The 288,358-nt window shown below is 35.7% G+C and overlaps 2 protein-coding genes and 1 non-coding gene across 3 annotated transcripts; 2 read left to right on the forward strand and 1 right to left on the reverse strand.

The window, feature by feature from the left end:
- Positions 1-1,904: 1,904 nt before the first annotated feature.
- Positions 1,905-238,291, reverse strand: LOC149960332 (TWiK family of potassium channels protein 7-like). Its single transcript, XM_090166664.1, has 2 exons — positions 236,782-238,291; positions 1,905-3,873 (listed from the first exon to the last, which is right to left on the reverse strand). Exons 1-2 carry the CDS (start codon positions 237,221-237,223, stop codon positions 3,143-3,145), a joined length of 1,173 nt encoding a protein of 390 aa, XP_090022790.1. The 5' UTR covers positions 237,224-238,291; the 3' UTR covers positions 1,905-3,142.
- TRNAT-GGU (transfer RNA threonine (anticodon GGU)) lies at positions 100,076-100,148 on the forward strand. Its single transcript has one exon. It is a non-coding gene; the product is annotated as a tRNA-Thr (tRNA).
- Positions 238,292-278,088: 39,797 nt separating the features above from the next.
- LOC149960334 (uncharacterized) lies at positions 278,089-278,671 on the forward strand. Its single transcript, XM_090167448.1, has 2 exons — positions 278,089-278,331; positions 278,483-278,671. The coding sequence occupies exons 1-2, from the start codon at positions 278,089-278,091 to the stop codon at positions 278,669-278,671; spliced, it is 432 nt and encodes a 143-aa protein (XP_090023574.1).
- Positions 278,672-288,358: the final 9,687 nt, after the last annotated feature.

A 288,358-nucleotide genomic window follows, 5' to 3' on the forward strand; every position in this document is an offset into this window, starting at 1 on the left:
CCGGAATTTTCTAGCTCGGCCAAAACACGCGGCCAATAATTTCAATCCTTCCACTCCTGGGGCTTTATATTCTTTGGTCAATACATGGGAGCCACCATTGCCGCCATTTCAACTCGCTATGTTCGCCATTCTGGCTCACCTAGTAGTATTTGTAGAAGGTGATTTGGGAAACTTCCTCCCATGTTCCTACAAAAATCCTACAGCTGCTTCTGCTATAGTGCTTTAACCCTTTTGACGATGAAGGGGCCAGAAGGTTGGGATAGATTTCAAATATGTAGAAATAATAAGGAAACCTTACTGCTTTCATAGAATTTTTTCAAAACAAACCATTGTATACAATGCAATAACATTATATCATTGATTTGGTTAATATTTAATTTAAATAATTTCTTTATTTTGGAAAATACACTAGACATGTAGTACACTTTGGCGAGGGGTCTGACACTGGATTTCGAAATTTCGTAGAGATTTTGGCGATTTTATCATTACTTTTTGAAGTGATTTTGGGATTTCAATGTTAATATACCATAGAGAGAAGTGAAAGATTTTGCGTTTTTATACAAAGTGTTCGGGATTTTGGTAAATGTCCGACCCCTCGCACTTTGGCTAGACAGAATCTATTTTCTAACTGGGTTTAAATAACCATTTGGCTAAAAGAAACTGCTTTGGTCTTACTACTAACAAAAATATACTGACTATTATTTAAATATAAATTGAATTAGTGTATTCAAAATGGCGAAGCTTAGTTTTTAACAAACAGTAGTAGTAACAGAAGTTAAACACTCTAAATTATGAAACACAATATACGAGCAGATTCAAGGAAAAATATCTTAACATTAAAAACTGTCCACGTGTTTAATCATAAGGCACCACCTTAAGCCTAAGTCATCGAGCGACTTTCAAAGCTTTTAATTCAGGTGGTCGGGTTAAGCTTCTCCTCACTGGTTTATAGGTTTTTCCCCAAGCTCTTCGGATTCCCCTTCCAAAAAAACTTGTTGAGGTTAACGGTAGTAGTTAGTGGCTCACGTGGCATGAAAGGCTTGCCACCACCCTCCTACGCATTGAACCCGGACACCTGAAATAATGACTTTAAAAGTCGCTAGATGACTTGGGTCTAAGGTGGTGAATTGGGTATTAGCCTAGCTGATTATTCTTCATAAGTTCATTATGAACAGACCTTTTCAATGATGGTTCACGATGTAAATATCCATGGGTTTATCTTATTTTCATGGATATATTTCTCAACAGTATTTTTAGTAGTGTGACAGCTCTATAGTATACCCCCGGGAGATATTTAAAATGCATAATTTTGTTTTAAAAATTGACGGTAATAAATATGGGAAAAAATGTAATTTTAAACCCGCATTTTAATATAAGGCCGTCCAAGTTTTTTTATTTAACTTTTGAAGCCCTAGCCCTAACCGCAATTTTGTTATAAGGCCCTATAATTTAAATTTTTATGTTGAAGCCCCACGAGGCCCATGGAGGAATTATGTTATGAAGCCTTCTAAGTAAACTTTTTAAATATTAATTTTGGGGCCCCACGAGGCCCAAGGAGTTACTTTAATTAAAATTTTTAAATATTTAATTTTATTGCTATTTAATTTTTGAGATACTTCGAAACGACTAAGCCCTAGGCGCGACCCTAGTGCACCTATTGGATAATCTGCCACTGTGTTATGTTCCTATAGGTGTTTATTCCAAGTTTGCTCATAGAGTAGAATCTTCTTCGAACGGTTCATTTCCTATTCAGCTAGAAAAAACGCACGCAAAAGTTTCGTCTGCCAAGTCAAATCAGAACTTACCAAGTAAACTTCAACTAAAATAAGGAGACAGTGCTTATTAAAAAGATTCTTTCCATTTTTATTATTTTGAAAATCATAAAATTGCAATATAACCTCATTATTTAGGACAACGACAATTTTGAACAGACAGAGTAATTATAATTTTACTCAAATTTCGTAATAACATTCTCTTTTTTTTAGTTTTCACCTTTTCTCATTTTAATATAACGTTTAGCCTTTTATTTTAAATAACAGTTGTACACAATTTCATAATTTTTCCTCTCCCGCTCTAAAGTCATTATCAAGGATTCGTTCTGTCGTCGGCACTCGGAAATGAGTATATTTTTATTCGTAAAACAGACTATATATATATATATTTATATATATATATTTATTTATATATATTCGGGTCCAATTTTTACCCTTGATTACATTTTTTTTTCCTATTTTAGTTTATTTAGTTTGTTTTTCTTAAATTTTTAAAAAATGTTTTACATATAATTTGTGGCCCGGACGTTTTCGTTTTTCGTTAGTTGTGGGAAATTCTAAAACGAACAAACATATTTTTATTTCATTATTAAATCTATCTTTAACGTATTTTATATCGAAGAAGCAAACGAATTTATTTTTCATAATAATTATTATCTAGCTCATTAACAACAATCACGTTTCAATAGAAAGGAATCGAAACTAACCATTAGCCAACATTTCGTCTATTATTTTCAATACAATTAAAAAGTTTTATTTTTTTTTGTTTTTAGTTGAGCACCTTGTATATTGAGGGCGATTCTTATACACAACATGGTATCTCTGATAAACCTTTTTTCTTTTAAATTAAAATTTATTTTTCGTATTAACAAAAAGAAATCGATCTTGACTATCTCACGTTCAACTTTATATATGAATAAATAAATTAACTGTTCCGAATGTTTACATGATTTCTTTGCCCGTCGTTCAATTTGTTTGTGTCATCCTCGGATTGAGGATTTTTTAATTTTCCACGGGGGAAAAATCCGTGGTATTTCCGGTTTAGAAAACTTCAAATCTGGCTTTTTATCCGGACATTTTGACTGGTACTATACGTTAACGTAATAAAATTTTCGGGACCTTGTTTATTTGATAGTAATTTTATTTGAGAGCATTTTGGGAAGGAATCCCGGATTTGGCGCCTCCCGACGGTTCGACCCCTGGTCATCGGGGAACATTCGGGTCCTGCTGTGACGGGACACGCGTTATATTTCGCGTATCGTTAGTCGCTTTTTTGTTTAGTTGATATATTTGTATATTATTTTACATATATTTGGTTTCGAGGTGTGTGATTCGACGACGCGGGGCGGTCGCGCTCGGGCCCGCGCCAGTCAACCAAGGTCTTCGTCGTCCTCCGGATCCTTGATAATTCCTATCCTCCTACCGCAATTTCGCACTTTATGAATGACTTCTTCTTGCATCAGATTAAAGCACATCGCGATTAAGGCCATTCCGACTAATAAATATAGTGAGCAAATGACGAGTTTCTCTTGAGATCCGCTATCATTGACCACCGAGTCACCAGGAACCAGGTCACCGAAACCAATCGTGCTGAGTGTCACGAAGCAAAAGTAGGAGCCGTCCAAGTAGCCCCATCCCTCCCACAGCGAGAACAACACGGCGCCGCCCGAAATGTAGCCCACCAGGATAACTAAGCACAAAGTGATAGGCACTGACACCCGGGGCTTTTCGTAGTCCATGTCGTCTCGCATGTCCTCGGGTATCGTCTCGATCTGCACGTCCTCTTCGGGGGGCATGTGCAGTTTGTCCTGGATGCCCGGCTCCATGGCGTTCTGGTGAGGATTGTGATGGTGCGCGTGGTGCCGGTTCGGCGAGTTGTGAGCGACGATGTGGTGGACGCGGTAGTTCTCGGCGTGGCGCCGCCGCCGGTAGGGGTCGCTCGTCTTGCACGTGCACATCCGCCCGTACACGTAGCGAAACGCTTTCGCCAATATGTCGCCGATGTTCGTTAAATACAACAGCATCAGGGGAATACCCACAATTGCGTAGATGATTGTAACCACTTTCCCCCAGTCCGTTCGTGGAGCGATATTTCCGTAACCTGCCACGGAAAGAAAAGAACAAAAATATTCATTTAGTTAGATTTCAACAACAAAACAAACCAAACAAATGGCGTTAAGACAGCTAACGCCAAGAACTAATAAATACACTTTCCAACAATTTGAACGTGGTTAATTGTTAGTTAAGGTTAGGTTATTATTTTAAATATTTTAACAATAAGCGAATTTCAAATATATCTGACACAAGCGCAGTTAGACGAAAAAGCAGACGGGGATGGTACTTTGACGTCATACCTCAGCGTGACCTCGGTGACCTATGACGTCAGCATAGGCTTTCCTTTGTTAATAAAAGTACCATCCTAATGGTTATTTTTAAGTGAAAGTCGCTTATTTAAGGGCCGTCTACTGCAGTTCATCGTTACACAAAGGTTCACTTTGAAGCCTGTTTATGCTTCTAATGGACCTATTTGTACGAAGGAAATCAGAAAGAATTTATGTAAACACATAAGGACAGAGAAAGCCTGTTTATGCTTCTAATGGACCTATTTGTACGAAGGAAATCAGAAAGAATTTATGTAAACACATAAGGACAGAGAAAGCCTGTTATTGTACCGGATTGCCTTGGCCCCTTAACGGGAGGAATAATGAAAGATTGTTATCGTTTTCCTGCCGGGAGTCACGATGGCAACGGGGCGCAGCCTTCAAATACTCTGTTCACTCGAATATTTTATTTATATAAGGAAATATGTAAGAATAGACACTTTTTAATTAATAATATTTCTGTGAAATGTTGTCAGATGTTCGCGTATTCATCAAAAGTTTAAACGTATAAGATTTCCTCGCCCAATAAGGCGGCTAATCCCGCGGGGCACAAGATGGGATGATACCTATCAAGCCAGAACTGACACCGTGTCTAACTGTTTTAGCGAACTATGGAAATTTCGCAGATTATTAAATTACGCCTTGGAGAATGTGCTTGAGTCGCTGGAAAGTTAGGATAATTAATCTATAGCTGATACATAAATTTCCAAAAATGTTCAACTCTTCACCGCGGTACACTTAGGTCCGTAGTAAACCTTAAACGGCAATGAGCCTTCACTGTCCTAGTAAACCTTGGTTTTACAGAGCGATTTATTATGATTGACCCTGATAAAATACGAAAACAACCAAAAGAAAAATTAGGTGATGTCAATATTGCTTTTATTTATAATAAAGGAGGGAATCATTGAGATAGCTGAACGGTTTCGACCTGACCGAGCTTAAGGAAAATGCTTTAAGCTAATGTAGGCTCTATCATTGCCACCTGTATTATAGTCTTTGACTCTTTGTTATTAGAGATGGCAATGCATCTATCGGATTCTTTACTGGAGCGCGTGGTGCTATCTATTAATGGCCAAAGAAGTTAAAATTCAAAATAGCGAAATGATAACTTCGTCAGAGAGCCATTGTTGATAATTATAATTAGACAACTTATACTCTACTTAGTAAACTTAAACCTAAATTGTATATCCCATATAAAATATATTGTTAATAATGACTATTATTTAAGTTATTGTGAAATTTACAAACGAGCCAATCAACGCAACGGGTACTTTAATGTCCGGCCTTTTTGGTCGAAATGAAGCTTAAGCCTCTCTAAGCCAACCACTCTCTACATTTACTATTATCGTTAACCTAAAATGGTTTTTATGGTAAGGGGAAACCGAACAGCTAGGTGGAAAATGGAAATCCCTTCTAGCCTAACCAGTGGGAAGAAAATCTACAAACAAGCAGTGGTTCCTAGTTTTCACCCAGTACCACAAGCTTGGATCGAACCCGTCTCCTCTTGCGGCGAGGTGAGAGTGACTTTTGGCGTAGCTTGCAGTTTCTCATTGTTCTCTTAAAATTACGTCATCCGGCGCCAATTGACCTTCATTTTTCTCACCTCTCGTGCCGGGGAGGCGAGGGGAACTCTACTTTGGTTCCCGCCGATCGTCTTTACACAGTCCACTCCACCAATAAATACATTCTTGATTATTCGCGACCAAAAACTATCGCTACGCCCTCTTAGTTTCGCCATTGAAAGCTAGGTAGCGGCTAAAGCAAACGCTAATAGTTTTTCCTCATCGTTATTCGTAAATAGGTGTTGTTATAAAATAAAGTGGCCTTCTTGTTGGAATGTAGCTTCTACGTCACAACTTTAATTTTGTTAATATTACGAGCGCGCGCTTAGGTAGTGAAACACATCAGATTTTAACGTGCGCGTGCAAACCGCGCGTGTCAAAACTATTTTAATAAAGCTATGACATCGTGACGTAAGAGCAACATAAAAACAAGTTCGGCAAGCGTAGCTGAATTTATAAAAATAACTATTTGACTTTATAAATAATGATACTTCCTAATATTTTGATAATTTTTTTTTACGGGATTGTAACGTGTGGGACAAATTCAGTCCGCTCGTCCACCTGATTAATTAGGGCGAGATATGTGTAACGGCCACGCCAACGGGGCGATACGTGGGGACAGAGGTGGGGACACCCGTGGCGGAAGTATTCCGACAACCCGTTGGGGGATTGGTGGTCGTCCTCAGTCCTCACACGGCCATCCACAAACTCTGCCTCCCAGACGCTTGGGATTACAGGAGTGAGCCACTACTCCCGCCATTTCGTTATGACTTTTTAATTTGTCGATAGCAGACGCTAGATCATAGGAGCATCCTTGGAAAAGCTAGCGCCGTTACGCCACCTAGACTAGTTTCGGTCGCGAATATGTATTGCTGTTAAAACCATAGAGTAACCCACTCAGATAGAGTGGAAGGCTATCAGCGAAACTTAAGACACTTTTCGTACGCAGCGTCTTGTTTTCGAGGCGTAAAAAAACAAGTTGGCCTAAAGGTAATGTACAATAAGTAAGTTTATACTAGGGTTGTTAATTTTCCGGAAAAATAAAATGCGGAAAAATTTCCGCAAATCGGAAAAATAAAAAATTTAAACATAAATTACTTTACAATGGTTTTTAATGTTTTAAAATTTTTTATCGATTTAAAATGACTAATATCAGTAAACATACTACAAAACATTAATAGTGTTACATTTCAACCAGTTTAAACTATAGTCTATAGGTTTAGTTTTACTTTTAGATTAGAAAAAATGAGGTGAAAATGCCGCTTTATTTAAATTTGCAAACAATATATTAGACAAATCATGGAATGAAAACGTTTTTAATATTTTTCGGAAAAATACGGAAAATTATCCGGAAAAAAGGCCTCGGTCATTTTCCGGAAAATTTTCCGACTTACAACACTAGTTTATACTGTAAAAAATGTAAAAACAACACCTCTTTGGACTATATTTATTCACGCCTCGAAAACAAGCTCGCCCGTTAGGATTAAAGTTTCATGCGCTTCCAAACGGCATTCCACTCTATGCGAATGGGCTACTCTATGGCAGCGGTTCCCAAAAGGTGTTCCGTGGAACCCTGGGGTTCCGAGAATTCGCAGCGCGGCCATCTTTGTTTGTGTCAAGAGTTCTTTAAAATAATTTAAAAAAAATGAGTTGGGGTTCCGCCAGAATTAGGTGCATAATTTAGGGTTCCATAGCAAAAAAATTGGGAACCGCTGCTCGAGGGGCTAGCCAGTAAGAATTTGCCTGTACATCGATTACGTAATCATTAATGAGTACAGATGAGTACACATGATTACGCAATGCGTACCAAATGATTACGATGAGTACACATGATTACGCAATGCGCACCAAATTATTACGATGAGTACACATGATTACGATGAGTACACATGATTACGATGAGTACACATGATTACGATGAGTACACATAATTACGATGAGTACATAATGTTTACGATGATTACAGAATGATAACGATGATTATACAATGATTACGATGAGTACAGAATGATTACGATGAGAACAGAATGATTACGATGAGTACAGAATGATTACGATGAGTACAGAATGATTACGATGAGTATAGAATGATTACGATGAGTACAGAATGATTACGATGAGTACAGAATGATTACGATGAGTACAGAATGATTACGATGAGTACAGAATGATTACGATGAGTACAGAATGATTACGATGAGTACAGAATGATTACGATGAGTACAGAATGATTACGATGAGTACAGAATGATTACGATGAGTACAGAATGATTACGATGAGTACAGAATGATTACGATGAGTACAGAATGATTACGATGAGTACAGAATGATTACGATGAGTACAGAATGATTACGATGAGTACAGAATGATTACGATGAGTACAGAATGATTACGATGAGTACAGAATGATTACGATGAGTACAGAATGATTACGATGAGTACAGAATGATTACGATGAGTACAGAATGATTACGATGAGTACAGAATGATTACGATGAGTACAGAATGATTACGATGAGTACAGAATGATTACGATGAGTACAGAATGATTACGATGAGTACAGAATGATTACGATGAGTACAGAATGATTACGATGAGTACAGAATGATTACGATGAGTACAGAATGATTACGATGAGTACAGAATGATTACGATGAGTACAGAATGATTACGATGAGTACAGAAGGATTACGATGAGTACAGAAGGATTACGATGAGTACAGAAGGATTACGATGAGTACAGAAGGATTACGATGAGTACAGAAGGATTACGATGAGTACAGAAGGATTACGATGAGTACAGAAGGATTACGATGAGTACAGAAGGATTACGATGAGTACAGAAGGATTACGATGAGTACAGAAGGATTACGATGAGTACAGAAGGATTACGATGAGTACAGAAGGATTACGATGAGTTAAAAATGATTTCGATGAGTACACAGGCAACCTAAAACTTTAAAATTGTTACAGATGAGTAATTGAGTACGGGAGAATTCGAGGGAGAATTCCAATGAATACGTGTGATTACAGATGATTACACGCTATAACAAATGATTACACGTTATTACAGATGAGTACGCGTGATTTCATAATTATTACGGGTGATTACAGATAAGTACAAAGATTACAAATGATTACGGGATTACGAATGAGTACAAAAGATTACAGAAGATTACGTAATCATTACCGATTACGGAAAGTGGTTAGCCCCTCGCCGCTGATCTATGGTTAAAACAGTGGAATAAAATGTAGTAAACGCCTAAAGACGGATGCACACATAAAGCTCGCGAGATAATTTTGAGCGTCGTTGAAAAACCAAGCATCTCGCACGAGTCGCACGAGCAAGCGAATCGTGTGCGAAACTAGGATATTTTTTTCTTATTTCGCGTCGCGTCGTTTGCTTGGCGTCTCCCGTGTGCAGCTGCCTGAACTGGGAGCGTCGATTCTGCCGGAGTCGCGCGGAGTCCTAAGTGGACGCAATTCGTATTTATGCTCTTTTGAAAAATGGGCCAAAATGAAGCGGATAGAGTAATTGAGACGTCCCAATCGATTGAAAGCTGACACTTATGCGCATTTTGTCGAATGGCGTGGCCTCGCACCTCCTTTCTCGATGCGGAAAGATCAATTCCTTCCAATTCCCCGGGCGAATTCCGGCGCGCGTCTTCGCGCATTTTTACCGTTGCTCGGAACAGCATCCTTCAATCCACCTTTTTTATAGTTTCTCTACGTTTCTATTTCTATCGTTCGAATAGCTATAAAATTGAGGAAACCTCCGAGTACGTAACTACCGTAAAAGCCGTTCTAGAAAATATAGTTTAAGAGTCTAAAATACTTGAAATTTAGAGATCACTAAAAGAAAACCATAGAGTGGCCCACTCGAATAGAGTGGAAGGCCTTATGGAAGCGCATTAAACATTTATTCTAACGGGCCAACTTGTTTTCGAGGCGTGAATAAATATAGTCTGAACTAGGAGCAACAAACACAAGGAGAACGCAGCTAGCCTTTAAACACGCTAACGCAGTGTTGCGTACAAATTTCATTGGTCGAACATTTACGCTGAATGTTTTACAGAAAGGGGGAATACAATTTCCGAATTTTCCCCTTCCGACGGCAGCAGGCGCTAAAGCGTCTAACCAATGAAAAATGTATACAAGAAAATGCACGACTTTAGTCGAGTTGCGTTCTCCTTGTGTGGGGTGTTGTGTTCGTTGCTTCTTACTCTATGAAGAAAACCTTAATTTTTAAAACTAAAAGCGAAAACATTTTGCGAATTCCAAATATGATGATTAATGAAATATTTTTGAAGTTAAAAATATTAATAAGCCATTTTTCTTTGAAAACTTATCTTGGAATTTCTATAAACATAAAGATTACTGATTTATTTTTATGTGTTTGTGTTTTCAGGTCTTAATGAAATATAACAATCGTTTGTAAATATTGTCTTAATTTAAAAAATAGCAATAATATTAAGACCTTATACTATATATTCATTTTACTTTAGCCTTTAGTAGCCTTTACAAATTACGTAGAGCAACGTAGCGGTCAAATTATATTTTCGTTTGCTAAGCAGATGATGCAGTCGAAGACGATTTTCTATTATAAAACACAAAATGTCTGCTTAACGTTGGCTGGGTTCTCATTTTAGGTATCGCTCAACTAATAACAAGCTGGCGTACTCTTCCAGGGCTTAATCTCATTTAAAATCAGTAGAAATTAAAAAAATCTTCTGGAAAAATAACCTATTAGCAAGACAATTTGTTCTCAGACAAACCAATGATCCCGGCTATACCGAAAGGTTTACAGACGGACGTAGAAATTATTTCAATTTTCCCAGTTTGCCAGTGCTACCCCTCGTTGTCTTGCCCCAACCAAAGTTTTATTATCTAATTTTTATCTCTAGTATTCCCCAACCAAGGACATAAGTATATGTATTTGTACCCCGCTGCTCCGCCTTAAGCACTACAGCGGCCACCAAAACAACCAGCCCCGGACAAAAGTGCGCTTTGCGAAACAACGTTCGGCCAGTGAGACAGCCATTTTGACCGCCTCACATATAGCAAACAAACGCCCTCATCACGGCCCAACAAAAGGCGACACCATGGGCTGCCCGAGACCCACCCTCGCACAGCTGAGGACTAGAGTGGCTTCCTCTTCCACTGCAAACTACCCTCCTTAGTAGGTCACAGAATGACGAGTGTGGAACACCCATGAGGTTCCAGTGACCCAGCGCCCCGATCACATGACCTTGAGAGCCGGGTATGGAGCCCCCCACAGGCTCCAGTGACCCCATCACACCACTAGATAGGGACAGTGGGAAACTAGATAGGGACAGTGGGAAACTAGATAGGGACAGTGGGAAACTAGATAGGGACAGTGGGAACCAAGGACAGTAGATACAGGGACGAGAAAGCAGGAAAAAAATTCGATTTTAAACGTCCTTATATTAACGGGGAGTTAGATGTAAACAAAACGCGGCCATTGTTAAGACGTGGTTCACCATGGACAGTATTATTGTAGTTAGTTTTTACCATTTTGATGTTAAATTAAAAATAAAACTACGAGCGTAAATAATAAAATGCCCATTTGTTTTGAACACTTAAACCTCGTTAAGAACCGCTAAAATTAGGTGACCGCCATTTTTTTGTTTACAACTAACTCTCCTCGCGTTTAGGTCGTTTTAGTGATATATTCCAACAGAGGCCGCCAAAACACTTTCTCGTCCCTGTATCTACTGTCCTTGGTTGTACTCGCCTTACTACGAACCCCCGAATATTACCAATAAAGAAAGCTAAACACTATTCTTATATGTTTGATGTTCTCATAACGAAACAGCACTAGAACCGGTCTTAAACACTCCACAAAAATGACAAATCAAATCGAAACTGCAATCGTGTTAGGGTCCCCTTTAGCGATATATTCCACTGTAGGTACGCGGCTAATAAATATAAATTGAAGTCGCGCTGTACATTACTGAATAAGGCTATCATCAGTTTTCTTCCGTCGGTCCTCCAGTCCTATTTTAAACGTAAGTGCAAACTCTCGTTTTTTTCTCCGGATCCTTAATGTTGAACGTGGGATTTCGGAGCGTTGTCTGCCGCGGGCATTTTGTTTGTCCCCTCCGCTAACGCTGTAAAACTAACTCGAGTGTGTCTGTGGGGACGAAGCCCAACGAAAAGAAGAAAGAAGCCTGCCAGGGCCTGCCCGAGCCTGCCCCAGCTCGCTTATTATTCCGCGGGCTTCGTCCTCTTTCTCGCTTTCTCGATCCGCTTTTTGACGATCGTCTAAGGAGATCTTCTACATTCGCCCTACGCCAAGAATGAATTTGGGATAGCGGAGAATGGGTTACCACGACTCAAGCCTCGGTTTTAATGATACCCGGAACATATTCTCCGCCTACACGGAGAAAGAGAGTCTGAGATCGTAGCGGAGTGTCTTCCTTTCCGTTCCGAGACAAAAAAGGGACGATAAAGACAGGAATCGTAGAGGGGCGTGGTTTGTCGTACGGGAATCACGGGGCGAACGAGGTGCAAACCCGCACATTCTTTGTTCAACCACATACATTCTTGGTCCAAACGTACACTAAACTGAACCAAGACTGGACCAATGTGCGGAATTACCCGCGAGGGGGCGTAGGGGTGGAAGGACCATTACGAAATACCAACCCAACGCTGTTTGATATTTATTTGTATTCCGGGAGCTATAATGTATAACACATGCAAAAGGGGATTTAGAAAACATTTTCGAGCCTAAATTCTCGTTTTTATTATTATGGTTTTTACGGTTCGCGGTGGTCTTTTGTAAATAAAATACCTACGATTTTTTTGGTCAAATTGCCGAGGTTGTTCAATCCGGTAAAAATAGTTTGTCACGTGACTTCGCAAGATTTCAAAATCTAAGGACCGCAGCAGGAATCCATACCTCCACTTGGAATGCTTATCCCGCCGTATCGCGTATGGAAAGATCACTCTAACGGCTTTGGCTCCACCTACCAGAGAAAAAATCCCCTCTACGCGCGCTCCCCTCTCACGTTGTTGTTTGTTAAGCTAACATAGTGACGTCAAAAAAACCGTCAGCAACACTGAGACGAAAACCTGCCGTGAAAAGCATTCCAAGTAGAGGTATGGATTCCTGACCGCGGAGTTAAATGGACTACGAGTCAATTACGCAATGCAACAATTAGTAAAGTCATCTTCTCGCTGTGGTCATGTTTGACGAGCAGACGCTTCATTTTAAACCACAAATGGGAGGGCTTAGTTTCACATTAGAAGTATAGTTTCGTTTTGTGGAAAAAAGTTAAATCGCATTGTCTGTCGCAATGGATTTGAAAGATACCTAGCTTCAGGTTGAAATAATACACTTGATCTTACAAGGAGACTACCCGAGGTGTAACTCACCGATTTTGTTTAAATTCAGGGATTAAGTAGACCTTCACGTAACTTAAAAAACCCCAAAGAAAAAAATTGCGATGGGCTTTAGTTTTACCAGGGCAACCGAAAACGTTTTTTAAAACTAAAATATTATTTTTCTCTATGTAAATTAACATAGGAAAATCGAATTATTCAAAATTTTTGTAAACCAATTTGGTTAATTTTGGATAAATATCAAATTTGATATTTACCCACAATTTGATATTTAACCACAATTAACCACCTTTGTTTAAAAAAATTTGAATAATTTAGGAATCTTCAATTTTCCTATGCTAATTTACATAGAATATTTCAGTTGTCAAAAACGGTTTCGGTTACCATGGTAAAACTAAAGCCCATCGCATTTTTTCCCTTTGGGGTTTTTTAAAGTTACGTGAAGGTCTACTTAATCCCTGAATTTAAACCAAATCGGAGAGTTACACCTCGGGTAGTCTCCTTGTTAGTCAAAATGCCCATAAGCTAGTAACACATTTTACAACCTCGCTAAAGTGGTTTCGATAGTGAAATTAATGATATTAAAACTAATTTTACAGCTGTAATCGATGAAGGCGCTCGGGCTAGACTACATAATATATGTCCAAATTTATTTCCTCTGAAGTATCTATTGACCTATGTCAGTTCATTCAAAAACAGCGTGTACTACGTCACTCTTCGGAAATGGCGACTCCTTTTTAACCGGTGTCAGCGGTTACGCTCATCGGTGAGAGTACTGCGGGACTTCAAAATGATAAAGTTAAAATCAAATCTTACTATGATTAGAACAAAATGAAATTCCAGTCAAATACCCACGCTCTTACTTACTTGTTAGTTTGATTAGACTATCTTTAATTATCGCGCGTAACAGGCGTACAAGCAGTCCAATTAATATTAACAAGGAAACTATAGCGGTTAACTAACAAGTAAGTATCCAATACCGGTACATTCGTTTGGTTTTCTCTTTTTTTTTAACATTAGAAATTCCCAGGTTCTCATTTGGTTTCCGCAACTCTGATTAACCTACGGAATGTGGTTTGGTTCCTGATGGGAGTCAGTGTTCGAAGGTAATGTGTCAGCGAGGAAAAAGGCCGCTAACAACAGATTCAACGAGGGAATACCATCCTGGGGGAATCTTATAGAATAAGCGCCGCTAATCTTCGAGACAATTAAGTGTTTTAGATCGGAAAGAAGAAGAGTAAGAAACCAGCGATTGCTAAGGGATGTCTCTTATCTCGGTACGTGCGCCAATATCTGCTGGGGACCCTTCCTCGGAGTGCGCTAAAGACTTTTGGGAAAAGAAGACGCTATTTCGCGGGCCGCCGTCACCTTCGTTAGTTGAAACCCCGGAGGACGCGCGGATACTCTGGGGCGGCGTAGATCTTTGCTCTCTCCGCGAGAAACTTTACGAGGAAGCCCAAAAAAATGAAGAAAATAAGGAAAGAAGAGGAGACACAAGGAATCGATTTTTTTTCAGTGTAGAGAGAAAGAAATCTTATTTGATCATTGTCAAATATAATACATAGAATGTCGTGACAGTACCTAGTTGACGGTATAGCTCGCAGCTCCACTTTAATATAATGGCCAGACGTTTGTTTTAGGATAACTATAACAACGTGGAAAAGGTAAATGTGGCCATGATGGCGCTAGAAAGCTTAATATTGGTTCGCGAGATTACTTTCTATTGGAAGACTTTGTTTTAAAGCAACTGTCGGCTCTACCATTGCCACCTGTATTATTAAAAGGCCCCTGTTATTAGAGATGGCCATGAATCTATCCGATTCTTCGAAAATAATGACTTTCGCGGAGAGCGTGGAGCCATCTATTAATGGGAACGGAAGCTAAAATTCAAAATAGCGAAACAATAACGTCGTCAGAGAGCCATTATAGAGTATTATATTTAAACCTCTTTTACTCTACTTACAATTGTTAGTGAACTTTAACCTAAATTATATATCCCATATAAAATATATTGTAAACAATTAATATAATTGAAGTTATTGGCAAATTTACAAACGAGCCAATCAACGCGAAGCTTACTTTTATGTCCCGCCTTTTGGGTCAAAATGTAGCTTCAGCATCTTGTTTTGAATTCGACGCTAGCGACATCTGTTGAAAAAAGAGCTACTTCACCTAGAGCCGACACTTGCTTTAAATTTCTTGCGTCTGATTTTCGAGTTTAGTCAACGAAAACAGAAGTAAGTTTTTTTTTAACTATATAAAATCTTACGGTTGTAGTTCTGAAGGTCTAGATTTTGTCAAATATCAGACTTCGAACCAAAGATTCGCCCACAAATGAATAATAAAATATTTTTTTTCTTTTAAATTGAAATAAATTTTGGTTTTGTCAGACAGTTTAGCTCCCATCTATTTCAAATTTGATCTGAAAATTTTTTCTCATAAATTAAAAAGCAAACACTCAGAAGTTTTGTGTTATTTTGCTTTCTGCGTGTTTAACTAATTCAGTGGTACTAAAAACCGCAGACGCTAGATCTAAACTATATATCTAAATTTGTTCTACGAGCAAGGGTTTGCTCACAAATAAACAAATACCAAATACTTGAAATTTTCGTCCTATTTTTATCTTTTCGTCCTGAATTAGGAGTACTGCGTGAACTCAAATCCGCAGACAGTAATTAAAGAGTTTCAATTCATTGTCATTATTGATCTACGAGCACTGTTTTGCTCATAAACAAAATCATAAACAACAAATGGTCTGGCTACTCTCCGATTTCACAAAATCAGCAGAACTGCATGATTTCAAACCCAAAGACGGTCCAATCTATTGATATTTTTTTCTACGAGCAAGGGTTTGTTTATAAAGAAAAATGCCACCATCAAGTGTGTCAATAATGACATATAGGCAGAAAAACGTTACCGACCTATAAAATAGATCTAATCTACCAACATAAGTGACAAATAAACTTTCAGAAATATGCAGAGTGTTATAATTTTTAATATTCACCATGAGAAGTTAAAACGAGAGCACTTAATAAAAAAAGGACTTCTGAATTTTATCTATATGATAAAAACGTTCATATGACTCTACTCATCAATAAGCAACACTTTTGCAAACCAGTGATCTACTAAGCATCATTCTCTGCCACAATAAAACTCACTATAATCAATAATGTATACTTCTATCATATGGTTATGTTGGGACTAGAGTTTTAAAGTATATATAACCTCGGTTATTTAGTGTGGAACACCAACGTTTGCAGCTCTGGCCACTCTGGCCTTTGGATTTAGAAATGTTTGGCGTCACTGTAGAGGGTAATTTTAGGGGTCTTCCATAAAAATTGCTTTGCATGTTCCTTTTAATTTTCCGGAAAAATGAAATACGGAAAAATTTCCGAATCGCGGAAACTCTTCCCCAAATCGGAAAATTAAAAAAATTAAACATATAATACCTTCTAAGGATTTTTATTCTAGACTAGTCTAGACGAGTAGTAGCATTTGTACGAATTTCCATCGCAAAAATAGTGTTTCGTATATGTATTATGTCCAATCCTATTTCAGAAAATGATGCGTACAGAAGGTTCAACATAAATATCGAAAGGCTCACAAGTCTCTACAGGAGTGGACTAAAAACACCTTTAGAATTTCTGGACGAGGTCAAACATAATTTAAGCTTTCGCATTGGACAATTACCATTATCCAAGGAAACTGACACCGCAATTGGTGAAAAGTTATTAATGTAATTTTCCAATATTAGACATATAATTGTATCATGAAATTGTTTTATTTTAACCCAAAATTGGCTGGGTTTGGGGTTAATTCAGAGTTGGCTTTGATTCCGCGAGGTTAGGTTAGGTTAGGTTAAGTTAGGTTAGGTTAAATAGATAAGGTTAAATAGTTTAGGTTAAATAGATAAGGTTAAATAGTTTAGGTTAGGTTAAATAGATAAAGTTAAATAGTTTAGGTTAGGTTAAATAGATAAGGTTAAATAGGTTAGGTTAGGTTAAATAGATAAGGTTAAATAGGTTAGGTTAGGTTAGGTTAGGTTAAATAGAAAAGGTTAAATAGTTTAGGTTACGTTAAATAAATAAGGTTTAATAGGTTAGGTTAGGTGTCTGTTTTCATTGGAATTTAGGTTAGATTGAAGTTCCACAATTAGTCATGTTAAGATAAAAAAAACCGCACGTTTGGGACTCTATTTTTGACGGATTCGGTTAAATGTGATTCTTTCGAATTTGACTAAAGTCAATGTATCACGTTGGGACAAATGACATTTCGGACATTTGACAAATGGATAGAACGGTTAAATTGCCAACAATTTATACAAAATAATTTTCGGACAAATGAATCCGTAATTCGGTCATCTGAGCCATATTTTTACAGTTCGGACAAATGCGCCTCGATTCGGGTAAATGAAATTCGGGTAAATGAAATTCGGACAAATGCTACCAAATCATTCAAATTCCCTGACTTTTCCAGGTATCGTGGCAACCGTGTATAATTGATCTATAAACACCGTTAATGCTTCAAAAATTCTGCCAGATAAGCGTAACAACACATATAACAAAGAGGAAGTGGAAAATCATGGCGTAATGGTAATCTGGCTTTCGATCAGTGGCGTACCGATGTTATATGGCACCCGGTTAAAAAATTTCAAAATGGCGCCCCCTATATAGAATTATTAAAATTCTATTGAACAAAAAATCAAAATTATCCCTGGTTGTAGGAACATTTGGACATTAAAGATAGGAGTATTGTGGCGCCCCCTACATGATAGCCAGCTTGGCGTCCGGTTAAATATTAACCTCCTTCATCCGGGTCGGTACGCCTCTGCTTTCGATGGTGACGAAACTAGTCTATAGAATAAAACCGCGGTACACTTTTCTATTAATACGATTTTATAATTATCTTCGTTTTGATTTATGTGGTTCGTCCCAGGATATCGCAACGACCTTATCCGTATAAGATAGCGTCGGTAAATAATCATTACATTTCTCCATATTATTAGATTCGTAATATGCCTGAAGAAACGCGATCAGTATCTTTCCGATTTTACGATCCCCTTTTTTGTCTTCTATAAATATTTAAAAAAAAACCCGGGAATCCGCGTTGCACGGGCGACAAGAAAAAGTTCAAGTACGTATATTTTTTATATATCGCGTATTTATACATAGGTAAGTCCAAACCCCGATTTGGCCCTACCCGAATGCGGCGGCAGTGTGTAAGTTCTTATCCTTTTTGACGAGTAAACTATGCAAACTGTTATTCCGTTTGGCCGGGGTCCTATACAACATCCTCTTTAGAAATCCAATTGAATCGCTTTGAAGTCTCTTTTATTCTGATTTTGCATAGCAAAGATTCCCCTTTTTCTTCCAAGTTGAAAACGCGATGACCGTTGAATGTTGTTGTATTTTCCGTGAATGTTTCAAAGATTGAACCGTACCGACCCGAGGTTGGCTGGCTGACGCCGCCGCCGCTGTATTGAATTCATTCGAAGCACCGTCGCATTCCCCCCTTCACTGTTTACCCCCTTCCTTTAAATCTCCCTTTGGCGTCTCTCCAAAAAGGAAGGAGGGGGAAAGCAAACGGGACGGGGGCAAGGAAATCTTCGGAATCGATTCCGCGAATAAGAAGCTCACGCGAGGGGAGGGAAGATAGGAAGGTACTTTTCCAATTCGGCCCCCTCCCCCAGCCGACATTTTTTCCTTTCGGGATATATCTCTCCATTCTCTATCGGCAACGATTTGTAGGTATGAAGTAGAGCGCCTTCCTTCCTGGCCAGTTATAAAATATTACAGCTACCTTTTCTATATAACGGGTGGGAGGGGGGCTATTTCTTTCGTTTCAATTTAGGCCGTTGGTCTCGAAGGAATAGCGGCCTCATATTTTCGAAACACTGAGCCCCTTGTCTGGGCCAGGATTTAAAGCGTGACGAAAAACGGAAAATGGCTAACTAATTTCGATCCGAAAAATATGAAACCCCAATAGAATTTTCATTACCTCTCGCTCGATACATTTTCGCGTTGGGGGAAGAAACGTATACTACTTCTACGTCTCGGCGGGTAATTTCGCGTAATGTATCTCCGCGAATACTACGAATGGGCTGCAACCGTTTGTGAAGGAAATTGAATTGTGTCTTTTCGCTTGCATTGTCGACGGTATATTTCATAGTTTTTACGCTGATTTTAATTATTATTTATCTGTTATATAGATCGATTTTCAATTTTTAAGGGGCAAAGGCGACTTTAAAGGGGTAATATTCATCCGAGGTAACGTGGTGATGGCGTTATTTGTTAGTAGATGGCGCTCTGATAGCAGCATGACGTCATAATTTTGATTTTCAACGATTGGTTGAAAGTTTTCAGTTTTTAGTGGAGAACGGTTTCGTCGAGATTTAAAATACCAAATTATCTTCCCTGATTGGATAGTTTAAAATCGTATTATAGTGCCATCTATGGCGGAGAGTGTTAACTTCTGTTAAAATTAATTGTTAATTTAAATTACAAAAATCATATATTTTTAATAAGAATTTAAAGTACTATAATCGAGGGGTAAGAGAATCTGCGAACTCGGTGTACACTGCCGTACCTTTGACAGTGCAAAATGGAACTCGCGAACTCTTCGAAACATCTACCTTTAACAGTGCTAAATGCACGAAATCGAGATTTGAATGAATTAATCAAAACTTGAAAGATTCAATCCTAATTAAAATGATTAAACCGCGATTGAAATGATTAAAAAAACCCAATGTAACACAATATTTTTTCACAAAATAATATTATTCTGATTCTGATCTTGATTGAAATGATTAAATCGTTATTGAAATAATAAACTCCGCGAAAGGACTCTTCCAGAAAAAAAATCGATGAAAAAGATAAACATTTTTGGATCAAACTAAGCTTACTTTCTGATCGTTTTGGCTCCTTGGCATTTTTTTTGGGTCCAACTATTTTTCTCAACATTTTTGCTATCCAAAATATCTTAAGGATGATCTCAACCTTCAAAAACATTGAAAAGTGAAAATTTTCAAACCTCTGCTTCAAGTCTAAATTGTATATAGTTAATCTGGTTAGTCTTATCAAACCATGAATATTCCAAATACTATCTAGAAATAAACTCGTTGTTCTGTTCAATTTTAGCACTTACAACGTGGATCTCTCGTAAGTGTTTTACAAAACGTTAAACAAAATATACATATATTAGCTTTAACTTTATTGTAAAACCAAATGCATTTGTTTTCTTGACTAATTATAACTCGCAAAGGCATACTCAACTTACATTTTAACACAACGCGTTGAATTGCGTCGCTTTGTTAGCTGTCACAACTTAGGAATTCCGAATCGAGATGGCGTGGGGCACTGCTATGCTAAAACCTTTGGTTTGAATATTTGACAAAAGTGCGCGTTTAAGAGAGATATTTCAAAAACGCACCGTGCATGGCCAGAATTAATGCAAACCCAATAAATTCTTATTACTATTTCCTTGTACAGGGTTCCGCTTTGCCCCTTAGATCAACATACGCTTCTCCTCAACACGCTGGTGTATTGTAAGTTTGAAGGAATAAATGAACGAGAAAGGGGGAGTCAGTGACTCGATTGTCCCCTCTTCATTCGCGAGGGAATTCCACAATCTTCCAAATCTCTACCCCCGCGTGTTACCCGGAAGCGCAATCACCCTGTATTTTACCGTATACGAAAATATGCTTTTTACTCAATAAATCAAAATTGAAATATTTGCAGAAACGCTGGTTTTCGAAATTTTGGAATATACAATAAGTTTACGTAGGTATGCTTCACGTTGTCGAGACCAGTAAACCATATTTTAATACTAAGGAAATTCACTTCTATTCGGCAATTTAAAACTAAAATTTAAAAATGGAAATATCGTGTAGGAAGTCGGTGAATTCCTTTCCGTTCCGACACACTTAATTTATATCTTTGATGTTCATTTACAGCGACCGCTGTTTCCCGTAATGGCACGCTTTCCTTAATGGCAAGTAAAACCTTATCAGCTTCCAAAATTGAGATTATAATTTATCAAGAATGTATTTATTAATACCACGGCTTATTTACACAGGTTAGAATGTGGGGGGCCGTTACGAATTGCCAGCGCGCGGCCCAGGGGAATTATGGCGTTCGAGGCGCCATCTATCGATTTTCATGAATAAGCGATGTTTATTTTGTTTCTGAAGATAATTGAAATAGCAGTGTAGAGGTAAATTATTATGTTATGTTTATTAAATCAAGGAGTAGCAAACACACGGAGAATGCAGCTAGCCTTTAAACTCGCTACCGCAGTGTTGTGTACAAATTTTATTGGACGAACCTTTACGCGGAACATTTTAAGGAAAGGGGGAAGACAATTTCCAAATTTTCCCCTTCCGACGGCAGCAGGCGATAAAGCGTCTAACCAATGAAAACTGTACACAAGAAAATGCGAGTTGCGTTCTCCTTGAGTGGAGTGCTGTGTTTGTTGCTCCTAGATCAAGCCCCATTGGAAGCGCATGAAACATTAATTCTAACGGACTAACTTGTTTTCGAGGCGTGAATAAATATAGTTCGAAAAGCGATGCTGTTGTTTTTACATTTTTTAGAGTATAAACTTACTTTTTTTATCTAGATATTGTACATTAACTTTGGGCCAACTTGTTTCGTTGATAGCCTTCCACTCTATGTGAGTGGTTTACTCTATGCTTTAATCATATCTTTCTTAATTTAGCCTAGGCTTAGTCATTTCTCATGTTTAGTAAACACACGGCTAAGCCGTGGTAAACATTTTCGCGCATTAGCAGTAGAGGCCCGTTAATAGCGCCTTCTGAATTCTGATTTTCATTATTGATAGCAGAAGATAATAAGAGAAGCATCTAACGTCTTGTTTTCGACACGGAGCAAAGAAGAAATTAACGTGACCTAGGACTAGTGAGCGCTATATTTAGTCTTTGTAGCGAAAAAGTAGATTGTTCTCCAAAACGTCGGTTGGAAACCTGAAACTTGCGTATAGATCATCCTTGGTTTAAAACTTTAAACGTGAAATGCGGGCAAGGCTTAAGGTTTTTCAAAGCGTATTGAGAAATTATACAGAGATATCGCCTTCAGAAACACGATTATTGTTCATTAGTATGCATATTTAATATAGCAAATAATATTTTTAACATGTATTACCTTTATAATGTTGAAATTACCAAGTTAAATCAAAACGAGGCGAGTCTCTCAAAATTTAAAAGCCCCAGCAAAATCCTGTGGAAATTCTACGAGCTAAAATGTAAGGTATCGTCCGCATTTTTCAAATGTTTTCTCCGCTACTGCTCGCGTATGAATTGAGGGGCTATATTCAATCATTCCAATGTGGGAAATTTCGTGATTTCAATATTTAATTGATTAAAGTTATTAAAGCTACTAAATTTACGTGATTTCAAGTGATTTCACCGCTTATTTGTTCACCTGAAGTCCCTCGGTATGAATATATCGAGAGGACTATATTTTCTGGCCTCATATTGCCTTAACAAATCTGTATCCCTCCGTATACCTCTAGTTCGAAAACGAGGCGTTTCACGATTTTGGGCGAGTTAGAGGCTTCTGCTGAAAATTAAAATATAATTAAAAAAAACGAAAATGGTATTTTAAAACAGAAATTTTTGCTTTAGTTATAATTAAATTATACTTACATTGAAGATAACAATAATAATTAGTACTTTTCAAAAACAAGGTGGCGCTTGGGAAGCAATAATTCCAATGGGGATGAAGGCCAGCAGTACGTAACGGTCCCCCTTCTTTATTACGTACGAAAGCACACTGAGTTCTAACCTGTGTATCTAAGCAATTTTATCGTTTTTAGATGCAAATCAAATCATCCTTGTATCTCATTGTTTTCCTACAACTTTAGGGTAAACTCGACAATGGTGTCTCAACGTAGTAATTATCCCTAATAAACAAATATATCCTTGTTTTCACGTACACAGTAACTCAAGTTGTCTGAGTCTGACGTGCTGTACATAACTATCCAACCTTGGGGTGATAAAGGAAAACGAATATTCTGTTAAAAATAAATTCAGTCTTCGTTATACAGGGTTGCGACAACATTTTGAGATTAAAATTTCCTGCCTATTCACTGTTTTCCCGGACCATTTTAAGAGATTTTCCCTGACTAAGTCAAAATTTTTTTATTATATATTTTATATTTAAATGGACTTATATTTCAGTAAAAAGGTTATTGCAATGTTGAAGAAATAAGCCAAACTTCCAAGGAAATTAATGATAATCATACAATTTGTTATAAATCTAGAATAAAATTACCTTCAAAAGTGTCAAAAGAAAATTGAATTCCCTGACTTGTTACAAATTCTTAAATTTTCTTAAAATTCCCTGTTTTTTTATGGCAATTTTGAAATTCCCTGATTTCCCCTGTTTTCCCTGACGTGTGGCAACCCTGTTATATTATGGACGGCTAACTTGTGGAAACTTAGCGCGCAATAATGTAAAAATGTCTACTTCGGAATGAAATACACCAGAATTTATTTCCTCATGTAAGACGTACGGTTCATTTTAGAAATTTTCGTCGTTCTTACGAATAGCATCAAAATGTTCTCTAGAATTTAATATTCGTCTGTTCCATTACGTTGGTTTTCCCTCGAATGGCGTAGTTCATAACGTCGAAGAAAACTATTTTTTAGACCTCTACAGTTTTCTGCCAAGAAATGATTGTGTCTAGACTAGACTCCGGCTGAGAGTGTAGCGCTGCAGAGACTGAGGTCTGAATCTGAGGACGTTTAAGTCCTCCCCACACTTCTATCTCTCTCTCTCTCTCGCTCTTCCTCTCGCGAGCGCATTCAAAGATTTGACTTGACCTCTAAAGGACTTTGAGGCTCGAGGCCGGGCGAGATACGATCGATGGGAGAGGCGTCCTTTCATTGCTCTGACCCAGTCGATATAAAGTTTCATATTTTAGCGGGCGTCTCTAGATCGACGGATACTCGGGCCCAAGGCTTAGCGAAGAAGACAAGCCCGTGCTGCGAGTCTGGACGTGCCTGGAAGAAGCCGCTCGGCTATCGACTCGAAAGACGCTCCTAGATGGCTCTGGCGGCGTATATCCTTTTCGCACAGGGGTAAATCAGCAATTGGATACGGAGGGGCTTTTAAGGAGTAATTTAAACTCATTATTCAAACGCGATTATTAATAAAACGGTTAAGATGTCAATTTCCCTCCAAAATGCGGCGTTTTCTTAGAAGATATTTTCGAGCGATTAAGCCGGAAAAATGCGCCTATAACACCGAATCCTGTAAAGGAATTTCGCTCCCTAGATGGTGTTGGATTACCAATATAGCGTACGGCGATGAAACGACGTTGACAACTCGCGAATGATATTGATTTTTGGACGGCTCGACTTAGATCCTATTGTTTTCCGGATTGAGATCAAACGCGTTTCGAAACTTCCTTCAAGTTCCATGTAATTAAGCATTTCATTATTAATAACGTCAACCATTCAGTCGTAAATTATGGCCAATTTAATTAATTTAGTATCTTTTGTTTCGCCGCTTGCATTGGACACGCCTTATTTTCGCGAAGGGCAAATTACAAATATTTTGGTTCCTTAGCTTAAAGTTCAAACGGAACCAGAAGTCTAAAATAAGCTGCCTTATCGGTGAAGTGTGTAAGGTCCTATATCCACCATGATAAAAATAAGCATACACTTAAAAATTAGAACACTGACGTTAAGATTATATTCGCAGCAGTCGTCTTAAAGGGCGGCGTTTTTTACTGTGGCGACATCTACCGGAATGGTGTGGGTTCGAATCCCGGCGTAGGACGATTTATTTATTATAGAAAAAAAACTAGATAATTAAAAATTATAATAAATAAAATAAAATAACAATTTGTAAAATTGAAAAAAATGTAAAGAATTATAACGATCACCATATTCTTTTTATCATAGAAATAAAGTTGAAAAAAAGTAGGAGTGCCAACCCCATTTTTGGAACTCGAATCAAATATCATTTATTTCTTTTCTAGCCACGTCAAATAATAAATTGAATATTTAAAAAGCAGAATAGTTTCGAATATTCAACTATTTGATCATCAGAAACGAATCTTCTCGAGCATTTTGAATGTGTATACCAATTGCCGAATCGAATATTCAAATTGGTATTTGACTGAATTTTTTTTTGTGTAACCAAATATTGTGCACATCCCTATAAAAAAGAAAATAATAAATTTTAAATCTCGTGCAATCAAAGCGTAAGCTACGAGCGGAATCCATACCTTTACTTGGAATGCTTATCGCGGCAGATTTTCGTCTCGATGTGGCTGACGGTTTTCTTCACGTCACAAGAGCCGCGTTCACACTAGACACTTTGGAACCGTTTTTAAATGGTTTCGAAAGATAAAATTGAACATTTTCGGTGTCGATTGTATTAATAGCCATTCGATAAATACATTCGACAGCAAAATTTTTCAGTTTGATCTTTCGAAACCATTTTAAAACGGTTTCAAAGTGTCTAGTGTGAACGCGGCTTATGTTAACTTACCAAACAACTACGTGACAGGGGAGCGCGCGCAGAGGGGATTTTTTTTTGGTAGGTGGCGCTCAAAGTTCTTACCATACGCGATACGCCAGGATAAGCATTCCAAGTAGAGGTATGGATTCCTGTTCCAGATAATACGATTAAACCATCCAAGGCCAACTTTGTGTTTGTTTCGATTCGACAAATCTTTCTATACTTTTTCTCGAAAGGGATTGGCTATAGATATCTGACAGAACTAATTGAAATACTTAATATTTTGTGGGAAAAGCGAGCTGTGACAAGGGTAAAATATTGGTATGCCAAATATGCAAATGTTCGAAAACGAAATTATCGAATATTAATATCGCAGTTAGTTTGGAATATTAAACACTTGGTTTGCTGGACATACGTCAACATTTATCAAGTTTTATTTATAAACAATAAATCTAGTCTAGAAGCGGCGCTTGATCAAAGACTTAAAATTATTATAACGCAAACTTAGACGAAAAAGGTCAAGATGGGTGTTTGGTGTTTTCCATTAGCTGTAAATTAAAATTTTTAACTTGTAGCTCTTGGTATAAACTGCAAACTTTTGAGTTTATCTGAATCGGTTTCAGCAAGATAAAATGTCTAGAGACCGATTCAAAAATTACTTACAGCCATTAGAGATTCGATATGGCAACAATTTAAACGGTTTTTCGTGAAGGTAATAAAAAAACTATTTCTAAAACGTTTAGGGGTGATATTTTTTTATAAAAACTATATGCGAACGATCAACTTTGGGGAAAATTCGAACTTCAAGAAACACAAAAAATATTTAAATTATATTGAAATACTAGCAACTGTCGGCTCTATCATTGCCCCTGTTATTAGAGATAGCCATGAATCTTCGGGAAAAAATGACTTTCGTGGAGAGCGTGGAGCCATCTATTAATGGGAACGGAAGCTAAAATTCAAAATAGCGAAACAATAACGCCGTCAGAGAGCCATTATAGAGTATTATATTTAGACCACTTTTACTCTACTTACAATTGTTAGTGAACTTTAACCTAAATTATATATCCCATATAAAATATATTGTAAACAATTACTATAATTGAAGTTATTGACAAATTTACAAATGAGCCAATCAACGCGAAGCATACTTTTATGTCCCGCCTTTTGGGTCAAAATGAAGCTTCAGCATCTTGTTTTGATTTAGAAGCTAGCGACATCTGTTGAAAAAAGAGCTACTTCACCTAGAGCCGACACTTGCTTTAAATTAATTAATAAAATTGCTAGGTTTTAGAGTGCTGACGCCATCTGGAAATTCTTTATTGCACATAGGCGCACCGGTATTTAAATTCCGACCACATGGTAACACTTTGCGTATTTAAAAGGAATATATACCAAGAAATTCATTCCTAGTAGCGACTGTGTATTCTCGGCTATGGTTATCTAGAGCACATAAACTGCTGAATTTTCTTCTGCTAAGCGAACGCGTTCGTTTTCTAAAATAGCAAATCGACTTCGTAGCAGATAAAAATCCAGCAGTTAATCATATACTCTCGTTGGCCGCTACGTGGCTCTATAGCCGCGTTCACACTTACCCCTTAAATCGCTTCGTTTAGATAACTAGTTTTCGAAACCAGCGTGAAAAATCGTTTCGAGTAGGTTCGGGAAGCAACTCGTCCAAGTCCGCTCGCTTAGAATCGCTTTCAAAACGACCAGGCGGGGTAGTCAAATTGCTCGTATTTTGAAAAATAATGGGAATAAAATTCTAAATAATGTCCTTTAATATTACTGTATGTATAGTTAACATGATTAACTAATTGTTTTGGGATAAATTTTAGTATTTTAAAAATTCTAGTCATAATTTGAAATGGCGTTAAGCCTTGGCTATAAGCGAACCGGGGTGAAGCGATTTCGCACGTGTGAACCAAGAATTATCGTCGGCGGTCAAAACTGGCATACAAACCGACCTAAGCTGGGTTTTAGGCTCTAGTGTGAACGTGGCTTATGTAACACGAAAAGGCTAATTGGGAATAGAAGCCAACAGAACCGCGTTTGATAGCTTCGCTAGTCTGACGTACGTCACAGTCGGTAATCGAATAGTGGTTAACAAAGTTCCCAACTCCACTTAAGAGTTCTATTCTCTTTCAGGGGACTTAACGCTTTCCTCAATATTCCGACAATTATCGATCGACAGCTTGGCTTGAAATGGCTCGATTCACATCTTACTAACATTAACCCTTTGAATTGCATATAACCCATAGAGTAACCCACTCGCATAGAGTGGAAGGCCCTATGGAAGCGCGTGAAACATTAATCCAAACGGGCGAGCTTGTTTTCGAGGCGTGAATAAATATAGTCCGAAGAGCCATGGTGTTTTTGTTTTTAGATTTTTTTGAGTTTAAACTTTGTTTTCTAGATATTGTACATTACCTTTAGGCCAATGACTTCTACAAAATGTTTTCAAAAATGCCACCTTCTGATGCAATGCACAAATATGCACTTCAACAACTGGGGTAATATCAATCCGAGGTTTCGTGATCGTGGTCTCCAAGACATCGACATGGAAAACACCATACTTGCCTACTTCGTCGCCTATCCTCGAGCGAGCGTCAGGACTGCCATCTTTGACTTAGGGTTGGATCGAAACTACGTTTGGAGAACACTCAAAAGACACCATTTTCATCCTTATCGAGCGACACTTCACCAAGGACTGCATGACGGTGATAGACAGCGCCGACTCGACTTCTGCAATTGGTTTTGCCTCATGGCTGACGCACACCAGGATTTTCACGATCAACTACTGATGTCCGACGAATGTTCATTCGGAAGAGATGGGCCTTTCAACCGTCAAAACCAACAAATGTGGGACTACGAGAATCTACACTGGGGATTTCCTCACCGCCACCAAGTGCAGTTTCGCTTAAATGTGTGGCTGGTCTGTTGGGTGACAGAATTATTGGCCCGTTCTTCCTGCCAAATCGTCTGAACGGTCAAAACTACTTGGAGTTCCTTCAAAATGAAATATCCAACGTGTTGGACGACATTCCTCTGGCCGAGTACAGACGCATCTGGTTCCAGCAAGATGGGGCACCACCTCACCAATATCGTGACGTCGTTGCATATCTAAACGACGAGTTTCCTGGAAGATGGATCGGAAGAACTGGTCCTGTTCGTTGGCCCGCCAAGATCCCCTGATCTAACACCACTTGACTTTTTTCTTTGGGGATTCGTAAAGGACTACGTATTATACCAAACACCTGTGACGAGCGTTGAAGATTTACGACAAAGAATCATCGAAGCATGTCGCCGGGTGACTCCAGAAATGGTTCGGGGAGCATTTCGCAATATGCAACATCGTGCATATTTGTGCATTGCATCAGAAGGTGGCATTTTTGAAAACATTTTGTAGAAGTCATTAAAAACATTTGTCACTTGGGCTAATTATTATTTGTTTATTTTTCGAAATCTTATAACTGAAATGCATGTTACCTACAATTCGTTAAAGGCTATTGCCTGCTAGTACGACTTGTTTTTTCCCCGACCTCCAAACTCAGTGAAAAATATTTCTTTTTCAACCGAACCAAAATTAGTTTTACACTTTCGACTATGCCCTACAACTTTTCTGTTGAAACATTTTGCGTGACACCTACCGGTGAAAAAATACATTTTCCAAAACGGCACAAAATCGTTCGATTTTTCTGAAATTTAGTAACCAAAGCCTTCCATACCTAACAAATAAACCCCGAAAATTTCAGAACCCTTGCATAAATACATTTTGAGAAAAATGGCCTGATCGAGCAAATTGAGACACCCTGTACAGTATATAAAAAAATAATATAAATTTCAACCTTGAGAAAGGTAATCTCAACCTTCAAAAAAGCGATCTTTGGTCTCCCCTGCCCCTGAGCTACTGCCTCCAACTTCATCCTCTAGACTGTTCAACAAAGACCTATTTTTTAATCGAAGTTGAATGTAGGCCTACAAGCCATCATCCGAATCATTGCTGGTGAAAAACCGCATTGGACAGTTGTCAGAAAAAAGTAGAGCCTCCTATAGGACGTTGTTTAGCGTCGAAGTCTTCGAAATTCAATGTAGTCCGCCCGATAACAAGACTTTCCTTTCAAAATGTGTTTCGCTTTTCACTAGCTTCCTCTCTTTTTTATTCAACATTTGCCACGTTGGGAGCCTCAAACCAAAATACGTCTTTTAAGTTTATATCGACTATTTCAAGTATTGAAAGAAAAAAAGCTTCGAAGCCTATAGAAATATATTTCCCACCTAGGAGACTTTTCAAAGGTCGGAATTATTTTTTATTACCTACCAAGTTTTCAATTATCTAAATATAGAAAATATCGGTTAATTTTGGCTTATTTAATATTATCGGTTTATTTTATAATGCCAGTTTATTTTATAATATCGGTTAATTTTATAATATCGGATAATTTAAAATATCGGTCAGTTTCGTCATATCGGTTAATTTTATAATTTTGGATTAATATAAAATATCGGTTAGTTTCGTCATATCGGTTAATTTAATAATAACGGTTTACTTCAAAATATCATTTTACTTTGTAACATCGGTTAGCTTCATAACACGGGTTATTTTTAAAACATCGGTTAGCTTTAAAACCTCGGTTAGTTTTAAAACATCGGTTAGTTTTAAAATATAATTTCATAAAAAGAGTAGATTTCTTAGATATATTTAACTCAGCGAAATTTCTGTTTGATTTTTGAAATAAAAAAATGGCTGTCATCATGTATTTATTCCATTGGTAGTCTTAAAAATCTTTATTTATCCCATTGATAATCTTGAAAATATGTAATTATTCCATTGGTAGTCTTGACACAAAGGATATAATCCATTGGTAGTCTTGACAAAAAGGATGTATTAGATTGGTAGTCTTGACAACAAGTGGTTTTTAAAACGAAATCTTTTTTTTGGAAGAATATTTTATTTTATATATTTAGGATTATCTGTAAATTTTTATTTATCCATAATATATCATTTTGATGCATCTAACAATTGACTTAATTTGTTTTTACCTTCACAGCATCGTAGAAACCATTTAAGGTTACCCTGCGTGGTACAATGTTACCATACCGTTCAATGCATCGTAGATATCATGTAATGTTACCGTAAACTTTGAAGCATAATATTGTGCATATCATGTTTCTGTAACGATGCGTGTGTTTCACGTATTGTTACCATAATATTCGAGGATATTGTATTATGCTACTGTGACGTTCAATGCGTAGTAGATATATATCATTTTATGTTCAATTCCTCGTAAATATCATTTTATGTTAAGAGTAAATTTCCTTGTGGATATCATGTGAAGTACCTGACATCGTAGATATTATGTAACGTTTGATGCATCGTGGATATCATGTAACGTTCATTACATAGTGAATATCATGTAACGTTCGTTGCATCGTGGATATCATGTAACGTTCATTACATCGTGGATATATCGTGTAATGTTCAGTGCATCAGTGAGATATCGTGTTCAATGCATAGAGGAGATATCATGTAATGTTCAGTGCCTCAGTGATATATCGTGTTCAAGGCATAGAGGAGATATCGTGTAATGTTCAATACATAGTGGAGATATCGTAAAATGTTCAATGCATAGTGGATATATCATGTAATGTTCATTACAACGTGGATATCCTGTAACGTTCGTTGCATCGTGAATATCATGTAACGTTCATTACATCATGGATATATCGTGGTTATGTTCAGGGCATCAGTGATATATCGTGTTCAATACATAGTGGATATATCGTGTAATTTTCAATGCATAGTGGATATATCGAGTAATGTTCAGTGCATCAGTGATATATCGTGTTCAATGCATAGTGGAGATATCGTGTAATGTTCAATACGTAGTGGATATATCGTGTAATGTTCAATGCATAGTGGATATCATGTAACGTTCATTACATCGTGGATATAATTTAACGTTCATTACATAATGGATATATCGTGTAATGTTCAGTGCATCAGTGATATATCGTGGAATGTTCAATGCATAGTGGATACATCGTGTAATGTTCAATGCATAGTGGATACTTCGTGTAATGTTCAATGCATAGTGGTGGATATATCGTGTAGTGTTAATGTTATATTATGCATCGAGGATATACCGTGTGAGTTTCATTGCATGGTCGATATTACGTAATGTTGAACGCGTCGAAGTCGTCTGAAAATGGCCAGCGCAACGCCGAGAGTGACGAAGGAAAAAAAATGAGAATTCAGTCTCAGAGCGAGATAGCAGTGGCTGGAGCGCCGCATTAGCCTAGTAAGGAAGAAAAACAAGGGGCAAATCCGATAAAACTGCGCCTCGCTCATAAAAGAAAATAGATGGCGCTATATGGGACGGAATACATGTCGAGACGGGCAGCACCGTCGTCGCTTCGCCGCGGCACTGTGTCCGTAATGAAAACGTGTTCCAGTGGTGCGCTCCACCGCTTTTATGTACACACACAATGCTCTTCTTGGTGCGGGCTCAATGCCAGAGATAAAGGCGCGATGCGGGGAAGAGGAACCTACGCGGCGTAAAAATGGAGAGCGGATTAGCTCGGAAAAGATAGCCTCTCGCTGTCCAGCCAGATCTCTTCTATGTATGGGCTCGTATCGACGCCCCCTTTTCGAACTAGCCCTAGCTTCGAGTCGATTTTGTTTTGTCAATATCTTTATTAATCTCGCAGTGGCCGACCAACTCGCTCCAGAGAATACGCTCTCGCTCCAAGGTACACATTTTCGTACGCCCACGACGGACAAATAAGTAGCTTATAGCTACTCTTCCGTTTAATAAAGAAACTTCAAATAATATAAAGCCATTGTTAACACCGAATTTTCAAAAGAACGTAACAGAAATATTTTTATACGTGAGACGGTTTACGAGGAACTGTACGTGGTTGCAAAAATTTTATTTGCTGTTAATTGCGATTTTGAGTCCTCTTGATGGAATAAAATTTATATAAAATATTTGATTTTGTCTCGCGACCCTTATACTGAAACGCTAACAGATACTCAAAGATAATTTTAGAATTAACTACTTAGTCGTAGACTAAACATCAAATCTCAGGTTACATTTTGAATTTTAAAAATTCGTGCTTATCTCGTACTTTTAATTAAAAATTTGAAAGAATATATTGGTCAGTCGAGGGGCAGGTCACTTACATTTTGGGGGCGTCTTAATCTTAGTAAAATGATTAAATCAGGGTTATCATGATTAAATCAGGGTTATCATGATTAAATCAGGGTAATCCAGATAAAAAATTTAATCAAGATTATAAAATCTAATCACTATTTAATCAATCTAATCACGATTTAAACGAGATTTAATCATTCAAATCATGATCTAATCTTCTTAATCAGGATTTAATCATTTTGATCAAATTTAATCATTTTAATCACTATTTAATCAATATAATCGGTCAAATCAAGATTTTATAATTAAAATCAAAACTAAAGTACGATAATTTAATATAAATTATTAATATTGATGGTTCTATCACAATTGTGTTTGCTTCTCATTCTAATTTCTAACCACGATTTAATTATTTCAATCAAGATTTAATCATTTTAATCAGATTTAATCATTTAATCATGATTAAATCAGATTTAAACATTCTAATTGTGATTAAACGTGATTTAATCAACATAATCGTGATTAAGTTGAATTTAATCAATATAATCACGATTAAATCGGATTTAATCTTTAGAGGGGTGCGTCGTTAATCAAGGAAGTGACCTGCCCCTCGGGTTCAGTATATTTTCTACGTGGTGGACGTTAACAAGGAGACATCCCGAGGTGTTGTTCCCCGATTTTGTTCAAACTCGGGGATTGAGTAGACCTACATGTACCTTGAAAGCCATGGCAACCGAAAGGTTTTTAACAACTCAAATTTCAACTTAATCTACGTAAAATAGCAAGAGAAAATCATGGTTTATATTTAATTGACTTCACACAATTTATAAATTTTATCCAATTGTTTTTCCAAACATGTATTATTTTAATAGTTTGAAAATGATAGCCGACATTTTCTATTTTACGTAGATATAAAGTTGAAATTTGAGTTGTAAAAAACATTTTTTGTTGCCATGGCAAAACGAACGGCCATTGAAACTTTTACCTTTTGAAGCTTTCTACTTAACCCCCGAGTTTGAAAAAAATCGGGGAGGAACACCTTGGGATGTCTCCTTGTGAGTTGCTAGAGCATCCGTTCTCTATCCCTCTGCTGTGTGCGAAGTGGCGGGCTGGTCGTCCCATTGTTGCACCTTCTGCTGGGTTGAGCGGCTTGCGTCGAGGGTAGTAGTAGTAGTAGTGGGGTTCTGCTACCCATGCTGGTTTTGTCACCTGTCCGGGCTTGTGGACGCTGGCGTAGGGCATTCTGATGATAGGCCTCCGCTGGTGTGGTTTCTTGATTTTACCGGTACAGCGGGCTATAAATTCTGACAACATGTGAGTTCAGTCAACCAAAGATTATTTTTAGTTGATAGTTTATTTCGAAATATTTCTATTCATTTACATAGAGCCACATTGCAAATCATCTACATAGTGGCCGGGTTGAGGAAAAAAACTGTTTTTTTTAAACCCAAAACACAATTTTTTGGTTGAGGTCTCTTTTAAATCCAAAAACCGGGTTAAATTAATTTCAATTAATTATAGCAGAAGTAAATGAACCGAAGTTATTGAAATAGCGCTCAGAATCGAAGGGCGTTTTCCTAATGAAAATTATGAGAAAATCGAGTCAAATAAAAGCTAATTTCTTTTGACGGGACAAATTGCACTTGGGAATTGTTGGTATCGCTATTTCTATGTGTAAAAAATGCTTTCATAAAAACAAAAACGTTTTTTTATCGACGTATGAGCGTACAAAATTTTAAATTCAAGGTAAAAATGTAACTTCATAATGAAAACGCCTCCAGCATGGGGAGTATAGAAGTCTGATAACTTCGGTTCATTTACTTCTGATTATAGCTGATTAACAGTAAATACCCACTCGTCAAAAATTAAACAATACCAAAATTCTGTTTGTTGATTAAAATGAAAACAAGTTTTTATTTTGAAAACATTCGGTTTTAATCTTCTGTAAAAGGTGAAATTGGATTAAAACAAAAAAATCTTTTTAACAAATATATATAAATAACTAAAGGGGTTTTCCACCGAGAACTTCGGTTTCCCCTTCCCATAAAAACTTGCTGAGGTTAACGGTAATAGTTAGTGTAGGGAGCTGTTGGCTCGCGTGGCATGAAGGGCTTGCCACCACCCTCCTACGCATTGTAACCCGGCCACCTGTTACTTGATCACGCACAAGCAACATTGCTTATGTGGTCGAAGGTGGTGCCTTGGGTATTAGCTCTATTTAAAAAAAAATGATTATAACCACATGTATTAGGTGTGGAACACCAACGGTTGGAGCTCGGGTCGCTATTGCCTTTGGCTTTAAAAATGTTTGGCGCCACTGTACAAGGAAATTTAAAAAATTGAAGAGGTCTTGAATAAAGATGGTTTTGCAGGTTATATTCCCTTTAAACAAACAAAAAATGATATCTCTTATATTTAAATTTTTGACAGTATTGATGTGTAAGAAGCGACTTCTGTTTGGAATATTATCTTCAGTGTTAATGGTCTCGTATTATTCGCATTAAATTTATAATTCAGCTTTTCGCCTCGGTTGCAATTAGTTAGTTCCAACTTAAAGCGAAATATCGTGTTACTAGAGTTTTCTCGGAGGAATTATGGTACATAAATTTTAATTATATTTATACGATGGAAGCGATGTAATTATAAAACATTATATACCAAGCAAGGGGTAATCAGCGAACAAGCTTTGACTCAACTTAATTTTATTACGTTATTGATTACAGTTTTACCATTACCAAAGGTTGTATTCAGTTTAATATTTCTGTAATCTGTGTACAGATTTTTAGGAAGTTGTTAAACCCCTGGATACCAAATAAAGATTATACAATTATGCATTAGAAATAAGTTCATGAACGTGTAATTTAAAATCATTTCCTATCGTTTTTTAACATTTTATGGCTTAATTTATTTCACTTTATCACCAAGAATGCATTTTTTATTGTATACCATTGAACTGAATCCCATTCGTCCGAATTTACAATTGAACCGAAATCCACGTTTTGCGATACACTTTTATATAAATATATAAAAGATACAACTACATTCGGTCAAATGGGAATTCGGTCGTATATGGAAAAACTCATACCAGCGAATTCCCATACTAACGAATTCCCATTCGGCCGAATCATAGGATTTTGATGGATTTTAACCTAACCTAACCTTACCTTACCTAAGCTCAACCAGAACTATAACCTATACTATGTCTTAAGTGTCGGTTTGATTTATAAAACGTGCAATTAATTCTTAGTATTGGCTCGAGCTCTAGGGGCAGTACCCCAACCCCATTTTTTCTATCACGATGGGCTGTCTTTAACGCAACCTAGAGGACAGTAGCTAGTCAAACGCACCTAGTATTGTTCAATCTGATATTAATCCAACTTAACCTAACCAAACCTAACCTAGAAAATCAGATATTACTTAATTCGGTTGTATGAGACCCCGCCAACTTCATGCTATTTTTATAATGATTCGGTCAAATGGGAATTCGGTTGTACGGGATATAACCTGTATTTATTAAGGAAAAAGACTTTGATGATACGGTTTTAGGGTGGCTCCCAATCTCTCATGCTCGAAGAGTAAGCTACTTCTCCCGGAAAAAAATCAAACAAATAGGTTCCGAATATCCTATAACATATCTGTGAAGCAGTTTATCAAATATTTGAGTTATGTTGCTTCTACCGCACGCACGTTGAGTTTCGTCATCGCACGCACGATAGCAGGTGCCTTTTTATCTCAATTTAGGCTTTTCCAAAATTTCAACAGATCGCGCTTCGGTTTCTACTGTCTCTACAATTTTCTTGACGTCCCGGGTTGGCACGTGCTCGTCTACAACCAAAAGGTAATTCAAAATCAGGTTTTATGAAAAGGGTAAAGCTCAACGAAATTGCTTTTAAGTTAACGTTGTGTTCAGTTTCATTGCTCAAAAAACTCATCGGATGCAAGAGCAGGGTTTTTTGTTGCTCAACTTGAAAAATGAAGTCATCACAAGTTAAGAAAGGCGAGGAAGTTAAAATGAATCGGTTGATTTCAAAATTTCAAAACAAATTACGAAAAAACAATAAATTAATTAAAACATTTTTTTAAATATTTTATCTAAATTATTTGAAGGCGTGCACACTTGACGTACTCTCAAGCAGGCGGCATATCATAAATTGGCAAAGGCTAAAACGTTTTGCAAGATTCTGTCACGTTGAGGAAGGTCCTAAACGAAAAAATATTTTTGACAGAAAACGCCGGTAAGGTGACCACTATAACGTCATGAGATAAGTACTTTTAGTTAAGGAAAGTCCAGCTAGAAGCGCGGATTCGTTCCACTACGGTGCATTAGGGTCTCGCTAAGTGCAGTGTGTTCTTTGGCGTGTTGTACACCACCCAACATATATCGCGTCAGAACTTTCGAGTCAGACTAAAAAAGCTCTAGACCACTTAACCAGGGCATAGCCGTCTATTAAGTCCAGGTAATTTAAACCAGAGCTCTAAGCAACAAAATAAAGGCACGTTAACTAAGGGTTTTTTATTTCACGTTTATTTATAGACAATGTTAAATAGTACCTTGGCTTACATTATTTTTTCATATATGTTTCTTTGTCAAATTGTTAGGTTTTTTATAACCATTTTGAACTACCAATGTATTAAATGTCAATTGCTATGTTTACCGAGTTTCTTCGTTATTAATACCTACTTAATTAATAAGTAGATTTGCTTAAAAATCGTCAGGCTGGTTCAGCCTGGTTGGCGTGTAGGCTTCGTTAGGAAACCTGATAATTTTTCGAAGTAGGTGGTTGATTTTCTCTTGTTCCGGGATTTCGGCGATGGGTAAGAAGAGTAAGGCTATGACGTCATTTTACTCCGATTCTTTGGTGACGAATAGTTTGAGTCGGAGTAAAAACATTTTTCTGCTAAAAGCATATTTCCTTTTTAGCAGATAAATTCTGGCTAGCAGACGACAAAATCCGATTTACTCCTTCACACCTCCTTTCCAGAAGGAGTAAAAAGAGTAGCCCTAAAGCTCCGGAACCAGCGTATAGTTTATGGAGCGGAGTAATTTTCATCCCCGGAACAGGCAATTAAAACGTTTTAGGGTAAACAGAGTTTTAGTCCGAAAATTGGGAGAACGCAACCCGCCCAAAGGCATGCATTTTCTTGTGTACAATTTTCATTGGCTAGACGCTTTAGCGCCATCTGCCATCGGAAGGGGAAAATTGTCTTCCTCCTTTCCGTAAAACGTGCAGCGTGACGGCTCGACCAATGAAATTTGTACACATCACTGCGTTAGCTGCGTTCTCTTCGTGTGGGGTGCTATGTTTGTTGCTCCTAGGTTTTGAATTAAAGAAATTGGTTTGACACCCAATGGATTAAATAATTGTTTTGAAGACTACCAATGGAATAAATAATTGTTTTGAAGACTACCAATGGAATAAATAATTGTTTTGAAGACTACCAATGGAATAAATAATTGTTTTGAAGACTACCAATGGAATAAATAATTGTTTTGAAGACTACCAATGGAATAAATAATTGTTTTGAAGACTACCATTGGAAAAATATTTGTTTTGAAGACTACCAATGGAAAAAATAATTGTTTTGAAGACTACCAATGGAAAAAAATAATTGTTTTGAAGACTACCAATGGAAAAAATAATTGTTGTCAAGACTTCTAATATAACAAATAATTGTTGGCAAGACTTCTAATATAATAAATAATTGTTTTTAAGACTAATAAAGGGATAATTACATGTTACCAAGACTACCAATGGAAAAATAATTGTTACCAAGACTACCAATGGAAAAATAATTGTTACCAAGACTACCAATGGAAAAAAAATATTGTGTTCAAAACTTATTTTAAGACTATCAATGGAATAAATACATATTTTCAAGACTAACAATGGAATAAATTCTTGTTGTCATGACAACCAATGGAACAATAGACGTTCTCTAATTAAAGGACCTCAAGCTAGCTCAGTAAGGCCAAACTTTATAATAAAACAATTATCTAAATGGATGTTTGCGAAAATTCGAAACCAAAGTTGAAAACCTGATATGGGGAATACGGTTGACCATCTTCCATAAATAGAAACCTTATAAACAGATGAGAGGGGAACCAGCTAGTTGCCAGGACTCCAAGGCCGAACAAATTAATCAACAATTAGTGTTCATTAAAGGGGAACGGTCAAGCTTTAACCAATTAAATAGCCCAGCACCAAAAAGTATTAAGTGGTTAATTTTTTAATAAAATAAAGAAATTTCGAGAAATCGAAAAGCGTGCGTCCGCCACGACATCTCTTGAGAAACCGGTGAGTTATAAGAGACCTAAGCCTAAATTGAGCGATCTCAAAAGGACCACTAGTTCGCAAATCGCTCATACGGGGTTAGGGGCGTTAGCGGCAGCCCCTAAGATGGCGGCGAAAATTAAAACCCAAACACTTGGCGTTATTTTGCGTTTCAACTTTTTGGGCCAAAAGCTATTTTTTCAAGACAAAAAAAGGTACGTGTTAGTATATTGAACGTCTTGTTGATGTTTTGATACGGAAATAAGGCCATATTTTTGTAAAAGCTTGGCCGTTCCCCTTTAAACATTATTAAAATTATAGAGCATTGCTAAGATGCAGTCAACTAATAGCAAAAATTCGAAGGAAATAAGATATTCTTAACCGATTTTAATATTTACGTAGTTTCCCTAAACTCATTAAAGAAACTATAGTGGAAATAATGACACGAGGTCATTGTTTTAAATAGAGACTTGATAATGATATCTCAATAACTTTGAAAAATTGCCATTTATTCGCTAAAATTAGTTTTATATTTTAAAAGGTGTAAACAATATTTTAATTAAATTTTGATGTATGCGAGGCCAACGCTCTACGGCGACCAACGCAAAATTTGCGAAAAAGAACGCGTTGCGTTGAGGTAAATATATCAACTGCTTATAATTAAACGCCATTCCGCTATCTGCATCATATTTCATCGGCCCAAGCAGGAAAATATCCAGGGCGGCCAGTATTCCTTTTGGAAGTGGCCGCTAGATGGCGCTCGTGATACGACGTAAGGGGAAGAGAGGGCGGGGGGAAGTGAAGAGAGAGTCGGCAACGAACGAGCTTCTCCAATAAACGATCCATAAAACGTCGAAGTATCTGCAATGTAATTCGGCAACGCTAGGAATTTGAGGCAGCGGCGAAAGAGGGCCGAGGCTTAACGACTGTCGCTAATCACCCCTTCCACCGTGCGCCAATTCTTCGCGATATTTTCGATCGTCGCTCCCGGCTCCCTTCGCGAGCACTCGGCCAAATACCTCGCGCTAACCCGCGAAAGAAAGAAGTACCTATTTTAACCACAGTGGCAATAAATAGCCGGATATATTGACTAGACGACGCCTGATTTAAATGCGCCAATGTCGGTCGGGAGAGGGCGCCGTCGAAGTGGTGGCGCGGCGCTGCGAACCGGCCGCTGCTTTCTTCCACTATGATTAGAATTTCCATCCAAAATTATTGTTCCCATAAAAAGGACTGACGGAAAAGGAAAACTATATTAAAACCGTAAAACTCGTGAAGAGGCTTCTCTCCCTGCCGTTTAGACTATACTAACGGTGGCTCGCGGGGGCTAGTCTCGAGCTTTTCTCTCGGTCTAAATTACTGAGTCTCAGTTTAACGTCTCTATTATCTACGTTCTGGAGTAAGTGAATGCCAGTTTATTCCAGTTTATTATAGTCAAGGTGAAATGGTTTTCTTCGACCACCGTTAACTATCGTGTTTAAGTCGTTAATACTTTACACTTTTATTGGTTAAATATTTAAGTTATTTTTGGTTATTAATGATATAGTTTGTAATATTAAAATATTAACTCTAAGAAATTACGTATTCAGTTTATCAATAATGTATTCATTTTTATTTTGGGATAGAGACTATGTTGTTATTAATTTTCCGGAAAAATAAAATGCAGAAACTTTTCCAGAAATTTTCCACAAATCGGTAAAATAAAAAATTGAAACATAAACTACTTTTTAAAGGTTTTTAATGTTTTTAACTTCTTATCGATATAGAATGTCTAATATCATAAACATACTACAAAACACTAATAGTGTTACATTGTTAATCAGTTTAAACTATAGTCTAGAGGTTTAGTTTTACTTTTAGATTCGAAAAAATTAGGCGAAAATGCCGATTTATTAAAATTGGCAAACAATATATTAGACTAATCATGAAAAGAAACCTTTTTTATTTTTTCCGGAAAAATACGGAAAATTTTCCGGAAAAAGGGCCTCGGACATTTTCCGTGGAAAATTTACCGACTTACAACACTAATTTTTAGCAATCATTGTTTTTTTATAAAATCAAACTCATTCAAATCAGCCCGCGGGTAGAAAAAACTCAACATTGCCTATTATAAATATTTCTCAGATAAGTGTGTCAGTAAAATTTTTACTTATATGTTTGTGGAATATTATTATATAATTATGGTATTATTAGAAACAATCTTATTTGTAATATATATTAATTTATCTTGATAATTATATGGTTTTTAATTAATGACCTGATATAACGTAACGAAACATTTAAAAAATGATGCAACATGCTTGACAATTAATGTTCATTTTAAATAATGTTGTTACCAGTCTTTTTGAAATTAAATACCTAAACTAAATAATTTACAATAAATATTACGATGCGATTAAACAAGTTCTCCATGGAAGACCTACAATTTTAAGTTCTTAGGATATTCAAAATTCGGCTTCTGACCAAGGGTAGTTGAAGTCAAAGCTCAGACTGCACTTCAATCGCAACGACGTCAACGCCAGCTAAAATTGTATTTTATTAATGAACTCTTTAATTTGAAAATGTTCTTGTTAGCAGAAAATATATGAATCATCAATCGTTTTGAATAAAATATTCAAAACAAGAAGAAATCATTTACTCTGAGCTGAGATATTTCGTGCGAATCATTTCGTGTCAAATCAATGGAGCACTATTTCGCGTAATAGTATTAAATCGATTTGCTTAGAACTTTAAACATATTGATCGATTGGCGGTTTGCGTTACGGCCTGAAGTTGAAAATGTAATATTTGATCTGAGATGTTCGAGGTCAAAGATTCCTTTTTAGTTTCATGGGAAATTTCATTGACAGCATTGTTATTAACTTTGCAGTCAACATCTTTACATATACCACACTTTTTTTTAAACCTAATGCTGCTTAGTGCTTCTTGTTTTTATAAAGTATATAAGTTTTTGTAATAGGCCCATATTTAAAAAAAGGTTTTTATGAAATGATGTTTAGGTTACAAGACAAGTAGTCCTTTTGAAAATCAAAAAATAATTAGTCTTTTCCAAAATGGCATTCTAATATAACGACTTGGGTATGTTTTATTGAATTTCAGGTTATCGAATACTGTTTCAAATGATCGAATTACTTATAATCGAAATTAATTTAATCGAACATCAAATGATCGAATCAACTTAATCGAACATCAAATGATCGAATCAACTTAATCGAACATCAAATGATCGAATCAACTTAATCGAACATCAAATGATCGAATCAACTTAATCGAACATCAAATGATCGAATCAACTTAATAGAACATCAAATGATCGAATCCACTTAATCTAACATCAAATGATATAATTAACTTAATAGAACATCAAATGATCGAATCAACTTAATAGAACATCAAATGATCGAATCAACTTAATAGAACATCAAATGATCGAATCAACTTAATAGAACATCAAATGATCGAATCAACTTAATAGAACATCAAATGATCGAATCAACTTAATAGAACATCAAATGATCGAATCAACTTAATCGAACATCAAATGATCGAATCAACTTAATCGAACATCAAATGATCGAATCAACTTAATCGAACATCAAATGATCGAATCAACTTAATAGAACATCAAATGATCGAATCAACTTAATAGAACATCAAATGATCGAATCAACTTAATAGAACATCAAATGATCGAATCAACTTAATCGAACATCAAATGATCGAATCCACTTAATCTAACATCAAATGATATAATTAACTTATTATCGATAATAATTTAATTCAAACGTCAAATGATCGAATAAACTTAATCGAACATCAAATGATCGAATTAACTTATTATCGAAATTAATTTGATCGAACGTCGAAAATACATTTAGGGGAAACCACCTATTTTAAGCTAGAAGGTGAAGTAGAATGAAAATGATTTTGAAGTGATTAGACGGTACTACGTGTAAATACACATTTCAAAATTATAATACAATTCGGCCGCAAACAAATATCACGAGAATAAAAACCTAACCTAACCCAACTTCACCTCACCCAACCAAACCCAACCCTCTCGTACAAAGTACCACTGCGTATATAAAAGGTTACAAAAATAAACCTTTAGTATAGTCCAAACCACTATTCCCTTTAGCAGAATCATCATCAGTATAGCTACACTTATTTTATCCTAAAACAGTACTATTCAATCTACTAAAAATTATATGAAATGTAACTTCTGCAGAATGAACCTTCGAACAAACAGCATTCGATCATTCGATCAATACTCTTTTTCCCGCTCAAACGTACCTAACATAATTTAACATTTTCATTTCCGATATTTTTATTTTCTTCATTAAAAGGATGTATTTTCACTTGCAATTTTAATTTTTGCCACTGTCGTTACCGAATTATATAAAATAATATTTTATCGAATAAATCATAAATAGGGTGGATTTCCTTTTGCCGTTTAACTTTTACTACAGTTGAAAATTTTTAATATTTATCAAATTTCTCATAAAAGGCCGGCCATATTGGATAATGGCGTCTTATAAGTGGAGACTTATAATATATTTATTTTGGCGTAACAAACTAAAGTGCCTGTACTTAAACTATAATTGAGAGTTTGCTGTGTTTCCCGAAGTTTTAAATTTAATTTTCGAACTGGGAAATTTGGTGTCAAAGTTCACTATGATAAGTTTACAAGATTAAAGTTAATTAAAACTATCTGCGCTCCGGTATGGGGTCGCAAAAGACAACTTAAATTTTAATAACTAGCAAACTTCTTGTAAAAATTGTATTAAATGTTTTAAGACATTTTTGCAAATCTGAAAAAATAATTAAATATATATTTCACTAGCATTATACAGTTTCCAAGACAAGATAAATAATAGGCGAAGTGAAAATTTTTGGTATTTAAAAAATTATTTATAAGGGTGCATATAATTGTACTCAAGGAGGTAATTGTGGGTTAGAAAAGTGTCTTTTTCAAATGCATTACTTGCGCGTGCACTGACTAATCAGAGAATCCTGGTAAAAAATTATTCCCATGCTGATCGAGAAAAAACTCATAAATCATAAACTGAAAGACCACTTCCAAGAAATGGTGAGACATCTGAAGAAGTTTCAAATGATTAATTTACCAAACCTTTTCTGGAAATTCAGATATATTGAGTCTTGGAGATTTCTTTTAAACTGTGGAAAAGTATTTTGGATTATTACTTACATATACAGGGTCTTTTTTTTTGCTCGGAAAAGTGTTTTTTTTTCAAAAACTATTTATAGTACCGATTTCAAATTTGGAAGGTCAATTCTCTATACCGGGGGGACATCAGTTTGAGAAATTTGAGCGTTTTCGGTAATGTTTTTCACCAATTTTGAAAAATTATTTTTCGACCACTAGGTGCGAGATAAAAAATTTCTATTATAAAGTTGTAGGCCGTCATCGAAAACCCTTAAAAATTGTTCACTCGACGAAAAACAACTTATTTATCAGTGAAAATTCAAGCTTGAAAAATTTACAAGTTGGTGAAGCCAAATTACGATTGTTTGAAATGATAATTGAAAAGGGAACAAGTCTAATACAAACGTAGTAGAGTTTTCACACTTGAAAAAATGTACACGTTTGGTTTTTAAATGCAGATATTTTATTCACATAAATTTTTACAAAACATTTTCAATAATATCACCATTGGCTGCAACACAGGTTTGTGCGCGGACAATTAAGTTCTCAAACGCTTTCTCTACCATTTCTGGTGTGACGTCTCGGCAAGCACTGATTATTCGTCTAATGAGTTCCTCCCTAGTTTCAATGGGCGTGGCGTATACCTTTGCTTTAACGAATCCCCAGATAAAATAATCCAGCGGTGTTAGGTCAGGTGACCTTGCTGGCCAATGCACTGGACCATTTCTCCCTATCCACCTTTCAGGAAACTCGTTGTTGAGGTGCTCAGTTACTTGCCGGGAAAAATGCGGAGGGGCGCCATCTTGCTGAAACCACAACTGACGTCTTTCAGCCAATGGAAGGTCGTCGATTGCGTCACTCAGTTCGTTCTGTAGAAAATGTAAATACCTTTGGCCGTTGAGGTTCGTCGGCAGGAAAAAGGGACCAATCAAACGGTTTCTAACAAGTCCAACCCAAACATTGACCCGTTCAAATTGAACCTGGTGATGATATTCAAAACCCCAATGTGGGTTGATGTCAGACCAAAGATGGCTGTTTTGATGATTAAAGGGCCCATCTCTAGAAAATGACGCTTCGTCGGAGAACAAAACATGGCGCAAAAATTGTCTATCTTCTTGGACAGCATTTAGTAACCAGTTGCTAAATTCATAACGTCTTTGATGGTCTCCGTCAATTAGTCCTTGGTGGAGCGTAGCTCTGTATGGGTGATAGCGATTCTTACGAAGAATTTTCCACACACGATTTGCAGAACAACCCAAATCAGCAGCGGCGTTAGCGCAACTGTGACGAGGATATGCCACAAAGTACGCGAGTACATTGTTCTCGAAGTCTAAATCCGGTTGACCCAATACGCGAAACCTAGGTTGCAAGTTACCAAATTGATTGAAATCGTGAATTGCTCGTCTTACTGTATTTACAGATGGTGCTCCATTTGGATGTCTTTCTGCGAAGATTTCAGTCACTCTTCTAAGGTTTTGCGCTGCTTCTCCATAGTAAATGGCAACTATCTCGGTACGCTCAGCTACTGAATAACGAGGCATTGTTCGAAATATTATCAAACACTGATAATAATCTCCCAAAGTTTTCATTTAAATACCCAATGCATGTTTAGGATTGACCTATAGCCTCGTGTTTTTTAAATCCGGTCGTTTTTTTAACCAAAGTTTCAACTGGAAAGCTAGTAATTCGGTTTCAATTATCGTTTCAAACAATCGTAATTTGGCTTCACCAACTTGTAAATTTTTCAAGCTCGAATTTTCACTGATAAATAAATTGTTTTCCGTCGAGTGAACAATTTTTAAGGGTTTTCGATGACGGCCTACAACTTTATAATAGAAAATTTTTATCTCGCACCTAGTGGTCGAAAAATAATTTTTCATAATTGGTGAAAAACATTACCGAAAACGCTCAAATTTCTCAAACTGATGTCCCCCGGTATAGAGAATTGACCTTCCAAATTTAAAATCGGTACTATAAATAGTTTTTGAAAAAAAACACTTTTCCGAGCAAAAAAAAAGACCCTGTATAAATGCTGATATTCGTTATACCGTGAGAAATTTTAAAAACAATATTTAAAATATAGTATTTATAATTTTTTTATAAAGATTTTAGGTTTAATCATATTTATGATATTTGCATTAAAAGACAAATATATTTATTGTTGTAATATTTTAAAATCTCGTCATACTCGAAATAAAAATAGTTTTGCATATCTCGAATCTAATTTCAAATAACGTTGTAAGATAAATTGCACATATTTGAAATTTGTTAAAACTTGATTAACATAGAGGTCTGACTGTATATCTAGTTACTTCGAGGGGCAGGTCACTTCCATTTTGGGTGCGTCTTAATCATAGTAAAATGATTAAATCAGGGTAATCGTGATTAAATCAAGGTAATCAAGATTAAAAAATCTAATCAAGATTAGAAAATCTAATCACGATTTAAACGAGATTTAATGATTCTAATCATGATCTAATCTTTTTAATCATGATTAAATCAGATTAAACATTCTAATCATGATTAAAAGTGATTTAATCAATTTAATCGTGATTAAATTGAATTTAATCAAAATAATCACGATTAAATCGGATTTAATCTTTTGAGGGGTGCGTCGTTAATCAAGGAACTGACCTGCCCCTCGAGTTACTTAGAGAAAATAGTACTTACATCAAACTTCTAATGGCTTGTGTAAAAAACATTTGTCTTGATGTAATCGATTTAACCCTTGTTAGTCTTTGTATCTCGTAATAATCAAGGTAAATTCAGATTCCTAATACACTCGTGATCTGCCCCAACCATTGGAATTTGAGACGCGAATAACCTCTTCCTACTTTTGAATCGACATTCTCTATGCCAGGTCGTTTACTGTCTAGTTCCTCTTACGCTCCTCTCAGCTCGCTCCAGTAATGCAATCTGAATTAGAGATCTGAGAGCGTAAAAGGAAAACGTCATAAAGCGGAAGCTTTTACCGTTAATTTTATTATAGGCCGAAAGACAAAGAAACAACTGTTACTCGCAATACGAGTATACTTTGCATTTAAAAGGTTCCTCCTAACCTTCCTCTGGTGGGACCATATTTTATACCCTATGAAGGAAGTAAATCCTGACCTCTGATACTCGTTGAGCTCAAGGGTCATTGCGGAAAGGTTAAGCAAAGGTTGATAAGAGATAGCGGCAGACGGGGGAGAGGGAAAACTTCGGTGACATCTTGCGAAAGGGGAAGCTAGAGATAGTAGAGGCCAGATATCCTGGCCAAGTACGCCGCTGGCGGTGTGACCAGGGAACGTATGCGACGGAAATGAATAAGGTCGAAGATGGCCCGGGTAATGCGCCTTTCTGTTGCGGATATACTCCGCTTCCAGGACAAACACGCGCATACAGTCGCTTAAAAGAGCCCCTTTGGGTTTGCAGTACGCCGCTTCTAAAGCTTAATTCGAAGAGTGCTCGCGAAGAACTCACAATTAGAAGATAACTTCTATCAGAAGTGTACAAATACTTTTAGTATTTATCTTGAAACGTGTACCTTTGCTGGCTCACCGTGTTTTTCAAAATAAGTAAAGTATACTTATATTTATTGAAGAAGTAAATATGACATTTATTGAAAGGAAGTACACGTAAAAGGTTTGGTTTGGTTAAAACTTAATTTCCTAAATATCCCTACGAAGTTAAATTTCTACATTTTTAGTCCATTTTCAGAGCTCTAAGCTGGTACATACTTTTCTCGCACGAAATGAATTATTAACTTCGGTTTTCCCTTCCATAAAAACTTGTTGAGGTTAACGGTAATAGTTAGTGCAGGGAGCTGTTGGCTCACGGGGCACGAAGGGCTTGCAACCACCATCCTACGCATTGTAACCCGATCACCTGAATTAATGGCTTTAAAAGTCGCTTGATGACTTAGGCCTGAGGTGGTGCCTTGGGTATTAGCCTAGCTGATTATGATTATTTTATCCACAGCTCCTCCAACAACGTAGTGTATCACACTCGATCGGTTGAGATATCCGAAGTTCACGAACGGGGACTTAATAATTGCGGAATATTGGCCACATTCGGCGTCGCTAAGCAAGTACTATAGTCTCCATAATTTCACGCGTTCACCGTCTTATGACCAAGGCTAAGCGTCAAATTTAAATCACAAATTATAAAAAAGATATTTTTAATAGAGCGTTCTATAAAATCGGTGTGGTGTGCTTTCCCCCTTTTGAGTTCGAAGGAGGTGAATGTTTGGCCGGTTTTTGGGGTGTGAGAGAAAAATATTTATCTGGCAATACCGTAAGAAATTGGGAGCAGTTGATTTTTAGGAGTAGCGTAGTTGCTAGCCTAGGCTTCACTAATTTCCGGCTTTCCGCGCCGTTTTTCTTATTTTAAATGATTTTTGTAATAAATGTATGATGGCAAATAAGCAAAATACTAGTCCCAAATCCACGAGTTTAAAAGGAAACTTAGATCATGAAAATATTCTTAATCCTAAACATACTTCAACACCAGTCCTAGGGTCCCTCCTACAACTCCTAAAAGGTACGTCTCTGAAATATTCATATAAAGACAGGATATAACCCGAATTCTCTTAAACCAAAGAATAACAAAAGTTGTTGGTCCTGCTGAACTAGCTCTATAGTCTGTATGAAAAGTTTGGCCGGTTTTGGGCCGATTTTATAGAACGCTCTATTGAACAAAAATAGGTTATAGTATGAAAAGGTACCCACCTACATTATGTTTATAAAAGAAATTTAGTAGATTAAATATTTTTTAAGAGTTTCGAGTAATTTTCATCACCGGGTAAATAGGCCTTTCTTTAAAATAAGCTCGTTTTTATGTAGCTCATTCGTCACAAAAAACGTAGAAGTTCATTACAGTTTATGCTTAAAACCAAGGTGACTCGTCGAATATACTCTTATGTACGTCACGCGTGATGCAGCAGCAAGATCTAAACAAGAAGACCAATGTTACTTTATGCAAAGGCCTATGGACCAATCGCCGGAGCTTCTAGTCGGGTGGTAAAATTAAAATATTATGCGTTGCAACTCGATAGGGGGCGATACTTAACGGGGTAATACTGAAAAGTATTACGCAAGTATTTGGTGTTTCTTAGGAGTCACTAATTGCTTTAAGCAGTGTTCTTTTTTACAATTTTTTTTCTTTTTTAATTTGATTTAATTTGCGTTCCGTATTTCTGTATATTCTTTAAATAAAATTATTAGAGATTTAGTTATTATTAAATATGTACCACGTAATCTGATTAAAGTTATGTATTTGTGTCTTATACACTATAACAATTTAAAAAAAAAATTTAAATTCAATGTATTTAAGGGAATTTGCTCTGACACCGAACCTATGCGACCCTCTTTTATTAAAATGAACCCTAAAAGGGACGTCCCTGATAATGTTACTTACTCAGACATTAAATATTCTGTGAATAATTTAAACTATTAGAACCGAATATAGTATGGTATAAATTAAGTATAGAATTTTAGAACAATGAGTAAAGTATGGTAGAAAATGAGTATAGTAAGGTAAGGTAGAAAATGAGTATAGTATGGTAGAGAACGAGTATAGTATGGAAGAAAACGAGTAAAGTATGGTAGAAATTGAGTATGATGTGGTAGAAAATGAGTGGTATGGTAAAAAATGATTAAACTATGGTAGAAAATCAGTATACTTTGGTAGAAAATTAGTAACGTATACATGGTTGAAAACGAGTAAAGTATGGTAGAAATTGAGTATAGTACGGTAGAAAATGAGTGTAGTATGGTAAAAATTATTATACTATGGTAGAAAATCAGTATACTTTGGTAGAAAATTAGTAACGTATACATGGTAGAAAATGAGTATAGTGTGGTAGAAATTTGAGTAGAGTATGGTAGAAATTGAGTATAGTACGGTAGGAAATAAGTATAGTACGGTAGAAAATGAGTACAGTATTGTAGAAAATGAGTATATAGTACGGTAGAAAATTAGTGTAATACGGTAGAAAGTGAGTATAGTACGGTAGAAAAATGAGTGTAGTACGGTAGAAAAGGAGTACAGTATAGTTTAAAATGAGTACAATATGGCAAAATTATGCTTCTTACTCAGGCTTAAAACAATCTGTGATTAATTTAAGCTATTAGAACAGTGTATTCGTAGAAAATGAGCTGAAATAAAATACGTACGCAACTCCAAGAGCGTTAAGCCGCGATGCTAATCTAATTAAACGTTTCATAAACTTGAACGTATTCGAGAGCAATGATAAGTGCCCAGTGGACTCGCGAAGCATTTCAGGGACATTCTCAGTGTCGAGATTGGACTGGAGTTTTATGAGCAGCCCCCGCAGTTTTCATCAGAGGCAAATGGCGGGATCGATAAACGCTGGTCTACACTCCCCTCCGAGAACAGTCACTGCCCCGTGTGTGAGTTTTGGTGGCAAAGCCGGCGAGTCTTGTTGGAAAAACTGCGTCGCGCTGAGGGCAATCAGCTGCGCCCTTTCCCGCCCACTCTGGCCGCCGTTACAGAAGGGTCAAAGACTTAAGGGGCCTTAGCGTTCCCTTCCTTTCGCGGATATTCCGACGGATCGAGCCAGGAAATACAAGGGGCCGTAGAGACAAGACCAGCATCGAGAATATTGACTCGGACCCAATCTGCGTATTCTCTCTGCACGAACCGCCATCCAATCAGTTCTGGTTCACTTTCGCGAAGATTTTCCTTTACTCTATACGCGTGGTCCGGCCATATCTAATTTCTTGTTGCATAAATTATTTGTAAACAAACTTTGTTATCAATCAAAAACCGAAAATAGTAATACCATATGCTCAAAATATATTAGATTTATGACCACAATGAATGAACTTATACTTAAAAATTGTTAGAGGGAATGATTTTATTCAGACGATCAACGGGTATTCTATACGAAGGGGTAACAGGCCCTCGCTTCAGACGTCAGTTTTAGGGAACCAATGATACACCGGGCTGATTTGACCTCTAAAGGGGAAAAAGCTTACAGTTCGAGCATGAATAATGAAGCAAATATAAATAAATACCTTCTTGCTTATGGTAAGTCTTTTCACTAGCTAAGTAGCTTATTTAAAATCACGTTGCTTGTTTTTAATCATTTTTTGAGACTAGGTTTTATAAAATTATATACGGTGCTTTTGAAAATAAAATCTGTTATTCTAAACCGAAAAGAATGAAACATTTCGGTTCCGAAAGGGGATAAATTTGCCAACTAAATATTTCATAATGGCAAGAAAGGATCGAAGGAATTGAGAACAAACAAGTATAGTATTGGGGTGTGGTGCGGTGATCTACTACTTATTATTCAAGTGACGCCATCTGAAAGAGAACTGTAAATGTCTTTTTAAATGTTATTTGAATTATAAGTTAAATATTAAGATGTACATTTTAGTAACATGCTAAAGTGGGGTGGATGAGTGGTTAGCACTTTTGTCTCGCAGAGGAACCGGGTTCGATCCCAGCTTGTGGCACTGGGTGAAAACTTGGAACTACTCCTTCTGCGTTGAGTTTGCAAGGTCTCTCCCCACTGGTTTAAGGGGTTTTCCCCTTCCATAAAAAATTTGTCGAGGTTAACGGTAATAGTTAGTATAGGGATTGAGCTGTTAGCGTGAAGGGCTTTCCACCACCCTCCTACGCATTGTAACCCGGCCACCTGGATTTATGGCTTTAAAAGCCGCTTGATGACTTAGGCCAAAGGTGGTGCCTTGGGTATTAGCCTAGCTGACATATTATTATATTAAGAATAATTAATATAAATAATATTGAATTACAATTTTTAATAATAACGCAACGTCACTTATGCTTTTAACCATAAAGGAAAATATTTTAACTTTCCGTTTCTAATTTAGATTAAATTAAATTAAAATTTAGAGAATGCTCTGAGATCCATCTTGGAGTACTTTGAAAGTGGCAAATGGAATTCAGCATAACATTTTGAGTTAGTTTAAAACAACAACTTTTAATTACACGAATACACTTAGCCCCGAGATGCAGTTATCCAAAATGTAATTACTACTGTGTAAAGGTCGACTTATGGTTTCATCAAGAAAATATTTAGGTTACTGAAAACCTACGAGTCTACTTTCGAACTCGGCATGTTTAACTACCGAAAATCCTCTCCAAAACGAAAACCCATCTTCAGCGCCATCTACAGTATAAGCCGCAAGGACGTCTTATGATTATAATTATTTATAATAATAATAATTGGTTACGAAAACCAAATTTAGCTTTTGTTAACATTAATTAACTGAATTCAGGGCTCCCACCAGGTCCCTAAAATGCCTAAAAGCCCCTACTTTTTTTCGAGGTCCCTAAACCACCATAAAATCGGGATTTGGTCACTAAATCACCCTATTTCTAGTACATTTGGTGAAAAGTATCATCGGCTTAAAATATTTCGTAGAAAAGCGAAAAAAAACCCGATTTAATGTGATAGAATTATTACAAAAAATTTATAGTCATTTTTGGGATTGATAAAAGTTTTTTTAGAAATTAAAACTAAGTACTTAATTTTTGTGATAAAACATTTTTTAAAATTAAAACTAAGTCAGTTTTAAAAATTTGCTGCTTTTAAAAGTTTAAATAAAGATCTTATTTTTGTTTATGGTCCCTATTTGGTTCCTACTTTAAAATATTTGGTTCCTATTTCACCCTATTTCTAGCCAGAAAAATCCCCTATTTCCCTATTTTTTTTTTGAGATTTGGGTGGGAGCCCTGTGAATTTAATGATTTTAGTAATCATAAATAGCAACCAAAGGTATAGATTCTTAAAGCAAGTGTCAGCTCTAGGTGAAATAGCTCTGTTCTCAACAGATGTCGCTAGCGTCGAAATCGAAACAAGATGCGGAAGCTACATTTTGACCCAAAAGGCGGGACGTAAAAGTATGCTTCGCGTTGATTGGCTCGTTTGTAAATTTGTCAATAACTTCAATTATATTAATTGTTTACAATATATTTTATATAGGATATATAATTTAGGTTAAAGTTCACTAAGTAGAGTAAAAGTGGTCTAAATATAATACTCTATAATGGTTCTCTGACGACGTTATTGTTTCGCTATTTTGAATTTTAGCTTCCGTTCCCATTAATAGATGGCTCCATGATCTCCGCGAAAGTCATTTTTTTTCGAAGATTAGGAAAGATTCATAGCCATCTCTAATAACAGGGGCCTTTTCATAATACAGGTGGCAATGATAGAGCCGACAGTTGCTTTAATTATTTTTATTTTTATGGCGAATTTAACTAGATAGTAAATTTCGATTTCATTAATGCTTGGCTAATACATTCTCAGATACCAAAATACATTCATAGTTTTGTGACTTTTCAATAAATAGTTTCAATACTCGCCAAACTAGTCTTCCAGCAGATGGAGTTACTGTTTTAATTTGAGTAGCGAATTTAACTCTTGGCTAGCTATAAAATTAGCTTCCATAAACTGCTTAATGGCTAGCACGTTCTCAGATACTTAATTACGTTCGTGCTATTATGTGTTTTATCTGTATTACGAGCACTTTCTCTATTATAAGGAAAAAGCATTGGCAAACCGGTTCCAATGTACCCGTATAATTCGCCATTAAATCCTATGGCGCAGTTCTTTTGCTTACAGCAATCGCTGGTGCTTAAGGAAGTGACTCTAATTATTGCTTCTATGAATATCCCGTAATTTAATAAATTTTATGAATGTAAATTGGCTACTTAAGGGAAAGTGCGTAGCCCAAAAATCAATATTAAAGTCGTATAATATGTAAATCCCGTGTATTGACGTTACAGTCCAATGTACTAGTACTTACTTGTTAGTACGGCTCCTTTAGTTTCCAGCTTTCGTGTCAATTGCCAAAACAAGCGAAATAATCAGATACGGGTTGCGTGAAACTTGAACGAACTTGTAAACTCCGCTTTGCAAGAATCTCTTTTTTTTTACTATGGAAAATTCTTTAGTAGGACGTAGTTTCGATTTGCATAAATTACTAAACAAACGTAAGATCTCTTATACGTTATTACAAGCATCGATAAACAGGAGAATTAAGCCTCACGAACAGTCAAACAACTTCAATCTTCAACAATGAGCATTATAAATATATATATATGCATATATATTTGTTTTATTGCGCAGAAATCAATCCAATTATAGAAGTTTCTTTTTAATCAAGGAATACTTCTGCGCATCTTTCCATACCAGTTAAAAATCACATCACCTCGGGCAAGATTGGACCTACAATTATTGCCCGAGGTGACATGATTTTTCACAGAAACTCTGGTATGGAAACATGCGCAGAAGTATTCCTTGATTAAAAAATAACTTCTATAACTTCAATCTTTGCTTGGGTAATAATTCAACATTTTTGACTGAAATTGAGCGAGATAGGGTTAACACAATGTTACAAAGCAAAATCAAATTTCAAAGCTGTTACAACTTGTCAAGTACTAGACCCTGATACTTTCCAATTTGACAGTGGCCTAATATATCTCATTTCCAATATAACGATGTATTTGAGGATTATTGAAAAAATATGTGGTCGAAGGTGGTGCCTTGGGTATTAGCTCTATTTAAAAAAAAATTAGAAAGTGTTCTTACATACTGATTTGTCCGTTTTTCTTGTTTTGTCAATAAATGATTAAAATTTTAAATTTTTTTCTAAAATATTAAATGTTTTAAGTGTATATTGCTATATTTTTGTTAAAAGCGCAAGTAGATTTCATTTATCTTATTTCAGAATGAAATCTTAATTGTTATGGCTACTAATTTTAAATTTGTTAGCAGTTGCCTTTGTTTGTAAAAATCCACTACGTTAAAGACTACCCTAGGTTGAAATAGCTCGTGTTATGTTGGATAAAATTGGGGTGTATCGTGTTCAGTGGAAAATGGTTGGGTGAGGTAAAGTTGAATTATTCTCGTGTTAGGTTGGATTAGGTTAGGTTAAGTTAAAATCAACTAAGTTTGGAATATGTTAGATTGGGTTAGGTCTTGTCTGATTACAACATAATCAAACTGTTCTATATTTCGGTTATTTGAAACCACATTATGGACATATGGAACTCATTTGTACAGTTTCAACACATGAATATTCGAACATTTGTAACACCATTTGAACGTTTGAAATTTGATCGAACTTGACCAAATCTAAGAAAGCACGGTTTCAATATTTTGTTTACGATTAGAAACCATTTCGTCGGATGATGGAAAACCGTTTGTATATCAAAATTATCCTAACGGTTTATCATATAGTAAGATATTATTAGAATTCTTGCACCATCCCATCACGAATGCATTTAGAAATGACAAATTGGAACTGCGCAGCAGGGTACAGGTTAATGATCTTCGGTGGTAGATAAACAAACAGCGATATTTTTTAAATAAACCCCCTCCCGTCACAACAAAGTAGCAATTTCTCTAAACGAACAAAAAATCTTTAAAAAAAAATTACAAGAAAAACGCTTTTCCTTGTTAATACTCTTTGAACCCGCGACATCAATAAAATTTCGCGTAAATATTTCCAAAAAAAAATTGTCCCGATGAAATATTAAGTATTTCGCGCGCTAAACATGAGCAAACTGGTTCCTTGTGCAGATGTGCTCTCGTTGAAAAATATTCGTGCAATATTTTCTCGACGCGAAGGAGTGCTAACATTATTTTCGAGCGAAAGGGTGGTTGGCTCGGTGGGGAGAAAAGAGTTAATGGTGTCGTTCCATTAGTTTATCCGCGGGTGGGCCGCTCATAATTCGCAACTTTCTAGCGTGGCTTTTAGACCTCACGGTGACGTAATGGCGACTCAACAATACATCATAAAAGAGCGTCTTATTTTGAAGTCTAAGGCCTCGCGTATAAAAGATGAGATATGTAAGCGCCACGCGTAGCTTTCGAGTGTCATCGGGATAATGAGGCTAAATACGCCCCAAAATTTACACCGCGGCGCCGATGCACGCCACCTCCTCCTTCTCGCCAGATCGTTCGTACCGCGAGCGTTGATATAATAGTAAGAGCCGAAGAATGAAATGTCCATAGCTCATAAACGAAGATTGATCGCGTTCTAACTCGCCTCCGTAATTTTGGACGCGGGTGGGTGGTACTTTCCGCGAGGGATATTAAACGGCTGGACACAAAGGGAGCCCACTCTCTCATTCACCGCGAATCTTTCCATCTTAAAAGTCGCGAGGTGTGGCCGCGGAAGCACGACACCCTCCTTCCCTCTCAACGAGAAAAAATGTGGAAGATTATAGGCCTGCCCCGACTGGCTCGTCTGTACCGGTAGTAACGTATAAGAATCCTTTTATTGAAACTGCCCGTTACGAGCTTATTTTGCTCTTTTACCGTTTCATTGTCTCCAGCTAATATTCCTTGGAAATATTGTCAACTTTAATTACGCGTTAATAAATCTCTTATTCAAACAAATCGTGCGCGACGCGTTCCTTCCCGGTTTTCCTAAAAATTCTAAAGTGTCCTCGCTAATTAACTTTAAAGCACCGCGAATGATGGCGATAATTAAAAAGGTCTATTTAAAAAAAATATGGGAAAATGGTACGCTTTGTTTGTATTCGTTAAGGTACACGGTTCTTTTCGAAACGAAGCGGATAACTCAATTTAGCCAATATCGATTGGTTATTTCCAAAGTGAACTTTAATAAAATAAAATTGTACTTCCGTAATATTTCCTAATACTGGTATTTTTATATTAAAGTGTTTTCAAACGTTTAAAACCTAAATTCTCAAATGAAAATTTGATATATTTCTATAGGGAAATATTATCTTCGCCGGGTATTTATAAATTCTGCTAGTAATGATTTATAAGCATAATTGTTGCAATAAAAATGTAAATTCCACTAGGAATGATTTTAAAGCATAATTGTTGCATTAAAAATGTAAATTCCCCTAGGAATGATTCAAAAGTAATTGTTGCAAGGAAATTATAAATTATACTTAGAATCATTTTTTAACATTATTGTTACGGGAATATTAGAAATTGTACTTAAAAAGTTTTAAAAGCATTGTTAACAGGCGAAAACTATTCGCTAGTTTTGGAGTAATTTTTCGGAAATAGCGAGCAACTTCAAAATACAGTTTGGCTGTTATACTATGGAAGAAGTTGGTAGTTTGGGGTAAAAGGTGTACTCTTTTCGTCCCAAAGCGAGCGAAAAGTTTTGGCCCATGGTTGCAAGGAAAATGCAAATTGTACTTGGAATGTTTTAAAAGCATTATTGTTGCAAGGAAAATGCAAATTGTACTTGGAATGTTTTAAAAGCATTATTGTTGCAAGGAAAATGCAAATTGTACTTGGAATGTTTTAAAAGCATTATTGTTGCAAGGAAAATGCAAATTGTACTTGGAATGTTTTAAAAGCATTATTGTTGCAAAGAAAATACAAATTGTACTTGGAATGTTCTTAAAAGCATTATTGTTGCCAGGAATAGATATCGGCGTTTGGATAACAATTAACCGTTTGTTTGGATAATATCCATAAACAAAAATTATCCAAAAAATAATCAGTTATTTTTGGCTTTTTCCCATATTAAATCGTGTTTGTCCATGGATAAAGGGTTAACCGCAATTTTTATGATTAATTTAAATTTTGCCAGTTAATTTATCTGCTCCGCCGATCTCTAGCCAGGAAAATGTAAATTGTACTTGTAAAGTTTTAATCTAATAACCCGAATACATTCTTAGTGAGTTCCTGCTGTTGCATAATAGACCTTTCTATAGATTCCTAGCTAAACAGTCCAAACATTTTCCCAAAGACAACGTAGCGCTACTTGAGTAGGACTTGCAAACTTATTTATTCTTTGGTTTTAAAAATTTTACTTTTGCTCATTCCTATTACATTGATAATTTCTGAAGCGTTACCAATGAAGTCGATTTTCAAAATAAAGCTAAGATAGCCTACGTGAAGATAGTATATTTCAAAATATAGTAAGCCTATAACTGAACTATTTACAAAATCCATGAGATATATTTAATTAACTATTTATAATGGTTTTTTTAAAATTATAACCGTCAAATGAGTTGAAATTTGATCAAAAATCTACTATTTATCCCGACAACTAGGTTGGCAGGTTTGCCAGATAATCATTTTTTGAGCCTACCTGGCTCAGGATAAATCGGGTCAAATCTTCTGCCTCTCTATACGCATAATTTAATAACCACATAAGTAGAAGTATATAGAATGGTCTATTCCAAACAAACAATAATAACCCTAGAGGAAGGATTGAAAAATAAATACATCTCTTTGTAAGCAATCTTTTCCTGCAATAGTATTATTATTATAAGCATTGAATTTAAATGTACTTTCGAGAAGAATCTATCGAATATTTATGGCATGAAATGAAGAACCGCTATCCTATTTTCAGCAGTAAACTACTTTATTTTCCACATTTCGACAAGTGCGGTGTTAAAAATAAAACCTTTTCGCTGTTTAAGATATTGACAAGCCTTTTTAGAAGGCTATATAGTGACGCATCAGCAACGCGGTAAGACTTGGCCTTTCATTTCTCGAAAAATAACTTTACGGTACTAATGCATTTCCCCATTCACGATATAAGCGAAACTAGAAAGAAAGATTTAAAAGGAAGCGAGAGGGGTAGGGGCGAGTGCCATCCCCTCTTTTCGTTGTCGAAAGAATCTAGCTATTTTTAAAGCCAGTTTTCGAAATTCGCCGCTTAATAATGATTCGACCGTACATTATATAGTCAACGAAAGCGAGGCCTTAGTGAGGCCTTAGTACTAGTGGCTCTAGCAGAAATCTATCTCGAGAGTTGAAAAACTAGCTACTAACGTGTAAACCCCTCTCTCCAAGTAGATCACTGCTTCGAAGAAGGGAAAATTTGAAAAGCCCGTTTTACCATAATGGCATTTTAGAGAGACCGTTTTTCGAAATTGAAATCCTGGCTAAGTTTTTCGCTCTCCACCTTTTCCTAGGTTGGGAGGGGAGCGACGGGGTTACAGCTGCCCCCTTTTTTGCCGTTGCTCCGAGTACCCTGAGCTAAACTTTATATAGCGAGACAGCTTGGCTCTAGAATCGTGGTATAATAGAACGCTCAGGCAACTGCAACTTGCCCTTAAACGGACGCCCTGCCTTTTTTTACCTATATCGGAGAACTTTCTCATTCATATATTATTCAAGGAGTTATTAGGGCCATATCCAGGAAGACAGCGCAAACGACTGCCTAGAACTCTCCGATATAACCCTTTACAATACGTGTGTATCGAAGTAGCTGGGAAATATACCGAAAAGGTTGGCGAAAAGAGAGGGTATGGCGATCGACGTGTATCGGACGGCTTTGGAAAATTGGCTTCTTTTTGCATATATCCTTCGTAGCGTAGTGGATCTTCGGGGCTTACTTAAAGGCTTACTTAAAGTGGAAATGAAAATAGCCCTCTCCACTGACAACATCTGGTAAAGGTGACCTCACCCACGCCATCTGTGAGTTAGGTGATAATTTTTGCACTTCATCAGTGTCCAAATTACGTAAATGCTACATAAAGCTCTAAGGAAAATGTTGAATAAAATTTGAATAAATAAGAATTTGATACTTTATTTGGATCAAGTTGATAATCCGACGGAATCCGAATTTTGGGATCAAGTTGGTAATCCGACGAAATCCGAATTTTTGGATCAAGTTGGTAATCCGACGGAATCCAAAGTTTTAAAATGTTCGTTGCAGAGAATGCCAAACTGGGAATCGAACCCTGGTCTCCCGCGTTAGAAGCAGACATGGGCAAAACTCGGAGTGAATTTGTGTGAGTTATTTTCACCTACACTTTTCTCACTCCACTCGCTAAAAAAAACTCCACTCTGACGAGCGGGGTTTTAACTTTTTCGTCACACGCCGAGTGAGCTCGTGGGGAAAAGAGTTAAGGTCAGTTCTTTCACTCTTATCGATTTTCAAGAATATTAATAATTTTTATTTAATTTAATTGTATTACTGCAGAGCGTGGTGCTATCTATTTTTAGCAAAGGAGGCTAAAATATACTTTTTGGTCCGAAATAAAATTTCCTGCCTTAAATTTCAAGCTACCCGCCAAGAATAAGAGTAAAATTGGTGACCTCGACTATTTTTCTGAAAAACCAAATACGTATCAAAGTGGTCTAAACAGCCAAAGCCAATTTTGTTTAATTTATAAACAATGGTTTTCCTATCATTTTCGTTCATATTTTGTATTTTAAATCCTGTTAATATTCGTTATATATGCTTTTAATTATCCCTTAAAAAATTCCCTTTTCAATAGAAAATTTACAACTTAAATACAGTTAGATCGAAATTTGGAAATTGGATCAAAGCGTTTAGGCAAGGAAAGTGCTTGGAATTTAAATACAGTTAGATCGAAATTTGGAAATTGGATCAAAGCGTGTAGGCAAGGAAAGTGCTTGGAATTTAAATACAGTTAGATCGAAATTTGGAAATTGGATCAAAGCGTTTAGGCAAGGAAAGTGCTTGGAATTTAAATACAGTAAGATCGAAATTTGGAAATTGGATCAAAGCGTTTAGGCAAGGAAAGTGCTTGGAATTTAACTTTGAGCGGTTGGCTTTTTCATATTTTAAGAAGTTAAAAAAACTTCATTTTAATTGACTTCTAAATGCTAGTATAGCGGGTATAATAACCACTTCCTCTCCTGAAGATCCTTATCCCAAAATTATTTTCATTTTGTCTAACTTCGCAAGCTTCAAATAAGAATAAACTCCTTTATTTTTACATTTAAACAGCATTTCGTAACTTCGTTATTCTTAAAAGACGATCAGCAGAGTCGTAGAATGAAAATAACTTCCTACATTTTGCAAAAACGTGTAAACTCAACGTGTATTTCGTTAAATTTATAATTAGCAAATTAAACATTTATTCTTAAAAGACTAAACACACAACAATGCTAAAATTCTACTTCGTAAATGTTTCAAATATTCTTTTCTACCTTCAACTTCGATTTAATTAAGTAGAATATATTACGCAACGACGAGAAGGGGGGTCTGAATGTTCCTTAGAAAACGTCTTCATTAAAGAAAGTGGGTCCTATTGACTAAAGTTTCCGCAATAATTAAAAAAAATCGAAACAAACTTTCATATTAAAGTGGATCAAAGAATCGAAGGCATTAGAAAAATTATAAATTTTCCAGGCGCTTTTCTTTAGGAAGGAAGCGCGTGAAAGACTTCTGCTTTTTTGTAAGACGCCTTTTTTCAACGTTGAATCTTTCATTGAAATTTCTTTGGTCGAAAATAGGAAGCGAGAGTAAAAAAGAAACAGTGCGGGGTGGGTAGAGCTTCTATAGATAAAGGGACCCACCTCTGTTTAGGCAAAGGAAGAAAGTAACAAAAATCGATCACTTTTTTTTCCTTTTCCTTCCGTTCGCTTTTATAGATTTTGGTTTACTGGGTTTTTCAATCTTCATTAGGGTAGCAATTTTTCGAATGCTCCTCTCTCTCCTCCCCTCGTCTAAGATAGAATACTAATTAAGGTTCAGGCCCCGCCAAAGTTTTAGTCTTCTGTTTAGGTCCAATTAAGAGAAAAGGAGGGAGAGACATCTTTCGGTATAACGAACTTTAGGTAGACGCCGTTTATTATATCACACAGAACCTCTGGCTGAAGAACGGGCGAGATAAATGAGGAAATAGGGACTTTAGGACCATCCCGGTCAAACGTCGATTAAAACCTTTACTCAGCCCCTATTTCGGAGGTGCTCCACGCTTTGTTTCAGAGGCTCCTCAAAGACCCCCCTCTATAGCCCGGGATAAAGCACCCAATAAAGTGGTTCACCAAACGTCGACTTCCATAAGACGTACCTTGTATACCGAGGAACGAGCGCATTTATTTTCTTGGCTTCCGAGTGTCCTCTAACTCACGCTGCAGCCGCCCGTCGTCGATGAAGCGAAAAGATAGAGACGCCATTTGAATTAAGCCAGAAAGAAACATTCATTATTTATTCTCGTTAGTGGTGGTCTGATTGCTCGGGATTTATCAAAATAGTGTTCGTTTGAAATCGAAAAGGTAGTTTGGGATTGATTGCTCAGAAATGACGAGCACCATTGTTGCACTAGAGATTGAAATCTGTATTAAAAACACGACGAAAGAACTAGTGTTGATAAAAAAGCTAAATTTAATATGGGTCTAAGTGAAATCGAATCATTGCCGAGAAATCACAGTAATAACATTTAATTATTAATTATAATTAAGTGGTAGTTTTAATTATTAATTATAATTTAAAGGTAGTTTTAATTATTAATTATAATTTAAAGGTAGTTTTAATTATTAATTATAATTTAAAGGTAGTTTTAATTATTATTTTTAATTGAAATGTAGTTTTAATTTTTAATATTAAATTAATGGTATTTTTAATTTTTAATATTAATTTAATGGTAGTTTTAATTTTTAATATTAATTTAATGGTAGTTTTAATTTTTAATATTAATTTAATGGTAGTTTTAATTATTAATATTAATTTAATGGTAGTTTTAATTATTAATTATAATTTAATGATAGTTTTAATTATTAATTATAATTTAATGTTAGTTTTAATTATTAATTATAAGGACATCGCACTTCTTCTATGGGATTTGGCTTTCGACCGATTTTTTTAAAATTGAAACATGTTGTTGGGCTTGATCAAAGGAGCAAAATTGTCCATTGCCATTTTTTCCTAGCTCCTATAGTTTGGCCAGTAGCAGCGGTCAAAAGTGGACGAAACTTAGTGTAGTCTATTTGTTAAAAGAAGTCTTGGCCCATCGCAGCGGCTTAGCGCTCTATGTTTGCGCGTCGCTAGCCTGGGCTCACTATCAATAGAGGTTTCTTGCCGAAATTCCAGGTGCTTCCCAAAACCGAGCGTCGTATTTGGTTTCGTTCTGTTCGTACGACTTTCTGATCGCACGATGAACGAACTCAGTAGATAAATAGTTAAGTATTGAGTCTTAACTGTCGTGTGACCGTGACTTTAACCGAGTATGTGCTGTATCGATAAATAAGTGTTTGATCTGTTGTTGAGTGACTGTTTCTTACCTATGAGCGAGTGTTGAATGTGGGATTCAACGAAACGGTTAATCATATATATTCTGATTTCTTTAGTATTTCTTTTATTTTATTATTGCTCATAAAATATTAAATATTAAATAATTCCACGTACGAAAATACATCGAATAATAAGTTGCGAGAAAAGAAATAATGAAGTAGAGGTGTAAAAATCTTGGCAAGAAAACTCTATTGATAGTGAGCCCGGACTAGCGACGCGCGAGCGTAGAGCGCTAACCGATGGGCCGTGACTCCTTTTAACAAATAGACAATACTAAGTTTTGTCCACTTTTGACCGCTGAGACTGGGCAAACTATAAGAGCTAGGGAAAAATGGCAAGAGACAATTTTGCTCCTTTGATCAAGCTTAGCAACATGTTTCATTTTGAAAAATATCTGTCGAAAGCCAAATCCCATAGAAGAAGTGCGATGTCCTTTAATGGTAGTTTTAATTATTAATTATAATTTAATGGTAGTTTTAATTTATAACATTAATTTATTGGTAGTTTTAATTTTTAATATTAATTTAATGGTAATTTTAATTTTTGATATTAATTTAATGGTAGTTTTAATTGTTTATATTAATTTATTGTTAGTTTTAATTGTTTATATTAATTTAATGTTAGTTTTAATTGTTAATATTAATTTAATGTTAGTTTTAATTGTTAATATTAACTTATTGTTAGTTTTAATTTTTAATATTAATTTAATGGTAATTTTAATTTTTGATATTAATTTAATGGTAGTTTTAATTGTTTATATTAATTTATTGTTAGTTTTAATTGTTTATATTAATTTAATGTTAGTTTTAATTCTTAACTTTAAATTAATGTTAGTTTTAATTCCTAATTTTAATTTTAAAAAACGATAAATTAATTTCCTAATTTTAAAAAGTAATTCAATTCTTAATTTTTTATCTAATATTAATTTAATTCTTAATTTTTTATCTAATATTAATTTAATTCTTAATTTTTTATCTAATATTAATTTAATTATTCATTTTTTATTTAACTTTAATTCTTAAGTTCAATACATTAACATTAATTTTTAATTTAATTACAATAATATTGTAATTATTAATTTCAATGGAATAATATTGTAATTATTAATTTCAATAGAATAGTATTGTAATTATTAATTTCAATAGAATAATATTGTAATTCTTAATTTTAATTAAAATTATTGTAATTCTTAATTTTAATTCAAATTAATTTAATTCATAATTTTTAATCAATAGTAATTTAATTCTTAATTTTAATCTAATATTATTTTAAATTAATAATAATTTCATTCCAAAATAACGCTTTTACGTTTAACCATATTCCTAGAACAGACAGCGACGAAGCGATTCGAAAAGCCCTCTAAGTCTAAATACTCTCTGTTTATACCCTGGGAGTCTTTTTGCAGATATACAAGGGCCGCTCTTCTTTGGCAGTGGTGTCAACCAAAGTAAAATTGATTAAATTGGTCCCTTTATCGGAGTATAAATCCAGCGCCATCTATGAAAAAAGATATTAACTAAGCTTTATTGCGGAAACAAACACAGTTCTTCGGCAGATAAGCCTTCCAGGCGAAAATACTACTTAAGTTGTTATTTTCCTATTAAAGCTTAGTTTCCCCAAAATCGTCCGTGTTTATTAGTGCTTAGCGTTTTATACGGGGTATGTCTCAGACATTATCAGTGATGTTGTGATTTTATTCGGATTTCATTAACGATCAAGTGTAATCAACCGGGCTATATGATTTCATTTTGATTATATGTAGCTAAAGATGTGAAACAAGAACTCGTTCTTTACTCTTTTCTTCACGAAATAGAAAATGGCAGAGCGCTCAATAGAGAATTTACGTTCTGTAGCTTTGGTCTATGGCCGCCATTTTGAGGGCAGTTTTTTATCTATGGAAAAATGCATGGGTGACGTTGACATACGCCAAGCCAATATTAATCTATATGATGGTTAACAGCGGTCCATAACGTCCCTCCCCAACCACCATTACCAAACAGTCCTTGTAACAACTATTGATTCAGTTGGCTCATCTCTCTCTAATCTGCATTACCAAAGGAAAATAGTTACATTCCTAGTAGCAACTATAGATTCACAGGACCGATTTATACTATGGACACAATGAGCACTGTGTCCAGGGCTTACGGTGTTTTGAAAGGCCCTACGAAAGTTAATGGGTATGAAAAAATTCAGTTAAAATAATTCTTCTTAGAAATAGGGCCTACAAAAGTCTTAGTTCCCAGGGCCTATGAAGGGCTTATAACGGAAATGAAGATTCAGTTGGCTCCTGGATGAAATCGAAGAGGAGATTTTTTCTACTAAAGCACAGATGGGTAACTGTGACCGACCATATCCCTCCCCAGACTACATTACCAAAGGATAAGATAAAAATTCCTAGTAGCGACTATTGATTCAGTTGGCTCCTGGATTAAATCAAGAGCGGATTTTTCTACTAGAGCAAAGATCGGCAACAGTCACAGACCACATCCCTTCCCAACCTGCATTACCAAAGGAGCAGATTAACATTCCTAGTAGCGACTATTGATTCACTTGGTTTCTGGATGAAATCCACGAGTGGCTAACCACTTCCTTTAATTCTGTACACCGATTACAGCGAGTACAGCCTTTAATAATAATAATAATCAGCAAGGCTAATCACTTCAGTACCGTCAAAACTAAGGGCTTGTCAGCACCTCGGAAATCCAGGATGATTTCTCGTAGCCCGTACCACAGGAATACCGCATTTTCAATAGTTGCTTCCATAAAATCCCCATCAAAGTCCAATATAGAGTTTGTGCTACCGCGACTGGACTTACAACTTGTTTTTCGTTATACTGCCTAAGCTGTCATCAAAGTTCTGGCAGCAGTGTTCGGCGGGGGGCAAAACAGTTGAATATAAATTTATATAAACATCTATTTCAGTGTTTTCTTCGTTGTACAAAATATATTTTTGTCTCCTCGACTGAAACCGTACGTCACAAAATGACATGTATAATGGCCCAAGAAGGCACAAGAAGTATACCGTCTACTTTCATAAAGCTCCAATACCACCGAGTCCGAAATGTCAACAGTCAATATGTCCAAGTTCGTTATGCTGAAACCTGAATCTAATATTAAATATGATAGTGATATTAAATTACAGGGAATGCAAAATCAATGGAACTTCAAGGATATCCAAAACTGAAACCATTTAATTATCAAAACAAATTTGCGCTTTATATATCTTTCGAAGATTTTCCCAACCGTTTGAAGTTCTTTTTAGGGATGAAACTATAATAAATATTATCGAATTTGTCATAAGTTAGGTTTAATTAACCCGTTAATTACTTAACAAAATCTTGAGCATGATGAACCAACTCAAAACCGCGCCGTTGGTTTTATTTAGTTAAAAAGGTAATTCTTTAAGATCGGTTGATATTTCCAATTTAGACCCTTAATAATATAAAAATAATTTTAAATTGGTGTATTTAGTCACATTTCAGCAGTCGTTCTATAAAGCCCATTTTAGTCTCTTTTTTACATAATTTATAACAGTTTCAACACTTTTAAACCCGGAACAGATGTTATTTTTTATTTGGCTAATATTATGAATAAATTAAAAGACGATAAATTTGATGTGTTTTTCACAGGGTTCGTACACGACCTGAAAAACCTGAAAAGTCGGGGAATTTGAAAATGTTTCCAAAAAGGCCAGGGAAAGTCAGGGAATTTGAAATGTTTCCAAAAGGTTAGGTAAAAGTCAGGGAATTTGAAAACGGTTCCAAATGGCCAGGGAAAAGTCAAGGAATTTTTAAATGATTTCAAATGGTCAGGGAAAAGTCAGGGAATTTTCAAATGACCCCAAAAAAACCAGGGAGATAAATATTTGAAAAATACATAATCAATATTTTTCAAGATTGTACATAAAAAAACATAAATTTATTCTACAAAAATGGTCAGGGAAAATTTGACAATTTGGTCAGGAAAACCCGGAAATGTCAGGGAATTTAATTCCGGACATTTTGTACGAACCGTGTTTCAATATCCCATTATAAGTAGCCAATATAATGATACATTTTAAGTTTGAAAACGTTTAAAAAATTTTAGGCCTCGGCAAAAAAAGGAATCATTACATTACTAAATCACTAACGGATAACAACAATTTCGATAGTACAAATGTTAAGCCCGCGCTAGAAAACGTAAATTGAAAACTGGTAAGAGTGCGGACTGTACAGAATAAAGCTACGTCTACACTTCTACAAGATTATCCTTCACATTTTCTACAGTGACGTAGCGTGTATTTCTTCCACCCGGGGCAAACTCTAAACCCCCCCCCCCTATTTTCGCAATTAAGCAAAAAATTGGTGAAAATTCTGTGATAATCTGTTGCTCTGTTGATTGCAAAAGGATTAAAGTCGTTTAAAAATTAAAATTTTATTCTGTGGGTTTTTTGCAACTTGAACTCTTTAATGTCAATATTAATTTGTACCTCTTGTTCGATAACCAAGATACAGTGGCGTAAATAGTGCCCCCACAGACCCCGCGGCTTGGGGGGCCCCGAGAACTAGGGGGCCCCCAAACTTTTCTGATTTAATCGGTGCTATTTAAAAGGGCTCCGAGTAGTTTTTCGCTGGGGGCCCCCGGAGTTCTTAGTTACGCCACTGCCAAGATACCGAGATTTGTTAATCTCAACGTGCACATTCTAGTTGTCGCCTAACATGTATAGTGTATCACCCTGAATAAATAAATGAACACAAGCGTCATACTTAATGCTATTACGTTACTTATGAAACTAATTAGTATTTATAAGTCTTAAATGTAAGGATTAGAAATTGATATTTCGAATCGATGTCAGTTGGAATCACTCTTCGAGAAATATTTATTTAATTCCGTTACAGAGGTAGGTGAGTGCGTGGGATTGGCAACGAACGGAGAGTGCTAAATCTCTCCACCTTTTGATCGTAATTCGGTCCGATATTTGCTTAGAGGGGAAAGGAGTGTCTGGCTTCCGAGGAGGTAGGCGCAAAAAGAAGCGCCAAATCCTGTCCCGAATCCTCGTCCTTGACAGGTTAAGCTCCCATTTACGTCAAGCCTACTACAGCTACCTTACATCTCTTAATTAAAGGCGAAATTTGTGTCCCTTCTAAAAACTGGAGATTTACGAACTGGAATATGCCAAGCCGGCTCTGCCCGTTGCCTCGGAAGGAGAGACGCCCGTTCAGTCATCTTCCCCGCACGGCTCTTGTCTGCCCAGGGACGGAGGAGGAGAGCGACAAGGACTCAGGGACAGGCAGGCCGGACTTCGACCGAACGACTTAAAAACAAAGCTTATACGGCAATTAATTTTACTTTCATAACTTAAGCGTTACAACGCGATATTTGTAACTCGCGTAATGGAAGTTTTTAGTTAAACCGTCCCGGGATTAAGTCGTCACGTTGATGTTGATTAATGAACTTTCTTACGGGTTGAACTTCAGCCTGTTTCCGCTAATATCGTTTTTCACGCGCGCTAATTCGAGCAGATTCCCCAACCTGATATTTCACCGGTTCTTCGGGCGAAAAAAAAACTAGCCAGTAAGCGCGTATAATGAATGGGTAAATGGTAGCCTGATAATTTCCCGCAAAGAACGGGAAACGCGTTCTTTGCTGGCTTACAACTAATCCGCAACATGTTTCCACAGTTTCCACTTTTAGCCGTGTATTGAAAGTGCGAAGCTGCAGTTGAAGACAGGTTTGATTCCAGTTTGTGGCAGTGGATGAAGGGGTATTTCGGTATCCCCTTTCCATAAAATCTTGTTGAGGTCAATGGTTATGGTGAGTGTAGGAAGCTGTTGGCTCGCGTGGTATGAAGGGTTTGCCAACATCCTCCTACGCATTTTAACCCGGACACCTGACTTAAAGGCATTAAAGCAAGTGTCGGCTCGACGTGGAGTAGCTCGTTTTTCAACAGATGTCGCTAGCATCGAAATAAAAACAAGATACTGAAGCTACATTTTGACCCTAAAGGCGGAACATAAAAGTACCCCTATTGTTGGTTGGCTCGTTCGTAAATTTGACAGTAACTTAAATAATAATATTTTTTACCAATATATTTTATATGGTGATATATAATTTAGGTTAAAGTCCACTAAATAGAGTATAAGTTGTCTAATTATAATTATCTCTGACGACGTTATCATTACGCTATTTTTAATTTTAGCTTCCTTTGCCATTAATAGATGGCACCACGCTCTCAACTAAAAGCGCGTTTTTTGAAGAATCGGGTAGTTTCGTGGCCATCTCTAATAATAGGGGCCTTATCATATTACAGGTGGCTGAGGTGGCAATGAAAGAGCCGACAGTTGCTTTAAATGTCGCTAGTTACCGGGGGTCTAAGGTAGTGTCTTATTATCCTAGATGATGATGACGATTATGTAATTATGACTACTTTGCCATTTTTTCCCATTCCCGTTGAATTAATATCAATTTCCATTCCATTTCCTTTAAAATATTGGTCTCTAATCCATTTCCATTTCGTTTGACATGAAATTCATCATTACCATCCATTACCGAAATTCCTATTACTTACGACAATCCAGGAGTTAGTATTGACGGAAGTTGGACCTTTCTGGCTAGGCTTATATTCCAACTTTATTGAAGTAATAAAAATCAACGCGATATATTAAAAACTTTATTTTCTTGACATTAAATGACATCTATAGATATTTAATAGACAGACAAACGTTTAAATTCAATAATCCTGACAAATATACCGTTAACATTGTGACCTTGACCTTGAAATTTTTCGAACAAACCAACCCAGGTTATTTACATGATTGAAATTTTACCTGCTTGTTAGACTTATTCCTTTCAATGTACCATAGACAGTTTAATCAAGAGCTTGAATACGTGTAGGGAAAACCTGTAGAGTGTAGAAGGGTAGACGAACTGAAGATTGTACTCAAATACGCTACAAAGAGTTATCACGTTCATGTTTTCAAAATGGCTTAACCTGTCTAATATTAATTGAATTAATTAATGAATTAATGAATGCTTTAAAAGGATCCCTTTAGTAGCAGAGATGAACCTTTTAAACAAGAATTCGGGAGTAAATTTAACCATATTTCATAATTTATCACAATAATATATAACAATAAATTAAACGTTAAATGTTGACATATTCTTTACAAAACTGAAAATATTACTTAGATTATAAAAGATTAAAAAATCATCATGCTAAAAAAACATGAAAAAGAGTAATTAAAACCTGGATTTTCTGAGTGTTTGAAGAATTACCAATTGTGGTTTCAATTAAAGATTTCAATTATTTAATTTATATACAAACATGATTTACCTTTTAAACATTTTTATGTGGGTCGCGGTCGAAGTTAGAATGAATAAGTATACAAGGTCCATTATTTTCGGAAATAGAGTAGGAAATTAGACTTCCTTTTCGAAAGTGATTAATTTTAATAAAATTTGTGGTCCAAAAAAGAAATTTCACATTTACGAAACATACTAAAACTATGGAAAAATTAAAATTCGTGTGAACTAAAAGATAATTATTTATCCACTATTAACCATGGCTTATAATAAATAAATAAAATAATAAACCAATAGAGATCTGACACTGGGCGCGGTCTAGCCAAATTACGTAGGTGTGACGTCATATTCTCAATTTGAAAACGAGCCTTGGAGGGCAAACAGGGTTTTGGCGTCATATAGAGCTTACAATAAACTTACTTATTTTCTTATTAATTTCGTGAAATTATCTATTTAACATGTTAAAAATAATTAATTTTTGCGCTTTTTACGATACGCGGAAATCGAGACGGCAATAAGGTATATTTTTATCGCTTTCCATCATTAAACGAAAAGAATAAGAACCAAGGCATAGTAAAACTCAAAAATAAGGAGGCAAAGGTGGATTCAAGCTTTATAAAGGAAAGAACCAAGTAAAGACAAAATTAAAAGTGCAATAATATGTTCTCTTCATTTCATCACAGGTGAGTTTATATGTTTCTTTTAAAATTTAAGTAAATAATGGTAAATCAACAAATATTTGTTTCAGGAGCCCCGGCCAAATTGTTAGACCTAGATAAGAGATTGGATCCCAAGATTAAATTTGGGTTAAAACAAATCTCAAAATTCCAATAAACATTTAAAGATTATGGATAGAAGAGAAAGATTACTGCGAAGATTAGAAATTCCAAAATGAAAGACAAACACCCATGATACGCCTAAAGAGCCAAAAGACACCCTTATGGTTTTGGAAGAAGAGGTGGTTCTTGAAGATATCGTTTCTTTACCTGAACACGAAGAGTCTTCGTCTATTGGTGGATTCAAGTTTGTCCTAACATTCAAGATGCTTCAACTCAATCAGATTCGTGTGAAAAAGATATAGTCAAAATTGAATAAGAAATCTTAGAAACCAAAACTTAATTCCAAAAACTACCGCGAAACTCAAAGCTACAGCAATTACGAAAGAAAACTTTCTAGATTAATTGAAAGTGAAATATTATACTGGCTTATCAAGTTGTGAAACTCTGATGATTGTATTCAACATTGTCAAACCAAATAAATCTGCTCGAGCGAAATTTGAACAAGTTATTATTTTTCTAATGAAGTTGAGATTAAATCTGGATTTTTTAGATATAGCGTACAGGTTTAATGTTTCCAATCACACAGCATCAAGAATATTCCATTCAATTTTGGATGTATTTTCCCTTTCAACTTGGGCATCTTGTTATTTGCCCATGTAGAGATCAACTCTACAAAACTATGCCACGTTGATTTTTTAATGTGTTCGGGAATAAAGGAACTGTTAAAATTGACTGTTTCGGGATTTTCATGGAAAAACCGTCTAATTTGTTAGCTAAAGGGCAGCTCCGGTCGCAATACAAACATCATCATACAGAAAAATTCTTAATTGGAGTAACCAATTTATGGAAGAGTGTCTGATAAACACTTGACTGAAAATTGTGGTATATTAAAAAATCTGGGGCCTGGACATTTAATACTTGCTGGTAAAACATAAATATTATCCTTCAAAATATCATTTAAAACATTATATTTAATTATTCATAGATACGAGGATTCAGTAGGTTTCCATTGTGCTGAGGTGAAATTGCTTGCATTTAAAAATGGGAAAAAACAGTTGTCAAACAAAAATTGTATGCTTCTAAACTTTTATAAGCTTTCAATTCATCAAGTGTGTATGCACTTTTACGTAAAATTAAGTATGTAAATAAATCTAGATATGTAATTGGAAGCCACAGTCTGATATCAGTTATGTTGTCATTGGGCCTAACCCCAACTAAATATGTATCTTCACCATCTATTAAAGTAATTTTATTAGCATACCGCTTCCCCGCTGCTACGTCCGTAATACACGGACTTTTAAAATATTCACTAATTAGTAACTTTTGACTTATAAACAATTTTAAAACTGAAATAAATTAAAAATGACTAGCTATCTTTCATAGTTTTTCCCGCTGTAAAACCGTGCTTGTCCTCCAAGAGTTTGAAAAGTCGTCTGCTACAGTGGTTGCCATGGAAACGGAGGCGGAGCTTATGGCCAGTGTCAGAGCTCTATATAATAATACACAAATATAATAAAAACATATAAAAATAAACAATACAAATAAATAAATAAATATAAAATAATATAAAAATAAACAATATAAATAAATAAATATAAAATAATATAATAATAAGCACATATAATACTAACAAATTATTTTTATAAACAAATGAAATAACACAATAATAATAACAGAAATATAATAATTAACAACTATAATAATAAAAAAATATAATAACAAACAATTATAATAATACACAATTATAATAATAAACAGGGCATAGCGACTATTACGCTCGAAACATGTAATAAATATTTACATTTTACCCACAATTCAATGGGACAGAACCGAATCAAATGGGTCACAACCACAAGTCTGACCTTCTTTAGATTCACCACACGCTTTATTTCCGCAGCCTCCGCTGCCGTTCGTAGAGATAGCATTTAAAATCCCAGTGACGTTTCTTAGTAGTAGGTAACCTACTATTGCCAGAGAGATCATTGGTTGCATCTGCCCCTGCCCTTAATAATAAACAGCTAGGCTAATACCCAAGGCACCACCTTAGGCCTAAGTCATCAAGCGACCTTTGAAGCCATTAATTCAGGTGGCTGGGTTACAATGGGTAGGGCATCATTTAAAATACCAGTGACGTCACCTGCTGGTAGGTAGTCCACTATTGCTAGAGATATTGATTGCGATAAAGTAGACGCTAGTTCCAATGTGGTAGTAGAAAAACCCTATCATGGCGCGCAAAAAAGTCTATTTTGAAGCTACAGTAGGGGAACCCACCCTCGCAGTAAACGGAGAAGAATACAGTAAAACTTTGGTGAAGATTTGAAACTTTATCTATGCGAACCTCAAAGAATATCCCAAGTATTCAAACTATACAACTTTTAAAGGTCAATTAGTTTAACCACCAAACTTGTCAACTAATTGCTAGTGAATTCACCAACGTGAATAGCAAACGATGGTGGACGTTTTGATGAACCATTCAGCTACTTTTTTCGGTTAGGGGACGTATTTTTGGGGGAAATATTTTGAGACATACAACTTTTTGAAATACAATTAAAAAGGAACGGCCAAGCTTTTCCAAATATGGCCTTATTTCCGTATCAAAAGATTAACAAGACGTTCAATATACTAACACGTACCTTTTTTATCTTGAAAAATAGCTTTTGGCCCAAAAAGTTTAAAAGAAAAATAATGCCAGGTGTTTGGGTTTGAATTTTCGCCGCCATCTTAGGGGCTGCCGCCAGCGCCCCTAATCCCGTATGAGCGATTCGCGAACTATCCTAACTTTTAAAATCGCGCAATTTAGGCTTAGGTCTCTTATAACTGTCTCGCCGACTTCTCACCAGGTGTCGCGGCGGACGCGCGCTTTTCGATTTCCCGAAATTTCTTTATTTTATTAAAAATTAACCACTCAATATTTTTTATGCGGTTTTCGCCATAAATTTTAGTTTTCAATGGGCTATAGGGCTATCTAACGGGTTAAAGCTTGACCGTTCCCCTTTAATGAAATTAATTTATAATAATAATAATAACAATAATAATACCCTGGCCCAAGTCATCTAGCGACATTTATTCCGTAATGTTACTAAAGCTAAAACTTTGAAACATTTGACTCATCAGCAGCTTACTATCTAATATTGCTATTATCGAAATAGCAGACATAAATAATTTTGACAGGCTAAATTTAACACAGGAAACATTATAGCAGATGACCATAAAAAATACGAATAATATACCATTGCAGGATCCTCAATCGTGAACCCTCGTGGGAACAATTTTCATGCTATCGCGACGCACCAAAATTCATTGTTTGGTGGAAAAGTGTCAACAACGTAGGGTGACCAACAAATTGTTATACTGGACATTATGGCGTAGTCTGATTGGTATTTAAAGCAACTGTCGGATCTATCATTGCCACCTGTATTATTAAAAGGCCTCTGTTATTAGAGATGGCCATGGATCTATCCGAATCTTCGAAAAATATGACTTTCGCGGAGAGTGTGGAGCCATCTATTAATGGGAACGGAAGCTAAAATTCAAAATAGCGAAACGATAACGTCGTCAGCGAGCCATTATAGATCATCATATTTAGACCACTTTTACTCTACTTAGTGAACTTTAACCTAAATTATATATCCCATATAAGATATATTGTTAACAATTACTATAATTGAAGTTATTGATTAATTTACAAACGAGCCAATCAACGCGAAGCATACTTTTATGTCCCGCCTTTTGGGTAAAAATGTAGCTTCAGCGTCTTGTTTTGATTTCGACGCTAGCGACATCTGTTGAAAAAAGAGCTACTTCACCTAGAGCCGACACTTGCTTTAAACAAAAAGAAGTTAACGAAACAGTGTGAATTTTTGAAACTTTTATTTGGGACACTGCATGATCCTCTCGTTGATTCGTTCGCCATAAGAAATTGAATACTCCTATCATGATCAACTCCTGGTATCGAGTGTAACGAAACCGTCACTAACTATCCCTTCGATTTTAAAGACGTACTTGTTGTTCGTCTCATTAAAATTAACGCGAGTTACGACTCGCTGTTTCTTCGAAAGTACTCTCAATTTTTCCCATTTAAATGCAAGCGCTACCTTAAAAGCTTGATAAATAAATTAATGTGAAACTTAGAAATCGGTCTTCGCGTTCGTAGCGCCCTCTGCCGGAGAACGGACTAAGTACCTTCGTATGTCTTATCATAATTAATGACTTAATGCTCTCTAATCAAAACTCCCAAAGCTGGAAGGGGAGCTGGTCGAAACGAAAACACATTTGCAAAGAATATTACTTAAAACCGAAAAAGAAGAATGGCGATAAATCTGTACATATTTCCACAGCGGGTTTCGAACCCATCTCGCAGCCCCTGCCCCGCCCGTGCCCCTATATGCTCGAATGAAAGAGGAAAAAATGGAAGCATTATTTTAAAAGGAAACGATTTGTTTTCATTACCGACTGCGCCAGAAGAAAATGAATAGGTTTAAAATGGCTTCCACGCTACATTACCAGAATTCGAAACGGATTTTGGAAGAAACCCTGAAAAATCGCCTCTCATTACGCTGGCCTCGCTGCTGCAACTTTAAATACCGTCGAAGACGCTCAGAAACGGGCCAAAAGAGCCTATATTCGCCGGAAGAAATTGCTCAAGTTAAAAAGATATAAATGGAGAATTAAAAAAAAGGATGTTCGGGGCTTTTCGTATTAGATTTTCTAGCTGCTAATTAAGGACGCTGTCTTTTTATGGCACGATACTTAATAGATGAAGTGAGATAGTTTTTTCGCAGGTTTTAAGAGATTCACCAGTGAAAGCTTAAGTTACTAATTTTTCGATAGACTCCGGCGCTAATGAACGCGGCCATATTGTGTTATTATGTTTCGCTTAGCAATTTGCGAAATTTTTAACTACAAAAACGGTTTTTTTAAATTTACTGATTGCCGAGTTTGTTTATTTATTTATTTATCGATACGAGTAGGGGTCGTCTAGATAAACATTAGCGGAACAAATTTATAATTTAAAAGATTGTCATTTTCAGTGGCGTAGGAACGAGGGGGTCTAAAAATTGGAAAGGGGCGCTAAATGGGTTTGAAAAGGGCGCCAATTTGTTTTAGAAGGGGCGCAAAAAGCCTGCCGATGAGGGGGGCGCCAAATTTAGCATCACAGCTGTACCCCCTTCATCTTAAACGTTCCTACGCGCCTGGTCATTTTGCATTGTTTATTTACTTTTAATAAGATTTTAATATAATATCGAGGTTACCTTTTCCCCACAGATATATAAACTTCCGAATTGGCCTTTCTATAAAGTTGCATTGGCTTTATTGTTTAGATGTATCGGGCGCGTCACTCGTGACGTAGAAGTGACGTTTCACTATGAAAGACACGTAAGAAAATTCGACGAGTAGCCCTTTTTATAAAGATCTAACCTTCAAAACTGAACTGAACTCCTAGGTACCTCGTGACGAAAACGATATATTAAAGAAAGTTCGCCAAGCGTAATAACTAGAAATAAATATTAATAAATAAAAAAATTATCCATTCAAGCTTACGGGGTTTTAAAATTGACTGCCAGTTGGTAGTGCTTTCTTAAATAAGGAATTACGTAACGCAGTAAGTACAAAATTTATTAAATGTTACCAGGGAGGGTTTTAAGAAATTTTCGTAACATATCGTAATTCTAAACAGAAACCTAAGTTAACAATTATATAAATTGGACTAGCGATCTTAACACTTATTTTCTTATTTATAATAGTGTGACTATTTTTCAAAGGTAAAACAAAAATACGTTAACTTAAAGGGATTATAATCTCGGGTATTTGGTGTGAAACACCAACGTTTGCAGCTCTGTCTGCTCTTTAAAAATGTTTGAGGCCACTGCACTGTATGCCTACAGGGAAATTTGAAAAATTGAAGGGGTCTTCCATAAAGATTGCTTTGCGGGTTATATTCCCTTTAATTCTGAAACAAAAAATTCAGGTTGCTTATGTAATTCAGGTAAAGTATTTCTGACGTAATTTAGGGGATGGGTGTCTTACCCATAGATATAAGAAATGTATATAAAGGTCCAGATAAATTTCGGGGTGTCTAAGCCTAACATAAAATACGGAATTGACACCTAGAAGACACCGAGGAAGGCACGTGACCAAGAGCGCGAGCTCTCTTACCATTTTAGTACTAAGTGCTTGACCTTTCTGCAGGCCGTAGTCTTTAGACACCATCTGTTGGTGACTTTTAGTTTAATTTTTAAGCAGGAGACAATGGCATGAGCGCCTTATAAGGATAGCCTGCAGAAATTACGCGTTTCTGCTAGCTGTCACCTCCGTATTCACTCCCTTTGAAATATTTTATCTAGATCTTTATATACGTTTCCTATATCTATGGTCTTACCAAATGTTCGAAGGCGAGGCAGAAGTGTCGGAAAATTTGACAAAGTGCGTAACGTAATTTGTTAACAGCCCCCTAGTAAACTAAAATATTTAATTTAATTTGTAATTTCTTTGGCCAGTGTGTACGTTTAAATTTAAACAATAATATGGGTCATTTACATATTTCAAGATGACTAAAGTCCGTTTTCTCAATAGTCTATGGGGTTTGTACGAATGTCGGACCTCTCGGAATTACTATTACACCAAAAATACCTCGTAAAGTGTCGATCATCATGAAAAGATAGGAACCTCTCTTTAAGAATTACATTATGTAATTATTTTGTATATAAAGTAGGTTTTTTAAAGGTCGACTACGTCACGAACGGTACTTGTTAATGATGCATTTATTTTTGTGGAGATCTCCGTAACCTAACTATACCTCATTGTACGTAGACGAAATTGGTTGATTGCGCCCTTAACCTGTTAACGATGTCATACGTCGAGTTCCACGAATTGAATCAACGCCATTGATGAAAATGCGCCATTGTTACGTCCCAGATAAAGCTTTGTCAAAGCACGTACACACTTCAATCCGTGGAGGAAACCAATTTAGGCCTACGGTTCCACACGTTTCTAATTAAACTAGTCAGTGGGCTTAAAATTAATTACGAGCTTTCTGCAAATACTAGCAACGAAAAAAGAAAGAAATAGAATTGGCCTACGAGAAAAATTAACCTAATTTTCCACAGCTATCTCAAAAACGTTTTTTTTTGTTAACTTAACGGCTGGTTTTCTCTGTTCCAGCAAAAAAAATAAAATAATTGCGGTAAGCTGCAGGTAAATTGAAATTTGAACCTTAAAATATTTATATGGAACATCAAAATAGCGATTTTCTAATTGGAAATTTGGGGACCTTGGCTGTACCGCATGAATATCTGAATGCTCGATCTTTTCGACCTTGAAAATATTTATTTGGAACTTCAAAATAGCGCTATTTTAAATTGGAAATTTAGGGACCTTCAAAATAGTGATCGCGATCTTCGAAATGAGCTTTTTAAAAATTGGAAACTATGCGCGTTTGCTGTAATATCAAAATGGTCGATCTTCTCGACTTTGAAAATAGTTTTATGGACCTTAAAAATTACGATAGTTTAATTTGGAATTTTTTTAACCTTTGATGTAAAGCATGGATATCTGATATTTCTTTTCCTTGACCTTGAAAAAGTGATGTCGACCTTCAAAATTGGAAAATACCTTTGCTGTAAAGCATGAACATTATAATGGTCGATCTTCTCAACCTTGAAAATAGGGATTTCGACCTTCAAAATGTTTATCTCGAAAATATATTAAAATTTTACAATAAAAATAACTGCAATAAACAGGGCGATCTCAAGCATTACCATTTTCAATCTTCTTATTGTCCAAGCATTATTTGTAATTATAATGAATTTATGTTACCCGCACAAAGAGCCTATGAGTTAATCCCAAGACTTTAACTGAACTATTTCTCTAGTTCCATAATTACAAATTATTCGGAACGGTTATCAATACCCTGGTGGTAGGCCAACCACTGAACACGTTGACCCACCACATGGGTATTTGCTTTTCAGGCAAGTTATTATAAAGGGCGACAGGCAGAAGCAAACCTAGGCTTTTATGAACGTTCCTGGGAAAAAGGGGCCAATTTTCTCCATATTTCGCAAGGAATTCCTTAAGACATTCCAAAGATTACCGTTGACACATTTCTTAAGATTCCTTGAGACATTTATTATAAATGATATCAGTGACGTAAACAAGATTAACGTTACGAAACAAACATGTATTGCACCCCAACAAATACGTCAGTACATAAATATTGGATGATTTGGCAAGTTGGCCAACAAACAGGAAATCCATTCTAACTAGGAAGTAAACAGCCGTTCGGTTGTTTGGCTGCAGCTTTTGGGGATCCTCTGAGTACACAGAAAGCCGTGGTCGTAATTTCAAATGTCCCACTGGGGGTTTTAGTGGAAAAGGTTCCCTAAAGGGAGTATGAACTAAATCGAAGAATTGTCTGCTCAGGAGAGCTACAACATGTTTCTAAACGTTAATCGCGCCAATCACCCTTAGCTTCCGTTAAACGTGGTGATATAAATGTGATCAAATATAAATATGGATGCTCACACTCCCTTTAAAATCCTTGGTATTTGGATTGTTGAAAATTATTCCTTAGATGCTTCATTAAACTAACTTTACTAAATAAATATAGATTACCCAGTGGCGTAGATAAGGGAGTATTTAGTGTTAAAACTAACCTTTGGGTGTAGCTTTGGCAGTTCTATAGATTTAAATTTTTTTAACTTAAGAGACTTTTGAAAATTATTAAATTATTATTATTCATTTATGAGATCAACTATAATCTAAATTCGGTTCGCCTTTTTTTAAAGAGATATTATACCAGGGTTCTTCAACTTTGAGAAGGTTCGATTACGAAGTTATACTAGTAACAGATACGCGTATCCATCAATAAGTGATGTAGAAGGATTTATATACTGATTTATCAACAGTTTTATTTATCTAGCGAGATTTGCTTTGCTTAAATCTACCCTCTTTTATAGTTAATGCACGAGAGCGCCCTCTAGGTTAATTATATTGCGGAAAGATAGCTGCAATAGAAGGCGCTGTTGATAAATCAGTATAAAAATCCATTCAAATTCAATTATTGACAGATACGCGTATCTGTTACTAGTAGAACTTCGTAACCCTACCTCCTCAAAGTTGAAGAACCCTGGTTTGTACAAAATGGCGGCGCCCTAATTTTAGGGCGATACAAATTTTCTACAAAGCCGTATTAAATCTCTTTAAAAAAAAGCCAACCGAATTAGATTATAGTTGATCTCATAAATTAGTAATGGAGATTTCTAGTTCACGGAGTCGCGTCTTCGGCGCTAAATATGCTTCTGGAACAAGTACAAAAGGATTAATAATGCTAATGAATTTACATTATGCATTAAGGGCTAGAGTGGAGCGTTTAATCCTAAAACAAATGCATTCGAAAGCGCTATCTTGGCCGACTCCTTCTCCGGAATCCTTAAACTAGGCCACGTATTTCGGGTTGCTCCGTGATCGTCTACCTTGATCATAGATGGAGCTCTCGTACTATTTTAGGATTTGGCGCATTGAAACGCATTATCTCGCAGCGAGAGAATCTTTGATCGAATCAACCCAAGGCGGATTTCAGAATATCGACGTCTCGCATTCCAGATCCTTTTCAAATTGAAATTTCAAAGTGGTACTTGTATCGCGATAACGAAATTGAAAGGAGTTTTGAACTAAATTAATTAACTGGATGCTGTAATCATATTTACAATATGAAATTCGAAAGAACCCAAGTATATCTACTAATGTTATTGGTTTGAAACACGTAGCTTCGCGGGTTGCGGCGAAGTATTTTCACAGTTGTTTGGAGGAGCTCGTTTCGTCAACGGTCAACCAAACAATTTTGAAATACTTCATACGTCATAACTTTTCGACCTAATTTAAGTTGTAATGAAGCCTTTGACATTCCAAGTGTTTAGGTATATAATTACGTGGATAAATCAGAGGCATACATTTAAATATAAAACATATTATTAGAACCGCATAATATATCATCTTATGGTAATTGCTTGAAAAATCTACGTTCGCAAGGTGCCACCACTAGTTTAGGGTATAAAAATTAGTCTAAAAATCAGGGAAATGTCAGGGAATTTAATTTCGGTTGCAAATAGGAAACTTTTACTAAAATGTAGGTTAAAAAATACAACATCTTGGCACAAAATAAGTCAGGGAAAGCCCAGGAATTTGATTGTGAAAAGACTGTGGCAACCCTGTAATTTTCCAAATGTTTTTTGATGAATAAATTCAGGGCAAAATTCGTCATATAGCGAGTTTATTAAACTATTACACCAGGAAAATGATTTTATAAACTAATACATATTCTTACTCAGTGTAATTTTAACATTTTCTATAGTAAGAAAAGTAATAAATGCGGTAAACTTTGAGACGAGATTCGTAAGATGTTATTTTTTGGTTTCAAACGTGGTTTTTATTAGCGTCAAATATCAGGTACAGATGCATTAATTGCATACTACTTAAAGGGAATATAACCTCGGGTATTTGGTGTGGAACACCAAAGTTTGCAGCTCTGGCCGCTCTTGCTTTTGGCTTTAAAAATGTTTGGCGCCACTGTACAGGAAAATTTGAAAAATTGAAGGGGTCTTCCATAAAGATTGCTTTGCAGGTTATTTTCCCTTTGACTGATAAAATCGTATGCTTATCCAGAATTTATCTGCTAAAATGGCCACAGGCAGCCATTTTGGACACACGATTTTATTCCTACTCCAACTATTCACCACCACAAAATCGGAGTAAAATGACGTCCTAGGGTTACTCTTCTTACCCAGCTCTAAAGTCCTAAATGGAAAATTCGAATATTCTCGGTGCTATACAGGGTGGAAGCCTCAGCCGTTTTCCATCCTCGGTACTTCTCCTAGTACACCAGAGTGCTGCGGGTGGAACACTTTTACAGGCGTTGGTAGGCCAAAAATAGACCAATGGGAGAATTGGAAGCCTCAGCCGTGGTCCAGCCTCGGTACTTTTCCTAGTCTAAAAATAGATCAATGGGATAATCTTCCAAATGCTTTTTCGGGCGATTGGATAAAGATGCGCTTCTAATTATCCAATGGCCTATTTTGGTAATACCAGCGCCTGTAGAAGTGTTCGACCCGCAGTACTCTGGTGTACTAGGAGAAGTACCGTGGCTGGACCACGGCTGAGGCTTCCACCCTGTATTATAAGTTTATCCTGGAAACCAAACCTGGTGATAGCGATACTACTCATAATAGTTAACAAATAAAAATATATACAGTGGAAAGTAATATTGGAACTAGGTCCATCTTTGGTACTTCCCGAAGATAAAGAAACTTCTGTTATTATATACTTCTGGTAAGAATACTTCCTTTGCCTCATCCGACAAGTTATGGAATATACATATTATTCTTTCTTTTCAGCCCATTCTTCCTACAAGTTTCCAGGTTGTTTTCGCGCAATGTGTCTTGGAGTGCAGGCCAGAATTCCAAAATAGGTAACCTTTAACGCATGTGCCACTAGCCAGAGAAGCCCACCTTTCAACTGGACGGATGACTGAAAGGTTGGATTTGGAAAAAGCTAGATGATCCAGGTGACTAAAGCTACCCTATCTGAATGATTGATATCTCAAAGCTGTCATGTTTTACGCTTCAATATTGTCCGCATACCAAAAAATACAGCTTTTATATACCAATATTAGTTTATTGCAATCGAATGTACTATAGACGTTTCGAGCGGGTTTACATTAGATCAACTAATTTCATATTTTTTTCATATTTTTTCAACTTGATTGATTTGAAAGGTGAAAAGTTCATATAGTAACTTCTATTCCTACCGTCTTGGTTAGCACTTTCGCCTCGCAGCAAGAGGAGCCGGGTTCAATCCCAGCTTGTGGCACTGGGTGAAAAATCGGAACCACTTCTACTGCGTAGAATTCACAAGTTCTTTCCCCACTGGTTAAAGGGGTTTTTACCCAAGCTCTTCGGCTTCCCCTTCCATAAAAACTTGTTGAGGTTAAAGGTAATAGTTAGTATAGGGAGCTGTTGGCTCACGTGGCACGAAGGGCTTGCTACCACCCTCCTACGCATTGTAACCCGGTCACCTGTTTAAGGCATTATAAGTCGCTAGAGGATTTGGGCCTAAGGTGGTGCCTTTGGCATTAGCCTAGCTGATTAGGTCATTTGCGTTTAATTTGTGGAAGATAATTCTAATATCTGTAAATTACTAAGGCAAAAAGAACAATGACTTAACAGACAACATTGTAATATTACTGTGCATATATTGATAAAAATTTAATGAAATTGAAACCAAAACAAGGATGAAACAGACCAAATTCATTTTAAAATATTACGGCACATTTATAACTAAATCTTCTAATTGACAATGATCAGACATTGCTTGTTCAAAAGCACACGGGGTTTTCACAAAAATTATAAAAATAGTTATAATAATTATAAAATAAAAATACTAATTATAAAAAATTATGAAAGAAATAAATAATTAAATCTAATTTATCGTTAAAATTCGCCTACAACCAAAAATGTTTGATTTTTTCTATTTAAAAATTATTTGTTACCTTTGAAATAGACTTCAAAAAAACTTATTATCTTGTATTATTTATTCTTTCAAGACGAATTGAGAAAAATGGTTCTACTTGTAATATATTTCGATGTGATACTAAAACTCAGCGGTAGTGTTTGAAGTGGGAAACTGCCCTCGTAAGCAGTTCATTAAATACGTATCCCTAAAACTGGAATGATCTCAACTCTTAAAACTGTCATCTTGACCTTCAAAACGCATTTCTCGATAATGTGATAAAATATTGACGCATTCACATTTTGCCTACAGGGAAATATTCAAAAAGGGGCGGAATCCACCCGAGGTACCTTCCTATTTAAATATGTTTGAGGTAGATGGCGACACTATAAAGGTTATGAAAAATTAACTTTTTTAAAATGTTATTAATTTATTACTAAATTATAGTACTTCATTATGTATATAATTTTTGTAATTTAAATTAACAATTAATTTTAACAGTAGTTTACACTCTTCGCCATAGATGGCACTATAATATGATTTTAAACTATCCAATCAGGGAAGATAATTTTGTATTTTAAATCTCGACAAAACCGTTCTCCACTAAAACTGAAAACTTTCAACTAATCGTTGAAAATAAAAATTATTACGTCATGTTGCTATCAGAGCGCCATCTAATAACAAATAATGCCATCACCACGTTACCTCGGATGAATTTTACCCCTTTCAAGTCGTCTTTGCCTGTTATAAATTGTAAATCGATCTATATTTAAAGCTTATATTGAAAAATAACTAACATAACCAGGTGATATCGAATCGACCTAAAGATATATCTCATATATTATCAGATCAGTTAGTACGGGTCAAACTGCAAGGCACATACATGGAGTTTAAACCCGAAACTAACCTGATTTCATAAGAGTAGATTTAAGTTGAATCACAGTTATCGTTTTTACATATCCTCCGATAAGTTATTTGGATAAATCAGAAATCACATAATTTGCATTTACGTTCATATATTATCAGATCAATTTCAGTTTCAAATTTATCGTGGAACCCTCGCTTGATATAATTAAATGAGATTGGCATTACAGCGTATTTAAGAATAAATTCTACACTCAAATAAGATTTCAATAGCTCATAAGTTTGACTTTTTATCAGCTATATTCCCGTTTAGGTCAAGTGAAAAATAAGACTCGTACAAGACTGTAAAAAGAGGATTTTTTGAAAACATAAATCTTAAATGTTAAGATCTAAAAGAGTCTTGAATTAGGCCTAAATTACATAATTGAAATAAAATTACGCAGATAAAAATATCCTTATTTAAACCTTAAAATATTCTTTTTATAAGATTGGCAGTACAGTGTTTAAAAGGCTAACATTGACGTTCAAATAATGAATTTAACTTATCAAAATGTTTCTCTAAGCACTTCGAACAAAATTTGTGAGTTTCACAACTTTCCTACATTTTGTGCATTTAGATTTCCATTTTACTCCAGTGGCGTAGACGAGAGGGGGCTTCGGTGTCCCCCCTTGGAATGTTTTCAAGGCTTTTGATGAAATCTATCTGATTGAAACTGAAAATATCGCTTTCTTGAAGAACGCGCTGAAGATCAAAATGCCACAACATATCTCAAAAGTGAAACGATTAAATTTTTCAGAAAGACGGTTTCCGAGATTTAAACGCTTAAAATAAACCTTGTTCTCCCTCGGTAAATACAAAACACGTTTAAAACACGGTTACTTAAATTTAAATACATACTTCACTATAAAAATTACGGTTAAATAATAGTTTGGAAGGTTTGAGTCTATTTGATCGAATCCCAAATGATCGAACGGGTCCCATTTGATCGAATTTCCATTTGATCGAATTGTATTTGATCGAATGGCATTTGATCGAACGAAATTTGATCAAAAGCTACTGTAGGGTAAAACTACTAGTTTTTGGGAGTAAATCGAAAAGGCAACGGTGCATACGTGCCTACAGCGCGCGTACATCAACCTAACCTAACCTAACCTAACCTAACCTGACCCTATTTATATATATCAAAAACAACGGGCCGTTATCGTCGATGTCATAAAAAATTCCATCATATAGTGTATAAAGTAAAAATCTCTTCATCTTTGTGGCTTAATACAGTTAAAGCAATGAATTATTCCATCATTATTCCTTCTGCACTTAAGCAATGAATTATTCCATCATTATTCCTTCTGCACTTCATATTGACATTCGGTAAAATAAAAACATATTAACTGGTACTATAAATACTATTGAATTTGATCAAATAGTATTCGATCATTTGAAGGTTCGATCTTATGAAACAAATGACAAATGGGATTCGATCAAATGGTATTTCGATCAATTGCAACGTATAATGATCGACTGTCGATCACATATTTTTTGATCAAATGGACCAACACCGTTTGGAAAGGGTTTATTTAAACTGCTTAAGCCGTTTTATGATTTATAAATTGAACGCAAAAGTTGTTTTACCAAAAACGTTTTTTAATAATCTATAAAAGGTTTCATAATGGACTTAACAGTTTCTTAGGGATAATGCAATTATTTTTACGAATTTTTTTATCACGCCACGAAATCATTTTACGATATTAGTGAAATTTGAGTTTCCAAGATAGCTTTACATCGTATAAATTACTTCCATCTAAGAAAACCAATTAATTTCAAGGAAATATTTCTTTAACGTTCATTCATAAAAACGGCACACCCCACACAATTTCGTATAAAAACAAATTTATATTTTTGTTTTATTCTTAGGAATTCAAAAACCAAATAAAAAGTATTGTTTCCTTTATTTTTCTCGCCAAATAAGAAGATCAACGGCTTGATACATTTATTTTTATTGGCTCTAAGCCCTTGTAATATTTATTCACGATGAGTAATTAATCTTGAAGTAAAGACTAGTGTTTTCAAATTGTCAACACACACTTTTCTAGATTTAAAAATAAAATCAACAAAAATATTAAAATAAATTAGAGATTAAATTACGACCAGAATGGATATTATTTTAACATTTTAAATTGACCATACTACATGCACTATTTTTGCAGTTTAAATTGAGAGTACTACAAGCATTATTTTTGCAGTTTAAATTGCCAGTATAACATGCATTATTTTTGCAGTTTAAATTGACAGTACTACAAGCATTATTTTTGCAGTTTAAATTGACAGTACTACAAGCATTATTTTTTCAGTTTAAATTGACTGTATTACATGCATTATTTTTGCAGTTCAAATGGAGACTAAAATTAATATTATATTTTCCGCTAAAAATAAGTTTAAATAACCCTAGAAATATACGCCTAAATTAAATCATAAACAAACCTGCTTTTCCATCTTAAACAAGACTAAATTTAGAGGAGGAATAACAGAAATTTAAAGGAGTGGTAGGGGATGAGTTGAGAAGTATACCTGTTTTTTCTCATTTTCCTATGATGACTTAAAAGAGCGCCAGACAGCTTCAAAGTGTGGCCTACTAGCCCCTGGAAGTAGGCTGCAACGAGCGTCAAACCAAACGGCAGGGAAATGCGAACATTAAGGTTTGAGTTCGTGTGATAGGTAAAAAAGGAGTTTGTAAACAAATCGTGGTAACCAGCGTAAAAAAAGTAAACTTGAACACTATGAACAGTATTTAAAATCCCTGCTGCTTGGTTTGGCGCTTGTCGCAGCCTACTTCCAGGGGCTAGTAGGCTATCTATTAACTCATCGTAGGAAAATGGGGAAAAATATAGGCATACTTCTCGACTCACCCCCTACAACTCCTTCAAATTTTGGGAAACCTTTTGAAACATCCTTTATAATAAGACTCTTAATTTTAGAAAATGATTCGTGAAAAGAAAAGGTTAAATAAAAGGCTTATCATAATTATAAATTAAATTAAAAAAATCCGAGACTGAATTTAGACCCTTGGTAAATTTAGACCTTGGCATTAAAAACGTAATAAGACTCTTCATTTTTGAAAAAGATCTTGAAAAAAGGTAAAATTAAAGGCTTATCATAACGGTAATAGTTAGTGTAGGGAGCTGTTGGCTCGAACGCGTGGCATGCAAGGCTTGCCACCACCCTCCTACGCATTGTAACCCGGCCACCTGAATTAAAGGCTTTAAAAGTCGCTCGATGACTTAGGCCTAAGGTGGTGCCTTGGGTATTAGCCTAGCTGATTATTATTTTTATTATTATTATTATTATTATAAATTGATTTCAAAAATCCAAAGTCGAATTTACACCTTTGGTTAATTTAGACCTTGGCATTAAACACCACTCTTCATTTTCGAAAAATATTTCGAAAAAAGGCTTATCATAATTATAAAACTATTTTCAGAAACGCATTTCGTTTTTATGATATCACCATAAATCTTGTGAATGGAACGAACGAATTTAATTTGACCAGAAATATCAACCCCGATAATCGATCGCGCGCTGCAGTTCTCGAAAACCCGGACAATTCACTTTTATTCCGTTGGCACGATCCTTGAATCAGAGCATCTTGTGTCGATCATTATTTCTCCGGGCCGTTCCCATTAAAACCAACGAGATTGTTGTCTCTAGCTTGTTTTAAAAAAGGATCTAAAAATTTACTGCTTCTCGACTTTTTACTTAAAGAGCTGCCGACCTAATCACATATACTCCTTAAAAAATGGACGGAAGAGGGGAGAAAATTACGACCCTTTAAATTTATCCTCTAAATTCCTTTCCTATATAAAAACGAACTGAACCTAGCCAAAAAAAAGGAATAAAAATTTGAAAAAATAAAAATGATAAAAGTACAATAAAAAGTAAAAAAAAAAGAATAAAAATTAGAAAAATAAGGAAAAGAAATTAGAAAATAAATATTTAAAAGAAGCTCAATGAAGCTGGAAGTAACTTTACTCGCTCTCTAGATAATAAGGTTTTAAGCCTTGGGATACTCAAGTTCAAAAGTTACAAGGTTTGACATAAACTTTCGCTTGATCTAGATCCAAAAATGTATCAAAAAATGGTGCTAAGCTTAAGCCTAACAGCCGGTTCATTTTTTTCTGAAAAATATCTATAAGCCTATTTTTTCTGACAAAGAACTTTTCATATTTGGATATATTTTTATCTTTTACCGAAGATTTATACATTTATTACTTTGCTTATGAAAAAAGGAAAAATGTTCTAAGAAAAATAAGATAAATGTCTTTTTAAATTGAAGAAGTTCACTGGTAGTCGATGTACGTTATACCAAAAGTACATAATATATATTTGAAAAGAAATGTATTCGTCTCAGATATAAGCATGCAACATACATGTATACCTTCGCAACGTTGAGACAATTTAAAATGGTCGCAGAATTATACAACGAGTAACGTTTTAAGTAATTAAAAACGGACGAACATAAATTATGTAGAATTCGAATTTTTAAAATTCATTACTTGCACAAAATCTAGATGTCGCTTCCTCAAACAATAAACCCATTAAAGCAACTGTCGGCTCTATCATAGCCACCTGTATTATGATAAGGCCTTTGTTAATTAGAGATGGCAATGAATCTTACGGATTCTTGGAAAAAAGATTTTAATGGAGAGTGTGGTGCCATCTATTAATGGCAAAGGAAGCTTAAATTCAAAATAGTGAAACAATAACGTTGTCAGAGAACCACTTAAGAGAATTATAAATAAACTTATACTCTGCTTAGTGGATTTTTAAATCTCAATTATATATCCCATATAAAATATATTGTTAAGAAATACTTTAAGTTATTGTCAAATTTTCAAAAGAGCCAATCAACGCGAAGTGTACTTACGTCCCGAACTTTGGGTCAAAATGTAGCTTAAGCATTTTGTTTTGATTTTTACGCTAGCGACATCTGTTGAAAAAGAGCTACTTCACATGGAGGCGACACTTGCTTTAAAGAAACCACGAAACTTTATCACACTGAAGATCTAGGATGAAATATAATGTTCTTCGCGGAACTGGTGTAATTAAGTATAAATCAACGAATTTAGATTTAATTTAATTAAGAGCCAATTAGGTAAGTTAACTTCTGTTCGAGCCAAGGCTTAATGTCTAATCGGCGCCAAGTTTAGCGTACCACTTGTCCACGTCACGCCCGAACATTCGATTGTAAACCACGCCCAATTTTATGGGAATCATAAGCGTCACCAGGAGGTATGAACTTTAATATTAATGGTGGATCAATTAATTTCACATTTCGGCCAACAGATACTACAGTTAGTTAAATTGATGTTAGCAACAAGCCCACGTGCGTTTTGTAATACAAACCGCCTGTTTAAATGAGGAACTCATTAGTAATACTAGGAACCTGCTGGGGTACCCGATAAATCTGAATTTATAACCAAGAAGATGATTTCATCACACACCGTTAAAAATAAAGGTCTTATTTTAGACCTCTAAAGTGCTTAAAACATTTTCCAATATTTAAGACCATTCAGGGTTTTATCATAGAACATATTTAAACCTTCTGCTCCCCAAATTCAGTCCTTTTGTGGAGTGTTTAAGTACTTATTTTACACTCTTAATCCTTTTTAACTTTATTTTCAGTCCATTATAGGCCCTTATTTAATACTTTTTTTTATTATTATTCAATACGACTCAAAATATTAACCATTAACATGGCCAGATGAAGCTGGTTTTCGCTCGGGGGAAATAGTCGTTGAACGAAGGGAGTTGATCACGTAAAGTATCATTTAATACTTTTAGTTTTTGATATACACCTAGCAAAAATTCTTTAGTGGCGATATTTGGGTACTAATAGTTTGAAGCAATAATCAATATCCCCTATATTTAAATCTGTTATCAAAGTTTTAAATACTTTAAATACTTAACCTTAGTTAAATATTCCTGGTGAATGGAATTTCTTCGCATTATGTTATTTCAAATATTAGTCTCGAAATTGGTCCATATCATTTTTTTCTTCGTTTAAAGGAATTAAATGGGTATTCAAAAGGACTAAATGTTAGAACATAACATTTTTATACCTTTACCACCAGGACTGGAAAAGGTTTATTCTTAGGGCTAGTTCCTTTTCAATACCCCAAAAGGTATTGTATTAAACATGAAAGACTAAAATGGGTCTACAATAATTGATAAGACCGTTTTCAGTAACTAAATGGTTTGAAATAAATTAAAAGTCCAATTTTGATCGTTTTATAAACCTTTATTTTTAACAGTGCATTCGTTACGAAAATAGACCGCTGCAATAACTGTCTCCACGAGTGGCACCGTACCCAATATAACCAACTGGTATTGACAATATTAACCAATTTTACGTTGACTACATAATAACTTGAATTTTATTATGCGGCCTAGTGTCTATATAGAAGAAGGCGTTTAAAACAAATTGCAATAATTTAAGCTTTTTCGTGAGTATGAATAAAGAAACTCAGTCTTTTGGCTAAGGTCAAAGTGTAGTATCTAGCTGGGGTACCCGGTAATTCCTAACCTAATTAATAAATGAATTCAATTAATTAAAGTTGTTTTGCCGACCGTAATCGTCGAAAACCACAGTCAGGGTACCACGAGATAGTATACCAAATATGGTCGACCTAAGTTGAAAGCTGTAGATCCCTATAGCGGACAAACATCTATACAAACAAATAAACATTAATCTTTATATATTTGATGATTATCTAGTTGCGGGGAGGGGGTGGGAGAATCGTGAGTTGATCCTACCCACCAAATCAGTCAGTGAACGACGAGAGTTGAGATTTCCCGGCTGTGACAGTATTTTAGAAATCCTTTCCATAACGTTCCGCCGCATATTTTATTTTAAATAAAATGTCCTTAACAAATTGCTTAAAATATGACGTTCTGAATCAAAGAAAAAAGGCTCAAATATTTCGATTTCAAATTGAATCAATTAATTTATATTTCTGTCGGAACTCAAACCCCACCGCCAACTTTACTGCTAAGTTAGTTTTAAAATATGTACGTATCTATGCGGTTTTAAAAAGTATAAATCTTAAGTTAATATGCGTAGGTTTATTTTAAATTTCGAAAATCATTTTTCAATTTAAGGAAATCACGAAATCTCCGAAACGTTTCGAATATCCCACAAGATATTTTTTCAAAAGTTTAATAAATCAAAATCATCAAACAGGCAGAAGCATTCAGATTAGACCCAAATAAATATAATTAAATTAAATTAAAGTCTACCTGCACCCAAAAATTTAAATTTAATATTTTATAAGAGTATGTATAGTTGTGAACGCTGTAAAAATTTCATATTAAAATATTAATTATTTTATAAGTTATTCCAAATAGAAAAAGGGAATTTTACCAGACAAACATGAAATTTTGAATGTATGACGTAGTAGAAGCCAAACAAAAAATATTTTACTCAAACCGCCAAATTGGCTAGACCATGGTTACGTATGGCAACGTTTGGCTACACCCTAGAAATTAAAAAGCTAAATTTCCAGGACAAGTTATGTCGCGTTGTACGATGAAAACATACTAAATAGAGGGCTCTGATTACCGTATCATGGTTTTAAACAGTGGATGAAACTATCTTTACCCCATCTGTATGAAAGAAACATTTCTACCAGGGAATAATTATTTCCTGGTTGGCGCTGCTCTAGTCTAAATGAGTACATTAGCGAAACGAATTAAATCTTATTTACACTCGAGCCCGCCAAATTAACTAGCATCTGTGACCTCAGTGATGCTATAAATTAAGTCACGCGCACTTTTGAAAACGGAATAACCTTCTATAGGAGGTGCTATAAGGAGATGCACCGATAAAATAGTAGACAGTGCATATATACTTTAAGTAGATATGAATGTAAATTTAATTTCCTTTACTAGAGCACTAAAAAGCTTGTTTAAGTGCTAACGATATTTTCTTGATGCTAATAGTTCTTTTTCGGGATACATTTTGTAATTCGATTGTGATTTTCTATGATTTTAATAACGGAAAATTAGAATTCGTTTGTATTTTTCAAAACTTTATTAACGGTAAAATATAACCCGATTGTGATTTTCTAAGACTTTAATAACGGGAAAATATAATTCGATTATGATTTTCCAGGACTTTAATAACGGTAGAATATAATTCGATTATAATTTTCCAGGACTTTAATAACGGGAGAATATAATTCGATTATGATTTTCCAGGACTTTAATAACGGGAGAATATAATTCGAATATGATTTTCCATGACTTTAATAACGGGATAATATAATTCGATTGAGATTTTTTAAGACTTTAATAAGGGGAAAATATAGTTTGATTGTGATTTTCCACAACTTTAATAACGGAAAAATATAATTCGATTGTGATTTTCCAGGACTTTAATAACGGGAGAATATATTTCGATTATGATTTTCCAAGACTTTAAAACGGGAGAATATAATTCGATTGTGATTTTCCGAGACTATTACACCGTGAAATTATTCGTTAGTTATTTTCTTAGATACTTCTCTCTTATCGGAAATACTATACGCTTCTGATAGAGTGTGATCCTCGTAATATTATTGAGCTGCAGCATTGTTTCGTTTTCCTCGTCTGGTACTATACATATAGTTAATCATATTTCGTTGAAGGTACCTATTGCGTCTAAAGAAAAGTCTGAGATTTCATATTGCGGGGCTCTTGAAGATGCAGGTTTTATACGCGGAAAAGAGTGGAAGGAAAAAGTTGTAGAACTCGGCAGAGAGAAAAGATTGATTTATCATTTACCGGCACTCTCGAGAAAATATGAAAGAAAAACATCTGCTTGTTGGGCGCGAGAGGTACCGAGTTCATCAGTCAAAAATAAGATTTGTATTTGTTTGGCCAATTCCATCACCACGATGTGTCCATTAACTTTGTCTAGCTCTCCAACGGTGATAGTTTTCCTCGCATACTTTAGTCTTATATTTTTCCACATTTTTTTCCGCCGCTTCTGGCGCGCTAAGGCGGATAAAAATCTCGTAAGTCATAGCATCGGACTCGCCACACCGAAGGAGTTTCCAATTTTTCCTTGGAAAATAACAGGGACGCTCGGATAAAAGCAAATTGAATAGGCGGTGGCGGAATAGAGAATATACATCAGAGAACGGGTAGCCCCGTGAAGACCGCGGAGTCACGCGGAAATGTTCTATTGATTTCCAGCTGAACGCCGAAAATATCCTCTCTCCCTCTCTCCGTAGAACTTACCGATACGCGATACGACGACTATTTTTATCCCTAATGGTAAAAGTGAAACTTCTTTTTTTTTCCTGGTACACTTACATTTATTTGTATTTTTTTCATTATTTTATTTCTATTATTTTATTTCTATTATTTTATTTCTATTATTTTATTTCTATTATTTTATTTCTATTATTTTATTTCTATTATTTTATTTCTATTATTTTATTTCTATTATTTTATTTCTATTATTTTATTTCTATTATTTTATTTCTATTATTTTATTTCTATTATATTATTTTATTTTTATTACTTTATTTTTATTACTTTATTTTTATTAATTTATTTTTATTCTTTTATTTTATTATTTTACTTATATTATTTTACTTCTATTATTTTATTTTATTTTTATTATTTTATTTTTATTATTTTATTTTTACTATTTTATTTTTATTATTTTATTTTATTATTTTTTTAAATTTTTTTTCATTATTTTATTTTTATTATTTTATTTCATAATTTTATTTTTATTTTATTATTTTATTTTTATTATTTTTTTATTCTTTAATTGGTCATTATTTTATTTTTGTATTTTTTCATTTTTTATATTTCATTATTTTTTTTTATTTTTTCATTATTTTATTTTTGTTATTTTTTTCATTATTTTATATTTCATTATTTTTTTTATTAATTTTATTTTATAATTTTATGTTCATTATTTTTCATTATTTTAGTATATGTTGGTTTTTACCTTTAAATTTTTGTTATTGGTTTTTTCAAATTTTATTTATATATTTTTTGTTTTATTTTGTTTTTCAATTTGAGGTTATTGCTTTTTTCATTTTCTTATGGGTTTTATTATTTATTTATATATATAATTAGTTATGTTTTTAATTTTAAGATATTACTTTTTTTCTTATTATTTTGGTTTTATTCATAATTGTTTTTAAATCTGTTTTTTTTAGTTTTAAATTATCTTATTGCTTTTATTTTATAATTTCATTAAGGTCAAAGGTCGCCATTACATTTGTATATTAAATGCTAAACGTAATATAATTGCCCAATATTGAAGTCAGTTAGGAAGTAAATATTTTCAATAGTTTTAGATATATTCCAATTTTAATAGGTGAAACGTCATTTGTCAAATTTACGATTCATGATTAAAGGGATACTTTTAAAACTAAGCCCCTTTGAAGTACCGGATCATCTACATTAAAATTTATATCTGATATAGAAGCAGAACTTGCGGAATTTTGGATCTAAGGGATTTTCTTAAATCCTTGATGTTGAATTTTTCATTTTAGAATTGATTCTCAGCTACAGATTTTTAGATTTTTCAAATGTATTTTAAATTATTTTAATTAATTTAAGGTACTTCGATAATTTTTTATACTTTTTGTATTTTATGTACATTAAATATCTTTAAATCCAAATAACTAAATGTTTAGAAAATATTCATTACATAGCTTACCATTAGAAAGTAATATATTTAGAAACTGGAAAACTTCGTTTTTTGAAAAGAGAATTTTAAAATAATAAAGGACGTCGAATGCACGAAAATGAAAAAGAATGGTTTAAATTATTAATGTTATTTTATTCCCGCTTTTAAAAATAATGTATGCATATTATTCGCTACGAAGGTTTTTCTACGCGTACTTTCGTGGTACAAAACTCAAATCCTTAAATAAAATATCATTCAATTAGCGATGAATACAGTATATATTCCGTTGGATTTATTTTATGTATGTAAAACACAAAAATTTATATTCAATGTTAGACATTCCTCAGGAATTTAATGAACAAAGCGATGAAAACTAAAATTGTGTAATATTTCTAGTTAAAATGTAAATTCCTACTTAAAAACTTTAAGGGGAACGGACAAGATTTAACCATTTAGATAGCCCTATAGCCCATTAAAAACTAAAATGTATGGCGAAAACCGCATCAAAAATATTGAGTGGTTAATTTTTAATAAAATAAAGTAATTTCGGGAAATCGAAAAGCACGCGTCCGCCGCGACACCTGGTGAGAAGTCGGTGAGACAGAAAAACAACGTAAAACGCGCGCTGCTGAAGACGCATAAAAATGTTTCGCAGGCGCGGCGCGTTCCAGTTATAAGAGACTTAAGCCTAAATTGCGTGATTTTAAAAATTAGGATAGTTCGCAAATCACTCATACGGGGTTTGGGGCGCTGGCGGCAGCCCCTAAGATGGCGGCGAAAATTCAAACCCAAACACCTGGCGTTATTTTTCGTTTCAACTTTTTGGGACAAAAGCTATTTTTTTAAGACAAAAAAAGGTACGTGTTAGTATATTGAGCATCTTGTTTATCTTTTGATACGGAAATAAGGCCATATTTGGAAAAGCTTGGCCGTTCCCCTTTAATTCTCGAAATAGTCACCCAACCAATTGTCACATTCGCTGAAACCTCACACTTGTTTTCACAGTATTGTTTTAACCACTTCCTGAAACTCACTATTACGGAAAGGGGAAAACCGAAGAATTCGGAGGAAACCCCTTTAACAAGTAGGGAGATAACTTGCAATATCAACGCATTAGGATAAGTGACATAATTACCAAAAGTGTGACAATCCCTGTACTTCCGTATGCTAAAGGTTTAATGAATGCTCGACTCGAGATCGACCACATAAAAAAACTATTTATTGTCGCCTTTCTGGATCTTGTTCAGTCTATAGTATTATATGGTAGGTAGATGGCGATAGCATCTCCACAGAAACACTATAAATAAAAAATACACTAACTTTGACCAGTGCTACTTAGTTCCTCCGTTCCTCACTACGAGGCGTTATTGGTTGGTTATAACTTCCTTCCCGCCCCAAGGCATACTTTCCCTTCTCCCCTCCCAACTTGTATTTCGCTCGTAACATTCATTAAGAAATAGGTCCGATTGACACACTTTTGGTAATTATGTCACTTTTGGCATTAGGAACTCGTGGTTCCTAGTTTTCACCCAGTGACACAAGCAGCGATTTTACCCGGCTCCTTTTTCTGTGAGGTGCAAACCACCACCGAATTGTGCTAGAAAGGTGGTTGAGGTTAACTGTAATAGTTAGTGTAGGGAGCTGTTGGCTCGTGTGACATGATGGGCTTGCCACCACCCTCCTAAGCATTGTAGCCCAGTCACTTGATTTGAAGAGGCACTAAAATTGCCTAACTGACATGGGCCTAGGAAGGTAACCATCTGATTCTAAGCCCTCATTTATACACATTTTATTCATAAAATTTTTAGAGCCAAAATTTCAATTCATCATAAAAAATCCAATGAACTGTTTATTTATGGATATTATTCACGTCTATTATACGATTTAATATGCAACGAATAAGTTTTTATTCGAATAATTTTCGGGTATGGATATAAAAGAAATGAACCGAAAATTTCCTATCTGAACGCCGAGACCTAGAAATTTTTAGAGTTCCACAATAATTCATCATTAAATGTTTGTTTGAAGTACAAAGTTGGGTCTATTTCTCGTTAACGGTTTAGTAAATTATGGGCAGTCAACGGTCCATCCTTTTTATGCTGTAAAAATATGGAAAATGATGAACTGGAGAACAACTGTTTTCAGATTTATCTTCACTTTATCTACCAAATGGTTTAAGCCTTATATCTTTCCTTCAAAAGACTGAGCTAAAAATAGGGTCAAGGTCAAATTGGGCATCCTACTTTATAAAATAAAAATATTTGGTATTAATATTTTCAAGAAATGTTTATAACTAGGATAAAATACGAACTTGCAAATACAGAAGAGGTAACGAATAGCTTTGTGGTAAGATTTATCAGTTAAAATACTTGAATTCACAATTTTATCTAATATAAAAAACTATGTTTTATTTATCTGCCTTTTTAAGTTTTTTATTTGATCTTACGTTGAAAATATGGTGGTCAATATGTCTGCGTTAAGTTTATATATATATATATATATATATATATATATATATATATATATATATATATATATATATTTATATATATATATATATATTAAAGGGGTTTTCTACTGATTTCTTTGATTTATCCTTTTTATAAAGAGGTTTTGAAGAAAATATTTAGTCGCAATTTCTTATAATGGAGTTCATCGTATTTAATAAGATAAAGATCCAAATTAGGCTTATAAATTCAATGTTCAAATTTTATTTTTTGTTCTGTTTATGAAATCCACAACATGTTCACAGTTTATTCATCGAAGAAAATATATTTTTTGTAGTACAACCGGTTTCCGTTTTACTAAAAATGGAAAAAGGGGTTTTTTTTAAATAGTAAATTAACTATCAGACGCTAAATGTCACTCATCTAAGATTCAACAATAAATTTTGTCCTAAGAAATTGGTGGACAAACTATTCGATGCAAACAGAATTGGATACATCTAGATGAGTCTCGATTCCACGTAGTTCCAAATTACAATCCAAATTCAATCGATTTAAACAGAATCGGATTCAAACTCGATGAGTCTCGATTCCACGAAGTTCCAAATTACAATCCAAATTCAATCGATTTAAACAGAATCGGATTCAAACTCGATGAGTCTCAATTCCACGAAGTTCCAAATTAGAATTCAAAATACTTCGATTCAAACAGATTTGAAATCAAACATGAATTATCTCGATCTCAAGTAAATCCAAATTTGACCATTGGATTGAGTCAATTTCGTCAGGGTTTCCTCCTAGTTTGGCCTTTAAAACAATTTAGTAGACCTTTGAGGGTTACCCAATCGGAAACAGACCCCGATCCCGAGCCCATCGTTCCTACGTACAGTAATTCGGTCAAATTCTAAATAATTCGCACCCACTGCTCACCGGAACTACGGGATAACATCCGTCCTCCGTGTCTCTATTAGAAGTTTTCTAAGGTTGCGACTGAGTATATCGGGTCTGTGGCCATGCCTCCGGTCAACAAGGCGTTCGTTTTAGAGAGGAACGGAGTACGGTAATTGGGTGGGAAATAAGAGTAATAATCCCGCATTTCGCCCACAGCGCACGAGACTTTCCAATCCCTTTTGTTAAAGGAATGTACGCTTTTAGCACTGGGGCACCCAATAGAAGTTCGCCGACGCAAAAAAAAGAGAAGATACAAATAGACGTAGATGTTTGAGAAAATAAAAGGGGAAAAACTAAAAGGGATGGTATAACAAAAATTATTACTTCTTATACGCGGTGGCCCTATTTCGCTTATAGAAAAAAAAAGAAAATAATATATCATATTAGATGGTGCACTCTGGAGACCTCCGTCCCTTATTGATTTTACCTCCGGAGCCTTTTATATCGATATTTTTTCTTCCTTCGTATCCCACCCACTCTCTTCGGGTTGTTTTTTTCCCGGGCCTTTGCTTATTTTTCCGGGCCTGGGTATAAAGGGAGCCTATTTTTTAACGTCTTTTTGAAACAGTCGATACCGGAGTTGGCGGCTATTATGCGTTTAAAAAATGAGTTTACTGGAAAATATTGAGCTTATCAATAATATATGATACCGGGGAGCTAAAATTGAAAGGGCACGAGCGCTAAAATATTCTTAAGGTGCCGCTGGGCCCCAACGTACGGACATAAAACATTTCCCACGCGCGCATGTTAATAAATAAAACGGCCTGGTCACTCTCTGTTCTTAAGACTCTCAGCGACTTACAGTTCAAAGGCTGCTTTTCACAAGAGCAACAACGCCACGATCGCGAGCATCGACGCAAAAAAAACGCGTTAGGCTTAACGGAGATTTTTTTACGTGGACGCGAAAAAACTGCGTTAGGCTTAAATGAGATTTTTTGCTTCCGGCTCGTAGTCGCCCCGTTTTGGTTCTAGTAAATACTAGCCTTTTACCAAATCGCAACAATAGGTTATAAAAACAACAGTTTATATTCGTAGGGCTCACGTCTTTGATATATATGAATGGGTGAAGAGTTTCTACTTTTGCTGGGCTATCCATCTTCGGCAAACCAGTGAAAGAAAAATTGTAGCTTCACTTATTGTTATTGAGAACGGCTACGAAGATTTTTGGTTTCTTATACGAAACTTTTAGTCGGGAAAATAGATCGAATGGTTCACATTATTGACGGGATATATTTAACCCGTTGTTGACGGTGCCGTAGCATTTTACGTCAACTAATTTATAACAGGACCTTGATAGCCTGTAGTCATAACATAGAGATAATTTTAATTTTATTATTACGCAGGAATTAATATAATATATCCCGTCAATAATGTGAACCAGATCGAGTCATTCTTAAATTGGATGTCCGAGGCCTGATTATTCATGGCCTCGGTAGTCCAATGGTAGTGGCGTTGGGACGGTAACCCAAAGGTCGTAGGTTCGATTCCTACCCGAGGTGATATGATTTTTCTCAGTCACTCTGGTATGGAACAATACGCAGAAGTATTCCTTGATTTAAAATGAAAAACTTCGAATTATATTAATTCCTGCGTAATAATAAAATTAAAATTATCTCTATGCTTTATTTAACCATTGAGAATTAAGTCAGTATTTATTTAACCACAGTTCCTGAGCTTGTTGGCACTTAAATAAATAATAATAATAATAATAATCAGCTAGTCTAATACCCAAGGCACCACTTTAGACCCAAGTCATCTAGAGACTTATAATGTCTTTAAGCAGGTGGCCGGGTTACAATGTGTAGGAGGGTGGTAGCAAGCCCTTCATGCCACGCGAACTAACAGCTCACTACACTAACTATTACTTTTAAACTTGTAAATCCTTTGTTCCTCCCTGTATAGCCTACTGAAATGTAAATTCTTAAATTAATAAATAAAATAAATATATAATTATTTGCTAAACTTATACCAATAATGTATGTATTTATACTCAGGGACAATGAATATGTCGAGATTATTTTTAGCGTTTCTCCAATTCCACCCGTTGGGGCCCCCGGTATGCTCCTCCGCTTTAATAAAATCAAATAATACTGCAATCTCATTGGTTCTTAAAAATTACGTTTTTCGACGCGATTAACGCTGCTGCGAGACGGGGTTAGGGCCTCAACGTGTCCGTCGATAGTCTCGAAATATTCATTCTCCCTGAGTATAAATAAATACATTCTGGCTTATACCCAAAGCACCAAGTAATTTTATTGGGTGTAAATGAACAAATAAAAAAAATTAAGGTTTGGTTAATTTTTACTTATTTAACTCTCACTTTTAAACCTTTTGGTTTTTCGCCAAGAAAGGTTTCTAAACTGTTTCACTTATTTGGTACTAAAAACCATACGTTTTCAATAATATATTTATTTAATGATGAGTTGATTTTTAGCGTTTCTACTAGTACCACTCACGATCAAATTTGGGTAAGATCTTTCTAGTATCTACTAAATATAGCCATTCTAACTAAGTATAAATAAATACTTATCTATATAATATATATAAAGCTTTTACCACCCATAAAATATTAAAATAATTAAAGTTTCAATTTATAGAATTTCGAGGCCTGTTATTTTCTTGTGACGTTTTAATAGTTAACCGGTGTCTCAGACTTTCTGTTAGTACTTGGGCTTTCATACCCTTTAGTGCTAAGCTTTGAGAATTTCAAATCAGACGGTAACCAAACAATTTTTTTTTTGCATACTAACAAATAGGTCAGTGTATAAATACTGGATGATTTTGCTAGTTGTCCAACAGACCGGAAATCCATTCTAACTAGGATGTAAACACCCGTTCGGCTGTTTGCCTGCAGCTTTTGGGGATCCTCTGAGTACACAGAAACCATTGGTCGTAATTTTAAATGTTCCACTGCAGAGTCTCAGCAACACGACGTAAATAATAGGCCATACTAAATATATTATAATTTCAAAGACTCCAAATATAGGCGAAAAACATTTCTTAGTTATTTCAATAAAAAAACTTTAAAAGTTAAAATTAAAATAATCTGTGACGTATCAAATTCCACCATCTGAGCGTAGCTTTGATTTAACTGAATTCCCTCTTTGAAAACTTTTTTTCTTTAGAAGAACTTAAGAATAATTTAGGAAGCTGAAGAATATTTACAAAGAAATATATTTAACGATTTTGGCTTAGAAATATTCACAGGATACTTTAAAGCAGTGCTTTCCAAAAATATGTCCTTGAGGAACTCCAACGGTGGAGGTCTGGGGTTTGATGCCTAGTTCCCAGTTTTGAACCAGTTGTCCATTTGAACCACGGTCCAAGTTTTAAAGGGCACAAAGGGGTTACACTAAACTAGAAGTAATATAATAAAAAGTCTCATGGCGGTAATAAAAAGTATGAAGTCGCATGGCAGTTTTTTTAAATAAAATATTTATTCGGCTCTTTAAACCAATTAATATTAGTAATATGTTATTTAAAAAACCACCTAAAATTACTTTTAAAATTCCAGCCATGGCCATTAAACGTTTTAGTATTCCGAAATGAAGAATTCAGAATTTCCCAGTACTCAGTGTGGGTCTCACTTCTTTCTAATGTCCACCAATTAAATTTCTATTGGTCATATCTGTTTTTATCAGAGTTCGATACAAGTGCAAATATTAATTGAGTCTTTCCTAAGACGCTGAATTGCTTGAACATTTTACATGTTCCGAAAACTAACTCGCTTAGCAAAAAAGACAAATAAAAAGTAATTTAACTAAGCAAAAAAGGTTTAAACCGAATTTAATTACGAGGCAGTAAACCCTTAAGCGGCTTTCCGAAGACATTTTGGTCGGCGAAAGATAACGGCAAGCCCAGGACTATATTTTCAAAATTAAATCCTTGCCAGCTAACTAATAATGATTAAAAAATTAACTGAAATCGTCAATTGTAGGCGCGCCATCTGTGTCGAAGGCGGGCTCTTTAATGCTAAGCCTAATGATGTCTCCAACGAATGTCTGATGACCTTCCAAATTATTTTTTTCCTCTCCGTTCACCGCTCTTAATGTCTTCATTTTAACTGTTAATGAGCGGGGATAGAACGGAGAGAAAAAAAGATTGTGTTGGTTAAAATGAGATTCACCCAAAAAATTTATTCGAGAAAAGTTTAATTGAAAATCCGATAATGTTTTTTTAGCGGAGAAATAAATGAAACTTATGCTAGTCGCGCGCTACACAAAAACGAATCACGGAGATTTCTAAAAATACGTCCGCTTTATTTGTTCTAGTAATCAGTTCTTCAACGATCTGTTTACGTCGCCATCGCGTCAATAGTCATTTCAAATCGTGGAAGCTCGCGTTGTATTCGATAATAATGAATTTGTGTTGGTTTTATTCCGTTTTTTAGACGGTGTAGTTGATTTTATTACATACGCAAGTTAGTTTTTTTCTAGGTTTTTTTTTTCCGAAATTTAAAACATACATGTATTGTTGGACGAAGTTCAATAGGGTGGCGGAGTGGTTAGTACCTTCGCCTCGCAGCAAGAGGAGCCGGGTTCGATCCCAGTTTGTGGAACTGGGTGTACACTCGGAAACACTCCTTCTACGTTGAGTTGGCAAGGTTTCTCCCCACTAGTTTACGTGGTTTTTCCCCGAGCTCTTCGGTTTCCCCTTCTCATAAAAACTTGTAGAAGTTAATAATATTAGTTAATGTAGGGAGCTGTTGCCTCCCGTGGCATGAAGGGTTTTCCACCATCCTCCTACGCATTGTAACCCGGCCACCTGTTTAAAGGCATTAAAAGTCGCTCGATGACTTGGTTCAGGTAGATTATTTAATTTAATGTTAGTACGTTTTCTATGCTTTACTAATTTTGTTTCTTTTTGATTAAATAAATTTTATTTATATATGCTTTGTATTAATACTTCATAAATTACACATAATATCCTTTTATTCTATACTTTTTATTAAAATTTTTAATTCTTTTTTAACAATTGTTTATCCTTTTTCGATTTAATGCTTATTAGTTTTTTTTTAAATATTTTCTGTTTTGTTACGCATGTTACTCCAAATTTCAAAGTTTCTATATTACAAATTTTCTTTACTTTTTATAATGCCTTTTGATTATATTTTACATGCTTTTATTACCAATGATCTATGCTTTTATTTGGTTATGCCTTTGATTATAATTTTTACGCTTTTAATTAATTTCTATGCTTTTTAATTAACATTTTAATAACCCTTCTGATTATATTTTATGTTTTCTCATTTAATTTTTGTTATGCCTTTGATTATATTTTCTTTACTTTTTATTACAATTTTTCTATCCTTTTTTTCATAAAAATGTTTTTATACTGTTTTGATTAAATTTTTACTATATCTCTCAAAGCAAACGGGGTACATATTCAGTGAAGTGTATTTTCTATTTGTATTGAAAATAGCTACAAAATCAGGGTTCCATAATGGATCTGCTAAATCGTTAGTTTAAAAAATACAATTTGTATACCCCAACCGCTCCTTGTATAGCCAAATTAAGTTTCTTTTGAGAACATTGAATAAATGAAAGGATATGATTCACCCTACATTTTCTGGTTTAAAATATAATTTATTTTTATCAGAAAAATTAAAGGTTTTTCTTATCAAATTCGTTTTTTTGGTTTTATTGATTTTCATCCTTTATTTTTTGGTTTAGTAAAATTATTATTTAATTTTATCAGATAAATTAAAGGTTATGACATCAGACTCTTCCGCTTATAGTATTTGGATTTTTTTTAAACAAATTCGTTGTTTTGGGTTTTGTAAAACTATTATTTATTTTTATTAGATAAATTAAAGGTTATAACGTAAGACTCTTCCTTTTATGATATTTGGATACCCATCCTTTTAAATAATAATAATAATAATCCATTTTTCCAGCTTTAGTAAATAAAAATTTATTTTTATCGGAAAAATGAAACGATATGAAATCAAATTATATTTTTTTATGGCTTTATAGATAATCATACATTATTTCTGGCTCAAGTAAAATATTATCAATTTCTATATAGTGAATAATATGAATACACATTTTATTTCCTGGCTTACTTAAACAACTATTAAGATTTACATGTATCTACCTATTTGTCAAGGACTAAAGCAGAAAATAACATAACATAACAAAACATAATGATTTTTATTGCTACTTTGGAGTGGATCGTGGGAAGTGTATTTTCAAAACTGCGTCATGCCGAATTCGAAAACCGATCAAAAGAGTTTTTAAAAATCGATAAATCTAACTACTTGATAAATTTTTCATTAATTTTTCGCCGGTTATGTTCGAAATAACCTTTACCTTAAATGTCTTGAATAGGCGAATATCTTCTACCTACAATTAACGATATTGGAAGCCGCGGGATTACCTATTACCATAAGTGTATAATATTGTTACATAAATGTGACACTTCGTATTCTTCACACGCAAAAGGTTCGCTTTCTTAGCTTAGGGCTTTTTTATACTTTCTGGCCCTTCATCTAAATAAAACATGTAAATATAAAGTTGTTAAGTAAAGCTCAATCAAAAAAATCGTCGGCATTAAAACAAAACCACGTAACTTGAGATACGTGGTTTTGTAAAAATTGACAAATTTGGATTCTACACCCCAATTTACGTATATAATATTAAAAACATTAATAGGTTGCAATTGGATTTCTTTTTGTAAACGTATCTTTGATATTCACAACGCATTTCACGCAAAAGCACGTACCTTGCTTATTTTCAGCTCCTATCTCACTTCATGACGCGAAACCACGTCTCTCTAAAAATTCCCCTTTAGCAAAATATTTTTAAATTATAATCCTCATAAATTCAATACTGAAACGAAATTATTTAACTATAAAATTAACTTACATGTAAAAACTTAACACGCGATTTCAAAACTCCCTGCAAAAATAAAAATAAATTTTTCTCAAAAAGGCCACCGAAAAGTTACGTGGTTTTGTTTAAATATTGTTACATAAGTTCACATCCAAAACGTTTTACTGAGAGCAACTCACAAGACAGACTGCATTACGGGCTTCGTCGCCGTTTTGCGTCCGCTTGCTAACGCGTCACACGTAGCCTTGACAGCGCCTCGCTAGAAGTAGATTTTCTTCTTGTGATGACGCCACTCCGTTACTAGCTCTCAGTTAAATATTCCACAAAAGTGACAAACTTATGGAATATTAATTTGATAATTTTTATATTAATTTGATAATTTTTATATTAATTTGATAATTTTTATATTAATTTGATAATTTTTATATTAATTTGATAATTTTTATATTAATTTAATAATTTTAATACTAATTTAATAATTTTTATATTAATTTTATAATTTTAAAATTAATTTAATTATTTTTAATATTTTAATGTTATTTTAATAACATTAATTTTTAATGTAATTTTAATAATATTTATATTAAAATGTTTTTAATAATATTAATTTTAATTTTAATTATTTATTGTTATTTTAATAATATTGATATTAATTATTTATTGTTATTTAATAATATTAATATTAATTCTTTATTGTTATTTTAATAATATTAATATTAATTATTTATTGTTATTTTAACATGATTTTTATATGTTTTTTGTTGAATTGAAACATCACACCTCAAAGAAGACACAGATTTGGTATGGGAAAGCGAGAATTGATCTGATGACGTTTAAGCAATGATTATCACAGTTCACTGTGACCGCGCTATGCTTGGTATACTCGGACTGACATACCAGAATATTCCAGAGATAGGCCTAATGGCGGTGTATAGGCGAAGGGAACAACGCTTCGAGTCGGATCGCAAGCAGTCAATTTGGGAAACTAGACGTATTGATTAGACAGCGAGCGAGCGACTCAGCTAATGCCAATCGATTCGATCGATTCCGATATATATTTCCAAAGACCATCGTTGATGCGCATTAGCCTAGAGAACAGAACATTAACAATGAGCCGCGGGCAAATCTACTTCCGAGTTTTACACGATCTCCCATCTATTCGCTACAAGAACGACGACGGAGTTATTGAAACACGCACGTTCCCAATCGACGAATAATTAGAAACACATCTTGGCTGATGTACCGTGACACTTTTCCGCCGTTTCATTTCGTTCAAGTGATAAAATAAGAATAATTTAAAGGGGAACGGCCAAGCTTTTCCAAATATGGCCTTATTTCCGTATCAAAATATAAACAAGACGTTCAATATACTAACACGTACCTTTTTTTGTCTTGAAAAAATAGCTTTTGGCCCAAAAAGTTGAAACGAAAAATAACGCCAGATGTTTGGGTTTGAATTTTCGCCGCCATCTTAAGGGCTACCGCCAGCGCACCTAGCCCCGTATGAGCGATTTGCGAACTATCCTAATTTTTAAAATCGCGCAATTAAGGCTTAAAGGCGTCGCGTCACATGACTTAAATAGAATGGAAGTCATGGCGCGTGGGCGCGTGCGCGAAAATTCGCAGGCGAAATCGTATTTGGGCCTTAAGTGTCTTATAACGGAACGCGCCGCGCGTGCAAAACAATTTTTTTTTGCGTCTTCAGCAGCGTGCGCTTTTACGTTGTTTTTCTGTCTCACCGACGTCTCACCAGGTGTCGGGGCGGACGCGCGCTTTTTGATTTCCCGAAATTTCTTTATTTTATTATAAATTAACCACTCAATATTTTTTGATGCGGTTTTCGCCATAAATTTTAGTTTTTAATGAGCTATAGGGCTATCTAACTGGTTAAAGCCATTGAGTTGAGAATATTAATCTAGAGATCCAATCAAATCTGCTCCCCGCGAAACAAGTTTTTGAAAAATACGAATGTGCCGTCTGCTCTAAAATGACGAGCAAACGTTATCATATGACCCGTGGCGCCATCCATATTTTTGAAGAAAAAAAATATTTTTGCTTGAAAACGCGTCTTATTTGAACGAATCATTGAGAGATAGACGGCGCCACGGGTAGAATGATAACGTTTTCTCGTCATTTGGGACGCCGATGGGAGCAGACGACAGTATTCTTATTTTTAAAAACTTGTTTCGCGAAATACTGAAATCCGACGTTTCGATTGGACCTCTAGATTAATATTCCCAACTCAATGGTTAAAGCTTAACCTTTCCCCTTTAAATGCACCTCCGGAAATATTACTAAGCGTTGTTTCAAATCGAGGTGGTTTTTGGGGCTAGCGACTACGTCACAGAGCTTAAATTTTGGCAAAAAAAATGGTACGTTACAAATAATATTAACACTTTTGTAATAAGGAAATAATGGTGATTGACGTAGCAGCAACCGTTTTTAGCCGCAAACCCTAGTGGCGAAATAACCTTCCCTGGAGGAACGCAGGGTTTTAGTTAGTGTCATTCGATCGTAGCGAATATAGAACATCAAAAATATTACAGGACTTCATAAGTTATTTTCAACAGAAGTTAAAATTATTTTAAGGGTTTAAAAATGTCTTTTTGAAGCACGTTTGCACAATATTTCTTCCAAAAGAAGCATGTGGATAAACATAGTACAATTTGTAAAAGACAATTTTTTTCCTTAAAAATGTCTTTAGTTGAATCACAGTCGCCTTTACTACAAAAAAGTTTTCATTCCATGATTAGTCTAATATTCTGCTCACAAATTTAAAAGCGGCATTTTTGCCTCATTTTTTTCGAATCTAAAAGTAAAACTAAACCTTTAGACTAGCTTTAAACTGATTAACAATGTAACACTATTAATGTTTTGTAGTATTTTTAAGTTATTAGACATTTGATATCGATAAAAAGTTAAAAAAATTTAAAACCCTTAAAAAGTAATTGATGTTCCAATTTCTTATTTTTCCACATTTTATAATTCCGGAAAATTAACAACACTAGTTTACCCTCATGTCTAGTATTGCTCCTACATCCCGGATATATACACGTTTTCTTTCTTGGAACCGACATCGTTTAATTTTGAATAAAACTACATAATTAATTAATTATCACTGAATGTAAAATAAAGAAATTGTAATTGATACCACTGAGTGTAAAATAAAGAAATTGGAACTGATACTACTGAGTGTAATATTACTTGTCTCTAGATAATAAAATTTCCTGGGAATTGGGTTTTTGGTTAACAATTTAGAAATTTTCTAAAGTTACGAGTTAAATGATCTGGCAGTTAAAAACGATTTCTAAGTCTGGATAAGCCTTGGTATCAGAATTCCTGTAATATAAAATTGCCTTTTGTTGTTGGCGTAAGCTACAATATCTATTTCTACTAGGGGACAACGATTATGTTGAGATGATGTCTAGTGTAGCTCCCATTAATCTCATGTTCTAAGATAATGCTCCTTTCTTTGAATGGTCAATGTAATTGGCCCGTTATCTAAGGGTCTCTAAGATAAATGTGTTTTTTATTTTCAATATATAAAATGATTTTGACTAACAATCATCAGCTAGGCCCCACCTTTAACTAAAGTCATCCAGCGACTTTAAATACCTCCTAAATCAGGCGGTCGAGTTACAATGCGTAGGAGGGTGGCAGGCCCGGACTGGCCATAGGGCAGATCGGGCAAATGCCCGATGGGCCGGTGTGGTCAAAGGGCCGTGAGGCCATCTAGCCAGCATGACAAGTAGTGTTTTTGTGGGAAGTAGGGGCCGACGTTTCTAAAATGCCCGGGCTGGTTTTAGGTCCCAGTCCGGACCTGGAGGGTGGTCGCGAGTACTTCATGCCACCCGAGCCAACAGCCCCCTACTCACACTATTACCATTACTATTTCTATTACCCGACAAGATACGGAAAGGGATACTGAAGAACTTGGTGAAAAACTACTTTAAACCAGTAGGGAAATAAATTGCAAACTCAACGCAGAAATATTTGTGCCGCAAGCTAGGATCGAATCCGTCTCATCCCACTTCATTTTATCATGTACCCAAACGCTTAGTATTCTTTGAGTCGAGGTTTCAAAAATTGGACTCGGCGTGTTTTTAGCCTAATTAGATGAATGCGTCAACTACCTTACTTTCCGAATGAAAGATCAAGCTTTTACAAATCTAAACAAATGAAATCATTCAATATTTAAAACACGTACATTGTTAAACATTAATTAATTGAACAAATAGAACAATAGACTAGTTCTTGAAATAGCATTTTAAAAATTAATAAAACAGAGCTGCTTCTTTAAATTTTAACATTTAATTCAAATAATGGTATTTATTATAGTTTAGCTGTTCATTAGCAGGGAAAAAGGTTTGATCGGTGTAAATACGGAGGCTTTATAACATATAGCACATTGCTAAATAACAATAAATAATTGAATTTGCCAACAGAATGAAACTAACTTGATTATGAAAAAAGGTTTTGTGTTTCCTTTTTACGACATAAGAATGTTAAATCCTCGATTTTTAACCTTCACTCCTGATTAACAAGAAATTTTCCCTGATGTGTCGTATGTCGATATGTTACTGAATCGTTCGACTTCAAATTCAAAAATCACTTTAACTCAATAAACCTAAAAATTAAAATAGAAAAAATATACTAGCAAAACTATTTAGATTTGAGATTCATACAAAACGTCTCATTAAATTATTTATATTTATTTAGACAGCTTTCATTCATAAGCGTTCATTAAAAACTAAAGTGAAGTGCGTCTATTTGTTCAGCTCTTTGCAAATATTATTAATATAGCATCCTGGCAAAATTTATAACGACTTATTTGCAGCACCATATAATTGAAATGAACCAATTTAATTTGCAATTAATGTTAATTGATTTCGTCTATTTCTTTTGCTTAGGTAAATCTAATTTTATCTCAGCTAATAAGCCCAATATTTATCTTAAATTTTAGATTGCTTAATGGCGATCGAGACGGCATATTTTGACCGAATATATCTCGGATTCATGGACACCCTGACATTTGGTTACGGGCTATTCAAACGGTTCTTGATGTACTACGCGTAATTGTCCATCATTTGCTTTGGACGTCATTCGTATATCGGGTTGTAGGTATACACACCTCAAGGCGGCACACTGTAGTTCAATATGCGCGGGGATAAAGCAGGCGTTCAATTTCCCAAAGTGCTCGGCCTTGTACTATTCTTAGAAAGGATGGACATTAATTGATCATGCTTTGGCAAACACCTATTAAGATCATCTATTGAGGTTAATCGACGTAAATGTCCCCGTCTTCACGTCGTCTGGCGCTCCGCAGTCTGCGAGTGACCATACCGAGTCGCTCTATAATTAATCATCACGGCGAATCCATGTGTAATATATCTCTCGAGCATTGTTCACACAAATAATTTTTAAACCATTAAAACTCAATTTTTCGAGGTGTTCGATGCGGTAGAACAAACGCGGCATTCGATAGAGTGAACTAATGAATCGTACTAGCGACATAGGCCTCGGTTTCATCGTTAAATTTCATATAATAACTTTCAATTGCATCAAAACTTTTCGAGGACATAATTTTGGTCCAATGCTTTACAGCACGGATTTGTGAAAAGCGTTCCGCAGTTGAATTTCACACATAAACGCTTTTGTTATTATTATTTCATAAACACTCTTCGTGACTTAATTAAGTTTATTTCAACTTCATAAATTTTAAAATATTGTTCCGTGGTATATTTGAAAAAGGAATGAAATTTGGAAAAGACTGGTATTATGCCTCTTCGGCAAACCAGTTTAAGAAAAATTGTAGCTTATTGAGAACGGCTACGAAGATTCGCAGAATTTATAAGATGATTTTTGGTTTCTTATATGAAACTTTTAGTCGGGAAAATAGATCGAAGATGCTTTATTTAACCACAGTTTCTGAGCTTGTTGGCACTTAAATAAATAAATAATAATAATAATCTGCTAGTCTAATACCCAAGGCACCAAAATATGACCAAAGTCATCTAGCGACTGTTAATGCCTTTAATTGAGATGACGCAGGGGGGTGGTGGCAAGCACTTCATGCAACGTGAGCTAACAGCTCCCTACACTATAGCTATTACCGTTACTTTCTACAAATATTTATGAAAAAGGAAAACTGAAGAAGTTGAGGAGAAAAACTTTAAACTAATGGGGAGAAAACTTGCCAACTCAAGCGTGGTTCCGAGTGTTCTCCCAGTGCCACAAGCTTGGATCGGACCCAGTCCTTTTTCATTTATTTTACAATAAAGGCAAATAATCAGAAAATAGTCACAATTCAAGAATTATCTTTATATTTTATTGCGCGCTTAGTTTCGCATCAAATGTTCAGAACAAAATTGCATTATTCCTTTTCAAAACTTAACCTAGGCTTTCCCGTTTCACTATGGGTTATGGGTTATTTCCGCTATTTTTATATCGTTAATGACCTGGTTCGTGCTTTTCCACTGAACTATAAGAAGTTGAGGAAATGTTTTGTAAAGGGGCAAGTTCTGACTAGTTTTGAAACAACGATTATGTCATTAATCAAGAGCATTGACGCAAACTACAATAAATTTATTTTGGGCAGAAGATTTTGTAAATAATAAATATTAAAGAGCAGTGAACACTGTAATATGGTTCATACAATTATTGGCAAACAGATTTCCCCAATAATTTCAGGTTTTTCCATGGATATTTGCAAATGCAAGAGCACCCAATGTTTCAACGAAACCTCAATAAAAGCTACGTTGAAAGTTACATTAGGTAAGTACTAAGTATCTAGTGTAACTATCCTTCCCATTGCTACTTAACCATTCTATAATTACCTTTTCATGTAGAGATATAGGGTAACCCATTTCATGATTGACATTTCAACTAAATTGGTTCCAGGTTATTATATATAAGAGAAGTCATATAGGCAAATCATAATAAATAATAATTTATTGGTGTAACTTTTTACTCTTTCAGGGAAACTTTCTGAACCCTCATAAATTTCCCTGACTTTTACTAAGTAATGGGAATTTTCCTGATATTTCATTGTTTATCAGATCTGTATTAACCCTGTGTAAGGCGCCATCTTGTTGGTCTGCTCGGCGGTCAACTTCATATCATTGTTCATAACTTTACAGTATTAAAAGAGTAGAAAACGTGCAGTTTCACCTCGCAGCAAGAGGAGCCGGGTTCGATCCCAGCTTGTGGCACTGGGTAAAAACTCGGAACAACTCCTTCTGCGTCGAGTTTGCAAGTTCTCTCCCCAATGGTTTAAGGGGTTTTCCCTCGAGATCTTTGGTTTCCCCTTACATAAAACCTTGTTGAGGTTAACGGTAATAGTAAGTGTAGGGAGCTGTTGACTCTCGTAGCACCACCGCTCACCTACGCTTTATAACTAAAGCATTAAAAATCGCTTAATGACTTGGGCTGCCGGTGGTAGAGGTCGGGGATGGTTAACTTTTATTAAATAGATAAAGCTCTCAAAATTATTCGTAAAACGTTTTGATCAAGTAATTTATATTTCTGTTATGCGATTAATGTTTTGATCGGTGGTGCCTTGGGTATTTGTAGTGCTCGGAATTGTTTATTCATTATCCACAGATTTTCCGATTTATTTAAAAAAACGTTTTTAAAGAGAATATCATTTTAACTTATTTAATTATGTTTTTTACGCAACCAAGCATTTATTTGAATAAAAGTGGTATTTATTTAAATAATTGTTTGTTTTATTTAAATAATAGGCTTATTCATGGATAAAAATTAATCGAATGCCGAACACTAGGTATTTGCCAGCTGACCTTCAGTGGTGCCTATCTGAGTATTATTATTATTATTATTATTATACCATTCATTAAGCTTTTAAATAATTGAACTAAGTAAACAGAAAATATTTAACGTTGTATTGTACGGGTTCGCAACAGTTCGAATATAAAATAGATCAAAACGTAAAACGTTTCGTCCCATCTGTCACAAGTTCATTTCATTTCTGAGAGATCTATATTATTTAACTGTCGTGTTCTAGACGAATTCGGGCACACACACATACATATATTTCGCGTCGAAGGAGTGAAGAGAAAGTGTATCTTGGGTGCTCGCGAGATCCGTTTGGAGTGTCTACGGACGGGGGTGTCAGTATGTCGTGGAGACTTCGGACGCAGGTGTAAAAAACAGAAAACAATTTCCTGACGAAGAAGCTCTTCGTTATATTTTTATTCAGTTCTTTCAAAATCGGGTTTTTCACGGCGAGTCAACGTACGGGAGTTTCTGCCAACTGCAACCTACTTTCCTCTTGACGAAATTTTTCTTCCGAAATAAAGGTCGCAGGCAAACAATGGCCGAAGAAAATCTGACACGGCTATCATTCATAAAATAATAAAAATATAGAGAAAAAAAAACGAAAAGGTCATGCCTCACAACTGAAACAAAAATAAGAAAAAATAAATAACGGAAGAAGGAGCGACGTGAAGGAAAAATTCATAAGTGACGTTTAAAGGTCAAGTGTGCCAAGACTCGCCATAGACAAGTTTAAGGCGCAGCAAAATAAACTAAACTGATAAATTTCATGAATAAATGGTAACTTTGTAAATCGTTTATTGATGTCTTTACCGGAAAATGCTCTGCCAAGAATTTTAACAGAGAAAATGTGCTCATACCTATAGTGTAAAATTTTGGGCTCTGGTGTAATGGTTCTAGTTAGCCCCAAATAGTGTTCGGAATTGTTTATTCATTATCCAGAAATTTTCCGATTTATTTAAAAAAACGTTGGTAAAACGAATATCATTTTAACTTATTTAATTATGTTTTTTACGCAACCAAGCATTAATTTGAATAAAAATGGTATTTATTTAAATAATTGTTTGTTTTATTTAAATAATAGGTTTATTCACCTTCGATTATTTAAACATTTTACAATTTTTATTCAACTATTGGTTATTTAAATAAATATTATTTAAATATAGCCGGGCTTATTTTATTCATGGATAAAAATTAATCGACTGCCGAACACTAGCCCCAAATTAAATAGAAAATTTTAATAAAAAAAATATATAATTTATAAATAATGAAGTCTTACTGTCTCAGACTTTTGTACACGAGCAGCTTAAACCCCGAACGCTATTTATCGTTTTTTTCTAATAATTGTTTTTTTAATAAAAATCAGCTTTGCTAATACCCAAGGCAGCACCATAGGCCTATGTCATCAAGCGACTTTTAACGCCATTAACTCAGGTGGCCAGGTTACAATGCGTAGGAGGGTGGTGGCAAGCCAACTTCTCCCTACACTAACTTTTACCTTTAATCTAAACAAGTTTTTATGGAAGGGGAAACCAAATAGCTCGGGGGAAACCCCTTAATCCAGTGAGGAGAGAACTTGCAAACTCAACGCGGAAGGAGTTGTTCCTAGTTTTCACCCAGTGCCACAAGCTAGGATCGAACCCGGATCCTCTTCTCAATTATCCTAGAACAAATATCCACGAAGGTTTTAAAACGGCGCTGGATGATGAACTATAATAACCACAAAATGGGATGGGACTATTTATTCTAAAATAAATGCTTAAGTTATCAGCATGGTAGTGAAATTTCTTAGCCAAGAAATCCCGCCAAGCTCATTTAAAAAAAAACCTACCAGAATTAATTTAAAAAAAAATCTAAATTGGATTTTCTCAATTTTTTTTCGATTCAAGCCAACTTCCCTATAACGAACCTACACCGCGAATCAAATTGGTTTCGAGTTTAACATTTCCAAACTTATATACCCAATATTTCTTTTCACTTTATTTATATCTTCAGATTAAATAAAATGTACTACATTTGAAATACCGGAATATTTAATGTTTGGTGAACAAAAACGATCTAAATTTGGGAATTTTTTTATATCGCTGCGCAGTTTTATTTGATCCGTAAATGTTATTATTTTATAGGCGCGGTAGTAAAAAAAGGAGGGGGGGGGGTTTGAGGGTTCGGGAACGTGGAGAGGGGGGGGGGTAAAAAATATGTCATTGGCAACGTGAGGGTCCGTCGGAGGCCGCGTCGACGACCCTAACTTAAGCGATCACTTACGTCACTCGAGCTAAAATCAAATAACCTTCCGAGAGGAGCTCTTCCCTCTTTTAGTCTTAAAACTTCGTCGCGATTACTCGCTCGGTCAAAGGGGGGCGCCACGATCGATAAAGGCCCTTTCATCGTTCAGCCGCTTCTCGTTCGCTCGCCTATGTAAGATTTCTGGCCGGGATCTGCGGAGCCAAGGCGCATTATCCGGGAGCGTAATAACTGCTAACAAAACAAGTAGGAAAAGAATATTTCCTGTAATTAAATCCTGGCCATTTTAGGCTGAAGGCGCCGAGTCCCAATAGTAATCGGCCGGCGTGGAAGAGAGACATCTAGTGGCAGCTCGGACCATTAACATAATACCGAAATTTGCGGAGCCGCTCAAAGGACTCAATAACTAATGGTGCCCGACGTGAGGGGGTTAAATGGAATTCAACGGTAAAGTCATTCTCCTTTATCCCAGTTGGTTTTCAAAGAGTGTTTAGTTGGTAAAAGAGTCATAACTACACCCCCTCTCGCGTCCCACCCAACACTATTATCATCCGCGCCTTGCAGGAAGGCTGCCATTTATTACACGCACGCTGCATTGGCCAAAGCTAATAACGTTCATTTGTAAGCCAATAAAGCTATTCAGTTCCACGTTTTCAATATGGTCGAAAATATGCCACATTTTATAAACGTTCGTATAAAGACGATTTTAATTAACTTATTTATCGTGAAAGCGTCTGCTCATGATGTAAATATGTAAAAATTGAATATGCTAAATAGATGAAGCCTAGTAAATCTGGTAAAATATAATGGTTCTATAAACTTATATTTCCGGTGGCAACTCTGTTTAAAGAACGAGGGTTCCTACATTCGTAGAAATACCGTACACTTTAGAGAAAAATCATATTAGAAATCTGGAAAAAAAATTTAAAATCCAGAAATATGGACGAAAATTAGTTCCAAAAACTCGAAAAATCAACACGGAAATCGTGCCCTAAAATTTTTAAATCAGATTCTATAATTTCAGAAATATCTTTGAGACTCATAGGTCATATTTGGAAATTTCGGACCGTTCGACGTAGAAGTTTGTTTTATTTAGGTTTTTATTTGATGATAATAAAACTGCGTTAGATTTATTTAGGTTTGTGTGATGGCTTCCTTACGAATAAAAGTTGTAGAATTATAAAGAAAAAATTGTAGTTATTTCTTTAGACTTTTTAAGATACGCATAGAAAATTTATATACAATTGGCCCAATCCTCTATGTCGATTTTTATGATATCCTATAAGACATTTACTATAGCCTCTATCAGGAATCAATACCTCTACTTGGAATGCTTATACTGCCGTATCGCGTATGGTAAGAACACTGATGGCTTCGGCCCTGCCAAAGGTAGATAAAATCCCCTCTGCGCGCGCTCCCCTCTCACGATGTTGTTTGTTAAGTTAACATATAGTGACGTCAAAAAAAACCGTCAGCCACATCGAGGTGAAAATCTGCCGTGATAAGTATTCCAAGTGGAGCTATGGATTCCCGGCTCTTTAGGGAAAACCTTTAGAATTCTAAAAAATTCTACATATTATAACACATCGAGATCAGAATTTTCAAGGTCAAAATCATCCTGTCCATAATACCAAGAATGTAATTATTTTTAGGGATAGTGACTATATAATGCAACGATTAAGGGAAGTGTTCCTAGTACCGTCAAAGCTACAGGCATGCACACCTATTAAGGGTAGTGTGCATAGGACCGTAAAAGCGGCAGGAATGTACACCGATTAAGGGAAGTGCTCCTAGTACCGTCAAAGCTACAGGCATACACACCGATTATGGGTAGTGTTCTTAGTACCGTCAAAGCGGAAGGAATGTACACCGATTAAGGGAAGTGTTCCTAGTACCGTCAAAGCTACAGGCATGCACACCGATTGTGGATAGTAATCTTAGTACCGTCCAGGCTACAGTCATGCACACCTATTATGGGTAGTGTGCATAGGACCGTCAAAGCGGCAGGAATGTACACCGATTAAGGGAAGTCTTCCTAGTACCGTCAAAGCTACAGGCATACACACCGATTATGGGTAGTGTTCTTAGTACCGTCAAAGCGGCAGGAATGTACACCGATTAAGGGAAGTGTTCCTAGTACCGTCAAAGCTACAGGCATGCACACCGATTGTGGATAGTAATCTTAGTACCGTCCAGGTTACAGTCATGCACACCTATTAAGGGTAGTGTGCATAGGACCGTCAAAGCGGCAGGAATGTACACCGATTAAGGGTAGTGCTCCTCGTATCGTCAAAGCTATAGGCATGTACACCGATTAAGGGTAGTGTTCCTAGTTCCGTCAAAGCTACAAGCATGTAAATCGATTAAGGGAAGTCTTCCTAGTACCATCAAAGCTACAGACAAGTACACCGAATAAGGGGACTGAGGAGCACCTCGAACTACACGCGCAAAGTGGGAAACACCCCTTTCGCTAGCAGAAAGCGAATGCTGTCTTTCGTATTGCAAAATAAATTTGAGCCTTTTTTAAAAAATGTTCACTAATTCACCTACGGAAATATTATAAAATTCGCATTTAGAAATATTTAACTTTTTTATAGTAAAAAGATAGCAAAACACCCAAATTGAGAGATCTTTTAAAGTAGATAGCTTGAAAATAAAATACCTTTATTTTTAGAAAAGATTGCAATACACTTGAAGATTTGTTTTTTTTTGGTAAATTCAGCACGAAAGACAGCTACGGTCGCTTTTTTTTTCATTGCTCAAAACGTCTCGGGAATTTATCAAAGTCAAAAACAGATTTCATCTGTCTGTGTTTGGAAGCGACTCCTTTTATCTGAAAACATTCCAGGTTCTCCCTGAAGTAAAGCTTTTCTTAAGTGAGTTTAGACGACTTAAATGTAAATCTAATAAGAGGGATTCTTTTGATGGGCTCTTTTACGAATTTCTAGGTTGCTTGTGGTTGAGACCTATTTTCGTTGCCGTAGTAACAAGATTATGTCTGCCGTGCCCCTAATAGATATTATGGTGGTCACGTGTTTATTTGATAAACTAAATCGTGTGGTGTTTTGCCTTGTCAACTGCGACGAAGTACAATTGTGGATGTTTTTAGCAACAATACTATACGAGCAAGCACCGAATATATTTCGGATAGTCAGCTCAATTAGAGGCGTAGCGAGGGTGTGGGGCAGGCGGCATCAGATTTTGGGTTGTTGGATTACATAGTAAAGTAATTTTTCTTGAAACTTGAAAAATAAACTTTTTTTTAAATAAAACCAAAGTGTGTGGTTTTCCAGAGGCACCGATTTGGGTGTTTTGCCCCACGCCTCAAATATCCTTACTACGCCACTGAGCTCAGGTTTATCTTTTATATACTTCTAACACAGCAATCTGATTTATTATTCGTATCACATTCATAATTGCAAGTAGCCAATCTGAAATGATTTGCGATAATTCATCTGAACAGATTCAGTGTTTAGAACCTTTAACTGGACTTATACGTTTAGTGGATATATATAAATTTTTGGAGATCAAATCAATAAAAACAGTGATTAAAAGACAATTCACACAAGTCAATAAAAACAGTGATTAAAAGACAATTCACACGAGTCAATAAAAACAGTGATTAAAAGATAATTCACACGAGTCAATAAAAACAGTGATTAAAAGACAATTCACATGAGTCAATATCTCTGCCCAACGTTTGAGTAAGAGCAGTTCCAGTTCATTCACACTTTCCACCGAGAACAGGCAAAGGTAATAGCTAATAATTCTTAAGAAAATACCTCTACTATACGTTTAGTGGAAATATAAGCTTGTGGAAATCAAATAAATATAAACAGTTATTAAAATATAAAATCTTGGAAATTAATATGTAAAATCGATAACTGCGAGGCATCTGATATCCGCTCACTTTCTGTTCGACGATTAAAAATAAATTCAGTTTCGTTTCTGGTTTAAACTATCTATCATTTGACCCATATCAACTGATCTGATAAAACCTGAGCGAAAATGTAGATAATCTGATTATTTTCTTGGTTCAGATAACTGTTATCTGAGACTAGGTTGGAAGCTCAAGATTTTTATATATTTACGAGATATACTTTTAGAAGGTCGATATTACCACTTTGAAGGTCAAAAACACCATTTCTAAGGACGCTATCGTCTCGTTTATAAGCACTATTTGAGAAAAATATTTTTCCTCAGCTCAAGAAAATAGCTAGCACCTTTCCGTGTAAGTATCTCTAATATGCGATACATAGTTGGGTGTGAAAGAAGACCAAAGTTGAAGGTAATGAAAGCAAAAAGCGTGCAGCTAGATCGATGTTGACGACTACGATTCCTCTAACGTACAACTGACCCGGAAATGACGGTTCCTTTTCGATTATGAATTACAGCCGAGAACTGGGAATCTGGGAAACCCTTCCATACCAGAACGCAACCAACTGGTATGTTCCGCCGAGGGGCTAACCACTCTTAGAAAATCTGTACACCGGATTACGCTTAGATTACCACTGCCAAAGGCGGGGACTTCAAAGGTTACTTGTAATCCCATTAGTACAGTCAAAGGTACGGCTCTGTACACCGATTACGTGGAGTGATCAGCCCCTCGTGTTCCGCTAGGGTGTTCTTAAGGGTCATTGACTAATTTCCTGTACATGTTCTAGCGGGAAAGGATTCCAATCAAAAATTTAACTAAGTAAATATTTTGCTATGTATATTCTACAGTGATGGGAACACTCTTATCATTTTAGATCGTTTCAAGTCAGAGTGAGCGGGAAAATGTCAAATAATTGAGATGAGAAGTCGGAAAAGACCGCTTGTTTCCGTATTTAGCCATAAATGATCGAGAATACAAATTGGTTATAAATAAATTGGGAATAAATTGAGCAAGAGAAGAGTGAAGGATTTCACTTTAAAATTTATGAATGTAAATATTCTGCTTTGATATATATTATCCGGTAATGAACACGTTCCTTCATTTTAGAGCGTATCGAGTCAGAGTGAGCGGCAATTTTCAAATAATTGAAATGGGAAGTCGGAGAAGAGCAGATGTTAATGAGCAAACAATATCAGATTGGTTAAATGAGCGGAATAGAGAAGGGGACCTTAGATTTGAGTGCTTCACTTAATATAATATAATAATAATAATATAATATTATTATATATAATATATACAATAAATTGAGCTATTGAAAAATGTAGCTGTCATTTTAAACTGACAGGCGAATGAGTGTTAGAAACAAATATGTGAAGTTAATTGCGAGCTGAGAGTTAGTTTTTAAACACACGTCCATCGCATTGGTAAGTCCAAATCGGAGCTGGGAAATTGTTTATAGAAAATTGGCTTGAAATCAATAAGAAGTGTCATTCTTTTTTTAATAGTTTACTGATACTAATAGTAATCCAATTAAAACAAACGAAGATGGCCAGCTTCCAAAGGTCTGTAATTTAATAGAATAATAACGTGACAAAACATCTGGAATACGTTTAGAAAATATCTAAAATAATGTTAATTAAATATTTTTGTAATACCCTGAAATATTTGCGCAATATGAAAAATTATGTGAGTTATTGAAGTTATTTTTCAAATCTTAATAAAAAATATTTGTCTCCAAATTTGGTGTAATCTCTAAGTACATTTTCCGGAAAGTAGTTAGCCTTCATTTAAATCCATAATTTATAATATTTTACTTTGTTATGGAGAAAAAATAATTTTTAATGAAAAAAGGAAGTTGAAAAATAAATATTTAAATCAATATTCTTTAATGACTTTAAGTGAGACTAGCTAGAAATTGTTTTCAGAATCTTCATTTAGAAGATAATCGATAATCAATGCTTTCGAAACGTTAATTGGTTTTCCCGTCGAAAAATGTCTAGTCTAGGTTCATTTACCAGTTGTCTTAGATTAGCAACCAAACTTAGAAAATACGCCTATGGAAGATCAATAACGTTAACTAAAATGAAGTACAACATACAATATCAAAAAATGAAAACGGTAGACTCGAAACGTGGCATTCATTACTTCCGTCTGTGAAACACCAAGGGATCGATTCCTCGATAAAAAAAAGTTAAAAAACTCTCATTAATCATATAGCCTACTCTGTCGAGTTTCAAACAAATGCTTCAAAATACAGAATTCATTTAGAATTTACTATTGACGACGGTGTCCGTTGCTTATTTTTGAAGATTTTACTCACGTTAATGTAAGAAAAAACCTTCGCAATGGGTTTGAAAATATTTGAAATTTTCGAGATTGAAAAGCATTTTCTTACAGAAAGGTAAGCTCCCTTTCTCAGTGAAAATATGAAGTAAAGGTAGTATTTAAACAAATACGAAACCATTCATCAGGAATCCCATCGCGTCTAGTCGATTGCATCAGGAACTGTTCATTCTCGTTCATCTGGCTATTAAAGAAAGTTACGGGAGAGGAAAAATAGCAAAATAAATCGATACTTTTTCTCATATGAAAGAAATTCTGAAAGACGAACTATACGCGGCAGCCTACTTCGGGGGGCATTTCTAAGAACCAATTTCGAAAGATTGGATGAAAGACGAGCAAGAAGAAGAAGAAGCGACGGAAGAAGAAAAGCCGTAAGAGTAGAATTGGATTCAATAAAGAGAAGACTCCGATGCTTTGAATAGTTCAAGATCAGCAAAGCGCACGTGCGAAACATGTTTGTCGCGCCTTTTACCGGAATTTTTCGCGAAAGACAGCGCCTGCGATTTCCTGCTTACTTCAGTCGTCCGGTTTTACGTGCGTTGGCAGAAAGTCCCGACGAAGAAGAAGACGGAGCTGTCTCGGAGGAAAACGTGGCCTGCCTGGACCTGCCCGGGCATGCTCGCTCGAGGATAAGAAATTTCTGAAGCATGATGCCTCCTCATCATCTTCCATTTCGTTAAAACGAACTGCAATAGCAAACCATCTGTCTCTCTCTCTCTCTCTCTCTCGCTGTTCTTTATACTTCCGTTTCTAACCATCCATACACTTCATTTATACCTTGTTTTTCTTCTTTTTCGATATTTCATTAACTTCTTTTACCTTTTTTCCTCTTTCCAGTTTATTAACCCGTCTTTCACATTTTTCTTAACAAAAAACCCATCGGTCTTATTTTCGGACTGTTATTTTTTCTTTAGCTTTTAAGTAGACACCTGATCTTTTACGGTAACCAACGACTGAATAAGATTGAGATGGCAGATTCTTGTAATTGTTTAAAGGGCCCGAGAATCGATCAAATTTCTCTCCATAAATAGGGCAAGGAAAGATGCAAAGTTATTATTGGTCGAAACTGCAATTACGAGATTCGGAGGGGAAGAAGCTACCTGAAATTTGGAATGTATTTTTCAAATGATTCATACAATTTAATGGCTTATATGGATATTTCCAAGTACTAAGTGGTGTAATTTTTAACTTTAATACTAGAGCTCGGGGAAAAATTTGATTAACTGTTTATTTATGGATATTATTAACGACTATTATACGATTTAATACGCAACAAATAATTATTTCCAAATATGGATATAAAAGAAATGAACGTAAAATTTCCTATCCGAACGCCGAGCCCTAATTTAATACCAATTACTGTCCAAATCTACTCATCAGCCATAGCTTTGGCCATAGCTGGTTTTTCCTCTATGGGAAAAGGCATGGATGACGTTACGTGACGTCACACTAATACTTCTCTTTTGAAGGTATTGTTAAATATTTCCTGTTCATGTTATAAAGTTTTCAAATTATTTTGTTATGGCACATTTTACTTTTTTCACATCATTTGCCTGCACCAATTTTATTTTAGTAGATATTAATATTTTATAAATTGAGTTTCTTTGACATGTTCTATGTTATTGAATATCCTTCTTTTAAAGCTTTGGTCGAGGTGCAGTTGGGAATTTTAACAACAAGAGAAGGCCTAATATTTGCAAGGTCAATGTTAATTGATTTTAAAGAAACTAGTACTGCTAATTGATTCACCCGTTACCAGTTCAAAAAACTAATGTTCCTATTTTTCCATCTGATCCGGACGTTGAAATCGCCATCTACCATTAACATTGCACTAGTTAAGCTCAAGTCGCGCACGCTAAGCAGACGCGAAAGCTCCGAGGTCAAACTCCGCTCTTCATTTCCGGTTTTGAATAATTGTTTTCAGTTGGTTCGCTTGGCAGAGTCCATGTGAATTAATTAGGCCTGGGTAAGAAGCACCAATTAAAAACACTCTTATCCTGCAGCAGTGTATTTTAGTTGATTATTGGGTTACGAGAAACACAAGCTAGTATTATAAAACTTAGTATAATATAAAACTCAATCAAAAGCAACACCCACGCAAATTTTGTTCTTCACGGCCATTTTCATTTCGCGTACTAAATCTTCCAAACGTTTTATATTACTTCTGGCTCTCTTGAAGTTACGGCTCTGGGGACTCCAGACGGAAGCGATTTTCAAAGCAAAAACCAATTCAATTAGCATTTCGGCCATTAGCATAATTTCGTTACGTGGCAATACAGCGGAGTTGAAATCCAAAAGAACAAGTGACACGCCACCGATACATTCTTTAGCAAACTTCTACGTTCACGCTGGACGTAATTTATTGAAGTTTCCAGTAAGGTCTGGGACGGCGCACGTACACTAGCTACTAACAGTTATTTATCGACTGGCAACAAACGCGAAGTGCAATAACAGCGCGGCATTTCCATGGATGTGATTTCGGAAAAGGCTTAAGATAGTCCGCCGCCATAACACCACCAGTCCGCGGGAGAGAGGGCTCAGGATCATTCGCTGGGGCTAATTTCATTAGCGAAATTCTCTTATTTTCGTCCGTCTCTCCTCTTGCCCGGGACTAATTCGCCAGAAGTTATTTTAGATTGCATTATAAGCCTTTTATTACACACTGGACCTCGTACGCATTACCATGATTGACTATTTGCTTACACGCATTGGCCTAGGCTTAGCACCGCTATTTCTTCTTCTCCCGGAGGTAACTTCTTTCCAAAGTATTTTCTTTACCCCCAACCCAAACTCTACCCGTACGATAGCCGTTAGCCAAGCCTCCTTCGGTTTTCATATAGAAAGAATATATAAATATCGACTGAGGCCCCAGTTTCAAATATCTTTCCGTTCGGCTACTGCCACGCCACCTACCAATCTTGGGCAAATTACTTTTTGCGTCTACGAGTATGTACGGCCGTACATGCACGGTTCGTCCTATTTATTGATCATTTGTAAATGTAATTTTGGCTGAAAAGGCGAATTGCATGAAAATACAATATGAACGCAATGAATAGATGGATACGTCGGATAACGGAAGAAACCAACAAAGATAGCTTGAGCCTTTCTTCTCCGTAACGACGTCCATAAATATTCAGATTTTCTGTTTCGGCGAAATGAAGCCCCGCATTTAAGAATTATTTCTCTTTCACTCTCGTGGTACGTGTCTTCCGCCGCTCTAAGTAGCATCTTTTAGAGCCTGTTTTAAATGCGTTTTATTTCGGGCGGAAAAGTTAAGAAAACGAGGTTATTTATAACGATTTACGGTTAATGGCGTATTTCCGTTTGCTATTATCATAAGAGGCATTTTCGCTATCAGGTTTATCAATACCCTCGATTCATTGCCCGATAATTTATTTATTAACATAAATATATTACCTTCTTGTTGTTCGCGGGAATAAAATAAACAAAGGGTACGCAAAGATAGAATGTTTTGCAAATGTCGCAAGCATTGTTTAAACTGATTGACACTTATAAGACAATTCACACGAGTCAATATTTCTGCCCAACGTTTTAGTAAGAGCAGATTATATATTAAACTTGTTTTTCTTGAAACTTGAAAAGTACACTTTTTTTTAAATAAAACAAAATAATGTGATTTTCCAGAGGTGCCACATTGGGTGTTTTGCCCCGGGCGCCAAATACCCTCGCTACGCCACTGATCTCAGGTTTATCTTTTATATACTTCCAACACAGACATCTGATCTCAAATTTGTATCATATTCAGAATGGCAAGTAACCAATTTCAACTGATTTGCTATAATTCATCTGAACAGATTCAGTGATTAGAACCGTTAACTGGACTTATACTTTTAGTGGATATATATAAACTTGTGGAAAGCAAATCAATTTAAACAGTGATTAAAAAACAATTCACACAAGTCAATTTCTCTGCCCAACGTTTTAGTAAGAGCAGTTCCAGTTCATTCACAATTTCCACCGAGAACAGGCAAAGGTAATAGCTAATCATTCTTAAGAAAATACCTCTACTATAACAAAACATATCCAGTTACGTTAATAAAGGTCAGCAAGATTAGAATTATCATTTACTTTTATTCAATCAAAAGGATGTGTACGAAAATCAATAGATTTATATTTTGGAGTTGAGCTTAAAAACTTGGCCAACGAAAGTGCGGGTGTTGTTTACACCTAGAAGCAACAAACACAGCACCCCTCACAAGGAAAACACAACCCATCAAAAGTCGTGCCTTTTCTTGTGTACATTTTTCATTGGTTAGACGCTTTAGCGCCTGCTGGCGTCGAAAGGGAAAAACTCGGAAATTGGCTTCCCCCTGCCCGTTAAACCTTTAGCGTAAAGGCCCATCCAATGAAATTTGTACATAAAACTGTCGTTTTTAAAGGCTAGCTGAGTTCCCCTTGTGTTGTTACTCCTAGTTTACACGGTTTTCTCAATTGAAATGGAGCAACTCGGTTTTGACAATGTTAGTGCGAGTTAATATGCCTAAGTATTCTACGATTAACTAAATTTGTAATTGGTTCAAATGGGAGAAAAGCAAATACTTGAAAACGTGGCGTTATAACTTGTAAGGAAACTTTCATTTTAACGTAGCTAAATCACGAGGGACGAGGCTAAGTCACAAAACAATGACACATTGAAATGTTCGATCTCGGAGGCTCAATAGATATTTATTTTTAAAGTATGCATCATTATTTAAGATTTAAAATAATTTAAACTAAATTCTTCGATAATCTCTTAACGCCATTAAGGAGAGATTTTGTCCTCACTTTATCTGAAAGCCACCTGCATTTTGATAAGGCCCCTGTTATTAGAGATGGCCATGAATCTATTCCATTCTTCGAAAAACGTAACTTTACTGGAGCGCTTGGTGCCATCTAATTATGGCAAATAAAACTAAAATTTAAAATAGCGAAATGATAACGTCGTCAGAGAGCCATTTTGGAGTATTATTGTTAAACAACTTATACTCTATTTAGTGGACTTTAACCTTATTTATCTATCCCGTGTAAAAATATTGTTTATAATTGGTGTAAATTATGTTATTGACCAATTTACAAACGATCCAATCAACGCGAGGGGTACCTATAAGGACCGCCTTTTTTATTTCGACGCTAGCGACATCCTTTGAAAAAAGAGCAGCTTCACGTCGAGCCGTCACTAGCTTTAAGGACTATTTTCGCTCCTAACTATCGACAATTTATACATCAAAGATTGGAGAAAAATACTAAATTTCAATTTTTAAGGTCAATTTTTGATCCGAAGGAGCCATTCCGCACCCACACAAAAGACTTACTTTTAATGCAAAACCTCAAAAAAAACATCATCACTTATGTATAACGGAATAACCTTAATAAATACTACCCTCGAATTTTTAATTTAATTTCAAACGAAAACTCAAAGCGTTAATCTTAACAAACATTGTGTGAAAATAGGTTACATATTTCTATCTTTACCCTATCGTTATTGCGGAATTAGTGTTGTTGTTTTTTTTCTTTTTTTTTGTTAATTTTAAATGGTAATTAAATTAATCTTTTGATGTTTTAATATAATATCTGGGCTCACAAGTCACAATGATGGCTTAGTCCAACCACTCTGAAAATATACTAATACGATGTCTTAAATAAACTTTGATTTGATTTGATTTGATTTATTGAATCGAACCTCTGGATATGCAAATTCTTCTACTTAATTTTCAGTAGTTAGGGAGGATGGTGGTACAGGTAAGTGTTTTGAGATCGAAACTCGGTGCATTGTGTTTTTGGAAGCGCTTTGCGACACACAGAATCCATTTTAAGACGAGCTCTTCATTAAGATTTTATTGTTCGGTTTCGAATTGTGGGTAGTGTTATTGAATCCCAGATTATGTTTGCTTAATTGTCTGCAAAAAGTGCAGATATTTTGTATTTTTTCCTTCGTAGCAATTGACACGTCTGTAAGGTTTATACCTAGGGTTATATTTTCACCTACATTACACGTAACATAGGGCCAGTTACTGTATGGCCTAGCAGAGTACCTTTTACTAAAAACAAAAACCATTACAGTGAATACGTTTTCTGACCACTAAATTAAAATTTGCTACAAAGGAGGTTATTCGTCAAACCGGATTTTCTAATCCATTCAACGGTTGCCCTGAGTGAAATCAATCTTTACTTGAAAGCAGCTTCGGAAGCACCTTAAGCGACGTTAGCGGCACGATCGGCCAAATTAGGTACTTTTCAGCTTCACTGCTTCTCAATGCGCTTCTGGCGCTTCTTCAGTTTCAAAATATTTCTAAGCAAGCGTCTTTTATAATTTGCAATTACGTTCACATTTGATAAGGTTTAACCACAGCTTTGTCAGAAGCCTGCCATTCGCCATAGGCGTATTATAGTTTATTATATATGTATTTATATATATTTATTCATATATTCATATATTTATATATATTTATTCATATATTCATATATTTATATATATTTATTCATATATTCATATATTTATATATATTTATTCATATATTCATATATTTATATATATTTATTCATATATTCATATATTTATATATATTTATTCATATATTCATATATTTATATATATTTATTCATATATTCATATATATATATTATACTAATGCATATATTTATATATATATATATTATATTTAATCATATATATATATATTATTATATTTATACATATATATTATTATATTTATACATATATATTTATATATCTATATATTATTATTTTTATTTATCTATATATTATTAATTTTATATATATTTATATATCTATATATTATTAATTTTATATATATTTATATATCTATATATTATTAATTTTATATATATTTATCTATCTATATATATATTATTATTTTTATATATATATCTATCTATCAATATATATATTATTATATTTATAAATGTATTTATAAATTTCTAGCTTAATACGTTCACATTTGATAAGGTTTAACCACAGCTTTGTCAGAAGCCTGCCATTCGCCATAGGCGTATTATAGTTTATTATATATGTATTTATATATATTTATTCATATATTCATATATTTATATATATTTATTCATATATTCATATATTTATATATATTTATTCATATATTCATATATTTATATATATTTATTCATATATTAATATATATATATTATACTAATTCATATATTTATATATATATATATATTATATTTAATCATATATATATATATATATTATATTTAATCATATATATATATTATTATATTTATACATATATATATTATTATATTTATACATATATATTATTATATTTATACATATATATTATTATATTTATACATATATATTTATATATCTATATATTATTATTTTTATATATCTATATATTATTAATTTTATATATATTTATATATCTATATATTATTATTTTTATTTATCTATATATTATTAATTTTATATATATTTATATATCTATATATTATTAATTTTATATATATTTATATATCTATATATTATTAATTTTATATATATTTATATATCTGTATATTATTAATTTTATATATATTTATATATCTATATATTATTAATTTTATATATATTTATCTATCTATATATATATTATTATTTTTATATATATATCTATCTATCAATATATATATTATTATATTTATAAATGTATTTATAAATTTCTAGCTTAATTCGTCACGGACCCCGCTAGTAGAATTGATCGTATAATTCTCACAGTCTTAACGTAATACGTGATAAGTTTAAGATACAAGCTGCTTACACTGTAATTCAAATTCACAATACAGATCTTTATGGTTACCAATTTCTCCTGTTTTGAAATAAATGAAATTTTGGGGGTCTGCGCAACAAAATCATAGGGACCACATTCATATATATGTGGACATATAAGTATCCCTATTCGTTTACTTTGTGCATTGAGAACAATTGTGCCAAGTTCAGTCCGTCTAAGTTAAAGGGCGTGGATGCCTAAAACAAAACAGACAGACTGACAGACACAAACTTTCGGAAAATTATCCGAAATACGTTTTTAATCCAATCTGTTTTACCGGACACTTTAGTTTTAAATTAGCAAGGCCTCGTCCTCAAAATGGAAAAAGAGAACGCCCCACCAACCACCTGACACTCGCATCTTCAAACGCTCACCACATCGAACAGACGCAATTTTCTCGTTTTTCCAAAAACGGCATTTGGTTCGCGTCGAATTCCGCATGAGAAAATCTCAAAGTGAATAGTTTCCTAACAGCTTCTAAATTCCTCAAATATCTCATCGCGAAATATGTTTGTAGTTCATAATTTGAAAAATTATTAATGTACCGACACAGTCTTTATTCCTGTTTATCATCTAAATAGCTAACTGAAATTTAAATTCGGTATTTTACTATACACTTACTGCATACTAATTCTCTAATATTAAGATGCAAACAATTGGATTTCAATAATTCATTTGTCAAAATGGGCTGTTTCAAAGAAGCCACCTAGTCACCGTAGGCAGATATTTGTATTTTACAGCCTTGTTAAAACATTCCTAATGTATGTTGTAAAATCCAGCGCATTAGAAATTTATGCTAGGAGCAATCACTATTTCAACTTTAGAAAGGTTAGTTATAATACGATTTGGTCATTTATTGCATGTTTGATTTTGAATGTGTCCTTAAAGTGGACTAATATTTAATATATGGTTTAAAATTTAATTTCTTGTAGTAATTTTCGGGATTGTTGATATTGAAAGTAAAAAATATATTGTATATTAACAGTTTTTTTATTTTATTTTATTTGATTTTCCTTGACCTAATTCTCCTTGCATAATTTATTAATAATTGTCATGCATTGAAAATTTATTAGTACTTATAATTATTGCACTCTGGCTAGGCGTTGCTATAGCAACCATTTCAGTTCAATTTAAAAAATAACATCATTTTATCGATTTAAAGATAAAAAAAATATGATTTAAATAAAGGATTTTAAATTTTTTTTACAGCTTAATTTGATTTGGTTAGGATAAATATTAATCTATTTTGTTAATTTTAATAACGTCAAAGATTTGTTTAAATTAATAATGATAAAAAATCTCAACTATCCTTGTTCATCATTTGAGATAATCCTTTGAAACATAAACAAAGATTTTTTTTTAATTTGATGATAATTTTTAACTTTTAAGACGCAAAAATTCTGGTAAGTGGCAAAATCTTAATATGTCTTTTCACCGCGAATCATCTCAATTAGGGTTTAGTTTTATATAAAAAATTGTTGTTTTTATTGCGTTTTCGCGTAGTTCATTACCTAGTCAATAATCTAAGCTGAATAAATACATTTTCCAGTTCCGTTAACCTTGGAAATTTGTATAACAGGCACTGCTATGGATTACATACTCTATTCTTCATACATAGATGATGTATAATTTTAGTTCTAACAGGAAGAAAAATGATTCTTTCTGCGGATGTAGCCCCGAGAGAAAAGATAAATGTAGTTTGCACCTAGAATTGACGGAGGAATATATCGAAGCAGACCTTTCGTTTATACACAATATTATTGGGCATGCAACAAAAACGTCGCGTTGAAATCCGTTGGGGAAGAGAGAGAAATCTGTGTGGATTCGTTTTCGGCATACGAAACAAGGCCGATACAACGTTTCTGCATCAGCGTAATGACCAACCAGAGCAGAACGAGTTTGCGGGTCAGCGTTTCCTGATGGCCGACGCCGATTTCCCGCTTTTGCCAACCACGAAGAAGGTGCCTCCTATGATTTAGTACGGTTTCCGGTACATCGCTTGTGACAGCCACGCAGAATCGAAAGAAAGTGTTACCGAAAAAATATTCTAGATAACCACCGTATACCGAGTTCTTTTTTACTGAAGTACACGAAACAATATTGCGTACGTTTTCCTATAATTATTGTAAGTGTTACGGAAAAGTATTCAAAACTGTTAGTTTAATCATAGAAATCAGGACATTTTGGGTCTATTGCTATTTTTCTAAAACCGATAATAAAATCTATGCATGATAATTTTTCAGATCACTGTCAGTTTAAAAATGATCGGTCTTTAATAATTTTAAAAGAATTTATCACTAAGAATTTTTAATTAACTGGCTCTGATGATTTAGATAAATTTTTCAGTGCTGTGGTCTAAGAATTTCGAGAACACAATCTTTTTAAGAGCTCTCAATTCACTGTCTCGGAGGGTTTCGAGAACACTATCTTTTTAAGAGTTCTCATTTCACTGTCTCTGAGGGTTTCGAGAACACTATCTTTTTAAGAGTTCTCATTTCACTGTCTCTGAGTGTTTCGAGAACACTATCTTTTTAAGAGTTCTCATTTCACTGTCTCTGAGGGTTTCGAGAACACTATCTTTTTAAGAATTCTCATTTCACGGTCTCGGAGGGTTTCGAGAACACTATCTTTTTAAGAGTTCTCATTTCACTGTCTCTGAGGGTTTCGAGAACACTATCTTTTTAAGAGTTCTCATTTCACTGTCTCTGAGGGTTTCGAGAACACTATCTTTTTAAGAGTTCTCATTTCACTGTCTCTGAGGGTTTCGAGAACACTATCTTTTTAAGAGTTCTCATTTCACTGTCTCTGAGGGTTTCAAGATAATTATCTTTTTAAGAGCTCTCAATTCACTGTCTCGGAGGGTTTCGAGAACACTATCTTTTTAAGAGTTCTCATTTCACTGTCTCGGAGGGTTTCGAGAACACTATCTTTTTAAGAGTTCTCATTTCACTGTCTCTGAGGGTTTCAAGATAACTATCTTTTTAAGAGCTCTCAATTCACTGTCTCGGAGGGTTTCGAGAACACTATCTTTTTAAGAATTCTTATTTCACTGTCTCGGAGGGTTTCGAGAGCACTATCTTTTTAAGAATTCTTATTTCACTGTCTCGGAGGGTTTCGAGAACACTATCTTTTTAAGAGTTCTCATTTCACTGTCTCTGAGGGTTTCGAGAACACTATCTTTTTAAGAGTTCTCATTTCACTGTCTCTGAGTGTTTCGAGAACACTATCTTTTTAAGAGTTCTCATTTCACTGTCTCTGAGGGTTTCGAGAACACTATCTTTTTAAGAGTTCTCATTTCACTGTCTCTGAGGGTTTCGAGAACACTATCTTTTTAAGAGTTCTCATTTCACTGTCTCTGAGGGTTTCGAGAACACTATCTTTTTAAGAGTTCTCATTTCACTGTCTCTGAGGGTTTCGAGAACACTATCTTTTTAAGAGTTCTCATTTCACTGTCTCTGAGGGTTTCAAGATAACTATCTTTTTAAGAGCTCTCAATTCACTGTCTCGGAGGGTTTCGAGAACACTATCTTTTTAATAGTTCTCATTTCACTGTCTCGGAGGGTTTCGAGAACACTATCTTTTTAAGAGTTCTCATTTCACTGTCTCTGAGGGTTTCAAGATAACTATCTTTTTAAGAGCTCTCAATTCACTGTCTCGGAGGGTTTCGAGAACACTATCTTTTTAAGAGTTCTCATTTCACTGTCTCGGAGGGTTTCGAGAACACTATCTTTTTAAGAGTTCTCATTTCACTGTCTCTGAGGGTTTCAAGATAACTATCTTTTTAAGAGCTCTCAATTCACTGTCTCGGAGGGTTTCGAGAACACTATCTTTTTAAGAGTTCTCATTTCACTGTCTCGGAGGGTTTCGAGAACACTATCTTTTTAAGAGTTCTCATTTCACTGTCTCTGAGGGTTTCGAGAACACTATCTTTTTAAGAGTTCTCATTTCACTGTCTCTGAGTGTTTCGAGAACACTATCTTTTTAAGAGTTCTCATTTCACTGTCTCTGAGGGTTTCGAGAACACTATCTTTTTAAGAGTTCTCATTTCACGGTCTCGGAGGGTTTCGAGAACACTATCTTTTTAAGAGTTCTCATTTCACTGTCTCTGAGGGTTTCGAGAACACTATCTTTTTAAGAGTTCTCATTTCACTGTCTCTGAGGGTTTCGAGAACACTATCTTTTTAAGAGTTCTCATTTCACTGTCTCTGAGGGTTTCGAGAACACTATCTTTATAAGAGTTCTCATTTCACTGTCTCGGAGGGTTTCGAGAACACTATCTTTTTAAGAGTTATCATTTCACTGTCTCTGAGGGTTTCGAGAACACTATCTTTTTAAGAGTTCTCATTTCACGGTCTCGGAGGGTTTCGAGAACACTATCTTTTTAAGAGTTCTCATTTCACTGTCTCTGAGGGTTTCGAGAACACTATCTTTTTAAGAGTTCTCATTTCACTGTCTCTGAGTGTTTCGAGAACACTATCTTTTTAAGAGTTCTCATTTCACTGTCTCTGAGTGTTTCGAGAACACTATCTTTTTAAGAGTTCTCATTTCACTGTCTCTGAGTGTTTCGAGAACACTATCTTTTTAAGAGTTCTCATTTCACTGTCTCTGAGTGTTTCGAGAACACTATCTTTTTAAGAGTTCTCATTTCACGGTCTCGGAGGGTTTCGAGAACACTATCTTTTTAAGAGTTCTCATTTCACGGTCTCGGAGGGTTTCGAGAACACTATCTTTTTAAGAGTTCTCATTTCACTGTCTCTGAGGGTTTCGAGAACACTATCTTTTTAAGAGTTCTCATTTCACTGTCTCTGAGGGTTTCGAGAACACTATCTTTTTAAGAGTTCTCATTTCACTGTCTCTGAGGGTTTCGAGAACACTATCTTTTTAAGAGTTCTCATTTCACTGTCTCTGAGTGTTTCGAGAACACTATCTTTTTAAGAGTTTTCATTTCACGGTCTCGGAGGGTTTCGAGAACACTATCTTTTTAAGAGTTCTCATTTCACTGTCTCTGAGGGTTTCGAGAACATTATCTTTTTAAGAGTTCTCATTTCACGGTCTCGGAGGGTTTCGAGAACACTATCTTTTTAAGAGTTCTCATTTCACTGTCTCTGAGGGTTTCGAGAACACTATCTTTTTAAGAGTTCTCATTTCACGGTCTCGGAGGGTTTCGAGAACACTATCTTTTTAAGAGCTCTCAATTCACTGTCTCTGAGGATTTCGAGAACACTATCACTTTAAGAGTTTCCAATTCACTATCTCAGAGGATTTCGGGGAAACGTTCTCTCATTTTTTCCAGTTCACTGCCACTAAGGAGTTACAGAACACTATCTTATAAAGAGTTTTCAATTCACTAACTCTAAGTATTTCGAGAACACTAACCCTTTAATAAAGGTTTTCAGCTCACTATGTTTAGGTTCACTATCTTTATTATTGAAAAATTGTACATACTCTCAATGTCTAAATTAACATAACCATTTACGAAAGCTTAGTTGAAGAATTAAGCACGCTTAGAAAACGTGTTAGGTAAACAGTCTACGCAGAATGAAGCGACATCTACACACCTACACGTGGTCACTTTCGCGTGTTTAACCCGTCTATTGTTCTAGTTCTGTATACCGCGTAACTACGTTCGAAAAGCGAAACCTAATTATTTCATTACGAAACGAATCTGATTCGTTCGGTATAATTTGTTTATCAAAAGCCAAGCGGAAAATCCAATTACAATTAATTTAAGATTTAGAAGATTGCAAGGCGAGAACGAGCGCAAATCCTATATTGGAAAGGAAGCTTTTAAGGTCGTTTAGAGTCGGAACTATCCGTCCTATTGTCGCTCTGGAGACGAGCCAAGAATACTTTTGGTGGCGTGCTACTTGAGCCTAATGTTTACTTGGGATGAGTGATGTCGACATCACGAAATGGCGTTAAAAGAAGCGTCCCAGGATTCACCTCTCGGCAGAAGTCATCCTCGAGGCCGGCCCTCCGCCCGATCCCGCTCCTGCCTGGGACCAGTCACTGTTCCACGAGGTGTGGTCGACCGGATAAATCATTCTTGCCACCAAAAATATAACGCGACTAGAACCACGATTTTTGCGAAATAATGCCACGCTTTTCGCCGTCCGACGCTTACGAGACTTTCAAATCGTTTTTGCGCTCATTTTCTCGTTTCAAATCGTCGAGCTTAAAATTTACGGTCGTCTGGCGCACATTTTCCGAACATTGAATAAAGGGAATCAATTAAAATCCATCATAATTAAAATTGTCTTTGATAATACAGCGACGAGGAAAATGTTACGAGCGAATGGCACCAACTCTGTACTTAACACAAGCGGTTCCTCTGTGTTTTATCAAGTAATCACTTAAGTCAGGCAACTATATACGAATACATTTGAAATGTCTAACGAGCCATTGCAACCTTGCTGCACAAGCGACTCGATAAACAGGCGGAGCTTAATCTACTTCGATTGTAATGTATTATTTTAAATTCATTGGCCGTATCGCGGGGAGAAAATGAAAGATACAAACTCGGAAAATAAGCTAAGCAAAAAAGCTAATTTAAGAAACCCAGATTAGTTCTAATTCTGAAGATCTTGTAGAAACTGTCTTGTTCTTCAAGAAAATGGTCTAGTTTCGCGTAAAACCACGTAGAAAAAAGTGGAAGATGGGTAACTTTAATGAAGACCAGCCTTTATGTCGGCTGTTTTCCTCTGTTAACCACGCCAGGTTCTATGAGAATCATAAGGGCCACCATAGGCTTCGTGCGTTGTTTAATTTTGGTCTTAAGTATCGCCGCCTACCAACTGAGTCTCAAATTATCTCTTCGCAACAGCTGAAAGTTAAACCAAAAAACAGATAGGCGTTTGTCGTTCATTGCGTCGACAAAAAGCTTAAGAGACTTCACATTTTAACCAATGAAATAAGCTGCTTTTATATAAACATACCTTTACGAAAAAAAATTTAACGATTCCCAAGAACGAAGAGCCTCCAATCTTTAAAGATACCCCAGTTCTATATTCATGGTAAATATAAATATATTGATGCTTGCACTACAGTCTATAAATCAGATTTATTATCCGGTAATATGATAAATTTGTCGTTTTCATATTTTACCACTTCATAAAACACGACTGCAGAATCGTCATTCAAAATCATTATCTCAATTTCTTTGATATCATTAACTACAAGTGACATGATTAATTGCATAAGTGACATGATTAATTGCATAAGTGACATGATTAATTGCATAAGTGATATGATTAACTTCATAAGTCACATGATTAATTTCATAAGTGGCATCATTAATTTCATAAGTGGCATGATTAATTTCATAAGTGACATGATTAATTTCATAAGTGACATGATTAATTTCATAAGTGACAAGATTAATTTCATAAGTGGCATCATTAATTGCATAAGTAGCATCATTAATGGCATAAGAGGCATGATTAATTTTATAAGTGGCATCATTAATTTCATAAGTGGCATGATTAATTTCATAAGTGACATGATTAATTTCATAAGTGACATGATTAATTTCATAAGTGACATGATTAATTTCATAAGTGACAAGATTAATTTCATAAGTGGCATCATTAATTGCATAAGTAGCATCATTAATTGCATAAGTGGCATGATTAATTTCATAAGTGGCATCATTAATTTCATAAGTGGCATGATTAATTTCATAAGTGACATGATTAATTTCATAAGTGACAAGATTAATTTCATAAGTGGCATCATTAATTGCATAAGTAGCATCATTAATTTCATAAGTGGCATGATTAATTTCATAAGTGGCATCATTAATTTCATAAGTGGCATCATTAATTTCATAAGTGACATCATTAATTGCATAAGTGACATCATTAATTGCATAAGTAACCCCATTAATCATACTAGTAACATCATTAATCCCTTTAGTAACATCATTAATCTCTTTAGTAACATCATTAATCTCTTTAGTAACATCATTAATATTATTAGTAACTTAATAAATCATATCAGTAATATTATTAAACATACTAGTAACATCATTAATCACATTAGATAAATCAAAAATCACATTAGAGATATCATTAGTCCCATAAATTATATCATAAATCGTTGTTAAAATGTCATCTTTAAATAATTAAATTTTTCATCGCCAAATAAATTTGACATCGCATACAATTACTTTAAAAAGGGATTATTGCTTTTCCAGCTTCTCTCAATGTAGTATTCCTTTAATCAATGTAGTATTACTTTAATCAATGTAGTATTACTTTAATCAATGTAGTATTACTTTAATCAATGTAGTATTACTTTAATCAATGTAGTATTACTTTAATCAATGTAGTATTACTTTAATCGATGTAGTATTACTTTAATCTATGTAGTATTACTTTAATCTATGTAGTATTACTTTAATCGATGTAGTATTACTTTAATCTATGTAGTATTACTTTAATCGATGTAGTATTACTTTAATCAATGTAGTATTACTTTAATCACTATAATATTACTTTAATCAATGTAGTATTCCTTTAATCAATGTAGTATTACTTTAATCAATGTAGTATTACTTTAATCAATGTAGTATTACTTTAATCAATGTAGTATTACTTTAATCAATGTAGTATTACTTTAATCAATGTAGTATTACTTTAATCAATGTAGTATTACTTTAATCAATGTAGTATTACTTTAATCAATGTAGTATTACTTTAATCGATGTAGTAATACTTTAATCAATGTAGTATTACTTTAATCAATGTAGTATTACTTTAATCAATGTAGTATTACTTTAATCAATGTGATATTACTTTAATCAATGTAGTATTACTTTAATCAATGTAGTATTACTTTAATCGATGTAGTATTACTTTAATCGATGTAGTATTACTTTAATCAATGTAGTATTACTTTAATCAATGTAATATTACTTTAATCAATGTAGTATTACTTAATCGATGTAGTATTACTTTAATCGATGTAGTATTACTTTAATCGATGTAGTATTACTTTAATCAATGTAATATTACTTTAATCAATGTAATATTACTTTAATCAATGTAGTATTACTTAATCGATGTAGTATTACTTTAATCGATGTAGTATTACTTTAATCGATGTAGTATTACTTTAATCAATGTAGTATTACTTTAATCAATGTAGTATTACTTTAATCAATGTAGTATTACTTTAATCAATGTGGTATTACTTTAATCAATGTAGTATTACTTTAATCAATGTAGTATTACTTTAATCAATGTAGTATTACTTTAATCAATGTAGTATTACTTTAATCAATGTAGTATTACTTTAATCAATGTAGTATTACTTTAATCAATGTAGTATTACTTTAATCCATGGAGTATTACTTTAATCCATGGAGTATTACTTTAATCCATGTAGTATATTTGATAAAACATAAATAGCAACCACACCAATATATTTATTTTATGATTCTTACATTTACTAATAAATGTGATGTTGAATGTTGAAACATAAGAGCAAACATGAATTTGAAATATTTTCTGACAAGTTTTTTTAGATAGAACCACCTTAATTAAAATTTATGAAACACTTTTTCATGACTTAGGAAAAATAGTTCGTTTCAAATCGAACCAGTTAGCATTATACGTTTTGTTTATGTTCTAGAATGTTATCTTTGAAACCTTTTGTTTACCACCTACCGGTGAAGAATTACATTTTCCAACACAGTTAAGTTCAAATAAGCTTCTTAGAAATTCTTGGTTTAATTTATTTAAATTGATTTTTGGATTTCTTTGTTTAATGGTTTTAATTTATTTATTTTTAAATGTCTTGACAATAGAAAATATATACTTTTGTTCTAGATTATATTAACACTTAATTCAAAAACTGCTTAAAACACCTATGCCCGTGTGCCATCAACATTTTCTTTTAAATGGAGGAATTCTGAAATGTAATGGTCTATTTAATGGTCGGAAAAAAATTTAAAAAAAGAAGGTTGGACACTCCGACCCAAATTCTTACGCGACAAAGGTCTTCTGTTCTGATTTAAATAAACCAAGTCGCATTGTCTTTCTATGCTAAATAGTAGTGCTCTGTTTCAAATGACAAAATGAATCTAGCGCCTGTTGCTTGAATGCCAGACGAGCGGTAAAAAGTCACTGTCTAGAGAATATTTATTTTGGCCTGTTGGTAGTTTCACGCTTCCGCGAACCGTAAATATTTCCTTCTGACTTTGCGCATTTCTCCGGAATGGGACTCCAAACACGACGGGACACGCGATAATTTTTTTTACAGTAATCGCTATTGTTTTTGGATACACTACAAAATAAAACAAAAATATTTAAAGTTTATGTTATCTTTTGTACGTTAGGCTTAATAGAAAAGAGCAGCCGGTCTTTTTCTTAAAAATAAGTTCAATTTTGGGAATCGATTTTCAAAAGAAAAAATTTCGGAAATATGTAGATATATTTAAAACGAAAACAAGAACACTTTTCCTTTCCTGATTCACCATTCTTTACTTTAAGATAGTTTTGTGACTTTGTTATTTTATCGAGGCTTAGTAAATCCTATCAAATGGTTAATCAAATCAGTCCGGTAAATCATTTAGGTCTATATCTCTTGTGAGCTAAAACATGGTGGTCATGGATCTTATCCACTAACATGTCCATCCTTCAAAGATAAGAAAAATACATGCATGGAAGTAACAACACATTGATTAATTCCATAACACATTATCGTTAAAGCAGTGGCGTAGGCAAGGAGACGAATTTAAAGCTGTGAGTTAAAGCGGGAATTCTTTCTTAAAATAAAAGATAATAATTTAAACTCGCGCTTTTTGAAATTGCGTAAGTCTTCGCAAGATGGCAATTGACACCCCTCAAACAGAACTGAAGATAAAAAGATGGCGCTGTAATATTTTATTTAAACTTTAGGTATAGACCTCCTTCTAAAACTATTAATCGAGCACAATTTAACCAAGAACACTAAATGCATTTTCCTTATACCTCAGTAAATGAAGGACCGAACCTTCAAGCTAAGGAGCATCGAGGTGGCAAGCAAATCACAGAACACGGCAGTTGCAAATGCGAGTGTAGCAGCGAATCAAAGAGTTGAATGTAGAGAAAGCATAATTATGGTTCGTATAAATTTCATCAGAACTAACTAATTTAATATAAAGTTTTGCTTACAAGTAATTATACCGTATTGGTCATCTCAATGTTTCGGTTTGCAGTCCTCTGTGGAGTTCCAGTTGTTGATTTGATACTTTAAAATAATATTCAATAAATACGGAGCTTTGTTTCGTGATGTTAAGAGCCACATGTTATAATTTTACGTGTATTTAAATTAGTTTATAAAAATAACTTTTATTTTATTTTGCTATCAAACAGATATTTAACCTTACAATAAGGAAACGTCTAACACCAACAAAATCACAATAATTTTCCTTGCCTAGTATAAATAGAGAAGGTTTTCGAATAAAGAAATAGATCCTATTTCATAAATTAAAATTTACGGTCAACTACCTAAGTAGGTTGAAAATAATAAAAATAATTAATTAATTTGAATAAGGTTTTGAAGGTTTTAATAATAAAGGCTAGCCGCAGAATCTTTTTGATCAAAAAGTCATTCAAAATGTTTAAGAAATTTGAATGATTAAAATTAATAAAGTTATTGGAATTATCGTCTGAGAATATCGTACGAAAAATGTTTCTAAATTCCGTTCCTGTTACACTGTCATAGTTAAATTTTTTCAAATTAGGACATCAGTTCTTATTTATTTGTCTAAGGTTATAGATTCAAGCCTAACTGATCTTCATATAACTAATATTACTTTTCACAAAGTCCCCTAGGAGGGGTTATACAATCATCGTGTCTGTCTGTCTGTATGTGTGTCTGTCTGTCCTGCGAACGCGTTCGCATTTTCTGTGCAAAGGTTAATCATTGCGTACGCAATGTCTCGAAATCTCTGCGTTCGCAGTTTCTCGTAAGGTTGGCAAAACCACCGTGTGACGGTGAGCGATAACGGATTATTTTGCGGATAGGTTTGGTTTGGATGGTGTTTTTTCGTTAACGCTCACCGTCGTGACGGTTTTAACTCAGTTTGATTTGGTATTTAGTTATTATAATGTTTATGCGTAGGTTGTGAATGTTGAGTTCGTGTTATGACGGTTGTGGGTGTTGAGTTTGTTGTGTTTGTGTTATGATGGTTGTGGATGTTGAGTTCGTGTTATGACGGTTGTGGGTGTTGAGTTTGTGGTGTTTGTGTTATAATGGTTGAGGATGTTGAGTCTATTGTGTTGGTACGGGCGTTTTATCTCCAACTTCTTAATGACTTTGGGACGGACCGAGTGCTAAGTGTTATGCAACCTCTTAACATCCAATGGCAGGGTTTCGACCAATTGTACACGGTATGCGTCTTAGTATCAATTTGCGATTTATTGGCGCCGGGCGGGAATCGAACCCGGGTCTGCCTCCTGCAAGGGATTTACTCTAACCACTCAGCCACCAACGCTTGTTACTTTACGGTGTTTTTATAAAAAACAGCTTTGGCGAATGTCCTTTACAAAGTTATAACGTTAGGTACTATAATTTATTCTACATCATTTTAAATATTTATTAATTATATTAATCTTATATTTAATGAAATATTTATAAATTATATTAATCTTATATTTAATTAAATATTAATAAATTGTATTAATCTTATATTTTTAATAAAATATTTATAAATTATATTAATCTTATATTTTATTATATAATTAAGTATTTTAATGTAAAAGTTGATCGTGATCAAGAATTGAACTCGGGTCGCATTGTTACCACGCGGATTGTTCACCGCCGAGCCATTGACTTCCTTAGAGAAAATGTTAAAGTAAAGGAACCATTATGATAAGGCGGGTTTTTTTACTAAACGGATTAATACAATATCTGTGGATATTTTTTATTGAACTTTGTTTTTTTTATTTTTGTGAACTTGTTTTTATTTCGTCGGGAATTGAACCGGGAGCGCGGTTTTAGGACTTTGATTCGTTGCCGCTGTGTTTTTGATTCGTTGCCGCTGTGTTATTAGGCCAAAATTATTCGCTCGCTTTGGGACGAAAAGAGTACACCTTTTACCCCAAACTACCAACTTCTTCCATAGTATAACAGCCAAACTGTATTTTGAAGTTGCTCGCTATTTCCTAAAAAAATACTCCAAAACTAGCGAATAGTTTTCACCTATTGTTTTCTTTTACGTTTTGTTATAAATCTATAATATATTATTCAATGACATTGTTAAACTTTTTAATTTTCAGTATGTTTATTTTTTCGGATATGCTTTTTTGTTGTGTTTTTGAAGTGATCGAGATTACGTTCTTTTTTGTCTAATCTTTGGTATTGTTGTTTTTTCTGTCTTATATTTGTATCTACTATTTTTTTAGTTTATTTCCTTTTTCCCGCAAAATCGTCCAGTCTTAGAGGAACCTTTAAGAGCGTAAGTCATGGCAAAAGCTTATCCGGTTTCATTATAATAACGTGAAAAATCGTATTTGTGAATGGTAAGTGTGAATGGTAAGGTGTTGCGCTTCTTGATATTATATTTTCTATTGCTTGATTTCTAAGTATTTGAACTAATTTATTGCTTGACTGCGTTATAATATATTTCTATGAATTATTTTGATTCTGAAGTCTGATTGCTTGACTGCGTTATAATATATTTCTATGAATTATTTTGATTCTGAAGTCTGATTGCTTGCCTGCGTTATAATATTTTTCCGTGAGTTTTGTTTCTGAAGTCTGATGGATTGGGTTGTTATTGTGTATTTTTCTATTCGTTACGTTTATTTTTTGATACTCTAATATTTTAAACTGGATATAGTATAACGTTACTTATGCGTACTTCGAATGTGCGTGACGTGGAGGGTATTTTCACGTTTTATTAGGATCAGTTTTTTTAATTTTAAATCTTTCGTATTATTTGCATTTTATTTCGTTTTTTCAGTCGTATATTTTTATCGAGTTGTATACATCGTGCGCTTTCACTTATGTTGGTCTGGTTATAAACTGGGTCGTCATTACTTCGTAATTTATTTTAAACGTTTTCTCGACTGATTAAGATGTTTAATTTGAAATAAAATGAGCGTTAAAGATGCGGCAAGTATTTCGTAAGCGATAAAAATACAAATACCCTCTGTAGATATTTCTTTCATTAGAATTGGCTTCGTATTATATTTAACTGATAAACCTGTACCGTAAATAGGGTTAAATTCAATTGTGCATTGTTTTAGTACGTCTAACTCACTGTTGTAACCACTTAATTTATAATATTCTGAATAAATTATACTCTGTTGTTTCGTCTCAATTATTTTAATTATAATTAAAATTTTATACCGGGCGGGATTGAACCTGGATTACGTTTTTAGTAAATAACTCTGAATTGCGGGGATCCATCTTTAAAAATCATCTCGAGAAATTAATACCGCTAGGGACAATTCTTCCGAGGAGAGGTATATTTTGGCTTGCCAACTTGTTTATTCTTAGATTTATCGAGGTAATAGAACAAATTTGATAAGAGTCCAGAACGCTTGAAAGAAACCCGTGACAACCCTCGGTTGGGGTCATGTGCCGTGGATTCCACTCTTTCGATTGCACTCCCTTTGCTTGGCTTTACTGGAATTTGACCTTGACCTGGAGAAAAACCACTACTCGCTCTTTTTCAAGCTATCAGACCCTCAGAATGCTGCCAACGTTTTGTGAAACAGGCAGATTGTTGCCAACGTTTTGTGAAATAGGCAGAATGCTACCAACGTTTTGTAAAACAGGCAGAATGCTACCGTTTTGTGAAACAGGCAGAATGCTACCGTTTTGTGAAACAGGCAGAATGCTACCAACGTTTTGTAAAATAAGTAGAATGTTGCAAACGTTTTGTAAAATAGGCAGATTGCCGCCAACGTTTTGTGAAATAGGCAGAATGCTATCAACGTTTTGTAAAACAGGCAGAATGCTACCGTTTTGTGAAATAGGCAGAATGCTATCAAAGTTTTGTAAAATAGGCAGAATGCTGCCAACGTTTTGTAAAACCGGCAGAATGCTACCAACGTTTTGTAAAACAGGCAGAATGCTACAAACGTTTTGTAAAACCGGCAGAATGCTACAAACGTTTTGTAAAATAAGCAGAATGCTACCAACGTTTTGTAAAATAGGCAGAATGCTACCAACGTTTTGTGAAACAGGCCGAATGCTACCAACGTTTTGTAAAACAGGCAGAATGCTACCAACGTTTTGTAAAATAGGCAGAATACTGCCAACGTTTTGTAAAATAGGCAGAATGCTGAAAACGTTTTGTGAAACAGGCAGATTGTTGCCAACGTTTTGTGAAATAGGCAGAATGCTACCAACGTTTTGTAAAACCGGCAGAATGCTACAAACGTTTTGTAAAATAGGCAGAATGCTACCAACGTTTTGTAAAATAGGCAGAATGCTACCAACGTTTTGTGAAACAGGCCGAATGCTACCAACGTTTTGTAAAACAGGCAGAATGCTACCAACGTTTTGTAAAATAGGCAGAATACTGCCAACGTTTTGTAAAATAGGCAGAATGCTACCAACGTTTTGTAAAACAGGCCGAATGCTACCAACGTTTTGTGAAACAGGCAGATTGTTGCCAACGTTTTGTAAAATAGGCAGAATGCTGCCAACGTTTTGTGAAACCGGCAGATTGTTGCCAACGATTTGTAAAACATACTGCACAACGCACTTGTCATCCATATTACGTACGCAATTCTTAAATTTGAATAAATTGTTTTCAAGGAATACTGCCAATAAAAATTAATTTTAATTAGTAAAAATGTAAAAGAAAAGTACCCTTTTTAATTAAATTTCTTGATGATAATATATAAAGCTCCAGATTTTGGATAAAGCGAGGGACATCAAACATGGTTCGATATCTATTCGCATTAGGCAGCAATGTGTGGGAACTTACTTAAAAGTAATTTCGGTTCTACTCTTAATCGAGCGGCATGAAGGAGGGTTCTTCCAATCTAAATGGACACGCGCCGAGATGGAGCATGAATGAGTGCGACCGGAAATAAATTGTGGTTCCGATTCCGCGAGCGCTGATGCCCCAGACGCGCAACGGTTAACGGATCTTCTATAAAACGTGTAGAAGATAGGATATAGCGGGGGTCATAATCGGGCCATCAACCTCTTTTTCGGCGCACCAGATAAAGAACAGCTTGCCAGGGTCTTCTTCGTTATAAGAGCGGCCATGTCGACAGTGGCGCCCCTTTCGGACTAATATCCAAGAAGAGGAAATAGCGGATTAAACGGAAACAGCTATTATAGTAAAGTCGGGACTTAAGCAACGTCCGTCCTATCTCTGATAAGAAGCGCGCCTTACCAACTTCCTAGACTACACCCGAAATAAATCCCAAATCTTCGCAATATTTTTTATAAGTCTCTATTCCCGGATACCGGTTTCCTTTGATCTTGATTTCTTCGCTAATTGTACGCGAAAAGGGGAATTCCTATAATTACGGTGAACGTCTCGGAACTACAGACACCTTGAAGAATAATATTTTTCTAGGCCAAGTGTTCGGAAGACTCCGAAATAATATTTTTCATCTCTGCCTAAGTACGCTCGTCTGAACGCCTCGCTCCGATTGACATAATAATCGCCCACTGCACGTTTCTCCGGAAACGATAGACAGCCTAATTGCGAATCTCTAATGACGTCCTCTTCATTATCAAAATCTAAATATATTAATTGAGTCTGTTCGGAATTGTGCAGTTCTAGACGAAGTTTACTTTCGAAGGAGGTAGTTTGCTCGTCAAAAATACATTTTGTTATAATGATTATTAAACACGGTATAGTAGTTTAAGCTTCATCTTCAATATTTCAATATTATCTTTGAAATATTTCACGCGCCTTTTGCGTTTCGTTTGCAAGCAATCTCCCCAGTAGTTAAAGGGGTTCTGGACCCGAGTTCTTTCTGGTTCTCCTTTACATAAAAAATTGTTAATATCCAAAGGGACATAAGACCCAAAAGGGCGCCAGAACGCCGAAGAGGGGGTAAAGAATGCGTCATCAAAATTTAAAATTTTCGCTACTCCAGCGCCACCAAGTGTGACGTTTGAAAACGCTAGTGAAGGTAAGAGATAAAATCGCATAAGACACTAGTCACGGCATTTGACTACTAAAATAAATGCTCCGACTACTAAAATTTATCGAAATCTGGGGGCTCACTAGTAAATTTGACTAGTGGAAAATTTAACTAAATATTCAAAAATAATGGCGAATATAACGTATCATAAATTCCGCGTGACTCAAGTGATAATAAACTCCTATTTTAATTCTGACTGGAAAGGGGAAATGTTGACTGTTCCTATCTAGTGGTGTGATGGGGTCACTGGAGCCTGTGGGGGGCTCCATACCCGGCTCTCAAGGTCATGGGATCGGGGCGCTGGGTCACTGGAACCTCATGGGTGTTCCACACTCGTCATTCTGTGACCTACTAAGGAGGGTAGTTTGCAGTGGAAGAGGAAGCCACTCTAGTCCTCAGCTGTGCGAGGGTGGGTCTCGGGCAGCCCATGGTGTCGCCTTTTGTTGGGCCGTGATGAGGGCGTTTGTTTGCTATATGTGAGGCGGTCAAAATGGCTGTCTCACTGGCCGAACGTTGTTTCGCAAAGCGCACTTTTGTCCGGGGCTGGTTGTTTTAGGTGGCCGCTGTAGTGCGTAAGGCGGAGCAGCGGGGTACAAATACATATACTTATGTCTTCAGTAACGGGCCCTCAAGGGGTCGGAGTGTGCAATAACTGGTGGCTGTACCGGGGAGTCGGGGTCCGGCTCTGGTAACCCGTAAGGGCGGTGGCGCACTGGGATATGTTAGCTCCGTCCAAAGGGTCCTATCTCCAACCTCCGACTTCGGTCAGGTGTGGGCTGGATACTGGGCTTCGGCCCAGGCTAATGGAGAGGGGCCGGGCAAACTGGCCGCCTCGGCGGATTGGGTTGCCTGCTGCGGGGCTGCGGGCCTCCGTATGCTGGGCGCGGCGGACCCATCTCCCGGCCTTTTGGATCACACCGGGATCTCCGGTGCCAGCTGTGCCGGGTTATGCGGGCTGCTGCGTGCCGGCCGTTCCCCTTTAGGCGCTCTCTCCAAAGGGCTTGGCTCCCTGCCTTTGTAGGTGGGGTGTCGGCCGGAGTTGCTAGAGCATCCGTTCTCTATCCCACTGCTGTGTGCGAAGTGGCGGGCTGGTCGTCCCATTGTTGCACCTTCTGCTGGGTTGAGCGGCTTGCGTCGAGGGTGCGACCATCAGTAGTGGGGTTCTGCTACCCATGCTCGTTTTGTCACCTGTCCGGGCTTGTGGACGCTGGCGTAGGGCATTCTGATGATAGGCCTCCGCTGGTGTGGTTTCTTGATTTTACCGGTACAGCGGGCTATAAATTCTGACAACATGTCTTCAGTAACGGCGCTAAGGTTTTTTCACAGGTGGGCTAATTATTTTGTGGTCCCTAAGAATTTTGTGGCCCTTAGCGGGAACCTTGGATTGACCATATTACGGAAAAGTGGTGAAATCGAAAAAACCCAAAATTTTCCAGGAAGCGAGAAGAGCAAGGTCGTTTTATTGTTGCGGCTCTCGTCGCGTTTTGTGGACCCCCTACTGACCTTGTATCTGACCTGGAGGGGACACGTGCATGCCTGGGATATTTCCCTAAATTCCCATAAGCCCCTTTCTTTTCAACTTTATCTCAATTTCCGCTACCTTCCTCCCGAATCCATATGTTTGTGGTCTACTACCTTTTTGAGTAAACAAATTGATTTGGAAAGATTTTTTCCAGAAAAAAGGTTTCTTGGCAATAAAACAAATTTCTAGAGATAATGAAAATTCATAAATTAAAATATGTGGCCTCTTAATTATGAATATGTGGCCCTTTTAATATAAATATGTGGCCCCTCTCAGAAATGCAGGGGGGCTAAAGCCCACTTCAGCCCACCCTTAGCGCCGCTACTGGCTGTCTTTCTTGTTTTTATACCCCCATTTTACCTCCAGTAGTCAGTGAATACTAAAATAAATTAAGATAGGAGGCTCACTTGTCAGGTTGACTACTAAAATAAATATCCTTATATCCAACCATTGCTGACACGCTTTTGAGTCTTATGTATAGCGAGCTGTTGGCTTGTGGGGCCACACATTGTGAACTAACCACTTGAAAAAATGGCTTTGAAAGTCGCTCAACGACTTAGCCTAGCTGATTCTTATTATTATTCTCATGTTTGAAATTTAATATGTTCAGATGGCACTAGCGAAAAATATTCGATTACTTTTTATAATAAGTTGCAGGTTAAGAAGCGCAAAATATATTGTACATCTGTCAGAAAGATACTAGCACGAATTTCCGGTTAATCGCCGGCGGGAATTTTGAATTTCGCCTATTTTCTGTTTAATTCCCAAAGGCTCATATGCGGGGTATATTAATCCATTTTATAAATCTCTATTGCGTAAACTTCAAAGTGATCAATCAATATTTAATGAAGATTATTATTTTTAAGCTTCATTAATGTAGATTATTATTTTTAAGCTTCATTAATGTAGATTATTATTTTTAAGCTTCATTAATGTAGATTATTATTTTTAAGCTTCATTAATGTAGATTATTATTTTTAAGCTTCATTAATATAGATTATTATTTTTAAGCTTCATTAAGGTAGATTATTATTTTTAAGCTTCATTAATGTAGATTATTATTTTTAAGCTTCATTTATGTAGATTATTATTTTTAAGCTTCATTTATGTAGATTATTATTTTTAAGCTTCATTAATGTAGATTATTATTTTTAAGCTTCATTAATGTAGATTATTATTTTTAAGCTTCATTAATGTAGATTATTATTTTTAAGCTTCATTAATGTAGATTATTAATTTTAAGCTTCATTAATGTAGATTATTATTTTTAAGCTTCATTAATGTAGATTATTATTTTTAAGCTTCATTAATGTAGATTATTATTTTTAAGCTTCATTAATATAGATTATTATTTTTAAGCTTCATTAAGGTAGATTATTATTTTTAAGCTTCATTAATGTAGATTATTATTTTTAAGCTTCATTAATGTAGATTATTATTTTTAATCTTCATTAATGCAGATTATTATTTTTAAGCTTCATTATAGCGTATTTTTAGTATTTAGTTTATGTACGTCAACGTGTTAATCTCGGCATTACCGGTTTCAAACTTTTACAGAATTTTTTTAGGTATCCCTCACTTGAAGAACTAAAAATAATTATTAAAACTGCTATTATATATTTTCTGTTAATTTGATTAAATATCACTTTGAAAGATAACGCAATCCAAAATTATATAACGCGCGCAGGTATAATTAGAAAATCAAGAGTAAACAGGCCATATTCGAAATTACCGACGCTGATTTATCGGAAATTCGTGCTAATATCTTTCCGCCAAATGTACTAGATAGTTTGTCCTTCTTAACCTGCAACTGAGTATTGGTCATCGTTTTTGCATTTCAACGTAACCATTTGGTAGACATTCGGTGAATTTGGGGCGATTGTTGTTTACCCCTTTTATTATAATAGCACGATAAACCTTCACAATTAGTTAATTTCTTTTAAAATTAAACCAAATATTAACTTAACTTGCTATCATAAATGGAAAAACACGTACTTAATTGTTAATGCACTGATAACTTTGGTTACAAACTACCCACTATAATTTTGCAATTGCAATTAAAGAAATTTTGGGTAAAAGAGGAAAACCTTGAGAAAAAATAAATGCTTAAACAAAGAAAGTTCAATCAGGGTACACGAGGACAGTTACGAAGTATGTAAATTCGTCTGATGCTTCAAACTGGGTTGGCTTATGTTTTATTAATAACTTTTCGAGTTATTCGGCAAAGCATTTGAATTAAACTTTGACGTCATCTCGTAAAATATTTTGAATATCTTTGGCTATATTTATTGCCCCGGAAAAGGATGTATAAATTTGGGACATTTATTATAGAATCTGCACTCGTTTCTACAATCGTACCAGTCTGTTTAAGAAAGACCAAATAATTTACGAGCTGATTACTCAAGCTCTTAGGAAAAGCCATTTTACGTAACAAATTTTAACTTTTTTACTTATTGATTAAAGGGAATATAACCTGCAAAGCAATCTTTACGGAAGACCCCTTCAATTTTTCAAATGTCCCTGTACAGTGGCGCAAACATTTTTAAAGCCGAAGGCAAGAGCGGCCAGAGCTGCAAGCGTTGGTGTTCCACACCAAATACCTGAGGTTATATTCCCTTTAAGGATCAGATTACAACATCATTGATGTATCTAGCATGTAGTAGGCTATTCTGTTGCTCAGTAATATGATACTGTGATACTTTATTGCTATTCATTGTTTGCCCACGCCGGGGACATGTTTACTCCCCCCTCTTGTGCCGGAAGAGTATTCGACCAGCTGCTGGCCGCTATTCTCACTAAATATAAATAAATACATTCCTCTACAAAATGAAACAAAAAAAAACAGATTTTTCTGTTCAACTTTTTTTATTTTACGCGCACGAGATTTTCATATTTTTCAAATACGCATATAAAGTTTCTTGGATAAATAATCTCAGGGGCCTGTCCGGGGGTCATTGACTCCCAAAACTAATGCCGGGACTCTACAAATAAATCATTCATGGGGTCGAGGGGTCACCCGGAAGCCTATATTTGAAGGATAAACGTTTATAGTAAATTTCCAAGTATATTTGAAGATATTTGCTTGTAATATTTAAAAATTAGTTATTTAAATTTTTATACCTTTCTCCCTAACAAAGTTTCTTAATTTTCAATCTCAATTTCCCTATAGTGACCCTCATGAAACATATACACTAAGGGAACTGGAGGTTCTAAGAACCCCCATGTAAAAACATCACTATTTCCTAGACTCCTTAAAGGTCTATTAATACAATAGAGTAAAACAATGGTAATAGGACCGTTAAATTTAATAAGAAAAAATCTCAGTTCGTTGGCAGCACATGCGATTACGAAATCAGGACTCTTGGATACAATAGCTTTAATTCGTAAAATTAATCTAATTAAAGTAAAGTAAAATTTGAATTTTGGTAAAGGTCAAGAGGCAAAATTGTAATATACAATTGCTTTGCGGATAAAGTCTCTTGGCAAAGCTTTCATTACGAGCGCCAACCTCTAAGGCCGAAAGTTTAGAGAAACTAAAATCGATCGAGTCTGAAAAGCATGATCTTTAACAACGACGAGTCAAAAGCCTCGCCAAAAATCCGGGTTATCCGCGCATGAAATCAAATGCTTGATTTAGGACTATTCCGGGTAACGTTATATTGTAATATTATGCAAACAAAAACTGTATCCACGCTGCGGGCATTAACCGCCATGACATTTTTCCCCAGCGCTAGAACATTTCAGTTTGCGGTCACTTTTTATATGAAGGGACACTTTGGCGGTAAAAGCGAAGGTTTTTCGTATACGGACAAGGAATGGAAAAAAAACTTTTCTCTAGCGAAGAGGTTTAAAGGCTTTTTTCTTCGGTAAAAAGATAAACAAGTATCCGCTAGAAAAGAAGACTCTCTCGGAGCCGTTTCGACACAAAAGAAAACATTGCTTTGAAAGCGAAAAAACACCACCCTGTTTGCTTATTCAGTCTTTCTACTAACTTGGCGCAATATACCCATACACAAACAACGACTGTACCTAAAGTTTGTTTTCCCAGCATCGTCGTACCAGATTTTTCGCAATGTATTTTCATCGATGGCTACCTTTCAAAAACGGGGCCTTTAAATTATTTTCTCCCTGCTTAGTTCTTCTGAATCGACGATTCTTCTCGGTTTTTGAGCCCATGGGCTATATATTTTTTGGGCCGTTCTTTTTTCTATTCAAACGAGTTTTGTAATGATTCATTTTTTATCTCTATCGGTTTGGAACGTTGTTTATTTAAAGAGCAAACATAATAATGCCGTTAGGCTGAATGAATAATGTTGATTCCCAAAATAAGCAAGCCGCGGAAAATTGCTCACATTTACGACTCGAAGGCAAAAATACGCTTGATTGAATTATAACGACATTTGGATGAAGGTCGCTTTTCGATCGGCGGAAAATAAATTATCGAAAAATTGGCACTTATCCACTGAATGTTCTTATGGAAGGATTATCGCCAACGATCCGGATTTGAAGAATCGATTTGGAACGAGCGCGTCGCTGTGTCATATTGCGCTTTATCGGAATTTGCTTATCTTACTTTTCTTTAAATTGCCTTTTTTGTCCAATTATCTACCATTTCATTGCCCAATTTCTTTTTGTCACAATAACTGCATATGCTCTTTTCATTCCGTATCACATGATGGCAGCTACAGTTAATCGTATTCCGTGACTTCTTCAATCCTATTTCCGGAACATGTGTTGCTTCTTAAGTTACATCATTAGCCTATCATAAGGTTGCCCTAAGTAAAGGTCTATGTCTTTTGAGGTAGGAGCACACACGCGTTATTAAGAGAAAGGCAATATCCATTATAAACCAGCAAATCCAAGTGTCTACGTCCTCAACTACAAATTATAGAAAAGTATTTCGGGAAACACATTATGAATGCGCACAAGCCATGCGCGAACGTTTTTAAACTAAGAACCATGCTACGCCGCCAGCCCTTTGCACCGTAGCCAAAACGCATTCAAATGTTAACTGCTTTCAGCACTCATCTTGGCAAAATATTTTATTTGGACGTAAAATTAGTTAATAGTTGTGTTTCTGAAGGTATTTGTTTTCCAAATTTGAGATTTAGACGCGTTTTGTGTGGCATTTATCAACCCAAGCGTGGCTGCTCTACCGAATAAGATAATATTTATTATATTTTAAATGCAAATTTTCTTCTCGCGTGGACAATATCGTTAACATGCGGCCTTAGGCTAGACCTTTATTTGGTGGATCTTATTATAGGCTAATGGTTACATTTATATCCATAACCCACTTCAAATTGTTTCAGATATCACTTTGCACTACACGTAGAACTGTAAAATTTGTAAACAAGAATTTTGTCAAAATGGATCGTTCTCTGTTTAAAAAGTCATTATGTTAAACAAGCGTTATAGAAGTATTCAAGTTTTACATTCCTTGTTATAAAATGCTTTGAAATCAACTAAAAAAACATAAAAAACATGATTTTAACTAAGCGCTATACTTAACGTGTAATTTGTGTAAAAATAAAACATAATTATAAGCATATTGTGTGTTTTACTGGAAATTGATTTTTAAAACGTGTTTCCAACGTGAGTTTGAAATAATTGGTTGATAACTTGTTGCTCTTTCTTCCAATGATAATGATATTTATTTAATTCGAAATATTTCAATTAAAAACACGCATTTCTTGGAACTTTCTTTAAGTGTTCCATTTTCAAACAGTTGACACAATTTTTCGGATCTCTTATTATAAACAATTTAAAGTCTCTAGTGATATTTACTTTTAAGTGTATTCGTTCAATGCATAAGATGCAGAATGAATCCATGTTAACAGAGAATGTGTCCCGATGTGTCCACAGCGACAACCTCGGCTTCAATGATAAAAGGAAAATAGTCTCCGCCCACAAGGAGAGAGAGAGAGAGAGAGAGAGAGAGAGAGAGAGAGAGAGAGAGAGAGAGAGAGAGAGACCGAAAGGGTGTAAGATTACGCATACAAAGGCGGGGGGGGGGCTAGTTTTTCTTTTGAGAATCACGAGACGTACCACATCGTAGCCAGAAGTGCGATAATAATTTCTTTTTTTTTGGCTGCATGAAAATTTCAAACGACGTTCTATTTAGTACGTTATTTTCAATAATTCAGCCTGATTGTACAATAATTTTCGAATTGAAAAAAAACCCGTTAAAAACTGCAACATTTAACAGTAGTTTTAGCTTAAATCAAAACTAATTTCGATATTCTGAACTTGATTTAAAAGTTAGTAATGTTTTTAATTTCTGAAACGTATAAATTAGGATAAAAAATTTCAATGCACCGCCAATTTTCAGATGTGCGGTAATGCATTTCTGAAAACGATACTGGTTTTTTCTTGGTACGATAATTTGATTTTCAGGACCTGGCAACGCTGGGATTTGGCCCAAGAATACATTCTTGATGAGATATTGTCAAATATTTATTCTCATATAACGTTTTGGAACGTCTCGCCAAATGCCAAAGAAGCCAGCCATCCGGGACTGAAACGACCTAATTCTATCAGATTAAAACAAACACAATAAAAGCCTACGTTATTTGCATATAATTTCGTAGCTCCAACACGTAAAGTACCTATTAAGGAAGAAAGCGGGAAATTTTAAAGGATGCTTAAATTTAAAAACTTTAGCACCGTATAACGCGCCAGTCGGTAAATACGATCGTGAATACGTGACGTTTACTCGAAAACTAAAATCCGGCCTAACTCTGCATCCTGAGTCGGGAAAGGGCAAATACTGGGGAGGAAGGGACGTAAATGAGAAATTCAAGGAACGAAAATCTGGGCAATGAGTAAACCAAACCCCCTTAGAATAAACGCGGAAAGGAAGTTGCATTATTAATATTGTAATCGCCAAAATATCTCCCCACGTCCTCCGCTGGCTATTATCTCATTACGCGTCACTTAGGAGCTCGTCCGTCGCTGTTTGGACAAATATTTCGGGTGCCCCTCCTCCCCCATCTCTCCGCGGGCCCGGGCAGAACACGCCTGATAGTTCCGGGAATAACTAATGAACAATGGAAAACAGTTCGCCAGGCCACTTCCGAAAGCGACGCCGCGGAGTACTACGAGTCTATTCCGGTCACGACTCGCCGCCTAAAGAAGAGCGTTAAGCGTCTGACAGTATTTTGCTGCGGGAGAATAAATAAAATAGAAAATAATTGGACGTAAAAACTCAGGAAGCGTATGAGCGCTACCAATTTTCTACTCTATTTGTCGTAAGGCTTTTTTTCAGGCCACGAGCCAGCTATTAACCGCCGCGTAAAAGTAAGAAATCCAGGGTGGTATAAAATATTTAAGAGCGCGCTAAACTTCCAACCCAAAGCGCGAGCCAGGAACTCTGATAGTAAGTAGCCCACAACGTCGGAGGAGACTCTATGCACCCCCCGCGTCGTGCGCCTTAAAGCAACCCCATGGATCACCGAACCCCACGTGCAGTGGCGACCCCGCCACCAAACCCAACGCGAGTATATGGCCGATCATGGTTGGGGAATGAAGGCGTAAAACGAGGGACTCTGATGGAAAATTGGTGTTCATTCGGAGCACGCTCGGCGCTGGGATTTATTTCAGACGCCTCGGGCGCGGAACCCGGTGAGCTTAGAATGTTAACGCGTGAGAACTCGGCGGATGTGAATTGAATTTACAAAATGCTTTGTTATAAAGCGAGGATTAATTACGCCGAAGCGCTTCTACGTCGTAATACATTCTGAGGAATGTTGGGGCCAGCCTTATATGAGGGCTGAAAGGGTGCCGCGTGACGGGGAGGGTAAAGGGGGGGGGGGGGAAATCACGCGCCATGACGAGGCGGAGAGGGGGTGGGGAACGGCTTAGTCGGGAATATTTTTACTTATTGCGCTAACGTGGTTCGTACTCGTTTGGAAAGGAATCTCCCCCAATTACGACGGACGATCGCGGACGGGCCTCCATTTTCGTCAACGGGCAAATGATTCCGACCTACTTTAGATTATTATTATCGTTATTAGCTCTCTTCCGAGTCTCCCCGTGACGTATAAAGTCCCTGGAAGACCGAAAATATGCGTCGCTGTTGATTGTCTTCGATATTTTGCGGACTGTTCCCTACGAAGAGTGCGTTCGCTTTCCATTTGTGTCCGCCTCCCCATTGTTGGCTCCCGCTGGCTCGAGTGACTCTTTCGGCGCCTGCCTCGAAATGAGACGACGTGACAATCGTTAATTACGGGAATCTTATATTGGGTGGCCAATCTATAAAAGATTCGCGAACAGTTGCTATATATATATATAAATATCGGGTAACCATCATCGTGACGCGCGTTTGTTTCACGTTTGAATCTTAAAGAGCGTTGGGTCGTGTCCAGGAGATTAATGAATTTGAATTTAAGACAGTTATTTTAATTCTATTCGTCCTAAATAAATATAGTTTTACCGATTCAGACCCCTTTCCTTTTAAGGCGTCAAATTAAGGGCCCTTCGCTATTGTTACAAGCCCTTTAATGGAAAACTACGTACATAGAACGATTACTATAAATTTATAACGTGTTCGCCTAATAGCCGTTTATTTGTTAATTTGCGATCGAATTTCGGGAGATCTAATTTCGTCAAAATTTCAAATGGCACCAATTTGGATTGAAATTCAGTCTTAGTACAATGTATTAGGAAATTGTAAGTAGTTAATTGTTCTGGGCGGGAAATTCTAAACTTCAAAATCCTCGACTACCTTCACCAGGTCTTAAACTTTCATGAAACAGGCCCAAAACCTAATCGGGACATTATGTAACAGAATTACTATTCCATACGGGTAAATAGGTAAATGACAATAGATTAATGATTAAATGAGGCAACAACACGATTCGACTGCTTGAGCAAGCTTTGATAGGATCCAGGGTCACTAACCTGGAACCTTAGTGTATGCACCACTCCTAAGATAATTGACGTTAATTAGCCAGTGAAATAAATTTTCTAGTTCCGTATAAATTTATTTTTTTTAAATAAATGGATACTTTTCGCGGGTTCTAGAACGAAACCTTATAGGTTAAATGAAACTATACGTCAAGATCAGAAAATTGGGACTACACTTTTTACTTCTCCACAAAATAGGGTAAACTGATAAAATGGTCCACCTATCCATAATTTATCTGCCTACAAGATGTCACTGACATTTAAATATCAAATTTAATTTGAATATTAACGTAATAAAGCCTAGAGGAACTTTATTGAAAATTAATTTTTCGAGTTAACTGTTTTTGGAAATAAGGTAGCGAAACGCGAACACGTTAATTTAAATAAATTTTTGTCGAACCAAATTTTAAGAGTTACTTGGTTTTGGAAATGACGTTATGAAACGCGAACACTTTAATTTAAACTAAAAATTTGGTTTTTCAAAAAATGTATTTCAACTAACTTGTAAGTGAAACGCGAACACCTAAATTTAAATTCATTTTTTGACAAATATAATTTTTCAAGTTACCTGGTTTTGGAAATAAGGTACGCCTTAATGGAAATTAAAATTTCAATTTAGCGAAACGAGAACATTTTAATTTAAATTAATTTTTTGAAAAACTGAATTTTTCAAGTTACCTAGTTTTGGAACTACGGTAACCAAACGCGAACGCGTAGAACGCACTCAATGTTTTTCAAAAATAGATGGCGCTTCAAGAGGCTGAACACTATCCGTGATCGGTGTACAAGCCCTTAGCTTTGATTGTACTTAAGTTTGATTACGTAATCGATAACAGATTTAGCACTACCAAAGGCTGCACTCGCTGTAATCGATGTACAGAATTTAAGGAAATGGTTAGCCCCTCGGGCGCTTGTATAAATTGGTACAAATTTGGTGTGTACCCGGGTTGTGGGGTCCCGCGAATTGACCAGAAATCTCATTTAAAATTGAATGTGCTTAATGCAACCGTAAACGTACTTCCAAAATGATCAGGACTAACTAAAAATATAATTTTTTAAATAAAAAACGACTTGTTTGAAAATTACGTTGATTTTAAGTCGAATATCGCCTAAAATCACTAAATTGGGCTAATGGCTCAATTGTGGGGTCCCGATCTCCAACAGGCTACCGAGGGCATGATATTTCCTTTCGATTAAGATATCCCTAGCACTTCTAAACCGAATTATTGTAGAGTTATGTAGAATATGGCAGTGGCGTCATAGGCGTCATCGGATACACTGTACGTAAGCCCAATACCCAAACCTCTTAGGGATTGTGTCAAAATATGGCCACCATTTTGGAAAAACGTATTTATCTGACTCAAACTATTCGCCACCAGAAAATGAAGTAATAATGTTACTTTGATTACCCTACTCCGAAAAGTACCCACCTACGATTAGTTTAAAATTATAATAATTTCTCGATAGGAAAAGGATTAGGCTCAAACAAAAAGAAATAAATAAATCTAGTGTTGTGTGTTCAGTTCTCAGTGTGCTAGTATACACCTACTCGCCAAATGTAACCATTTAACGTTTTACACCAGCCACCGTCGCGTGCGTAAAATAGGCGTAAAATCGGCCTTTAAATGGAGAAACATCTATATTTACGGTGAATCAACAAATTTCACATATCTGTCACAAGGTTTAACAGAAGCTAGGGGAGGTTGGGGCTAATGGCGTTAGTAACGAGTCGTAGTTCGTGATATCAGGTGATTCAGCGATTTAGTTCAGACTCTCTTTAATGAATTTACAAAATCTGAAAACACACTACGTTCCCTAGGGCTTATCGCTTGCACTAAATGCTACAAACAGGGTGAACTCGACCTTGAGAATGTCCTAAATCAATATTCCTTTACACGAAACATACCATTTAATACGATTTATAATACTCATTAATAGAACTATTTATTTATCAAAACTAGCAATCACAAAATGGATAATGATATTATTAAAATGTCATTACCGATATTGGCGTGCAATGTCTTAATTTGAAATTGATTACCCAAATGTTGCTAGCTAACTTCTGTAACATTTTTGAAAAAAGAGTTACATACTGTACAATCGTTTGAAAGCATAATCACAAGGTAGTTTTGCAAATCGCGTCTAACATATAGACGCCAAGCTGACTACTTTATTCAAAGTTGTTGGGCGTTAGCAACTCGTAAGCGCTTGCCTACTTAGTGGAATATAAAAAGTCTTTCCGCCCAGAAGTTCAAGCGAGATAACTCGGGTTTATGGATGATTTTTGACGTTTCGTATGGTACGGCTAAACCGATTCAAGCCATAGCCAGCTTCATTCAACGGTTAAAAGAGAGCCGCGAATGTTCGTGGAACGGTCGCTGGCGATTTTACAGTCTTTAGCACGCTAAAACGCTATTAGTTGGTAAACTCTTTAGCGTTAAATGGTCTTTTTGTTGGCGACTAAATTGGCGGGAAATGGGCCATTGCAGTCTCGCTCTACTCCTTCGCCATTATGGCTCTTCGACAAAAGCTCAAAACTTTCAATTCTGACGGCGCACAGTCGCTTACTCGCTCGCCAACGAGACAGTCTTGACGCTTTTATACTCGCCGTTAAGTTAAAATTTTCCCCGAAAGTTCAATAACCAGAAGGGAAAATAATTGTTTGTTCCACGAGCTCATATTCGCCACTCAGAATTATTATGCCGTATACTTTCCAAACTGTCGTACCCAAATTAAAAGAGGTTGCATGTGGGCGAACAATTACCACGATCATCGGTGAATCCAATAAGAAACAGTTTTCAAATTGAAAGTCAGAATTGTTGGTACCAAGAACTCTTGTTCGCCACTAGGAATTATCATTCCGTATACTTTCCATTCTGTTATGGCCGAATGTTGATAGGATGAATATAGTAAGCTAGTTTCAGATTCGACGAGTAATTGCATGAATCAGGGCTAAGTCGAAAGTCAGAATTGTTGGTACCAAGAACTCTTGTTTGCCACTTCGAATAATAATTCCGTATACTTTCCACGCTGGTATGCCCGAATGTTGGGAGGATGGATCTATTAAGCTAGTTTCAGATTCGACGAACCACTACCACCATTGTCGGTAAAGCGATAAAGAATCAGTTTTCAAATGGTCCTTTGTTGCTGTTATCAGGTCATGTTGCCGGTCGTAATCTGAAACTACTTTGAATACAAAATGGGATTACTGAAACTGAGAAAATGTGTGTCCGTCTCCGGCGAATTGTAATAGGGCTAACGCAGAGTCGCAAACGACTGCTTCTATACTTTTAGAATATTTTGTGAAATGATTTGACAAAATGTCTGCAATGTGGCTCACAGAAATGTCCGTTATTATCAAGGCGACGCATGAGATACATGCTGGAATAATAATTCCTAGTAAAGCTTTGATTTCCTTATAAATAAGAAAACAAATATGTTTGATCAATTTTCGATATTTAACATCATTTCAAGTTAAAGCCTGTAATAAGGACCCTTCCTTAAATTACAACGCATTATATAAACTGGTTATGTCAGGGTTGCCACAGTTTTTTCACAATCAAATTCCCTGACTTTTACAGGTTTTCCCTGACCATCTCCGGAGATTTTCCTTGACTTATTTTGTGCCAATATTTTGTATTTTGTAACCTATAATTTAGTCAAATTTCCTATTCGCAACCGAAATTAATGTCCCTGATTTTTCACTGATTTTTAGACTAATTTTTAAAATTCCCTGACTTTTCCCTGATTTTATTCAAATTCTCTGACTTTTCCCTGATTTTATTCAAATTCTCTGACTTTTCCCTGATTTTATTTAAATTCTCTGACTTTTCCCTGTTTTATTCAAATTCTCTGACTTTTCCCTGATTTTATTCAAATTCTCTGACTTTTCCCTGATTTTATTCAAATTCTCTGACTTTTCCCTGATTTTATTCAAATTCTCTGACTTTTCCCTGATATTTATACCCATATTCAAATTATCTGACTTATCCCTGATCTTTATACCCATATTCAAATTATCTGACTTATCCCTGATCTTTATACCCATATTCAAATTCCCTGACTTTTCCCGAAAATCCAGGTTTTCCAGGTACTGTAGCAACCCTGTATGTAAATAGGCTCGTGATTGGAGCAATAAATGTAATTTTAACTATACAATTAAGTGCTTTCATTTATCACGATTTCTCGGTATATTGTCCAGTCGGTTAATCAACAGTGAAGGGACCAGTAGGGCCAAGAGGGCAATGCCTCTCCCAAATATTTAACTCAGAGACGCAACTAATGGAAATGCCCCTTCCAACGGATTAAAGGCTTAATGAAGCAAAAATGAACTTCAGACAAGAAAATCTTACACTTTTGGCAATTTGTTTAACTGCACTACGTCTTTTGCTTCTAAAAAAATGTTTTTGAAGCTAAGAACGCTTGTTATTTTCTAAATTTAACCATATATTTGTGTTAGTTTTCACCTAATAGCAAGTAATACCTATATGATTGGTTAAGGTTATCAAAGAATTCGAAAAGAGACTAAATATCTGCCGTTTATTGGCAACGGGGCAAACGGAGGGCTATTTGAGTCCTAGTCTCTCGATATTAAAGCAAGTGTCAGCTTGACGTGAAGTAGCCCTTTTTTCAATAGATGTCACTAGCGTCGATATCGAAACGGCGGAACTTATAGGTACCCCTCGCGTTGATTGGATCGTTTTTAAAATGGTCAATAACATAAATTACCGGAATTATAAACAATGTTTTTATACTGGATATATAATTTAGGTTAAAGCCCACTAAATATAGTATAATTTATCTAATTATAATACTCTACAATGGATCTCTGACGACGTTATCATTTGGCTATTTTTAATTTTAGCTTCCGTTCCCATTAATAGATGGCACTACGCTCTCCAGATAGAGTCATGACCATCTCTAATAACAGGGGCCTTCTCATAATACAGGTGGAAATGATAGAGCCGCCACTTGCTTTAACACGTTCACTGTCTTATGACCAAGGCTTAGCGTTAAAGTTGTTAATAAAATTAATTAAAAAAAGAACTACTTCTTCGTGGTGAGCTTTCGTACTGAAGTCCTTCCTCAGCCACGTTATACAAAATTATTACTTATAAATATATAACAAAAACAACAAAAAGAATCTAACCAAACGCTATTAATCATTGCTTCCTTCCATAACAAACATTGATACCCCTTTTTAGCTTGAATATTGAATTCTCCCTCTTACATCTATAAGCCCATTATCTAAATTTAAATTCCCGAATTTTTTAATGTCAACTGCTTCTTTAAAGACTCGTTTTTTTCACATTGGTTCTTGACATAATACTCCCGCCGTTTCCCAGTTTATAATAAACATACTGTTGTTTAAAATATGGGCCACTAAGCCATTCGTTTTATGTAATTTTTTAACCTTTGTTTGATGATCCCCTCTTGTAATTTTAAGTGTTCTATTAGATTAGCTATGTACGATTTTTTTATTTTTTTTACTATGAAGTAGCAGTTTTTTCAAATAATTTTATTAATTAATATTAATTAGCTTTGTTTTTTAAAGAAGTTATTTATAAAAATAAGTTAAGTATGAAAAACTACATAAATGGGAATTATCAACAAAAATTGGAAAAGGTTGAAGTTACTTAAAGAGTTACCAGTAATTTTCTTCGCAGTTTAAAATAAGAAGTCGCGGTACACAATTAATTCATTTTGATTTATCCCCCTTCAAAGGGCCTCGGTCTCATTGCCTCAGCTTATTTCTTAGCCTTACAATGCAAGGGTTTTTTACAGGGAAGTTCCGTATGATCCCAAGGGCGAAGCACCACTTGGTATTTTTACCTCTCCGAGGGGAGGTTATACAATCACCGTGTCTGTCTGTCAGGCCTGCGAACGCGTTCACATTTTCGGGGCAAAGGGTAATCACTGCGTACGCAGTTTCTCGAAGGGTTGGCAAACCCACCGTGTGACGGTGAGCGTTAACGGATTGATTTGCGATTGGGTTTGGTTGGTCTTTTTTCGTAAACGCTCACCGGAGATTTCGCTATTGTTATGTTGTAGGTCGTGAATGTTGATTTCGTGTTGTGACTGTTGTGGGTGTTGAGTTTGTGTTATGGCGGTTGTGAGTGTTGAGTTTGTTGTATTTGTACGGGCGTTTCCTCTCCAACTTCTTCTTAATGACTTTGGGACGGATCGAGTGCTGCATGTAATGCTACCTCTCAACGTCCAACGGCAGGGTATCCACCAGTTGTACACGGTATTCATCTTAGTATCAATTTGCGAATTTTTGGCGCCGGCCGGGAATCGAACCCGGGTCTGCCTCGTGCAAGAGATGGACTCTAACCACTCAGCCACCAACACTTATTAAGGTACGGTGTTTTTTTTAAAAACAGCTTTGGCGAATGTCCTTTACAAAGTTATAACGTTAGGTACTATAATTTATTCTACATCATTTTAAATATTTATAAATTAAATTAATCTTATATTTAATTAAATATTTATAAATTATATTAATCTTAAATTTAATTAAATATTTATAAATTATATTAATCTTATATTTAATTAAATATTTATAAATTATATTACGAATTTTTGGCGCCGGCCGGGAATCGAACCCGGGTCTGCCTCGTGCAAGAGATGGACTCTAACCACTCAGCCACCAACACTTATTAAGTTACGGTGTTTTTTTTAAAAACAGCTTTGGCGAATGTCCTTTACAAAGTTATAACGTTAGGTACTATAATTTATTCTACATCATTTTAAATATTTATAAATTAAATTAATCTTATATTTAATTAAATATTTATAAATTATATTAATCTTATATTTAATTAAATATTTATAAATTATATTAATCTTATATTTAATTAAATATTTATAAATTATATTAATCTTATATTTAATTAAATATTTATAAATTATATTAATCTTATATTTTATTAAATATTTATAAATTATATTAATATTATATTTAATTAAATATCTGAGTACTTTAATTTATTTGATCGTGTTCAGGAATTAAACTCGGGTCGCATCGTTACAATGCAGATAGTTTACCGCCGAGCCATTCACTTCCTTTAGGAAAATAAAAAGTAAAGAAACCATTATGATAAGGCTGGTTTTTTACCTTTTAATAACGCTTAGAAAAAGGATAATTATTCAAAACTCCCGCGGAAACTATATCAAAGTAATAATATAGCGCCACCGTGTGGAGAACTATCAATCAAACCGGGTAAAAAAAATATAATATCTTCAATTTTTCGAACTTTAGTCAAATCTCGAGGGGTCAAAAAAACCACAAAATAAGGTTATATAAGGCCGTTGCCGTCAACTTAGTCTTTCTAAGATCTTGGCTGTCAGACGAAATACTACAGGACGGGGTCCTGGTGTCGGTCAAAAGTTATGAGGTAACTTTGCGGTTTTAATTAGTATGTTCGGTCTTCGGTCAAGAAAAGAGTTAAATTGTGTTTCGCGTTTGGAACGTAAGTTAATGGACTTAAGTGTATGAACAGTGCGTGTTTCAGACTGAAAGTGTTAAAGTAATTGTGAACTAACTCAAGTCAGCTGTAAGATAAAATTGATTGTTATTTTTTTTGAATTGGAATAACCTAATTATACCCTTGAAATTGTCAACTCAACCTGTGAGGCTAATTAAGTAGATTGGAAGTAATTAGTAGTGAACAGCTCTCAGCTGTTAATTAAGACGGAGTTTATAGTTAGGTAGTTTGAATTGAGTTAAAATTACTCAGTATAATTTATAATATTTACTTAAGTGTAAGTGTGTTTTGGTTTATGTTTCAATCACGATGAACTAAGACAAATCTAGTCTTAGACACTTAAGTACCAGTTCTGTACGATTACGTAGAAGGGATATATATTGTTGGGCTATTGATGAAAGTTAAATCAAGAGCGTTCCATAGACTATTCTGAATAAAAATAAACATTTATAATTTTGTATAATTCTGGTTGTCATTTTATTTTCTAATCACTCGCCCACAACATTACAGTTCTGGCAATTCCGAATCAAATAAATTGTCGATATAACGGCGACGGGAAATTATTCTCGTAAATTTATCGCGCGGCCTTAGGAAATATTCTTTTAACAAAATTTCGATAAACTATCGTTGAATTAAAATTAGCCCGATTCCGTTAAAATTATAAACCAAAAAGCGAACGGTCGTTAGATATTTCTTTAATTAAAATTTGCTTCGTATTATACATGTATTCAACTTATAAACTTGTACTGTAAAAAAGGGTTAAATTCAATTGTGCAGTGTTATGGTACGTCTAACTCACTGTTGTAACAACTAACTTATGATATTCTGAATAAATTAAAATTGGGCGTTTCGTCTCATTTTAATTATAACTATAATTAAAATTTTATACTGGGCGGGATAAAACTGGGATAACATTTTTAACAAATAACTTTAAATTGCGGAGATATATCTTAAAGAGTTATCTCGAGAAATTAATACCACTAGGGACTATTCTTCCGAGGAGAGGTATATTTTGGCTGGCCAACTTGTTACAGGAGTAATGCATCATTTTCTTTTATTGTTTTTCAAATCATTTTAACTCTTCTATTTTGCTTTTAAGCCTTTTTTTCCTATTTTCCTCATCATTAATATTTACAAGAAATTTAGTTTTTACAATATCACTAGACCTTTTTTAAAACTGTTTTTGGACGTTTTAGATATTTTAAGTTGGGTAGGGTTAGGTTTGGTTATTGTTGGCGTAGGGTTAGGTTATTTATTTAACGATATTAGTTACGTAGGGTTAGGTTAATTTAGGTGAGGTTATTAGTAGCGTAGGGTTAGGTTAATTTAGGTGAGGTTATTAGTTGCGTTGCGTTAGGTTAGATTAAAGTATGAGAAGGGTTAGGTTAGTTTATGTAAGGTTATTAGTTGCGTAGGGTTAGGTTAGATTAAAGTTTGAGAAGGGTTAGTTTAGATTAAAGTTTGTGAAAGGTTGGATTAGGTAAGGTTATTAGTTGCGTAGGGTTAGGTTAGATTAAAGTTTGAAAAGGGTTAGGTTAGATTAAAGTATGGGAAGGGTTAGTTTAGGTAAGGTTATTAGTTGCGTAGGGTTAGGTTAGATTAAAGTTTGAAAAGGGTTAGGTTAGATTAAAGTTTGAAAAGGGTTAGGTTAGATTAAAGTTTGGGAAGGGTTAGGTTAGTTTAGGTAAGGTTATTAGTAGCATAGGGTTAGGTTAGTTTAGCCAGGGTTATTAGGTGCGTAGCGTTAGGTTAGATTAAAGTATGAGAAGGGTTAGGTTAGTTTAGGTAAGGTTATTAGTTGCGTAGGATTAGGTTAGATTAAAGTTTGAGAAGGGTTATGTTAGATTAAAGTTTGGGAATGGTTTGGTAAGATAATACTTTGGGTAGGGTTATTTATGGTAAAAGGTTTGGTAGGGCTAAGTTAAGTTCTAGGTTTGGTAAAGTTAAATTCGGAAATAGGTTGGATAAAATTAGCTTGGTTATTTGGTTGGGTAGGGCTAGGATATGAGGTTGGGTAAGGTAAATAATAATAATAATTATCAGCTAGGCTAATACCAAAGGCACCACCTTAGGCCCAAGTGAACTAGCTAATTTCAATTCCTTTAGAAATCAGGTGGCCACATTAAGAATTTACCTCAATTTTTACGCGCAAATTACGGGCAGGTAGCTGCCAGTCATTTGAACATAATTTGTAATCATAAAACGATCAAAGCATACTCGGTAATTAAAATTATACCTCTATTAAAATTCACACACAATAGACGACTGAAAACATTTTTTCATTCAGTTATATATTTTTCATTTATATAAATCTTCGGATTAGTAAATGGTTAACAAAATAATGTTTTTAAAACAGTTACCTTGCAGTCGAATTTACAGATTTAAACCGTTAATAATTTTGCAACATATACTGTGGTACTCACGAAAAGTACTAATAATATGAAAAGCATTTGTTGGTCCACGTGGAAATCAATCACGAAGACTTACTTACTTTATTTTTTTAAGTTGATTGTGACGTGTGGGACAAATTCAGTCCGCTCGTCCACCTGATTAATCAGGGCGAGATTTGTGTAACGACCTCGCCAACGGGGGATACGTGGGGACACCCGTGGTGGAAGTATTCCGACCACCCGTTTGGGAATTGCTGGTCTTCCTCAAACGGTCATCCACAAACTCTGCCTCCCAGACGCCCAGGATTACAGGAGTACGCCACTACTCCCGGCATGTTGACATGAATAATTCGGTGGTGGATTAACTACGCTCTTAGAGGCTACTCTGACATTGTTCTAGCTTGGTGTCGGGCTCCCTGACCTTTTGAACAGTTCCGCGCCCTAATCAGCCTATTCGTTATTCCCTACTGCATGTATAAAACAATTATTTAAAACTGATACTAGCTTATTAACGATAACGGCGAAGTTTGAGTCAATTAATTTTACGATTTACATTTTTATTTAGCGTTGTATTACCGTAGAAAAAAAATGAATTTTCACCGTTGAACAAAAGGCATTGCTTGGGCCATGATGCAATCGGTTTCAGAATAACTCCGCCCTTAAATCCACATGCAGCGCGCGCTTGAACTAGAAACGGTTTTAACCTTTAGCGCGCGCCGCACGCGGTTTTTTGGGTGGAGTTATTCTGTAACCGATTGAATCATGGCACCAGGCGCCAATTTGATCGTTCAACGTTCATATACATATATACGTTCTTGGTAATACCAACCCGTCGTAAGATGACGCATTCATTTAATAAACAATTTTAGTATCAAAATGCGAATTACTGCACAAAGAGTTTCCCTCATTTTTGGTTGATTACAATGGTTTAAGTGATAAGAGGAAAGGTACTTTATCTAGAGAGTACCTAAACCTAATTCATGCACCCTTTCGGGCCTTCCTCTATCTCCCGACTGACTTGGCTCCAACATCATTCAAATTAACGTTATGAAGAGCTCTGACAGTAATTTTGGAATACCATTAACCCTTAATATGACATTGTAAATAAAATTTACCCGCTAGGTGGCGGCGGCGTTTCATCCGCTTCGAGCCGAGTTCGTTCCCTGGGCAACCATGGCCGTCACTCATTACCTTCGAAAATTGACACTCAACCGTTCTCTTCAGCGTCCTCATTTTCGACCATTAAGGCCGGCTTATTTTCAGCTACATTAATTTCGTGATAAATATAAATACCACGCTCACATTTTACATTTTTTATACTTGAAATATCATTTGGTAATAGCGTTATATAAAATGATATGAAAAAAATTAAGAAAGCTAATATATTTACACATTCTTAGAGGCTGTTTGAATTTCGAGTGCCCGAATCATGCTTAAAATTAGTGTTGTAAGTCAGGAAAGTTTCCTCGGAAAATGACCGAGGCCTTTTTTTCGGAAAATTTTCCGTATTTTTCGAAAAAAATAAAAAAAAGGTTTTAATTCCATGATTAGTCTAATATTGTTTGCAAATTTAAGTAAAGTGGCATTTTTCGCCTCATTTTTTCGAATCTAAAAGTAAAACTAAACCTCTACACTCGCTTTAAACTGATTAACAATGTATCATGATTAATGTTTTGTAGTATGTTCACTGTTATTAAACATATTTTATCGATCAAAAGTAAAAAAAAAATTTAAAAGTAATTTATGTTTCAATTTTTATTTTTCCGTAAAATTAAAAACTCTACTGAAAATGTTGGAAAAGATTAGAACCATCCCATTTTGAAATAATCTCTATATCTGATAAAGGCAAGTTCGAACTTAAAACAAATAAAAGACATGATTGGTTAATTCGATATGGCGCAGTGGTTAGCTCTATTTCACCTCGCACCAACAAGAACTCTGAACTAAGACAACTGCGTTGAGTTTAAAGGGGTTTTCCTGGCAGGGGTTTTAAAACAGTTTGCGGTTATCTGTGGCAATTTTAGCCACAACCCTGAAACGAGGTGCGATTTCCCTGATAAAAGGACCTTGCAGGTTATAAACATAGCTTATTAAAAATTTTATTATTTGATATTAGTAAAATTAATGTTTCAAAATAAAAAAATGTTATTTAATTGATGATTTACAATCGTATTAAAGTAAGTTTCTATTAGTTTAGATCATGTTTAAATTAGTCATTTTTATAAATGGCAGATAAAAATTACATTTTATAATATAATTATAGTAAATAGCTTTATTTCTTAACTAGATGTGATTCATTGATTCTAAGAATTAAAGATTAAGGCTATTAATAAAGTTTTAAATAATTTTAGGTTTAAATTGGTTATTTCTAATGTTAAATATAGATTGTTTATATTTAATTACGAAACTAATAGCTGTTACTTAACTAGATTTAATTCTAAGAACTTAAGTTTTAGCTATCTGAAAATTTTGTGTACTAAATTACTCCTAAAGTATTGTAATATTAAACGGATTAATTAACATTTAGAGTGTATTATAACTTTGTTTTACAAAACTACATATTTAATCTACAATTCTATGGCTATTTCAAAACTTTGCATACGAAATTACTCCTAAGCTTTTGTAATATTAAATGAATTAATACATATTAAGAGTTTAAAACAAAGTTATTTAAACAAAACTACATATTTAATCTACAATTTGCATGGCTATCTATAATGATGTCACTCGTCGAAATCGAAATACAAAAATCCATTAAGCGAACTTTATTTCCTCTTCTCAAAAAGAACGGGGCTCGCGTTTTCTACCGTTTTGTTTCGCGTACATTCACTATTGTATAATGCCTTGGAAATGTTATTTTCAATTACTATAAGTATATTTCTAGAGTTCATTTAAAGAAAGGGGAGTAGCCCTATGTCCCTTTCGCCCGTGTTGTACAAGAAACGAGCTCGAGCCAGGAAAACGCCTTCATAAAGGAGGTTACGCTTTGGAAACGAAACCATTAAAAATGTATATACACTTATATCGCCCGAGTTAAATTAGCTTGATTACACGGAAGATTCTACACAAAAAAATCGACCAAAATATTAGCCGAGTCTTAGCACTCGCCTAAAAATATCGAACCACTTTCGGAAATTTATTTTTAGCTCAACGCTAATGGTACCATACAAAAAAAATGACAAATTAGAAGTAGACTAAAAAATTCATGGCGAATTTTTTTATCGGTTTAGAGAATTTGAGAGCGGGGAAAAAAACGTGAACGAAAAAGTAGATAATATTAAACTTTTCATGGACATTTTTTAATCTTAACAATTTTTAGGTCAATAAGTTATACGTTTTAGATTTTGGAAATTTCTTAAAAGCAATTTATAAGGGCAGAATTGTTTCTAAAATTATAATAATGTATAGAAAATCTAAACAGAAAAAAATAATTTGAACTGCTATGTTTTGTTGAAGCAGTTCATTTTATTAAGATTACATTTTTATACTAAAAATAAACAATTTATGTTTTTTCTAAGAAATGTCAAGATAGTTATCTACATTGTCCATAATGGGTTACAGATAATGCTACGGGTTGCAGGAAACGCGGTTACAATTCTCAATAGCCTTTGCATAGAAGACGAAATTTATTTATTTATAATCCATTCTTTTAAAAATATATTATTTATAAATTAAACCAAAATTAAATCCACCGATTCGAATAAAATTGGGATTATACTTAGAACTGATCGAGCATAGTTTTCAACATTGACCTGCTTCATGAGATATTAGAAGTGGTCGATAAACACAATTAATTATATCTAATTTCCTAACCAAAATAGACTAAAACTATTCAACTAAGTTTGTGGGACTAACAACGTTCTCTATTCTTGATTTTCAAAACTTTAGCTTATTTTTGGTCTTTGTGTGGGCCAGACGTTTTATATTTTTGGAGGTATTTCTAGACGGTTTGCCAGATAAATAAGTTGATCTTCGTTGAAAATCTAGTCAAACTCTCATACTCTTTATACTTCAAAAAGGAGTGAGCAGTCCTAGCTGATTTTATAGAACGGTCTATTGTAATAAAAGGGTTCAAAGTAAAAATCCTTATCGAAACACAAATTAAGGTTCGTACGGAAATTTCCGGATTTCAATTCACTTACTTATCCAGGTTATCCCTGGCCAATTTGTGGTAATATCCCTGACCTTTTTAGTAATATTTCTGGTAATTTTCATGTTTTCATAGGTAAAAGTACAAAGTACAATTTTTTAAAATATCACGATCTTATTTATATTTTATAACCGATTACTGAGCTCGTCTTTCTGGATAAGGTGGCAGGCATAAGACTTCAGTTTTCACTAACTATATTTGGAATATTTCCCGCGATACAAATTTTGTTGACTGAAAAAATCCCAGACTTATCCCTGACGTTTTACTATATTATTTAAATCACTGACTTATACCAGACTTTTTACGATATTATTTAAATCCCTGACTTATCCCTGACTTTTAACCCATTTGGAAATCCCTGACTTATCCCTGACTTTCCCCAATTTGGAAATCCCTGACTTATCCCTGACTTTTCCCCAATTTGGAAATCCCTGACTTATCCCGGACTTTTTACGATTTTATTTAAATCCCTGACTTATCCCTGATTTATCCCCCAAATGGGAAATCCTTGACTTATCCCTGACTTTTCCCCCAAATGGGAAATCCCTGACTTATCCCTGACTTTTCCCCAATTTGGAAATCCCTGACTTATCCCGGACTTTTTACGATTTTATTTAAATCCCTGACTTATCCCTGATTTATCCCCCAAATGGGAAATCCTTGACTTATCCCTGACTTTTCCCCCAAATGGGGAATCCCTGACTTATCCCTGACTTTCCCCAATTTGGAAATCCCTGACTTATCCCTGACTTTTCCCCAATTTGGAAATCCCTGACTTATCCCTGACTTTTTACGATTTTATTTAAATCCCTGACTTATCCCTGATTTATCCCCCAAATGGGAAATCCTTGACTTATCCCTGACTTTTCCCCCAAATGGGAAATCCCTGACTTATCCCTGACTTTTCCCCAATTTGGAAATCCCTGACTTATCCCGGACTTTTTACGATTTTATTTAAATCCCTGACTTATCCCTGATTTATCCCCCAAATGGGAAATCTTTGACTTATCCCTGAAATTTCCCCCAATTTCGAAATCCCTGACTTATCCCTGACTTTTTACGATATTATTTAAATCCCCGACTTATCCCTGAATTTCCCCCCAATTTGGAAATCCCCTGACTTATATAGGTTATCCAAGATATCCAGGTTCAGTACGAACCCTGCAAATGATTAACTTCTTTAACTTTTCTTTAACCGGCTAGATAAGTTTTAAATTTTAACTAACAGTATAAAAAACTTCATTGTTTGCCTCAAGTTTTTTTATATAAAATATTTTTTACGTGAAAAATTAAAAAGAACGCAACACAATGAATTCTAATCCTTCAGCTATAGCACAGCTCTGCAACGTCCGTTTCGCCATAGAAGTAGAATAAAGAATTAGCTCCTGGGGACTTCAAAGAGTCTTTGAAACTTCCTTTCCTTCAGTTCCTTTTTATATTTCATATTTCCGTCATTTTTTTTATTTGCTTTTAATTTATTCCCCTGGATGACAGAAACATACATCTTTTTTCCGCTCAAACTTTCGTATTAAGTTTGCATTGCGGAGCGCGGCTAATAAGCTACTGGCGTGTTTTCTCACAGGGCCGCGTAATGCATTAGGTACACAGCGTCCGGAGAACACCTAAAGGCTTAATCAATAAAAATGTTTTAATAAAAAATGAAATTTGAGTTTTTAAGCCCCGCTCGCTACAAGCGGAAGACTTCATTAGCCGGAGCCCTCTTCTTTTCCCTCGTATTAATAAAGGAGTCGTTAGAAGAAACTCAAAAGCTAGTTAACCCAGCTGGAATGCCAGCCATCTCGGTGACTGTACGCGCCGACGAGGGAACAAGCTCCAGGGGGACTTTGGATGGACATTTTTATCAAATGCGCGCTCAACTCAAACAGACGCTCGTACTCACTTTATATATATAGCTTTCGCACTAATCCACTCTGATTTTTTACTGTAAAAAATGCTGAATTATCTCTTCGTTGTTGATCTGTTTTCTCATTTGCGCTTGCTCGCCGATAGAGCTATATCACGCTCAGCTCAACAATACTCAGCTCTTATTTACTCTGATTTCGCAGGGTTATTTATGGTAGTTTACCTATCAACCAACTAGCTCATTTACTTAATGCTCACAGATAAACCTCACCTCAGCTTAATTCAACTCAACTCAACATTACTCAGCTCTTATACACTCTGATTTTACAGGGTTATTTATGGTAGTTTACCTATCAACCAACTAGCTCATTTACTTATTGCTCACAGATAAACCTCACCTCAGCTTAATTCAACTCAACTCAACATTACTCAGCTCTTATCCACTCTGATTTTGCAGGGTTATTTATGGTAGTTTACCTATCAACCAACTAGCTCATTTACTTATTGCTCACATATAAACCTCACCTCAGCTTAATTCAACCCAACTCAACATTACTCAGCTCTTATCCACTCTGATTTTACAGGGTTATTTATGGTAGTTTACCTATCAAACAACTAGCTCATTTACGTATTGCTCACAGATAAACCTCACCTCAGCTTAATTCAACTCAACTCTTATCCGTTTACATTTTGTTCTGTTATTTTCATCTCAATGTGGGTGACTGCTTTTTTGACGTTACTATGTTAACTTAACAAAGAACAATGTGTGAGGGGAGCGCGACAAGAGGGGATTTTTTCTATCGTAGGCGGGGCCAAAGCCGTCAGAGTGATCTTACCATACGCGATACGGCGTGATAAGCATTCCAAGTAGAGGTATGGATTCCCATCTTTGATTAAGCTTAACTCTTCTGTCGTTCAGTGAACATATGTCGAATTTGCACCTTTGCGAAACTATTATCGACTGAGCTCAGATAAAACAATTGGATTGTAATTGAGCTGCTCAAAATATTAAAGTTTAAAAACTTATCCGAAATCAACTCAACTATGTCTAATTTTACCATTTTATCAATATAATGAAAGAAAATAAAACTCATCGATTTATCAATATAATACGCACATTTCTAAGGCATCTCGATTTCAAAGCATAAGACAGTCTGTCTTATTTTCTGGTCAAATAAGCAAATATTTAGCATTCCCGATCAAACTTGATAGCGCCCAGTAACGGCCATAGCAGAGAATCCGCGGTTTCTAAGAAAACAGATCGATAAGCAACGTGACGTATACAAAAGGATTGGTTTGGAAATTCGTTTTCTTAGCTTAAGGCTTTTTTATATTATCTGGAACTTTATCTAATTAATGAATTTCCTAACGATGACTTCGTATAATTAAACGGTATTAATTTGTTAAGCACCAAAAATTATATAAAAATGTAACTATACCAGTATAAAGATGTAAAGTAAACCTCAATCAAAAAATAAAGTTAAATTACATTGTTACATAAGTATGACAATTCCTATTCTTCACATGCAAAAGGGTTACTGAGAGCTATTCACAAGACAGACTACATTACGGGCTTCGTCGCCGTTTTGGGTCCGCTTGCTAACGCGTCACAAGTAACCTTTGACAGCGCCTCGCTAGGGGGATATTTTCTTCTTGTGATGACGTCACTTTAACCTGTGATATCTCTGAGTGTCATTCAACAAAAGGATTTGAACAAATCTTAAAATTTTTTAATTTATTTTAAACGTTTCAATGGTTCAAAACAGATTGAAACAGTTTTAAACGTGTTTTAGTTGTAAAATTAATTTTAATTATTTGTTGTGTTTAATTTAAATTTTATTTTTATGCAAACTAACATGTAACGAAGAGTTTAAAACACGCGATTAACTAAGTTTCAAATTGTTTAGGAATTTTATTTGAAAAGAAAAACAATTATTGTTTTTTAATTGTAGTATGTTTAAAAAACATTAAAACGACCAATTAGATTTTAAACTAAAATTTATTTTTGTACTAGGTGTCTTCTGGTTTTTTAAATTGATTTAAACACAAATTAAAACACTTATGGTGTTTTAAACAAAAACCATTTTTAAACAAGTTTTTTAATCTTTTTAAATTGAATTAAAAAGAGTTTAACATGATGGATAGCATTAAAAAACCCTGTTCAATAACAGCTAAATAAATGAATAACTGAGCTCATTTAAAATTTTTCCGCACATTTGAGTCAAAATGCTCCCTCTTAAGCCGCTCGTAAATGAGTGTCGGGTGCCCAACACTGGCCGCTCATAGAAGAAAGGGTGCGGTATATAGTATAAAAAACTGAATGTTCGCTAAGAAAGAAATTGTTATTTCAAAGGGGATTTCTTGAACAAGTATCTTTACCCGTTTTATTAGAAGAAGCCGAATAAACAGGATTATCCCCCGCGTAGAACCCCCCTGGTGGCGGAATATAAGAAATATTGTCTATCTTCATAATAAAGCTCGCCAAAGCTTCTGTATATTAAAAAAATAAAGTAAGCGGATTCAACGCGGCCGAGGTCACTTCTGTATGTAATATCCGGCGAAGACATTTTTCTTGTTATTTGGCGAGTCGTCACCGCGAAAGAGTAAAGCCGCAAAACAAGAAGTCGACAGCGAACGTCAAAACTGACCCTTCTACAACTAAAGACACAGTATACATATGAATTTTCAACAATCGTCACACTTACTTTAAGAAATAACGTTTTTATTTAGACTTGGGATGAACTACCTTGTTGACACTAATTTAAGATTGGCTCGCAAACCCACTCACGCACAAACAGTAAAGCCGGCTGCAAACATAAAAATCACAAGCGTATTTTGAGCTCGCACGCATGCGTTGTTTAAAATTTTACCAAGTTCTTGCACGAGCAAGCAAAGCGTTTGCGAAATAAATATTTTTCTAATTTCGCGTTAGGTTCTGGTGACATTTTTGCCTTCCCCCACTACTGCCCTAAGAGCAACTAACACAGCACCCCACACAAGGAGAACGCAACCCGTCGAAGGTCGTGGATTTTCTTGCGTACAGTTTTCATTGGTTAGATGCTTTAGCGCCTGCTGCCGTCGGAAGGGGAAAATTTGAAAATTGTCTTCCCCCCGTCCGTAAAACGTTCAGCATAAGGCTCGTCCAATGAAATTTGTACACAACACTGCGTTAGCATGTTTAAAGGCTAGCTGCGTTCTTGTTTTTTTTTGCTCCTAGACTAGTGCCAGGGGAAAGGTCGTATGCTCTCAAAACAGTCAATCTCCGTTAGTATAAAAACAAATTCAATAAATATATTTATGTAAGCTTAGGGCAAATGTTTTATGTTGAGATCATGCTCTAATTTCCCCCGTTACCAGAGGGGGGTGAGCTTCAATCGCATTTGAAGACGAATGTTTTATGGAATCAGAGAAATATGGGCTGATTTGATTGACCAATTACGGTGGGGATCATACTGTCAGACTGTGTGAGATGGATTGGAAGAAACTTTTATTACCTAACTACCTACGTAATTAACCAAGGCCCATGCATACTCGGAAAATATATATATATATTTACTGGTTCTTTGAATTCGGCGCAAATTCGCGTTACTACGTTCAATATACTGCTCAGGCCTTGTCTATACTCTATAGCATAGGCCATGGTGATTAAATCACGTAGGCTACGGCCGGTAGTGGCTGCATTGCAGCTTTGTAGGAACGCGTTTGAAGAATATATATAATTTAATAGCGTTTTCCATTTGATTGCTCGAGATTCGCTCCGAATCGGTGTCTGACGTCATAGATCTCGCCCCAATCGACTAGAGTAAAACCGCAAATGGAACATAATATTAACATATTCCCGCGCTTTGTTGTATTTCATCTGCAAGTAATAATAATTTTCGCGTCTTGGTCTGCCATTTTGCCAACAAACTAAAAGGAACACGCAAAAATTTGCTCCGATCTCGATTTCGATCCGTTGATCGGTCAAAATCGGCAGATCAGTTTTGGGCGATCTCGGAGCACCCGAGAGTGGGAAATGGAACACGCGAAACTTGATCGGAGCAGATCCGAGCACGCAAATGGAACATAAAATTTTGATCAGATCGATCTATAGCGTTCGAGAGCAGTCTAATGGAAAACGCTATAAAAGTATTTTATTATAAATTGCCATATTTATATTATATTATATTACATTACTTTATTAATTACAGTACCTATACTTATTTGGCAATTTTCACAAATAAAACTAAAAGTAATTTAAAATAACATTAAAAAAGATGTTCTTAAGCCTTGGCTAAACATTTCGAATTTAAGTTAAAGTTGCCCAATTGTACAACTTTAAACAAAAGATATAGGTTAACTAATATAACGATTTCTAAATAATTTTAAAATAATAATTTATAAAAAAAAATACTTATTAGTTTTATTCTTCAAACGCTGTCCTACGAAGCTGCGATGCAGTCACTGCCAGCCGTAGCCTACGCGTTTTAATCACCATGGCCTATGCTTTAGACTAGGCCTGAGCAGGAGATTCAAGTTACATGCGCACCTAGCGGGAATTTGCAGCAAATCAGAAATACCATATTTTCTTTCGAGCGTACACGGGCGTTTATAAATTACGTGGGTATTGAAAACCGTACTGCTGCCCATGTCTAAATCAACACATTTCTGCTTTTAACGTTAAATGTCATTTAGATTTCAATTGTGCCTTTCTGTAAGAAAAGATGGTGCCACAAGGCATAAAGGAGACTAGGTTTAACATCAAACGTGTACGTACTAAATGTTCAGAACTTAATTAACTCTGATGTTCCCATAGTGTTGAGTTAAAGTATTTATCTTAATACACCGGTTTCACAAATTCCTCGGGGATAACCAAACATTTTGAGCTAATCCATGACGCTTCGATCTAAATGCAATTATTTGTACTATATGGCGCTAATTTATACCTTTTCCTAAAAGTTAAAGAACTTTAAACGAAAGCTTAACTCAGGTGAAATTTGCGATATCCCATATGACCCTGAATGAATGAATGAATATTTCATTACTTTCCTATTTACAAAGATCCCTTTTGTACCCGGGAGGAACCTATTTTACTATAGATTTGCTAGTAAATATAACAGTAGCAAATATAACTGAGAATAAATATAAAATATATATATAAAATATTAAAAAATCCTTTCTAATTTTTTTCTATATTTTACATAATTCTTTATTTAATCAATAAGTATTTATTCGCCTACCGATGAATTTTTAAAACACGTTTTCAACATAGAGTAATAAAACATTTTTTGTATTTCACATCGTTAGGAGTGCTAATATATCAGCCGTGATAATGGAGGGAACTTCCCGCCCATTGAAAACTTTCATAAGCTTTCTTAATTACAGATTTCATTATTATGGGGTAGCTGGATACCTATCTCATAAAGATGTATATACTTCTGACACTACGAGTGTCAGTCGACGTTGTTTCGCTCTATCTCTTTGGGAAAAATCTCATTACCGGAGAGTAGTTTGGACCAGATTAAACCTTCAAAATGCCACCATTCTACGGGTTTTAATAGACGCAAGATGGAAATTGATTTCATACCGTTTCCGGCAGTAGTCCAAAAATTAGAAAAATCGATAAAAATATATCCGAAACTGTAAGCCTATCATAAGGTCCCCATAAGCAAATGTCTAGGCCACATTTTTGGCGATCACATACCCGATATTAAAAGGTAGGTATTAAAAATCTGCACCTGGCTACGTGTGATGCGTTTGCAAGCGGACGCAAAACGGCGGCGAAGCCCGTAATGCAGTCTGTGTTGTGAATTGCTCTAAGTAAAACCTTTGCACGTGAAAAATAGGAAGTGTCACACTTATGTAACTATTTTATACACTTATGGTAATAGTGAGTGTACGTAGCTGTTGGCATGAAGGACCATCAACCACCCTCCTACGCATTATAACCTGGATACCTGATTTAAAGACAATAAAAGTCGCTAGCTGACCTAGGCCTAAGGTGGTGCCTTGGGTATAAACCTAGCTAATGGTTATTATTATATTTCGAGTTAATGTTAATTAATCATTCCAAAATGAACATAGCTCATGAAGATTTGAGAACAAATGATTATCTGTCTTAATAATAATAATAATAATAATCAGCTAGGCTAATAACCAAGGCATCACCTGATGCCCATGTCATCTAGTGACTTTTATTGCTTTTAAACAATTCGCCGGGTTACAATGCGTAGGAGCAGGGTGATGGCAAGCCCTTCATGCCACGCGAGCCAACAGCTCCCTACACTCACTATTACCGTTAGCCTCGACAAGTTTTTATTGAAGGGGGAAACCGAAGAACTCGAGGGAAACCCCTTAAACCAGTGGGGAGAGAACTTGCAAAGTCAACGCGGAAGGAGAAGTTCCGAGCCATACCGGTTATGGCCACCTGGTTCAATCAAGTTATATCTACTTGAAAAAATCCAGAATTTTTTGGCTTTTTAAAAAAAAATTACAATATGAATATTTTAGTAAATTAATAGTTTTTATTTAGAAATTAAGTTTATTTTTTGTTTCCTATTTAGAAACCAGTTTACTTTTACCAGTTTTTCGGTAGGTTTAAAGTTCCAAAGTCCGCTGCCTCGCTTCTGTCGGTGCGTCATACACAAAAACTAGGGGGAAATTCTAGGGGGAAATTCCAGAGGAAATCAAAAGAATTCAGTTATTTTATATAGTTCTTTCGCTTTATTTGTTTAGCTCCTTATTTACGAAAATAACGGCAGAAAATTTCTACTTACATATGTAAAAGGCACTGTTTATATTTTAGCCGGTTATAACCGAAAAAACCGGGTATAGCCATATAAAACCACTGGTCTGGATTTTTTCAAAAACAGCCGGCTTTTTTCCAACCTTCAAGCTTTGATCGAACCCGGCTCCTCTTGCTGCGAGGCGAAAAAGCTAACCACTCCGTCACCCCAGGATGGTTGCAGCCTGAAGTTTCAGGACAAACACCACGAATCGATATGCAAGCGGATCCGTTTTGGAACGGGCGATATTTTTTGATATCAACCCGCTTGGGCCCTAAACGCGCGAGCTTCTAAAGGATATTTCTAATATCTGTCGCGAGAGGAGGGGACGCAATATCTCCAGATCTCGCCTTAATCCGGGTTATAGCCCTACCTTGGTATCCGGGGCTAAGCCCGGATTTTGACAGGGTACCAGCCTAACTTCGTCTTATAGCTTTATGGCCCAGCCCGACTATCGCGAAAGAGAACGAGCCTATATTCCTATTTGAGTTACAAAAGCCTACTCATAGATAAAGATTAATGGTCTCCTTTTTCTTTTCACGCTCGCTCTCTTGACGGCTTCTCCGTAAGGGGGGGGGGCAGAGACAAGGGGGAAGAAGCGGCGCAAAGGGTCGAGAGGGCCTGCCCGAGCGGGACCAAGAAGGACACCCAACAACGTATTGATTTCTGGGCAGAAGGGGCAACGGTCACCCGATTCTGTTTGCTTTGACTGGAGGGAGGCATATTTCGCGGACGATCCGGCCTTTTTTCAGCCCTGGCGCCGATGAATAGCGGAGACCCCGACCCCCTGAAAAGCCCCCGTTGAGATTTTGTGACCACCACGTGCCCGCTATAAGATCTGATAAGGATAAATCCTTTAATTGGTTTTCCGTCCTCCGCGTCGAGATCGAACCAGTCGGATTTCTGGGCACGCTTTTCAGATGAAGGACCCTTTTTAGCCGGGGAGCAAAAAAAGGGGACATTAATTCGAAGCTCAGTGACCTTCTCGAGGGGTAAAAGGTGGTAAATTTCAACCTCGAAGTACCCTCGTAAAAGCATTCGGTAAACGATATACTGCGGACCGCGATAACGTCAGCTAGTAAGGAGGATCGAAGTTGTCCTTAAAAAAACATTTACCATCTCTCATTTGCTCGGGTTAAACTTATCGAAGTAAATACACGATCTGATAGATCAGGTAAAAGCCAAACAAGGAGGAATCAGGTAAGCAATGAGGGCGACGTCTTTGATCTTTGGCGCGCGCGTTCCCTGCAAACCGCCCTGGGAGGCTGGGATGGAACTGAAAAGGGTATAAACGCATCGTCGGGGAATGTTTGACTGGCTACCGTTACCTTCCTATACGCTCTTGCTGCGGTATATCCCTATCGGCCTTTACAGATTAAATATATTTCGGTCTTTATACACCTGGTGGATGTTCAATTGCCATAACATATTTTCTAGTTTGTCTACTTATCAAAAGGGATGGTAGTCCCTATGCAAGGTCCGGGTATAGAGCACCTACCCGAGCACTTGCTATATTATCTCGATTCAGAATGAAGCCGATTTTACCCCCTCGTGTCTAAAAACCATAGGTGGTATCCAAACAGGTGATGTATCGTTTGAAAGGTTACAGGCACGCGACAAACAAGTATTAATTCCATCGAACAGGGTTGACGCGACGTTTCGTAGTAATGGGGAAAAGTTAGGCTTAATTTTTCTTCTTCCATCTTCTCCTCGCAGACCGCTCTACAGTAAAAACTACTGAACCGATATAAATGCAATTTGTTATACAGTTTTAAATTAAGCTCCCATTGTGTTCTTCCAAAGGAGAAGTTTCTATCTGGTATAGTTATTGAGCTACGGCGACAAATGTACAGTTCAGCGAGTCGGTAACGAAATCATGGAGTAATAAACACTTAAGAAGTACTAAACCGGAGCAACCAGCGATTTCAAAAAATTAATTCAAAAGGTTTGAGGGTTGATTCTAGGTGAAAACGTGGCGCTGTGTTCGAAAAGATAGTCTTGCAAGTCGCAAATTGGACAGTAAGCTGCCAGAGGGCGTTAAAGGTCAAAATTTCCACTATGACGGATATACTTGGAAATTATATATGCAACATATTTATAGGTGGATTGTAGGTAAAAAGGGGCGCTGAGTTCGGAAACAATAGTCTTGCGAGTGTCAAGGTGGGGGTTGTCCGCCATTGGGCGGTCGAGGTCAAAATGGCCGATACTAGGGAAATAAATTATACATTTGAATGCTACTGATTTATAGGTTGTTTCTAGGTGAAACAGGTGCAGTGAGTTCGAAGTGTCTCGCCAGTGTCTCGTTGGGCAGTGTGCCGCCAGAGGGTGGTAAACGATGCCAATGAGTAAAAAAACCAGTACAAAACGTGTAAAGTTTAATAACAATCGTACAAGCTTATTTATTAACATTAAAAAATGAATTAAAGAGCATAATGACGTCACGTTTTCAAAAATAAAGTAAACAATATCTAAACGTACACAATGTTAGCGAAAGAGCTAGGCAGTTCTCAATATTCCAAAAAGGTGAAAGTTCACTTTCCAATTTTGTTTATAAATATTATTTCCGCTTTTTTACGTTTAAAGGTATTATAATAACTTCACTTCTATTGTTAGAAACGAAAAGGCGTAAAATACACCCAAAAACCATTCGGTTAAAAATGGCAAGGTACTTTAAACAAAAACGTCACGTCCTATATGACTCTAGGCCATAAAAGTCGTGAAATCAAGATCAGTAACTATATTCCCATAAACGTCATAAACTGGACTTAATTGTCTACAAGTGATGTGCTCTGAAGTAATATGCTAGACCTTGCGCGTCCTAAGTGTTCTACTGAGTTAAAATCCTTTGTAAAACCATAAAAAAATTCAAAGGGAATGGCTTATATTAGAATCGCATTGTATCTAATATATTATAATATATAATAATCGAATTCTGTTGGCATCAAACAATTTTGATGAAATAGGAATAAAATTGAATTTCGTAATTGTAATAGATGATTAAAAAAATAAACAAGCTCGCCAGTCCTCTTCCCAAAGGACGGTTTTGTTTGAAAATGGGGCGGGGGGAGAATGTGACGTTGATCCGACGCTAGGGCCACCTATGGCCAAAAACAATATTTTTTTCCAGGCTTTGTCCGTTAAAATTCGATTTTTGAAAGTTCATCTGCTGTAAGAAATCCAAAGGCTTAGAGCTCTTTAAAAGTTAATTTTGGCCTAGTTTTAAATTAGACCTTCAACCAAAATAAAGCTGTTATTACCTATTAACTGATTTATTTTGATACATGATGGTTTTCTGTCTATTTCAGTTTATTGAAAATAATTCTCGATAATCCATAGAAGTTTACAAACAAACATAAGAGATCAATGACTAAGATACTTTCGTTAATGATAATAATAAAATAAAAATCGTGAATGAGCATGCGTGTACTAAGATCTAAATCAAACTAATCACGGTGTCCCTTCCCTCTAAAGCCACGGTCACACTTGAGCTTAAAACCCATTTTAGGTCGGTTTGAATGCCCGTTTTTACCGCCGACGATAATTCTTGGTTCACACGTGCGAAATCTATTCAGCCCGGTTCGTTTATAGCCAAGGCTTACCTCCATTTCAAATGATGACAAAAATTTTGAAAATACTAAAATATATCCCAAAATCATTAGTTAATCATGTTTACTATACATACAGTAATATTATTTGACATTGTTTAGAATTTTATTCCCATTATTTTGGAAAATACGAGCTATTTAACTTCCTCGCCTTGTCGTTTTGAAAGCGATTTTAAGCGAACCGACATGGACCACGGACTGTAAATTTTTAGTCTGCACAACTAAGCCAAATTTAAGCAAATTGAACTGAGCACAGTGTTTGTTATTGTTAAAACTGTAATAAGTTTAGTACAGCTGAAAGTTATAGTCTCGCACACCGATTAAGAAGGTTAATACCTCTCTAACATTATTGAACCTAGGAGCAACAAACACAGCACACCACACAAGGAGAACGCAACCCGTCGATGGTCGTGGATTTTCTCGCGTACAGTTTTCATTGGTTAGACGCTTTAGCGCCTGCTGCCGTCGGAAGGGGAAAATTCGGAAATTGTCTTCCCCCCGCCGGTAAAACGTTCAGCGTAAAGGTTCGTCCAATGAAATTTGTACACAACACTGACTTAGTGTGTTTAAAGGCTAGCTGCGTTCTCCTTGTGTTTGTTGCTCCTAAGTTGAACCAAATACTCATTAACAATTGCAGGGCGGTTGACGTGACTTATCCGCTTTTAAGTTTTAAAGGTCAGTGAAATTCGTAAAAGGTCGCCTTCATTGAGGCAAAACTGCCATGGAATAAAAGTTTTTTCATTTCTTTGACGAAAACAATTTAATATTAATTTCGCGGTTCAATAACTTTAGCCCGCGTACCCTTCAAAAGTGTTAAAAGTCACAAAGAACCCCTTTCGAGAAAATTCGTAAGCAAAGTGTAAAAGTAGCGAATTTCTTTTGTGAGTGGGAAGATGATGGGTGGGTCTGGGGCACTCGGCAGGATGGAGATAACCCTCGTTTCCAAAATTCGGTCAGTTCGAGGCGGCCATCATTGGCGTCGCAGGCTCGTAACGATCAATTGGTTTTCGCAGCACGACACTCATTTAGAGCTCTCTCAGTCTCAGTTTGGGTGCGCTGCCGCACGTTTCTTTCTCGGTCGCTCACTTAAAGGAGGCTTCCCCGCCGATATGGAAGGCTTCTTCGCGAAAGGAAGTTCCCTATCTGTATAAAAGGTTGTCGTGGAAATAAATCGAACAAGTTCTAATGCGTTCATTTGTCTTGTCGCGGCCAATCTAGGTAACGCAGCTGGGTCCTCTCTCTTCTTGCACTTTACCGCGCTACACGTGTCTTATTGGCAGACCACCCTAAGCCTCAACCGTTGACACGCTATATCTAGTGTCTCCGCCCGTTAGGACGTAAATCTACTGGCTGCCATTTCGAATTTGGCTAGAGCGAACGGACGAAGCGTTGAGCTCGTAATTAAGTCAAACTGTTAACTAATTTCTACGTTTCAATCTGTCGCCAGCGTACGACACTCGACGACTAATTTAGTGCGCGACCAATATTTCACGCTTGGTCCCTGGTTCGAAGCAAAATTCCAAATATGAATTACACGCGACGCTAATCTTGACAAACTATCCAATATACATACATATCCATACAGAATGGCGCGCGGATTTAAGACGATGCAAAATATCTACCATTAATATCGCGTGAAGACTCCAGATATGCATTTCGAAAATTCCAACGCTGTATCAAGATTTCGAAATGGGCGTGGCTAGATTAGTTAAGCGCGGAAGCTTTGAGCTGATTTCTCAGTTGTAGCCGAGGAGGAAATAACTTGAGTATTCTAGTGTACACTCGTTAGGTAATCCCTCGGGTAATCCCAGGAGAAAATAGTAATCCCTCGGGTAATCCCAGGAGAAAATAGTAATTCCTCGGGTAATACCAGGAGAAAATAGTAATCCCTCGGGTAATACCAGGAGAAAATAGTAATCCCTCTGGTAATCCCAGGAGAAAATAGTAATCTCTCGGGTAATCCCAGGAGAAAATAGTAATCCCTCGGGTAATCCCAGGAGAAAATAGTAATCCCGGGTAATTTGTGTAACCTCAAGTAATATCCTTAATTCCAAAATAATCCAATTAATATCCGTAGTTCCAAAATAATCTCTAGTAATATCCGTAATTCCAAAATAAAATCAACTAATATCCATAATTCCAAAATAATCTCAAGTAAAATCCGTAATTCCAAAATAATATCAAGTAATATCCATGATTCCAAAATAATATCAAGTAATATCCGTAATTCCAAAATAATATCAAGTAATATCCATGATTCCAAAATAATATCAAGTAATATCCGTAATTCCAAAATAATCTCAAGTAATATATATAATTCCAAAATAATATCAAGTAATATAGATAATTACAAAAGAATCTCTAGTAATATCCGTAATTCCAAAATAATCTCAAGTAATATCCGTAATTCCAAAATAATCTCAAGTTATATAAGTTATTCCAAAATAACCTCAAGTAATAACCGTAATAAGAAAAAAATCAAGTAATATCCGCAATTCCAAAATAATCTCAAGTTCTATAAGTAATTCCAAAATAATCGCAAGTAATATCCGTAATTCCAAAATAATATCAAGTAATATCCATAATTCCAAAATAATCTCAAGTAATATCCGTAATTCCAAAATAATCTCTAGTAATATCCGTAATTCAAAAATAATCTCAAGTAATATCCGTAATTCCAAAATAATCTCAAGTAATATCCGTTATTCCAAAATAATCTCTAGTAATATCCGTAATTCCACCTTCATGTGGCTTAGACTTAGAAATGCCACTAGATTTATCATTACTGTATTCTTTCAATTTTCATCAGACAAATGTTGATGGTGTCACATCAAGTTAAAGGGGTTTCATAAAATCTTGTCAAGGTCAACGGTTATAGTAGGGAGCTGTCATGAAGGGCTTGCCACCACCCTCCCTCGCAATTTAATCCGGCCACCTTAACTAAAGGCATTAGAAGTCGCTAGATGACTTGGGCCTAGGGTGGTGCCTCGCGTATTAGCCTACCTGATTATTATTATTAAGTACTATACTGTCAATAACTAATACTAAAACTATTAGTGACTACACTGAAACGAAATGGTTTGAGATCTCTCGAACCATCTTCCAACGATCACAAAATAAGGCTAGTTCCGTTCATTATCAGCCAAAAATTAATACGGTTATAGTTAGTCAGCCCGGTATAAAAATTAATTTTCGCATTATGTATCTTCTGAATATTATCAAGGTTATGCCAGCTAGGAGCAACAAACACAGCACCCCGCACAAGGAGAACGCAACCCGTCAAAAGTCGTGGATTTTCTTGCGTACATTTTTCATTGGTTAGACGCTTTAGCGCCTGCTGCCGTCTTCCCCCCGCCCGTAAAACGTTCAGCGTAAAGGCTCGTGACGCTCGTCCAATGAAATTCGTACACAACCCTTCGTTAGCGTGTTTGAAGGCTAGCTGCGTTCTCCTTTTGTTTGTTACTCCTAGATGCCAGCCTTCAAAACCGTGTACATTATTAATCCTGCTGGAATTCGTCTGCAGATGACATTATGAGTTATGGAACAAACTTGAATCAGTACTAGATGAGCTTTGTATCAAATTTAATTGATATTTGTAGATACTTCTGTTTTCAAACTGCCATTATGTCAAACAAAATTAGCCATAACCTTCAGATTACTATCCACTAACGTTAGAAGCAATCTGAGACTGTGTCTCCGTAATTTCCTGTGATTTCGAGATTCCGGGCCTAAACAAGCGTCCGCATTGATTATAACTCGTAGCTTAAGTTGGTGTATCTAATTGTCGTAGCCTTCAAGTAAAAATCCGTTTGTGACTGCTAAAAACAAAAAAACCGTACATTTGACTTTGTTAGTTTTCTACTCCAGCGATCACTTGCTCGGAAAAGCTTTACCAAATTAACATCGACCGACACGGCCCGGATAAATTCGGAATGGCGCCAAAAATACCTTTGCATTGTGTTTTCATTTCCATCGAAAATAAAGGTTTCGAAGGGGAAAGACCGAAGTTTAAAATTCCATTTTATGTAGTTTGCGCGATGAGCCAGATAATTATTAATTTTTTTTGTACATTTTATATGATTTTTATTATTTATGAATTTCAATATTATTACGCTCGTATAATATTTATAATATTTTCTTATTATTTCATATTATATTTTAATATTGTTACGCTCGTATATTATTTTATTATATTTTGGTATTATTACATATTATATTTTGGTATTATTACATATTATATTTTGGTATTATTACATATTATATTTTCGTATTATTACAAAATAAAAATAATAATAATAATCAGCTACGCTAATACATAATATTATATTTTCGTATTATTACATATATATTTTAATATTATTATGCTAGTAAATTATTTATTATATTTTTTAATTACTATACATAATATTTTAATATTATTATGCTAGTAAATTATAAAGGGTGTCCCCTAAAAACGATCCAGGGTAAATATCTCAGAAACCGTTTTCTCAAGGAATTTAAATTTTTTATGTTAGGTAGCTCGTGCAGGGGGGCACAGAAGAATGATAACCTCGATGACCTTGAACCATGTCTTCAAGGTCATCCAAAAACTATCTCAAGAATTGTAAGTGTTAGAAAGTTGGTTCCAATTAAAAAAGTGTTCTCCGTCACGTTTTATGTCTACATAGCGTGAACATGATCGGATTCGACCAATAGTAAGTCGAGAAAAATTTAATTGTTTGACCTTGATCCATGTCTTCAAGGACATACTGAAATTATCTCGAGAACCATTAGGTTTGGAGGAAAAATTCGAATTAGAAAAATGTTCTTCGTCTTATTTTAAGTATTTATAACTTGAAAAAAGGTTTGAAATTATCATTTATAATTGGAATTTTTGCTCTAAACCTAATGGCCCTTGAGATAATTTTATTATGACCTTGAAGACATGGTTCAAAGTCATACAATTTTCCAAATATCAAAATATATGGAGTCATAAGCGCTGTCTTGCAATTTTCCCTCTCACAACCTTTGTGACTTTGGTAAAGTTTTTCTTGACTTACTATTGGTCGAATCCGATCATGTTCACGCTATGTAGACAAAACGTGACGGAGAACACTTTTCTAATTGGAACCAACTTACTAACACTTACAATTCTTGAGATAGTTTTTGGATGAACTTGCAAACATGGTTCAAGGTCATCGAGGTTGTCATTCTTTTTTGGCCCCCTGCACGAGCTACGTCACATTAAAATTTTAAATTCCTAGAGAAAACGGTTTCTGAGATATTTGCCCTGGATCGTTTTATAGTGGACACCCTGTATATCACAGTTTTTAATTACTATACATAATATTTCAATAAGAATTAATGTTTACCATCATTTTCTAAAACGATTTTTAACGTTGGTCCCAATCCACCCCAGGCTCTAGCAGTGAGCGTTATAAACTCTTTCCTCCTTATAAAAAATTAAAAAGTGCTACATCTAATTGGTTCCAACGCGATTGAAATACACATGGGAGACGTTTCTTTGAAATTGTACCGACAATTCCTAAATTGTTTTTACGAAACGACTTAAATTTAAAATTCCTTAAACAAACTGTGCAAAATAATCTATGTAGAAAACGTTACAATCTAAAATTTTCATTCCACAAAACCTTCAATTTACTGAAATACTAATCATATTTATATAAATTTGAATTTTGAGAATTAATTTGTAAAATATTAATAAACTACAAATCAGGTTTTATTTAATGTTGAAGTTTAACTTTGGGTAAAGAATGGCGTTTTCCGGATGACGTTTTCCGTGGAACCTTTTATAAATTTGCATATTTAAACGGCTTTTGAGACAGGTAGTGTTTCATACGCAAGTGGAAAATAAAAATCATGACATAAACATTCTCGCTGGCCGAGCGCACTTCGGTTCAGAAACCTCTCCAGAGAGTTCTTCGATCTCGCCCCACCTCTATAAATTTGGGTAAAAGTGACCGAGTTGTCAGGCGTAGATCTTGCGGAGGCCATATGGGGCCGTTCACAAATTACGTAACGCACTATGAACCGGAAGGCGGGGTTCGTACAAGCTAGGAGCAACAAACACAGCACTCTTCACAAGGAGAACGCAACCCGTCAAAAGTCGTGCATTTTCTTGTGTACAGTTTTCATTGGTTAGACACTTTAGCGGCTGCTGCCGTCGGAAGGGGAAAATTCCGAAATTATCTTCCGTAAAACGTTCAGCGTAAAGGCTCGTCCAATGAAATTTGTACACAAAACTGCGTTAGCGTGTTTAAAGGCTAGTTGCGTTCTCCTTGTGTTTGTTGCTCCTACTTGCAATTGCAGCGTTTTGCAAATTCATGTTTTAAGTAATATAAGTGGTTTGATTACCAGGGTTCTTTACAGTCAAGATACAGTGCTCCTTGATAAGTTAAGTTAGAAGAAACCACCTATGGACTGTGAGAAGGATGATCAAATACGCGAAAAGGTAGATTTGTCATTCAATATTACAGAGACGGCGAGGAGGTCAAGTCATTGAAATATCTTACATCACGTAAATGGTGAATTAAATTTGATTCCAAAATTGCAATCTCAAATGTCACATGTTTTATCAAATTAGAATGCAGGAAATTCAACTTTTTCCCGATTTCTGATAAAAAATATTTGGCTCAAAAATAACTTACACTAACAATTTAATACAAAATTTCTGATTTATAATAGTATGAATAATTATCTTAATTTAAAAATATACTTAATAATACACATTTTCCTGCTTTGTTCATCTGTGTTTAATTAAACTCATTGCATATTTCTTATTTACTCATTTGTTTTTTGTTATTTATCCCAATTCCCAGGCATTCGCAAATTCATCGTACCCCTTAAATCGCATTTCCCTGCGGCTTATTTTTGTACTTGTTGCAGCCTACTTCCAGGGGCTAGTTGGCCACACTTTGAAGCTCTCTGACGCTCTTTTAACTTATCGTAGGAAAATGGTAAAAAACAGGCATACTTCTCAACTCACCCCCTACAACTCCTTAAAATGTTTGCATAACCTTTATAAACACCCTGTATTATATTTGTGCGAACTTTAAGAAAATGAGAGAAAAGTGTTTCGAAACTTGTGAACGGCCCCTATAATCCTTTAAATCTAATTTTCGAAAAGCTTAGCCACTGGAAATGTGCGCTAATAATAAAGAAAACCGATACAAGACTTAATGAAATTTTGTAAAATTAATTTGAGACGAAATCTGATTTCCGAGTTTAAATTTTCTCTTTACATGGCTCAAATTTACCGGAAATTGTAAATAATAAAAACCAATTTAATTAACATTTCGAACTCAAACTGTAAAGGTTTTCTTCACAAAATCGACAGCAAGTTAAAAAACAAGGACGATTACCGATTTCTAAATAGAGGAATTATATTCTTATAGATACATATCACGCGCAGGGGGTTATTAGAGGATAAAAAACTCAATGACCTTGAACCATGTCCTCAAGGTCATTCAAAATCTATCTCGATAACCTTAGGGCTTAGAGACTCGGTTCCAATTAGAAAGGTGTGCGCAATTGCAATTTATGTCCAAGTGGCTCAGAACAGATGTTTTTCGGTCCATAGGAAGAAAATAAACACCATAAATAAGAATAAATAATTTCTAACATCTTGACGCCGAAAGTGTTTACGAATTTCATTTAGTCGATTTAATTTGAATTGATTAAGAGCTTTTCCATTTAATCCTTTGACCTGTGATTGTAAGATTGCTCCAAAAGAATAAATAACAAAGGTGTTATTATTCGAGACAGAAGTCAAGTATCCGAAAGGTGCTTGCTGCGTAACAGGAAGCTACTCTCGTATTGGATAAGATTAAAGATATTCAGATAGTTGCATTGTCCGTTACTTAACGTAAGTAACGAAAAGCTCTATAAGCCTGCTCACTGGCGTCGAGGAAACAATGAATTCGAACTTGACGTAAGGCCTCTTCTGGATACCCTTCCTCGTAATACCTCGAAACGAAAAGGTCCTTCATTGGATGTAGCCATTCTTTTCAACCTCTTACTTAAATCTTCAGGTAACTCTTCAACCTACTCGTTAGCTCTTATCCAAGTTTCTCCCATTTTGTAGTTTCAACTAATTTATGAATAAAGTTAGTAGCCTAGTCGTGACAATATTTTGAGTGGTTTTCATGAAATTAAATGGCTCAAATATCGTGCTAAATAATCCTTCTACGTCCAAATAGAAATTGTGAGGCGTTGAGTTCTAAGCAGGACCCGAAAGCTTCCTCTCTTATTTGGAACATTTACTTCATTTCCACGTATCCATTTTGCAAACTTAGTTCACCTTGAGCCATTTTCAACTTTGATTCATTTGCTAGAGGAAACGTTGTTTTCGTTGGCCTTATCCTCCAAAATCAAAATCATCTTCATAAACATATTATTTTAACGTATACACTCTTTCTTTATAAATTTAAGTAACCTTGTTCAGGTGATAACGTATAATTGTGGCCAAGAGCATTGTACTTATTTTATTCCGGATAAAACAGATTTATTTTGGGTACGTAATCAGTATATAATAAACTTATCTTCGACCCAAAGGAATCTTTTACAATTAAGATCTAACTGTACCTGTAAAAACGCCCTTTCCAGGACCCGGTGAAATGAATACGGGGCTAGAAACCCTCATATAACGTAGGTTTGTCAGGGTCATGCGATAACGCGGTAACAACAATTAAGTCCTGCTTTTGTTGACTATAGGTTTATAAGCAATATTTCGTCATGATCTTGTTTCGGTACTTCTATAATTCCATCTGGTAATATATTTACACACCTGTATTTTTTCGAACTTAATTTACTAAACGGAATAATAAAATTTTAGCTTAACAAGACTTGGGTGAATATACATGAACAAGAATATAGTACTTTACACTTATGAAGAAAGACTATGCTTGGACGATTTTTAGATAACTAAAATTCAACGTAGAGGAAGCCGTTTCGAGCTTTCCCTCAGTACCACAAGCTACGATTGAAACCCGATTCTCTCGCTGCGAGGCGAAAGTAGTAACCACTCCTTTACTAAAAAATTCGTTAACCTCCTGCATTCGAAATTATTCTTGTTCTCGTTCCGTGAAGTTCGTGAATAATATCTTCCGCTAATTTCCCAATAATAGTGGATCTGGAAAATATCTTAAAGCTACATTGAAGGCCTAGCGATTCCATGATCTCACGTACATCGAAAAACCGTAAATTACAAGACTGCTTCCGAAGAGATCTTTGATAATCGTGATTGCCAGGGTACAGTTCTTGCGCGCGGTTACATTATATTACCCCCAAATCGATTTTCTACGCAATTGAACCCATCCACCAGTAATTGGCTTCATAAGTCACTAGTTGACTTAAACCTTTGTGGTTTCAAAGGTATTAGCTTAGCTGATGATTATTATTTCAATTTTTGGTAGATCAGTTGGTGTCTGAGGATTTAGCTTACGTCATGCCATTCCTTCAAGAGCATTGCCGTCTTTAGTTGGTTCTCATTTAAAACCATTAACTAAAGGAAGTATCACTGGCAAACATCCCATAGTTTGCGTTATCTCGGTGTACGTGATATGTTCATTCTCACAATTTTATGCAGGTTTACCTGAATTAATGGCTCTAAAAGTAGCTTGATGACTTAGGCCTAAGGTGGTCCCTTGGCTATTATTCAACTAATTATTATTTTTCTTATGTGTTCGTAGCGCCTTTTATAAATTTAGATAAGTTCAGTAAAGATCATCAAAAACATCGATGAGTAATCGATGCCAACATTTTGTAACTGTACGATTTTTCGCGTTTCCGATTTGACGTCATGATGGGCATCCGACGCTCATAAAAAAAGAACGGTGCTTACAGTTTAGCTCATAGAGTAAACCATTCCCATAGAGTGGAAGGCCCAATAGAAGCGCATGAAACATTAATCCTAATGGGCCGCCTTGTTTTCGATGCGTGAATAAATATAATCCGAAGAGCGATGCTGTTGTTTTTACATTTCTTAGAGTACACTTACTTTTTTATCTAGGTATTGTGCAATACCTTTAGGCCAACTTGTTTATTTCACGCCACGAAAACAAGAAATTGCGTACGAAAAGTGTTAAAAAGTTTCACTGATAGCCTTCCACTTTATGAGAGTGGTTTACTGCATGATTTAGCTGGCGGAGGAGTTAAAATTAAACCACTGTAGTTTTAATCAACAATTCTACTGGTTTGGTCAAAGGCCTATCAGTTAATTTGAAGGCTTCAGCAACTGTAAGGGCCGTTTTCGCTTTTTTAATAAAAGACTGATCGTTGCAACAATAAAGAATATTGTGGTCAACAATTTCTTTTACCGTCTCATTAATTATTTAAAAAATATTTTTCGCTTCCTCTTATGTTAGGGCCCCGTAAAATTTAAAGCCTCCATCTTTTAAAACAGCGCTGACTATAGAAATAACTCCGTTCAATAACTTCGTACGTCACCGATTTTTCCCAGATTTTCGTACGCCTGATTTTTTATTGGACAATACTGTTTGTTCACCCCCCCATCCGATTTGAAGCAGAACATTCTATAGGTGACCAGAGGAAAACAGGGTATTTTTGGGCTTTTTCGACAGTGCAACATCCTTTCAACAACATTTCTCATTGGAGAAATATAATTATCAGATTCTTAACTGAGTACTTCAAGAACATAATTATACTATCATGATTACATCCGTGTAATAAATAATAATAACCAGATGAGCTCCACCTAAGGCCCAAGTAATCAAGTGTCTGTTAATGCCTTTAAATCAGGTGGCAAGGTGGTTGTCTGTTCCTGAACTATACAATAAAGATCATCGTTAACGTTTTAAATTCTTTTTCCAGATCAAAACAATTTTAAATAACTTGATGGACTATTTTTTAACTTAAGAAACCTAAAGTTTTTGAAATAAAATACTTCGTTAAATTTGCATATAATTAAAAAAATATATATATATATATATATGCATATTATACGAATTATTTCAAAAACTTTAACCACGCACATAGAATTTCTAACTAATATTTCTTATTTTAATAAACCTAGCCACTACATAACTTTCCAAGTTCTTCGGCTATCTGATGAAAATAACACTCCAATTTCTTAATTTCTATATCTTTCGCGTCCTTATTTAACCGCAACCAAGATTTCACATAAACACATTTAAATTTATTGTGAGCATAAATCATTCCATAAGGGATATCGCAATAATTAAGAAACACATACTAAAATTATTTTTAATTACTAGGGCAAAGTTGCGCATGCAAGAAACACCATTCGATACTCTTAACAGAGGCGTACTCAAGAGAGACACAATTGTCTTTTTAAATTCAGTGCCCGTCGACTCAAAATCCTGGCTACGGTACTGACTTTTTAAAATAAAAAGTTTATAGACGCCTAACTATACGATCCGACTTACAGTTAGTCCCATACATCTCAGGTAGCTATAAATATGTACGTTTCCAGTGAAGAGTTGTAACCGCGGAAAGGAATTCCAATAGAAAGCAGCACCATTATAAATGGTGACTGAACAGGTTTTTACTTGCCCGGTTTCACGATTGTCCGATATTGGGCCAACGACGGTTCTACGGTGGATGGCCAATATAGCGAGCCCGAAAGTGTACACGGTGAGCTCGCGGATCACTGATCCGTGGGTGTAAAGTAGAAGATAGCTTGAAACTTTCAGATCAATGATTTGGCGGTCTTATCAAATAGTTTCGCAGAAAGACGTATACGCTTAAGCCAACACGCGAACGCGAAAAAACGAAGTCTAGGGATCAGTGACAACCTTTCAGGTGGTTTCTGCCAATATCGCGAGAAGCAGGGTGGCGTCTGATACCCTGGCACGCGTTCCGACGTTTCATTCCGGCCCCACAGCACGCTCGAAGGAGCCCATGAAAGGGATTCAGAAAACGCGCCGGACTCCGTTTCTGATGGCTGCACCGTTCCTTCGTCGGCTCCTCCCACTCCTGGCCCAGCGTTTTTTCCCAGGAAGTCATTACGACTTTTTTTTTGCTAGCTAGTTTATCGGAAGAACGTATACCTATATCGAAATATCTGTAGATATTTGACGCGCTGGACGAAACAAGGACCCGTAATTTATCAAAGAGTAATAACTGGCTGTATAACCAGCACGACGACCGTAACCCCTAATTTGAAGGCACCTGTTTATAACGGATCATCAATTGTGGTATTACACGTACAAAGTAACCCTCCAAATTCTATTAATAAATGTCCCGGAGTGTGAAAATGTTCACGGATTTCTAATTATCGTTATATCCGGGTTACGACTGTTTTAAAACCTTTTATTAAAATCGTTTGGTACCCCTTTATTGAAAAAAGTGGGCGAATTTATACCAACTTTCTTCCTTAATGTACGGAAAAAGAGACTTATCGATTCCTAAAGAGTTAGTGATTGCTAAAATGTTGTCAAATGAAAAAAAATGATAAAAGGTTATCGATTGATAAAAGTTATCGATTGATAAAAGTTATCGATTGATAAAAGTTATCGATTGATAAAAGTTATCGATTGATAAAAGTTATCGATCGATAAAATTTATCGATCGATAAAAGTTATCGATTCATAAAAGTTATCGATTCATAAAAGTTATCGATTCATAAAAGTTATCGATTGATAAAGGTTATCGATTTATAAAAGTTATCGAGTGATAAAAGTTATCGATTGATAAAAGTTATCGATTGATAAAAGCTATCGATTGATAAAAGCTATCGATTGCTAAAAGCTATCGATTGGTAAAAGTTATCGATTGATAAAAGCTATCGATTGGTAAAAGTTATCGATTGATAAAAGCTATCTATTTTTAAAAAAACTATCGATTGGCAAAAGTTATCGATTGATAAAATCTATCGATTGGTAAATGTTATCGATTGATAAAGCTATCGATTGATAAAAGTTATCGATTCATAAAAGTTATCGATTGATAAAAGTTATCGATTGATAAAAGTTATCGATTGATAAAGGTTATCGATTTATAAAAGTTATCGAGTGATAAAAGTTATCGATTGATAAAAGTTATCGATTGTAAAATGTTTTCGATTGATAAAAGCTATCGATTGATAAAAGCTATCGATTGCTAAAAGCTATCGATTGATAAAAGCTATCGATTGATAAAAGCTATCGATTGCTAAAAGCTATCGATTGCTAAAAGTTATCGATTGATAAAAGCTATCGATTGATAAAAGCTATCGATTGGTAAAAGTTATCGATTGATAAAAGTTATCGATTGATAAAAGCTATCGATTGCTAAAAGCTATCGATTGATAAAAGCTATCGATTGATAAAAGCTATCGATTGATAAAAGCTATCGTTTGATAAAAGCTATCGATTGGTAAAAGTTATCGATTGATAAAAGCTATCGATTGGTAAAAGTTATCAATTGATAAAAGCTATCGATTGGTAAAAGTTATCGATTGATAAAAGCTATCGATTGGTAAAAGCTATCGATTTGTTCAAATTTGTTTTTCGGCTTCACGAGCTTAAGCTTATTAGCACTTTATTGGCACGCGGGTTTGGCACGTGGACTTCAAATTCCAAAATCTTTACCCATCTTCAATAACTAAAGCTAGTGACGTAAAAAAAAACATTTACACGTGACCTCCCGTATATTATAAAAATACCTATTGGGTATTGATCACATCAATCCATTAATTATTTTTAAGTGTCAGTTTTTAAAAGGTATCTCTTCTTATACACCAATGGTGATCGCAATTTTAAAGGTCACGAAGGTAGTTATTTACACGTTACGCATTTGGAAGGTCGAGATCGGCCATTTGGGCACGGCTGTTCTACAACATGGCTAAGATATAGGTAATAGGCAATGCATGTTGCACTGCTCTTTAACTTTATATAGGTCTTATTCATTTGAAAATGTAACGCTACAAAATTTTGAGAATAAAAACCAAAGTTGAAAGTCTTTATTGGTTTGAGGTGGCGGAGTGGTTAGCACTGGGTCGAAAACTCGGAACTTCTCCTTCCTCGTTGAGTTTGCAAGTTCTCTCCCCACTGGTTTAAGGGGTTTTCCCCCGAGATCTTCGGTTTCCCCTTCCACAAAAACTTGTTGAGGTTAACGGTAATAGTTAGTGTAGGGAGCTGTTGGCTCGAACGCGTGGCATGCAGTGCTTGCCACCACCCTCCTACGCATTGTAACCCGGCCACCTGAATTAATGGCTTCAAAAGTCGCATGATGACTTAGGCCTAAGGTGGTATCTTGGGTATTAGCCTAGCTGATTATTATTATTATTATTATTGTTTCATTTTTAATTTATAAATTTCTACAGATTATTAACAGAAGAACCATTGCACGATTCGTAGCTAGCTCGTGGGTGTGGCTTGTGTTTGTTGCCATGGTAACCCGTATATTTCGGCCATGACATTAAGACGCCCCAGGCGGTCACGTGATTTTTTCGCAGGATCATGTGACGTTATGCCTCGTGACCTGTGACGTCAAATTAATGTCATGGAGGCCGTTTCTAATGACGTATGCCTATGACGCTAAGAGCAAGCATCAAATAGGTAACACCAGGGTAGAGGTTGATGGTTTTTTAATTAAATTTCACATAAATACTATCAGATGACTATTCCAACAGTAAGACAAGGCAGTGAATTACGCCCGTCTGATAAATTACTTATGTCAAAAGTATATTTATTAAAACCGTTTTGTTAATGTTTAAATGGGTTAATACCAGTTTTAATTAAGTCAAATAGATCAAAAGAAAATGTCACCAACCAAAAAAAAACAATTACGGAATCTTAATTTATCTTAGTGCAACCTAAATTAGCGATGTAGGCGTAATCTTGAAACACGCTTTTTGGCACTTTTCGCGAAGAATCTATTACCGCAATAAACCACCGTTTCATCTTTCGGGGTTTTTTTTCCGCCTCTCTTCGTTGACTGCAGGAAGCGAAAGCGAAAATTTCGAAACAAAATTAATACGGCATTATGCAGAAGGTTTTTCGTTCGCAACTTTATTTTTATTTCTGAGAGCGGGGAACTGGGCGAAAAGTAGGAAGCCGTCGTCTTTCATTCGAAAATAAATTCTTTCTAATTAATCGAAAAATAATAATTGGATTCAGTGGGCAGCTACCAGCTTCTGATTGCATTAATTTTTAACTTCCCTTCTCTTTTTCCGGAGACGAGAGAGTATATATTGTATATACGCCTTTGCAAGGCGAACTTCTCATACGCGCTCGTAATAATTTCGCTAGGCCTTGGCCTTAGTATATAAAAAAAAGGGGGAAGAGAAGTTCGGTAATCTCTTTCGCTGTTTAGTTCTCACGGGAAACGTTACCGTCTCACGTAACGGAAAAGTTTAAATTAATCATGCCGATTCTCGGTTCACTCTTTTCCCGAAGCGAGCCGTCGTTTATTCGGAATCCCCCGGTCACGAGATACAATAATTAAGGCGACGTTACGTTAGGACTGTGACACCACTTACAACGCCCACCTTGTTGCGACCGGCTACCAGAAGAAGGCGCCTCGGTCGCGCCTCGTTTCGTCTCCTTCTCCCCTCTACCAGCCTGTTCCCGCCCTCCCCCGCGCCCTATAGCTCGTGTCGAAATGGGCGAACGATACTCTTAAGCCTTGGCCACGATACGCTTAAGCCTTGCCCGTTGCGCAATTAGATGGCCAATGTCAGATTGTATACTGAGGCTCGAACAAAATGGTTCGATTCGCGCGAGACCGAGTTCCGTGTACGTACAAATAGTAGACTGGTTGGTCACGGGCGACGTAAGGCCAAAATACATTGATCTATTTTAAGTTTGGCGCGCGCAGATTTTTCGGGAAGGAAGGCCGGGCGGGGGGGCTAAAATAAAGGGATTATCGATCCGACGACGCCAGCCTATTTTTACGCGGGAACGGAAGAGAAGTCTTGTTTGCGAAAACGAAAATATGAATCTTAAAATAAAGCCCTCCCTGTAGTTTTCGCTTATCACTCAAAACTGCGCGCGTCCTCGGCAACCCGGCTGCTTAGCCGCCACTTCTCTATATGGGACAAAAGTAAAAATAAATTATGGCTGCCAAAAATCCGTTAAGCGTAAACAGACGACTTTTAAAGAATAAAAGACGACCGGGAAATATCTAAGCCAAGGATTACAATCGCCAAACTCCACTCATCACCCTCGTTACGCATTCGAACACTTAAGCTTTGATGCGGACCTCAAGTCGCGTTCCCACCGACTCACAACCATCTTGGTGCTAAATAATCCTCGCGTTCCATTCGACCGTTTCTTAATGGGAGTATCTATTTTCATGGTTATTATTTATCAGTGGTGGAACTAGGCTAAATGCTTCCAATGCGATGCATCGGGGCCCGTCTAAGCTTAGCAGTTTTCCTTGACGGGTGAACGGCCAGTGGCGTAAATATAAAGGAGCCCATTTTGCATTGTGGTTCAATCCGGTTTCTCAATAATATCTACAGGTATCCATACCTCTAGTTGGAATGCTTATCGCGGCAGATTTTCGTCTCGATGTGACTGACTATGTTAACTTAACAAACAACAACGTTAGAGGGGAGCGCGCGCAGAGGGGATTTTATTTCTCGTAGGCGGGGCCAAAGCCGTCAGAGTGGTCTTACCATACGCGATACGGCAGGATAAGCACTCCAAGTAGAGTTATCGATTCCTGATATCTACCAAAATGATACTATAATATAAGCACTGATTTAAATATTTTATATTTAATTTCGAAAGCTTAGAACAGAATTTATCTTGGATTACAACCATCTTAACTTTATTTTTAAAATTTCAGTTTTTGTGAGGTGAAGGGACAAATGGTTTCCGACGAGCTGCCAAACAATGGAGGTAGTTCAATTTATTCGCCATTTTGGTCTTTTAAATCAAATTTGTTGGCACTATAATAAATAATAATAATAATCAGCTAGATTAATACCTTAGGCCTAAGTCATCAAGTTACTTTTAAAGCCATTAATTCGTTGTATATAAAGAATAATATCAATTATGTTTTTCATTCTACTTAGGGATAACGACTATGTTGATTTGATTCAAGTACATCATGGTCTAATTTACCTCCGCGGCTTCAATGGGAAACCTGATTGATTTGATTCAGGGTTTAAAAAATCCCGGGTTTTTTTAAAAACACCCAGCCCATTGGGCTTTTTTGGGTTTTATTGCGTTTTTTGGGTTTTATTGGTTTTTGTTTGGGTTTTTACCTAAAATGATACCCTAAATCGATGATTTACTTCATTTTTATTTTTATTTTCAATTTAACACTACTTATTTATCGCCCTTATTCTTATCTTTCGTAGACGTAAAGTATCATCTGCTCCATGTTCTGCTAAATATTTATTGAAAGTTGCAGAAGTTTAAAACTTGCTGTTTAACTTGCTACTGTTAGATTAGTGTTCACCAAAACACTGGTAATGTATTTTGTGTAAATACGTTTTATAAAAAAGCAATATTTTAGTATTATTATAGAATTTAAAGAATTAAAGTTTATTTATTTAAATTCTTTAATATAGTTTAATTATTAAACTATAAATTTAAACTTTTTTCGTCATTTTTGAAACTTTTAAGGTGGGTTTTTTGAAGCGGGCTTTATTGTGGGTTTTTTAAGGTGGGTGGGTTTTTTAAATTCGAACCCTGATTTGATTTCTTTTAAGCTAAGCAAAATATCATTACTATAATACGCAGTTGACTTTATTTCCCCGAATTGAGATAAACACAAACAGGTAAACTGATAAACAGAAACTTGAAACAACCGAATTGGAAATTCAGCAAACAACTATAGTGATATTCTTGCCTAAATTCGGATAGAATTTTCCCGTTTTCAAAGGTTGTGGCTGAGTATAGATTTCATATTTTTGTTTCAAAACCAAAAGCAAAATATAATAATAGATTTTCCAACTAAAGTAAGTCCCCTAAGACCAAATAAGTTGCTGGAGCATAAGTTCCAGTACTAGAGCAATAAGGTCTGGTCACCAGCAGAAGCGCCCCGTGCGTGTGTTTGTATCTAAAGGAGGAATCGTAGCGGAAAGTAATATTGTTTCATAAACGGTCGGGAGATGTTATCTCACGCACTTAAAGAAGGCCATATTTCAGAAGTTAAACTGCGTAACCGTCCGGCCAAGGCTTAGACGCCGTCAACCTTATACCACCGTATATTAGCCTTTAACCTTAATATCCCCGAGGATAAATACCCCTATTTAGAGCAGTTTTCATGGCTTTCAACGCTAAATCTAAACATAGTGACAATAGTTCTCGATTTTTACACAAAAATGGTATTGGCAGATTGCTCAGTTTAACAATAATAATAATTGGTCAGTTTAATAATAATAATTATCAGCTAGGCTATTATCAAAGACACCACCATAGGCCCAAGTCATCTAGTAACTTTTTTATGTCATTAATTCAGGTGGCCGGTTTAGAGTTGGGGCAAGCAGGGCTGTCTTAAGGCATGGGCTAAATTTGCTACAGCCCAGGGCCCCCAGCCAGTTTTGGCTAGGGATAAGGATTTAGTTGTTTAAATATTATTTATGCTCATTTAATACTATGTATCTTTTAGTTAGGTCTAAAGTAATTTGACTCATCGCCACATCGCGTATCATACTGTACCTAAAAGTTCTAAAACCTAACAGCGAGTCACTGTCAGAAAAAATTTTATTTTCAGTAGGCCTATGTTATACTTTTGAAATTAAAAGTTTTGGTTTGATTGTTGTGTAGTTGAATTTAGACAACGGACATACAAGGCTGACCGTTGGGGATCGCAAAGGTCTTAAGAAATAATTTGGCCCAGGTTTGGTGTGTTTTCCCCCTTTTGAGTTCGGGGGCGGTGAAGGTTTTGGCCGGTTTTTCGTGTGAGAGATAAATATTTATCTGGCAAACCCGTAAGAAATTGAGAGCAGTCGATTTTTAGGAGTAGCGTAGTTGCTAGCCTAGGCTTCACTAATTTCCGGCTTTCCGTGCCGTTTTTCTCATTTTAAATGATTTTTGTAATAAATGTAGGATGGCAAATAAGCAAAATACTTGAAAATACTAGTCCCAAATCCACGGGTTTAAAAAGAAACTTAAATCATGAAAATATTCTTAACTCCAAACATACTTCAGCAACTAGGATTCCTCCTACAACTCCTAAAAGGTACGTCTCTAAAATATTCATACGAAGACAGGACATCAGCCGAATTCTCTTAAACCAAAGAATAACAAAAGTTGTTGGTCCTGCTGAACTAGCCCTATAGTATGTATGAAAAGTTTGGCCGGTTTTGGGCTGATTTCATAGAACGCTCTATTTCATTATGAACCTTAAGAAGTTCATTGATGTTTGAAATATAAAAGATTTCCTCCAACAAAGACAAATGTATCGAGGATGGAAAAATACTGGAATGAAGAATAAGTGGTCAAACAGAACGTCCATAGGGACTTGGTAGCATGACGTCGAGCCGTACCTTTGGCTATGGCCGCCATGCTGGTATTTTTTTCCAATTGGAAAAAGCATGGGTGACGTAATAAATATGTCAGGCTGCCAAGTCATAATTGTACCCAGTTCATTTCATTCGTCGTTGAACCTTGAGGTGCCTACTTTGGAATGTAATGAATTTTATTGAACTTGATTAAGCTGACAAACCTTTTTTTTAGTTTGTGTCCATGAGAAAATAATTTTTTTTTTTGGGTAATTACTCTATGCAGAAATCCATACCTCTAGTATACTTGCAATGCTTATCGTGGCAGATTTTCATTTCGATGTGGCTGACGGTTTTTTCGACGTCACTATGTTGACTTAACAAACAACAACGTGAGAGGGGAGCGCGCGCAGAGGGGAATTTTTCTCTCGTAGGTAGGGCCAAAGCCGTCAGAAGGATCTTACCATACGGGATACGCCAGAACAAGCATTTCAATTAGAGGTATGGATTCCTGCTTTATGTAAGAGAATGATGCGTCAAGAATTTCACCATCAGACATAGCCAAGCCACGAAAAAAACAAAAAAAATATTGTCAATATGACTGGTAACTATTAAGAAATATATATTTAAAATGAAGCATATTTTATGTATGATAAATATTGATTTATACTGGTAAATAAGAGATACTAGTTTGAACGTGCCCTCGGTTTGAATCTGGCGAAATGTTTTGCCATTTCAGTGTAATGAGATTTATTTGTATGTTTGACGTAGTCGTGCACAAGTACGTCTGAAAACAGTCCTGTTATACTTATACGGGTTGAAGAAAGGAATTTCGATCAAGTGGTCAGGAGTAGTCTCTATGCCAATTAAAAATTTATTTTCAAAAAGTCGAACCAATATTTATATTTTAAATAGATTTTTTATAAATTTTTTCTAATGAGCTATTCCGATATGAAAATGTACTTGTAATTTAAATTTCGTACAATATGGTACCGTTTTCCAGGAAGTGAATAAACCTGAATTTGTAAAATTGACCTGTGATAAAAAGAATCAATTTGTGTTAACAAAGAATATAAAACATGATGCTATATTATTTTATGTTTAATTTGATTGGCTTTCCACAAGACTATATATATACTAAGTAACTAAACGTACAATTCCGATAAATGTTCAGCTAACTGAATCTGGTCAGATGAATTACAGCAGATTAGTTCAGTTCAGTTACTTGGGATAATGAGTCAGACACAATTTGAGCTTAGATCGCCTGGGTGAGAAGAGTATAAACGATTTATCTGATTAAGTTCCGATATCTCGAAATAACGATCCGAATAACCTGATTAACCTGATCTGTAAAGCTGACTATCTTCCGAAATCTGAAAATTAAGACCTGAATAACCAGATTAACCTTATTTGAATAACTGATTATCTTCCGATATCTCGAAATTACGACCCAAATAACCTGATCTGAATAACTGATTATCTTCCAATATCTGAAAATTAAGATCTGAATAACTGAATTTCTTCCGATGCCTCGAAATAAAGACCCAAATAGCTGACTATCTCCCAATATCTGAAAATTAAGTCATGAATAACATGATTAACTTTATCTGAATAACTGATTATCTTTCAATATCTCGAATTTACTACCCGATTAAACAGATCTCAATAGCTGACTATCTTCCGATATCGGAAAATTAAGACCCGAATAACATGATTAAACTTATCTGAATAACTGATTATCTTCCGATACCTCGAATTTACTACCCGAATAAGCTGATTAACCTGATATGAATAGCTGAATATCTTCCGATATCGGAAAATTAAGACCTGAATAAGGTGATCTGAATAACTGATTATCTTGCGATATCCCGAATTTACTACCCGAATAACCTGATTAACCTTATCTGAATAACTTATTATTTTCCGATATCTTGAAATTACGACCTTAACCTGATTAACCTGATATGAATAGCTGACTATCTTCCGATATCGGAAAACTAAGACCTGAATAACATTATTAACTTCATCTGAATAACTGATTATCTTCCGATACCTCGAATTTACTACCCGAATAAGCTGATTAACCTGATATGAATAGCTGAATATCTTCCGATATCTCTAATTTACTACCTGAATAACATGATTAACCTGATCTGAATAACTGATTACCTTTCGATGCCTCGAAATGACGACCTTAATAACCTGATTAACCTGATCTGAATAACTGATTATCTTCCGATATCTCTAATTTACTACATGAATAACATGATTAACCTGATCTGAATAGCTGACTATCTTCCGATACCTCGAAATGACGACCTTAATAACCTGATCAGTTGGCGGTTCAAAAACTAAGATGAATATCGGCTAATTCTACACCAAATGTAAGAGTCATTTTCCTAATTAGGTTCTATTTGTTTGGAAATCTTCACCCGCACACACCAGAGAGCACCACAATAGCCAGGATGGTGGTGAGTACCCGTTAAAATCCAGGTTGTCTCCCAGCGAGCATCATCAGCGTAGTTCGGCAAAACGAAAGAAACTTTTTCAACTTTCTTCGTGGAACGTTTTTTGTATACTTTCGCTATTATTTTTTTTCTTTTGCATTTTTTTCTGTTGCGGAGGGGTTCGGCGCTCGTCTTCCAAATGACACCCGATAGGGGGCGTCGCGGCGGGAAGCCGGAGATAATGACCGCCTTTCTCCGTTAAAGCGGCTGACCTTCTACGTCACAAAAGAGTTACAGCACGATCTGTATGAACTTGTAGAAGGTAGTTCATTAGCGGGGCGCCCTCTCGTGGGCGGAGATAAGCTCGCGATTTAAGAGCCTAAACGAGGGAGACAGATTCCATGCCCATCACCTTAGCCAGCCCCACCTTGACAAAAAATACCGGAACAAAGAGGCTCCACTTATTTGCCGTGTTATTCTCCAAGGAGTAAATAAGTTATAGCTGCTACAATCTATCTGCCGCTTAAATTTTATTTTAAAGAATTTTGATAAATCACATCACCGCTTAAATTTAAAAAAATAATGTATTTATTTATAGTTAAAGGGAATATAACCTGCAAAGCAATTTTGATGGAAGACCTCATCAGTTTTTCTAATTTCCTAGGAGCAACAAACACAAGGAGAACGCAGCTAACCTATAACCACGCTAACGCAGTGATGTGTACAAATTGCATTGGTCGAACCTTTACGCTGAACGTTTTACGGGCGGGGGGAAGACAATTTCCGAATTTTCCCCTTCCGACGGCAGAAGGCGCTAAAGCGTCTAACCAAAGAAAACTGTAGGCAAGAAAATAGAATACTTTTGACGGGTTGCGTTCTCCTTATGTGGGGTGCTGTGTTTGTTGCTCCTAGGTGGCCCCAAACATTATTAAACCACAGGTTAGAGCGGACAGAAGGGCACACGTTGGTATTCCACACCAAATATTGGAGGTATTATTCTCTTTAAATTATACTTTCTGTATCTCAGATTAGGATATTTTATTGCTCTATTTGGTTTATTAAAAAACAATTCAGACCAAGATTGTACTTTGACGTCATACCTCAGCTTGACGTCAGTAAGCTATGACGTTAGCTAAGGTTCTGACCTTGTTGCGCAACGTACCATCTAAATAGGGATTTTTAAAGCCGAAAGATGACAATGCGGCTCTTGAGACAAAGGTTTATGGATCATCTTTATCAAATATATTCATATTTTGGGCAATGAAGGGGAATTTATTTAACAACAAAATATTGTCTTACGATGTGCTCGCGCCCGTTGCAAAGGCCATAAAAATATGCAAATCTTTTATTTCTTTTATTTATAATAAGATTTTCCAAATTTCCTTTACTGTAAAAAAGTAAAAACATTTTCCATATTCATAATCAGACTTTTATTGAAAACTAAAATTTTTTTCAATCACTTCTTTGGAAATTTGAGTTACTTTTCGATATCAATTGACAAAATCTTTTAAATAATATTAATATAGAATAATAGCTTAGGATGGAAAAAAAATTAAATTTATAGTTCATTTCTTTTAAATTATGAGGTCACCTGAAAAGCCGCTTGATGACTTAGGCCTAAGGTGGTGCCTTGGGTATTAGCCTAGCTGATTATTAAATTTATATTAAATAATAATATTATTGAATAATATAATTTCTAGTTAATTTCTTACACATTTGTAAACGTCACTTTATCAGAGCCAAAGAAACCCTTAGACTCTGATAGGACTTCATAGAAACTTAATAGAAAATTAATACCTAAATTTATTTTCTTTTCAGTAACACACGTACGCCGAAAATAGTTCCTAATGCGAATTCAGTTATAATGTTTACTATATTACATTCTCTGAAAAGTAAATGCTTGGACGCAACGAGTATTTGAAAGGCGATCAATTAATATTCACTCCCATCCCTTAAGCCTATGTACAGCGATTTTGTACCCCGCCGCTGTAAAAAGTAGTTCGCTTCTTTTGGAAGCTTTCATAAAGCAAAACTAAGCTTGTAAAAAGATTCTACCTTTAAGCACAGTGGCTGATTAAAGAATACGCTATAGGGCCCCGGGGCTTGATGTAAAGGTAGGGAGGCCTAAGACGAGGCTAAATCAAGGTCACGCGACGGACGAGGCTAATTAAGCTTAATCCTCGGAGCCTGGGTAGAAGTTAATCCGCCTCTGTTTACGCAATTTTTTTTAAGATTTTAATTAAGAATGATAAAAAGTAGAATAAAACACAGTCTGACATTATCAAAGTTCAGAGTTCAATAGTTCTTTTTATAAAGTAACGTGCTCTTACGTCACAGCCTCTTACTTTTACAGGGCTGCGAGTGCGCGCTACAGGCGACAGAGCGCGTGTGCAAATCGCTCGTGCAAAGAATATACTAATAACGCTGACGTAAGAGCAACATTTTTAAGTTAGGTAAGATAACTTGGTATTTTAAAACATCAACTTTTTCTAAACCAAAAAAGGCCGTGAGTTGGTCGCAATTTTATTGGCTCGATTGAGTCACGTGAGGCCCTCGATCTTTATTGGCCCTATCGGTATTTTGGGTTTTTTTAAGGCCCTTTCATAAAATGGGTTGGGTGGGTACTACTGTAACTCGTCAAAAGGCGATTTTTGATCTGCAGTTCTGTTGCATACTTGGTTTTTATTTTTCTGGACCGCAGAGAGATGTGACGTCAATAATGTCGCTTCATCTATACACATTCTATATATACTCTGCTCGAAACGTTTCCAAAACTACGCAATAAAAAATATAAAATAATATAAAACTATATAGAGAAAAAAAACCAAGCGAAACCAAATGTAACCGCGGGTGGGTATTGATTTTTACGGGTTCACCCAGACGAGTTCGCGTAGGATAATTTACTTTGAATTTTTTAATATTGCGAGTGGGCACTGTTAACGTTTTGGTCACAGAGTAACCCACTCGCATAGAGTGGAAGGCCCTTTGGAAGCGCATGAAACATTTATCTTAACGGGCCGACTTGTTTTCGAGGTATGAATAAATATAGTCCGAAGAGCCATGGTGGTGTTTTTACATTTTATAGAGTATAAACTTACTTTTTTATCTAGATATTGTTTATTACTTTGGGTCAACTTGTTTATTTCACGCCTGGAAAACAAGACCTTGCGTACGAAAGGTGTTAACAAGTTTCACTGGTAGCCTTCCATTATGTGAGTGGTTTCCTCTATGACTGTATTGTTAGAAAGTCTAACTTCAAGGGAATATAACTTGAAGTATTTGGCTTTTAAAATGTTTGGCGGCATTGTATGCTAGATCTCACCTGTAAAACACGGTTCTGGTGTTCTCCACTTCGTTCATTGAGAAATCAAAAACGCTTCCAGTCCCAGACTTTCTTCTCCGATAATTAATTTTTAGTCGTACCAATTTCGTGCCGAATACGGGTCTGTAAACGTTAGCGAAAGTTAATTAAGATAATTGCGATTAGAACAGTCGCTTTAAATCACGAAGGATCACGCAGCTGCGAGCGAGGCTAATTAAGGTTGACGCGATGAAAGACAAGACGTAAACGTGCTCGCTGACGAAGTGTACCAGAAACGGAACAAAATGACGCGCGGGAGACATCACCCGGAACTACTTTTCCAAAGTTTAGTGAAGCGCGGCCCTAAAGATCTCAGCGCGGTTAGTTCGTATATAAACTCTCTCGGGCAAACAACGTTTCGAGATAAAATATTACCTAGAAATTAATTAGGAGCAGACGCCAAGAAATCCGCCTCAGAAGCAATGTTTCGTTGTCGAAATGTCCGACTTAAGCCTTAGTTCTCAGCCTTCCTCCGCCGATCTTATCGTTATTGTTTGGCTCTCCTTTATTTCACTTTTTTCTTCCTCCTTTTTTTGTTAATTCCTTCGGCGAATTCCTGCCGCTTTTATCCGTTCCCATTTGCTTCACCCTTGCAAACCTTCCCAGCGATACCCGACGCTTACCACCGTACTGTCCACCGAAAAGCGTCATTCGCCTTGGAATAACGCGGCGGAAATTAGCGTTCCTTTTCACCAGGTACCGAAGCTGGCGGAGGATTTTAAACGTATCGTTTTTTAGGAGAGCTGTATTTTTTTTTATTTTCTTAAAATTCCATTGGCGCAGGAGATCTAAGAAAAGAATTGAAAATCGCTATAGTGCCGAGTGTACGTCGAGAGTTTAATCGCTAAGTTTCCTTGCAAAGGTCGTTTATCCTTCGAAGGCACTGTTCAGTGAGCACGAAATAGTCTATAGTCAAGTACTAGGCGACGTTTGACAAAGCAGAAGGAAAAAAACGTGCAAGCTCTCGTGAGCCACTACAAGCAATGGCGACTGGCCAATTTTTGGGTCTGGCTTAAACGCAATTTTCAGAAATAAGGGTATACCGAAGAACTGAAAACATAGAACCCCCTTTCCTCCCTAAGGTTTTTTTCCTATATATTAACGTGGTGCGATCCAACAAAGACCTTCTTGAAAATACAATGGCTAGGTTTTTGAAGTTCGTGGCGTAATTAGAGTCCCGTACGACAGAAAAAGGCTCGAGCTTAAATCAGGATCTCTGTGGGGAACGAGTTAACGAAAAAATAAATAAGGAAAGGGTATATTCTTTCGCTCGAATATACTGGAACGTAGTTATATATTCAACGTTATGTAAAATTGATGATGTTAAGTCCCTTAACTACATGTATACGTGACTTGAGGATGATATTAAGCGCGACGACGAAAAGGTTCTAAGAGCTTAATTTTTAATGGATGTTAGCCTCAATTAGGAGCAAATTTTGTTTCGCCATCGGCGTAGGATCAGATACGGGAGGGGGTGGGTCTTCATTATGTTAATCGAATAATTCTACGGAATAATTAACGAAACGTTCTCCCCAGAAATGTCACGGTGTATGTGGTCAATATAGAGATTAATCCAAGCGCTCAAAGTTAGGTATAACTTCGGAAAAGCTTGTGAACCAAGATAAATTGAACGTCGACCTTTTAACCTCTGTATTGTAAAACCTTTAAGGTTATTGGTGTATCAGGGTCATACCCCGGGTCAATAAATGAGTTAAAAATTTCACACACAAATGACGTATCATTGGCAAATCACAAATAGGAAGTCGCTGGTGTCTATGGCTTCACTGGTTAACCGTTAACTATAGTTAATTAAGGAAACTTATATTGTAAAAAATAAAATAATCGCATCTTATCAATGCAGAAATTTGAAATTACAATCAAGTAAGAAAAGATGATTTTTATTTCTCAACATCATTAATCTTACAATAACAAATAACTATAAACAAGGCAATCTCAACCTCCAAAATGCTTATCTCGAAAATTTACTCAAAATCTTGCAATAGCAAAACTATAAACAAAGCAATCCTGACCTTGAAAAATGTAGATCTTGACCTTCAATTTGTGCATCTAGAAAATCTTACAATAACAAATAAATATAAACAGGGCAGTCTCAACCCCTGAAACGTTTATTTCGAAAATTTACTAAAAATCTTACAATAGCAAATTACTATAAACAAAGCAATTTCGACCTTGAAAAATGTAGATCTTGACCTTCAATTTGTGCATCTAGAAAATCTTACAATAACAAAAAACTATAAACAGGGCAGTCTCGACCCCCGAAATGTTTATTTCGAAAATTTACTCAAAATCTTGCAATAATCAATAACTATAAACAAGGCTATGTCGACCTTCGAAATGGCCTGCCAACATTTTATACGCAATTTATTTATTTGTTGTCGTGCTAGCATCGTTTTATTAGACAATATAATTTACGCTATCATAGTAAAACCCGACTGTAAAATATCTTTGTAGTAATGGAAACACCAATATCATTCTTTAACGCTGTCCCAGTTTACGTACTTCGAAACGCGTATTTTGAAACAATCCGGTTTAGCCCACCCTGCAGGGACACGCTTATTGCTCGGTAAGACTCACGCAAAGCCCCAGTAAGAAAATCCGTTCGCACCACGTCCGAGCGAAGAAACGCGCCAAACCAATGACCAACGAAACAAGACGCGGTCGCAATCGGAACGAAGCCGTAATCAAAAAGTTTGTTAACGCCGGGTGGAAGTTGAAACGAAGTTAACCTCACGATCTCGGGTGAAACTTTTACGCCAGCAAATAAAGCGATGGTTCGCTGAGACAGAACAGGGGTGCGTTAAAGGCGGGAAACTGCGCCTAATACGAGGCGTTTGGCTCGCTTCAAAACGGCGCGGCATTTAGAGAATTGCTCTCACCCATTAAAAAAGGGACAACTCGTATCGCTCAGTGTATGGTCAGTTCGGGTTTCCTCCACCACTTACGCCGCGTATCTCTTTTCCTTTTACGGCGCGTGCCAGCTCGTTTTAGACGTACGACGCTAACTCCGTGACGCCACCGTTCCCCGCCTTCTACGTTTACCACCGAAGACTCGGTAGGAGGAAGAGAACGGCGAACGGATGACGACTAACTTCGCAGCGCGGAGACGTAGCTAGGATAAAGATAGGACGAAGGGAATCTCACTTTAGAGGAGAGAACGCGGGCTAGCAGCTTTTGGACGAGTGGGAGGGACATGGTGGGCCGAATAAACTTTTAAAGCGCCACATATGTTTGTGTCAAAGGGGAGCTAAGCGTAATCCACTCCCAGTGACACCGTGACCTTTCCGTGGTCGGGAGCCTGGAAACAGATTTAAGACTAAAGGCGAACCATTAGGGGCCAAACCGTAAAAGAAGAGAGAAGTGGGAAAAAAACTATCCGTGTTACGTCAAACCCGCCGAAGTAGTGCCAGCAAAAAACGCGCCAATTTCCCGGAGTTGTCTACTTTATAACGACGGAACGTGCCGGACACAGACGAGGAATCATCCTGGCGTCGCGGAACCTTGAACGGTGGCGAGGGGTGACTCTCGGGGCGGTGAATTACCCGGGACGGTGGCGGACTAATGAAAAATTAACCCGAGTTAGAATTCAGCGTATGCCTTTCATGTTGCCATGGCGCCGTGATTTCCGCCTAGTGCCTGGGGGGAGGCGCCCTTTCAACGTTTCGGACACATTCCCGCGCGGATTCCTGACGCTCGAGTTCTTATCTACGACTGGGCATACATCATCCCTTCTCATTATTTATAGTCGCGCTTTTCTAATAAGAGAGAGCCGACTTAGAGAGGCGACTGTATCTGTGTCAGTGCTTCCGTATCCGACTGCCTTTGATGTTGCTTGGAGGGAGGTTCCTGACGGAATATTTTTGCGAAACACCGCGGAAATCAAAATTTATTATCCTTCCTTTTGTTTTTATTTTTCCCTGGACCTGGATACGCGAAGTAGAAGTGGACTTATAACTGCGCGCCCTGTTCATTCTTTTTGCGTTTTACCGTTATGACCCTTAGTTACAGTTCCCGTCTGATGCCACGTACGTCCTAGCTTCAACAAACGCGCTTCGACAATGAATAATTAACGTAAATGGACTTACTTGGTTTTTTGTAACAAAGAGTATACAAATAGTTAATTTTATCACTAGTTGGAAGTACAGTCTGTAAAGAAATTTGTGGCACAACCAAGTTCCTTAACTTAACTTGCTTTAGTGCGAAACATTTTCTTAATTCTCGTAAGTGCTCGTGTTGTGCTCCTGGTAACGTACAATTTTTGGTTGGTTTCGTTGTTAGATAGTTGGAGCATGAAATAACTATGAAGCCTAATTTTTTACTTTAAAACAGGTTACCGTGCATAATCATTTTCGCCTTGAAAAAACTTTCAGGAAAAGATCAAATTCAATTAAAAAGATATGATGATTTACTAGGGTTTAAGTAACTCATGGTTAATTATTCATGACTGTAAAATTGTCGTTTTATTTAAAATTAACACTCATATATGTATTTGAGAAACTGCAATATTTATCATTTCTAAATTTAATACATGAAAAAATTAATTGCTTTGCATATAACGAAGACAATTGATGAAGAAATGCATACAGATGAAGTATTCTTTTAAGAGCTACTTCACCATTACATTTATTAGCATCAACTACGTCTGCATTTCTGTTTGCCACGTCATCTGCAATGTTTGAACTTAAATAAAAGTTAAGCGAAAGATTGGATATGTAAACAGATTTTCCAATTTATTTTGTACGAAGGTCTTGAGATTATAAACCATTGCTTGAAATCGATAAAAGTATTTTTTAGAAATTCCTTCAAAAGTCACACTTAAACTGAAAATTATATTGTTTTAAGAAGATTGATTATATCGCGAAGAATTATTAAATAGCGAAGAAAATTGATTAGATCGCGAAGATACAGTCGGAATTTACAAATAATCATTTACCATAAGATAACGCGTGAAATAATGATTGAAATTTATAATTTCATTCATAATGATTACATTTAGTAAACACGGAATGAAATGATAACATATTTAATAAAATGATTAAACAATGAATGAAATGATATCATATTTAATAAAATGATTAAACAATGAATGAAATGATAAAATATTTAATAAAATGATTAAACAATGAATGAAATAAAATATTTAATAAAATGAATAAACAATGAATTAAATGATAACATATTTAAAAAAATGATTAAACAATGAGTGAAATGATAACATATTTAATAAAATGATTAAACAATGAATGAAATGATAAAATATTTAATAAAATGATTAAACAATGAATGAAATGAGAAAATATTTTATAAAATGAATAAACAATGAATGAAATGATAACATATTTAATAAAATGATTGAACCACGAATGAAATGATAACATGTTTAATAAAATGATTACACAATTAATGAAATAATAAAATAATGAATAAAATGATTAACACCAATGGATGAAATGATAAAGTATGTAATAAAATGATTAAACAATAAATGGAATGATAACATATTTAATAAAATGAATAATAATAATAATAATAATAATAATAATAATAATAATAATAATAATGACAATCAATGAAATAATAAAATTGGGAATAAAATTATTAAATTGTGTATGTAAAATAATAAATATTTTCATCATTAATATTGATTAATTTGGAGCCTCTAAATACTGCGTGAACCAAACCATATTATACAGAAACGTCTTAGACATTCTAATTCTGCATAAACTGCATTTAACCATTTCAAAGTGCTCAAACCTTAGCATCCATAATCCAAAAGAATAGTAAAGTAAATATTTAAAATTATTTACCAGTTACTCGCAATCGAATACAGTACGCGTCATGACTATATTTAAATATCAGAATTCTGGCATACATTTCCCATTAATTTACAATGGTGCGGGATTAGCAATTTATTCTTTGTATTGTGCAGCTAAGCTTATGGCACGTTCTAGGACGAAATATTTTAGGAAAGGATTTACGATGAGTGTCACTGGGTCACGTGACGTTGCTTACGTCATAGCTAGAGAGAGAGACAGAGAGAGAGAGAGAGAAAGTGAGAGAGAGAGAGAAAGTGAGAGAGAGAAAGTGAGAGAGAGAAAGTGAGAGAGAGAAAGTGAGAGAGAGAAAGTGAGAGAGAGAGTGAGAGAGAGAGAGAGAGAGAGAGAGAGTAGATGAATGTTTGGTCCCATGCCCGGGCTTCGTATTTTTATAAAGCAGGCGTGAAGTGACGCCACTCTGGCTCGAGGCCAACTCGTTCAAATTCAAAACGGGAGGGGAGATTTTTCCCCGCCTTGAGATCGTATTTCTACAACTTTAATAAAGAATTATTGTTTGACTCTGGAGGGTAAAACATATCGAATATATATAGCGAATAATTACAGACATCTGGGCAGGAAATTTACATTTTTCAAAGATAAGGAAAGGGTAAAGATATGTTGTTGTATACCTTTTTATATAAGTGGTAAATTATCAAACCTTTTTTCATTTAATATACAGGGTGTTTCAAAGGTTTATACAAATATTTTAAGGAGTGGTACGGGGGAGTTGATAAGTATGCCTGTTTTCCCCCATTTTCCTACGATGAGTTAAAAGAGCGCCAAAGAGCTTCAAAGTGTGGCCTACTAGCCCCTGAAAGTAGGCTGCAACAAGCTCCAAACCAAGCAGCGGGAAAAGCGAACATTAAGGTTTTGGTCCATGTGATAGGTAAAAAAGGACTTTGTAAACAAATCGAGGTAACCAGCGTAACAAGGTAACTTAAACAGTATCTAAAGTCCCTGCTGCTGGGTTTTGCGCTTGTTGCAGCCTACTTCCAGGGGCTAGTAGACCACACTTTGAAGCTCTCTGGCGCTCTTTTAACTCATCGCATAGGAAAATGGGAAAAACAGGCATACTTCTCAACTCCTGTAAAAATTTGCATAAACTTTTGAAACACCCTGTATAATATGTTTTGGGAGGGAATTCGTTTTGACATCTTAAAAATATATTGAAAGTAAGAATACTGGAAGCTAATATTATCTGGCCTGACAACAGAAAACTTTTATAATATATTTGATATTGAACATGTTCCTAAGCCTTTTTCTGTGTAATGGGGGAATCATAATACATTTATCACAATTGCTTCCACTTATAAATATCTACCATGTTGTAATGAATATATTAAAGTTAACAGATCTATAATACGTGGCCTAGGGATTTCCGAACGAAAAACCACGCCTCTTAAGTTTATGCGCTTAATATCTCTCTTATATACTGTAGACGAAGAATATCTTCCAGAAATCATAAAAATAGAGGCTACACGCAGTTCTCTGTTAACTCGCATACTTTCTTAAGGAAACATTATATTTTTCTAACTTTAGATGTTAATTTTCCGGAAAATAAAAAAAATTAAACATAAATGACTTTTTAAGGTTTTTTTTGTTTTTAACTTTTTATCGATATAAAATGTCTAATATCAGTAAACATATTAAAAACATTAAAAGTGTTACATTGTTAACCAGTTAAAACTAGTCTAGGGGTTAGTTTTACTTTTAGATTCGCCAAAAGAGCTGAAAATTCCGCTTTATTTCCATTTGCAAACAATATATTAGACTAATCATGGAATGAAATTTTTTAAATTTTTTGCGAAAAAAAAGTATAATTTTCCGAAACATTTTCCGACTTACAACACTAGAAGGGACCATAAAAAATAATAAAAATAAATTTCCTAAAATTCCTAACCTTTGGTGTAACTTATGTTTACTCATAGTACAAATTAACCGGCGCCAGTCCGAACATTATCCTCGGTAGCTAACACGTTTTTCAACATCGCGAATTATTTAATCCTCTAATTAAAACATTTTATCATATGTGTAAAAATAGGGACAATTTGATACGCTTTCGGAATTAATTATAGCACTCCCCGAAATTTGAGAAAGTAAACTTTCGTCGAGGAATGAACGTAAAATAGGTGTGGCACCTACAAAAGTTACGAAATTACTCAATTTGACGCGGTCATTTCTTTTAGAACAATTTAGGGTTAGGGAACGAGCGTTTAGGCCTTCGCACAAATGAGTCAAATAATTATAGTGATAAAAAAGAAGAGGCTCGTTACCCTATCGGGCCTAAGCCACGCGCCCAAATGATCTCTCTCGCAAGTAACGAGTATAAAGTTACTTTGTGTGTATTCCACTTAATGTCATTTAAGCTCTGGCCGGTTAAACGAGCTTCGGTCTTTTGAAAAAGGTGAAATGAATCAACGGGATCATGGCGTCCTCGCTTCCACGATTCTTTTTCTTCTCCATTCCCGTCGCGGCTACGATGTATCGATTAACCGAAGAACACACGTTGGTTCCTTCCATATAATTAAATCTCTTAAGGTTATAATTAGGGCAATTAAGATCACACGCGGCCTACCTCCAGTTGCTTGCTTAGCAATTGACTAAGGTCCACCTTATATTTCACTCTTAACGAAGCAAAACCGCATCGAGTGTACGAGCCACGCCAACCTGGTAATTTATACATCCACTGGCCTTCGCGCGAGTAGGGGCGAGGGGAAAAGACGGGAACAGTTATAAGTTTAAAAGTTGCGGTTGCCGGTGAACTGAAGACTTTTGAAAGTTCAAAACGTCACGTTACTTCGTACTTCCTTTAATACCTCGCGAGCCTTACCTGCCTGTTACTAATTCCGTAAGTGATAACGCGCGTCGTTTTAAATAGATACTAGATACTTGGCCCGTAATTTATGCCAAGCGCGGTTTATACTGCTCGTTAAAATTCGGAGCAACCAGTCTATTACGGAGCGACTAATGAAGGCTGGCCGCCGTACACGGAGATCACTGTTATAAGAATTAATCTGGCCGTAATTTTTATTACTGAAGGACAACCACCAGTGTCCGCGGTTTGAATGGTCGGAGGGCCGCTGTCTGGCCACGCATTTTCCAAATGGACAAGTCCTCTTCTCCTAATGAGATAACTTAAACAACGCAATTTCACTCATTCCGCGTATAATGGCGGACCTAGTTTGCCTATTTACCTATTAAGTTTGTTAATTATGGCATTATTTCTAGTTCAGTCTATTAACTCGACGCCATATTCTGGAAAAACGGCACCGAGGAGAAGACACTGGTGAAGAAGATCCTAATGGATAAATATATATAGTGGAATTCCATCTACGTGCTCGAATGATTTGCCATGTTCAATTAGGAAAGTACGAGGTTTTCCATGACTGAATTAATAATGAAACTTTAATGGAACACCACGCGGTTACGAGCTCCGATGCGGCTGATACAAAACCAGCCTCCGATTTTCCGGAAAAACGTGGACTTCAAATTGGAGGCGTTTCATTATTTTCCATACGCGATACGACCGAACGATGATCGTCCACTTTTCCGAATAGTCACGATTTGCAAATACGACTTTGTCGTGTCCGACGACGATTAAAAATTGATTGATCTTACCATTGGACAGATCAACAAAACTTGTTTTAACGTTTCAAATTAAATGCTTCGGAAAAAAGCGGATGTAGAATTTTAAAGCCAAATTACAGGTTTTTCTGGACCATCGATATGTTAGAATTGAGATTGCAGCAGGTTTGGCTGGTTTAAACCACACTGGATGAAACCATAGTTTAAATAATGGTTTAACTCGTGGTTTAAATCATTGTTTAAAACAAGTGATTTGTTTTTTTAAAAACCAATAGTTTTTTTTAATAATTTGGTTTTTTTAACTAAAAATTATTCCCAAATATTTGTACATTTTCTCTCCGAAATGATGACCAAATTTCCTATATTTTCAATACCTTCCTATTTACCACTTAGGTTTTCTCATGTAGTATATAACCCGTCGTATATAATATCGTCGTGTACCCTTCTTCATACTATATTTTATCTACTGTTTTCTGATAAGAATCCTTATTTTTGCTTATGGTTTTTCCTATATTTTCCTTTAATTTTTATATAAAATTTTCGGGGCTATTATTGGTCACCCTGCATTTATCCAAAAACAAAAATAAAACTAAAACTAAAACTTCATTCTTGTGAGACTTGAAAAAAACTAAACTAAAACTAAAACTTTGCATATTAAATTTTAGTTGATTTGTAATATGTATGCAAGGTTAAACAAAAGCGAAAATTAGATTAAAATAAAATAAAGAAGTGTTTTAATGAACCTGATTTTAACCCAAAAAACCTGGTTTAAACCAAATAAACCAGTTTTTTTTATTTATAAAACCGGGTTTTTCTCAAACCCAGTACAGCAGACCTTAAAATGTTATGAACATTTGTATTTATAGTAATTGTTTACAATATATTTTATATGGGAAATATAATTTAGGTTAAAGTTCACTAAGTAGAGTAAAAGAGGTCGAAATATAATACTCTATAATGGCTCTCTGACGGCGTTATTGTTTCACTATTTTGAATTTTAGCTTCCGTTCCCATTAATAGATGGCTCCACGCTCTCCACGAAAGTCATTTTTTTCAAAGATTCATGGCCATCTCTTAAAACAGGGGCCTTTTAATAATACAGGTGGCAATGATAGAACCGACAGTTGCTTTAAGTAAATGCCTACTTCTATAAAAGAATAAGTCGTGTGCATTTTGCATATATAATAATACTAATGAATCTTATTCTCTATACTTAATGAAACTTAAAGAGAATAGCTATTACTTTAAATATATTTCGATTTTCTGCAAGACATTTAATAGTCACACTGTTATTAACATTATATCAAAACACATTGCTTCTACACATTAAATAAATAAAATATTGTTTTGAAAACAGAAATATGTCAACACAAATCAATAAACAGGAGAGCTGCCTTGTCACTTAGAATTCGTAAGTGGTAGTCATTTTACTGTTTTGGAAAGATAATATTTTTATATAAAAATAAAGGAAAACAACGATAGTTAGAAGTGCACAAGATGAAATTTTTATTATAAAAATTTTTTTAAGTCCGACTACTTTCGGCTGAGTTATTGCACCGTCATAGTGTTTATTTATAACTGAGAGGATCCAAGAATTTATTTCAACTTACGGATAATGACTAAACTGAGTCGAACCTAGGAAATCATGGTGAAATTTCCCTCCCGGTACGAGGAAAAACCAAAGACACTAGTTTGATTTTTAAGGGACAGGTGGTCACTCTTCAAGCATGATAAATATTGGGAGCAAAACCAACATAGTAATTATCGCTAAGTGCGTATAAATACATTCTCGGAAAAAGTACGTGAAAACGATCCGTGGGCACCATGGTCAAGTTTCCAGTTGTCATGCCTAGGGGAGGACACAGGTCAACGGCCTCTTTCCAAGTGTAGCAATACGTAAGCCTCAGCCAACCAATGATATACATGGCCGATTTTATTGGTAGATAAAGTCAGGAGCTAAAAAATCAGTAAAACTTATGCATGTGAAGAATAGGAAGTTTCACACTCATGTTATATATTAAACACTTATGTTATTACTAAATATGAAAGCTTAGACGCGTGGCAGCTAAGAGCAACAAACACAGCACCCCACACAACGAGAACGCAACCCGTCAAAAGTCGTGGATTTTCTTGGGTACAGATTTCATTGGTTAGACACTTTAGTGCCTGCTGCCGTCGGAAGGGGAAAATTAGGAAATTGTCTTCCCGCTTTCCGTAAAATGTTCAGCGTAAAGGCTCGTCCAATGAAATTTGTACACAACACTGCTTTAGCATGTATAAAGGCTAGCTGCGTTCTCCTTGTGTTTGTTGCTCCTAGATGGCAGCATACGTGTTTTCGTTTTCCAGCTTCATGGACTAACGTCTTTCGTTTTCTCGGAATCTCCACAGCGTAACAAGAGGAAAGATCAATGAAGGTTTTTGCAACAAGATGGCGCCACTCAATAGCTTGCCTTTCACTAAATATAAACGCGCGACGGCTTTCGTTAAGCCCAACGTAGGGAACCCCTTTAACATAACGTGGGGCCATCGTACGTCGAGTCAGTGTAACAAGTTCACTCGTCGCTTCCGTATAATTTATACGAATAAATATATCAAAGCCACGAACTCACCAAATACATATATATCACTGCTTAAAAAAATGAGTCTTCTTAGCCACTGGCAGTGGGTTCGTGTCCAGGCGCGTTTCTCATTTGCATTTTGGACAGGCTATTAAACGTTTTGAATAACTCGCGGTGCGTGCACCGGGTTGCAAATCCTAAAGAAGGGGTTCAACCCGGAAATATACACCCCCATTTTCAAAGTCTCTAAATAGCGCGTGCTTGGGTCGTCTCTCTTTGGCGAAGCAAATAGCATTGCCACTGTCCATAATAATAGACAAACAGCTAAAACGTTACCTTCATAATTCTTCCTTCAGCGCTTAAGTTGTTTAGATCCGTGGACACTTAACTCGGAAAGGTCTCTTTCCAGCGTATAAAATACGGTTTGTCCCTGTATAAAGCCGCGACATTTGAATAGAGAGCGGCCTAGTTCGCGTCCATGTGTATCGGTTCTTACGATTCTTCATTTTCGGAGAGGTTCAATTGCCGGTAGTCACGGCACGACCCCACGCTGCGGTATTGTTCGTGTTCTTCGTAATGCTAAATTGAGTCACGCACAATCATTCATGGCATGCAAAGAGACTCGCTCTAATGCCCCGAGCGTACCCTCTAATGCCCCTCTAATACGAATCGCGCAAACAAATTTCTTAAAACAATTTAGTTTTCGCATCCGCGCTGCAAAATGTATTTTCTTTCAAAAACGATTGTAAACCGTAATTGACCAAACGACTCTTACGGAAGGATTTTATTACGGTCATATTCTATTCGACGGTAGATTTAATCTAAGGTTTCCGACCTCGTAACCTCTCTAAAGGTAGTTCCGGAATAATTTTCGGCGCTCGTAACTTCCGGGCGTATACCAGTTCCAGCGATACGGGGAGAGCTTTAGCCAATGGCTTGAAGCTGTTTACGCGACACCGAAGTGCAACGCTTTCGCGCATACTTACTTAGACGGACCACTAGCGTAAATAAACTTTAATTAAAATTGACGCGTATTTAGGTTAGGCCTCGGAGCGAGGCTATCACTACGTAAAATTAATCAGCGCTGGTGTGTTGTAGAATCAATCTGACCAAGATTATTTCGTCCTGATTACGAAACTAATGATTGTTAAAGCTGAATCATAAATGGACAGGTACAAATGTAGATTCTGCTGCTTTTTTCCGTGGTTAATTACCAAGAATCCCTAAAAAAAAGCGTCAGCAAGAGTTCCCTAAGAATAATACACAACTAAGAGTTCCCTAAGAAAAACGTACAACTAAGAGACCCCTAAGAAAAACGAGCAACCAAGAGTTATCTAAGTAAAATGAGCAACCAAGAGTTCCCTAAGGAAAAGGCATAGCCAAGATAACCCTAAGAAAAAGTAGCAGCCAAGAATCCCCTAAGAAAAACAGGCAGTCAAGGGTTGCCTAAGAAAAGCCAGCAACCAAGAGCTATCTAAGAAAAATGAGCTTCAATAGTACCCTTAGGAAAAGCTTCAGCCAAGAGTACCCTTAGAAAAAGGAACAGCTAAGAGTCATCTAAAAAAAAGAAAAACCAAAAGTCCCCTAAAAAAAGTGCAACCAAGTGTTCCATTAGAAAAACGAATAACCAAGAGATCCCTAAGCAAAACGAGTAACCAAAAGCTAGAAAAGGTGCAGACAAGAGTACCCTAATGAAAATGCACGGCTAAAAGTACCCGAAGGAAAAGGCGCAACCGAGAGTACCCTAAGTAAAAGGCGCAGTCAAGAGTTCCCTAAAAAAACGAGCAACCGAGAGTACCCCAAGAAAAAGGCACAGCCAAGAGTTCCATAAGGAAAGCGTGCAACCAAGAGTACCCTAAAAATAATCCAAAGCGCCCAGTCTCAATAATTGAATAAAATTAAGTAATAATTTAATTTCTTATCTAGCAATACTGAACAACTCGAACGCGTTATTTTGACTTTAAAGCCGATCGAAAAACGTGCGCACAAAACGTTCGAGCAATTTAAACTTTTTTTGGAATTTATTTTCATAATAAACAATCAGAGTGCTTTATTAGTTTTACTGATATCGGCAGATTTCCGAGGATAGCCAGAGTTCCTACACAGTACTGATGAGCCCCAAAAGGGCGAAACCGGTCTACTGTTGGAATCTCTGGCTGAAATTTTGACTTTTGATATTTATTTTCATCATGTATATTTTTTTCTAGATTCAGACGACAATGGTTCAAGCAAAAATAATATCGGTATAGAATATCGACGTTAAAAAGCTGGAGCGATTATCATTAATTTTATTTCGCTTTAGAAAGTTTTTCCTCGTTGGAGCTCCAACATAACGATTTATGTAATGCGATATATGAAAAATCGATCTCTATTCGACATGACAGACATCCAACTACGTCTGGCCGGAAATAAATAGAGAAGAAATGCGTTCGCTCAATACGAAACGTTTATGTCTATGGTCGATCTCAGCGTGAAAGGCTATTTCATCAGTGTCTCGGTTGTTGTTGGATCCCGTGCAAATTCCGACCACGCCCACCAATTTAGCCCCGCAGTAATTCTAGACATATCCGTCCTCGAGGAAGGCGCAAAGCCCCGCGCGTCAATAACCCGCGTAGACGTGTTTCCTCTGACCAGCCCAATCCAAAATATCAACGGAGCAGACACCTCGGAGAAAACAGAGCTTTCCACAAAGACACATCACTCTACGGCGAGAAAAAGGCGGACGCTTTAAGATAACTTAGACATCGGCAGCTTCCGCAAACTTGGAGCCCGAGGCGCCGGTGCTCGTGCCCCACCATTAATTCCTATTCCGTCGAATGTGTCACGGGATTCTTTTCAACGAAAACGTGCTCTAAGTATTTCGCTATAGGATCCGCAACCTTCGTGTACGCAATTTGTCTCGAAATGGTCCCTGAAAACCGTTCTCGTGTGTTTGCGTTTTCCGCCGCTAACCCAAGGCTCGAACTGCCGAGGAAAAAGTGCAGACGCGGACTTGGCGAAAGAGAGACTAGCTTACAATGAAAGGGTTTTCCCCTCGTTCGGTTTTCTCTCGGAAATGAGCTAATATTTAGAGAAAGAGTTTCCATTTAAGACTTACAACGGGAAAACGTCGATCCGCGCCTGAAATATTGAGCGGTTCTCTCTTCATCTCTTCGCGCTCTTTGCTCCAAAATTGTTACTCAACACCAGCGTGGCACGGGGGTAGACGCAAACTGCACTCGCAACGCCAACTTCGATATAAAGTAGCCTCGAATTCGCGAAACGCGCTTACACGGCCGGCAAGTTCTATATAATTATGGCCGTCGCGGCCCATATACATGGGCGTCTACGACCGGAATAGGACCTGAAACGAACGAAGCGATCGAATATTGCTCCTTTCGAGTTTCGAGCGGCACAGCACCGCGGCCGTAATGATGAGATCAGCGAATGGAAGGAGGGCCCGTTTGGCGTTATAGGGCGGCGCGGCGTGGGAAGCCCCACCAAACTGGACTGATTCCGCATTACGGCGGTTCCCCGTGTAAATACGTAGGGCCCAAATTCCTTCCCCGATGAAGTTTATACGCGCATATCATTATAGACGCTTCCGCGTTACTTCGGCCTCTATATCTCCACCGCCGTTGAATACTTAAGCATCTTCGCCAATAAATCGAGCGTTCAATCTTATGGAAATTACTAATTTTGGGGTATCGCCCTGGGTTCGAGTCCGATTGGGATCATGCCGGGTTAGTTTTGAGGGATATTTCGTAATTAGGGTATATCGGCGGCTAAATTGCGGCTACTACCGTCGAGTTGCGCCGGGGTTTCACTCTCTCCGAGATAAGCTCGTCAATTCTCAAAAATAAGCCGAGGAATGTTTACGTTGGATAACAACAGTCGATTGCATCGAAATTAATCTTGCGCAATGATAACGAGAGCTTACATCTGTTTTCAAACGCGTGTACCCCCGGAGCCCACCAATTACGCGAAATTATTCGCTTGATCGATTCCGTTCGAATCTGAGATATTTACTTCGAAATAAAGTGAGACTAAAAATGGAACTTCGAATTTTAAATATAAGTAATAGTTTTAAAAAATAAATTGATTTTTATTCACGTCCTAGTCACGATTGCCTGAGACAAGGCTTAGATGTAATGATAGAACGAAGGAAATATTACAATAGACCCTACGATAATGTATTGTTACCGGTTGGTCAGTTACCAGATTCACCTGACTAGCCAAATACACCAGCTACAATCCAATCCTAACTAGAGTTAAACCAAGTCAACTAGCTTGGACTTTAACTTTATAAACCCAAAAGTTGCAAAAAGCGGGTGATGGTGAGTGTTTGGGCAAAAAAAGCTCATTAGGGTTAACGTAGTTCTTTTGCTTTGACACAAAAAAATCTCCGTTCAGGCCTGACGTAGTTAATTAGCATCGACGCCAAAAATATCTCCGTTTAGGCTTAACGTAGTTATTTTGCGTTGACGCCAAAAAAATTTCCGTTTAGGCTTAACGTAATTATTTTGCGTTGATGCTAAAAATCTCTGTTTAGTCTTAACGTAATTATTTTGCGTTGACGCTAAAAATCTCCGTTTAGGCTTAACGTAATTCTTTTGCGTTGACGCTAAAAAGTCCGTTTACGCTTAATGTAATTATTTTGCGTTGACGCTAAAAACCTCCGTTTAGGCTTAACGTCGTTATTTTGCGTTGACGCTTAAAATCTCCGTTAAAGTCTAGAACACACATACATAAAAAATCGAACGGAAAACCAAACTGAAACAAAACGCAACAAAAACACGTAAAATTGGTACGGAATTCGGACGGAAAAGAGAGTTGTACGTTATCAGCCAGCCAATAGGGAGTCAATCTCAGTGATAAAATATGGCCGAATCAAAGAAAGTTCTGAATAGAAAAGAATTGGAACACTTTATAGAAAAAGTAAGGAACAACTCTTGCCTTTTTGACAAAAAATCCAATTTTAAGGATACAATATTAAAAAAAAACGTTTAGCAAGCCATTGGATCCACTTTTATCATAGGAAGTAAGAACCTTTCTACACGTAGAATTTAAGCCTTGGCTTAAAGTCTGCTAAATGTTTTTTGGACGCCATTATCAAATAGATCATTTATTCTGGATTCAAGTTTAGCATTTGAGATGGCGCCACGGTGGCCGAAAAAAACAAAATACGTTTTCAAGTGTGTCTCAGAACTGGAAACGTAAACAGAAACGCAACATAATTAAACTTGGCGTTTACGTTTCAGTTTGGTTTTCCGTTCGATTTTTACGTATGTGTGTTCTAGGCTTTAGGCTAAACGAAAATTTTGCGTTGTCGTGATCACCATCGTAACGATTTTGCCCAATACAAGGATCATATAAAGAGTAGTTTGTACGTCCATGCTCGATACTTTATAGCGAATCTCTGAATTGATTTTTTGTTTCTTCCTTATACAGCTAAGAAATAACCAATGATTATATGTAGCCGCAACTTTAACTATATACACGGTTAGAAAGACTACGTGGTTTTCTTCCGCGATCTCTAGACGAACATGGTTTAGTTCACCTTACTATACACGTATATGCTTTTTTTGGAAAGAAACTGCGTGATATCGCTATTGTAGAAATGAATTATTAAGATATGGAAAAGCTAAGCCTTTTTCTTAAGCGTAGGTCGAACAGCAAAGTGTACAAAAACATTGGGGTTGCCAATGTTATTATAAAGGCCCTTGCAGGGAAAATTTCTTCAATTCATTTCAGGTATTTTAGTTCTACAATTCGGGCTACTAGATTTCCTCGTATCCGAACTTCGTTGCCTAGGCTACGGCAGGGTTTCGAAATTGACGGATTTTGAAATGACGTTTTAGCGCGCGACACAACATGTACATGTCTTGGGCACACAGCCTTCTTTGCGTGCTTTTTTGACCATAACATGTAGAGGTATTTTCACGCGCAAAATTAATTTTAAAAGCCGTCCATTCAAGATACAAAAATATAAGCCTTTGCGAAGTGCGAATTGCTGCAATAGAGTACGAGCGATTGACGCGCAGCGCCTCTAGGGGCGAGCTCGCGCGTAACTTGGTTAAAAATAAACTACAATTCGAGTTGAAGCTAATGTAAATGAAGCGATGATTTAAAGTAAATTAACAAACTGTTTTTAGAAAAAAAAATATTTGATTAACATTTTTCCATAATAAATGAATTTAAAAGAAACCTAACAAAGCTTTTAAGATATATTTTATCGTTTTATTTTACAAAAAGGCGGGCTCAAAGTTCATGCTTATACCTAGATATACATCTAGGGAGAGTGCAGTGATTCCCGGTGAATTTTAAATACTTCTATCTTTTACAACCTAGAGTAATATTTTATAGAAATTATATAACAATTAAAATTAAATTACTTTCATTAATTATTATATCGTAGACTTTTTAGTCACCGATGTCTCTCTTGAACTACGGAGCTGTTTTCTTTAACTGTTTCCCTAACGTTCAATATACGATTGCCTACCAAAAGAGCTTGACCTTTTCTATTCGTAGATTCTCTAAAATAGGTTCTACCAGTCCATTTAACGCCAAAAATCCCACGTATTTCGTTATTTGTTTCGTATTACAATTAGCGTTCGCCATCATTTAACGATAGTACTCGGGTTTTTCCGTTTCAAAATACGCGGTAGATTAAACCGAGGCTTAAGACTGGGCAAGATTCACCGCCTTAAACTTTTCGTCTACTTAAAAGATACATTGTGAACGAACCAATTTATGAAAAGTTATGAAACTAGCTTTTAAATAAACCTGGAAACTTATTTCAAGTCATATTTATAATTAACTGATGACAAAATTCGCGAAAAGTATTAATATCGTTCCGAATTACAGCCTACTTTCTAAAATCTCATTTTGCTTTCTAATACGCGAGTTGACAACGCTAAATTTACCTAGACGAGCAGATGTTCGATTATCCACGTGAAGTGTTAAAAATATTATTTTGAATGTTATAAAGCGATAAACGGTTTTTCAAGACAATTTTATATTACATTTAAGTTCATATAAACGGGAAAAATTGTCAGTGAAATATTTCTTATATCATTTGGTAGGTTAATTAACGTTTAATTATCTCCAACTTTACATTAATCTCAATGGGGACGGGGAAAAACTTTTAACCAAGTTACGCGTGATCTCGCCACGAGAGGCGCTGCGTGTCATTTTCGTTGGAAACCGACAAAGCCTATACAACCAATTTAGGATGAACATGTAGTTGTTTTAGCTCCTCTAAAAAGGTTAATGGTGAGGACACGTATTTCATTAACTTAAATGGTAAATATTAATCATTGTTTTGTCTCATTGGAAAAGGTTAAGCCAAATTTTTTTAAAAACAATCTAGACGCTTTGATCAACATTTTACGTTCCATTTGCGTGCTCGTATCTGCTCCGATCAAGTTTCGCGTGTTCCATTTTCCGATCTCGGGTGCTTCGAAATCGGTCAAAACTGATCAGCCGATTTAACTGATCAACGGATCGAGATCGGAGTAAAATTTTTAGAGTTCCTTTAGTTTCTTGGCAAAATGGCAGACCAAGACGCGAAAATTCAAATTACTTGCCGCCGAAAAACAACAAAGCGCGGGATATGTTCATGGAATGTTCCGTTTGCGGATTTACTTTAGCCGATTGGGGCGAGATCTATGACGTCAGAGACAGATTCGGAGCAAATCTCGAGCAATCCAATGAAAAACGCTAGTCATCTAGTCGTTAAAATTTAAAAAATAAAATGGCCTCAATAGATTCAGTAATTTTGCTAATGTTATAAACAGAAAAAGATCATATTAAAAATGCGATCTAATCGATTTTGAAGAAAATGAGAAGTGGAATTTGATCCAGCAGTAAATTGGATATGATATAAAGTGAAAAATAACATGAAATGTTTCACGATTTCATTTTCGGAATATCACGGAAGCTACCATAAAAAATAGCGATTTTTTTTCGATGTTAAAAAAAAACCGTAAAATATTTGTCACAACAAGTAAATATGAGGTTTTATTAGGGATCTGAACAGGACCATGGTCGTCTTCACACAAGGGTGTCCCATTTATTATTCATACGAAAATTGTCTCCGGTGCATATATGAATTGCTAAAATTCACCTTTCACTATTCAATTTGAGATGTTCGCCAAAATCAGGTTAATTTTTCAACATTTTTCGCGAAATATAAAGCGTTGATATAAATACAATACATATATAAATACACTGATTACTAATGGCATATGCTAATCAGACGTAAATTAGCTATGAATGATTCATTGATATTACGGTCCCTTAAGGGAAAATAAATTAAGTCTTATCATATCCAGTGTTGAAATTTCTTTTATTGAAATTGGTTAAGGTAATTTAATCAAACTTCTGAAAATATCTAACTAACTCTTTAAATTAATTTTAAAAAGTACCAAAATTCTGTTGGTAAATAAAACTAAACAAAATATAACTTTTGTAAAATATTCATTTTATTTTCTGTTGAAAAAACCCAAACTCTTATTTTTACTAGGCTTATTAAAAATGCGTATTTTAAAGACAGTTGTACTAAATAGAAAAATCATATGCTGACACTAGCTACGATATGTTTTAACCTAAGCGGAAATCCCTCTTACCTTCTGTTAAACCTGGTGAGCAGTTCTATTAAGTATAGTCAGAAGTTTAAAGAAAATCTCTTATCAGAGAAAAATCCATCTATAAAATAAGCTACGCTTTCTGCACTTGCTTTACGTAGTAAAACGTCATCGATTCGTCACCCGTGACGTAGCAGCAACGTCAAAACCGTAGGGACAATGCAACTTTATAGAAATACCAATTAAAATGAAACTAATACCTCTGCAAGCTCAACGCAAATTCCAATGTTATAAAATAACAATAATAGAAATAATAATCATCTAGGCCAATACCTAAGGCACCACCTTAGGCACAAGTCATCTAGCGAATTTTTAAGCCTTTAAATCAGGTGGCCGGGTTACAATGCGTAGGAGGGTGGTGGCAAGCAGACATGGGCAAAATCTCTAGAGGACTAGTCTCACTTTAGAGCCTAACGTACTCCGGGGAAAGCAAGACTAGAGGATTGCGAGTTTGAGGCTTTGAGGCCAGAGGGGGCTTGGACCATGGACTATTCAATGTATGCTTGGACAGTTTGACTCATTCGAGGGATGCGAGCGAGGTACTCTGCAATGTCTCGACGTGCAACGGTAGTACCAAGGATTCTATATTTTTAGAAGGATAGGAAGCGACTAGGTTCCCCTGTATAAACGGCCTGGCGGGAAGAGCGTGGATTTTTACAAAAGAGTGACGTCACTTTTAGCGCTTTTATTCACCCCCAAGGCCAAATCGCTCAACGGCGAAATGGGCTTTGGCGCCTTCACGGTAGCGATATTTGACCTTGGCTGGGTAATTTTTGGAAGGAGCTACTGCGCAGTCGCGCGTTTTCTTCCCGGCACGAAAGCGCCATCACTTCCTATCCTTCTAAAAATATAGAATCCTTGGTAGTACGCGGTACATAGAAATCCGGTGAAAAGGGAAATCAAAATTGATAGAAAATTTTAATTATTAAACTGGTCATCTCCTATTATTTGATATTATTTCGAATTAATAAACTGGACATGGTGACCAGTGACCCCCCAAATTTTGAATAAATAAACTGGTCTGAGCAATTAATAAACTGGTCTTTGACCACCTGACCACCGTTATTTCCAAGGCTGGCGTAGGGATATTTACCTATTGACAAAGCATATTTTTGCTATGAAACAGTCTTATGAAAATCAATATATGACGGTCTTCAACCAAACTTTTTTTGTTAATTATATTTTTGTCACATATTTGTTATATTTTAGACTTAAAGATATATTACGTTAGCTCTTTCGCCTCCCAGCAAGAGGAGCCGGGTTCAATTACCGCCTGTGGCACTAGGTGAAAACTTGGAGTCACTCCATCTGCGTTGAGTTTGCAAGTTTTCTTCTCACTGGTTAAAGGGGTTTTCCACAAATTCTTCAGTTTCCCACTTTCCCATTTCCATAAGAACTTGTAGAGGTTAACGGTATATAGTTAGTGTAGGGAGCTGTTAGCTCGCGTGGCGTTAAGGGCTTGCCACCACCCTCCTACGCATTGTATCCCGGCCACCTGTTTAAAGGTATAAAAAGTCGAACGATGACTTGGGCCTAAGGCGCTGCCTTGGGTATTAGCGTAGCTGATTATTATTAAAATTGATTTTGACAACTAATTATAATTACCAACCATATCATAATTTCGTTAAATTTTGTTTAGTTCTAGGAAAAGGGGGTCACTCAGTTGTTAGCACTTTTGCCTCAGAGCAAGTGGAGCATCGTTTGATCGCACCTTGTGGCACAGAGTAAAAATTAGTTGAGTTTTTGAATTTTTGTGTCACTGCTTTAAGATGTTTTTCCCCGAGCTACTCGGTTTCCCATTTCCATAAAAACTTGTTGAGGTTAAATTTAACAGTAAGTGTAGGGAGCTGTTGGTCCGTGTGGAATGAAGGGCTTGCCACCACTGTCCTACGCATTGTAACCCGGCCACCTGAATATCTGGCATTCAAAGTCGCTCAATGACTTAGGCCTATGGTCGTGCCTTGGGTATCAGCATAGCTGATTATTCTTAAATCCTTAAAATAGACCCTGTATAATATACACCCTTTAAACCATTCAACGCTACGAAACAAACGTATTTCTGAAGTATAAAAACGCAGCAAAATAATCGAAACCCATCTTTTAACCACTCGACGTGAGTACATTTTCATCCTTCGGTAGTGAACAAGGTATCTTTGCCATTATTAGCTTTTGGGTTGAGGCAATTTCAGAGAGCGAGCTTTGCGCTTGGGGGAATTGATTGTTGGATTTGACTCGAGCAATGTGCCATTGGGGACTGCTCCCAAGTGATTTCTTACTTTGACGTTTCGGGGCGAAAGCGCTACCTATCCATTAGCGGAGATGACATTACCACGGACATTACAGGTAAGCTAATAAAAAAAATGGGCGGAAAATTACAGCAAAGTAATCATACAATAAAAATTGACACCGACGTATAGTCACTATCTAAATATGTGCTACTAAAATTGATGTATTAGTAGACACCCTCTTAATATGTGCTACTAAAATTGATGTATTAGTAGACACCATCTTAATATGTCCTAGTAAAATTGATCTATTAGTAGACACCATCTTAATATGTCCTAGTAAAATTGATCTATTAGTAGACACCATCTTAATATGTACTACTAAAATTGATCTATTAGTAGACACCATCTTAATATGTCCTAGTAAAATTGATTTATTAGTAGTCACCCTCGTAATATGCCCTAGTAAAATTAATTTAGTAGTAGACACCCTCTTAAAATGTACTAGTAAAATTGATCTATTAGTAGACACCATCTTAATATGTACTAGTAAAATTGATCTATTAGTAGACACCATCTTAATATGTACTAGTAAAATTGATCTATTAGTAGACACCCTCTTAATGTGCCCTAGTAAAATTGATTTATTAGTAGACACCCTCTTAAAATGTCCTAGTAAAATTGATTTAGTAGTAGACACCCTTTTAAAATGTCCTAGTAAAATTGATCTATTAGTAGACACCCTCTTAATATGTACTAGTAAAATTGATATATTAGTTGACATCGACGTAGTCCCCCTCTTAATATCTAAATAACTAAGTAACAATAAGTATGATAATTAACTAAAATTATCACCTAATTGATATTAAGAGTAGACCCGCAATCTAGGATAAGTTGAGCACAGAGCCCTCTAGTGTCTAAATATGACCAGAAACGATTATGCCCTACTGCTGTTGATAGAATCTAAAACAGAAACTATTGACACCCATGTAGCGCATATTCTACAATTATTTACCTGTTGGTAGAATGTATCATACTGAATATTGACACCTATGTAGTGAACAACCTACTACTACTGTTGACCTATTGGTACGATATAGTATAAAGCATATTTATACCTATGCAGTCATTATTTTACAACTATTGATACCTATATAGTCCTTATTCTACAACTATTGATTCCTATGTATTCATTATTCTACAACAATTGATACCCATGTACTCATTATTCTACAACAATTGATACCCATGTACTCATTATTCTACAACAATTGATACCCATGTAGTCTATATTCTACAACTATTGATACATATGTAGTCAATATTCTACAATTAATGATACCTATGCAGTCATGATTCTAAAACTATTGATACCTATATAGTCATAATTCTAAAACTATTGATACCTCTGTAGTCATAATTGTAAACTATTGATACCTATGTAGTCATTATTCTACAACTATTGATACCTATGTAGTCAATATTCTACAACTATTGATACCTAAGTAGTCATTATTTTACAACTATTGATAACTATGTAGTCATAATTCTAAATCTATTGATACCTATGTAGTCATAATTCTAAATCTATTGATACTTATGTAGTCATAATTCTAAATCTATTGATACCTATGTAGTCATAATTCTAAATCTATTGATACCTATGTAGTCATTATTCTAAAACTATTGATACCTATGTAGTCATAATTCTACAACTATTGAAACCTATGTAGTCATAATTCTACAACTATTGATACCTATTTAGTCATTATTCTACAACTATTGATACCTATGTAGTCATTATTCTACAACAATTGATACCCATGTACTCATTATTCTACAACAATTGATACCCATGTACTCATTATTCTACAACAATTGATACCCATGTTCTCATTATTCTACAACAATTGATACCCATGTTCTCATTATTCTACAACAATTGTTACCCATATGTAGTCAATATTCTACAACTATTGATACCTATGTAGTCAATATTCTACAACTATTGATACCTATGTAGTCATTAATCTACAACAATTGATACCTATGTAGTCATTATATATGGATACCAATTTAGTCATTATTCTACAACTTTTGATACCCATGTACTAATTATTCTACAACTTGATACCTATGTAGTCAATATTCTACAAACTATTGATAGCTAAGTAGTCATTATTCTACAACAATTGATACCAATGTATAGTCATTATTTTACAACTATTCATACCTATGTAGTCACAATTCTAAATCTATTGATACCTATGTAGTCATTATTTTAAAACAATTGAACAATTTGTCAATAATATAAACCTTTTAATCACTATCTAAATATGGCTCTTCTCTCATTGACCTATTGGTAGAAAGTAAAAAAGTTTATTCGAAAACAAGGGCCTCGAAAATATTTCTTATTTTAAACATATTCATTTTCATATATTTTTGTACGTAATCTTTTGTACATATTCATTTGCAGTTTCGGATAAACATTTGCCTTGGCTGTACCTTTAATAGCCCCCACCCTAGTGACCTTGTTTCAGCCCCGTCTCAGGGCCCCCAGGCTTAGGGGCTGTTCACAAATTAGATGTCGTAAAAATCGACATTTTAAACGCAATCCTCCAAAAGTAAAAGGATAATTCCGGCCCTAAGGAACCCGTGATCACGGAAAAGCTTTAATTTCGTCGTTAATATAAATCGTTTGTTAAACACAAGCCATTATCTTTCCAATTTGAAAAAATTTCGACCAGAAAATGTCAATAATTTCGTCGGCAAACAACCTATAAATGTTAAGCCACTTCAATAATAAATTATTTATTTCTAAATAAGTTTAAAAATTAAAGAAACGCTGTTTAAAATACCTATAACTAGTTTCAATAACGAACACATGTTTGAAAAATAACGAAAACGTCAGTTAATCGCCACTTTCTCTACGTCTTTATATCCCTTAATCTATTTGAGAAATTCAATGAAGATGGATAATAAATATTGGGTCTAAGATACCGGGGCAAATGTTTCGAACACAATATGACCAAATGGTAATCTCGACTTCGAAAATGCCAACCTTGACCTTCAAAATGACGACCTTTTAAATCGGAAACCTGAGCATCCCCGGACTAAGTACACTCTTAAAAAATGCATCCAAATTTGGAGACTAGGCAAGACTGAATTAATTACTTTTCATTTTGGCATGGAATATTCGAAGACGCAAACAACGCACTTTAAAATCTATAAAAAAAATAATCATAGCTAAAGAAATGAAATATCAAAGATAGGTCGTGGTATTGGCCCATGGTCTGAGATATCAAGAAAAAATTAAGTACAGGACCGTTGTTTCGAAATAACAATCTTATAATTTGAATATTTTTACATATTAGGCACAGCGTTTCGTACGAGTTTATATAAAAATATTTAGATAATAATATTTCGTGTATAGCTATAAAAAATAACCGAAATTTTATTTTATTTATTTATGTTAAAATATTTGGAGACTTTCAATATTTACCGGAGAAACTTGAGACGTTCTATTGAAACTCGTTTGGAATATGTATTCTATTAATCACCAAAAACCATCCGGATTAAATTTATTTCAAAATTTATTCGGTCTTTTTCGTTTGTTCCTATTTTCCAGATTGCTAGGCATTTTTATTATATTATTCCTATTTTCATTATATTATTCCTATTTTAATTATATTATTCCTATTTTTATTATATTATTCTTATTTTTATTATATTATTCTTAATATTATTATATTAGTCATATATTATTAATTATCATTCTTTCTGTTTTATTTTTTAATGAGTTAAATCACTTTTTATTTATTAATAAAATATTAATGAATATTTTTAAAGTCCAATGTGCTACTTTATTGAGATGACTATAAGATATTACTTCGTTAAATCCGTGAAGTTAATAAAAATCAATCTTATTTAAAATGCAGTAACCTGTCTAGAAAGCAAAGCTTTATATCATTGAATATATTATGTAGAAGAATATTTGAATTATATTTGGGTCGTATACAAGGTGAACTAACAACATCCTTTGTTTGACCGGCAACATTAAGAAAGGTACAATTTAAATTGGTTTTTGCTAAATCACTAGATAGAACGTCAATTTTTAATAATTGGCGTAAAATGTAGGAATATTATAAATGGAACTAGAATAAGGGGTACAGGGGTTAGTACCCTCCTAGATTTAAGGCGGGGTACAATCAATGTATTTGTACCACACAAATTGGCCGTGAAAATATTTCACAAATCACAATTTAGTCTATAATTTTACAAAACCCTTTGAAATAATAATTATATTTTACATATATATATTTATAATTATATAACTTAAGAAAGTGATTTAATTACTTGCTGTTTGCTAAACACAGCTTAATTTTCGTGAAATTCACTAGCAAATATGCCATAAATATACATAAATTTATCGGACTGCTTTGAGTTGCACCGGATTTTTTCTTTGGTACCCCACCAAATATTCTCTTTCCAAATTGAAGATAGCGTTTTCGTGGGTATATTGATATTTTTTTTAAAAATTCGACTTTTACACAATAAAAGTTACTTATTTATTATTGTTTTAATAAAGTAACTTTTATTGTGTAAAAGTCGAATTTAAAAAAAAATGAAATATAGTTATTTCACTGCATTCAATGGTTTCTTTAAGATAAATTCGTCGATTTTAACAAATTGGGCATGCATAGCCGACTTCATGTTTCGTCTATTACAACGATCATATAACTATAGGAGTGACCACTTAAAACATTACATTACACTTTGAGGTAGATACGCTAAATTCAAATATTAAAACTTAGTTAGCCATTTTCAGTAAAAATATAGCCTCGAATATTTCAAATAGTCTGCTTAGCACACGAAAATACAGCAGTGGTTTTAACTTATCGCTTTGACCGCTACGTGGCTCTGTTTAAATTTAATAAAGCTCCTTAAGATTTTATGCAATGGTAAGATCATTTATTTATGGTGTTTACCAATATCCAGTCACTCAGTCTTAGATTTTTCAATAGACAGTCGAACACATCCAAGTTAATATGTATATAAATAAAACCAGCCGACGATGTGAAATTTGGATGCGTTTCAAGATTATTTATCAAAGGATTAATTATGATCTGTCATACGGACACGCTAATATCATTCACTTACGAACGAAAATACGAAGAATTTGATTCAATATCGTAGGCTTATACGTTTTTAAATTCTTACGCGAAAACTGAGGCTATCAATCGTTATGGTAATCAGGGTAGGATTTACCATAAGGCGCGTTAGGCGCGGTGCTTAGGCCGGCTTTAGGGCCTACGAAAGGGACTATTGGAATCTACGAAGGAGGTAAAAGTCAATTTTACCACGTTTTAAGTAACAATTTGAAAAAAAAAGAGTGTCAATGGCGTACGAGCCTTGTAGTAAAAATTAATAGATCGAGTGGTGAACCACGACTCACCAATAGTAGTGATGACTGTCAACGAGTAGAGGAATGCTCCGGAAAAGGACCATTGATTCGTGCCCGAATCCTTGCCGTCGTATCCTTCTTTGACGGCGGCGATGATAAAGTCCTGGAAGTTCTTGACCTCACTGGCGACAGTTTTGGTCCAATTATCCTTGTAAAGTACGTTAAACTGCTCCGTGATGCCCCACAGTTTGTGCACGACCGTCTCCCGCATCTTGACGACCTCGACGGCCTTCTGGTTCTCGTTGGAAGCCTCGAGAGCGCGGAAGGCGAAGGCGCCCATGATGCTGTATCCAACCACCAGACCGCACAGCCCGACGTGCGAGAACAAGAACGCCGTGAATTTACGGCAGCAGGTTTTACATTTATTTTCGGGTGGCCTTTTGCGATGTCTGGAGCCGCTGCGTCTAGCTGATCTTTTGCGTTCCAAAGCCATTTCCAGCCGGGGGAAACGGTCGGTTCCCCGCGGCTAGTCGTCCGACCCGGTCAGACGCGGGAATTCGAGACCCTAAATCGGATCCTTCGCGAAACAGACGGCTCGAAGAGACCCGGAACTGGCGTCCTCGACAAACGACCGCAACGACACAACCGACAACAAAAACCAAAACACACGTTTTCTTACAAAATACGGAATTTGAAATTCGGTGGAATTTGAGGTATATTATTACGAAGAGTCAAAATTCGATAAAAAGATGAAACTTTTATAATTAAACACTCAAGTTTGGCACAGTACGATTCGCGGAACGAAAATAAAATACGTTAAGATGATTATAACGACGACATACTTGTTTTAAATCCAGACGTCACCAGGGTTGATAACTTCATCCTCCGTAGTCACCAACTTGATTGATATTAGCGGCGTCCCCTCCCGGATTTATTAGCCGGGGGGTCTTTACGACGAACTAGAGCGACCGACGGATGAAGCGGCGAGAACTTACCGACCCGATATTCTTTCTAGTCGCTACGACACGGTTCATTTCCGATTGGCTTATCCACACTGGTAATAATTCGTCGTCGTCAACGCGAACGAGGCCTTCCCGGGTCGAAATCCCTTCGAAAGTGCCGAGAGAGAGGAGAGGGAGAGAAATCTTGACGCGCGCGATAAATTTTCACCCGAAATCGACGGTCGTTCTCCGGAATATTCACGCCCGGAATATCAGGATTTTTGCGACGCCGTTAACGATAAACCGGGACACCGCGGCGTCCGTCGATCCGCGGAATAAAAAAGCGGAGGCCAACGGCGCTTTTTATCGCGGGTCGGCGTCTACGGTCAGGCGACGACTAAAAGAAAAGGTACGTTTCAATCGCTGGCGCGCGCGTAGTCGAAGCGGCGACGAGCGCCAGGGCGAGGTCTAGGCTGAAAAAACCGCCAACGAGAGAGATCGACTCGACGAAGACGATAGAATGAAAGCCATAGAGAAAGGAAGATGGTGTTTTTCGTCTTCAGGATCCCGATGGCTCCCGCGGATGCCGCCTGAGACAGTGATGGGGGAAGTTCGAGATCCGGTAATGCCGCCACCGCCACCGGGAGGCGCGCGGAGAGGAACGCGTCGAGAGAGAGAGAGAGAGAGAGAGAGAGAAAAGGCCTAAAAATCAGACGCCAGCGCCCTCCGACGGTCGCCACGAGAAGTATAGAAAAGCCGGTTGAATGAACGGCACTCGGGCTCCCGGCAGCCTGACAACGACGTCAAACCCTCCGTACAGGAATCCGGCGCCTCTTAAGGGAAAGCCTATAGAACAGGCGCTCGATGATTTACCGCAAACAAAGGCTAATAAGAAACATTCCGTCCAACGTGAAGTCCGCCACAAAAACAAAAGATTTCCCAAAAAGTTTCAAAAATAATATTTTTTCGGTTTTGACGCGAGTAACGCGAGAAGGGCTGTCCGACGACAATGGCCCTATTAAAATTCGTTTGTCTGTCTGCGGCACCCAAAAAAAGGGCTTTTGCACGCCATATTAGTCCTATTAGAACTCGGACGAGCGTTTCGTTTCCTGCCTTTTTATTTAGCGACTCCCAGGAGCGTGATTTCAAGCCACAAGAAGAAAACAACTTGCAGGGTTTCGTCAACTGGACGGATTTAATTGGGCTCTTTTTGGACCAGTTGGCGAAACGCTTTACGAGGTCCTGGTTCAGATCGAAATAATGAGGTTGCAACTGTACCATTTTAAACGCATCAATGTGGGAATTTCACTTCTTTAGTTATTAATTAATTATTTAGATTAGAGTTGTTATTTTTACGGAAAAATGGAATGTGGAAAAATTTCCGGAGAATTTTCCAAATTGTGGAAAATTGAATTATACTTTTTAATGTTTTTTAACTTTATATTCTAGACTAGATTTACTTTTGTATTCGAAAAAATGAGGTTAAAATGCCACGAAGTTTAATTTTGCGAACAATATTAGAAAATAAACAGGAAAATTTTCAGGTAAAAAGGCCTAGGTAATTTATCAACTTGCAACTCTAATTTTGACACAAAAAATATATCATATACTTTCGCTCATCAAAAGTGCCTGTATTATTCCTTATAAGTATGCCTCTGTATTAAAGAAAATAAATTCATTGCGACCTTGTTTCACTCAGAACATACAATAGGTGGTTTCTCTTTACTTGATCTCGGACTAAAAAAGTAATATTTTAACACTAAAACGTCTTATTTGCCTATTCCAGGGATGATAATTACTCTTGCCATAAGTAACATAATACCAATAAGTATTACATTTACTTTTATTTTAATTCTAATTCTCTTACCAAACTTTCACACTGGTATTCGAACTGAGTAGCGTGTTATTGTATTTGGAACAGTAGAAGCATATTAAGCCTTAGGTATATTTAGAAGCTAGAGGGCTCTGTGCGGAGAACTAGACCCAGACAGTGCCGTCTTTCCCATTGGGCAAATAGGGCACTGCCCTAGGGCCCCAAGATTCTGGAGGGCCCCATTTTCAACTTTTGTAAGGCAAATTATTAAAATTATTTAACTATCTAAAACATGTCTTTTCGTGATATTTTTTATTTGAACCAATATTTGTAAATTAGGGCAACGATGAGCTTCGCATTGGAGGTTAAGAAATTGTCTGGAATTATTAGGGGCCCCGCTTATCACTTTGCCCTGGGGCCCCCAATCATCTAAAGACGGCCCTGGACCCAGATGGCCTACTAGATCTGAAAATCAGTTCGGTGATAAATTTTCCTTATTGACATACTATTGTTATTATGTTACTTATGATTGTACCAATAAACAATTAATTTGTTCCAGAATATAAGGGCTATAAAGATAATTAAAGGTAATATAACCTCAAGTATTTGGGCGGAACACCAACGTTTGCAACTCTGACCGCTCCTGCCTTTGGCTTTAGAAATATTTGGCGCCACTGTACACGAAAATTTTAAAAATTGAAGGGGTCTTCCTTAAATATTGCTTTTCAGGTTATATTCCCTTTGACTGATAAAATCGTCTGCTTATCCAGAATTAATCTGCCAAAATGGCCACAGGCAGCCATTTTGGGCAGCCATTTTGGACACCACCACAAAATCAGAGTAAAATGAAGTCTTAGGGTTTCTCTTCTTACCCTACTCTAAAGTCCTAAAGGGTAAATTCAAATATCCTTGGTGCTATATTATAAGGTTACCATGGAAACAAAACCTCGTGATAGCGAAGTGCAAGCTAAATTGAAGTTGGTCGAAGCCAGTAACGGGCGAGGAATAAATTTAATAACATAATTAACGTCATATGCAGTAAACCAGGTTCCATTAAAGAAAATACCTTGATGGCATACTTAGTAGTGATTATGTTTCATAGTCTCCGACTAATGATGATAATCCAAAAGTAGGTTTTGTTTTAAAAAATCGAAAATTCTGTATTTGATTTAAATGAACACAATATTTAACTTCGAAAGAATAAAGTTTTAATATTTGTTAAAAGCATAATTTGCCAGTTTCCATAATGTAAAGGTATTTCCCAATACACAAGTACAGCCAACTTCATTAGTTTTGATACGCGCTTTTATTTTATCGCAATTAACAAAGATGGATAATATTTTTTAAGAATGCGCTGCCTTATTCAGTGATACATTTTGAAACCGTTAGATGGCGGTTATGTTATTGAAACTGTCAAATTAGACTAATGAAAAGAAGTGGTCTTTATTGCAAAAACCAAAACTTCGAGGTTTTTTAAATACTCGGTTTAAATTAAACAAATTTAATCAATAACACTATATGACGCACATTTTTTGTTCAGAATGGCTTTTTGGATACTTCTATACTAAGACTATTTATATACTTCTGAAAGAAAATGAAATAATCCCGAATAAGCTTCTCTCGAAAGTAACTTGTTTCTCTAGTTTTTACGCTAAGAGTTAGCTTCCGCCATGCTTCTTCTACAGCTCTCCCATCGAAACCCTTATGGATTCATCCGTAGTCTTGCAACTATACATTAAAACAAGTTAGCCAAGTATAAAGTTGTGTTTCTCATTTAGAAAAATTCGTATTTCGATAATAGTCTATTCTGAAAGTAAGTCAGTTAAAATTCCTTGATGTTGTGAAATTTCACTTCCACCAAGTCATATAGTCGCCAACCGTACGTAGCTTGATCGTTGATCCACCATAAATAATCTCACTATCCCTTTAAGGACTATAACTGAAATATATGTTAATAAGGGGTGGAGGTCAGTGGCGCACCCAGGCCCTCCTCAGAGATAAGAAGAAATTTAGCCTTCATAAAGCGTTTTTTGCTTATCATTACAAAATCTACCTAAAAATGTTTCGGGACTCATTGAAAAAATCCTGGGTGCGCCACTGGTGGAGGCAATCCAAAAATTAGAGACTTGTGGTTGTGAAAAATTTATTTCGTTTCTGTCCCATTGGTTTGTGGGTAAAACTAAAGAGTTTAACGGCAATAAAAGGCCGCCATGTGGGTATCCTACGGCGTTCTATTACTATCCTTTATCCATTCAAACCAAAGATTTTTTCCAGATTTATCGGTAAACTTTTCTAAACAAGCTATTGCAGTTAAATAACGATATCTCAGTGTTGTATATTTATTCCATTAAAAATATTCCCATTTCTTTGAAAAATATTTTATTAAAGTAGATCATTTTAACTATGTACAATAAAATGAAGCTACATTAACAAAAATATGTACTTTTCTTGCTGTACCATTTATACTGCCTACTTAAAAGCAACCATGTGTTGCCGGTCATGGTTGGCAAAAATGGCCTTGCCACATTTTGACGTGAATCATAGTCTATGAATGATTTGACACATGTATTATTTTTATTTTCTTCCTAATTTTTGCACGATAGTTATTAATAATAAGGATTTAATCAGGACTAAATTATTATTTTAATTAATTATTTGTTTGAAATTATTTAATAATATTTGAAATTATTTAATAATGTTTGAAATTATTTAATAATGTTTGAAGTGATTGAAAAAGATTAAAATTATTTAATCATGATCAAAATGATTAAACATGATTGAAATTATTAAATCATGATTGAAATGATTAAATCATGATTGAAATGATTAAATCATGATTGAAATGATTAAATAATGATTGATATGATTAAATCAAGATTGAAATGATTAAATCAAGATTGAAATGATTAAATCAAGATTGAAATGATTAAATCAAGATTGAAATGATTAAATCAAGATTGAAATGATTAAATCAAGATTGAAATGATTAAATCATGATTGAAATGTTTAAATCATGATCGAAATGATTAAATCATGATTGAAATGATTAAATCATGATCGAAATGATTAAATCATGATTGAAATGATTAAATCATGATCGAAATGATTAAATCATGATCGAAATGATTAAATCATGATCGAAATGATTAAACCGCGATTGAAATGATTAAATCATGATCGAAATGATTAAACCGCGATTGAAATGATTTAATCAATGGTCTAATGTAGCAAAAATTAATCAACGCTTTTTTATAGCCTAATGCAAGGTTTTCAGATCTTCAATAAATATTTTCATGAAAAGAATAGGTTCGGAAAAAAAGTAACTAGAGTGTAGCTGCTAGCTCGCATGTTTGGCCAAAAGTAATTTCAGGCTTTAAGGAAAAACATCTACGAGGAATGTGGCAATACAGTACGACAAGTTTGGAATGCGCCGCCATTAGGATTTCTTTCTCTTTTCGTGCCAGAGATTTTGCGGAGATAAGCCCCGTTCCCGACAACATGATGGCAATTTATTTGCAGCAGCTCCCTCTAATGGGACAATACAATACGCATATTTAAAAAATTATATACCTCTTATATCCTATACTATCCTATACTATCCTATACTATTCAATGCAGTATTTCTTCATTGCAGTATTTCTACAATGCAATATTTCTTCATTGCAGTATTTCTTCAATGCAATATTTCTTCATTGCAGTATTTCTACAATGCAATATTTCTTCAATGCAATATTTCTTCATTGCAGTATTACTTCAATGCAGTATTTCTTCAATGCAGTATTTCTACAATGCAGTATTTCTACAATGCAGTATTACTTCCATGCAGTATTACTTCCATGCAGTATTTCTTCAATGTAGTATTTCTTCAATGCAGTATTTCTTCAATGCAGTATTACTCCAATGCAGTATATCTTCAATGCAGTATTTCTTCAATGCAGTATTTCTACAATGCAGTATTACTTCAATGCAGTATTACTTCAATGCAGTATTACTTCAATGCAGTATTTCTTCAATGTAGTATTTCTTCAATGCAGTATTTCTTCAATGCAGTATTTCTACAATGTAGTATTTCTACAATGCAGTATTACTTCAATGCAGTATTTCTTCAATGCAGTATTTCTTCAATGCAGTATTTCTTCAATGCAGTATTACTTCAATGCAGTATTTCTTCAATGCAGTATTTCTTCAATGTAGTATTTCTTCAATATAGTATTTCTTCAATATAGTATTTCTTCAATGCAGTATTACTTCAATGCAGTATTTCTTCAATGCAGTATTTCTTCAATGTAGTATTTCTTCAATGCAGTATTTCTACAATGCAGTATTTCTACAATGCAGTATTTCTACAATGCAGTATTACTTCAATGCAGTATTTCTTCATTGCAGTATTTCTTCATTGCAGTATTTCTTCAATGCAATATTTCTTCATTGCAGTATTTTTCAATGCAGTATTTCTTCAATGCAGTGTTTCTACAATGCAGTATTACTTCAATGCAGTATTTCTTCAATGTAGTATTTCTTCAATGCAGTATTTCTTCAATGCAGTATTTCTTCAATTCAGTATTTCTTCAATGCAGTATTTCTTCAATGCAGTATTTCTTCAATGCAGTATTTCTACAATGCAGTATTTCTACAATGCAGTATTTCTTCAATGCAGTATTTCTTCAATGCAGTATTTCTTCAATGCAGTATTTCTTCAATGCAGTATTACTTCAATGCAGTATTTCTTCAATGTAGTATTTCTTCAACGCAGTATTTCTTCAATGTAGTATTTCTTCAATGCAGTATTTCTTCAATGCAGTATTTCTTCAATGTAGTATTTCTTCAATGCAGTATTTCTTCAATGCAGTATTTCTTCCATGCAGTATTTCTTCAATACAGTATTTCTTCAATGCAGTATTACTCCAATGAAGTATTTCTTCAATGCAGTATTTCTTCAATGCAGTATTTCTTCAATGCAGTATTTCTTCAATGCAGTATTTCTTCAATAAAGTATTTCTTCAATACAGTATTTCTTCAATACAGTATTTCTTCAATACAGTATTTCTTCAATACAGTATTTCTTCAATACAGTATTTCTTCAATACAGTATTTCTGCAATGCAGTATTTCTTCAATGTAGTATTACTTAAACAGACCTCCATTCTCTATAATTCGGCCCAATTAACTTACAAATGTATTTGAAGGACATACGCCACGAAATTATATATTAAAATTTAAGATAAACTTATAGTTGATTTCATTAAATTAATGAATAGACCTCAGAAAATTATCTTTCAAGATTATATTTATAAATCGCTTTTGAAAACTTGAAATGGAGGCCTTTTCAGCGTTTAAAAGTCAAACCATCCTTCGGAAAACAGTACGCCATAAATAAAAATCCGCTTTATTCACGAAAAAAAGCTTAATGTATGCAAAATAATAGATTAATGTATTCGAAATAATCACTTCGTGCAAGCAAAATAAGTGCTTATCCTCGAAAAATAGCCTCTTATTGTATGCCAAATATCCGCTTAATACACGAAAACTAACAACATAATTTACGACAAATAATTAAAAAAAAAATTTTAATGGAGGAAACACCTAGATGTAGAAATTGTTTTATTTTATATAAAGAGACGGATTATTTCAAAAGAAAATTCATAGAGGGTATCTATATTAACGACATAGGTAAATTAAATTTGGACGATGGTTGTTTAAGTGCGAGTCGTGGGGTGCGTTCGATAGGAATTTATTGTACCCTGTAAGAAAGACCAATCAATGATTGTGTCGCTTTGCTAACTATATCTACCCTATTTGGTCTATATATGTATTGTTATCAATTTTGTTTCCTTAGTTTTGACAAAGACCCTCGGGTAGAAAGCTTAACCTATGAATGGGTTAGTTTTTATTAATTTTTAATGTCTTAAAAATTGAAATAAAACAATTTCTACATTCATGTGTTTCCTCCGTTAAAATTTTTTAAAATTATTATTTTCCATAGGACAAATAACCTATAAATAAACGGAAAATATCGCTTAATACAACGAAAATAGCCAATACGTTCACGTAAAATAACGAATTAATGCACGAAAAATAAAAAATTAATGTACTCGAAATAATCTCTTAATGCATGAAATTTAACAGCTAAATACACGAAAAATAATTAATACGGTATGATATAATGTAATTTAAACTTAATAAGCCCATTATTTAATCGGTAAGTGCGCATAATTTAACACTTAAATTACCTGGTGAAAGTAACGAGGGGGTAAGGAAGATGATATAAATTTTCCGTAGTCAAAGATACGCCCAAGTCCCAAGGAAGGGTTTTTAAAGGGAACCATTCACTTGCCTACGCCACTGGTTATTTTTCCACTTTTTGAAACCTCAATTACCAATCTTCTGATATATTTGGCAAATATATCCGTTATAGCAGGAGCACGTGTAAAATAGGCAAATATCTACGTAAGCACAGCGTAAAGCTTAACACTTTTCCAACCTAGTTTTTTATCTACTATATATATATATATATATACGAAAAAACTACCTGTCTGCCAATCTAGTGATATATTAACCATATCTATACGTAGGAAACACGTGTATAACACGTGACTGAAGTAGTGTCTTATATACGAACTAAACACGTTGAAATGACGTATATATTTTACTCAACACGGAATATAAACGATGAATACAAAATATCAACCTAATATACACGTGCTTGTGCTACCTGGGATGGTATGGGGGGATCTATGCACGTTTTTATAATCATGGTTATATATGAATCAATTCTTGTTACTGTTTGTTCTTGTGGAGGACATTTTTTACATCGCATCGCTTTTTAATCGCTGCTGCTAATCATAATGTATTTTTTTGTGAAGAATCAAAACAAAAGTGAATTCCGAAATTTCCATTGACAAGTACAATTTACGGATAGAAATTTTGAGAAGCGCATCGTACCAATCCAAAACTTCTTAGCTCAAGGCAAAAAGAGACCGTGGGAAGAAAGGGATTTCAAGCTTAAGCTCCATTGAAAAAAACGGAAGATCCCGACTAATAGAAAGGCAAAGATGACTTCATCTTTTGTGATAATGACTGACGGTGTGGATTTCTCTCTCCTTAGTGAGAGTTGAAGAGAATGTATTTTACAGGAAAGAAGTCTCGATTATCTTTAATAATAAGACTCGGGAGACTGAAATAGCGGCCGAGAATCCAAATTTTAGTATAAAACGAAAGAAAACGTAAGCCTTTATCCGTTAGTTCTTGTTAGAAATATGACAGTGAATTTCGTAAAGATCCCACTAAGTAGATCATTTAGGGAATTCCAATCATAGTTTAAAAGCAACTTAATTCCAATCATAGTTTAAAAGCAACTTAATTCCAATCATAGTTTAAAAGCAACTTAATTCCAATCATAGTTTAAAAGCAACTTAATTCCAATCATAGTTTAAAAGCAACTTAATTCCAATCATAGTTTAAAAGCAACTTAATTCCAATCATAGTTTAAAAGCAACTTAATTCCAATCATAGTTTAAAAGCAACTTAATTCCAATCATAGTTTAAAAGCAACTTAATTCCAATCATAGTTTAAAAGCAACTTAATTCCAATCATAGTTTAAAAGCAACTTAATTCCAATCATAGTTTAAAAGCAACTTAATTCCAATCATAGTTTAAAAGCAACTTAATTCCAATCATAGTTTAAAAGCAACTTAATTCCAATCATAGTTTAAAAGCAACTTAATTCCAATCATAGTTTAAAAGCAACTTAATTCCAATCATAGTTTAAAAGCAACTTAATTCCAATCATAGTTTAAAAGCAACTTAATTCCAATCATAGTTTAAAAGCAACTTAATTCCAATCATAGTTTAAAAGCAACTTAATTCCAATCATAGTTTAAAAGCAACTTAATTCCAATCATAGTTTAAAAGCAACTTAATTCCAATCATAGTTTAAAAGCAACTTAATTCCAATCATAGTTTAAAAGCAACTTAATTCCAATCATAGTTTAAAAGCAACTTAATTCCAATCATAGTTTAAAAGCAACTTAATTCCAATCATAGTTTAAAAGCAACTTAATTCCAATCATAGTTTAAAAGCAACTTAATTCCAATCATAGTTTAAAAGCAACTTAATTCCAATCATAGTTTAAAAGCAACTTAATTCCAATCATAGTTTAAAAGCAACTTAATTCCAATCATAGTTTAAAAGCAACTTAATTCCAATCATAGTTTAAAAGCAACTTAATTCCAATCATAGTTTAAAAGCAACTTAATTCCAATCATAGTTTAAAAGCAACTTAATTCCAATCATAGTTTAAAAGCAACTTAATTCCAATCATAGTTTAAAAGCAACTTAATTCCAATCACAGTTTAAAAGCAACTTAATTCCAATCATAGTTTAAAAGCAACTTAATTCCAATCATAGTTTAAAAGCAACTTAATTCCAATCATAGTTTAAAAGCAACTTAATCTCTCAGCGTGGCAGTGGTGTCGAAATTTCGTAGTAAAAATTCGGCCTTTTCAAGGTGCAAGTTCGTACAAGTAGCACTTATTGTTTATTACACGATTTTGCTATACTGTATTTTCGATAAAACTATTTTGAAGGTTGAACAGTAAAGTTAGGAGAGCTGGATTTGTCGTTAATTTCTGTTTTGTATGATTTGCTAGTGGTCTTGTGTTTGATATTTTATTTAAGATTTAAATGTAGTTTCTTTGTAGGCTTCATAGATTTTGATTCCACTCTGATGAATTAGATTTGAATAAGGCTGATGAATTAAATTTACTTAAATATTTAATTTAAAATTTAATTTAATTTTTTTATTTATTTTAATTTTTATAGTTGTGTTGCTTAATTCTAACCTTTATAATATTTTTCTTAATATTAAGAAAAGTGAAAACCTACTTAAATTTCTACTGATCATAGAAAATAGATTTTTATTATGGAACACCACAATTTTATTAAAGCAAGTGTCGGCTCTAGGTGAAGTAGCTCTGTTTTCAACAGATGTCGCTAGCATCGAAATCAAAACAAGATGCTGATGCTACATTTTGACCCAAAAGGCGGGACGTTAAAATACGCTTCGCGTTGATTGGCTCATTTGTAAATTTGTCAATAACTTCAATTATAGTAATGGTTTACAATATATTTTATATAGCATATATAATTTAGGTTAAAGTTCACTAAGTAGAGTAAAAGAGGTCTAAATATAAAACTCTATAATGGCTCTCTTACGACGTTATTGTTTCGCTATTTTGAATTTTAGCTTCCGTTCCCATTAATAGATGGCTCCACGCTCTCCGCGGAAGTCATATTTTTCGAAGATTTGGATAGATTCATGGCCATCTATAATAATAGGGGCCTTTTAATAATACAGGTGGCAATGATAGAGCCGACAGTTGCTTTAAGGCAATAACGAGTGTAGGGACGCTAGTGGTTATTGGTGGCGTGCTAGCCACAGCCCTCCCACGCCGCTTAAATTCCCCTGTATCACTGTGAAAAGGACCTCAGACCTGTTGCAATGCAGGTTATAAACATTGCTTATAAGTATTATTATTCTGATATCTACTTTAAGACATTTGTAACCAGCATACCCTACCCGCAGTCAAAATTTATAAACAATTATTATTATTATTATTAATAATAATTATAAATAATAATTAAAGCACTTTTGAAACAAATTCCGAAATAACTTGTTTCAAATAATAATTTTATTCAAGCCGAAATCAAGAAAATAATAGTACCATAAGTATATAGTAAGCTCTTTTTACCATTTTACGCAATATGAATTATAACATTTCCGGCACAATAGACCTTACTTTATAGTAACATTGGCCTTCTTGTTTTGATGTTGCGTCACGGGTAACGTATCGATGACGTTTTACTACGAAAATCCCTGGACATAAGAGTAAATTTGACGAGGCACCCTGTTTTGTAAGCATAAACTGAACTGAACTTCTACGTTTTTCGTGAGAATGAGCTACAAAAAAAAACAAGATCAGCAAGCGTAGCTTATTTTATAGAAAGGGCTTTTGTTATCCCAGTAAAACGTACTACTTCCCATTATCAGGGCCGTGCTTAGAGGTCTCGCGGCCCCGGGCGTAATGCATGGGCGCAACTGACAATCGTGAGTGTAGCGGCCCTCCGGTATATACATCTCTATGGGAAAATTAGGACAACAACTAAGAAAAACAACAACAACTACCACTACTACTATTCTGTCATACCAATAGTATAATTTAATTTATATTTCGATGTGGTGCTAAAAAAAGGAAAAATTAATTTCGAGTTGGTTCCTCAAGTTTCGATTTCTTTCCAATAATAATCCGCTAGGCTTGCCCACCCCCCCCCCCCCCCTAAGCACGGCCCTAAGTAAGTCTCTTGTAAGTAAATCATACACTTCAGAATTGAATTATGCTGATCAGAAATAAGTGATTTCTCACAAGTAGTGATTGTATATTTTTTAAATTTCAGTACACTTAAGTAAGCCGATTGAAAGCTTTGTGAATACTATGAAAATAACCTTAACAATTCATATACAGTTATATCTTTGAATTTATGAACGAATGGCAGTTTAATAATATAAGGAAATTTCCATTTTCTGTCTACGAAAATAAACGAAACCTTTATTATACATGTATATATTTTATATATTTTAAAGTAACTGTCGGCTCTTTCATTGACACCTGTAATATGATTAGGCCCTTTTTATTAGAGATGGCCATGAATCTATCCGATTCTTCAAAAAACGCGCTTTTAGTTGAGAGCCTGGTGCCATCTATTATTGGCAAAGGTTGCTAAAATTTAAAACAGCGGAACAATAACGTCGTCAGATATCCATTGCGGAGTAATAATTAGTATTATAATTAGACAACTAATACTCTATTTAGTGGACCTAACCTAATTTATATATCTTATATAAAATATATTGTTAAAAATCATTATAATTTAAGTTACTGTCAAATTTACGACCGAGCCAACCAACACTAGGGGTACTTTTATGTCCCGCCTTTTGGGTCAAAATGTAGCTTAAGTATCTTGTTTTTATTTCTACGCTAGCGACATCTGTTGAAAAAAGAGTTACTCCACGTCGAGCCGACACTTGCTTTAACTATTATTATCTTACGTATCCTATGTGTACACGTTATGTGAGTTAAACAAAACAAGAAATGTTTAACTGTGGTATCGTTAAAATACGATAACTCAGTGATGGATTTACCATAAGGCTGAAAAGGCTGGAGCCTAGGGCGGCAGATTTTAGAGGCGGCAATTTGGGGACCGAATTTTTTTAGCCGTCTCACAGAAATCAAAAAGATTTCTGTGAGACGGTTTTCTGATGTCTTGCAACTAAAGAAGTCTACAAGACATTTTCCGGTGACTTTTCCCTTTTCAATTTCATTGTACATTCAACGTACCGAAAATTTCTATCAGTTCTATAAGCTCTATGCTAAAACACCCAGTTCCCAGCCCACCACCAGTAATCGGCTTCTGCGTCTCTGCCTGTACTTTGTATGAGTGAGAAGAGAACGCAATTGCGGCATATATATTTTACACTACCCCCCACTCATACAAGTCCGACTACTGGTCAGGGGTGGCGAAATAGGGTACGCAGGGTACGCAACTGCGTACGGGCGCGAGGATTTTTTGGGGTGCAAAAAATTCTAGGACTATTAGGTAAGCAAATTTTTTTAGTTGGCGCAGTGGCAGCGTTGGGAAGTTGTTTAATTTAATTTAAAAAATAGAAACATTTATCCTGCAAAATGTATCTGATACAAGTTAAAAAATTAAGTTACGGAGTAAAATATAAATTATAAATAAATTAAATAATAAATATAAATGCATCTGTATTAGTATTATCGAAGATTCTAAATACGAATTTTGTTTTCCTGAGTCAGGCGGCTATTAACGTAGTAATAGACGTTCGTGCTACTCCGTCGAAGTTTTAGCCGTTCGTGTGTAGTTTTTAGATTAACGGACTTCGGACTCAAACGGACACATATTATACGGACACTGTGTATATCACTCATTTGACACTGACGTTTAAATTTGTAAGTTTTTTATTTTCTGTATTTTTTATTACGGTATTAATTTTACATGGCATTGATATATATAGGTATTTGTTATTGTTAACCAAGTTTATTCACTATTCATATCGAATTAACCTTCGAAATCGAAAATTTTACATAACCGAAACGCCCGAAAGTAAAACTAAACCAAAATATATTTTTAACACCTTTGTAGTTATTATCTCTATTCTTTACCGAAAATTCAAACACGTGTAAACAATTTTATTCTCTTAAAAATTAAAAAAGCTTAATCAGTATCACATGTGCACTTTAGGTATTGTAAGAAACTTTCATAGCTTCATTCAATTTGTTATTTTTTTAAATTATTGTAAGCAGGGTTCGAAATAAAAAATCCCATACAAAAACAACCACTCAAAATTTTAATAAAACCCCATAAAACTCAATAAAACCCGATGTATCCGGGTTTTATGAAAAAAAAACGGGTTTTTTAAAACCCGGAAAATTGCGGAGTTTAACGGTAATAGTAAGTGTAGGGAGCTGACGGTAAGCTCGCGTGGCATGAAGGGCCACTCGTAAATAAGGCAATAAAAGTCGTTTGCGACTTGGGGCCTGTGGTGGTGCCTAAGGTATTAGTCTATTTAATTATTAAAAAAAATAGATACCCAAAAACTATTTCTTGCGCACTTTCAACCAAGTTGTTGAATTGTAAAAAAAAATGGGAACTGACAATTGTAAAGGTAAGGGCGGCAAAATGTGAACAGCCTACTTTTGGGAAATGTGTAAATCCGCCACTGCGATAACTTCAAATTTATATTTTATATATTTATCCAATAAATGAAAAAACAATTCTCAAACAATTGTGGCTATATACTTTTACAACGCCAAAATTAAAATTATTCATTTAAAAAAAAAACGGTTCGTTTTAATATGTCTTAGAAGCGTAGCCGAACCGTTGTGTGTACTTCCTGACCATTTTACAAGTTAAACGTTTTTCTTGGATATTGTTAAAGATCTGGTTCTTCAAACCAACGACGTCTTACTGTGCTAATCTGGTCACCTTATTTAATCGGAAATACACTAAATCAAAAAATTATAGGTTTTACGTTCTGTTAAAGGTAATTTATGAACAGACCCATAACCAGTCGTCAAGGTGGTAAAATTTTTTGGGGGCGCCAATGCCTTGATACTAAAAATTGTAATTTTTATCTCTCACTCCTGAAATTAGTAAATATACCGAAATTAGCTTTATTTTGTTATTTTGAAAATTATGAATTTTAACTTCGTTGAAAACAGAATATTTTATTAAAAATACAGTTAACCGATGTTATATAATATTAGTCGATGCGCCCCCCCATATACGGGCCTGATTATATATGAAAACACATATAGGCTTCAAGCTTAGGAAATAAAGCTCGATCTGCCTTAATATCCGCCTACAAAATATATGAAGAAATTACAGTATAGACTTTTGAACTTTTATGATTTTCGGTTGAACTTTCAGCTGTTGTACAGAGATATTTAATTTAAAACTCGGTCGGTAGGCGGCGATACTTATGACCAAAATTAAAACAAGTATGTTATTTCAATGCTCCGAAGAAACCTAAATTTAATTGACAGGTTTCCTATTCAGCCTTTACATCGAGGTATTGCATTTATTCCTTTTCGAAAACTATACTCAAGAGCACTTATCTAATAGGATTAAACTTCTGCGAATCAGTAACGGTATTTAACCCTTTTCAAGTAAACAAATTATAAGTGGTGCTGACATTTTTTAAAATAAGTACTACGAATTTATTTAAATTAGAAAATCTGCAACCAAACATTCAATAATAAAGTTTGCTTTCTTGAACTGTGGTAGGTGTAAACGATATTAAGTTTTTACTGTAAAATTTGCTTCGAATAACGTTATTTAAAGGGAAACCATATTAATGTAATTTTTATGAACGTTTCCCTGCCGTTTGGATTTTGATATAATATTTATTTCGAAATAAAAATATGACATGAATTCCGAATTTACTTAGAGCCAAATATTTATTAATCCATTAGTTATAACTAGTGGGGTGGCGGAGTGGTTAGCACTCTCGCTTCGCAGCAAGCGGGAGCCAGGTGCGGTCCCAGCCTGTGGCACTGGGTGAAAATTCGAAACAACTTCTTCTGAATTGAGTTAAAGGGGTTTTACCCCGAGTTCGTCAGATTCTCCTTTCCGTAAAAACTTTAGGTTAACGGTAGTACACTGCAAATAAAAAGTCCACCACTAGATCACTATTGTATACATTTGAAGCACAGAAAGTGCTCCTTTTGTGCTATAGAGGTGAACTATTGTGATCTGCATGCGTTCTCTTAAATTCAGTTGATGTACCTTATGTGCACTATACGAGTTCATTGTGATCCGTAAGTGCTCAAGGTACACATGGAGAACATGTCACACTTTTGGAATACTTGTTTGTATAATTTGGTACGCTACATAATCCCTTTTGGAGCACTCGTGAATACATTATATGGCACATTTCCTAATCATTTGAGTTTACATAAAGATCACTTAGTGTATTTTCTTATTTTTCTCCATTTAGTCTGATGATGAAATCTATACTGACCTAGACAGACTATTAATTGTTTTGAAGATGCACACACATTATAATAAAAGAATTTAAAAATTTAAAAATTACATGTATATTTTCAGAGGGGGGGGGGGCAAAAACCCAAGGGCCAGGGATAAGGGCCGCGAGCGCTACGACAGGGCTGTACCACCGCGTTCTTTGCCAGCTCGTAATTTTGAGTTTTTTTCTAGAAATGTTTTGCGTGTATTTGGTTTTTGAGGAGAGCGCCTAACTTTCAAGAATTATGAATTTTTATTTTTCTTTAATGTTGTTCTGGTTTCAGTTGAGCAAGTTGGTACAGTGCAAATCTTTATGACATCTAAAGAGCAACTAAAAACATCGGTTGAACACATAAAATGCCTTCATATGTCTTACAGATGTTCCTTATGTATGACTTAGATGCTATTTACATATTTACAAATGCAATACAGATGTTCAACGTGTACTCTAAATGGTCTAATCCGTACTATATATGTCCATAGGTCATCTGTTGAACATGGAACATCTATGTTGCATCTGAAGGGTCGTTTAAGGAGCGCCTGTGTTACATATTAATACCAAATTACATATGTCTGGCCCTCTTGTTGAGATAGCTAACCGCGGTTTTCAAAGAGTAATGGTTAGGTCGTGGTTCACTCTATCGGACTTGGCCAGAAATTGCCATGCAGATAAAATTATCATCACTACAAATAAGTAAGTAGAGTTTAATAATAATTAATATAACGGCTGCTTCCGTTTTGGGCGAAAATTTTATTAAAATCGTGCCGATTTTTGTAGGAGGGATCTACAGTTCTTTAAAATTCGCCACTCCCGCGCAAACAAATTAAACGAGAATCACTCGTCCGCCGTTAGATCGAAATTTATATTGTTCGGGATAACCGTGCTGATGAATTGTGGAGTTGAGTGAAAACAATACAGTTCAAGGTTCAATGCTATAGAGATTTTATTAAGTCTTTGGACCTTAGCTTTAGATTACAATTTATTATCACTTTACTCTTATAATAATTGCCTCAATTTAACCATTGATATTACACTAACATTTATTAATACTCTTGATCTTAAGGATCAGGTAACACAAGAATTACAATTTAAACCAAAAAAAAAATTAGTCTTACGTTTCTTCAGGGTTTGTTGCCTTTGGTCGTCTTGACCACGCACTTAACACAATACGGTTCAAACACAATAACGTTAATAATTCCCTCTCTGGAGACACACCACCGACTGTACTTGTAGCCCCGGGCTCTCTCTTTCTGGTCCCGCTCGGCAGTTAGCCAGCCTCTCGAGTCTTTCTTCAAAACTTAATTCTAATATATAATATAACCCAGGGTTCGAAAAAACCCGGTTTTTTTCCAAAGAGCCCAACCCAGTGGGTTTTTTAGTGGGTTTTTCGTGAGTTTTTTTATTCGGGTGGGTTTTTTATTTTAGTATACTATTTCCATATTTGTATTACATGATATGTCAAAAAAACCCAAATCAAGAGAAATTAGAAATGTCTTATGTCGAGCCCTGCTAAAAAAGATTGTAGGGACTAGATATCGTCTGCTAGGTAGACTGCTTCACTTTTTTTGTGTCAGAAAAATCTGAAAAGCTCGTAAGCGTGTACAAATACTGCAAAGGCTGCAAAGCTGAACCAAAGGACTGGTAGAAATCTGAAGTCATAACTCTCAATTCTCAACTATTAAGTTAACAAGCCGGTTAACTTTGTAAATTACTAGAGGTGTACAAATACCATTTTTTTGGGGATCGAATCGAATATCAAATATTTTTTCAAGGCACGTCAAATACCAAATCGAATATTTATAACGTTCAATAATTTGGTCGAATATTTTTGGAGCAAAATTTTAAGCTAGTTAACTGATCAAATAGTATTTCGAATACCAAATAATTCGACGTATTTGGTTTTGAAATAACCAAATAGTTTGCATATTTGTCAAAAAAATAAAAATTAATTGAAATCACTGTTCATTTTACTTGCAATAGTAAAATACTAAACCAAATATATAATTTATATTTTATTTAATAAATTTAAACTATAAAACTAAACTTTTTCAAAGAAAACTTTTACCAACAAAATTTAAAATACACATTTTTAAAGTTTAACTACCCCAGGTCCAAGTCAGCTAGCAACTTTTATTCTTTAGTAACTACTAACTACAGTTAAAATCAAAGGATCTGCTATATTTTTCATGCTTTGCAAACACTTCATCAAAATCTCGAGTTTTTAAATATATGTAAAAAACGAAGGAGCTGATCTTTTATTACAAATAAAAAATAATATTTAATTTAATTTATGTACTTTTAAACCAATAATTTAGTGAACTCAAAAATTCCAATCAAGAAAAACGAATATTCGCGAACTTTCCCAAGTGCTATTCGATTTGGTATTCGATCGAATTATTTGGTCTAACCAAATATTTTGCACACCCTTATAAATTACTATATGTATATATATATATATGTATATATGTGTATATATATATATGTGTATATATATATGTGTATGTGTATATATATATATGTGTATATATATATATTTAAGTGTCATTGCACCTTGTCATTAAAATATGAAATTTCAAAGTGGGTTTTTAGGTGGGTTTTTGAAGTGGGTTTTTTGGGGTGGGTGGGTCCAAAAAAACCCACTGGGTTTTTTGGGTCGGGTTTTTTGTTTTCGAACCCTGATATAACCGGCACGGCTTTATATATCGCCCCCGTGTTGACTAAAAAATAATTAAAGATAATAGGGGGGGATTGACAAAACACTGGTGGTCTTTCTTGACCTTGAATAATTTACCTGGTTTGAACTATAGATGGCGCCAGGTTTGCGGTCTATAGTTAAAACCCGGGGTTTTCAAACTAGGAATTAGGACGACTTTTGTATGTCGCATAATTTTAACCAAAAATTAACAAAATTTAACAGTTTTTTGAACGAAAATTGGTTGAAATCGTTATATAGCCCCCTCCCTTCAAAAGTTCGTCCCGAACTTTCAAAAAAAAACAAAAACGATTTCGCAACTATTTAACAACAAACGAACAACCAAAAACTCTTGACAACGTCCTCCTTGTTTATGGAGCCGATTGTCCAAACCAAAACAAAACTATGAGAAGTTAACTTTGAGGTTTTCCTTATTATGGTCTGTTAGTGGATCGTTGTTTCCTGCCAGATGGTGGTGAAGGCGGATATAGATGTTGAAGGAACGGGTTTTTTCTTGGATCCTTCGCATTGATGGTTTCGGTGGACTGTGACGGCTTTCCATTGACCTTGGGAACTGTTTTTGATGGACGGCATTCGCTGTCGACTTGGCCGTAGTCTTGGCATTTCTTGCAATAGGTGCGTCATACCATTTCGGTATATTTGGGATCGTCGCCGAAAGAGCTGTGGCATTCCCAATATCGCCTGGTTTGCGTCGAACGTTCCCCATCTAGTTGGCACTGTCGGAGTTTTTTCGTAAAATCCAATTGTGATTTATCAATCGGTTTAGGCTTTCGCTTCCGCTTGTGGTGACTTTCCGCAGCAGTATTGGATCGGTTACGTCGTCTGGTTGATTTGTCTCTTGGTTAGAGATAGTTAGTCTTGAGAATTCCTCGATAATTTCGTCCTGATGTAGTAACAGTGAATAGGTAACTTCACTTGTTTCAGTGTTGCTGCTGCACGGTTCAACTCTCGCGAAGAATTGCGTTGCCTCTGATAGAGGAGTTGTTGGACGATGGTAAAAGTTTCGTTGTCTTTTTGGTAAAAGCGGTATTTCTGGTCCCAAAACTTGTACTGTATTAGTCGTCGCACTATCCAATGCCGAGGGTTGGTTTTGGGATATGTGGGGTGCAGAATTTGTGGTTGGCATGGTCTTCATCAGTCTAGTGGAAGTGGAGGTGTCCCTATAATTCTTAGGTTGGGTTAATCAACCGTCATCTCGGTTGGAAGAGCTCTGGGATAAACTAAATGCTTTGACATTTTCTGACTCAGGTTCCCGTGATTGATTCTGGCATTTTCTAGTGAGAACGCTTTCACTTCGATCCAAGCAATCGTATGGGTGAGGCAAAGGAGTCCTCACACCAAGATTGAAAGATTCTGCGTCGCTCGATTAGTTGGGGCTCGAAAAGGAACTTCCCGAAGCAAGGGAATCCTCAGTGCAAGTTCAGCTCCCGGTGAATTATATGCACCTTCAAAAAGGAAAGTTTCGTTAGAAAGAGCTAATGAGAAACCCTTCTTATCTAATCTGTTTGGTCGTGGTTCTGGAGGTCAATCTGGCCATTTGGTAATTATTGCCTTCTGTAAGAGTTTCACTGTGTGCTTTGAAAGTTCATTAGTGCCGTTGGCTTTATCAGAGTCATAGGCATAAAACGACTTGGTTGTTGACGTCTGGACCGGAAGGTTTTGAGTATTGGTTTGCTCTGAAAAGACGTCAGGGGTGATGCTGGAAAACCTCGGCCCAGGATCTATTTCTGGCTTCCATTGACATTTCTCGTATGTCTCTGACTTTGCTCGAATCGTGGGAGGAAGAGTTGTTCGAGGCCAGGGAGTCGTCGATATTAGCCCGGCCTGCTCCGTCGGTAGACATAAATTGGTGTTTCGGCCGTCAGACGATGATATAGCGGTAATCATTGTGACCGTTGGCGTTTCCGTGATGGTTGTGGTACCGAACTCTTCTGGAGTTGGAAGAGAAACACTAGTTAGTACAGAGTTGTTGGAATAAATTACTTGCTCTTTCTTGGCATCGGTGATATGGTCAGTGCCTGGATCTGGCGTAGTTGTTTTCTTTGCATTCTCTCCAGCCATCAGTGGAATCATCTTCTGCTATACGCATGGCGTCTTGGTATTCGAGTAAACTATCTTTAAAGTCTTTAGGGTCGGAATGTTCATCCCCACTAAACCTAATATGAGGGAGTTTAGGAGGTCTTGAAACAGTTACTTGCCAGTAACTTTGACTAGGGGCAACTGATGGCTGTAGTAATGATGGTTGCGTTTGGATAGGAAAATTAGAGGGAATAACTGGTTTATTATGGGTTGCAAATTGCGGGTTGCCTATATAGCTTGATACATTACTAGTTCTAGGGATAGGTGTGGGGTATCCCAAATAAGGGGGCATTGGTTGTTGATTACTGAACTGGGAAAAATTAGCTGGCTGGGCTAGGTTGGTTTGTTGATAACCAGGTGGAGGGTTCACCTGTTGAAAAAATTATGGCAAGGGTGGGGCACTATACAACAAGTTATTGGCTACATTACCTTGCGAAACTACGGGATAATTTTGTTGGCTTAATTGAGTAATTGGGCTAGGAATTCCACAATTACCTGAATAACTCGCAATTGTCGGTGCAACACGTGTACCCACCGGGCCTTGGTATGTAGTAATAGGCACAAAAGGCGTACTCTGTTTAACGCTTGGGAAATTACTACCTAGTGGAGGTGCGGAAAAATTGGATACTAGTCGTAACAAGAGGGGTTTGGGATTCTGTGGTCTGTGGCGTAGTAATTACTGGACTACTAACAGCTTCCGGCCCTCTTCTCCCAAAGGTAATTAGGTAATCTTGAGTATTTATCCCTTCCCATCGTCGAAATATATTACGATCACTATCAGAAAGTTCTAATTGTTCTAAACAGCGGACAAAATCACTAGATACACTTGCTTGCGAAATAGGATTGTTCATAAAATGTGCCTGATTTTCTAGTGGTATGTTGAGATTGTTAGGAGGTGAACTAGATGGAGAGAATGGCTCTGGTCGAGCTCTCCAAGACATTGTTACGGTAAAACAATTTACGCATTTAAATAATTTGAAATACACATTGTGGCCCTATTTGAGTTAAGGGTAATTTAAGCTTGTGGGTCTACACAACTTGTATCAATACTTAAACAATTTGACTAAAAGTATTCATAATTTGTTTTTCATTTATGCTAATTTAGAGTAACTATAGTTAAACAATAGAAACACTTGAAGTGCCGTGTATATATTAGAATCAAACAGTGCATAAAATCTTAACACTAAACGTCCTTAAAACACTGGAATCAATAGCAACGTGGGTGCGCTCAGTGCAGGGACAATAAAGATCGAGGATCTACACATTTTGGTTTATCACCGTGCATAATTATTAGCGTTACTTTTCACGTGGGTCTCGGGCCTTTACACTCGGAGCACCGACACAGTTACTTAACCTCTTAACTAGATTACTATTCAGAATTCTGAACATTTTTTAACATCTTAACACTGTAAATTTTTCACTCTCTCTCTGTGATTCAACAGCTTAAAATCGGTTATCCTGCCGACTGCGCCACGTTATAACGACTGCTTCCGATTTGGGCGAAAATGTTAGGAAAATCGTGCTGATTTTTGTAGGAGGGATCTACAGTACTTAAAATTATCCACTCCCGCGCAAATAAATTAAACAAGAATCACTCGTCCGCCGTTACATTGAAATTTATATTGTTCGGGATAACCGTGCTGATAATTCGAGGAGTTGAGTGAAAATAATACAGTCCAAGTTAAATAGAATAAAGTTTTTATTTGGTCATTAGACCGCACACCTTAATATCGCAAATTGTCGGAAATTACAAATTTATATGATGACTATCATCATTGTACATACGAATATACTAATTTTTAATCCTTACATTAATTTTAAATACAAAAAAAATGGTTCTGATTCTGACACTCGCACAACCCTAGCTTGTTGTCGTTTAGCTCTACCTGTATTACAACATTACTATTCCCCGAGCTTCAGGAATAAGCAGTTTCAGCTAATTTATTAATAATCTAATTCTTAACTCAACCTTTAGGCTGAATTACAATTTCAAAGTAAAAATATAAAATAGTCTTACGTTTCTTAATCTTTAGGTTCTTGCTTTCTTTCATTCGCGCACCAACACAACACTGGTATTTACACTTGAAAACACATCACCGTCTCAACTGTACTTCTAGCCCCAGGCTCTCTCTTACTGGTCCCGCTCGGCAGTTAGCCAGCCTCTCGAGTCTTTCTTCAAACTTAATTCTGATAATCTAATATAACCGGCACGGCTTTATATATCGCCCCCGTGTTGACTTAAAAAATAATTAAAGAGAATAGGGGGGGGGGATTGAAAAACGCTAGGGGGTCTTTCTTGACCTTGAATAATTTACCTGGTTTGAACTATAGATGGCGCCAGGGTTGCGGTCTATAGTTCAAACCCGGGGTTTTCAAACTAGAAATTAGGGTGACTTTTGTCTGTCGTGTATATTTAAACCAAAAATTACGGAAACAGTTTTCTGAACGAAATTGGTTGAAATCGTTATATTAAGTAATACTTAAGTAAATAATGAAGTCATTAAAGTTGAGTAAATATATGCATTGTATTTTTCATATAAACAAATGGCCTAGGCTTAAGTAAATACGGAAAAGTTAAAAAAATGGCACACCTAATAGTATTTTTACCCTCACTTATAAACAACCTTACCCAATTCTGACTAACTATAATTAGAGCAATAATAAGGGTGGTTAAATAATTTTGGATTCAATAGTTTTATTTCTGTGTGAAAAATTCGCATGAATTAAAGTAATCGCGTTGAACAGAGGTTCAGTGTTTTCAAGTTGCTTTTAAATATAGTTGAAAATAGGCATTGTTAATCTGTGTTCACTCATTGATGATGGTATTAGATGGAAAATTTTTATTTAGGTGGATTTTTCAAATTTGAATTTGAAATTTTGATACCCTGCACCCTATACCAGTTATTTAAAAGCTCAAGCAATTTTTTTTCAAATGTGAATAAACCCTCATTAAAAACAACTTTCCCCAAGTCTGTAACGTTTTATAGTTTAAAAATAAAGTGGTTAAATATTTTTGGGTTCAATAGTATTTCTGGGTGAAACATTTGCATTAATTAAAGTTATCGTGTTGAACGGAGCTTCAGTATTTTCAGAATTATATGTAAGCGAGGTTGTCTTTAAATATAGTTGAAAATAGGCATTGTTAATCTGTGTTCACCTATTGATTATGGTAGGAGATAGAAATTTTTAATTTAGGCAACTTTTTGAAATTTGAGTTTGAAATTTGATACTCTGCACCATATATTATCATTTATTTAAAACTTAAATTTGAAAAAGTGGTCTAAATGGAAATTTTCCATATCTTACCATAATCAATGGGTGAACACCGACTGGCAATGCCTATTTTCCCGAGGGGTTAACCACTTTTGAAATCAGGTGTACAAATCAGCAGTGAAATCACTTCAAATCAGTAGCTTCCATAACGTTAAATCAAAAGTGAAATTACATGAAATCTGAAATCAGGTGTACCAAATTTTGCAACATTGAATAACCCCTCGATTGAATCATCATTAAAAATAACCTCCTCCAAGTCTGACTAGCTGTGTAGGTTAAAAAATAAAGTTTTAACATATTTTTGTTGAAAAATTTGCATTAATTAAAGATATTGTGTTGAATTTCTAGACCCGAAAATTTTACTTTATTTTCAAACCGTCAGGACAAAATTGACTAATTTACTGAAGTGCTGAATATCAGGACCCGAAAATGTTACTTTATTTTCAAACCGTCTGGACAAAATTTACTAATTTGCTGAAGTGCTGAATTTCTGGACGGGAAAATTTAAATTTATTTTCGAATTAAAGTAAAATTTTCCGGTCCAGAAACTCAGCACTTCAGCAAATTAGTCAATTTTGTCCAGACGGTTTGAAAATAAAGTAAACTTTTCGGGTCCAGAAATTCAGCACTTCAGGAAATGATTCAATTTTGTCCAGACGGTTTATATGATAGTAGCTTCTATGTAGGAGGATTCATTCAAAATTCAGCGGTCCAGACGTCCAGAAATTCAGCAAATTAGACAATCCCCGCGATATATCCGTTTGGGTCTTTGATTGCATAACTATTTAGATCGCGATATCGTTTGAGTCATCAGGGTCCATGATTTTGATAAGTCACAGGTAGGGGTACCAGTACCCTCAGATGGGAATAAAAAAAAAGGCCTATGCCGTTTAATGAAATATTAATAATAATCAGCTAGGCTAATACCCAAGGCACCACCTTATGCCTAAGTCATCAAGCGACTTTTAAAGACATTAATTCAGGTGGCCGGGTTACATGCCGACAGCTCCCTACATTTACTATTATCGTTAACCTCGACAAGTTTAAATGGATAGGGGAAATCGAAGAGCTCGGGGAAAACCGTTTTAACCAGTAGCGAGTGAACTTGCAAAGGAGTATTTCCGACTTTTCACCCAGTGCCCCAAGTTGGTATCGAACCTGGTTCCTCTTGCGGCGAGATGAAAGTGTGAACCACTCCACCACCGTTGTTTATGAGACTGAAAATAAATTTGAGAAAGCCAATAATGAGCCAATTATTAGCTTTGTTGCACCATATACAATTGGCATAGGTTTTGACCCTGACCACAGTCAAATAAGGTATACATTATTTTGAGTTATTATAGGAATCAACTCAGAGCAGGCAGCCCATATGCATTGTGATGATTAATACTTTTCGGTATTTAAAAATTCTTAACAAAAACAGCATTTACAAAGGAATACAAAATGCATTGGTGGAACAAAACATATTTGAATGGGAAAAAGTATATTCTATAGACCAAATAGCTACTGCGTTGTCGATTTTTGCGCAGAATATGGCAAATGGCGGTCACGATAGATGAAAGAACAGTTTCAGTAAAGGAAATAATCTGTCCAATATTATTGTGAAATTAGTGATAACTTCGTTCCTCGACTGTTGTAATTGGTTCAAGAGTTTTGAGTTTAATTGTAAATAAAAATTGTGAATTTTAAACCTTTAAAGCCTTTTAATTTTGAATTTCACTAAACTAACAAAATTGACCATATTCATTAACAAAAGAAAACTGAGTACTTTATTTGAAAAACTATTTAGGTACTAATAAAACCTTTGGAGAAAGCGCCTTAAAAGGTGTTGTCTAAAACCTTTGGAGAAAGCGCCTTAAAAGGTGTTGTCTAAAACCTTTGGAGAAAGCGCCTTAAAAGGTGTTGTCTAAAACCTTTGGAGAAAGCGCCTTAAAAGGTGTTGTCTATAACCTTTGGAGAAAGCGCCTTAAAAGGTGTTGTCTAAAACCTTTGGAGAAAGCGCCTTAAAAGGTGTTGTCTATAACCTTTGGAGAAAGCGCCTTAAAAGGTGTTGTCTATAACCTTTGGAGAAAGCGCCTTAAAAGGTGTTGTCTAAAACCTTTGGAGAAAGCGCCTTAAAAGGTGTTGTCTAAAACCTTTGGAGAAAGCGCCTTAAAAGGTGTTGTCTATAACCTTTGGAGAAAGCGCCTTAAAAGGTGTTGTCTATAACCTTTGGAGAAAGCGCCTTAAAAGGTGTTGTCTAAAACCTTTGGAGAAAGCGCCTTAAATGGTGTTGTCTATAACCTTTGGAGAAAGCGCCTTAAAAGGTGTTGTCTAAAACCTTTGGAGAAAGCGCCTTAAAAGGTGTTGTCTATAACCTTTGGAGAAAGCGCCTTAAAAGGTGTTGTCTAAAACCTTTGGAGAAAGCGCCTTAAAAGGTGTTGTCTATAACCTTTGGAGAAAGCGCCTTAAAAGGTGTTGTCTATAACCTTTGGAGAAAGCGCCTTAAAAGGTGTTGTCTATAACCTTTGGAGAAAGCGCCTTAAAAGGTGTTGTCTAAAACCTTTGGAGAAAGCGCCTTAAAAGGTGTTGTCTATAACCTTTGGAGAAAGCGCCTTAAAAGGTGTTGTCTATAACCTTTGGAGAAAGCGCCTTAAAAGGTGTTGTCTATAACCTTTGGAGAAAGCGCCTTAAAAGGTGTTGTCTATAACCTTTGGAGAAAGCGCCTTAAAAGGTGTTGTCTATAACCTTTGGAGAAAGCGCCTTAAAAGGTGTTGTCTATAACCTTTGGAGAAAGCGCCTTAAATGGTGTTGTCTATAACCTTTGGAGAAAGCGCCTTAAAAGGTGTTGTCTAAAACCTTTGGAGAAAGCGCCTTAAATGGTGTTGTCTATAACCTTTGGAGAAAGCGCCTTAAAAGGTGTTGTCTAAAACCTTTGGAGAAAGCGCCTTAAAAGGTGTTTTCTATAACCTTTGGAGAAAGCGCCTTAAAAGGTGTTTTCTATAACCTTTGGAGAAAGTGCCTTAAAAGGTGTTGTCTAAAACCTTTGGAGAAAGCGCCTTAAAAGGTGTTGTCTATAACCTTTGGAGAAAGCGCCTTAAAAGGTGTTGTCTAAAACCTTTGGAGAAAGCGCCTTAAAAGGTGTTGTCTATAACCTTTGGAGAAAGCGCCTTAAAAGGTGTTGTCTAAAACCTTTGGAGAAAGCGCCTTAAAAGGTGTTGTCTAAAACCTTTGGAGAAAGCGCCTTAAAAGGTGTTGTCTAAAACCTTTGGAGAAAGCGCCTTAAAAGGTGTTGTCTATAACCTTTGGAGAAAGCGCCTTAAAAGGTGTTGTCTAAAACCTTTGGAGAAAGCGCCTTAAAAGGTGTTGTCTATAACCTTTGGAGAAAGCGCCTTAAAAGGTGTTGTCTATAACCTTTGGAGAAAGCGCCTTAAAAGGTGTTGTCTAAAACCTTTGGAGAAAGCGCCTTAAAAGGTGTTGTCTATAACCTTTGGAGAAAGCGCCTTAAAAGGTGTTGTCTAAAACCTTTGGAGAAAGCGCCTTAAAAGGTGTTGTCTATAACCTTTGGAGAAAGCGCCTTAAAAGGTGTTGTCTATAACCTTTGGAGAAAGCGCCTTAAAAGGTGTTGTCTATAACCTTTGGAGAAAGCGCCTTAAAAGGTGTTGTCTAAAACCTTTGGAGAAAGCGCCTTAAAAGGTGTTGTCTATAACCTTTGGAGAAAGCGCCTTAAAAGGTGTTGTCTAAAACCTTTGGAGAAAGCGCCTTAAAAGGTGTTGTCTATAACCTTTGGAGAAAGCGCCTTAAAAGGTGTTGTCTATAACCTTTGGAGAAAGCGCCTTAAAAGGTGTTGTCTAAAACCTTTGGAGAAAGCGCCTTAAAAGGTGTTGTCTATAACCTTTGGAGAAAGCGCCTTAAAAGGTGTTGTCTATAACCTTTGGAGAAAGCGCCTTAAAAGGTGTTGTCTAAAACCTTTGGAGAAAGCGCCTTAAAAGGTGTTGTCTATAACCTTTGGAGAAAGCGCCTTAAAAGGTGTTGTCTATAACCTTTGGAGAAAGCGCCTTAAAAGGTGTTGTCTAAAACCTTTGGAGAAAGCGCCTTAAAAGGTGTTGTCTAAAACCTTTGGAGAAAGCGCCTTAAAAGGTGTTGTCTATAACCTTTGGAGAAAGCGCCTTAAATGGTGTTGTCTAAGTTCTTGCCCTTCACGAAGAAAGTTGTTATTTGGGAACATCATTTACCAATGCTCTACGTTCATGTCTTCGTCTCTCTCTCTCTCTCTTAATCCCCTCCTGGCAGCTATTAGCTTGTCATTAATGTCACTGTCACTTTCACTTTCGCTGATTCGGTTTCAGTGAAAGCATCGTCTTTCGGTTGATGATTTGAGTTTTACGCATGTTGTGGACAGTAGAACACGCGTACACAAATTGAAAAGCCGCTGTTGGTTCGTGGTGGATCGTACGATGCATAAGTAAACAGCATAAAATTTGTTTTAATATCCCATATAATCCCAATAGTGCAAACGACAAGTTTCAGTGGAGGCTAAGTCAAATCTATACTCCGGGGAACCTTCCACGGTGTGTGTCATTCAAATTGATAACCACTGTCTAGAGGATATCCACTATCACCTGTGTAAAGATTATACAAATGTTATATTCATACACTTTATATTCAGTATTCCAATTAACCAGCAATATTTTATTCTGTCAATGTATGTTCTTTCTAAATGTGTCTATACTTGTGACATTTTAAATACATACGAGTTTTGGGCTGACGCTGGGTACTTTGTATTACAGTTAATTATACGCTTATTGTGGTCACAAATCTTTTAAAACAATATTTGGGTTTAAAGGACAAAAATTTAAATATATTTTACACAAGTTAATCTTACAAGTTGTGTAGTTAGGGAATTGAATCCTTTGGCGATTCACGTAGAGGTATTCTCTATAATCTAGCTCATTAATTGATGGAGCTAATTTCCAATTTGTGTATCGTCAATTAGAACAAATACTCTAGGAAATCCCGCTATTCTGCTGAACCTTATGAATATAATTGAAACATTAGTTTTGGTTTTGTAACTTTGAATGGCCAAAAGACTAAGGATACGCCCCCAATATTACTAGCCAAAACTTGCTCATCAGTCACAGATAATTTCTACCAAAAATAGGCTACACAGCCACACGTATTTGTTTTAATATTTTTTATTATTTTAATTCCTTGAATGATAAGAAATTGAATGGTGCAATTGTTTTGGCGGAAATATGTATTTACGGAGATATTTAACATTTAAAATGTACATAAAGCAAGGGTATTGTACTATAAATCAGAAATATCCAAGTTTTTTTTAGTGCAGTAGAACTAATTAAGGAACGTATTAATATGAAAAATAAACTGTCATAAGTGCGAAAACGACGTCTAAAACGGAACTGCCTCAGAACTCACGACGACTAATATCTAGTGTTCCCCAACCCCATTCTTGCTATCACGATGGGCCCTCTAAAACGCGACCTAGAAGACAGTACCTAGCCAAAAGCACCTAGTATCGTCCAACCGCTAAATGAGCGGTGAAAACTGTGAAATCGTAAAGCCCCGTTTTCAATTACGATAAATTTCAGGCTTTTCGCTTTTGATTTTTTGTCGCGCTTTTATTTCAAAAGAAGACTATATAAAATCCATTTAGATATCTGCTTCTCGTGACAAAAAAGACGATAGCGAAGCTTCTCGCGGTTGGTTTTGACGCGAAAGCGTAATTTTTTAAGAAAAATTCGTGATTGAAAACGGGGCTTTACGTTGTGGAATTGTAACCTAGTAAAATCGTAACTGGACGAAATAGGTTAGATTATTTTGTGCGCGGAAATCAGTCGTCGAGTGTTCTATGTTATCTAAAAATTCAAAATCAGGAATTTTTGGTAAAAATCCATTGGAAAATTAAAATTTTGAAGATAAATATCTCCGTTAATATATATTTGAGCCGCATAATTCTTGCACCGAAATATTCCTCATCGCCCAAGGTACCATATAAATATAACTCTGTCGAAAATCTCGTGTGTCTGTGTACCCTACTTCACCCGAAATTTTATTTGCTCGAGAGAGTAGATCTTCACAATCACTTTAGTAACGCGTGAAACACATCAACTGACTGCAGATTTGCTTTAAGCAAAAAAAATTGTCTTGGCCAATACGCAATTGGTAAGATCCCACGGCATAAAACCGCAATGCAATAAGGATCTAAAATTTAATTTTTAATTTAGCTTTTAACAAATTTATACTTTTGTTTTACCTTGATATTTGGAGGGACTCCCAAAGCATTTTTACCCTTAAACGATCTCCAAGCCTATCACAAATATCCATTGATAAGTTTTTTTTAATGCTAAAGTGTCTTTTAAACCTATATTCGTCAAGTTCGAAAGCGGATGCTCTATCTCTGAATTATCTTCGGCGTCTTAAATCCCGTTATTGTAATTAATTTGCAAATCATCGCCAATCGCAATATTTTACGTCAAATTAAATCCGCCGCCATTTTAAATTTGGTTATATATCGTAGAGAGCCTTAGCGACAGCTCAAATCCTTTCGTTAAGCTACCGACCAATTTGAACGGTCGTTTCGGAACCAAATCTCTTCCGAACGCCTCAAAATCACCACTATGGCTCCTAACGACCAATTTGAACGGTCGTTTCGGAACCAAATCTCTTCCGAACGCCTCAAAATCATCACTATGGCTCCTAACGACCAATTCGAACGGTCGTTTCGGAACCAAATCTCTTCGGAACGCCTCAAAATCATCACTATGGCTCCTAACGACCAATTTGAACGGTCGTTTCGGAATCAAATCTCTTCCGAACGCCTCAAAATCATCACTATGGCTCCTAACGACCAATTTGAACGGTCGTTTCGGAATCAAATCTCTTCCGAACGCCTCAAAATCATCACTATGGCTCCTAACGACCAATTTGAACGGTCGTTTCGGAACCAAATCTCTTCCGAACGCCTCAAAATCACCACTATGGCTCCTAACGGCAAATTTCGGTCTGAAAGAAAAGTTTTTTTTTCAATTTCAATTATCTCAATTCAATGTTATTCATATCACAACCGTTATATGTTACAAATTTGATGTAAAAGGCCAAGTCAATTTTTTACACTTAGCCCTTGAGCGTTGGGTTTTGCCAAGGGGTTTTTTTTTTAATATTTTGAATATAAATCAAAGAACATGACTAAACGTATTTAACACTTATACAACATTAAAAGGTAAAGAAATAATGTACACTGGAAATATAAATACATATAAAACAAGTTGGCAAGCCAAAATATACCTCTCCTCGGAAGTATGGTCCCTAGTGGTAATAATTTATCGATACGACCCCCAAAGATATCTCCGCAATTCAGAGTTATTTACGAAAAACGTATTCTCGGTTCAAACCCTGCCCGGTATAAAATTTTAATTTTAATTTAAATAATTGAGACGAAACAATCGAGTTTAATTTATTCAGAATATTATAAATTAAGTAGTTACAACAGCGAGTTAGATTCACTAAAACAATGCACAATTGAATGTAACACTTTTTACAGTACATGTTTATCAGTTGAATATAATACTAAGCAAATTTTAATGAAAGAAACATCTACAGATGGTATTTGTATACTTCTCGCTTACGAAATACTTGCCGCATCTTTAACGCTCATTTTATTTCTACTTCCAGTTGACGTTGTGACACATACCGCATGAAAAAGACCAATGCCGTCCAATTTCCAATATCATATAATGACTCGCACACCCAAGAAATCATTGACTGCGTTAGAAATCGTAGATATCCAAATATCCACACCAAATATATTTACAAGAAGCAAAAACCTTACCATCAACAAAGCACAGAGAGCCACTTGACTAACCGCCAGCTCTTAAAGCAATTAACGTTAAATTATCTCCTTTGAATTAACACAACTATATATAGGTCGTTAATAATAACCGTAAATAAATAACAAAAAAAAACTAACAAAGTGGACCACCCACAGGGTCTACCCTTTAACCCTCTAATCTCGGCTGACTGCGCTAAAACAAGATTTAACCTTTAAAAAAAACCAGATTAGGCCTTCATAAATTCATTAATAAAAAAAGACTTTATTACCTATTATGCTTACGATGCCTGTCTTAATTTCAGTGAATCTTAGCAGCTATCGGTGGTTCTGTGGTAGAGCGCTCGACTGCCAAGCCGAATGGTCTGGGTTCGAAACCTGGGTGGCGCATTTGTTTTTTATCAATAGAGAAACGCTAAATTAGAATTTCTTCGATGCAAAAATTTCTATTTCAATTCTATTTCAATTAAACCAAAATTTCGTAATATTAAATAAGCTTCCGATAAAGCTGAAGGTCTAATTTTCAATAAAGCGTAACGAGTGTCGGTGGTTCTGTGGTAGAACGTCCGCCTGTCAAGCAGGAGGTCTCGGGTTCAAATCCCGCCCGATGCGATCGGAAATTGATATTAAGACGAATACCGTGTACAACTGGTGGAAACCCTGCCATTGGACGTTGAGAGGTAGCATTACACTCAGCACTCGGTCCGTCCCAAAGTCATTAAGAAGAAGTTGGTGAGAAAACGCCCGTATAAACACAACAGACTCAACATGCACAACCATCAGAACACAAACACAACAAATTCAACACTCACAACCTACGCATAAACATTACAAAAACGTAATACACAAAACCGTCACGACGGTGAGCGAAAAAACACCATCCAAACCAAACCGCAAATGCATCCGTTAACGCTCACCGTCACATGGTGGTTTTGCCAACCCTTTGAGAAACTGCGTACGCAGTGATTACACTTTGCACCGAAAATGCGAATACGTTCGCAGGCCTGACAGACCCACAGACCCACAGACAGACACGGTGGTTGTATAACCCCTCCTAGGTAAAAATTAAAATTTGATTTTTCATAAAGTACTTCTTAAAACAATTTTTTTCAATAATTTTTTAATTAAGGGAATGGAAGGGCATGTTTTTATCTCGCTGTATGCCATGTTATATTTTCATTTCCAGTATAAAATATTTAATTAATTTGTTTCTCCGTATTACACTTTTCTACTTCAAGATAATAGACATTTCTAGTTTTCCATATTTGGTAATTCAAATAAAATAGCCTCGTATTGTCATTTCCTAAGTTTTTAAATATAATTAGTAGATTCGAGTAATCAACGATTTGAGATATGGTTAAAATTTAGGATTTGTGATATAGCGGTATAGTGGCTAACGATCGCCTTAGAATAGCGCTCCCGGTCCCACTTGGATTTATCCTCTTATGAATTTATTAAGTAAAGAGTGTAATGAAGTAAAATTTTCACAGGAGACGGAAATTCCTTGAAACTGCCAGGTTCCAAGGGATACCAAATTCTCAGAAGTGATCCTCAAGTTAGAACAGCTGCCCCTTATCGAAGTTAGTAGTGTTCTCTCACATCAGAGATTTCTAGGCCTAAAATAATAATAAAACAGCCGCTACCCCTTATAACAAATTTAAAGTGTTTATGAAAAATAAAAGGGCAATTAGTTGATGTTTGCTGGTGGTCTTGCCCATTCTTTTGGAAATAAAATATAAATTTCGTTATAAGCCAGCGGAGGCTCTAGATGAAGAAGCAGATATCGCTAGCGTCTAAATCAAAACAAGATGGTGAAGCTACATTTTGACCCAAAAGGTGGGACATAAAAGTATGCTTCGCGTTGATTGCCTCGTTTGTAAATTTGTCAATAACTTCAATTATAGTAATTGTTTACAATATATTTTCTATGGGATATATAATTTAGGTTAAAGTTCACTAAGTAAACTAAAAGTAGTCTAAATATAATACTCTATAATGGCTCTCTGACGACGTTATTGTTTCGCTATTTTGAATTTTAGCTTCCGTTCCCATTAATAGATGGCTCCACGCTCTCCACGAAAAGCATTTTTTTCGAAGATTCATGGCCATCTCTAATAACAGGGGCCTTTTAATAATGCAGGTGGCAATGATAGAGCCGATAGTTGCTTTAAATGTCTTTGTTTTCTGCTCATCATTGTTCGTGAATTCGATAAATTGTTTATCAATTTGAAAAATAAGCGTTAAATCAGCTAGGCTAATACCGAAGGCACCACCTTAGGCCTAATCAGTTCGACAATCGTAACTGTGCGGTAATTTATCTCTTTTTAAAGAAAACCAAACGAAAACTTAGTTTATTTAGGCTTTAAAATGGATTCCCCTAACAAAGATGGCTTGCGCTTCTACGTAACCCTCGGCTCCGCCATTTTGTTTGTTGTAGAATTTATGAAGAAAAGAGTTACTTATTTTCAGCCTCCAAATGATCACTTATGGCGTAGGGTACTGTTTGCGCGGCACTTTCCGCTTATTTAATAGATTTAGTTATACTTTTGCTTTCAGATAGGGAAAATTTTCGCTTTTACGGGATTTTTAACCTTCTACAACACAAAATGGGAATAAGGTAATTAGGTATGGAAAATGGGAAAAATGACCGGAAAACAAGCTTTCGAGAGGTATTTTAAAACTTCTTTGATATAATTGCTAGCTCTAGCCTGCTCTAAATATGTCTAGTCCATGTTGGGAACCTGGGTTTTGTAATCAGTGTTGGGCACCGCTCATCTCATTGTGAGCGGATTTGTTATTATGAGTGAATATGAGCGGTAAAATATCTTTTTAAAAGAGCGCAAAACAAAAATGAGAGGAGCGCCAATTTTACCGCTCAAAAAAAGAGCGGAAAGAGTGGAGCGAAAATTTGGCCGCTCAAAAACGAGCGGAAAGAGATGAGCGAAAATTTGGCCGCTTAAAAAAGAGCGGAAAGAGAGGAGCGGAAATTTGGCCGCTTAAAAAAGAGCGGAAAGAGAGGAGCGGAAATTTGGCCGCTTAAAAAAGAACGGAAAGAGAGGAGCGGAAATTTGGCCGCTTAAAAAAGAGCGGAAAGTGAGGAGCGAAAATTTTACCGCTTAAACTTCTGTCTTCTGTTTGTCCGATTTCAAAATAATTAACAATGGCGACGAGGGTTTTCGATACGTGAAACTAGTACACGATAATCCCTATACAGTGGCGTAACTAAACTTACGGTCGCCCGGGGCGGAAGACAAAACCTTAGCCCCCTCTCATACAATTAATATTAATTAATGAATAATAATTTGAATGACTTCAAGTATTAATTAACTAATTGACGAATTAATTCATTATTATGGCAAATGAACTACAAATATTATTTGCTTTGGTAATAAACATTGAAATTAAACTTAATACTTTACTGAAAGTCTGAAATACAAGGAATAAAAATGTCGTGATAACCTGAGACCGACCATTCAAAACGCGCCCTCCGCTCCTATTCGCTAGCGAAACGGGTATATGTGGCGCTGAAGTCGTAACCCTAGTTAGTGGGCTTTCCCACTCACTTCGGTGATCAAAAACGAACGATCGCCATGGCGAACGTTAAGCCCAGGGGTGGCAGAAATTGTGCTGTACCGTTTTGTTATAATACCGCGCTTAAAAAGAATAAAATTAAGGATAATGATGAAGAGAAAACCACAATTTTCCGAGTGAGAAGAAACTTTTCAACCTTTGGTTGAATAAGATAAAGTCGGGGAAGAGGCCTAGTAAATGGGCACAGATTTGCAGTGCACACTTCAAAGATGAAGACTTTTTAGAAAGAAAAGGTGAGAGACAAATTTTACATATTAACATCTTTAATCCAATGATAATTAAAATATCTTATCTAGATGGGAAAACTGTGAAAAGACGTCTAAAATGCAGTGCCATACCAAGTACAAATTTGCCATGTAGGTCAATTTCTGAAGCCACAGTCATTAAAAGAAAAGTAGATAGAGCTAAACGTTGTGCAAATCGCTCCAATGGTATTTGTATTTAATAATTTCATTTGTAAAACAAATAGATTTTAATTATCTGACTTATTTTTAGGTGAAGCGGTTGCGTCATCATCATTTGGTGATATAAATTCTCAGATAATTTCTAATAATTTTAATAGTGAAGTTCTTCATAAAAGTCCTGATGTTTCAACATTTTCCAACTTGGATATACTTGCTCAAGTAGCATCGGAAGAACTTGGAAAAGCTAATGTTCATGAGGTTTCTCCAGAAGTTACGAAAGCTTCAATTGGAATTCAAGTTTATTTGGAAAAGAACTATTTGATAGTCTTTCAACTGAGGTTTTAGGACTAGAAAACCCTAGTGACCTAGCTGATTTTGTTATGCCTGTGAGAGACCGTGTGTTATTAACGCTAATGAAGCTCAAGTCTAATCTGTCATTTGACGCTTTAGCTTCCGTATTTTTAGTTTCCAATCGTTCAATATCAACATACTTTAAAAGGACACTTTGCGCTCTTTCTGAAATTTTAAAAAAATTTATATTTTGGCCAAGTTTAGAAAATATCAGGGCTAATTTTCCCAAATGTTTTAAAGACTTTACAAATATTCGCGTTGTGTTAGATTGTTCAGAGGTACCGATGATGAAACCTAACACATTTCATGACAGAGTGGCTACCTACAGTCACTATAAAGGGACAAACACGATAAAGATTTTGATTGGAGTTTCGCCTTCTGGTATGATAACGCTCGTTAGCGATCCCTGGGGAGGTAAAGTCAGTGACAAGCAAGTCACCATTGAAAGCAATGTCATAAACCAATGTGAACAATTTATAGATGCGATTATGGTCGATAAAGGATTTCTTATCGAAGAAGAATGTTCTGCTAATGGTATTGTTTTGCATATTCCTCCATTTTTGAGGAAAAAATCTCAATTCACTAAAGAAGAAAGCGTTAAGAATCAAAAAATAGCATCTGCATGTTGAAATAACCATACAAAGAATTAAATTATTTAAAATTTTAAATGATAAATTTGACCTGGATTTAGTTCCTTACTGTGATGAAATTGTTACTGTCATATGTGGGTTAGTTAATTTACTTAAACCAATTCTGGCAGATGACAAATTTCTAGACTAAAAATTAAAATACCAATTGTTTTTTATGAATCCATTTTAATTATTAGTTCTCAGTTTATCTTTAATATCAAATGAATTTAATCTTACATTTTGTAAATTTCCAATGAATTTAATTGTAGAAGTTGTAAATTGGTTTTTCACCTTTCATAAAAACATTTTAAAATATTAACTATATTAATTATTTTAATTTTATCACTTTTTAATAGTTAAAAATCTTATCACTTTCTGAATATTTAAAAATAGGAATTATTTTAATTAATCCTATCACTTTCTAATAGTTAAAAATAGTTCCTATTTTAATTTTATCACATTCTAATAGTTAAAAATTTTATCACTTGCTGAATAGTTAAAAATAGGAACTACTTTAATTAATCCTATCAATTTCTAATAGTTAAAAATAGTTCCTATTTTAATTTTATCACTTTCTAATAGTTAAAAATCTTATCACTTGCTGAATAGTTAAAAATAGGAACTACTTTAATTAATCCTATCAATTTCTAATAGTTAAAAATAGTTCCTATTTTAATTTTATCACATTCTAATAGTTAAAAATCTTATCACATGCTGAATAGTTAAAAATAGGAACTACTTTAATTAATCCTATCAATTTCTAATAGTTAAAAATAGTTCCTATTTTAATTTTATCACATTCTAATAGTTAAAAATCTTATCACATGCTGAATAGTTAAAAATAGGAACTACTTTAATTAATCCTATCAATTTCTAATAGTTAAAAATAGTTCCTATTTTAATTTTATCACTTTCTAATAGTTAAAAATCTTATCACTTGCTGAATAGTTAAAAATAGGAACTACTTTAATTAATCCTATCAATTTCTAATAGTTAAAAATAGTTCCTATTTTAATTTTATCACTTTCTAATAGTTAAAAATCTTATCACTTGCTGAATAGTTAAAAATAGGAACTACTTTAATAGTATCACATTTTTCTTGACTAGAAGAGGCAGGTAAAATTTAAAATAGAAATCACTTAATATCACTAACTCTTCATCTCTCTCAATGTCAATTAACAAATAGCCCTTTGGAGACTATACAAAAAATGAGCATGTTTTGATGTTTAGTATATAAAGGCCAAGCTGAACTTGGGCATAATAGCCCCTGCAGTCATTAGTTGGCAGGTAAATCCCACTCTTTCCAAGTTTCAAAAAATTAAGTTTGTTTTGAGAAAATGCCTCTTCAATTGGTATTTTTTTGGCAACAAATAGACTCTTGATCTCAAGTAATTTGGTCTCTCCATTTTCTACAAACAAACCATCTGGACTAAAAGCTAGAAATTGATTCTTAAGACTAGCTATGAGACCAAATTCAAATACTTCAACCTTTTTAAGCCAAGAGAATTTGGCCCGGGCAACTTTCTCCATTTTGTTACCGTACAAAACTGAAGGGACAGTTAGTTCCTTACCGGATAAATGGTTCTCTAAAAGTTTGGAAGCAGTATTCCCCTTATTTTTAGATGAAATAATTTTTGTAAAATTAGTACCAGTTAACCTAACTTTTCTCCCTTCTTTCCATTGATCTGATTTTTGATCTAATTGAGCTATGATTTTTGCTCTTTGCAAATCTACTTCAACAAATTCTTTGAAGAATTTAGCTTCTTCTGGAGATATTTTAGTAAACTGGTTTTCATACTCATTTGATACATTAAGTGTGTCTCTCAAAAGCTTATCAATTAAAATTAGAGAGTCGATTGGTTTTTCTCCAACATACTTGAAAATTTCAAGCATTGAGAGATTCACTAATAAAAAAAAATAGATTAAAATACAGCTACATAATTCGAAGTTTCATACACCTCACTCTGAATATTTTCTAAAGCTATGAAATGAATGGTTTATCTTTATAATAATAATAATAGAAATGAAAATCTAGACTTGTTCTAATTAAAATAGGATAATTAATAGTTTACATACCCTTTAGAGAAGTCATAATTATTCGATGAAAGTTGCCGAAACTGTAACTTCAAACATTTGAAGGATAGATTAAATATCACGTAATGGTGTAGTAAATATTCACCAAGGCCTACTCAAAGTCTTCAACAAAGTTTCATATCTCTCTAACACGACTAAAACTTCTACTGACAGTTTAAAAATATCAAATAAAAGTCTAATATACTTTTGTTAGACATGACATTCTATCAAACTTTCCGAAATACTTTAAACTAATGTTTGATCGATGTTATAAAATCAATACTTCTCTATAGAACACCGTAACTCCCGGTACCCTGATCACCGAAGCTGATCACCAATTATGGCACAAACGACTTGGACATCAAGATATACGTCACGTAGCAGCAACGCTGAAGAGACTTAAAAAAGAAGTGGTCGATCAGACGGTGGACACTTTATGCGAATGCTGTATCTACGGCAAGATATCACGGTACCGTTTTGGCAAACGGATGGACAAGGCTACGAAACCCGGAGAAGATGTTCTCTCAGATCTCTGGGGGCCAAGCGAAAGAAGTTGTCCAACAAAACGTATTCTGGTTTCCCGGTTGGTAACAAGGACAATACAGATGGGTATCGTTTATTCGTCCCCGAGCTCAAGGACGTCCTACGTTCCTGAGACGTGATGTTCAATCCAGAGAAATGCACTATGGATATCTGACTTCTCGTTAAGGAGGACATTTCAAGCCAGGGTGAGAATAATTCTGAAGATTTCGATTGCAGAGACGTGGCATTCAGACCCGGTGAAACGCGCTCCAGAAATACTGGTTCTGTTCGCACCACGCCGCATTGAAACTCGGACATTTGTTTAAAGGCATTAAAATTCGCTCGATGACTTGGGCCTAAGGTGGTGCTTTGGGTATTAGCCTAGCTGATTATTTTATTATTACATCGTTCAACGCTCAAGAAGACGCTGCCTTGTAACGTCTGTCTACCAGGAAACAAGGTCTTCCTGATTAGCGATACTTTGCCACAGACAGCAAATGAAACACGTTCAAGCGATGATCGTAAGGAATAAGAAAAGTCAATGAACAACGAGTTGTCAGATATGAAGCAGCACGAGGTGTATGAATTGGTCGATCTTCCTCCTGATCATAAAATTATTGGAAATTATTGGATCATCCGTACAAAGACCGATGAAGACGGCACGATAATCAAGGCTAGACTAGTAACAATGGGCTTCGCACAACGAGACGTTTGCACCAGTCACCCGCTTCGAGACGCTCAGGATTTTTCTCAACATGGTTGCCCAAAAGAACTTCAGATTGAAGTAATTCGACGTGAGGAAGGCTTTTCTTCATGGAGATTTATTTGAAGAAATCTACATTCGCAAACACGAAGGTTTCAACAACGGCAGTGGTTGAGTCGGGAAACTGCGGAAAAGCCTCTACGCTCGGAAGCAATCACCACGCTATTGGAAGGAGCGTATCGATAGGATCTTGCGAGAATATGGCTTCGAACGTGCCAATGATGATCATTGCTTATACGTTCTCTCGACAAGTAGCACATTCCTAGTCATCATTCTTTACGTTGATGATGGTCCAGTTGCTGGCAACACCAACGAAGCAATCCAAGAGTTCTTCCAGTGTTCGGAAACGAGTTCCAGATAACAACTTATTTTAGTCCAAAGATCGATTTCACCAAGGATGGCTCGGGATTTTTACAACAGAAGGCCTATCTCAAGATAATTCTGGAGAGGTTTGACATGTCTAAATGTAAACCCGTGAATACGTCAGCCAGCAACCAAGTTACTAGCGAAGACGGTCGGAGAAGTTTCGAGTTTACCGCCATGTATGCTTCAGCTATTTAAGTCTTCGGTATACAACTTCGGGAACCCAGCCTTACATAGAATTCACTGGTAACTGTGTATCTCAAACGCTGGCGAGTCCGACAGTTGCTTACTGGAATGCAGTTAAACGAATATTCCAGTACCTTAAAGGGACCACAAGTCTGGGACTGCTGTTTGGAGTCCACTGTTCCGTATTGCGACGCAGGTTACGGTGGTTGTGACGCGATAAGATGGTCAGTATCATTGGTTCAACTCCAGTCACTTGTGTCAACCGGAAGCAACAGTCCGTTGCTCTTTCGACAACTGGTACCAGCCACGGAAGCCTAAAAAGACATGGTCTGGATTGAAGTCATCAAAGCAGCTCTAGATATCAAGAAAGCCAACGATGTTCTCGTATTGCGTTCCGACCACGCTGGAGCCATAAAGCTGATTAAATATACTGAGTTCCACCGGTACACCAAGCATATCAGTATTCGTCAATACTACGTTCGAGAGCTGGTTGAAGAGGGCATCCTAGACGTCGTCTACGTTCCGAGTTAAGATCAGTTAGCGGAAATCTTCACTAAACCACTTGGCAATTAAGTGTTCACCCAGATTCGTCACAAGCTAAACCTCCACATGTATAAAGAAGTCTTCATCGTCTGCGAGTGTTGAAGTAAATACGATGTAAACTTCATTGTACCCGATAAAAATAGTTATATGCGTTACTCACCTGCTCATAGATAGTGGATCTCTTAGGTTATTTATGTATTGTCTTAAGATAGATGTTTTTTAATCTTATATAACGCGTTTTAATCGCTGGCTCGCTCAATTTAGTTTTAACTATACAATGTTTAGTTTTCTAAGTAATATGTTGTCAATTAAACAGTTTTATTTTTAATTGCTGTCCCATCATTGCATCAACGTTGCTAGTGTTTAATCAACTACTCCAACACTCTTTAATTTTCATTTTTAATTGAGTTTATCTTTTTCACTACAATTAATAATTTTGACCGTAATAACGATCTAGAATATTACAGATTATTAAGCATTACAAACGAACCTAAGTAAAATAAATGTTATACTTTTTGTATTTCGAGGTTTTCCGAGGTCTTAAGGTTAGAAATCATTTCCCCCAAAAAATGGCGAACTTTGTCGGATCCTAAAGATGGGACTTATATACGGTATGATAGGGGGACCATGTGTCTCCCATACTTCTTTCAATAAAATCATCCCCGATTTCCTGGCCCCCTGAGGAACACTGTGGGCAGAACTTTGAGGATAGCCTTCATTTAGAGATAAAACATCGCTTTAAATCACAGGAAAGTAATGGACCTGTTGGTTTCCATGATTCTTCGTTAGATTTAGCGTGGCTTTCCTTTAAATACAATTACCAAAAACGATCCGTTAAAAATGCAGGAACACCCGGTCATTTCTAGATTCTATGTCCTATATTCAATGATACGATCGGTAAATCTTACAGTTAGATGTTATGTATTTATTTCAGACCATGTTGAATATTTCATGAAATAATTGGTAAATAAGAGAATTAATAATTTTGTATTTTTACAGTCTATGAAGTATGATCAGGCAAATGTGCGGTAAATAGTACGCTTGCCAGTCATGTAATTTATACAGATGATCGTATTTTTTATGAAGTGATAGGTAAAAAAACCTTTAGAAGTCCTGCATTGTTTCAGCCTATGTACTAAAATAAGTCAAATAAACAGTAAACAGAAGGTTAGGAGTCATGATTTTTTTTTAAGCTAGGTGGTAGACGAAAACTATCAGCTATAAAGTTGTAGAGCATACTCGAAAACGAGAAAGAAGGGGAAGGAACAACAATGAGTACGACAATGAACAAAAATTTTTATCTAATTTACTTTCAAAGTTACTTTCGCAAACAACGCTTAAAGCAGCACTGAGCCCAAAGTGTCTAAATTATAATTAATAAAAACTTATTTGTTTCATATTAAATCGTAGAATAGTCGTGAATAATGTCCATAAATAAATAGTTCATCGAATTTTTCATGATTAATGGAAATTTAGGCTGTTAATTTATCCGTTTTCCTGCGCTCTAAATAGATGATTATTTATTTTGCTAACGCCTTACAAATAATCTTTCAACCAAGTTATAATTCCGTGCTAAAAACTAATATAAACATATTTTTCTCTGCTCGATGACAAGACTTAAAGGAAGCTGGTCCAATGTACCACTGACGAAGAAATGTGTAGTTATAAAATTATTAAAAATATAATAAGTGTCTTACTTATTATTATTTTTTTACTTATGAAAGTATTACACTTGCAATATATCAAGAGATCTACCTTTAAAAAAAATTCAGGTTTCCCTTAAATGAAGTTAATATTTTTACCTAAATTTATTTGAAAATTAACATTTTATTATTAGATAATTATGTAGCTTCTGGTAGCAAAAATTGTGAAATTTAGCTTAACATAATTAGGGAATACATTTTGGATTTATATGTTAATTGTGCACGCTATTTTTAAACATTGGGGTAGCTAAGATCTCCGTGCTCTTCCTCCGCGAAACTCATAATTATAAAGTTTCTAATTAAATTGCGATACTTCAAATGTCATGGAACAAGTACAAATTTAATTTAATTAAAAAATCGTTCAAAATGACCACCTTGGGCTTCGATATACGCAAATGATTCTTGAAGCCGCGTTGGAAGATTCCAGGCGTGTTACAGGCATCAATTATTCGTTGTCGTAGGTCATCAATGTCACGAACTTCAGTATTGTAAACCAAGTCTATAATCTGTCCCCATAGATAAATTCGGGAGAAGTAAAATCAGGAGATCGAGCGGTCCACGCCACGGTCCCACCGACCAATCTATCTTAAAAGAAACGCCTCATCAAGGTGATCTCTTACTTCCGGATAAAGTGTGGTGGAGCTCCGTCGTGCAAAAACCACATGCGTCTCCTCGTTGCTAATGGTACGTCTGCCAGTAATTCGGGATCTCGTAGAAACCGTAAATACTAACCATTTAGCCTGGGTGGAAGAAAGTTCAACGCAAAATATCTGTTGGTGTGATTTAACAGTTCTCGCTTAAGGGTTTCTTTGACTCGACTGATTTGTATTGTGCAAATAATGCCGTCACGAGAAAATTTACCTTCATCATCAATTAGGATTAAAGTCGGAATCTGTGGATCTTCAGCAGCTCTGTCCACAAACCACTGGAAAAAATTAACTTGCCTAGGATAGTCTGCTTCGATCAGAGACTGGACCTTTTGCAGATGGTGAGGGTTTTACTGGTGACCATGATGTCTTCGCCACACTATGACGTGATTCACCCATAATTGCCTACCCACTTGCCGGGTACCTCTTTCGGGATCATTTATCAAAATGGTAAGCACCTATACGTATTTTTAATTATTGGCTATTTTTTACCTCTCCGTGTTACAATCACCGTGTCTGTCTGTGGGTCTGTGGGTCAGGCCTGCGAACGCGTTCGCATTTGTGTAGCAAAGTGTAATCATTGCGTATGCAGGTTTGGCAAAACCACCGTGTGACGGTGTGCGTTAACGGATTGATTTGAGGTTGGGTTTGGTTTGATTGTTTTTTTTTTCGTCAACGCTCACCGGATATTGCGTTATTGTTATCTTGTAGGTCGTGAATGTTTAGTTCGTGTTGTGACTGTTGTGGGTGTTGAGTTTTTGTTATGATTGTTGTGGATGTTGAGTCTGTTGTGTTTGTCTGGGCGTTTTCTCTCCAACTTCTTCTTAATGACTTTGGAACGGACCGAGTGCTGAGTGTAATTCTACCTCTCAACGTCCAATGGCAGGGTTTCCACCAGTTGTACACGGTATTCTTCTTAGTATCAATTTGCGATCGCATCGGGTGGGATTTGAACCCGAGACCTCCTGCTTGACAGGCGCACGTTCTACCACAGAACCACCGACACTTGTTACGCTTCATTGAAAATTAGACCTTCAGCTTTATCGGAAGCGTATTTAATAGAGTTATCAATAAAGTTAACACTATTTTCAATAGATTAAAAGGGTCGAAGAAATGATTATAAAAAATGCTAATTTTAAAACAAGGTGTAAATACTAGTTTTTCGAAGTCTTGTGGAAAATCTTCCGTCCTTTCACGATCACATAAGTGTATAATATTTTTACAAAAGTGTGACACTTCCTATTCTTTACATGCAAAAAATTTACTGAGAGCTTTTCTCAATAAAGACTGTTAAACAGGCATTATCGCCGATTGGGGTCAGCTTGCTCCCACGTCACACGTAGCCTTTGACAGCGCCTCGCTAGGGGATATTATCTTCAGTAAAATATTGTCCAAAGTGAGAAACTTAGGAACAATATTATAGACTTATGCTGCTACGTAATAAAATTTTCCTGAATCATAAACCATAAGGCTTTAAAGTGGGGTGGCGGAGTGTTGAAGAAATAAAAAACAATGAAGATATTTTTTGTAACAAGTCTTATCTTTCCGTTATCTTTTAAGAGATAAGACTTCCGCTATATAAAACTAACATGCATATAGCTGTTACCGCTACTCAACATTGCTAGTCAGTTTTATGTTGTACTACCATCTATTCATTAATTGTAATGTATATATATTTTAACCAAGTTGTAAATAAACCGTTCATTACTTTTAACTGAAGTCAGTAGATTCTTTCGGTATCTGCGCTCTGCTCAGCGTTGCTGTTAAAAACTTCAACAGGTTATGGGCCCAGCACGCTTCCACTGCGCACCACTCTGATGCCGATGAACAACTGACGGTCGCTTCTCAACTGGTTCCTGCTCCCTGGTCCACCGAATCCTGACGATGGAAAGTCTCCTGCGCCAAGACATAGACAGACTGTCTGGTCCCGAGAACTGGCGTAGCTGGAAAAGACAAGTCAGCGATGTCCTGATAATCCGAGATGTCTACGGTATTATCACAGGCGATTGGACAGAACCGATCAGATCCACGTCGACAGAAGCAACGTATCCAGCTGCCTTTAAGAAATATCAAGTAGCGGTCAGCGTAACCCGTACGGTCATTTGGTCAGCATTATCTCGAAAAGTCCAGAACATAATTGCCGATTGCGAGACGCCCAAAGAGATGTGGGATAAGCTTCTCGAGATTTTCGAACAGAAGTCATCGAACCGGCTCCGGAAGCTTCTCGCTCAGTTAATGCGAGCCACCAAGTCCTCTGACGTTGATATGGCAACACACTTCACCCAATGGCGTTCACTGTGGGTTGACATTCTGACCACCGCTAAAAGAGAGAAGGATATCTCTTTTGATGACTGCATCCTGGTTGCTTGTATCTTCGAGTCCTTGCCGAATGATGAATATCGAGAGTTCAGTATGCTGTGGGACACGCTTCCCCAAGACAAGCAAACTGTCGATAAACTACAATGACTACTGATCGGCCGTGCGACCCGAGACGGAGATGCTTTCACGGAATCAACCGGGCTGGTAGCTAGATGAGAAGGCAACAGTAGGGTTCAATCCTCGCCAAATCAGAGTTCCCGAAAGCAACGCCCTAGGTGTTCCTACTGCAAACGATATGGGCATCTGACCCAAGACTGCAGAAACGCTAAAAGAACGCCCAGAAGCAAAGGCACCGACGATGAAATCCCGACCGATCTCCTCGCTGCGAACGGCTTCGTGGCTGGTTCATCTGCAAAGAGGCTCTGGTTTTTTGACTCGGGCGCAACTCAGCACGTGACGAACGACGCCTCGAATTTCACCAGTTTTCGCACTTTCGACCGTCCGGCCACGTTACAAGTCGGAAATAAAGCTCGAATGACTGCCAATGGAGAAGGGGACGTTAAATTCCGCGTCAAAATCGGCATGGCAATTGAACACATAGTCATCCACAATGTCTGGTACATCAGAGACTTCGCTTGCAATGTTCTCTCTATCAGGAGCGCCATGAACCGGAACCCAAAGTTAGAGTTTATAGCTACGGCAACGGCCTGCGGACTGTAAGAGAAGTATAATGGCAAGCGTCGACTACGTCTTCCAGGAAAAGTCGAGTCTCTATACCGTGTGGATATGCAGGTGGTCCAACCTCCAAACCCTGTCCATCTTGCCGCTGTTTCAAAGAACAAGCGAGACAAAGTTCGTCGGTCCCGAGATGTAAAATGCGATCCCGAGCGATGTTCCTTTGGGACTCCTATCCCTGCTCATGATGATGTCACCAAACAGGGCGAGCAGATATCAGAGTCCAGCAGCCGAGACGAGCCATCCAGAGCCGGTGACAACCTGAGAGACGAGACATCCAGATCCGTCGATGCATCCCGAGACGTGCCCACCAAAACCATTGGTGTATCCCTAGACGTGCCCACCACACTCGTCAGAACGCCGACCGAAGTAACAGGTCCTGTCCTTCGAGATCGATCGACACTAAGGTCAAGAAAAAACACTTGTTGCACATGCACTCCAGTCGACAAGGTATTCCTTATCTGCGATGTACTTCCGAAGGTGGCAGAAGAGGCACGCTCTAATCTCGTAAAGGTCAACTTACCTCACGGGAAGAAAGGTCATTGGGAACCGTTGAAGCTTCAACGAAGATGGCCCGATACTACAACACCGCCGGAACCTGAGTCTTTACCACTCCTGCGATATCTTCATTGAGAGCGAGTGTTGAAGAAATAAAAAACCATGAAGATATTTTTTCAACACAAGTCTTATCTTTCCGTTATCTTTTAAGAGATAAGACTTCCCCTATATAAAACTAACATGCATAAAGCTGTTACCGCCACTCAACATTACTAGTCCGTTCTCACTAGTCAGATTTATGTTGTACTACCATCTATTCATTAATTGTAATGTATATATATTTTAACCAAGTTATAAATAAACCGTTCATTACTTTTAAATGAAGTCAGTATATTCTTTCGGTATCTGCGCTCTGCTCAGCGTTGCTGTTAAAAACTTCAACACGGAGTAATTAGCACTTTCGCCTCGCAGCAAGAGGAGCCGGGTTCGATCCCAACTTATGGCACTGGGTTTAAACTCGGAACAACTCTTTCTTCGTTGAGTATGAAAGTTATCACCACACTGGTTTAAGGGGTTTTCCCCCGAGTTCTTCGGTTTCCCCTTCCATAAAAACGTGTGGAGGTTAACGGTAATAGTTAGTCTAGGGAGCTTGGGGCACGAAGGGCTTGCCACCACCCTCCTACGCATTGTAACCCGGCCACCTGAATTCATGGCTTTCAAAGTCGCGTGATGACTTAGGCCTAAGGTGGTGCCCTGGGTAATAGCCTAGCTGATTTTTGTTGTTGATTGTTGACATTTTAAGGAAATACAGGATAATAGAGGATTGGTTAGTAATTTTGGAAAGTTAAATTTTTACCTTTCATTTTCGACACAAATGGCTCCTCTGTAAATTTTTTTTAAATTATTTTCAGATTAACTGGTCGCCAAATTGAAATAGTGAGTTTCTAAAAAAAAATCGAGCGGCTACTAATACGAGGATAAAGTATAGTTTGCAGATAAAAATTTTTAGATCCACCCCAACAAATCATAAAAAAACCGGCCAAGTTTTCGCCCAATGGTAAAAGCTGAAACAAGCCCAATTTACTACCATAAATAACACCATTCATTGAATGACAACCAACTTCGACTCAAAAATTGGAAGCAAATAGTTTATTGTTAAATACGCAGCTTATACTAGATTACCATCTTCAATTTGAAACCACCAAAAACACCGTTTTCAATCCAAACTAATTTGCTCCTCAAAACGACCATTGAAAACCAGCCAACTTTCCATCCTGAGAGCTCTTGCTATTTAATATTCAGTTTAGACCGCTTTAATTCGCTTTCGAAAGGAAATTAGGGGTTCAGCTCATCAAATTGAAAAATCGAAAACTCCCACTCGACACTACGATTTATAAACCCGTTTTTGTGGCCAAAACTCTAGATGGCACATAGAAAAATTAAATCAAAAATTATTTTTATACACCACCTAGCGTACAAGTTAGTTTTCTGTTAATTTTTGGAGCAAATCAAGCATCAAAACCAGTTTTGAATTAGTTCCGTATCTTATATAAAAAGTTTCATTGCATTATATATATATATTTTTTTTTATTCAAGGAAGAAAGGGCTGATTGAGTCTGAGAAGACCGCGAGCCCGGCGAAACACCATCTGATTAATCAGGGCGAGATATGTGTAACGGCCACGCCAACGGGGGGATACGTGGGGACAGGGGTGGGGACACCCGTGGCGGAAGTATTCCGACCACCCGTTGGGGAATTGGTAGTCGTCCTCACACGACCATCCACAAACTCTGTATCCCGGACGCCTGGGATTACAGGAGTGAGCCACTACTCCCGGCTTCATTGAATTATATCATTTACTTTTGAAGTTATCGAACAAAAACAACTAAAAATGCACCAAATCCGCCATTTTCGTTTGGGTTTAACTTGAGAACCCGCAGGTTCATTTCGATTTCGTTTTTTTTAAATTAATAGAAAACAAGTCAAATTACCATAATATTTTGAAAAAACTTTGCAATTTCTGACGCGGTAGCGGCAATTGGTTTTTAATTTCAGTAAAACAATTTCTGGTAAATAGCACATATATAGCCAGAAATTGGGCTATTTATGGGCAGGAAAATAAAATTGTTGGCTATAAGTTGAAGCATAAAAATTAAGAACCGTATTTAGGACAATGACCTACAATTTTCACTTACATCATTGCTAAAGAGATATATGTGGACTAGCGATGAAACTACTAAGATGTTAAACTAAATTAAAAAGTAAGTTTTCGTTATCTTCTAACCATAAAAACTTTTACAAAATTAAATTTGAAATATAATAATGAATAACCCAAATGAATTAAAATTGGATCTTTATACATTTTTAATTAAAAAACTAAGCACAATTTAACTTTTCACATTTTAAAATTGAAAAAGTAAAATTGTGCTTAGTTTGTGTGGGAGGTAGAGAATGTGGCCGACCTTGTGATGACGAACACCAATAACCCAATAGGTGGCTGTGGTACTTCCGGCGGGGGTGTCATTTTGCAGAAAATATAGTTTTTTTGTTGAAAAATACAGGTAATTCAAACATTTTATCTGTGTAGAAACTACAGGAATACGGTTAATTTAACAGGTTTACCCTGTTAAAACTAAAATTTTGATCTCAGTGTTGGCAGTGTAAGGCCTGTTTCACATGGTACCATTTTGACGCGCGCGACTCGTAGCCCGGTCGAGTCTTAATTTAATTCACACTATGCGTTTGCTAAAGCCAATAACCAAAAGATGCCTACATTCTTTAAATAAACAAGAAGAAGCCTTAAAGTTACTTTTTGATTATTATTATTTTTCTTTGCATATAAATGCATTTTCCGCATAAAAATCAATTCATCGTTTCTCTTGTTCAATTCTGAAGGCTTGCTTAGAGTTTTCCTCTGATGTTTGCTTGCGTTTCGACATTTTAACCACGGATAAATAAAACCTACTCTACGGACTCCCCTGAACTAGTGTGCGATAAGCCCACAGAGAAAAAATGGCAAAAACCTAGTTCCGCGAGTTAAAATAGATTTTGACC

The sequence above is a fragment of the Leiobunum rupestre genome, chromosome 2 (assembly GCF_980474605.1).
Source record: "Leiobunum rupestre chromosome 2, qqLeiRupe1.1.hap1, whole genome shotgun sequence".
In the NCBI taxonomy this organism is placed as follows: Eukaryota; Metazoa; Arthropoda; class Arachnida; order Opiliones; family Sclerosomatidae; genus Leiobunum; species Leiobunum rupestre.

Excerpts from the sequence above, each read along its gene's own strand:
- LOC149960332 (XM_090166664.1), bottom strand. The coding sequence starts at position 237,223 with ATGGCTTTGGAACGCAAAAGATCAGCTAGACGCAGCGGCTCCAGACAT. Across the intron at positions 3,874-236,781 it reads GACAGTCATCACTACTATTG|GTTACGGAAATATCGCTCCA; the intron begins GTGAGTCGTGGT and ends TTTCCGTGGCAG.
- LOC149960334 (XM_090167448.1), top strand. The coding sequence starts at position 278,089 with ATGAACAACGAGTTGTCAGATATGAAGCAGCACGAGGTGTATGAATTG. Across the intron at positions 278,332-278,482 it reads CAAAAGAACTTCAGATTGAA|GAGCGTATCGATAGGATCTT; the intron begins GTAATTCGACGT and ends CGCTATTGGAAG.